General features: G+C 36.2%; 1 non-coding gene and 1 pseudogene across 2 annotated transcripts; both read left to right on the top strand.

The window, feature by feature from the left end:
• Positions 1-35,984: 35,984 nt before the first annotated feature.
• Positions 35,985-36,057, top strand: TRNAK-UUU. The gene has a single exon. It is a non-coding gene; the product is annotated as a tRNA-Lys (tRNA).
• A 148,755-nt stretch (positions 36,058-184,812) lies between these two features.
• Positions 184,813-186,556, top strand: LOC104678211 (annotated as a pseudogene). The gene has a single exon (XR_750142.2). The product of XR_750142.2 is annotated as an elongation factor 1-alpha 1 pseudogene (transcript).
• Positions 186,557-288,358: the final 101,802 nt, after the last annotated feature.

The following is a 288,358-nucleotide window of genomic DNA, read 5'->3' as shown; positions in this document are numbered from 1 at the left end:
CCACAAGGCGGAGCCTGCAGTGAGTGGAGATTGCGCCACTGCACTCCAGTCTGGGCAGCAGAAAGAGACTCTGTCTTAAAAAAAAAAAAGAGTTCTTGAGTTGTTGAAAAGGTAAAGGATAAAAGGAAACAAGTGAGGAGGAAAAATTGGTCTGAGGAATAGAAAAGTGCTTTTTTAAATTATCATTATACTTTAAGTTCTAGGGTACATGTGCACAACATGCAGGTTTGTTACATATATATACATGTGCCATGTTGTTGTGCTGCACCCGTTAACTCGTCATTTACATTAAGTATTTCTCCTAATGCTATCCTTCCCCACTTCCCCCACCCCATGACAGGCCCCAGTGTGTGATGTTCCCCACACTGTGTCCAAGTGTTCTCATTGTTCAATTCCCACCTATGAGTGAGAACATACGGTGTTTGGCCTTCTGTCCCTGCGATAGTTTGCCCATAATGATGGTTTCCAGCTACATCCGTGTCCCTACAAAAGACGCGAACGCATCCTTTTTTATGGCTGCATAGCATTCCATGGTGTATATGTGCCACATTTTCTTAATCCAGTATGTCACTGATGGACATTTGGGTAGGTTCCAAGTCTTTGCTATTGTGAATAGTGCCGCAATAAACATACTGTGCATGTGTCTTTGCAGTAGCATGATTTATAATCCTTTGGGTATATACCCAGTAATGGGGTTGCTGGGTCAAATGGTATTTCTAGTTCTAGATACTTGAGGAATTGCCACACTGTCCTCCACAATGGCTGAACTAGTTTACAGTCCCACCAACAGTGTAAAAGCATTCCTATTTCTCCACATCTTCTCCAGCACCTATTGTTTCCTGCCTTTTTAGTGATCACCATTCTAACCGGTGTAAGATGGTATATCATTGTGGTTTTGATTTGCATTTCTCTGATGGCGAGTGATGATGAGCATTTTTTTCATGTGTCTGTTGGCTGCATAAATGTCTTCTTTTGAGAAGTGTCTTTTCATATCCTCTGCCCACTTTTTGATGAGGTTGTTTGATTTTTTCTTGTAAATTTGTTTAAGTTCTTTGTAGATTCTGGATATTAGCCCTTTGTCAGATGGGTAGATTGCAAAAATCTTCTCCCATTCTGTAGGTTGCCTGTTCACTTCTGATGGTAGTTTCTTGTGCTGTGTGGAAGCTCTTTAGTTTAATTAGATTCCATTTGTCTATTTTGACTTTTGTTGCCATTGCTTTTGGTGTTTTAGTCATGGAGACCTTGCCCATGCCTATGTCCTGAATGGTATTGCCTATGTTTTCTTCTAGGGTTTTTATGGTTTTAGGTCTAACATTTAAGTCTTTAATCCATCTTGAGTTAATTTTTGTATAAGGTGTAAGGAAGGGATCCAGTTTCAGCTTTCTACATATGGCTAGCCAGTTTTCCCAGCACCATTTATTAAACAGGGAATCCCTTCCCCATTTCCTGTTTTTGTCAGGTTTGTCAAAGATCAGATGGTTGTAGATGTGTGGTGTTATTTCTGAGGACTCTGTTCTGTTCCACTGGTCTATATCTCTGTTTTGGTACCAGTACCATGCTGTTTTGGTTACTGTAGACTTGTAGTGTAGTTTGAAGTCAGGTAGCATGATACCTCCAGCTTTGTTCTTTTTGCTTAGGATTGTCTTGGCAATGTGGGCTATTTTTTGGTTCCATATGAGCTTTAAAGTAGTTTTTTCCAATTCTGTGAAGAAAGTCATTGGTAGTTTGATGGGGATGGCATTGAATCAATAAATTACCTTGGACAGTATGGCCATTTTCACGATATCGATTCTTCCTATCCATGAGCATGGTATGTTCTTCCATTTGTTTGTATCTTCTTTTATTTCATTCAGCAGTGGTTTGAAGTTCTCCTTGAAGAGGTCCTTCACATCCCTTGTAAGTTGGATTCCTAGGTATTTTATTCTCTTTGAAGCAATTGTGAATGGGAGTTCACTCATGATTTGGCTCTCTGTTGGTCTGTTATTGATATATAGGAATGCTTGTGATTTTTGTACATTGATTTTGTATCCTGAGACTTCGCTGAAGTTGCTTATCAGCTTAAGGAGATTTTGGGCTGAGATGATGGGGTTTTCTAAATATACAATCATGTCATCTGCAAACAGGGACAATTTGATTTCCTCCTTCCCTAATCAAATACCTACCCTTTATTTCTTTCTCCTGTCTGATTGCCCTGGCCAGAACTTCCAACACTATGTTGAATAGGAGTGGTGAGAGAGGTCATCCCTATCTTGTGCCAGTTTTCAAAGGGAATGCTTCCAGTTTTTGCCCATTCAGTACGACGTTGGCTGTGGGTTTGTCATAAATAGCTCTTATTATTTTGAGATACGATCCATCAATACCGAATTTATTGAGAGTTTTTAGCATGAAGGGCTGCTGAATTTTGTCAAAGGCCTTTTCTCCATCCATTGCAATAATCATGTGGTTTTTGTCTTTGGTTCTGTTTATATGATGGATTACATTTATTGATTTGTGTATGTTGAACCAGCCTTGCATCCTAGGCATGAAGCCAACTTGATCATGGTGGATAAGCTTTTTGATGTGCTGCTGGATTCAGTTTCCCAGTATTTTTTAAAGGATTTTTGCATCGATGTTCATCAGGGATATTGGTTTAAAATTCTCTTTTTTTGTTGTGTCTCTTTCAGCCTTTTGTATCAGGATGATGTTGGCCTCATAAAATGAGTTAGGGAGGATTCCCTCTTTTTCTATTGATTGGAATAGTTTCAGAAGGAATGGTACCAGCTCCTCTTTGTACCTCTGGTAGAATTCAGCTGTGAATCTGTCTGGTCCTGAACTTTTTTGGTTGGTAGGCTATTAGTTATTGCCTCAATATCAGAGCCTGTTATTGGTCTATTCAGCGATTCAACTTCCTTCTGGTTTAGTCTCGGGAGTGTATATGTGCCCAGGAATTTACCTATTTCTTCTAAATTTTCTATTTGCGTAGAGGTCTTTATAGTATTCTCTGATGATAGTTTGTATTTCTGTGGGATTGGTGGTAATATCCCCTTTTTCATATTTAATTGCATCTATTTGATTCTTCTCTCTTTTCTTCTTTATTAGTCGTGCTAGCAGTCTGTCTATTTTGTTGATCTTTTCAGAAAACTAGTTCCTGGATTCATTGATTTTTTTGAAGGGTTTTTTGTGTCTCTGTCTCCTTCAGTTCTGCTCTGATCTTAGTTATTTCTTGCCTTCTGCTAGCTTTTGAATGCATTTGCTCTTGCTTTTCTAGTTCTTTTAATTGTGATGTTGGATCTTTCCTGCTTTCTCTTGTGGGCATTTAGTGGTATAAATTTCCCTCTACACACTGCTTTAAATGTGTCCCAGAGATTCTGGTATGTTGTGTCTTTGTTCTCGCTGGTTTCAAAGAACATCTTTATTTCTGCCTTCATTTCGTTATTTACCCATTAGTCATTCAGGAGCAGGTTGTTCAGTTTCCATGTAGTTGTGCAGTTTTGAGTGAGTTTCTTCATCTTGAGTTCTAATTTGATTACACTGTGGTCTGAGAGATAGTCTGTTATGATTTTTGTTCTTTTACATTTGCTGAGGAGTGCTTTACTTTCCAACTATGTGGTCAATTTTGGAATAAGTACGATGTGGTGCTCAGAAGAATGAATATTCTGTTGATTTGGGGTGGAGACTTCTGTAGATGTCTATTAGGTCCTTTTGGTGCAGAGCTGAGTTCAATTCCTGGATATCCTTATTAACTTCTTATCTATTTGACCTGTCTAATGTTGACAGTGGGGTGTTAAAATCTCCCATTATTATTGTGTGGGAGTCTAAGTCTTTTTGTAGGTCTCTAAGGACTTGCTTTATGAATCTGGGTGCTCCTGTCTTGGGTGCATATATATTTAGGATAGTTAGCTCTTCTTGTTGAATTGGTCCCTTTACCATTATGTAATGGCCTTCTTTGTCTCTTTTGATCTTTGTTGGTTTAAGGTTTGTTTTATCAGAGACTAGGATTGCAACCCCTGCTTTTTTGTGTTTTCCGTTTGCTTGGTAGATCTTCCTCCATCCCTTTATTTTGAGCCTATGTATGTCTCTGCATGTGAGATGGGTCTCCTGAATACAGCACACTGATGGGTCTTGACTCTATATCTAATTTGCCAGTCTGTGTCTTTTAATTGGGGCATTTTAGCCCATTTACATTTAAGGTTAATATTGTTATATGTGAATTTGATCTTGTCATTATGATGTTAGCTGGTTATTTTGTTCATTAGTTGATGCTGTATCTTCCTAGCATTAGTGGTCTTTACAATTTGGCATGTTTTTGCAGTGGCTGGTACCGGTTATTCCTTTCCATGTTTAGTGCTTCCTTCAGGAGCTCTTGTAAGGCAGGTCTGGTGGTGACAAAATCTTTCAGCATTTGCTTATCTGTAAAGGATTTTATTTCTCCTTCATTTATGAAACTTAGTTTGACTGGATATGAAATTCTGGGTTGAAAATTCTTTTCTTTAAGAATGTTGAATGTTGGCCCCCACTCTCTTCTGGCTTGTAGAGTTTCTGCTGCAAGATCTGCTGTTAGTCTGATGGGCTTCCCTTTGTGGGTAACCCAACCTTTCTCTCTGGCTGCCCTTAACATTTTTTCCTTCATTTCAACCTTGGTGAATCTGACAATTATGTGTCTTGGGGTTGCTCTTCTCAAGGAGTATCTTTGTGGCGTTCTCTGTATTTCCTGAATTTGAATGTTGGCCTGCCTTGCTAGGTGGGGAAAGTTCTCCTGGACAATATCTTAAAGAGTGTTTTCCAACTTGGTTCCATTCTCCCTGTCACTCTCAGGTACACCAATCAAACGTAGATTTGGTCTTTTCACATAGTCCCATATTTCTTGGAGGCTTTGTTCATTTCTTTTTACTCTTTTTTCTCTAAACTTCTCTTCTTGCTTCATTTCATTCATTTGATCTTCAATCACTGATACCCTTTCTTCCACTTGATCGAATCAGCTACTGAAGCTTGTGTATGCATCACATAGTTCTCGTGCATGGTTTTCAGTTCCATCAGGTCTTTTAAGGTCTTCTCTATGGTGTTTATTCTAGTAAGCCATTCGTCTTTTTTCAAGGTTTTTAGCTTCCTTGCAATGGGTTCGAACATCCTTCTTTAGCTCGGAGAAGTTTGTTATTACCGATCTTCTGAAGCCTCCTTCTGTCAATTCGTCAAAGTTATTCTCCATCCAGCTTTGTTCTGTTGCTGGTGAGGAGCTGCGATCCTTTGGAGAAGAGGCACTCTAGTTTTTAGAATTTTCAGCTTTTCTGCTCTGGTTTCTCCCCATCTTTGTGACTTTAACTACCTTTAGTCTTTGATGATGGTAACCCACAGATGGGGTTTTGGTGTGGATGTCTTTTTGTTGATGTTGATGCTATTCCTTTTGGAACAGGGAAGTGGTTTTAAAGAAAAAAAACAAGAGAGACAATGAATGTAGGAACAGAAATATAATCAAAGTTGGCAGAGAAATAGAGACTGTTTACAGAGAAAACAATGAGATAGGGAAAGAGAAAAGGAGACATAAGAAATGGAGAGCGAAACATGTTTTAAATAGAACGCTTCATTTTCCTTTGCAAACCTGCCGTACTCACTCTTTCCCATCTCAGTGAAAAGCTCTATTAGTCACTGAATTATAAAGCCATAAAACTATAGTCAACCTTTTCTGACTCTACACATCCAATTCATCAGCATATCCTTTTTGAATTACCCTCAAGATACCTTAAATTTCCACAATTACCACCATTTCTCAGCTATCTCTGTAGTCCCAGCAACCAACATCTTTAACCTGATTACTGCAACAATTCTTCAAAAGCCTTACATGATGTAACTCTTAACCCTTTACAACTCTATTGTCTACACAATAAGTGAAACAGTGTTTTACAAAAGCAATTCAGATTCTATCATTCTAAAGTTCAAAACTTGGAGAGTCTTACAATCATCCTTTGACTAAATCCCAAACTCCTTAGCATGGTGTCAAGGCCTAGCATTATCTGGCATTTTCCTACCTCTTTGAACTAACTTCTTACCTTGCTCCTCTGATCAGTGCCTTCCTGTGATGCTCTAACACAAAATTTCTGCCTCAGGACCTTTGCAATTGCTGTTCCCTCTACCTAAATTGCTCTTCACCTGGTTTTCTGCATTATTATGTCCTTTATATCATCCATGTCTTAATTTAAATGTCATCTCTTATGGAGGCTTATCTGACCCAGCTTTCCACAGTATTCTTCTTTCCCTAGACATGTGCTATCTTAACACCCTCATTTATTGCCTTCATAATCCTCATCACATTTAATCCTTAAGTGTTTAAATCCTCATTTCCTCTATCCTCTATAGCTGTATAAATTCAATGAGGTCTGGGACTCCTCCTTTACAAAGACTTCCCAATTTAATACAAAGTAGATACTCAGACATGTTGGTTGAAAGATGAATGGATGAAAGGAGAAAGGAAGAAAGAAGAAAAAAATGAAATCAGTCTGAATATTTTCAAGGGTGATATATACATATACATTTAAGTGGATTTGAATTTTGAAAGCCAAAACTCATTTGGAATTTCTAATGTAAATAAACCTCAGGTGAAATATGACACTGACATTCTTGAGACTAATAATCATATTTGAAGAAATTTTAAAAATTATTATAAATTGAAATATATTTTAGAAATAACTTTATATACATAAGTGTTTTTAGAAAACAACACATATAGGTGTAAAAGGTAATAAAATTAAAATACTTTGACTCATGTTACTCTTGTTCTTAAATTCCTTCAATGATAGTACAACCAGTAAATGCTTGAAACTCTCTAATATAAAGTTGTTTATTGTGTGTTTTTAGCTTATCTCTCCTGCTTTATCTCTAGTTACACATATCTTGCATTTTGTGATCTAACCATGGATATTTAGCCCCCTTCTGACTGCTAGTCCCTTCTCATCAATCCACGGATGGTTTATCTAGCCCATTTTTATCTCAAAACTCAATTCATACACCACTTCTGCTTGTAACTTTTACCAGTTGGCCTCCCTTCTAGTCTAGATATGAGACTTTCCACTTGACTCCCAAGGTGTGGTCCATAGAATACCCTCAGCCTGTAGCCTTCTCCTCTCCTCTTTCTCAGTTCCTCTTTCTTCAAGATAGAGATGCTGATATGGTTGTTCAGACATCAGGACATGTGGGTGGAGTCTATTCAGACAAGTTTGTACCCCCATCCCAAGAAAAAGCCACCTCTTTTTTTCCCTATATTTATAAGCTTCATACTACATTTTTCCCAAAATTGCCAGTAGTAGCCTTGTAGTTGTGAACATGGGGAAAAGAAGCATTGCTAGGTTTGGGGGCTTATGTCCTGTACTGCGATGTGATTTCTAGAATAATTTTACATGGGGCATTCTTTAACGACTCAGTTAACATGCTAATTTGCTATTGTTTCTATGCATGTGCTTCAAGTATCCAGGGAAGAAAGGGGAAAGCATAACTGTCAGAGATGTTTGATGTTTGGAGTTAGATGTGTAAGTCTTACAGACTAATATGACTTACAGTGACTAACTACATTGTATCAGTATTCCCTTGAGGGTCACCATTCTCCTTACATTATTTGTCATTGTAATTCCAAGGTCTACAAGTGAACTAAGTTCTACTAGGAACTCAATATAGTTTGGCTGAATGAAAGACTGGTTGAATGAATACATGACAATGTTCTATGTATTCTATATGAAGATGTTTTAAAATTGGGCTGTTTTTGTTGTTTGTTTACTTGTCGGTGAATTTGTTTTATGACTTCATGACCTTCTCTTTAGCTGGAAACCTTTCAAGAGAATTTCCTTTTAGTCTTTAAAGCTGAATGTATTGGAAGCATTTGAAACCACTTATAAGTCTAATAATGACCAACAGAGCTTCCCTGTTATTATGTTCTTCAGTAATTTTAAATGTGATGTTTAAACATGTTAAAAGTAGTTAAATTGTTTTCTAGTTACATTTTTTGCTTAGTTAGGAAGGTTTTATGCTTTTGTTAACCTTCAAAAGCAGAGGCACAACTGTGTTGTCTGGTTTAGGTGAGATAAATTCCAGCTTTCTGCTCCTTAATTTTGTCATTTGTACAATGAACAAATGATATAACCTATTTCATATAGTGATTTCAAGGATTAAATTGTATTATTAAATAACATAATATTTAGTTTTATTTGGTAATGTTCTTACCATAGTTCCCTAAATATACTAAAACTTAAAGTTTGTCATTGTCCAATCATAAAATGGCCAATTAGCAGCTTGATGATAAAATAGAAGTAGATATTTTTAATTAAAATTAGACTGTATATATAAACTTTACAATTTTTATTATGAGTTAAAATAAATTCAATAAATAAATTAGGAATGAAATACATATAGGCAAATATTTAATTCTAACTGAAATCTGAGCATTTGCCCTATTGATATGCACAGGAGACAGGCAATACTGTGTAGAAGAGAGTGGTTCCCCGGCAAACGCCCTACCCTCCAGCCTGAAGACCCAAGGTCCTAAATGAGGACAGCCATTTCTGTTTTCATGCCCAAAATGTTGTCTTTTGGCCTGCCATACCCCCTATCCTGCACCCATATAATCCCTGAACCCCAGGCTCCAGAAAAAGACGAGCAAGCCAGCAGATCAGCAGATGGATGGACAGCGGAATGATGCGGAAGAGAAAGAGAGAAGAGGAGGGACATTTGAATGCCAAGAAGAGTTTGACTGGGGAGCTGGAGAGGAATCCAGCTGCTGGGAGGCCCACCTACAGGGGAAGACCACCTTCTCACTCCATCCCCACCTTCCAGCTCCCCATCCATCCCACTATCCCACTGAAAGCCACCTCCATCACTCAATAAAATCTCACATTCAAGCCCGTGTGTGACCTGATTTTTCCTGAGACACTGGGCAAGAGCTCAGGATACAGAAAGCTTTCACATTGGCCCTCCGCCCTTTTGAAACGGCAGAGGGTCCATTGAGCTGATTAATACTCAAGCCATCTATGGGCGGCAAAGCTGAAAGAGCTTTGGGGTTGTAGGCACCAGCTTCTAGACACTACCGTGGGACTGGACCCCAAAGCACCCTCGGCCTCTGCACCTGCCTGTCTGCATGCTCCCCCTCCCACCAAGGGTTTAAGCAGGAGGCAACTAAACATGCCAGCCACACCCCTGTGCTTCAAGGGGAATGCTTCCATTTCACTATCTTCTGAAATGCAAATTTAACACGCAGCTCCTTCAGCTCTGAATCTTTCTCCTATATCTTTTATTCTATGCAACCCTAAGAGAGACATTTTAATGTTTAAGGAATCTTAAACATTAAATCAACAAAGAAATCTATAATATATTTAAAATAAATACATTTTTACACATAAGACTTAAAAACCCCGTGTCTGTGTCGTATATACCACTTTAAAGCGACAGAATGTACTTGAGTTTATTTATAGAGAACTTTTGTATGAAATGAGAGTCATGATCATTATTGCCTATCTTAGACTGCTGCTTCTGAGAGCAATAGCCTCTTATGAGTGAAAGTCAACAGATGGATTTACAAAGCCCACAAAATCATACAAAACTGTTTTTCCTTTACCTAATCTAAATCTGACTGAGGATTTGGTCTAAATGTCATTTTTATAGAGCATAGCCATGTATTACCCTACCCTCAACCTTTTATCTTATTTTTAACTTTATTTTTATTGTTTTCCAACTTTATTGATATGTAATTCATAATTTTTAATATACTCAAGATGTATAATGTGATGATTTGATATATGAAAAATTGTAAAATGATTGCTACAATCAAGTTAATTACCACCTCCATCACTTCACTTAGTTACCATTTGTGTGTTTGTGTATACGTTTGTATGCATGTGTGGTAAGGACACTTAAGATCTATTATCTTAGCAAATTTTTATAAAGTGGCTTTTTGCAGGTGTACCTTGTCATGCACGTCTGTGTGAAGAGACCACCAAACAGGCTTTGTGTGAACAATAAAGCTTTTTAATCACCTGGGTGCAGGCAGGCTGAGTCCAAAAAGAGAGTCAGCAAGGCAGATAAGGGTGGGACTGTTTTATAGGATTTGGGTAGGTAAAGGAAAATTACAGTCAAAGGGGGTTTGTTCTCTGGCGGGCAGGAATGGGGATCACAAGTTGCTCAGTAGGGGAACTTTTTGAGCCAGGATGAGTCAGGAAAAGGAATTTCATAAGGTAATGTCAACGCTTAAGGCAAGGACCGCCCATTTTCACTTCTTTTGTGGTGGAATGTCATCAGTTAAGGCAGGGCAGGGCATTTTCACTTCTTTTGTGATTCCTCAGTTACTTCAGGCCACCTGGGCATATACGCCCAAGTCACAGGGGATGCGATGGCTTGGCTTGGGTTCAGAGGCCTGACATACCTCTCCTCTGATTCTGTTCTTCTATGTAACCCTTCCACAACCCATGTTGTGTCTAGTTGGTGGGAGAAGTTTCCTTAAGTATATCCTAGACTTGTCAAATTTTATGGTCATTTTTCTTAAAATTGTATTTTTGAATTTTGATTGCCAACTGGCCTCCATAAGCATGATTCATATTTAGATGGGTTTTTTGATTTTTAATCAACTAGAATTCTAATGTTGAAAAGCTTTTGTTACAGCCTATAAAGCAACCTTGATCCAAGTTTAGAATCTTAGGTGTAAAATAAATATAAAATATATAATTGTCGGGCTTTGCTTTATCAAATTATATTAGACAACAAAATAGCAGCTTTTAATATTTAATGTAAAACACTTCAGAACTTCCACTCTGCTAATCTCAAGAAATATATTTATTTGTCTCTTATCTTCAAAAAGTCTGAGGACTCTAGGGATGCTTATTTATTTCAAATGATCAGTACTAGTGACTATTGTATTATAGACAAGAGATTGGAATGTCTGAAAAGCCCCTTCAAGAACCTTATTCTTATTTGACTTCTGTGACTTACATAGAGTTCCTGCTGAAACTGCTGAAACCCCCAAATACAGCAGTTCTGTGTTATACCTATTGCCTCCACTGTTTGTTGTGAACCTATATATTCATCCTGGATGCATTCTTTTCTACTTGTTTGTTTAATCTTAGGATAATGATCTAGATACATATCCCAAGACAGCCTAAAAGCAAGTCTTGATTTCAAGCAACAGCGTGGACAAAGGTTGGGGTGGGGGTAGAGAACAAGATCCTTCCTTTAAATAATATGGTATTAAAATTGCACACATCAATTCTTCTGACATCCAAATGCTCATAACTTAGTTGCAAGGTGTATTAGGTTTCTTAAGAGAGACAAGACTAATAGATTAGATGTATAAATGAAGGGGAGTTTATTAAGGAGTATTGACTCACAGGATCACCAGGTGAAGTTCCACAATAGACCATCTGCAAGATGAGGAGCAAGGAAGCCAGTCCAAGTCTCAAAACTTCAAAAGTAGGAAAACCAACAGTGCAGCTTTCGGTCTGTGGCAGAAGGCCTGAGTGTTCCTGGAAAATCTCTGGTGTAGGTCCAAGCATCCAAAGACTTCAGAACTTGGAGTCCAATATTCAAAAGCAGAAAGCATCCAGCATGGGATGGCCAGAAGTCTCACCCAGTCTGCTCTTTCCATTCCTGCTTTTCTGCTGACAGCTGATTAGATGGTGCCCACCCAGATTGAGCATGTGTCTGCCTCTCCCTGTCCACTAACTCAAATGTTAATCTCCTCTGTCAACACCCTCACAGACACACACAGAAACAATACTTTGCATCCTTCAATCCAATCAAGTTGACACTCAATATTTACCATCACAAGTTTGGAACACAAATTTTCTGGAAAGGCAGAAAATTTCAGCCTTTATTTTGTGTGGCCAAGGGCTATCCTAAGAATAATTTATTAGCATTAAGGAAACCGGGAGAAGAGCTATTGGGGTATAACTATTGCTGCCATTGTCCACTTCTCTGGATACCCCATAAATTCATTGTATCAGTCTTCCAGTTATAAAATATGCACTCCAACCTCCACGAGAGACCACTCATAAGTTCTATGCAACTGCTCAATAAGAGTGCCCAGCATTTTACAATGATGTTGAGTGGAATCATAGCCAGTACCCAGAAACCTAAAACACAAGCTATTTCTAAGCCCTTTCTTCTAATACAAAGCCAATACCCAAAGGGGGAGTAATCCCAAGATAGCCGAACTTAACCTCTTGTTTAGAAAAGGGTAGAGTCCAGATACAGAAGGCTCACTGAAGCCATAATAATTATCAAATGCAGCTGGGCAGGAATTGAGACAACTCCACCGGGCAGCAGAGTAAGCCATTGGTCTCACTAAGATTCTGTTCTGAGTGGAATTGTCACCCCCAAGAAAAGACATGTTGAAGTTCTACATCCCAGTACATCAGAATGTGACCTTATTTGGAAGCGTAGTGATTGAAGATTTAATAAGTTAAGACAAGGTCACATAGGAGTAGAGTAGGCCCATAATCCAATATAACTGGTGCTCTCAGAAGAGGAAAGAAACACAGACAAGGGACACAGGGAGAACACCATGTGGGTATGGAGGATCAGAGTGATGTATCCACGGTCCAATGAAAACCAAAGATTGCCAGCCCAGTAAACCATCAGCGGCTAGAAACGGGCAAGAGAGGATTTTCCTACAGGTTTTACAGAGAGCATGGTCCTGCTGACACCTTGATTTTAGACTTCTAGGCTCCAGGACTGTGGCACAATACATTTCTGTTGTTTTGAGCCACCCGGTTTTTGATGCTTTGTTACAGCAGTGGGAGTTTCCTTTGTATTATTCCATCTCCATGTCCACATCTGAAGTGACCTTTGGAAAGTATACACTTCGAACGGAAGCCCCATTTTTATAGCATGCGTCCTCATGGATCAAAGGCAGTGTAATGCCCAGACCCGCGATGACCCGAAAGCAACCACCAGAGTCCAGAGACAAAGCCAAGCGGCAGGGATGGCTTTATTTCGAGTTCGAACTCGGTTCCCTCCGGCTAGGTATCCGATCCTAGGGAGAGACCCCGAGCTCGGTGTTCAGCTGTCTTTTATAGTCAGACACAAACAAGTTACAGCAAGTTACAGAGTCACTGGGAATTTTTACAGTTGTAGGTTTACAATTGGCTGACATTTAAAGTTAAACATTAGTCAGTTGTTCATTGGTTCCCGCCCTTTGACCAAACCACAAACGGTCGCTTGCCCTGCTAGGGACTTTCCAGATAACCTTGTTGTTCTAGCATTAAGGGGAGTTTCCTGACTTTTCTGACCTCTGATATTCAGTATTTTTCCACTCCTTAGCAGGGAGTCAAGAGCTGTCTTGGATATTGTATTACTACAGACTGTGGCCACTACAGCCCAGTGGTTTGAATGACAGGTAGGGAGGATGAAGATTTTGGAGGCTGTTGATCCCTGTTATGACACAGAAAAACTATTTCATAAAATCAATAAACAACAATGGGATAATAAAATTTTAATAAAGTGATTGTTGACAGATGTTCACTGAAACAATAGCATTAAGAGTAATACTAATAAGTATTGAAAATGTCAATGCATTTTGGATGTTTTTGGCCATTTTCCATCTTTATCATTTGAGAAAGATAAATACGGGCTCAATTAGCCTACAGGTAGACATAACAAAAACCGTAATTCTGATAAGGAAGACATTCCCTGCATGCAACCTGAAATACAAACTGACTGGGAGGCCAGTTATTTGCAGGCTGGCAAATTTAAAATCCAACAATTTTTGTATCTCAAACTAAAATAAGTAAAATAGAAACAAGAGGTTTAGCCAAAGACAACTCTAGCCTCACATTTTCTCAGTGTCTATCTGCTTTTGCTACACGGTTTTAGTGGACTCATTCACTTTACTTCTTTGTTGAGACAACTCCTCTAAAAATTGATGTGATTCCTTGCATCTTGCTTACACTTATTATTTTCACTTGCAATTATGTCATATCTTTCCTTAATCAACAGTTTTCCCTTCTTTACTGGATCATTCTATTAGCAAATATGCTTCCATAGCTTCTATCTTCTTTTAAAGCATAGATTCCATTTTAAAAATTCTACAAAAATTTACAAATCTACCATGATCTCATATTTATCGCCACCTACTATCCCATTTATATCTTCTTCTTTATATCATAACTCTCAGTGATAACCACTAAATAGTTTATATGTATCCTCTTTCCCTCACGTCTATACTCTTTGACCTTATTTCAGTCAGGCTTTGGCATCCACAACTGTCTTTAAACTATTCTTTGCATGGTCATGAATGATATCAAAGTTGCCAAATTCAACTCAGTCCTCCTCTTACTTTTCCAAGTCAGTGTATTTTGACAGAGTTAATCATTCTCCAGAAGTAATTGCCAAGTACTATTTCTTTCAAAGCCTTTACATTGATAAATTCCACATGTATTTTCCCAGTTTCTGTTTTTCCCATGACTGTAAAAGTCAATGCCTCTGATATAATTCCACTTTGATACTTAATAATCATAACAATCTTAGCCATTCTAAAATATAATTCTCAATTCTTAGCACACCACAAAATAGAAGAAATGAGAACAAAGACAAATGAGCAAATAAAATTATCTTCTTTTCCCAAGAGTTTTGTGTTAGTCAGGGTTCTCCAGGGAAACAGAAGCAATAGGGATGGGTAGGTAGGTAGACAGGTAGGTAGGTAGATGGATACATAGATAGATACATAGATATCTTGTAGGAAAATCTGGGTTCTTGTCACACAACCAGGAAAGGTTAGGCTTGCAGACACTTTGAAGAGTAAGGGGGATGGAATTTCTTGGGCGAAAAGGAGAAAGGAAAACAACACGGGGAAGCAAGAGCGGGGTTCCTGTTAACAGGCCCTCATCTCACAGATTGAATACCAGTTTCCCATACAGGAAAAAGAGGGGCCGAGCTCCTCCTCACTGCAGATGGCATGAAATTCCAGTGGCTCCACCTTGTTCTCCCAGTGCACAGGCTGTTCAGAGGTTCTCCAGGTACTCCTTTATACTTGGCTGTCATAGATAGATAGATAGATAGATCGATAGATCGATAGATAGATGGACAGATGGATAGTACAGTACTATTATAAGGAATTGGCTCATGTGATTCTGGAGATTGAAAAGTCTGAAAATCTGCAGTGAGCAAGGTAGACATCCAGCAGAGCTAATGGTGTAGTTCCAGTCTGAGTCCAAAGGCTTGAAAACCAGGAGAGTTGATGGTGTGGTTCTAGTCTGAATCTAAAGACCTGAGAACCAAGAGAGACAATGCTGTAAGTGCCAGTCTGAGAGCTGGAAGATTGAAGACATGAGAACATGAGAAGACCCAATTCTTTAGTTTTAGTCTGGAGGCGGAAAAATATAAATGTCCCAAATCAAGTAGTTGGGCAAACAGACATCTCTTACTCAGCATTTTTGTTCTATTCAGGTCGTCAATTGACTGGATGAGGCCCATTGACCATAAGGAGAACAGTCTGCTTTACCCACTCAAATGTTTCTACTGATTCAACTGTTAGTCTTTCTAGAAACACTCTCACAGACACACTCAGAATAATGTTTGACCAACTGTCTGGGCAAGCTATGGTCCAGTCAAATTGACACCTAAAATTATCAAAGTATCATATCACAGAGCATGGCACCATTAAGTTCCCAGTTGTTCAGATCAAAACACCTGAAGTTAATCTTGACTCCCTTTTTGTACTCCTTACATGCAATCCAGTAGAAATCCTGGGATCTCTATCTTCAAAATAAATCCATTATCCAACTATTTCTATCATCTCCACTGCTATTATTTTAGTCTACACTAAGACCATCTCTCATCTTGGCTGCTGAAATAGTTTTCTAACTCAACTTTCTGCTTCAGTTCTTGTCCCTCTAGAATTTATTCACACTGTATGTAATGAAGTTATTCTAAAACACAAGTCAGATCACTTCACTTCCAGGAATATAATCCTTCATTGGCCTTCCTTAATATTAGAAAGAAAATCCAAAATACGTGTGTTGATTTACAAGGCTCTCTATGCTCTAACCCCTGGCTACCTTTGATCACACTTCCATTTACCAGCCCCTCTGCTGATTATACTCTAGCTGGAGTCCTGTCTCCTTCTTAAACAGGCTTTTCCCTGAGGTAGTTTTCACTGAGACATTCAAATGGTAGGATGCTTTCATTCATTCAGATTTCTACTCAAATGTCACCTTCTCGATGCGAACTTTTATGACCATCTATCCAACTTTTATCACCATTACTCTCTCCCCTGTTTTATACTTATTCAGAGCACTTAATAATGGTTGACTGTTTATCACACATTTATCAGTTATTGTCAAGGTCAACTATTAAAATCTAAGCACAAAAACAAAATCTGTCACTGTTATCAGTGCTGTGTGTGTGTGTGTGTGTGTGTGTGTGTGTGTGTTTTAACTCAATGCTTTATTTTTCTTCCCTTTATCTGGTCTATATCAAAACTACTCCAGTCATCTTCATAAGTTTCAATACCTGTAAACCACAAAGTAAAGTTCATCTATATCCCAGATAACTCCTTAAAGCTTAGACAAGACTGAAAATGCATACATGGAAACATTTAAGATACGCATACAAAGAAATATGGAGACAATGCAGCTCCATCTGAATTGAGTCCAGCCATTAATAAATATCTTGCCAACCATTCTCAAGAATTTAGAAAGATATTTGTCTTAAAGTAATGGTCTTATAATGACCATTTGAGTAATTTTTTCAAAGCAGAGAGCTGCTGCAAGATAAATGTCACCAACAGTAGAAACACAATATTAGTAACTTTCAAATGATCAATCTTGTCAGTGAAATAATAAAGTTAAAGCACTGTTCTCCCCCTCACAGTTGGAAAATCCAACTCTTCTCAGCTCACAATACATCTGACAGTCCCAGTTTCTCCTAAATCCCATCCCATAAATCTCAATGATAACATCAGCCTGGGCGCCTTAGCCTGAGTCCAGCTTCAGACTCTGAGTAACTGGAAACATTATGGTAGTAGACACACGTCTTCATCTTCATTCCCCACTGTATACCCAGCCCCTAGAACAATGCCTAAATGCAGTCAGGGCTCAGAAATCACAAAGACTTCTTACCTTACTCATTCTTCTCAGCTGCTCTGGAGATATCTTACCTCTTCTTCCAACCAGAACTTCTTTGATGAGCAATAACTCACTAACCCAGAAGCTTGAGGGTAAAACGGAGCTAATACTGCTGGAAGTCAAATCCAGAACTCTGATAGCAGTGGCTTTATTAGTGTAAGTGCCATAACATGCTACTCTATGTGTGTGAGTAGGCAAGAGACAAGCCACATTCATTGAATTTAACTATAGGAGGCTGCATATCTTGTGCTTTGGGGTTGTGCCTATTAATTTCTGAGATTCACTTGGTTACCCTAATCTTAAAAGGTTATGGCATTTCAAATTTGAGCAAAGACTCAAGGATAAGACCTCACAACCTTTTGCCATTAAGAATAATGACATGAAAAAGGATGAACAATATAAACCAACATGGTTGAAACAGGTCCTCCTGCTTTTTATTATAAGCTATTTTGAATGCTGACAAATTCATTATTTTTATACAATTATAGCATCTTAATGTTTGCTCATTTTACTATTTAGTAAATCTTCCATTCATTCCATCTCCTAGTCTCCAGTCACCCTTCACCCTGGGAGTGAAGGTCAGAGAATAGCAAGGGGTAACAACTAATTTAGAGGAAACCCTTAGCCACTTCCTATGTAACCATTCAATTAGCAAAGAAACGCCAGCTTTAACGTCATCATTTGTGCCTTGACCCAGTGACTGCCCATTAAACAGAGGAAGGGCAAAGCCTATCAGTAGCTTAGCAACCAGCACATTTTCCTTCCCACTTAAGGTGAGCCTCTATTCAGCAGCAATTCCGGCCCAATTGACGTTCATCTGGCTGAGCAGTTTCCTTCCTCTACTGAAATAGGAAGATCCTACAATTATGTGCTTCCCCACGGTCAAGATGTCAGGGATTAGACTCATAAAAGGCAAATCTTAGCCAATTGGATGAATATCAAGAATAGAGTACAATTCCCAAATTAGACCGTCTATAAAATACCATCCATTTACCACCTTTTTTACCCTCGGTTATCTCATAGCCTATTTGCCTCTTTTTCTAGATTTACTAAATTCTCTGGTGGGAATGAGGCAGATAGATGAAAGAAAAGCAATTGATATGCATGAATTTAATCTCACAAAACGGAGTGTTTTGTTTATCAAAGCAGAAAAGATACCCTTAGGGATAACTTTATTCACAATACTGTGAGTAAAGTAAATTTCAAGGCAACATTTGAGGGTAAACTACCCTAAAAGGTCTACCAAGAACCATTATCCTTGAAAATGTTAGCAATAACATAGGTTTCAAGGAAGTTCTACAACAGGGTAAAGCAAATATATTAAACTAGTTTTCTCTTTGGTAAAAAAATAATATTTTGAGAAATATTAATGTAACTTGGGTTTCAAAAATCTGTATCAAATGTGAGATTTTTTAATCTCATGGACAGTAAAATGCTATTCTCTGAAACAGATGAAAATATGCTTTTTCATTAAATAATATATTTCAAATGTAACATTTATTATGAAATTGTGCTATGATCTTAAATATAAATTTAGGTAAAATTAAAAATTATTTATTCTAGTAATAGGACAAACTAAATATTTCTGTTGAATAGTGATTTGTATGCATGCAAATGGAGATAAATTTGACTAAATCTCCATAATGTATAATTGTCAATTTTTTCTAAAACTTGTAACCTTTTCAGGTTCTGACGGTTCTGACTCTAGGAACTAGGCAATTGCCTTGGATATGTAAACAGTGGTTAACTGTCACTTGTGAATTATTATTGTTCAAATGGTAGGATCTATATAATATAATGATATATTTTTCATGAAAAATATGTCTTTAATATTGATGTTTCATTCTTTATTACTACAGAAATGGTACCTTAGTTTATTAAAGTTTTTCTACCACATGAAACATACACGGTATTTAGTACATGGTCAGATGGTTGAATGTCAATTTCTGCTTGTTTTCTGCCAAGAACTGAAAGAATGGGAATAAACCATGAGAAAGAGTGAAACAGGAAAAGAGGTCAAAGTTGGTCATAACTTTCAACAGCTGGGGCTCAATCCTTTGCCACCTTTCAGTTGCATGAGGGAGGGAAAAGAGGGGCTTTCCTTCACTGGCTTTAATCCTCCCTTGGTCAAGGGCATCCCCAAGGGGTGTTAACTTTTCCACATTACGAGGTTTTTTTAAAGACTCACCTGTACCAGGCAGATTCCTTTCAGAAAAAAACCGAGAAAAAGGCTAAGAGATTCTTGGCAGAGCTGAAACAAGATGATGTCAGGTTCAGCTCTGTGAAGCTGATTGCACAGCTGGAGTAGAGGTGAGCTGAGAGGACTTCAGAGTAAACATAAGAGGTGTCCTACAGGGTGCGTCTTTGCTCAGATTTCCCCCTAACAAGCTCCAGTAAGTCAAATTCATGAGAGAAACTTCAAGGACGCAGCCCAGTTGTAATCTGTTCCAAAGCCTTCACACTGAAGAATTAGTGGCGTTAAGTTCCAGTCTCCTGTACAGTCACTGGTATCGATCACTGTTTTCTTTGCCTCCTCTCTCCACTTTTCCTTCTATGTCTCCCTCACCTTTGAACAGCACTGTGGGATGCATGGGTTGTTTGCTTAGTCAGATAATACCAGTCTTCATCCTCAAAGGATCTAAGATCTTAGTTGCTTTATATCCGCGAAGCTGTGGTTGCTGCAATTGCGCTCTTACAAGGAGTACTGAGAATACAAGCACCTTGAAATGAATGCCCTAGTTAATGCCTCATGTTCAGAAAGTAGACCTTCTTACCCTCCTTCGTAGCAGCAAGCTCAGCTCCTATATTCAAGCTGAATTACCCCTCAGCAGTATAATAACTCTTCATTTTGCCTGCTCATTTGCTGCAAAAGCACAAAGTAACTAGGTTATGCTTTCTGGTTGAGTGGTTCCTCTTCTGTATGAAACAGGTGCTCCTAAGCAGGACAGATTGTTCTTTTTATACTTATCAGTGTTGCCAGGCTATGGTCTTCTGTTATTCAATCGAAGACTAATCTAGGTGTTTCTGGGAAGGTATTTTATAGAGATGATTAAAATACATAATGAGCTGACTATAACTAAGGGAGTTTCCCTAGATCACCTGAGTAGGCCTGATTTAATAGCTGAAAGGTCTTCAGAGCAGAGCTGAAATATCTCTGGAGAATAAGAGATTCTGCATGACGATAGTAGCTTCAGACTGTGCCCATAACTTGTAGCCTGCCTTTCCTGATGACCTGCCCTACAGATTTTGGAATTTTGGACTTGCCTAACTGTATCCTATAATCACACAACATGCAAGCCAATTCCTTGAAAAAAAAAAAAAAAAAAAAAAAAAAAAAAAAAAAAAAAAAAAAACCTCCTTAACCCCTGTAGGTACTGCTTCTCCTACTAGATCTGTTTCTTTGATTGAATCATCCTGAACCAGTGGGTTCTGTCTCTTTCTGTCTGAATTACCTATTGCCTGGCACATTGTTTTAAAGTGGCAAGCTTGGCCAAATTAGTGATTTGTCACAATTTGTACTTACAGCTCTTTCATATGCCCTATAATTACTATCAACTTTAATTTCTTTTTATACCACATCTTTTGTTCTGTAACAAATTTCCACAAATTCTTGTTGAGATATTAGCTGGACATATAACAGACAACAGATACGATGTTAACTAAAAGAATGTCAATGTAACCAAGAAACTGAACAAGAGCCAAGTTTCTAAGGAATGCAAACAAAATGAGCAGATGACAAGTGACAGGTCTAATATTTTTATATTAGCCATTTCTTTTGCACAGACTCAATAAGGAATTAATTAAATACCCCTTTGGAACCAGAGCCATTTCAGTGAGTTATAGCACTTGAAACTCAAATTGACCATTTTAAAATGAACATGTCCCATGAGATAAACATTCTCTACTGAAATATGGTCAGCTACTATGAAAACCTAATGATTTGTCTTTGAAGACCCATAATTAAATAATAAGTCTCAAATCAATGGCATTGAGATAAATAAATGTTTATAAATTCTGGGTCATTGAATGATAAAAGACATAGTATCTTAAATTTAGCTGATTGACTTAACATGATCAAGCCATGTGTAAATGGATACCAGTATTAATGAATATCTTTTATTAAACCCTAATGCTATGTGTATTTAATATATATTTATTAAGTATATGTAGCTATATATTTAATATATATACATATATTCTAATATATATAATTTATAAATCATATCTTTATATCTATACCTATATCTCCCATGAAGTTGAATTAATCTCAGAAAACTGAGGCAATATCTGTTTTTGTCAGTATGAATTCCTGTATGCTACAGTAGCAAACAGTTCCCCATATATCAGGCAGAAGTTAATATTTTGCTCATGCCACATACTCCCTGCTCATTAGCAGCTGCCTCTGCTCACAGGGCACACATTAGCACCTCCAGTCTGCCTGATGGAGGCTCTACCACTTCAATCACAAGGTTTCATGGTTGTGCGCCACCTCATAGCTCATCATCTTGTAACTATACCATCTTCAACATGTGGCCTTGATGTGATCTCAGTAAACTAAGAGAGAAAATGGAGAATTGTGTATAAACTTTTTATTTCTTCACCTGCAGTGTGAACATACTACTCTTGCTCACCTTTCATTAGCTAGGAATAATTATGTGACCCCAACCAAGGTGACTGGAAAACACACAGAGCAGTAAGTAACCAGAGTGCTTGTTGAGTACCCTTTCTTCACTACAGTCCACTCTTAGAGTCTCCAATGTACTTCCTTTTCTCTCATCTTCTTACATATGGACTCACTCAACTTCTCCCAAAGAGGTACACCCAAAAGTCTCATGCATTCTTTATTTTCTACTCAAAAGATCTCCAGAGATGTGTGGCATATTAATTAATAAATAAAAATATGTAGTCGAAGAGGCAAAATAACATATTATTTTGATATCTGTCAAAAGATAGAAAATATAATAACAGCTATTAGAATCCAAGATATGTTATGAATACATGAAAATATTTATAGATTTATACAGGTTGCAGTGAATAATTTCCAGGTCTGACAATTGTGTTAATTCCAAGATTTAAAGTATCATTCTTTAAAAAGTTATGGTTAATGAAGAGTGAAATATATCAATAATTCTAAGACATAGGAACAAAATATTAACATAGGAAGAGAGAAAAGAAATAATTTGGTATAAATAAGAAGTCACACTAAGTTTCTTAGGACTCACTATTTGATGATTGGGGCTAAGATGATACATACATTTATTTACTTAATTTGGTTTTCCTTTCTTCCACCACTTGTTGACCTATTATAGAATTCCTAGCACATTAAGGTACTATGTGATATTTTGGGTTTCGTCTTTGTCTGTATTAGTCATAGTTCTCCAGAGAGATCGAATGTAGGATATACATAAATAGATATATGAAAGGAGATTTATTAGGAAGAAATTGAATCACACAATTATAGAGACAAAGAATTTACTCATATAATTATGGAAGCTGAGAAATTCCACAATAGATCATCTGCAAGCTGTAGTACCAGGGAAGCTGGTAGTATGGCTTAGTCCAAGATGGAAGGATTGAGAACTCTCGGTTTGAAACCAATGACCCAAGAACCCCGGGGACTGCTGGTGCCAGGCCTGGGGTCCAGAAGTCAGAGAACTTGAAGTTCTGATTTCTAAAGGCAGAAGAGCATTCAGGCTCTGGAGAGAAAGAATTTCTCCTTCTCCAGCATTTTTTGTTTTTTAACATCCATGCCCCTTGCCAATTGGATGGTGCCACCTACATTGAGATGCCACCTCCCTTTCTCCCTTCTTTCTTCCCTCTCCCCCACCTTTCTTCCTTCTCTTTGTCTTTCTTTCTTCAGAGCCCGATCACTAAGATATAATCACTGCGTATGTATTTTTTCACAGAGTGGACCTTAGGTACCCATCTCTCACCAACCTGAGCCCACAGGTTCTACCAAATCTGAAATAAGACAAATTTGTGCTCTTACTACTGCAGGCACTCTGAATTTTTCTTCTGCTCTGAATGGAGCTTTGTGCTTGAATCTTCCTCATTAAGTCCACAGATTCAAATACCAATCCCCTCTAGAAACACCCTCACAGAAACAACCAGAAATCATTATTTACTAGCCATTTGGGATCTGTCAACACAGTCAAATTGACACCTACAATTAATCATCACAGTATCTCAACTGCTGAAATGGAATAGATGGCTAAATGAACAATTGTTTCCTATACACTTTGCTTGACAAAATACATGAGCTGTTCAACAGTCATCTTTGCCTTTGGGGTTCCTTTACAATAGAAGATGAAGGAAGAAAAGCAGGATACATAGTGAGTAATATTTAAATTAGTGAAATAAATACAGTTAATATTGAATCATCTTGCTATTCTCGTAGACCCCAATTAGAAACAGTGCAATGTAACAAAAAGTGCACATAACTCAGCTGCTTTAATTTCAACTTTAGAATGAAAAAGCATTAATCTGTCAATAAACAGAAATCATCAACTCAAACTATTGAAGATAATGCAAATGCAAGACACATTAATATTTTCAAAGTATTAAAAACCAGTGAATAAAATAAAGTATATATAAAAATTGTATGCATTTCTCAATCAAAAATAAACATATTTGTTGATTATCATCATGAATAAATATGAGGGCTACAAACAAACTTACCATATGAAAGTACCTTTGAAACATCATTTAGGTAGAATTAAAATTTACTAAATACTAAATTTGAATGTATCATTTTGTCTGGAAGTTACATGGAAATTCCTTAGCATATTTATCATTTCTATCTCTTATAAAAGTAAATTTACTTAATATAGTCTGTGCTCCCATTGTAGACATCAATCTCTTATTAGGTATATAGGACTAATGTTTAGACAATGTTCTGAGGGACCCAGTTAACTCTCTCCAATCCCAGTCCATGTTATTATCCTTCTTACACCGATGTGACAAATGAATGCCAATGGCTACAAGGGAATGTGAATAAAACTAACATTCCAAGATAGAATTAAGCCTCAGGTTGAAATTCTCTATGAAGTAAATGCTGTTTACTTGGTTTCTGTCCCCTGTGGCACCAAAATTTTAAATTTAGCAATTTGGTAGAACTAGGGTAGTTTCTGTATGATGTCAAAGTCAGAAAGTTACCTTGAGCAGGGGAAAATGTTTCTTAACTTGGAAATTTATGACCATGGTTAAGCATATCTGAGAAAGACTGATTCCCCCATTTGATCAAAATAGAAAACAAGCAAACAAACAAAAATTTCTAGATAAATACAATATATGTATGCGTGTATAGACATATACCCACATATTACACATATACCTATATACGTAGATATAGGCATACAAATATAAAGACTAAATAAATTTCTTATACCATGTTAATAGCATCTTATCATAAAGCCATAGAGTGTGGGGAAGAAAACAGTCTACATGCCTATGTATTTGGCTCGTGGAGATCGTCTTTTGCAGATTTCATTTACTTCTGTCCAATAAAATCTTGTCTGTAGTGTATGCTGGGATTACATTTTTTCCCTCCCTCCCTTGCTCGCTCTCTCCCTCCTTCCTTCCCTCTCCTCTTTCCTTCCTTCCTTCCTTCTCTCCCTTATTTCTTTTTTCTTCCTTTTTCCCTTCTCCTTCCCTCCTTTCTTCCTTCCCTCCCATTTTCTTCCCCTCCCTTTTTCCTTTACTTTCCTTTTTTCTTTCCTTCCTCTCCTCTCTTCGCTTCCTTTCCTTCCCTCCTTCCTTCCTCCCTTTCTCCCTTTTTTCTTCCCTCTCGCCCACCTTTCTTCCTTCTCTCTGTCTTTCTCTCTTCAGAGCCCGATCACTAAGATATAATCACTGCGTATATATTTTTTCACAGAGTGGACCTTAGGTACCCATCTCTCACCAACCTGAGCCCACAGGTTCTACCAAATCTGAAATAAGACAAATTTGTGCTCTTACTACTGCAGGCACTCTGAATTTTTCTTCTGCTCTGAATGGAGCTTTGTGCTTGAAGAGTTATGTTCTCTGTCTCTCTTTTGAAGGATATGTGTTTTTTTTGTTTGTTTGTTTGCAATTTTCTGAAGTCAAGATGCATTGCATACCATTCTCAGCACTCACAATGGTGGGACCAGCAAAGGGGATCTGGGAAGGGCAGCAACAATTCTACCACCCTCCATTCAGTTAACCAATAATGTGATTCTAAGAGCAATATACTTTAACACATGCTCCTTAATCCAATATCTTCAGGGTACTTTTGAATGTGAGAACTTACGAAAGTTTTAACTAAACCAGATTGATAGGCATAAAATAAAAAGAAATTAGTTTCTGACCTTTAATAATAAAATTGAGCTTAGTTTTATTTCATTTGATAACTTCACAACCCATTTGGAAGAAAGATTCCTGTTCGTTAGTTAATAAACTAACTCTGAAGGCCTGATAGTGTACCCAAGAGTGCGCAGATATTCTTCAGAAGTGACTTTTCTGTTGGAAACTTAGAATAGGATACTTGGAACACTCTAGTTTGGCTAATGGCAAGGGACCCACATCTTTGATGAAGTCATTCAGATCTGGATAGTGTCACCATGAAAAAAAGTGATTCCTCCAATTTCTTACTATGAGGAAACCTATCCTTTGGACATCATGTTCTCTTCTTTTGAAGGAACGTAATTTAAATAGTGGAGAAGAAACGGCCACTTCAGAGTTTTTAAAAAATGCTTTAACACTGTAATTTCTGTATAAAATGTCTATGCTTAAAAACAAATAAGGCCAGGGTAAGTGATACAACTCTGTGACTTTGGAGTTGGTGAGATGAGAGATTTGCCTTCCATCTGTTTGGGAGCAAAAGATGAGCTGCCAAAATTAAACAATTTTTAATTTGTACTAAATATAAGAAAAGTAACCTATATTAACACATGTTAAATATAAGAAAAGTAACTTTTCTTATATTTCTCTTTTGGTAGACAAATTTTTATCAAACACATCTACTGTTTTGATTAAATGTATCTGAAAACTCTCAAGTTATAGGTGCCACAGGAGAAAAAAATGACAAAATAATATTGATGAAAATGCATTATGTAATTTTAGAAGACCAGAATCCTATACCTTCAGAAGTAGGAAGTAAATGTCAAGCAGCATAGTCATTCTGCTAACCTCTTGGTATAGTACTTCCTATTGGGTTAAACTTTCTTCTAGAGTAGCAAATTTTTATGGCTTTTGTTATGAAGACCTCTTTACACTCTTGAAGAATGTAAAACACAAAAAACACACAAGCAACACATTCCAATATCAGCCTTAGTGATGACATCATCACATGCCGTCACCTCTGAAAAGTCCACCACACACTTGAAAGAGGATGAAAATAAAAAGACAAATAATGCCTTAGTATTACTCAGAAAATAAGTTCTGTTCCTATAGACCCATTGAAAGAGCCACAGGTATTCTAGTGCCATATTCGTTTTATAAAGAAAGTCTAAGGGATTGAATAGAAGATGGGAATTGAGAGTTGTTCAATATTACATTCTTTTGCACTCAGTATAACAATATTGTAATTATTACAGAAGAAACTGAGGTGCATTTGTTGGCAAATAATCTAAACATAATTTAATACATTGTTATATTAAATGTATTCATTGGCCTAATCCTAATACTCATATATTATATTTTTTCTTGCTTAATTATTTCTTAATATGTTTATAGTAAAGCAAACAATTTAATCAAAGGTCATTTATTTAAATTAAAAAAATTCTATTATCGTATATTTTTAATGTGAAATATGGATTTTGAGCAATCTGTTTAAATACATACTATTTAAAGCCCTAAATTAAAACATACATACTATGTTGAGTATATATCTACTTGTACTATCAGGATAACTTTCTGGAAGGCGTGACCTTTCAAATGTTTACTGTATTAATCATACAATTAAATGGTTGCAATTTAGTAGTTATTGTAAAGAACTTGCATTCTGATTAATAATCTAATGACTCATATATGTATTTCTACACTTAAAGACTCATTTTTACAAGACAAATTGGAAAAAGACAATAAATTTTCTATCAAGATTTGTATCTCTAGATGGTCTAGATAATTACAGAAAAATTCAGAGACATTTTGAATGTCTTTTTCTTAAGTAGAAGAGACAGATTTAATTTAGGATTAGTTAGGAAAGTCTGAATTCAGACAATACTCATCCTCAGCCAATATGTTACTCAGCAAATCCAGGTGATATGAAAGGAAGGGAATTTCATTTGGCAGAGAGTTCAAATATATTTATTTAAGCCACACACACACACACACACACACACACACAAAATGTAATAGTTTCTAATGAAACTTACCATGAGAAGAAAGTTCCAACAAAAGTGTGAACAAATACATTCCTTTAAGTCCTAGTCACAGACGATAACAGTTTAAATCTGAGTCACAACCAGGTACAGAAGATGATAATTTGGAGGTCCAACAACTACCTACTTTTAAGGTTTTGGGAATTTTTTTTTTTTTTTTTTTTAGATAAAACCAATATGTATTTTAGAAATTATCTAAAAGAATATAAGGCTTTGATACATCTTTCCTGAGTATATCAATTTAAGTTTATAGAATATTTAATGTAGTTGAATCTTTAATGAAATATGACACAATTATTTTGGAAAAAATTGAGACGTATTACTCCCATATTAAATATGTAACGGATGTCAGTTAAGATCTAGCTAGAGGCCAGGCTCGGTGGCTCAAGCCTGTAATCCCAGCACTTTGGGAGGCCGAGACGGGCATATCACTAGGTCAGGAGATCGAGACCATCCTGGCTAACACGGTGAAACCCCATCTCTACTAAAAAATACAAAAAACTAGCCGGGCGCGGTGGCTCACGCCTGTAATCCTAGCACTTTGGGAGGCCGAGGCGGGCGGATCACGAGGTCAGGAGATCGAGACGACGGTGAAACCCCGTCTCTACTAAAATACAAAAAAAAAAAAAAAAAATACAAAAAACTACCCAGGCGAGGTGGCGGGCGCCTGTAGTCCCGGCTACTCGGGAGGCTGAGGCAGGAGAATGGCGTAAACCCGGGAGGCGGAGCTTGCAGTGAGCCGAGATCGCGCCACGGCACTCCAGCCTGGGCGACAGAGTGAGTCTCCGTCTCAAAAAAAAAAGAAAAAAAAAAAAAAAAGATCTAGCTAGAATCATATTGTTTTTAGAATTTACAAATCTCCTTGGCATACATTTTCATTGAGACTCACATTTTCACTGAAATGTAGGTATTAATGCCATCAACCCTATTTTAGGTTTTAGGAGACTCAGGCTAAGGAAAAAAGAGTGACTTGCTGTAGGTCGTGCAGAGATAGGACTCAGGTCTTCTGAGTCTTAGTATAATATTTTTCCATCACACCACAGGTTTGTCTAGGTGGAGTGACCAACATACCATTCTTTCTGGTTTCCTTATCCCCTTAGGAAATAAGAGATTAGACCTTGTTTAACTTCATTAGTAACCTTATCAAAACCTATAACCTAAGAAGTCAAAAAAAGACTATCTCACCATCTCTCCCCTGAATATCTCTTGTTTATTCACTAGTGAGTAAAATACATTGTTTGCAGCAAAATTTTTTTTCCCTAACTAGACATCAAAATTTAAAATTGAAAAAAGAAAATGTGGTAGAAAAGTAAGATGGCGTATCTTCACATTACAAGAAAATAAGTAAATAAAAATAAATCTGCCAGAGTAATTCCTTGATAATAGGATAATAGGAGAAACACAGTTTCAGCCAGGAGACTACGCCCTTCCGTTATGCCATACTTTCCTGGCTGAATTAAGAGTATCTCTCATCCCCCAGTGAGAACCTGCCTGAGCTAGCATAAGATTTTTATCATTCAGGAAAATTCCATTTGGAAGTGAGACTCTCTAGATAACTTGGAGACACCCATAATAAACCATCGTACATGCAGATAACCTTCCAAGATATTATTCAGTGCTCAGACAGACTGCTTTTATCAGTTTAAGCCATATGAAATTGCCATTGTTTTGGGGTGAAACCAGTTTGATAACTTCATATGGTGCATCTCAGACTTCACTTGTATAAGAAAGCAAGATATTTTCATTAAGAGTATGAGCTTTAGAGTCTAAAGATGTTTATTTATATGGAAGCATTTGCTCATACTAATTAGGGAAGGTTAATTAACTCTCAAATGGACATGATTATAATTGAAGTAGAACCTATAGAGTTGCTATGAGGATTAACTGAAACTACAAATACAGGGTCTAGCACAGTACGGTATCAGATTGCTATTCAACAAATAATGGATATTATAGGGCTAATACTGTTGCTGAGGTCCTGTATTCTAACTGTGAACCCTATCTAGCTGTTGCACCCAGAAAGACTTGCTATTTACTTCTGATAAACTTGGACTACACCTCATTTTTGAGCCTACTACTGTCATGGTTAGCCATACAGTCTCTTTCATACATGGTTTTTTGAGGTCATCTATCTAAATGAACCCAGTTAGTGCTAATATTAGAATTTGGCCATGAAGCCTGTACCTGTTAATGCCAAGAAATCTCTGTGATTTGGAGGATAGAGCATCTTTAGCACTTGGATGTATTTACACACAAGTTTTTGAGTCATTCAGAGATTTCATTTTTAATTCATACTTGGAGAACATTTTAGTATTTATGATAAAATCAGGTACAAAATATAACATGTATTACTTCTAATATTTCACTACTATTTACTCTTGGCTCCAGGCAATCAAGAATCTTTAATTTGTTACTCTGCTTTCTCAGATATTCTTTTAAAACTATTCCTTTGAACTCATAAGAAGCTATTACTTCTCTCAGCCATTGGCCTTTCACACTTTTGCTCTTTCTGACCACTGTGCGCCAGAGATTGCAAATTCCTTGAGTTCAGGCTTTGTATTATTTACCTTTGCATGTGACTAGTACATAGACTTGCACATTACAAGACCCCCAACAATATATTATAAATAGAAGCAATTGGAAAATTCAAGTAATAAGCAGATAATTACAAAAATGTGATTGCAAAATTATAGTTGGAAATTGGAACACTTGAAAAGTGATTTTTTTATTTTTAAAATATTAATAGTGAGCCACATATTGGAGATGATTTAAGACTTGCAGACCAATCATGACTGCCTATTGACCCACACTGTAGCTGAAATAATGCTACCAGAAAAAAATTCTACCACTGAGTCCCAATGACACTTCAATCCCCCATTTGATGTTAGACTCTCTTGCCTCTAAGTCATGATCTTTTTGATGTGTGGGGATATGGAGTGTTGCTTGAGTTGCTGAAAATAAAGTTTGCAATGGCCAAGGAGACCTGGTTGTACCAAGGGAAGATTTTTGCAAAAGGAAAATTCTTCAAGTTTTGATGTCCATATTTGCATGTACAAGGGGCTGAAAAAGAAGGTAGCCACTAGCTACCTAAGGGTATGTACTTTAAAATTTCAATTAATTAAAAATTCATTTCCTCAGCCATACTAAACATATTTCCAGTACTTGATAGTCCCATGAAGATGACACCTAGAAAACTGGACAGCAGATATTTTCATCTCAGAGTCTTATTGGACAGCACTAGTCCAAACAATTGATGGAGAAGATCATTTGGGTGTAGAGAGGCAGGTTGTAATTTATAACTCATTATCAGGAAGGGTAAGTACAGGGCTGTCATGATCTCAGAAATGCCTTGGCAATTCTCAGCTGTTTGATGCATTAACACACCTCTTTCACCTGGAAATGGAATTCCAGCTCTTTCTACTGAGATACACACACACACACACACACACACACGCACACACATACACGCACACTTTTTTTTTTAACAAGGAAACACAGATCTTGTTTTCTAAATTGAACGATTATCATTAAAATAATTATTCCTAATGTATTTTGTCTTTACATTCTCTGCAATATCTTGCTGATCAGATTATAGAATTTCTATTACATGCAAAGTATTTTTGTAGTTTTATCAATCAACCAACCAAAAAATGAAACTAAAACAAAATTACAAGATAAAATTCAGACCTTTAGGTGATGTTTTTATTTAAAAGGCTGTCCAATCTGGGAAATAATGCATAACTAGCTTATTATTATCTTGGCTTCTCAAGATGCAAGTATACATTTTGACTTTTAGCAAATTCCCTCTGCTGTTATTACCACGATCACTATGAAAAAAAAATATATCACAATTTAAAATACCAAAATATGAAAAATAGAAAGTTTGCCATCAAAAACAAAGATCCAATATTGATTTTATTTTTTCAGGGAAAATATTTCCGAAGGTTTAAGTCTTTACTACTGACACATTTGAAAATCAAGACAAGGGAATACCCCCACCCATTTATTTAGCTCATATTTTTCATCTATATATGGAACTTTTCAAGTAAGAAGATATTGTGTCCTATGAGTGACCTTAGTGTTTGGGTAAATTACTTTCTATGAAGAGTCTAAAACATGCATATAAATAGGAATGTGCATAAACTTGCAAAGATATTACTGGCATTCTGCATTTTCCATAAAAAGTTCTGTATGCCTGAGGCTAAATGTCTAGCTGTATTTCATCCTAAGATTAATAGAACTTCATGAAATATTTAGACTTTCATAATATGGCTTTTACATAATTTTTCAAGACAGTCAGAACTTTTTGACCAGTTAAATGTTTTTACCTAAAACAGAGCAATCATCTGGCATTTGGTTTACAACAGAATTCTTTGTCCAGATCTCTCTTTGGAGTGGCTGCTTCGGTCTTCTTCCTGGTTGATTAGACATAGATCTCTCTGATCTGACCTCAGATAACATCTATGCTTGGAACTCTCATCTCTCAAATGTTGTGCCTTGATCATCAATCATCTTTGAAAATATTAATATAGCAATGTCCAACTCAACTCAGCTGATAATTCAGTCATCCGGGACACAACAAAAACAAATCAGCACATAACTGGACCAAAAGCTGAGTACCCAGTTTGTTTTTGATGGTGGTAGTGGTGATGCTTAAATACACGTGTGTGTATATGTCTGTGTATATTTTATCACATACATACACACACAAAAACACACACCTAGATTTAACTGGATATCACATATCTTAAAAATTCAGTTAGTTCTAGCATTTCTCCCATCTAAGCCAACTAAATAAGATTTTTCTAAATATTACCACTTACTGCTAGAAAATTCCCTTTAGTTTAAATTATCTAGACATTAAAGAGAGGGAGGAAAGAGTTTATTTTACTACAAAATAATTCTCTAGCCTTCAAGGAGCATTAAAGCAAAAACATATTAAAATATTGAGTTTCTAAGAGATGCTATGAATTTTTTGGTCTTATCTCAACCCATCACAAATCCCTTTTTAAACAATGGTCTGGTAGAAAGACTCCCAGCATTTGAATGAATTGGGCCATTGCAGAAACTTAGCACCTTACAAAGCATTTCCTTCCTTTTCTCCTCTATTCTTCCCTTCCTCCCTTCTTTTCTTTTTCATAGATTAAATAATTAGAATTTAGGACCTGTTACCTTTTTTTTTCATTAAGAATCAACCTCACAGCTACACCTATTTGTTAATTCTAAATCATTGTTTTCTGGAGCTAAACAGATCTAGTGATTTTTCATGTAACTATTCTTAAAATATATATATACACATATATAATTATACTTCTATAGGTATATTTCTATTATATTTACATATGTATGAATATAATTTTATATATACACATAAACACACACACACACACACACAAACATACGTATTTTTTCCTCTCCTCTAAATATCACTCCCCATCCCAGATGATTAATTCAAAAATATCAATACCAATCTGACATTGAACCCTGTGCCACCAAGGGCAATGAGTTACCTGTGTTTGAATATTAAACGCTATTGAACAAACATTAAATTCTGAACAACACTGAACCTTAGGAGGCTCAAGCTTCACATTAGGGTTTTAGGTAGACTGTCATCATATTTCATTTAAATCCTAACTTTCCATAATTGTAAAATAATCAAATAACATAATTTATCCACTTCCCCAATAATTAGAGATACATTTACATAATTACTGTCAGTGTATCAAAGTATTTACTTAATAGGCTGTTTCCAAGGGATACATGAAATAATCTATGCAAAGCACATAGCACATTTCTTGATATATGGTAAGTGCTATAATTTTTATCAGTTACTCTTGTGTTATTATATATAAACTAAACTCTAAGCAGTAGAACTCTATGACACTTTCTAATTTATTTGCGTATCTGAAATACATGTTATCGTGATTTCTGGCTATTGTGTTTTTTCTTAACTCGTTGAAATGGGATATGAATAGAAATGCTGTCATCTCACAGTAGTGAGAAAATCATTCCAATTTTAATGATAGACAACAGATGAATCACTACTTAATGGCATGATCAAACAGACCTGGAAATACCAGTCACTCCCATTGCAGCCCACTGATTTATCTGTTTATGGCTGGAAATAATATACACATTGTTCTTGAAACCACTCCATTACCACAAAATATCATGATTGACTAGACAGACTAATCCTTCTCAATATGTGTGCCTTGGCTTGTATGGCAGGGAAAATAATATAGAATTTAATAAGTAATAATATTAAACTAAAGGAGCAGAAACAGAAATTCCTTTCATGGTTTTATCTGGTTAATGTTAAGCACTGGCATGGTCTTTATAAAATTAGCCTATTTCCTTAATTTATATCCTTTATAATTTTTAAAAGATAAGATGTAAACCATTAATTTACATTTTAGAAACATTCTATTTGACATTGTATATTAACTTGCATTCATGTAACATTAGATTGGATATGAAATATCAGTTTTTAAGGAAATAGTATTTTAAAATGCATAAAACTAGGTAATGAAATGCAATGTAGCAGCCAATATACATAGAGAACTTACTATATGTGAGGCAATGTGCCTAGCATTTTGCACAGATTATTTCAAATTCCTTTGAAAATATCCCTGTAAGGTAAGGGTTGTTTATATAGACAGCAACAAGTAAATTTTTGCCTAGTTATTTTGGGGTATCATACTCTTAACTGATAATCTTACAATGATGGAAAATAGGATGTAAACAAAATATAAATGTCATCTACTTAAAATCCTACGATGAGGCCTGCACTGTCTGTGTACTGCCCCTACTAAGCACTGTTCAAATGTAACATTCAGGCATGGGGACTAATTGCCTCTGGATATGGCCCACTCTATTTCTAAATAGTTCTAGCCATTAGACAACTGGGACCAACCAAAGGCAAATCAATTTTGGAGCAATTTCGGGAAGTGTTTTCTATTTTCTAGAGATAAGACAGAAACAAATTAGAAAAAAAAAATTAGGAAACATGCACTGTGCCCTGCCTCACTATCCAAGACTTCTTTTTAACCAGACAAATCTTCCCAGTCCTTCAGAATTGTTCTGCATCTGATCTATGTCAGGTCCCATCAGCATTCTAGCAGGGCTCTTGTGAGTCCACTCTGGATTATCTACCTCTCTTTCTCTTAAAGACCAATACTGAGAAGAGCCCAGTTGTCAGTTACACAGACTTTCAATTTGACTGTCTAATTTCTTGTTCTCGCTCTTTCTCTTAATCCTTGTGAGTGTAGCAACTTTCTTAAACTTCTCTGTTCCTCATCTATAAAGAAGGGTTATAATAGTGTCCCCTTCTGGACTTGCTGTGAGGTTTCAGTGAAATAATCTGTGTAAAGTTTCTAGCACAGTTTTTAGCACATAAAGAATACTCAGCTAATGCTTTGTATTATTAATGTTATCAATATGACAACTGTAATCAGTTTCAAGACTTGATCTTCCCATAATATGGTGGTAATTTACAATAATTCTTCTAATGTGTTTAAAATGGAGTTTGTTTTTGACAGCAATATGAATGGTGATTAAAATTATGTATGTGTGTGTGTGTATATATATATATATACTGTGTACACACATGTACATATATGTGTATATGCATATATAATACATATGTAAATACATAATTTATCCACAGACACCCAAAACACTAGTAGTTAAAAAACCATTTTCAAACATATCACTAAGTATTTCTACCTTACCTAGATCTAGATTTCAAATAGAGTTAGAAATTAACTTATGCAGTTGATAAACATTTATCGAAGGAATGAATTGTAAAGTAATGTGCTTCTCCAGTCAGAAAGCTTTTCTCGTGCTATACATTCAATCAAATTGACAAGTGACCTTGATTTTACTTCTTCAAAGTCTCTTGAGTTAATTCTTTCCTTTATTTTATCATAACTGTTGTGAGCTCAACTTTCATTATATCTAACATGTAATCTAGGAAAACCTGAAAATCAATGTCTCTGCTCCTTTCTCCTCAATTTACATCCAGGTCATTCCATGCTACCAGAATAATTTTTCTTAAATGTCAGTTGGATGATTTATCACGCACTTGTCAAGAACACGCAAGCATTCACTATCGCTGGCTGGTTACCCTCAGTCTGGCCTTCCTCAGACAGTTCAACTTATCTTTCTAGGGTCAGTCTCTCCTATTTTTTTAAATGTATACCTCAATCACTAGACCACGTGTCCTCCTTGGTACTCTTTAAAGACAATGTTCATTTTGCACTGCATTTGTATTTGTTCACGTAGGCTAGCGTTTTTCTCCCACCTCATCTTCATTTTTTGCAACTCTTCCAAGTCTCATCTCAACACCACTTCATCCATAAAGTATCTCTGATCCTCCCATTCAATACAGCCTCCTGAGACATGAAACTCCAATGAACTTTGTTTGAACTATTGTAGGGCCGTTATCTTACACAATCGTGTATCCTAGTGTTTAACACACTTGTGTTATTAAACATAGAGGGTTTTTCCTAGTAGCCCCTCGCAATATTTGGCCAAATTTCTCAAAAATCATATGAGCTCAAGAAATGTTGTAGGAACCCGGATAGCTCAGTTGGTAGAGCATCAGAGTTTTAATCTGAGGGCCCAGGGTTCAAGTCCCTGTTGAGGCGTCGTGTGTTTTGGCCGGGCACGGTGGCTCAAGCCTGTAATCCCAGCACTTTGGGAGGCCGAGACTGGTGGATCACAAGGTCAGGAGATCGAGACCATCCTGGCTAACACGGTGAAACCCCGTCTCTACTAAAAATACAAAAAAAAAAAAAAAAAAAAAAAAAACTAGCCGGGCGAGGTGGCAGGCACCTGTAGTCCCCAGCTGCTTGGGAGGCTGAGGCAGGAGAATGGCATGAACCCGGGAGGTGGAGATTGCAGTGAGCTGAGATCGGGCCACTGCACTCCAGCCTGGGCGACACAGCGAGACTCCATCTCAAAAAAAAGAAAAAAAAAAAAAAAGTCTGTTAAGCTGGAAGTTTGATGGATCCTAAAATAGGCATTCATATTACATTTTTGAAATTTATATTTTTAGAGAAAATATATCTTACTATTTTTCTCTATTACAAAGATAGACTATGATAAATAAATACTTTAGAAAAGAAACTTTGAAGAAATAACAGAAAAGCCCTCTGAGTGTAAATCCATTTTGTAAATGATTTTGAAATGTCTTACTTTTTATATCTCTTGACATATCGAAATATTCAAAACACCATTTACCTCATTTGCTTTAACACAGTTCCACAAAATACAAGAAAAAGAAAACTCGCAATAGAAAAGAAAAACAAACTTACTGTCCTGGTTGGTACTACTTTGCTTGAAGATCCAGTGAAGTTTCACCCAGGAATTTTTTCGTATTTTGTGAGTTTCACCAGCCACATAATCATAGCTTTAAACACATGATAAACACAAACTAATACAAGGAACTAGCTGGGGATTCTTGGGACCTGCACACAGAAAATTCCCACGTTAGAATTAGACTCACTGACTGGACATCTTACTTCAGTGGATGGCTATGTATTGCTCATTCAGTAATCCTCAGCTGGCCTGTGAAGTAAGGACTCACTTGTCTTTTCAGGGCTGGGAAGAAAAGAGAGAAATTGTGGTTTTGTTAAGTGCTGCAGGAAATAGCCAGTCTTTTCTCTTCCTCCACTGTTTAGAAAAGAGCATGTATTAGACAGGCGCGGTGGCTCACGCCTGTAAGTAATCCCAGCACTTTGGGAGGCCGAGGCAGGCGGATCACAAGGTCAGGAGTTTGAGACCAGCCTGACCAACATGGTGAAACCCCGTCTGTACTAAAAATATAAAAATTAGCTGGGCGTGGTGACATGCACCTGTAATCCCAGCTACTCAGGCAGCTGAGGCAGGAGAATCTCTTGAACCCAGGAGGCAGAAGTTTCAGTGAGCTGAGACGGCGCCATTGCACTCCAGCCTGGGTGACAGAGTAAGACTATCTTAAAAAAAAAAAAATAAAAGCATGTATTGAAACTTACTGAGATGAGGTTAAATATCAAGAAGATGGGTCATCTCAATATTTTTTGTCTGATACAAGAGGGGTAAAGCTTCAAAAACTTTCTCAGTGGTAAAAAATGATTTACTATCCCATTATTATTATTTTTTTCTGTTTTTATGTCAGTGAAATACAATCTTTGTTTGTTACTGAGTCAGTGTAGACTGGTACCTTAACACATAAATACCGTAAGGCATATTAGATAGCACCACTGATACCACTAATGTCATTATGTAGGTGGGCATAGAGTAGTCAGTGGCTTCCGAGTAGTGGGAGGTGAGACTCTGCCTTCTATTCCCTATCTTGGCACAATATAAACCCACAAGGGATATTTGGCAATGTCTGGAGAAAGTTGTCGCTGTTACCACTGGGGCAATGCTGATTACTTCTAGAGGTAGAAGCCAGAGATGCTGTTAAACATCCTACAATGCACAGTTACCCAACACAAGGATTTTTAGGCCCCAGGTTAATAATGTTAATAATGACACACAAAATTGTCATATGCAACTTCCCAAGGCATCATTTTCAAAATCTAGAAAATGAGGAAAATTATATCCCAAAGTCTGTTTTGATAACTAAGTTGAGTAATTAAATTTGTATTTAATGCATTTAGTACAATTCCTGGAACATAGTAAAAGTTCAATAATGCCATTTAAAAATGATATATGCCACAGTCTGAATGATTGTGTTGCTCCAAATTTCATACATTGAAATTCTAACCCCTACAATGATAGCATTAGGAGGTGGGGCTTTTGGGAGCCAGAAAATTAGCTTGAAAGCAGATTAGAGACAAGTGGTGGGGTGGACCAAATGTGACTGGGTAATCTCATGAATAGGATTTGTGGCCTTATAAAAGAGGTCCCAGAGAGATGCTTCTCCCCTTCCACTATGTGAGGAATAGCAAAAAGGTATTGTCTATGAACCAGAAAGCAGATCCTGAGCAGACACTGAATCTGCCAGCACCTTAATCTGAGACTTTTCAGCCTCCAGAACAGTGAGAAATACATTTCTGTTATTTATAAGCTATCCAGTTTGTGTTATTTTTTATAGCAGTCTAAATGAACTAAGACATTATGCTTTTAAATGATTTAGATATTTATGGTAGGATTCCTATAATTGTATATCTTGACATTGCATTTCCTGAATAACTGTGTATAATATAAAATCAAAGTACTACACTCATCTGCCAGCCAAGCTGGGCTTGTCTGACTCATTCTTTGGTCCCTCACCTCCTTCTTGATTTGGGGGGACATTCTTCTATGCAATTTGGGTTTTTCCTATAACCAGGTCTTCGTTTTAATTTGGTCTACTCTGACTGCTATGCTATCTGGTGCTTGATTTCAGTGAATAAATTCTAAGACAGGTAAATGCACATTCATCATTCTTTTAAGTAAATTTGCAAAATATAACTTTTGATTTTCAAGTTGAACTAAAAGATGTAAAATTTAAAAGGACAGAAATGGCACAAATGCATGTAGCAAAATATCTGAGCCTCCTAAAACAAAACCAAATAAAAATATGCATTCTCTAAAATTTTGTGTATTTCTCTGACTTCCTTATCCTCTACTCCAGTGGTATAAAATTTCATTTAGTACCCATTGGGGTGCTCTTGGCACTAAAATATCACTATTGCCAAAGTCCTTTCTTATTTTCTAGGGCAGAACCAATCAGACATTTCTAAAGCTACCTCCCTTCGAACTTCATTATGACCTCAGCTCTCTAGGTGGGGTTTATCTTGCCTCTCTGGAAGTACATTCTCTCACCTTAGCTAACATGGCAACTTAGCAACTACACCCCCGATGTGGGCTTTTCTTGTTTTGGCTGTTAATATAGGAGGTAATTATCTGATATGGTTGTCTTTGAGTCCCCCCCGCCAAATCTCATCTTAAATTGTAGCTCCCACAATTCCCATGTGTTGTGGGAGGGACCTGGTGGGAGATAACTGAATCATGGGGGTGGTCTTCTCCATACTATTCTCTTGGTAGTAAGTAAATCTCACGCGATCTGATGGTTATATAAGGGGTTTATGTTTTTTGCTTCTCTCTCATTCTCTCTTGCAGCTGCCGTATAAGAAGTGCCTTTCACCTTCCACCATGATTGTGAGGCCTCCCCAGCCACATGGAACTGTAAGTCCATTAAATCTTTTTTTTTTTTTTTCCCCCTGTCTCAGGCCTACCTTTATCAGCAGCATGAAAATGGACTAATACATTATCCTTGACCCAAAGTTTTATCACATTCCTCATCCAAAATTTTATCAGTAACACTCCCCTTTTCTGTTATCACTACATACATAATCCTGACACAGAGAGATTCGCCATTATTTGAAATCATATGAGAAATGTTTAATGTTTTTGAACCATGCTTAGAAAGAAAAACTGTCAACATTTAATACATACATCCATAATGTGAACAGAGTACTCAGTCTGTACTGGGGTAGAGGGTAAAAGAGTAAGAGGAAATCCTGGGCCCTGCTCTTGAAATCCAAAGCTTAGAATTAAGGTGATAGGAAATGTATACCAATGCGAACAACGCGGATGTTGTATGGTTGTTTCTCTTTTTTTTTTTTTTTTGAGACGGAGTCTGGCTCTGTCGCTCAGGCTGGAGTGCAGTGGCCGGATCTCAGCTCACTGCAAGCTCCGCCTCCCGGGTTTACGCCATTCTCCTGCCTCAGCCTCCCGAGTAGCTGGGACTACAGGCACCCGCCACGTCGCCCGGCTAGTTTTTTGTATTTTTTTAGTAGAGACGGGGTTTCACCGTGTTAGCCAGGATGGTCTCGATCTCCTGACCTCGTGATCCGCCCGTCTCGGCCTCCCAAAGTGCTGGGATTACAGGCTTGAGCCACCGCGCCCGGCCGTATGGTTATTTCTTGTGGTAGTGAGAGTAGTTTCAAAACTGGGAGTTGCTATCATAAGCATTATGATAATATGTGAAACCAGCTATACAAGAACCCAAAATATGAAGTCATATACTCAGGGGTGTCAAGGACCACAGATGAATGAGAAAATAATTCATAGGGGAAGTTGGCCTTAGCAGACGTATTTATACATGGTTGAGGCAAGAAAGTTTGGTGCCGAAGGGCTCCTGTCCATGGCAGGGTTACTATTCCACCCCTAAGGCAGCCTGGGCTCTCCATCTTCCCTGCCTGGGTTAGTGCAACATGAAAGGTACAAAAATTAGAAACAGAGCTGGGTGAGATCTTGGTGTAGACAGGGAAAAAGTAACTTTTTAATGTTTGAAGTTTAGAATATGGCTGGAAGTAGAAAGGAAATTGAAGTAAGCTAGTAGTGAAAAAGTGAAGTAGACGATTGACAAAGTGATAGCTAGGAGTTTTTATTTCATTTGTTGAAGGTTTTTATATTATACTGTGCCTGATATGATCAAAATGTTTGAAGGAAGACTTCTAGATCTGTGAGTTGACGCTGTTTATGCTGTCATTAAGAATATCTATTCCAACATACAGATTAAGATAAAAGAGTAAAGTAGCTTGGACTATTTTAGAGTTTCTTCAAAATGAGAAAAGTAACGATTTTATATAAGGGGCGCTGAAACACCAGAAATACACATAGGTGAGTTGTGGGAAGTAGAAAAAATACAATCAAAGAAAATTCCTGAAGGGTATTTTTGGGGGGAGTCGTGATAATAATAACATATTTTGATGTATTTTTCTAGCATCTGCAAAGTCAGTTTTACTCTTCTTAAATTCTTTAAATTCTCCTTTTAGTCTCCTTAATTTGACCCTTCTGTATGTGTGAGTCTAATCCTGACAAATCAACTCACATGAAACCAATTCACAGAGTCTTGGGCTGAATGGAGCCTGTAACCAGTAACAATTTTCCTACCTCTCAGGTTGAACACATGCCTCATTCATTCCGTAAAGGACCCTCTGTCTGACAGGCACTGCTTTAGGCACTTGGGATATGTGAATGCATGAGTATACAAAACTGAAAAACAAACAAACACGGAAAAAGACCAAAGCAACCTTGACTTCACAAAGTTTGTCTGCTAGTGAGGGGTGGCCACAATAAACTACAAGAAAGTCGAATTATATAGCAACTTAGAAAATGATAAAGACTGTAGAAAAATAGAAATAGCAAAGGAGATTGGGTACAAGGGCTGGAGAGAGGGTTGGAATTTCAAATGGTGTGGTCCCAATAGGTCTTATAGAAGTGATCTTTAAGTAAAACTTAGCACATTTTATGAACTGCCAAATATATTTTAGCTGCATGGAATACATAGTGAAGAAAATAGTCTAAGACTCCACTGTTTAAATTCTAGTGTGGGGGGTGGGGGAGCAGTCAATAACAGTAAAGAATTATGTAATGTATCAGGTAATGGGAATGTCAAGAGGATAGTGATCGGAATGAGGTGCTCTGTCTGGTAATGTGGACTGTGAGGCTTTTTATAAGGTGGGTTTTGAGCAACAAAACCTAATTCATATAATTCCTCAGCATGGGACCCGTAGAAATAGAAATTAGATACTCCAGCAATTCATATGTTCTAACACTTCATTGGGGAAAGCAATCCCAAGGATGGGGGTTGAAGATGAATGGAGGTAAGGTAGGAAAGGAGAGCAAGAGAATACAAATGGTTGTCTCTGATCTGGCTGCCACTTGTGATAAGAGAACAGCAGGATATAAATCTTTTAGGAACATTTTCTAAGATGCTGGCATTCCTGGGCTCTCCACTGGGAAAGAAGGGGCAAGCACTTATGTGCTGGTCAAGGGTCTCCTTTGTGAAAGTTGCACCCTACAGGGCGTTCACTTCCCAGCACTTCTGGGCTGCTCTTGTGCAGGTTCTGAGCTGGTTCCTGGTGTATCAAGCCTTAGCTACACCAGAGAAGCTCTTGGGTAGAAAATAAGAGGATTCCATGGAGTATAGGCATGATGTAACACACTGTGCATGGTGCCCATGTGAAGTTGAGAGGTAAACTTGCAAGCTCCATGGCCTCAGAGGTGGCTGAGTGGCCTGTGGTGCAAAAGTCCCCAGGTGAATGAAGCTTAGCAGACTTGATGCAGTGCACAAGAGGAAAAGCGCTTTACAGACATTAACTAATTTAATGCCAATAACAATCCTATGCTGTCAATGCTATTTTCATCCCCCATTTAACAGAAGAAGAACCTAAAGCATAAAGATCTTAAATAACTTGCCTAGAGTCACACAACTAGTGGGTGTCAGGATTCAAACAGGCCTTTGGCCTCCAGAAACATGCTCCTTAACCTTGTGAGCACCAATCTTACTCCACAAGCTCAATTGTTTTTAATTAATGGTGAAAACATTCTGTTAAATTTTGTAATAGTTTTCTGTAAATTATGATTTCCAGTATTGCTTCATTTATCACAGAATCAGTTCATTTTAACTAAATTCTGAAGTAATGATATTTAATAGTCATAGAAAGAATCACTGAGAAAGCAGTAAGGAAGGGAAGAGGAAAATGTGCATAAATAGTACCTAAAAGGGAGCCTATTTTTATTTGATTTGATTTATTTTTTGAAAGGAAAGAGGACTTTCACCTAAATACATTTTCTGATATGTTATTTCCACTCCATCAGATGAAGAAAACTGAATTAAAAATTTTGAATTACTACAGTGGGTTATCTTGATGTAACCGTTAAAATTATCTATTTCAGTCTGTGTGTTAAAGAAAAACAGTATACAAGGGGTTTGAATATCTTTTGTATATTATGAACGATTTGAACTCCATTTGCTTTGAGTGTTTCAGTTCCAAGCACCAGTTATCTGAGGAATGATAGAAAGAACAGACTTAAATTCAACACATCAGTATGAAATTCTGCAGCCCTGGTAGAGAGGATGAAAGAACAATTGGTAATAGGTTCTGTTATCTTCTCAGTCTCTGTTCTGTTTGGGGATATTATCCATTTAAGTGAAGTCATTCCAAAGCACTGAGAACAAAATGTCTCTAATTTCACTCATTTTGAGAGATATTTGATTAACATTTTATATCTGCGTGTATATCACACAGACACACACACTCACACACACACAGCCCTTCACAATTGTGTATAGAACTTAGGGTTTCTCTCCCAATATTAGCCTAGTCTGCATAGCCAGCAACTTTCTTCTCTTGAGGAGGGTTGTAAAAGGATAATTTAAAAGTGCTTTTTCTAATGGAGAAGTGAATCAGACAAAGTAATTGTAAACAAGATGTGCCATTTTTCTTGACGAAATATCTATGACAGTCCTGGTTTAACTCGTCTTTTTGATTCAGTCTTGACGTGGTTTGCCCTCTTGTTTGCACTCAGCACTTTGTGCAAAGAGAAATCAGCACCTTTTCAAAAGCAACAAGAAAAGTAGTAGTTACAATATGTTGGCCTTCATTTTTACTGTTGATTAAATGTGATTGTGGTTTCTTTCCTACTGAAGAACACCTAAATTCTGTCTCCCAAATAAAACAGAGAAGGATGTATCTTTCTGTGCAATGTCACTTTTGGATCAATGAACATTAGTTATGCTGTTTATTTCATCCAGAGGAACCAGAGATAAAATGTCACCCAAAGACTTTTGATTTCTTGTCCCATAGACCCATGCTTTATCAGAATAGACATGTAGCTGACAAGGGCAATTTTTAAAATAAGTTGTAAAGGAGAAACTTTCCTGAAGTTCTACATTTACTTCTGCTTTTAAAATTACTAGCTAATGTCAAAGATGCTGAACTTTTATCTAGCCACTTCAATTGAAACGGTTGGTATCCAGAAAAATACTGATTTTAGTCAATGAACAATGTTCACACAATAAAATAATAGAGAAAAAAAATGATACTTGGGGAAAATAAAAATTAGTTTACTTCTTGTCCTTTTGTTCATAAAACAGTGTAATTAAACTCAGTAAGTTAAAAGTAGCATAATTAAGAACTACATGAGAACCATAAAAATATTTGCATATTAATTTGGAAGTTTTAACCACTGAATTCTGTGTTATTTTGTGGGATATAGCAGTTTCTTAAGATTTTCATATTCAAGTTGTAGCGATGATTAGTATCTTCTCATGAACATACTGACATCAGTTACTCTTTCCATATCCCCTAGAAGAGTTGTCACATCAGGTAGATTCTATTGGATAAATAATTCACAATACTGTCTTCTTTCATTGGTGACGCTCCCCTCATTTAACTAATGACCATTTATCCTTACCCTTTATCTCATTATCTCCTAAAAGATTATCTATCCTCCACAACATTACCAAGGTTGATTTATTTGCACACAGATTTGTTGATTTCAGTGGCTCACTATCACCTACAGGAGAAGCCAGAATGCCTATAAGCCTCCCTCCATATCTTAACCTCCCTTATCACTACCTGGTACCTGGCAACACACACATACTACAGATTTCCTGAACACCTCAAGCCCTTGCTCTTCTGTGCCTTAGCTCTTTCTCTCCCTTCTATTGGGAATACACTCCCCCTGCCCTGCTCTTTCTGCCTCCCAACATTCTTACCCTTCATTGTATATACCATTGGCCTCTGAATGTTTTCTGGTCTCCCTAAAGAATCAGTCGTGAACTTCTATGTGCTTCTGTAGAACATGCTCTACTTCTCTGTGGTGTGTGGGTCATGTAAACTACTTGAGGTTGTCAGTGACTCATTCATTCACTCAGCTTCTAATTAACAACAACTCACTTTGTGCCAGGCACTCTGCTTCATGCCGCATATGCAGCCTGTGAATACGTCAAACACAGTCTCTCCATTATCAAGGACAAGTGGATCTCAATCTCAGCATCCATACTGACCACTTAGAACACTTAACAAAAATGCAGATTCCTGAGCTACACCACCCAGATATTTTGACCCAGAAGCTTAGAGTGTAATGCAACAATGTGCTCTAGGGGATGATGATTGATTTGGCTCACTTATATGATGTGAGAGACAATACGGTACACTTTGTACCCTACTAGGCAAAAGAGACAACTTTTAACTTCCATTCTATTTTATTCTTCTAATTTTGTAAACTCCTGTATTCACAGCAGGCAAGCTAGTGCTTGGTCCTTTTTATGTGCTCAGTAAATATTTTCGAATGGATGTATGACTCTCTCATAGAATTTACAATCTAGTGAAGAATATGGAAGATTACAAATACTTCTAATACTACATGCCATGGTTCAGGAATGATGGTGCTGTCCTAGAAGAGGATATCCAATTATGGTTTTTCAATTAGAAAGTCTTCTCAGGAAAAGAGAGAGGGCAACTGCTACCCAAAGAATAAGTATGTTACCGATAAAAGAGTTGATATGGAAGAATGCCAGGCAAAAAGAAGTGCCGGCTCAGTGTGTGGAGAGCATGACCTACTGATAGTGAAAAGGTGAGGTGTCCATAATATATTATAACTGTATTATGATACAGTTATAATAAATGTGTGCCAAATGCACAAATGTGTATTGTTGATCTATGTGTTAGATATCCCACACAATAGCTGGCAAATGGGAGGTGCTAAATAACTACTTATTAAATGAATAAACACTGTTCTCTCATAATCACTACATTTTAAATGAGATTGTAATTGCTATTTTCTAAAACAAATATGCACAAAAAAGCACATATTTCTTCATTTCCTCTCAATGTGTCTTCTCACACATTTGAATGCCTCCAAGACCAGTTTTGCTATAAAGGAATGTTTGCAATTAAAACAATAATACTTTTGTTCTTAACTTATTTTTGTCATTCTATGGCAAAAACAACTTTTCTGGTTATCAGCTCTCCAGAAAATTCCATTTTAATTGTAGTGTATTGTTTATAGTAAAAGAGATTTGGAATTTTTTATGAATTAGTTAATTAAAGATATGTGATCTAGTTGAGATGACAGTATTTTTTTCCTTTTATGTACTATTGGGAACTTCTAATAACTACTTTCAGTCAAATACAGTTATTTAAATCATGTCATTGTATATACTCACTAAGTTACCAAATTATAAATTCAAAGTCTGTGTTCTAGAACTGCCAGGCATTCTACTAAGAAGAATAAATATTAACAGTGATTTTCTTTCGTAAGTCAATTCCTGTGTTGCTACCCAGCAATGCAAAACACTTACTTCCTCTAGTGGCTAGTCATGTTGCCTACAAAAGAAGAATTTCTTTTTCTTCTGGGCTTTTAGATACTATCTAAGAAAAAAAGTACAATTTTTAAAAAGTACTCTTCTTAATTAAAAAAAAAAAAAGCTTTGAAATCAGTAGAAGATTCTATAAAAGTATAAAAGAGAAACTGCTATTATTATTTTTAAGAGTAAAATAAAGTACTACAGCCTATCATGAGTGTAAAATTAATGAGTCAAATATGTTTCAGTCCTACACAGTCCTTGACACATAGTAGGCATATATAATTTATCTCCCTAGTTAGAGGTTTATATAGAGTGGGGTTTCAAATATTTATTAAAATTGTAGGGCTAAGGGGGCATTTTATCAGATTCAATATAATAACACAATGTGATACTAAGATACGAATGACAAATAACTCAGAATAATCCAATTAAGAATTCTGAAAAATACAGCTGTGTGTATCAGAATTAACAAAATACCAAAATGACATTTCAAAAATGAGGAAAGCATGAATTTTTCAATAAGTGGAATGGTGAAAATTAAGTATACACTTGGGAGGACATGACAGGAAAGATATATCCCTATTTCACAACTTTTACACAAAATAAATTCCAATTGGATTAAAGATCTAAACATAAAACTGAAACCATGTGCAAACTTACAGGGCTTACTTAATATGATACCAAAGACTGAACTAAAAAAGGATTGTAGTTCAATAGAATTAAATGTTTAAAAATGTTTGCTTATCAAACCATATCAAATCAAGTAAGAAAGCAAAAGACAAGAACAGGAAAAATTTTGCAATGTGTACAAATAGTCAATATCTTTAATATAAATAACTCCATTTTATGAATTATTTAGGAAAGTGCAAGTCATCCACTAAGTCGGGTAAAGAAACTGAACTAGTAAATAACAGGAAGAAATAAAAAATCAATGTGGCTAATCATCTCAGCACTTTGCATTATGTTTATGAATTATATTACAATGAGGTCACTGAAGATTAAAACAGGGGACATTTTCCATTGTTATTAAGACTGAGGACAAAGGAGTACTCAAGGGTAACAAGTTAATGAAAGAACAAATTGTCTCAATTTTTAAGTTAATGAGAGAATAAATTGTTTCAATTTTCAAGTTAATGAGGTAATAAATTGTTTCAATAGTCTTCAATCACACAATACTGCAGTCAGTAAAATATTATCTATTTTTAGAACACTGACAGAGAACAATGTCTTGGACATATTTTAAGACAAAACCCTTGAACAACGTAGGTTTGAACTGCACAGCTCCACTTATACATGGATTTTTTTCCACCTCTGCCACCCTTGATACAGCAAGATCAACTGCTCCATTTTCTGCCTCCTCCTCAGCCTACTCAATATGAAGTCGATGAGGATGAAGACATTTATGATGATCCACTTCCACTTGATGAATAGTAAATATATTTTCTCCTCCTCGTGATTTTTTCAATGACATTTTTCTCTTAGCTTACTTTAATGTAAGAATATAATATATAATACACACAGCATGCAAAATACATGTTAATCAACTGTTTATGTTACCAATAGGCTTCCAGTCAACAGTAGACTATTAGTAGTTAGGTTTTGGGGGAGTCAAAACTTATACATAAATTTCTGACTATGTGGGGGTTTGGTATTCCTAATTCCTATATAGGCATCTATATAGTTACTATAGCTATTGTCTTAGTTCATTTTGTGCTTCTCAGACAGAATTTCACAAACTGGGAAATTTAAGAGAAATGTGTATCTTCACAGTGTTCTGGAGGCTGGGAAGTCGAAGATACAGGTGCTAGCAGGTTCATTTGTCTGATGAGGATCTGGTCTCTGCTTCCAAGATGGCACCTTGAATGCTGTGTCTTTTGAAAGTGGGGAAATGTTATATCCTCACATGGCAGAAGGCAGGAGGGCAAAAAGCGAAAAGGGGCAAACTCCTTTCCCTAAACCCTTCTATAATGGAATTAACCTACTCATTAGCAAGGAGCCCTCTTGAGCTAAACACTTCACAAAAGGCCCTATCTCCCAACACTGTTGCATTAGGGATTGTTTCCAACACATGAATTTTGGGGGACTCATTTTGACCATAGCATTCCAACCTTGGCCCTTCAAATTGATGTTCTTTTCAAATACAAAGCACGGCTATTCCATCTCAATACCCCAGCAAGGCATTCTAGTGCCAACTTAAAAATCTGAAGTCTGGAGTCTTATCTAAATCAGTTATGGGTGAGGCTCAATGCATGGTTCATTCTGAGGCAAATTTCCCTTCAGCTGTGAGCCTGTGACATCAAACAAGTTACATGATTCTAAAATGCAATGGTGGGGCAGACACAGGACAGACATTTCCATTCTGAAAGGGAGAGATAAGCAAGGAGAAGTAACAAGTCCCAATTAAGTCCAACACCCAACAGGGCAAACAATCTTAAACCTCAAAGCTTTGGAGTAATCTATGTTGACTCCATGTCCTGCTGCTTGGACATGCTAGGGTGAAGGTTGGGTCTTTTAGGCTCCCAGCAGCTCTGCTTCCATGGCTTTGCTAGGCATAGCCCATGCTTCAGCACTTGTGCACTGAAGCCACGTCGCTGTGACTTTTTAGCTGGTATCGCATGCAGGTGGCTCTACAGTTCTGGGGTCTTGGAGGTGGCCCTACCCCATGGCTCCACTAAGCATTGACCTAGTGGGACTCTCTGTGGCAGCTCAGCCTCTGCACAGGTCTCTGCCCAGACCTCGAGGCTGTCTGCAATGACCTCTGAAATTTAGGAGAAGGAGGCCATACTTCCACTGATTTTGTAGTCTACACACCTGCAGAATTAGCAGTATGTGCATGATGCTAAGGCTCATCGCTGTGCCCTCCAGAGTGGCAGCCTAAGTTGCACCTACACTCACTGCAGCCACAGTTGGGGTGGTTGAGGAGAGTTGCACCAGAATGCAGAGAGCAGAGATCTGAGGCAGCCTGGGCAAGTGAGTTCTCCTGCACGGGATCTCTGAAATGCCTTTTGCATCATTCTTTTTTTTTTTTTTTTTTTTTTTTTTTTTTTTTTTTTTTTTTTTTATTATACTTTAAGTTCTAGGGTACATGTGCATAACGTGCAGGTTTGTTACATATGTATACTTATGCCATGTTGGTGTGCTGCACCCATCAACTCGTCAGCACCCATCAATTCATCATTTATATCATGTATAACTCCCCAATGCAATCCCTCCCTCCTCCCCCCTCCCCCCTCCCCATGATAGACCCCAGTGTGTGATGTTCCCCTTCCCGAGTCCAAGTGATCTCATTGTTCAGTTCCCACCTATGAGTGAGAACATGCGGTGTTTGGTTTTCTCTTCTTGTGATAGTTTGCTAAGAATGATGGTTTCCAGCTGCATCCATGTCCCTACAAAGGACGCAAACTCATCCTTTTTTATGGCTGCATAGTATTCCATGGTTTCATTGTCTTGATGAATAGCACCTGGCTTCCTCCTAGCCATACTAATCTCCTTATTACAATGTATCTTGGCCACATCCTTGGTTTTCTGTCCTCAACATACTTTTTAAATACTTTACCCAACCAGGCTGTGAATTTTTTAAATCTTTACTTCCTACTACTCTTTTGATTATAAATTACATCTTTAAGTCTTTTTCTTTTTCCATTTTACTATAGGCAGTTAAGAGAAGCAATGCAGAATTGCTATTATTTTGCTGCTTAGAGATTTCTTCTGCCCAATATCCTAATTCATTTCTCTTAAATTTTGCCTTCCACAAAGTTTTAGGACACAGATATAACTCAGCCAAGTTCTTTGCCATTTTATAACAAGGATGGCCTTTCATTCAGTTTTCAACACTTCATTCCTCATTTCCATCTGAGACCTCATCAGAATGGCTTTTACTATCCGTATTTCTATCAAAATTTATTTCACAATGACTTAAGTAATCCCTAAGAAGAATGAGGGTGGAAGCCTCCTAAGCTAAACAGCTCCTAAAAGCCCACACCTTCCAACACTGTTGCACTGGGGATTAAGTTTCTAATGAGTGAATTTTGGGGGACACAGATTATAGCAATTATTTAGATATATTGATAATTTTTATATAACCATAACCATATAAGTATTAGGAGGTAGTAGAAATATATACTGTAAGATCTTTCATATTCAGTCATACACATATCCCCTCCCTCGTCCTGCCATACACACACACGTCCACATACATGTTCATAAATATTTAGATATACAGATAGCTTGCATCTTTTCCTGTTCTCACCAGCCTGAGTCAAAAATTTCATCATCAATTTCTTTCATGATGAGTGCCAAGTCCCCAATATTTCTGATCATTTTGCCTTGCCATTAGGTCAAGTATACTCCCAAATTCTTTGGCAGTGACTCGTTTGTGTTGAAATCCTGTGGCTGTATTTGGTGCAGATTACCTTTGTTAGGCAATTGCGTTGTGAGACAGGGCTCTCTCTTTTACCACTGCCATTCATAACTCTGCCAAAGGTTTGAGAGAGGACATCCTTTCTCTAATACCTCCCAGCAAAACTGAGGACAGGTTATTGAGCTAAACACTGCTAAAGCTTAGCCATAGAGTATGTGTAATAGCAAGAGTGACTACTGTTTACTACTATTTACTTTAGAAAAGGTTGCTACTGTGGCGGCCATGAACGAAACAGAACATTGACGCCTCGTCTAACCACAAGAAGTCCTTCATGTGGTCGGTAGTTTCACTCTCTGTCCGGGGGAATTAGCAGGTATTACCACACATAGAAATCTAGACCCTAGTGCTTTCTCAGCCCCAGAAAAAGACAAAATCCTTCTGTTCCTCTTTCAGAGCCAGGTTGGCTAACAATGGGTTATCTCTTCCCTGCAGGTGAAATCTTGTTCCTCATGCAAAGACTAATGCTTCCTCATGGTTTCAAAAATAACAACAACAAAAAGATCATAATATTATTATTCAGTCTTAGGCAGTACTAATGTGGGACAAAATGTGTCCATGAAAGATTGAACTGTACCACATCCAATACTATTTCTTTTCTATAGTTGTATTTGTATGGATTGTGGGAGGGTGAATAAATATGTTAAGTATATTTACTATTTTTTAATTTGAAGCAGTTGCCACCTTTTCCTTCAGTCTCATTAGCAAATTTTGGTGGCAGGCTGGCTTAATCATTTTTTGATTATTATACTTTAAGTTCTAGGGTACATGTGCACAATGTGCAGGTTTGTTACATAGGTATATATGTGCCATGTTGGTTTGTTGCACCCATTAACTCATTGTTTACGTTAGGTATTTCTCCTAAAGGTATATTTATTTTATGTACTGACTGCTATCTCCTCTTCACTATTGATTTTCTTGACCAAAGTTTCAACTAAAGTAAGTATAAAAGAAAAAAATAAGATTATACTTATTAAAATAAGTTTAAAAGAAGATTTGGGAAAATAGTAGAATATTTTGTCAGTTCTTCAGAGTAATGGTTCTGTTAACTATAAGTCAATTTATGTTGCAAGCAGAGCACTAAACATCACAGCTTGTACATAGTACTGTGTATTATGTACTATGTACTATGTATGCTTTAACTACATCAAAACACTCAGTTAATTTCCAAGTATAAGAGTGTTATTCTTATTATATCAAATAAAAACACATAAAGAAAGTTAAATTCCAATCTAGAATGAGCCTAATTACTCACATGACAAAATATTTTACAATTTTACAAGTGTATTTTTTGATATTTTATATAACTTTTCAATCCTATACCACTTCAAGAAGCTAAACCATTTGACCCATATGAGATTTGACTCAAGTGATATTCTTGAGTCAAATAGACTCAAATAGACAGTAGGTGCCTAGAAAGGGTTTTTCCTCCAAACATAAGCTTACTTGGCGTGAGTGGCTGTTCTTGTGTGCATGACAAAAATTAGTGGCATGAGTGGCTTACTTGGCATGAGTGGCTGATCTAGCGTACATGATAAAAATTGGTGGGACCTGTGCCTTCATTTCTGAGTTAAGTCCTGGGGTAGGAATGCTGAGAGAATAGAGAGGATTCAGGTAGCAGGTGTAGGCAGAGAAGGCCTGAGGCATGGGTGACTTTTTGCCCATTTAAATTGTACTAGAAGTGGCTGAAATAGAATTAGACCCATAGAAACTAGAATGAAAGAGGAGAACAAAGGATAATAGAGCAAAGACTTGTTTGGAATGAAGAAATGAGGGAGAAATGAGGGTTAGTGGGATGGTAGATGTCCCATCAGATGCCAGTATATAGACAAATGACACCTGAGATGTCCATCTCACTCACACCTGAACACTGTGCCCACAATTTAGTTGGAGACCAGAGGCAAGGGGTCATAGGACCTTAAATTAACTCAAATCATTTTTTTAGTCATCTAACATAAGGGAAGTTAAATGAGATATTGTGTAATTATATAAGCTAAAAATATATAAGCCTTGGACTTGGCATCTACTTTTCCTTAATTGTAGAAGATGACTACTGCTTCAAGATTAAAAATTAAATCCATTTATTTATCCCTATAGTAAAAAGATATTAAAATGACAGAAAAAATCTACAAATGATTAAATATATGTACTCATACATATACACGTAAGTGAATAAACACACACAGATATATATAAATCCATAATAATGTTGAACATAAAAGTTGCATAATTAAAAGCCAACAATAAAATGCTAAAATATCTTTCAGATAAGTATAAAGTACAATTCAAAACACAACTAGATTGCTGTGGTAGAGGTAAGACCACTCCTTAGAGGAACTCCAAGCTCAGAGCGAGCAAATGTGAAATGCAGAAGTGGGTTGTTGGGCAGTCACCATCATCACCATCATCATCATCATCATCATCGTCATCATGGATATGTGCAAAACTGCTAAACCAAAGCCCTACCATAACTTGAGCAGGAGTCACCAGAAGAATTTACTTCTAAGTAGTGTTTATCATTAAGAATTCAATAACAACAATAATAATAACAAAGTCGAAAGATCATCTTTGGAAGAGGAACTAAGTGGATGAAGGGACCAGAAAGAGAGGCAGGATACAACATAGGATAATGGTGAACTCCCCAGATAAGCCTGAGGACATAGCAGGGAAAGGGATATTCATCTAGGCATGAAATTATTTAGGAGTTCAAGCCCAGACTAAATTACTTACTTTCCAATTATGGGTGTCCACACACCTTGCTACTCCTTATTTTCACTTCTAAAAGGATTCTGTAGATTGGTACTTTTGGCCACTTAACAGGGTAAACACATCTGCACAAACATAGCCTTATTTATAGCACCTGAACTACTAATCAGTTCAACTCTTCATTCATAATTAGGAAAAACCCCTAATCAGACATTAAGAGAAAATGAATGGAACAAAAAAGAATTAAGAACAAACAGCAAATAATATTTACATTACATTAAAAAATAATACCATGGAAGGTATTGGAGTTGGAATACCTCCAATGAAGAGTTGGAGAGAGAGAATGTGAAAGAAAAAATTATTTAGAAATTTTTAATGTATAATCCTTGACAGGTAGAAGATTGTAAGGGAAGAAAAGCATTGAAACAAAGAAATGGAATGACATAATATCATTAATTTTCATTTCTCTAAAGAGTTATTTCTCCATTGAAAAGAGCCTACTATGCACAAACACAATTTAAGAAATGTTGCCCACAAAGAAAAATACAAGGTGGTGTAATTTCTGAGCTCCACTCAGGTGTAGAAAGCTGGAAGAGTTAACGGAGGAGATGAAAATAAATGACAGATAGATGCTAAGGAGAATTTTAAAAATTGATTACAAGAAATAAAATGTATTTCTCATCAACTCTTTCTTGAAAATACTTAGAAATAGGAGAAATAGGAGAAACCCAAAGAAGAAGGCAGCATGGGAAGAAAGACAGACCAGAGTCAACCTGAGTATTCTACAAATAAATCCCTACATGATGGCAATGAAGTAGACTAAAGAAAAGAAAACCAACTGGATTATAAAAGTGAAAGAAGTATTTAGAGTACCCATGCACAATAATTCCATTGAAAAGAGATAGACTACACAGTTTATATCAATAAGAATTAATAATAATATTAAAGTATACATTTTCCATTGCTCTTTGGAAAAAAAGCAATGGAAATTAGAAGACATTAGAGGAAAACAATGCTAAATACAAATGCCACGCTCCAAATGAAAAGCAAGACAAAACATAGCATGTTTTTAAGTAGAGGATAAAATACAAAATTACTTCCCAATCATTAAAGAAAACCTTCACTGCTCATCAATTCAGGAGGAAGAAAAGAGACAATTGCCATTCTGATTGAACGCAGTCACTTTAAAATTATAACATAATAACAAAAATAAATATAATAATAATATAGTAATTTCCCACAAATTTTTCTCCCAAAAGTTATACGAGATATCTGTATGTGTTTGTGTGTTTGCTGAGTGGCGTGTGGGGTTGGTGGCTGGGGAGAGTGGATACATATCAAAGTTACATATAAATACTTCCCTGTTAGTTTGTCTTGGAGAAGCATCCTGAAAGTAAATTTTAGATTTACTCCTAGTTTAATTTAATTTTAAAATTACATACTTTTGGTTTTCAAAAGATCATAAAAGAAATAAATACAAAACATAAAAACATATAGTTGCAACACAAACAACAGGTGAAGAAAGATTTCCCTAAAGGGTGCCTAGTCAACATTAAAGACATGATCAAGAGTGGTTCTAGAAATCAATTTCCATTTTAAAAAACTGTGGGTCAAAAGTGAAGAGACTTTTACATTTTTTGATTATATTTCCTGCTTTTTGCAATTTTTATGGAGTGAGTTGCTTTTATAATTTCTTAATTTTATGCATTTTACACTTTGTGAATTGCACCTGAAATGATCATTTCCCAAGAAGATATTAGCTATTTTTGGAAAGGGTACAATTTTTGAGGATAATGGTATATAGAGGGAGAATTCACAGAAATGTATACAGAATTGTTAAAGCTATAAAATGATGGCTCATTTTAAATTTACTAGCTAATATACTTTAAGCTGAGAGTCCCATATGAACAAGACACAGGCACTGGTGTCAGATACTTGCAGTCTAGATTGGCAGGTTTAGAAGGATTTAAATAAATTCTATAATTTGGATTATACAAATGTGATTGGTCCCCAAAAGAGAGTGATAAGTTTTATTTTCATTTTTTCTCAAAGAAGAAAAATTACTGACTTGGTGATGGTGAAAAATTCAATGTGTAATTTAAGATTACATGAGAGTGTGTTTTTTTACGGAATCAGAATTCTAGGGGGATGGAAGGAAAAGTGGAGAAAAGAGAGTGGTGAGGGAAGTGTTAAAAGGTTGAGGCACATCATGCTAAGTGAAATAAGCCAGGCACAGACAGACAAGTCCTGCATGACCTCACTTATATGTGGAATCCAAAAATGTCAAACTCATAGAATCAGAGAGTAGAATGATGGTTACCAGGGGCTGGGGGTAAGGGAAATGGGGAGATGTTGGACAAAGGGTACAAAGTTTTAGTTAGCAGAATGAATAAACACTGGATCTTTCATGTACAGTATGGTGATTACAGTTACTAACACCTCATTATATAATTTGCTAAAGGTACATCTTACATGTTCTCACCACATACACACACAAAATGGTAACTACCTGAAGTGACAGATATATTAATTAGTTGATTAGGGTAATCATTTTACAATTCATATGTTTTTAAAACATTGTATTGTATCTGAAATGAATAAACTTTGTATTTTTCATTTATACCTGAATAAATTTGAAAAAAGATTAGGGAAATGATCATAAGGTGGAAACAGACAAATAGAGGGCACTGACAAAGACAATCAGGATGTTACATTAGCTCCAATAGTCTTTAGAAGTAGACCGGACACTCTTTCCAGAAATAATTTAAATTCAACACAGAAAGAAGGACTGAAGTGGTTATGATACATAGATTGGAATATTTCTGCCACTTGATCTGCAGAAAATGGCACGTGTGGTTTTTCCCTGTTGGTGGCATAGGGAAAAATAGGCTTGATGTTTATGATTCTTTATATGGGGAGGGAAAGCTGAGAGAGGAGCGTCATTAGGCTGACACTATTTCTGTCCACTCAGAAGCTTTTGCCCAGGTACTGACAATAATCATGTTTGGTCATAAAAGATTGTCTACTACTGGTTGAGTAGAATTACCCAAATAGCACTATAATCTCAACAACATTAGCATAATACTCTAATAGGATACCATATTTATTAGAATATAAAATAAGCATAAATATCATTAGAAATATTTTATTTTATGAACCCTGGCTAGTTGCAAAACACATTCTAATAAATGCTCTACAAACTATAGCCAAAATCGCCTGAGTTTAGCATGTGTACAGAATGAATATAGGTGATCTTCTAAATGGTATGCAGGGAAGGTATATGCTATTATTTGATTTTCAAACTAAAAATCAATATGCTCCATATACCATGCCATAAAATCAACAATATGAACAAAACTTAAAGATGCATATTTTGGGAATGCATGTCTTGGGTTGAAAAACAGCAATGATGGAGCACTAATGCATTCAAATCAGGTGTCCTATATTTTATTCCCTCAGAAATGAAAAGATTTTAATGCTGTGATACACATTCTGATCTTAAGGAAACTACTTTGGAAAAAAAGAGAAATAAACTGTTAATTTATCTGTGGTATTATTTAGCTTATTTCTTAAAAATAGTAAGAGATTCCGAAAACATTTAATTATTAAAGCAGTAAATTGAATCATCAGTGAGGTAGAGCTGGTAATGAGAATAGTAAGAATAACCACATACAAGAATCAACATAACAGGAAAGTGTTCCACTTAGAAGTGAAGATAATTTGTTTTAAGTTCTTTATTTGGATTTGTGCCTCTTAAGGTTTGAATATTTGGAATTTCTTTTTACAAATGTAAACAAAGGGAAGAAATGTGCCACCGATATATTTTTACAATGTCTGCTTTGACTTTCATTGCTCTGATATCTATATATGTACATAGATATGTATTTATAATATGGATATATATATCATCTTGCTTCACAAATTATTTTTACTTAAATATGGTCTTAGATTCAAAAAATGTGAAATTTGAAGATTAACATGTTTTAGCTGGGCATGTTTAACATGGCATGTGCCTGTATCTCCAGCTACTTGGGAAGTTGGGACAGAAGGATAGCTCGAGTCTAGAAATCAGAGGCTGCAGTGAGCTATGATCATGCCATTGCACTCCAGTCTGGGCAATAGAGCAAGACTCTGTCTCTAATAAAATAAATAAATAAATAAAAAATAAATAACAATAAAATAAAATAAAAATATATGTTTTACTAGTCAGTAGTATTTGGAAAATATAATAACACACATTTTTTCAATGTCTTATAAGTTTGACGCATCTAAATTGATTTATTCTAAAACATTCAAGGGCCTGAACAACAATAAATACATCCCTTTTCATCATTTTTGAACCAAATCACTTCTATTGTTCTCTATTTTTTTACAGAAAATTTTTCCTCCAAGAGATGAAAATAGTTTATAGATGTTTAGCCCATAATTTGCTACTTGAGGTCTCAAATTGTCAGTGGTCAATTAAGTTTTGTAGACTACAAGACATTTGTTTATTTACTATTTATTTATTATTTACTCTTTATTCTCCTGACTCATGTTGATGAGACTGTAGCAATGTAAACTTCACAGAAGCTTTATTTTACATTTGGCTATGTATACTGCAGTCTCTGGATTTTAGCCAAATATCATAGAATGGAGGAAAGGCATCATATAACAGGTGCTACTGCTATGCTAGGAGATTTTGGTGCTAAATTATTAAATGGAAAGCTTACTAGAAAGTCCAGAGTAGACCAACATAAAAGTGATAATTCTTAAAATCATTTTCTGTAATTTTTCTTAAATAATTATTAGCAATATTTTTCACAATGACTGCTTCTTCAAAACTAAAATGACTTATTTGACATTCTGCACATTAAATATATATCTAATTTTGAATATTATCTTCAATCAATTGTTCAGATTTGTAGATATAGCTTGCAACAGACAAGATAAGGAATGTAACCATTTTTCACTAACAACTATCCTGCCAAATATTAATGCTGAAATCTTATTCATCTTTCCTTACATTTCTGTGTTTAAATTACTAAATCCATGTATTGCAACATCTATAGTTGTCTTTGGCACATTTTCTTCAATCTTGGTTTTTTCCAAGTCTGAGAAACCATCTGGAAAACTAGAAAACCCACAGACTTGTGGGGACTTTCTGGTTTATGTAATTAGGAATGTCCACAGTGAAAGGTTTTAAGTCAACTTTCTGAGTCAAAATTGCAACTCTTTGCCAATTTGCTTAATTTTAATTTTGTATTATTTGCAAGCCAACTCTCCATTATATAGTGTTCATTTCAATAACATAGATGGGTTAGAGTAATTGACATAGTATATGTTATATCATAAATATGTACATGAAGCAAATTATTGACATAATAAGTTGTGTGGATTTTATTTCTTCATAGACAAATTCTAGGCAATCAAAAATTCCATTGGATTTTTCTAACGTGTCAAAATTGAATTTATAATTTTTCTACACACCCAATTGCTTACTCCTATATTGGAAAATATATTTTATCCTAAAAAGAATGTTTCACTTTTACCTTTTATTTTCTTCCTCTCTAAACCTAATCATTAGGTAGATCCTATCAGGTCTACATTCAAACACTCCTTTCCTTCCTCTTATACTTTGCAAGACTTCCTACCTTACCAGTGTCATTTTCTCTAGCACTTTGCCTCCCAACATCCAAACACCTTCGGTGTTGATTGGGAGATGGACTTCTCAGTGACCAACTTTGTCCATAGCCCATGTATATATAATTGAGCAGAATGTTCTGATGCAGCCTAACACACTAAAAGCAACACACAGACTACATTCAGACAAATTGGTTCACTTTTTCTGGCATTAATCTCCGAATAAACACCACCATGTCTTTTTTTTTTTTTTTTTTTTTTTTTGTCAAAATTGATTATTAACCTTGTATTTGTCTTTGATTTACATGAGGAGCTTTTGGAAACATGTGTCCCTATGTCCCAGTCCTGGGTATTACAAATCTGTTATTCCAGGGAGGGCCTGGAATTGAATGTTTCTAATTAAACACCATGAATTTCCTTGTTTCTTTGTATAAAAAATGGTCTTCCTTTTATCACCAAATATGTAACACCATGTGTAAAATGCTAAACATTGTAATTTCTATTAAGTCTCCTATTATAAATCTCCTTTTCCCCTAACTTGGAAAACACCTCTTGGTCCTCTGAAATTCTACCTTACTTGATAGAGAGTGAATATCTCATATGGACCGTATTTATGCACCAAAAGCCTTATCTCCTTTTTTCACTACACTTCCTTTTTTTTTCTAAATATAAGCTCTGCCCTCTTCTATCTTTGGATTGCCTAAAGTCCCTTACAGTTTGAAGATGCTAAATGTTTATTGTATGGAATAAATTTATCTCACAAAGAGCAATGTGTTGCTGGCAAAAATTTCTCCAGCTGAGGTAAACAATAGGTCTTAGACTAAATTTTGATCAATTTCCACATTTTAATAAAGTAATAGTGTGCCCATTAATGCCCTCCAATGCTTATACTTCAGCCAGAGTGTCAGCATTTTACCAACTAGCATATTAGACGGTTATCCCCCTACTTGGAGAGGGCTATGGCATTTCGATGAAGTAGAGTCGCCTCTCTGCATGATCTTCCCCATCTTTCTGCACTCCCCACCCCGCCCGACATACCAAGAAAACACTGTGGAAAATAACTGTCTTTGCTACTGACTGATCCAAAACCAAAAAAGGTTCAAGGACCAATGCTGGGGAATGATTAGATTATGTTCAAGTAAGAAAATATAATTCCATAAGAAAAGATGATTCCATGTGGTACACTGCCAACTGAAAGGAAACCTGGCACACTGGTCAGCAGATTCAGCCTGTGTATCACGTCTTTCTAGAACTTAAATGATTTTTTTTTTAAATTAGAATCACGAGGTAGCTATAAGATCTCAGTCCCTGAGTTTTCAGCTTCGCAAGGTGAACCCCCAAAATCATAGTCCTCATTGACTCTAAGACTATGCTAAGGAAAATTGTTTATTTCTAAACACTACAAATGTATTATTAGTTCTCAATCATGATATCTCCCTACTGGTTCACAGAGGGACCTTTCTGTCTTATTTTGACCATTTCTAACGTCTCTGCCCCCTGCCTTTGGGTCATAGAATATTTGGGGGAAGACTTTTCTCCATTGACTGTGATTCTCCACTGATTGTGGATAAATGCACCTTTTCCCCATGTAACTCTGCATTTGGAAAAGCTATGATTTAAAAGAACTATATTATTTTTACAATGATTATTGTTTTGTCCACCATCATACAGTTTAAGGTCAATTGATGGTGAGAGAGAAAAGTTTAAATAAACATCCTAGGGAATTAAACAAACATCCTTATAGAAATACTTGGAAATAGATGATATGGGAGTAAAATTGGGCACCTGTTACCCATAGCTTGGGCTGTATCATATAGCTTGAAGTACAGGAAAAGCTACTGCCGAGTTATACCTGAACCTAATCTGGTAGTTCTGTAGTTCTTTTTTTTTTTTTTTTTTTTTTTTTTTTTTTTTGAGACGGAGTCTCGCTCTGTCACCCAGGCTGGAGTGCAGTGGCCGGATCTCAGCTCACTGCAAGCTCCGCCTCCCGGGTTCACGCCATTCTCCTGCCTCAGCCTCCCGAGTAGCTGGGACTACAGGCACCCGCCACCTCGCCCGGCTAGTTTTTTGTAGTTTTTAGTAGAGACGGGATTTCACCGTGTTAGCCAGGATGGTCTCGATCTCCTGACCTCGTGATCCGCCCGTCTCGGCCTCCCAAAGTGCTGGGATTATAGGCTTGAGCCACCGCGCCCGGCCAGTTCTGTAGTTCTGAAGAATATTTGCTAATTCAACTTGAGAAATTTATGGAATGTTAATATAACCTCATTCAAACCTTCTAAGTATACCTGTATGTTGTATTTCTGTATTTAGATATAAAATAAATAAAATCTTAAAACAGTCTACCCCAAACAAAAAAACTCTATTTGATTTTTGGTGGTTAACATCTTATTCCCAAAGATAACATTCACATTTTTAAAAATCTGGGTTATATCACACAGCCTCTGTTTTGATGATGCATATTTAAATATAACCATCAATAGTTTACTTATAGATAGAATACACACTTCTTTAAATATTATCTTAAAGAATAGATTATAATTACATACTTTTAATTCATTTGGAACAGACTTTAAAACCTCTCTCTACTCATAAAATAATATGAAGCAAGAGTAAAAAGCAAAAATGATCGTGCCCATTGTCTTCATGATAATCTTTTAAGGTCTACATATATAATCAAATAATCCCCAGAAAACAAATACATGGGACACTCCGGACTTGCACACTCTTTCAGGACATTCATGGCAGATTTTCTGAAACTGCTTAGCATAATTATACCATCAGAAAGTAAGCAATTCACTTGAACTTTTGTGGGGGAGGCAAAGGAATAGTATTGTTATGAACTGAATGTTTGCACCCCTCCCCAAATTCCTACACTGAAATCCTAACCCTTTATGGTTTGAAAAAGAATCCATTTTAAAATTCAAATTCAGTGTTGAATGCATTTAAAGGTATACAGTTTGCTCTTATGCAGGCTTTACCCCATACGTTTTGATTATATACATTTTTATTTGATAAAAAAAGTCCACTAAACAAACCAGTATTTATAAATCACACGGTATGTATAAAAAATGCCTGTTGTTATGTACTGAGCTAAAAGTGTAAGCAAACTAGATATGGTCTTTATACTGATGGAATTTATACCCAAGTCGGGGAACCAGACAATAAACATAAATAATTATAATTATAAATTTTGAAAAGAGCATTAATATAAACAACAAAAGAATACTGCATGTTAGGAAATGTCAAGTACGTAGTAGTATATTTTAGCCAGGATCATTAGGAAAGATTCTTTGAGGAAATGTCATTAAAGCGAATATCTAAAAAGAAAGTGGTCAAATAATAAGCTCACTGTAATAGTTGTGCTTTTCTGAAAAATCTATAATTACTGGCTTAACCACTTACCTGAATGAGAGATTAGAGATGGCATGACTTGGGACTGCCAAGCAAATGGCTATCACAGAATGAAAGGTATGAGGACTTGTAAAATACTCAAAGACAAATTATAAGTTTCCTGGAAACCTGTTCCGAGGTTACTGAGATGTAACATGGATTTGAAGGGAATCAATATCTAGAATAAGTTGAATACACTGGTAAATGCATTACTATATCCAAAAGATGCCCCAAATCACTTTCTGAATGTTTTTAAAAGCATGGATTTCTCAAAAGAGTAGTTGTCACAGTTGAACAAGTACAGAATTACCGAGAGAGCTTATTAAAATGTATATTCCCACTGCCAGTGTTACTGATTCAGTAGGTCCAAACATTCCACAAATGCAGATTTTACCAGAGCCTTTAAGGGCAAACGGTTGAGAAAAAGGACATTTGTGGCACCTTTGTTGATTCAGCAAGTGACTAAGTACAGTTCTGCTGTCCCACAGAGCTGCCATTGGTTGGAGTTCCTACATCTTTAGAATGTGTCGTCCTTCTCCAGGCAGTGATGCCCCGAAATCCATTTATAGATCAAAAAAACAGCCCTTATTGCAAGCACACATACTTTCTCTTCCTTTCTCTCAATTAAATTGGAATTAAGCAACATTTAATAGGCTGGTAATTTTCAGTGAAGGAATACATAGCCTATGGTTTGGTACATGATTGGGGAACAGAATAGGATTGATTTAAAGAGAACGATGAGTTTGGCACTCTGATGGTGGGCTTTGGCATCCTCATCTTCTCTCTCATTGTCATCTGTACTCCATCAATGACAAAACTAGTGTGGTTTTTGTTGCTCCCTTGAGCCAGGAGCTGTGTCTTACTAAAGCGGACCCTAGCTTTCTAGGGTCTTCAGTTCACTTCCTAGATTATTTTTCCCACAGGGACACAACCTCATTTGCCCTTCTTCAGGATCTCTCTTCTACTTTTTCCATCGTGCCTTATACCTCCCTCTGCTCCTCACCACCACCACCCCTCCCTAGCTCCCAAGCTCAACCATCTTCCTAACTAGGAACGAGGACATGAGGGGCTGAATATCAGGATGAAACCGCATTGAACCCAGGGGAGGAAGACAGGGGCATCTCTGGGCTGAGACTGCCTTCTCCTTCCCACTGTCCTTTCTCCAGATGAAACATTAGGGTGGGCCTGCTGCTGGTGGAGATCTCAACTTTCAGTGCTCAGTTGTACTTTTTTATTAAGCTATAATATCTTTTTTCTTTTTTTGTAAATATATAAATATCGAGTTTCATTAAAATAGATTACCCCCTTTTAAAAAAACACATTCCAAACAACCACCGTGTGTGTGTGAACTTAATTGTCATTAGTGGGAAAACTTATTTTTCCATTCACACAATGTACCCGGATCAAAACTTTGATTTAAAAGTTTGCACACAGAAAAAATAAGGGAAGTTTGCTTATCTATGCATTTAAATTGGCAAGCTGAATTGAGCAATGAACCATGATTTAGAAAGAGCAGAGAGTGCACTGATGTTTATTTTCATTGGAAGAAGACTATCAGGTTCCACCTTTTAATATATGTTCTCTAATCAATTACTATTTTCACATATATTTTCCTTAAGCAGCTATATAGTATCACCTGGTTCCCATTTTGCTAACTATGCCTTTAAATATGTCACAGCTCTGTTAGAATTACCAATGAAAAATTACACTTACTGTTTAACTTGCTTTTCCATCTGATACACACCATGGCTGAACTAGATCACAAGTATTTTGGAAGAAGCCTTCATGCTCTACTTCTTGACCAGATATGTGTGCTATTTTATTTTCTGATGTTTATCACAAGCTTTCTATTTTATGTACTCCAATGACATACTTAGTAGTTAACTGATTGCCAGATGAGAGCAATGCTTGGATCACTGAAAAAAAAAATATAGCCAAATGACTTCAACCGGGTTCATATGAATTCCAACAGGATAAACGGACGTTCACTTAACGGATCTTCCAGTTTATCTTGTTGAAATGTTTTAAAGGTACTCTCTCCCACAGGAGGACATTCCTAAATTCCTGCTACAAGTCTATGTCTAGCAAGATATACTGGTAGTCATCTTTATAACAGACTTTAAAAAATACATTCAAATTAAATGCTCATAAATATTACATGGAAATCACTCTGCTTTAATCCTTCCAATGAGTGACACTCAGGTTTTGCTAAAAAGAAGAAGGAATTTGCATGTTTGACCACCCTGATTAGGACAGAACAGACATATAAAAATCTGTGTTGGATGAATATACAATTTATTTTGGCTCTTTCCAACCAGGGAGGGAACAGGAGAGAACAGGTTGAATTTTATGTGGAAAAGTATGTGCAATTATCTAAACCACTATTGTATGTGTTCCATGATATTACACATGCTTAAATGGTCCCTATTTAAAAAGCAAAGAAGAATAAGAAGTAGGTAAGTAAATGAATAATTTTAAAATGGCTTTCAAAGAGTGCTTTAGTTATATTTCATTCACTGTTTGAAAAAAGGCATTTTTCCCTTTCTTTTCTAATGTTATTTTTTGGCAAAAATACCCTATGTTGAATTACTTCCTTTATCTACAGAAAAGAAACAACATGTGCTTGGGCGAGAGACTGAATCTTTATTTCTTGATGCTGTATATTATTTTTACATTGCCATATGTTTTATTTATCTTTCTGTGAATAGGCTATGTTTGACGACAAAAGAAAAGCTGTTATTTCACTCCTTCTCTAAAAGCAAGCTACTCTCTTTCGTTCGTAATAACTAAGCAGGACAAATCCCAAACTTCCATTTCTAAGACTGATTATTTCATCAATACAAATTGCAGGATGAACTATGTAAATATGCATTTTCATGTTGAATTTTTCATGTTGAATTTACTATACACTTACTTAAATCTTCTTGATTCCTTTTTTCTATGCATTGATATAAAATTTATTTACCAACTCAACTTTTGAAATCACTAAGCTATTTATCACGTTTGAACATTGTGTGTTTGTGTGTTTGTGTGCACACACACATCTATGAACAATCAATAGCACTACATTTCTCACTATTTATATGTTTATAATTTTATAAATTTGATTGGGAAGCTTGCTTTTTTCAATCAACATTGATCTATCCTTCTACTTATTAGTAATATAACATACATACGTGAATATGGTTTATGCATTTTAACTAGAGTAGCTTATCTTATATATTGGGTCTTATTTTCAAACTCTGTACTGGTAAACATTTATGGAAATTATCCTATGGTGCACATCAAGAATCAGAATTCTGAGCATTTGCAGGTGGGTGCAGGTAGCCTCAGCTGAGGCAGGAGGATCACTTGAGCCCTGAAGTTCAAGGCTGCAGTGTGCCATGATCACACCCGTGAATGGCCCCTCCAGTCCAGCCTGGTCAATACAGAAAAACGGCCTCTCAATTCAAAAAAGAGAGTCATTTGAACTAAACATTGCTGACTGGCTCTCCCATGTGTTTGGACAGATTCGCATTCCCACTACCTGTTTCCAAGTTCATTTTTCTCCCACCTCCTCTCCACTTGTGATATTAACAGATGGCAGCAATTTTACACAATAAAGAAGCAAAGCAGATCAATATACTATAATGACTTGGGAAGATGCCCAGAACATACTTTATTTTGGAGAAAAAAAAAAGAGCAAATGTCAAATTGGAAGATTCAGTATGACCTAATTTTGGTTGAAATATACAATAAGCATGTGTAATAACAAATTACAGGATCTGAGCTGATGCATATCAGATAGCTTGAGTCATTTATAATCATTACCTCGGGAGCATGAACTTGAAGTACAAGAATAAAAAACTAATCTTTTACTTGTGATACTCTGTATCACTTAAAGTCATTATAACCAGCAAGAAATACTAAGTAATTACAAAGTAATTAATTGTTGTCAGTTAAAACAATAAAGAGAACGGAAAGAGCATTCTAATAACCTTGCACATAAAATATTTCAAGGGGTAGCTCTGTTATTTCAAGAATAATCTTGCTTCTAAGACAGTACTGAGAGTCATGATGTACAACCATACAAGTTGTGTGCTACACAATTCTAGGGACACCATCCATACAGGTTACTCTTTAAATGGCACCTCCTAGAGTTGTACATTGTATAACCAGACTAGTGGTAAGTAACAGTGCTGTTAAGAGATACTTCAACTAATAGCAAAGATTCTAGAATGTCTAAGAAATTATTTTTCTTGCTACAGATCAAAATGGTAAAATAACAGTCTTGGAACCTGAAATTCTTAGATGCCAGCTCTTTCCTCAGATTGGATGAAAACCAGGGATAGTAGTCCTGAAAAAATTAGGTCACCACATGGCATTCAGATGCTCAGTTGGGCACCCCTCAGGTTCTTATCCTGGCTGTCTATTCACTGGTGACTCAATTCTAAGGCCCTGGATCTCTGGGCAGCTACTGTCTGCTAATATGTTATGATTAAGGTTTTACATCAGGTTCTGTAGAGAATTAAATGCAAACTACATGTAGCCATCGCAAAGTCTCTGCTATGTAGATAGGCTATTGACCAGGCTGTTGTGCTAGAGAGGCATCTGCACTTAGATTTCCTATAGAGTTGCCAGGTATTTTCAGATATGCCTCATTTAAAAAAAAACAACTAAATTTTGACTGAAAAATTGTGTCTTATGTTTGGGATTTAATAACTACTCTGTTAATGGAAGCCACCTAATAAAGTAGTAGCATTAGTTTCAAAGCAAAGATTAAGACACATGAATGTAAAGTATTAACAAGCATAGAATATATTTTTTAACATAAAAAATACTGTTTCTGTGTGAAATAACTTTGTCTTTGTGGTCACGCAGAATTTTCGTTGTCTTATTAGTATTGGCTTCTAAGAATTCTTCATCCACTATAAAAGCTTAAGAACATATTAAAATTGATAATTGATCAGGCATGGTGGCCCACACCTGTAATACCAGCACTTTGGGAGTCCGAGGCGGGCGGATCACTTTAGGCTAGGAGCTCGAGACCAGCCTGGCCAACATGGCAAAATCCCTTCTCTACTAAAAAATACAAAAATTAGCTGGTGGTGCACGCCTGTAGTCCCAGCTACTCGGGAGGCTGAGTTAGGAGAATTGCTTGAATCTGGGAGGCGGAGGCTGCGGTGAGCTGAGATAGCACCACTGCACTCCAACCTGGGCAACAGAACGAGACACTGTCTGAAAAAAAAAAAAAAGAAAGAAAGAAAAGGATAATTATGGAATTCGCTTTAACAAATGTATATGCATGTCATATTAATCTTGAGCATCATAACTCTTGGTACTTTTTGGACCCTGAGTGATTTTTTCAATACAATCCTAAAACATATAATGGTATGCCATGTAGTTTGATTTTAATTTAAATATTTATTAACATTGTCCTTAATTTTAGCAAGAACCGTCAGTAAATATTTAACTATAGCTATTAACACATACATAAACTTAGTCATAATACACACGGATTTTATAAAGGGAGAAGAAAGAAAACACATAAAACTATGCCTTTGTTATATGAATTTTATTTGCATAATTAAAACTGAATGCTATTTACTAGCCTCATACCAATCACAGGTGGCTGGAAATTTCTTCATATCAAATTTATGCTATTACTAATATATAGTACATGACAGTGTTCTAGGGAAAGCTATTACCAAAAAGGTAGAACATGAAACTTACTTTAAAGTTAACTTATTAAATAATCAATTCAAGATCTAAAAGATGCAAGAATATCCAGCAATATAGCCATCACCATTGTCATTGTTTCAATGGTAATGGCTGCATAATATCAGAGTGTGTATATAAATTGAATGTAGCGTGTATATGTGTATACATTCAAAACATGATAATCAGTTTCACTATTTACCCAATTTTTTCTAAGTTTAAAAGTTGTTCAAAATAAAGTTTAAATATATCTGCTATATTTATACATTTATTATACATGCTAATAATTAGTAAATACTGAACCACTGCCCTGTGCAGGAACGCACATTCACTTAACATTTGAGAAAATTCTTTTGCAAAGTTTACTAAGGAAAAACAATTTAGCTAGCCTTGATTGATAGAAGTAGAAGTAGACTTTGTATAGCAGAATGCATGATGAAAGGAAGAATGGTATTTGATAGTGAGAAAAAAGAAGGTGGACTGAGAGTGACATAGAACCTAATCTTATCAAAAAATAGGGAGTTGGTTTTAAATTTGACATCAAGGGAATTTGATATGATGTAGAGAGGAAGTCAAAGCCACTGATGTAACAGTAGGTGATAAAACGTGGGAAAAGGAAATGCTCTCCGTCGAGTCATGCAAATAATTTTTGAATGGTTCATTACGTTGGCTTTCACCCCTCCCAAACGAGTCTCTGTTACCGCCCCACCCTATCTGATCTAGCCATTACTATCTGTTGGTAATTTTCCACAGCACTAGATTCCAAAACATACACATATGTCTGCATTTGACACCCTTAGAATTCTCCCAGCAAAGGCGGATTCCCATGCAAAGTAAATCAAAAGAAATTAAAAGAAAGCTTAGCCAATTCCTCATACAACCTGTTGTGGTTTTTGTTAGACCTGCCCAGATAATCCTTAGGTCTTGAGAAGAAGGAGAGTTGCTCATTTTCATGGATAGAATACTTGTAGTTTGTGCATATGGCATGTTTCTCCATGATTAAGAATAGTTACATTCATTTGGAAAAAGGGATCCTGAAGTGAACCACAGTTCACTTCTCTTCCTGATTGCTCTCAGCTTGTGTACTGGGTAGCAGTCCAATTTTCCTTCATCTAGTTTAATTAATCTTCTTACAACACCAATATAAATGGTTCTCTGTTAAAGTCTGAACAGTGGTGTGCTAATGTGTTTCCTGCTTTGCAGTTGTAATTCACTTAAAACAGAGAGAAATATATATATTATAAATGAGATTTCTGATGTATTATCCTCATCTTTTAAGAAAATAGGTTAAATCAATTTTAGTTGATTTGATAGTTTTATTTTCACTGAATCTCTGAAGCTCATGGCTCATTACTAATTAAATTATATTTTGTAGATTAAATTATATCATTTCAATCCAAATTCTACTTCCCTGCCCCACTGTAGTATAAATGTATCCAATGTAGTATAAAGCTGAATTTTGTTGGTCATTTTTTCAATTTAGTTAGAACAATAATTTAATAAATTTTTCTATTTATATTGACTAACACAATGTGTTACAAAATTCTATTTTGCTGACAATAGTGTACTTCTAAACATATTTCTTATTAGTGTTGGAAATATTAAGTTTCATAATGCTTTTCCTGTGGAAATTTTTTTATTTTGGGAGGTTTTAATTGCTTTCAGAAATCTTTCAGAGATTAAAAATGTTGCAAATTAAGACAAATTCAGCTCTGATCTAAAATAATCCTGATCACTTCATAACAAACATGTAGAAAGAAGGTCATTAACTACACTTTACAGAGAATGGAAAACAATTTATATTAACACTTCGTGCAAATCATATTGGTGTGCCTGTTTTTCTGCACCATTATTTAGTGCTGACTTTTATTTTCTCTGCATTGCTTAGGCCAGAAGATCCCAAATAATATCATAATTTAGAGTCACCTTGGGAGATTGTAAAATGCATATTTCCAGGCTTACTCTTAGAAATTCTAAATCAGTAGTGCCAGTTTATAGTTTCGAAATCTATCATTTTAGTGATCACCGTTAATTATTAAAATGCAAATTGTAGATTACACATGAAGTTATACTAAGAAGGAAAAGTATGTTTTCGAGTGTTTCTCAGTTACAACTATTATATAGATACATTTTCTGTTTTCTCTCCACTAGAGTGTAAGCTCCCCGGGATGTGTGGAAAGGAAGATATTTCATTCATGTTTACTATTCTGTTCTCAAAAACTAGGATCTGATCTATTTTAGGTGCTAAATAAATCATTGCTGGAGAAATAATAATGTGAATGATAAATAAAATGTGACTGTGTCTGTTTTCTACTTTGCTTTTGACAGTTGCTCAGGGTGAGGTCTTATTGGTATCCACTTCCATGAAACACAATGACATTTGTAGAAAACTCCACATAACAGTTGCTTGATTTATTATACCTCACAGCACTACCATTAGTGTCCTTGTGATACTCCTCTTCTCAGTGAATGTGAACAGAAAAAAGAAGAAAGAGGAATATCTGATAATTGTGATATTTAAAACAGATGTTTTTGCAGTGAAATTGTTTAAGGATTCATGTGTGGCTCTCACTGAGGAACAGTCCCAAACTTGTTTCTCTTTTGCGTATACTTCACTCATAGAGTTCATGGAAGAGTTCTTAGATTTTGCTTTCAGCACATCCATCACCAGGGTCAGGTATATAATTCCTCAGGCTCAGTGCAAAATAAAATGCTGTGTCGCTACCAGATTAGGGGAAGTCAATCTTCACTTCTTACAGATAAAAAGTTCCAAAGGATCAAAACCTCCGCATAAGATGTGCAAGATGTGCTTGGAACATGGAGTGGGGGTGTACAAGAATCTCCTGCTAAATTGCCCACTAAATGCACCATGGGCATGACATAGCTGGGGTAGCTGGGGTAGTGATGGGCCTCACTCTGACTCTTCCCAGGCCTCCTCCCAAGTTCCTCATAGAGGACAAAGGGCAAAAAATACTCCCCTTTCAACATGACCTGACCGAGTGACTATCCTGGGTGGAGGCTGGCAGTGGTGGCAGGGTGAGGAGGGGGAGGGATCATGGGTTCCAGAGGATGGAGAAGAAAGGCAGCCAAGAATGCATCCTAAGGAGTGGCAAAAAATGGAACCACATAAGAGCTGAGGCTCTAATCCCTCAGTGCATGTTTCATGATCTCACAGGTCTTTACTTACACAACACAAATTCAAAAGCAAAGTTATTTAGAATGTCTCTTCTCAGGTGGTGACCTCAAAAAATTAAACTCCAATCAGAAAGTTCTTCTGAGCACTGACCCTGTGTGCCTGCCAGTGGTCACACGTCTATGAAGCAGGCCTTATCTACCATCTCTGGGGATGGACTTTTCCTACTGTCTTTGTTTTGTGTTTCTATGGCAGAATACTCGAGCCTGGGTAATTGAAAAAGAAAGCTTATTTGGCTTATGATTCTGGTGGCTGGAAGGTTCAAGATTGGGCAGCTGCATCTGGTGAGGGCATCAGGCTGCTTCAACTCATGGTGGAAAATGGAAGAGGAAATTCTTAGATTCTGTTATAATCTACATTCAAATCTGAGAAGTATTTCATCTTTTGTTTCTGTCACAATCCCACCTTAATATTCCTATAAACTAAGATTTGTATGTAGTGTTAATCACTATGAAAATATTTCTTTTTCTTCTTCTTCTTATTTATTTATTTATTTTGGCAAGACTCTTGTCACCCAGGCTGGAGTGGAATGGAACGATCTCAGCTCTCTGCAACCTCTGCCTCCCGGATTCAAGCAATTCTCCTGCCTCAGCCCCCATGAGTAGCTGGGATTGCAGACGTGTGCCACTATGCCCAGCTAATTTTTGTACGTTTAGTAGAGACGGGGTTTCACCATGTTGGCCAGGCTAGTCTTGAACTCCTGACCTCATAATCCGCCCACCTCGGCCTCCCAAAGTGCTGAGATTACAGGCGTGAGCCACTGCACCGGGCCACTACTCAAATATTTCTTCTTGTCAGTCTTGCGTAATAGCAATCCTATTTTTTTTTTTTTTTTTTTTTTGTAATCAAATCAATTATTCCAAACATAAGGTTCAGGTAGTACAGCTTCCTATACTAAAACTTGGGGTAATTTAGATGTCTTTTCTTTTCCTAGATCCCATTGAAAGTTACTAGCCACAGAATTACTAAGTAAAAAGGGCCAAGTTATCATTCCCATATATACTTTATGCTATTCCCTAACTAAAAAAGTTTGCCAAGGATAGTTTTTGGCTTCTGTTTTATCTTGCTACCATAATAAATAACATAAATCAGTGGAATTGGGGGAAAAAAAAGACAAAAAGTCAATGGAAAAAAGCTGGTATTTTAAACAATCAATGAAAATGGTGAGCCTTTAGCAAGACTGATGATGAATAAAAGGCAGAAAACACATACTACCAATATCAGAAGTGAGGTAAAGAATATCACTTCAGACCTTACAGACATTAAAAGAATGATAAGGAAACACTGATAACAACTTTATACACAAAAATTTGGCAACTAAGATAAAATGGAGCAATATTCTACACAGCACACACTGTCAAAAATCACCCAATATAAAGTAGATAATTTGAACAGCCTTAATAAATTTTAAGAAAATAGAATTCATAATACAAAAAACAATAAAGAAGTCTCCAGACCCATGTGGTTTCAGTGGAGAATTCCACTGACAATTCAAGGAAGAATTAACACCAGTGATACACGTTATGTTTCTGAAAATAGAATAGGAAGAAATATTTCCAAATTTATTGTGTGAAACTAGTTTTACTCTGATACTGAAACCAGACAAAGAGAGAAAAACACAGTACAGAACGAAACTTATAGACCAATATCCCTCATAAGTATAATTCAAATATCCTTACCAAAATATGAGCAAATTGATTTTTGGAGGTTTTATACCTTTTTATACCTTTTAAAGCCATTTTATACCTTCATTAAATTATATCCTACTATATTTTTAAAAAGGGTACACTGTGACCAAGTGGCCTTTATTTCATGGATACAAGAGCAGTTCAATATTCAAAACTCAATCAATGTTTAATTTTTTTTTTTTTTTTTTTTTTTTTTTTTGAGGTGGAGTCTCACTCTGTCACCCAGGCTGGAGTGCAGTGGCGCGATCTTGGCTCACTGCAACCACCACCTTCCAGGTTCAAGCGATTCTCTTGCCTCAGCCTCCCAAGTAGCTGGGATTATAGGCGCTTGCCATCATGCTCGGCTAATTTTTGTATTTTCAGTAGAGACGGGGTTTTGCCATGTTGACCAGGCTGGTCTCAAACTCCTGACCTCAGGTGATCCGCCCGCCTCGGCCTCCCAAAGTGCTGGGATTACAGGCGTGAGCCACCGCGCCCGGCTCAATGTTTAATTTTAAAAAATCGTGCTGTCTCATATGAAAAAGTTATATGATGATGAGTAATACAACCATAGCACATATTAAAGTAACAGAAAACATAGATGATACTTACAGAGACTTAAGAATGATCACTAGTGTACTATGTGTACTACCATGTCAGAGGAGTCATCTTCACCGTGTGTATGCTTTCCCATCTTAAAGAATAAGAATGTGATGCTCTCATCACTTTTCAACAGTTAAGCCATTTTATACCTTTATTAAATTATATTCTCTAGATAGCATTCGATTTTAACACGAGGTTGTGTTATACATATGGCCAAACGACATCTATTTTATCAAACTGCTTGACAACATTTTGTAATTCCTGCACTCTAAAATAAACTTTTCTATTTTAAACAGGACTACGCATCAGAAAAAGATGAGAAAACTTCCACTAAATTCAGGGTAAAGTCTGATGTACTTATGATCCCACATACTGTACATGGTAACTTAGTTTAGCAATTTTTTTTTCTCATCACGGTTTTTGTCTAATAAATTAAAGATCATCTTCACCCAAGAGGTGGGTACAGGATTCTCGGCTTCAACAGAATCAGTAAGAGTAACTGGCTAATTACTGTTTTGTTTACCCGAAAACATACACCCCGTCTGGTTTTACACTCCTGTGTCAAGATGTAGTAAGATGCATTAAAACCAGAAGAGTTTAGATCAACCAAGCAAGACAAATATTTAACAAGAAAAGCCTGCATAAAAGATGGTAAAGCTCACTATATTTCTCATTATTTTGATGGAAATCCACTGTATTACATACATTGTTGTTTTTATCGAATTTTATTAAGAACTAGGAATAGACAGGGCACAGTGGCTCATCCCTGTAACCCCAACACTTTGGGAGGCCGAGGTGGGCGGATCATGAGGTCAAGAGATGGAGACCATCCTGGCCTACATGGTGAAACCCCGTCTCTACTAAACAAATACAAAAAATCAGCCAATCGCTGTGGCGGGCGCCTGTGGTCCCAGCTACTCGGGAGGCTGAGGCAGGAGAATGGCAAGAACCTGGGAGGCGGTGCTTACAGTGAGCCGAGATCGCGCGACTGCACTGCAGCCTGGGCAACACAGCAAGACTGCATCTCATACACACACACACACACACACACACACACACACATACACACAGCTAGGAAAAGGAATATGCCAAGATTGTGTTGTTTTTCACATGACGGATTTCAATCAAAGTAATCAAGTTATTAAGAAATGCTATATTGTGTGTGTGTGTGTGACAATATTCAGGAAATTACAACAAATTTTACTAATTAAAATAACTTTGAAGTGTGAAAGTAAAATTTGCAAACAATTTGTGTGCTTCCAAACTGAGGTTTTAGGGCATTCTTAATAAATCTAAATAAAGTTTAACATTAAGAAAATTTTGATCTACTGAAATTGGAGTTTCTGAAATTCTTAGGCTTTATATTGATGTGTCTTCTTTGTTGTTACTTTAGGTTATGATTGTCCATTACTCTTGCAACTGTGTATTTACTCATTTTGAGTAATAAAAGTATGTGTTTTATCTTACTTGAGCAAATTGAACCTATATTACTTCCTTGAGGTACTAAAATGTGTAATTACATTTTCAAAATGATTTTGAAAGCATATTAGCATTTTAATGTAGAAATACTTCTAAATGCAGAAACAGGCATTGAGGCAGCAACCCATAGCTCACCTGAAATACAGACCAATTAAACTGAATAACATATCCACAAAAAAATAAAACAAAACCAAAACAAACAACAACTGATGTTTAAAATAAGGAATGCCTGTGTCATCTCATTAAGTAAGAAGACCTTAGAGAAAACTCAGCAGAGGTGTTATAGCATAAATTACAGGTTTTGGTATCAGAACCCCACTCTTAGAAGTAATATAACCTTGCAGAAATTACTTAACAGGTCTAAGCTCAAGTTTCATCAGTTGTAAATTTGTAGCAAATACCTCACTGAGTTGTTAGAAGATAAATTAAAGCATTCAAAGCATTTACCACTGCTTAGCATTGAGTAGTTTCTCCAAAGGAAAACAGTATAAGGACAAAAGTATAAAAAAAATTAGGGAGCATATGGCTGGCCATGGTATTCAGAGAAATCTGTTTGCCTTCTTGCTAATCTAGTTGGCACAGGGATCAGCTAATTTATTTTTCACTCATTGAAACTATTAATACTTTTGTTTCTAGTTAGCAAACAGTATCCCAGCTGGGCACGATGGCATGCACCTGTATTCCCAGCTACTTGGGAGGCTGAGACAGGAGGGTCCCTTGAGTTCAGGACTTTGAGGCCAGCCGAGGCAACATAGTGAGACATCTATCTTGAAAATAATATATTTAAAAAAAAAACAGAATCCCTATGGGAATCAATTTCACGTTAAAAAAAGGTGTAGGTTAAGGAAAAAGTGTAAAAAATATTTATTGAAGTGAAGCATTAAAATACTAAGAGCATACTTTCCCATGCCTTGCAATGATGCTGCAGAATGGACTACAGTGATATGACACATGGGCTAGAGCTACTCTCATTTATTAAACATAACTTTGTCATTTGCCAACACCTGCTAAAGTCTATACCAAGCAGCTGCTTAAGGGGGATCACTTTGAAAGTATAGAAAATTGTGTTCTTTTTATGTGTTCTTCATGAATAAAACCCCTTTAAATTCTGAAATCCCTTCCTTCCTGTCAGTTAGTGCCAACTGTAGTCAGAACCACCTACACCCAGAATCTTAGCCAGCTATGCATAACACTTTGCCCTTAGCCATCAGAAAAGATCAAGCCCTGAACAAATGAGTGCAGGACTTACCTTAAGTGCCAGTTATTGAAACTTGGATATAAACCAAACCCCAAAAATGCTAGCTATGGATTCTGTGTTTTTTTTTTTTTTTTCAAACCAAGAATGTATCATCTTGATCCAATTATTTTCCAAAGGGATTCTGGGGTGAAACTCAGAGGCAGGAACATATTTTTCTCCCAAAATAAACAAATAGACTTGACACAGAGAGAGAAACGTTGTAAATTTAATCCTTTCCCAAATAAGAAGGCATGAGTTCGGAGGGTATGATTTTCTATCCATCTTGATTGTGCTGTTTTAAAACCAGAAAGTGAGCTCCTGATTTCCCAAACTAATTTTAGACAGTCATTTTAAGCGGATGATTTGAGCTGTCATTGTACTACCTGTGGAGTAATTAACCTATCAGTTCTTGTTCTAACATACAATTCTTATGGACTCTGTATTAGTCTGTTCTCACGCTGCTAATAAAGACATACCCGAGACTGAACAATTTATAAAGGAGAGAGGTTTAAGTAACTAACACTTCCACATGGCTGGGGAGGGCTCGCAATCATGGTAGAAGGTGAAGAGGAAGCAAGACACGTCTTACATGGCCGCAGGCAAAAGAGAGCTTGTGCAGGGGAACTCTCGTTTATAAAACCATCAGATCTCAGGGGACTTATTCACTACCATGAGAACAGTATGGGGAAACCACCCTCATGATTCCGTTATCTTCTGAGCCCGCCTTTGACACATGGTGATTATTACAGTTCAAAGTGAGACTTGGGCGGCGACACAGCCAAACCATGTCAGACTCCACGTATTTTGAGATGTGAAAATATAAGCTATACACATAAGTAACAGGTCTAATAGCAACTACCAAAGGAACAATGACTAGACTTACTTCTAGAGCTTTTTAAAAATGTATTTCCATTTGACACAGTATACCTAAATCTCAGAAATTGTGCCATTGGGAACTAAGTGACTTAATTCCGTGCATTAATGGGAAATAGGTAGTCAACAGTTGGAAACTGGCTGGAAGCAAAAGTAGGTGTGAAGACTTAAATAAATGTATTTTGCTAGAAGGAAAGAAAGTGGGAAAGAAGATGAGGTTAGGAACTGACAACTGGACTTAACCCAGAAATGAAATAGTAGCTGGATGTCACCACTTTGAATTTTAGGATTTTGCAAGAAATATAAGCAATAGCTGCTGAAATTGGGAGCACCACTAAAATATTTTAACTAAAGTAGTCCAAACTCACTAATGTCAAAATAATTCATTTAGTGCTTACATATACAAGACATAAGGAGTAGATATATTTTAGTGTAACTGTTTAGGGTTATATATTTAATATTTTAGTATTGATTTTATGTATCTTGTGAATAAAATCAATAAATAGAAATGGATCTTGAAAAAATGCAATATTTTTTTAATTAAAGAATTTGTTGATGATAAAAAATATATCTGTCTTATTTTTTCAAATTTATTTTTTAATTGACATATAAAATTATGTGTGTTTATCATGTATACGTAATGTTTTGAACTACATACACATGGTAGAATGATTAAATGTAACTGGTTAACAAATGCATTATCTGATGTAGTTGTTATTAATATGGTAAGAACACTCTCTTAGCATTTTGTAAGAATTATCATTATACGTTATCATTAATTACATTATACATTACTATACTATTACATCACTATACATTATCATTAATGATAGTCACCAAGCTGTTCAATCACATGCATGAGTCGTTTTCTCAGACAAAATACGCTGATATAAAAAAACAGTATTAAAAATACATTTTAAAATGCTTCCTAGTGATTTTGTTGTCCAATGGGCCAATGAGTAAATGACCTTCCAAAACCTATGGGAGGAAATTCCTGATTTTCATCTTGAAAGAAGTTTTTCAGTGACAAATAAAAACCACCATTATCTCACCGAGGAAGGATTATATGATGAAATGTCTTCTGGTGTCTATTCAAGGAAAGTTTTGAAAGCTTCTCAACTGGGATCTGAAAATCCTACCTTAGGATCAGGTAGACGGAGTGTTAATCAATAATGTTGTATTATTTTGATTTTTCATTTTTTGGATATGTTCTTGGATATATGTTTTGTTTCCCCAAGGACTTTTGCAATTTGTTTTTTTTTGTTTTTTTTTTGTTTTTTTTTTTTTTTGTTTTTTTTTTTTTTTTTTTTTGTTACAGAGTCTCATTGTCACCCAGGCTGGTATGTGGTGGCATGAAGTCCTTTGCTTTCTGGATTCAAGAGATTCTTGTGTCTTAGCCTACCAACTAGCTGTGACTACCGGCATATACCACCAGGCCTAGCTAATTTTTGTATATTTAGTAGAGACAGGGTATCTTTAGTAGAGACAGGGTTTCACAATGTTGGCCACGCTGATTTCAAACTAGCCTCAAATGATCCACCTGCCTCAGCTTCCCAAAGTGTGAGCCACCGTACCTGGTCTACAATTTCTTGGCAACACTGATTCTTCTCTATCTTCCTAGGCCTACCAAGGGCCATTTAGGTATGTGTTTGATCCTGGCTGTTTTCTGATCACAGAAACAAAGATCACCCAAGAGCTTTGAGCCATAGGAAGAAGCATAACCAAATACATTTCAGGTTATTTAAATGTCCATTAAACACTACACTAATCTTGGGTTATTGTGTGAGGTCTTGAAACATGAGGTCTTAATCATGTCCAAATTAGTAACTGCATGATGGAAAACAATCTGCAATCTCTTTCTAAAAATTGTTTTCTAAAAAAACCACTGAGGGTTTTTTTTTTTTTATTCTTTGGAAAAGGCAGTTATGAATCACTAAACAGAAATTAGAGCATTTTAAGGATTATTATTTTAGGAATTTTTTATTTGAAAAGTACTAAATAAAGACTAGTAGCATTTAAACAAAGAAAATTATATTTAATAATTCTGTTGTTGAAAGCTTTATTTTTAAAAATTGTGGCTATCATTTTAAGTATTTTTAATCAATTACAGTATTGATATAAAGTTGACTCATTCATTTATTTGTGATTTACTGTTTTTGTTGTTGGTGGTGGTGGTGATATCATTTTTAGCAGCCTTACTCTGAAATCTGGAACGAGAAAGTCTTGAACTTTTATGATTGATAACAAATAAAATAGTTAAAATAGTTGATTGATAGAACAACTGTTGGTAATATCTAAGACATGGCTTTTTTTTTTTTTTTTTTTTTTTTTTTTTTTTTTTTTTGCTCCAGATCTTCGCTTTTAGAATTGGTTGTAAAGTGATATGTTAAGTGTCTTAATTTTAACTACAAGCAGTCAAAGGAGAAATGGCTTGGTGTTCAGATCAGCATGTCAGAGATAGGCAAGATTACACTGATGTGTTGGATGTTTACTGATGAATATCTCTGAAGATAATTGAGAAGTAACAAAGATGAGACATTTCCAGCAGACCTGAGTTAATTCTACACAGCTCAGCAGGACTCCATTCATCTGCCTCACACCACCACCAAATCACCACAAAATATTTATTTAAATTAGAATATGACATATTGAATTCCTTTGAAAACTTCATAATAATTTAAATTATATTTTAGAAATTAGATAAATGAGAACATAATTGCAAAAAGAATTTTCAAATTCATCGCATTTATGTGCAAACTTTCTTCTTCCAAGTGTTTGAATGAACAAAGAAAATCACTTTGCCTTTATAACTAATAAATAATTATAAAAACTTTAACTTTTTCCAAGCTAGATACCAACTGTAGAGAAGATGAAACCCTGTTTTATTTAAGTGTTGTTAGTACCTGTTCTCATATATATTTTTTCTCTTAGAAACAGAGAATAAAAAGCTAAAAACAAAGATCTCATTATATTGTAATAAAATGGTACTACATAAATCTGTGCTTATCCTGCCTTCACATACTGGAATCCCAGAGGAAAAGGAAGCAAGCTGAAAGTCACAGGGGGAATTCCACACAAAGATAATGCTACAACTACACAGTCATTTAGTATACACACGTACACACACACACACACACATTCCATATTCCTAGTCAGTAGACATAGAAAAGGAATAAATTGTACATGGCAAACAGCATTGATCTGAAACCTAACATATCCAGATTGCTTCTGTCACTACTTCTTACCACGGGCTTGGTCATTTTTTACTTCTCCGAGACTCAGCTTATGCATATGGAAGTGAGAAATTGGATTTGTGGGATTTTCTGCATTTTTTCTGGCTGTGTAAAATTGAGTCATCTAATAATGACCCTTAATAGATGTCAAACATACTACCGGGAAATAATTGGGCTCCATAGACAAGTGCTACTAGGGTGAACACTAGTTAAGATTTGAGGGAGTTATAATTTTTTACAACTGTATAAAAATTTTAAGAACAGTAATGTGCTGCAAAATACTAAGAAATAACCTACTTTAGTAAACATTTTTTTAGTGCCTAAAGAGAAAATTTCACCTTACAAAACCTCAACAGTTGCAATGGACTGATTGTTTTACTCTGCTAGTTTTGCTTAAATATTAATTAAATATTAAATATTAGTATTTTCTCTCAGAGCCTGGAAATCTTGATGTTAGTGAAGCTGACCAGTGGACACATGAGTCATAGTGGGGAATGAAAATGGAATATCATATTCTACAGGACAATTAGTGAAGAATTATGTGAAAGTTAGTTTTGAAGTGACAGGAATATTTGAAGTGTTGTGTGTGTTTCTGCACAGGATACTGACTTACTTTCCTGTGTCAGTTTGGAAGCCTCCATTTCAAAAATATATCAGCTTATGTTGCTAATGTTTAGGAAATATACCAGTTAGTCGGGCATGGTGGCTCACACCTGTAATCCCAGCTCTTTGGTAGGCAGAAACAGAAGAATCCCTTGAACCCAGAAGTTTGAGAACAGACTGGGCATGGTGACAAGACCCTGTCTCTACAAAAAACTTTTTAAAAATTTAGCTGGGTGGTGTGGCACATAGTTGTAGTCCTAGATACTCAGGAGGCTGAAGCAGGAGGATCCCTTGATCCCAGGAGTTCGAGGCTACACTGAGCTATGATTGTGCCCCTGCGCTCCAGCCTGGGCAACAGAGAAAGACTGAAACAAAAAGATTTAGCAGTGCATCCCACCAACCTGGGGGAGACAACAAGATTATCTTTTTACAATAAGGGATAGAATTTTGATTTAAGAAACAATTATTGAAATCACTTATTACAAGAAGACTGCGTGCCACACATGTTTCTTAGTCTGCCATAATAAAATACCATAGATTGTCTGGCTTAAACAATAGAAATCTGTTTTTATTTAACATTTCTGTAGCCTGGGAAGTCCAAGATCAAAAACTTTCTGGTGAGGGCTCTCTTCCTGACTTGCAGATAGCTGCCTTCTTGCTGTGCCTTCACCAGGTATAAAGAGAAGGAGAGCAACCTATCTGGTGTCTTTTTTCAAAAGGACTCTAATCCAATCAGATCAGTGCCCTGCCCTTGTGACCTCTTTTTACCTTATTACTTCCATACACCAAATACAGTCACATTGAGGACAGGTTCTAACTTATGAATTTTGAAGGGGTTATAATTCAGTCCCTACCATTTCATCCCTGGCCCTCCAAAATGTATGACTTTAGTCACAGGCAAAATTAGTGCGTTCCACTCCAACAGCCCCCAAAATCTTAAGTTTTTCCAGAATCAGCTCTAAACTCCAACATCTCATCTAAATATAATCTATATCAGATATAAGTGAGACTTGAAATACACTTTATTCCTGGGCAAAATTCTGTTCCGTTTGTGAACCTATGAAATCAGAAAAGTTATGTACACAATGATGAGATATGCATGGGAAAGACATCCCCATTCCAAAAGGGAGAAATACAAAAGAAGGAAGAGAGACAGTCCCTATCAAGTCCAAGACCTATCAAGGCAAATTTCATTAGACGTTAAGGCACAAGAATCATCTTATTTGTCTTGATTTTCTGCCTTCCAGGCCCACTGGGCTGGCAACATCAGCCTCACACCTCTGCAGGGCAGCCCTGCCCATTTGGCGCTAGGGAACTGTCCCTGCCTCCAAGGTCCTCTGCTAAATCTCCACCTGCTAAAACTGAGGAGGATACAGCCTTGAGCCATGCGCCTGAGATGGAAGTGGCAGCCCTGAGGCTCTCTGAATTGCCTTAGTCATTGATTCTTCCCTTTTCTTTTTTTTGAAGAATACACACTTTCAAAATCAAATAGACTTACGGCCCTGTTACAGATTCTTCTTGTGGAACCCAACAAGCTCAACATGCTTGCTTGCTTCATTCCATCCTGGTTTCTCCCTTAGTTCAAATTGGCAATGTCTCTGCTAATACAATCCCATCTCTCTTCTTAGATTCTGCTGTTGAAATAATTCATTAAATCTATTCATGATCTCTTTTTCAAATAGTTGTTTAGTCACACCATCACTGTCCTCTTCAAAGAAAACTTTCTCTCTTCTTTTTTTTTTTTTTTTTTAATTTGCGATATGGTTAGACTGAGAATTTTCCAAATCTCAGAGTTCTGGTTTATTTATGCTAACAATTTCTTCTTCAATTCATCTCTCTCTTTTCACATTTGGTATTAGCAGCAGGGAGGACAAAAGGCAATCATTCAATACTTTGCTTAGAAATCTCACCACGGGTTTTCTTTCCACAAAACACTACAACTCAATTCAGCTAAGTTCTTTGCCACTTTATAACAAGAATTGTTCTTCCTCGAGTTTCTAATAACTTGATCCTTTATTTCATCTGTGACCTCACCCATATTTCTAGTATGCACTTCAACACTCTTCCAATCTCTACTCATTATCCATTTCCAAAACTACTTTCACATTTTTAGGTATTTTTTACAGTGGAACCCCACTCCTGGTACCAAAATTATTCTTAGTCTGCTTGGGCTTCCGTAATAAAGTACCATATACTGGGTGGCTTAAACAACAGAAATGTATTTTTTTTTTTTTTAATCCCACAGCTCTGGAGACTGGGAACTCCAAGATCAAGGTGCCAGTCAAATCAGTTTCTGTTGAAGGCTCTCTTTCTGGTTTGCAGATGGCTGTCTTCTCCCTGTGTCTTCTTATGGCAGAGAGAAAATGTCTTTTATCATAAAGACAATAATCCCATCAGATCTGGCCCCACCCTTATGACATCTTTAATATTAATTGCTTCCTTACTCCAAAGATAGTCAAATGGAAGACAAGACTTCAATTTATAAATGTAGAGAGGACACCATTTAGTCCATAGAATCATGATCTCTTATTTAGCTATATCTCCTTAACTTTTAATCTTTAGCTTGATACATAAGCACAATATAATCACTACTCTACCACTTGGAGCAATGAATTACTCAATCCCACATGACACTCTGAGAACCTTATGGTGTCAATTTCAGAACCATCTGCCTGGGGGGAATAAAGGAGAATACATTAATGTATTGACTCTCTTCCCACTCTCCTTCCCATGGGCCTTCCACATGGCAGTTCCAGGAAAGTCCCAGTGAGAAGTTGAAAGTGAGATGCTGCCAGGTTGTGTCCATGTAAATTGGATAGAGCATGACTGGAACTTAGCATAGCAGTAGCTCAAATAGAAGGTGAATCTGAGAGTCTTTGAACTGGTGACCAAAAAAATGAGTGATTCAGGCTGTTACAAATTTAAAATGGCCACAAATCCTTTTACACCCCTCCCATTGAAAGGAAGTGGTCTATGTTCTTTCTTTTTGAATCTGGGAAATTCCATAATGGATTATGGGAGAATGGAGGCTGTGCCAAGTTTCAGGTTTAGTCTTTAAGAGAATGTCAGTTTCTAGTAGGTTCTGTTTGTTGGAATACTAGTTTTTGAAAACCAGTTATCAGGCTGTGGAAAGTTCAAGTGATGTGAAGAAACCACATGTAGACAATTTGGACAATATTTCCAGCTAAACTCCCACATCAACTGCCAGGCAACTGACGGTGCTATGTTGGGACATCCAACCCAATTCCAGCTGTCATCTGATATCAGCTACACACAAGAGTATGTAAGACTGCCCATCTGAGGCTACTCAACCCGTTAGACTGTGAGAGAGAAAAATAAATCGTCTTGTGTCACAAGATAAGGGCATAAAATTGACATAGTATAAATTATTATATTAAATACTCAGCAGTAGGAGTTTATTGATAATCATAAGTGGTTTTTACTTATTAACATTTTTATGCTATTATTGCAGCTTATTTTGAGAGAAATGTCAGTCTATTCTGAACTGTCTTTTTATGTTTTGTTTATTTATATTTGCTTTGATGTACATATATAGTGAAGTTATTAGCACAAAGATGTGTTAAAGATAATTAACATATCTATTATCTCACATAGTTATCCAAGCTATTGAGGACGAAGCTTTTGTCTAATTTTTAAATTCCTTTTTTTCATATCACTATTGCCTGGCATCAATATTGGCACAGATTAGACATTTAAGGTGAATATCTTAAAAAAGGTAAAAGTTTACCACAATATAATAGTATTTGAGTGGAGAAACAGAAGACCTGTTAGCGAGGAGACCATGAAAAAAACAAACCACGACTATCCAATCTTTGTTTATAATAAATCGGTGAATATTTCTCCTAAGATATGAACTAATCTCCTTGTAATTTCCTGATCGTAATCAGTAATTAAAAATCTACTCTGTGAATTACAGATTGTTCAGACAAACAGTTTAATTTGCCCACATTTTCTCTAGGCATGACTAAATTAGGGGCATTCCCACTGCAAACCAGTTTTATCCAAACTACCCATAATATGACCATTGTTTTGCTAGTTACTTTAACAATAAGATGTATTATACAAATATTTTAAAATTTCAGTTATGCAACCCATTATTATTGCTTTCAGCTACATTTAAATAACATGAGTAGGGAACTAGGATATAGCCCACAAAATGACCTAGGGCATTGAGTGAATGTTAAAATCATCAATTAATGTTCTCCAAACTAAGAAAGATAATATTTTTGATGTTTTTAATATTTTCCTGAATAAGTTTTTGATTGCTGTCCCTTTATACATATGAGCATTTCTCTATTTTGTTAAATATTTGTATTTAATTATTGTTATATTTTTATTTATATTTCCAAATGGCACACAAAAATAATTATCATATTAATTACATGTAATATTGCTTTTTAATGATTTATTCTGCTCAATGAAATAAGTATCATCTTCATAATAAAGTGTTTCATAACATTCTTTCTATTTCAGGAACTATAGAAATGGGGAACATAGCTTCCTTTTAAAATAGAAAAAAGGCCACATTTTAGAAAGTGCATTACTAGGCCATTAATTATAGTTTATGAAAGTTTGTAATGCTAATTTCATAATAAAGTCTCTCTTCACTGACACACATTAATGACCATTCTTTTATTTCTATGATAGCATAAGGGCACTGTAGAATCCAGTTTAAGTCACATACACATACACACACACACACACACACACACACACACACACACGCACAAGGGCGTGCTCAGCAGGCATTGATTATACAAAAAGACAGACTCTCTTGTGTCCCTCTGTGTTCCTGATCCTGGAAAGATTGATCAAAGGAGATCCTCTTCTACTTTAAAAGCCAAGGTCCTTTCCAGATTTCCTTCCTCTTTCTTTCCAGTACTTGTCAGGACCTTAGAAAGTGTAACTCCTCTAAGTATTAATGCCCCCCGCAGTAATGCCTCTGTAAGACAGCAGATCCTTTGAGAGAAGGATACCCTATTGTTATGCCAGAGCCTAATATTGATAGATGAACTCTATAATTATAAAATAATTATGTGAGGGTGGAGTGTTGTTGAATTTTGCATGCTGTATTATTTAATAATGTTTTACTGTCATGTTGTCATTCAAGCAAAAGGCTCATCTTTCCAGGAATATTTTGCTGCTACATTTTCGCCACTGAGAAGAAAACAAACAAAAAAAAAAACAAAACAAAAATGAAAGGATGCTCATATTTCTAAAGAAAAGAAACTTTGTAGGTTAGTATCTAGGCATAATTGAGAATTATGATCATAATGAAAAAACTGCTAGCCTTTCAGAAAAGGTTAAAAGCTATACATGTTTGAGAAAAATACCTTTGCTCATTATAATACCTGGTACATCATGTTATAATTAAGATTGTGTCACTCTTTCCATTATAAATCACTATTTTAAAGACTCATAAAGCAGCTGTAAAAATGAGCTCCAGGCTCAACTTGGCATGTAAAATATTAACCCAAGAGAATTTATGTTTTTTATTTTTATTTTACTTTTGTACAAAACTGTCTTTCAGGCCTTCTTAAAATAAAGCAAAATTTCAAGTAGATTTTTTCTTTCAGGTGCCTTTTTGGCACTTCATAAATCAAAACCAGTCTTGCTTGTTAAAAACCAAATCTTGCAAGCACTTGGTGAATTAGGAGAGGTAATCATTTTGAGTGCTTCAAATGACTCTTTTAAAAGCGCCTTAAATATTTTAAACATTACATGTGATCACTAAATATCTGAAGAGTTTTATAAGCCACCTACCAGGAAAACTTTTGCTTCTTTCCTTTCCAGATGGCATTAAAAACATTAATGATGCCAAAGTATAGTGTAAGACACTTTGCTATTATTGGTGTGATTCACTATTTCAGAATTCAGGTTCTATAAGACAGCTCCCTATGGCAAGCCATTCCAGCCTAATAATCCCTTTGTGTAATGTTGTCTACCTGTGCCCACCAAGTGTGCACAGTGCTTCACTTGGCTGATATGCACTTGCTAAATACACCCTGAAAGTTCAACCAATTGTATATCTAGAGTAGGATTTTTATAATATTCTCACCATTACAAAGAATATACTTTGTTACTAATGCACATAGACTAAATATAAATCCAGAGCTCATTTGGCCAAGCAAGAATCAACTGCGGAAGCAATTGAAGAGTTAACATGGAAAAATTATACCCTATATAGAGCCAATAGCTAAGACATTCTGTATGTCTAGATGAGGTCCTTTTTAATATGAGATTTTTTTTTTGTCTCGAGTAGAAGTCTAATCAACTCTGAAGGTGAAAAAACTGATTTTTCAGTGAGTTCTTGTCTGCATTGATATCTGTCTTTCAAACCTAAAGAGAAAATGCACAAAGTTGGCTGATATTAGATATCAAAATCATTTTAATTTAAATAAATTTGATTACGGTTTAGATATTTAAACACTTGAATTTAGGTCATTATCTGTGGTCATTAACAGAATTCCTTTTGTTAAGTGAGTCTTATTGTTCAGGTCCATGAATTATCTATGCTTGTTGCACTCTTCCCAAGCACAAAATGCTATTCTAAATGTTTTCAATTATATTCTCTCATTTGATTCTCACAGCAACTGATATGATTAGGCTTTGTGTCCACACCCAAGGCTCATCTTGAATTGACATTCCCAGGTGTTGAGGGAGAGACCTGGTGGGAGGTGATTGGATCATTGGGGCGGTTTCCCTCATGCTATTCTCATGATAGTAAGTGAATTCTCACATGATCTGATGGTTTTATAGGGGGCACTTTCCTCTTCACTTCTTTTACATAGTCCCTCCTGCTGCCTTGTGAAGAAAATGCCTACTTCCCCCTCACGTTCCACCATGATTGTAAGTTTCCTCAGGCCTGCAAGCCATGCTTCCTGTTAAGCCTGCAGAACTGCGAGTCAATTAAATCTCGTTTGTAAACTACCCAGTCTCAGGTAGTATCTCTATAGCAGTGTGAGAACACACTAATACAGTAAATTGGTACCAGGAGTGGGGTACTGCTATAAAGATTTCTGAAAGCATGGAAGCAACTTTGCAATTGGATAACAGGCAGAGGTTGGAACAGTTTGAAGGGATCAGAAGAAGACAGGAAGATGTGGGAAACTTTGGAACTTCCTAGAGACTTGTTGAATGGTTTTGACCAAAATGCTGACAGTGATATGGACAATGAAGTTCAGGCTGAGGTGGTCTCAGATGGAGATGAGAAACTCGTTGGGAACTGGAGCAAAGGTCACTCTTACTATGCTTTAGCAAATAAACTAGCAGCATTTTGCCTCTGTTTAAGAGATCTATGGAACTCTGAACTTGAGAGAGATGATTTGAAACTTGAACTTATATGTAAAGGGAAGCAGAGCCTAACAGTTTAGAATATTTGCAACCTGACAATGCAATAGAAAAAAAAAAAAAGTCATATTATGAGGAGAAATTCAAAGCAGCTGCAGAGATTTGCATAAGTAATGAGGACCCAAATGTTAATTGACTAGATAATGGGGAAAATGCCTCCAGAGAAAGTCAGAGATCTTGGCAGCAGCCTTTCATCACAGGCCCAGAGGCCTAGGAGGAAAAAATAGTTTCATAAGCTGGGCCCAGGGCCCTCCCTACTCTGTGTAACCTCAAGACTTGGTACCCTACATCCTAGCCATGGCTTAAAGGGGCCAACATATAGCTAAGGACTTTGCTTTGGAGGGTGAAAGCCTCAAGCCTTGGTGGCTTACCTGCAGTGTTGGACCTCCGGTGCACAGAAATCAAGAATTGAGGTTTGGGAATCTCTGCCTAGATTTTAGGTGATGTATAGAAATGTCTGGATGTCCAGGCAAAAGTTTGCTGCAGGGGTACAGCCCCCATAGAGAACCTCTGATAGAGCAGTGTGGAAGGGAAATATGGGGTTGGAGCTCCCAACACAAAGTCCCCACTGGGACACCACCTAGTATAGCTGTGAGAAGAGGGCCATCATCCTCTAGACCCCAGAATGGTAGATCCACTGACAGCTTGCACCATGCACCTGGAAAAGCTGTAGACAGTTAATGTCAGCCCATGAAAGCAATTAGAAAGGGAGCTGTACCATGCAAAACTACAGGAGTGGAGCTCCTCAAACCATGGGAACCTACCTCTTGCATTAGCATGATGTGGATGGGAGACATGGAGCCAGGGGAGATCATTTTGGAGCTTTAAGATTTAATGACTGGCCCACTTGGTTTTGGACTTGCATAGGACCTTTAGCCCCTTTGATTTGGCCAATTTTTTCCCATTTGGAATGGGATCATCTGTCCAATGGCTGTACTCCCATTGTATTTTGGAAGTAACTCACTTGCTTTTGATTTTACAGGCTCCTAGGCAAAAGGGACTTGCCTTGTCTCAGCTGAGATTTTAGACTTGAACTTTTGAGTGAATGCTGAAATGAGTTAAGACTTTGGGGGACTGTTGGGAAGGCATGATTGTTTTTGAAATGTGAGGACATGAGATTTGGTGGGGAGCAGTGGTGGAATGATATCATTAGGCTTTGTGCCCCCACTCAGATCTCATTTTGAATTGGAATCCCCAGGTGCTGAGGGAGAGACCCGGTTGGAAGTGATTGGATCATAGGGGTGGTTTCCCTTATGCTGTTCTAATGATAATGAGTGAGTTCTCAAGAGTTCTGATGTTTTTATAAAGGGCTCTTCCCTCTTTGTTTCTTTCACACACTCCCTCTGCCGCCTTGTGAAGAAGGTGCCTACTTCCCCTTCACCTTCTGCCATAATTGTAAGTTTCTTGAGGCCTCCTACTCATGGTTCGTGTTAAGCCTGTGGAACAGTGAGTCAACTAAACCTCCTTTGTTTTTAAATTATCCAGTCTCAGGAAGTATCTTTACAGCAGTGAGATAACAGACTAATACAGCAACGCTGTGTGTTAGTGTTTATTTGGCCTCCAATATAATGGTGAGAAAACTGAGAAGCAAAGAAACTAACTTTACCAAGTTACGTAGCGCTGATGTTTAGACTCCAAGTATGATTTGAAGCAAATAGTCATTATATTATGGTAATTCCAGAATACATTTGTGACATCCCAGATACCTTTATGACATCCCAGATACTTCTGTGACATCACACTGATGAATACTAGTTTATCTGGTTGTTTACCTTTGCTGGACAAATACCAAAAGAAAGTACAACTTTTGACTTTAATAAAGACAGTTGATACACAGACAGTATGTACACAAATTACTTCACAAAAATGTTATTGCTCTGAAGGGCCAATCGTATCATAAATAGTATTTTCTGGAAGTGTTGAATAGAAAGGGTGTGCTTTTTTATTGTTTACAACATGGCCACAAATTATTGGGTACTTTTTCTATCTGCAGATGGGATCTATATCCTCTATTCTTAGATCTGGCCAGGTTTTGTAACTCTTTCAACCAATGAAGTGTGACACTGTGTGATTTCCAAGGCTTGGTAAAGGCCACTCAGCTTTTTTCATTATGTAAGAAATTGGCACGGTCATTGTGTAAGAAATTCAAATACCATAAAGAAGCCATCAGGAAAGGGAGCCCACATGGGAAAGCCATGTATAGGTGTTGTGGTGAAGAGTTCCACACGAGCCCACTCTTCAGAGTATCCCAGCCCAGGCAGTTGACAGGTGAGAGTGAAAGAGCCCCCAGATTATTTTAGCTTCCAACTATTTGAGTTGTATCCCACCATTTCAACCTTCCATACCAAGCCCCTAACCATTGCAGAGCAAAGAAAGTCATCCTTGGTCTGCCTTACCTGAATTCTTGACCCACACAGTCTGTAAACATATTACAATTGTTTTTGTTCAACACTTACTTCTGGGGTGAGCAACCGTGGCAGCCGGTTATTCAGCCACTTTTGAAAAAAAAAAAAGTAAGTTTAGTTTCTGATCAGACATTAAAATATCGTGTCAATTTGAACATAAACCTGCTTCAGAAATATCTAACCACATTAAGAGTGTGTATTTCCAATTGTAAGGAATTCAGATATAAAGAATTTGTGTTTAAAATCTGGCAATAGCCAGTTTACTAAAGATATTTGTTTCATATAAGTTCTTTGAGGGAGAAAACTAACCACATCTTTTTACTCAAGTTTTAGCTCCCATCCCCTTACAGTGCTGGAAACATCTCAGTAAAAGCTTAATGTAGGGATAAATATGAATAGTACTGATTATAGATACACTATAGCTGAAACTAAAATCAAAGTATCTTGCCCTCAAACTATGTATCTTTGTTTCTTTTATGACATTTCCTAAAATTATCAGTCTAAAGACTGAGAAGAAATGCAGCAAAATAATATAATGATGTCCCCTTTGATATTAAGGTACATATTAAAGTAAGTTTAATATCTTAGGAGTTCAGCATAATGCTTACTTTGAGAGTCATGTGACCAAAACCTTTTTGGTGAGATTAATTATTAGTATACCAGGAGATCTCAGTATAAGTCAAATAGCTTTTATTTAGGTCCCAGTCAGACTGACAGTAGCTAAAACATTTTTTATATGTATTTTAGATACATGGATCCAGGGTTACTGTGTAATTGTCTGAACTAAAACTTTGCCTGTCAAGCAAGTAACATTTTGTGTAGAGAGGCAGTTTGGAGGTTAAAACACATTATTTGTTTTTAATCATTTGAAGATTAAAATAATAGCTTGAACTTCTTATAAGCTGTCTTTTATATCTTTGATTATCTAGATCAAAAATCTACCTCTGTTAGCTCAATAAAATTTTTAAAAACCTAGGTAAGTAGAAACATATACAATGGTTTAAGTTAAAGGCTTTCGATGCTGAAATAATTTATGCACCAATTTTTTTTATTTAAAATTTTTAGACTAAAATTGTCACCTTTTACATAAACTCTGCCTTTGGACAATAAATGTAGGGAGAAGAAATGCTTGTTCAGTTCGAAATATAACAGCTACTTTTAAATACAATTGAAACAAGAAATAAAATATTTTAAAAGTGTGACTAAAATATTAAATACAGATTAAAAGGTTTTGCAAAGTGCTCACTGCTATAAAAAAATCATGACATTTTATAACTAAAGCAATATATTATCTATTATTAAATTGAATCCTTTCCTGCACAGATTTTCCAACAGAATTTTCTGTTTAGTAATAAACACATCTAATTATTTCTCTCTTAATTATTGCCTTTTTGCCAAATAGGCTTATTCATTTATTTATTCACAATGTTTACTTAGTACTTTGTATACGCCACATGTGTTTTATTGTGCTGGTGTTGAAAACATATAGCATGGTCTTTAACTTTGGGGAAATAACTGTCTTATTGGTGATCTCCATCTCCTGGCTGCTATCTTTTCTTATTAAAAAGAGTCTCCTTAGAGTTTCTCATGACTTTCACTTCTCTCACTCTTACGTATACTTTCCACATCTCTAACCTAAAGCTTTTCTTTTAATTCTTTATGCATATGCCTAACTTAAGAGATGTTATTCTGAATGTTCAGCATAAACTTTATCAAAAGGCCCTAAATATCTCCTACCAATTTGTTCTTACCCCATGAAGACCTATGGTGGTTGATGGTCCTACTATGCATTTGGCCCAGGGTTCCCGACCTAGTAGGTTAACATCTAAGTTCATTTGTTTTTGTATATCTGTTAGGTTTTCTTTGGAAAATAATAATAGCTCCCAATGACATATGAGAAACTGCTCAGCATCACTAATCATCAGATAAATACAAATTAAAACCATAATGAGAAATCACCTCACACCTGTCAGGATGGCCATTATCAAAAAGACAAAAGTTAAGTGCTGGTGAGGCTGTGAAGGAAACACACCCTACTGTTGGTGAGAATTTAAATTAGCACAGCTGTAATGAAAAACAGTATGTAAGTTCATCAAAGAATTGAAAATAGAACTATCATATGATCCAGCAATCTCACTTCTGGGTATATATCCAAAGGAAATCAAATGAGTATGTCGAAAAGATACCTGCATTCTCACATTCATTGATGGATTAGTTGCAATAGCCATGATATGAAATCAACCTGTGTTCATCACAGATGAATGGATAAAGAAATTGTATACATACAATGGAATATGATTCAATTTTAAAAAAAACAAAAAGGAAACTTGTTATTTGTGACAACATAGATGGACCTGGAGGATATGATGTTAAGTGAAAAAAAATCAGGCACATGACACCATTTATATGTGGAATCTAAAAAAGGCAAAATCCCAGAAGCAGAGAGTAGAATGATGGTTACTAGGATCTGAAAGAAGGAGAAGGGGGAATAAGGGAGCTGTTGGTCAAAGGATACAAAATTTCAGTTAGATGGGAGGAGTAAGTTCAAAAGATCTATTGTAAAACATGGGGACAATAGTTAATGACAATTTTGTACCTGAAAATTGCTAAAAGGGTAAATTCTACACAATCTCACTGTAAAAATAAGTATGTGAGGCAATGTAAATACTAATTAGCTCCATTTAGCCATTTCACACATACACTATACATATATATATAAAACCATCATATACACTACAAATATACACGATTTTTAAAAATACATTTTAAAAAATGATAGTCCCCAAAGACTCTTCAGTTAGCTACTGCTACATACTTGCCACAAGGTTGAAAGCAAAGTGCACTTAAGATCAAATTCTGCCTCAGACAGAGACAAATAACACGAACTGGTTTGAAATACCTATTCTGTGAGTTTGAACCCACAGAAGAATGAGGTTATAAGTCTTCATTCTTCTGTAGGGTCAGCCACACCCTTATGCTCAAGGTTCACTACAGGCACTATTCTAGTATCATTATTCTCTGCATCGAGCATCTAGAAACCCTCCTGAGTCAATGACTTGAGCACAAGAACTTTCGGGAATATAGCGCCAATGCTGCAGCAACATGTCTCACCAGAGTTTGTTACACTGTTTGTATAAGATTTGAGGGCATCCTTTATATATTTTAACTAAAACACATTGCTTGAAAACTCTTCTAAAATCATCAATAAGAACTATTTAAATTTTTCTACCGATCCGTCAGTGAAGTATTAATGTGGATATGATAGCTGAGGCTTCATGTGTCTGGGGTTTCTGATATAATACTAATTGATGGTCTTTAGATCTAAATTCCTGATTAGACAACTGATTACTCTAGCATTTCCATTTAAATTAATAGGCATAGATAAAATCACTGTGTCCGTGCCAGTGTATTTAGAAATGAAGACATCACTGCCAATTAGTATTTGAGGTGGAATCCCAAATTACCTAGTTGAGGAATTTGATCAGGCAGTCCTTAATATAATACCTGATTCCATCAGCTATAGAACCTTGAGTAAGTCATTTGGCATCCTGAAATCTCATGTTCTTCATGCATCAGAGTTTCCCCTTAAAAAGATCACTCAAGTTGTATGCAGGCAACATGTAGTAAGATTGCAAGAACAGATGATAGGAAACTACTATCATCAGAAAGTAGCCCAGGCAAAAGATGGACGTGGATAAGTCCATTAAAAGAGATTTGTTCTACTCCTCATCCAACTATAGTTTACTTTTTTAAATTATTATACTTTAAATTCTAGGGTACATGTGCATAATGTGCAGGTTTGTTACATATGTATACTTGTGCCATGTTGGTGTGCTGCACCCATCAACTCATCAGCACCCATCAACTTGTGATTTACATCAGGTATAACTCCCAATGCAATCCCTCCCCCGTCCCCCCTCCCCGTGATAGGCCCCGGTGTGTGATGTTCCCCTTCTCGAGTCCAAGTGATCTCATTGCTCAGTTCCCACCTATGAGTGAGAACATGTGGTGTTTGGTTTTCTGTTCTTGCGATAGTTTGCTGAGAATGATGGTTTCCAGCTGCATCCATGTCCCTACAAAGGACTCAAACTCATCCTTTTTTATGGCTGCATAGTATTCCATGGTGTATATGTGCCACATTTTCTTAATCCAGTCTGTCACAGATGGACATTTGGGTTGATTCCAAGTCTTTGCTATTGTGAATAGTGCTGCAATAAACATACGTGTGCATGTGTCTTTATAGCAGCATGATTTATAATCCTTTGGGTATATACCCAGTAATGGGATGGCTGGGTCATATGGTACATCTAGTTCTACATCCTTGAGGAATCTCCATACTGTTTTCCATAATGGTTCAACTAGTTTACAATCCCACCAACAGTGTAAAAGTGTTTCTATTTCTCCACATCCTCTCCAGCACCTGTTGTTTCCTGACTTTTTAATGATTGCCATTCTAACTGGTGTGAGATGGTATCTCATTGTGGTTTTGATTTGCATTTCTCTGATGGCCAGTGATGATGAGCATTTTTTCATGTGTCTGTTGGCTGTATGAATGTCTTCTTTTGAGAAATGTCTGTTCATATCCTTTGCCCACTTTTTGATGGGGTTGTTTGTTTTTTTCTTGTAAATTTGTTTGAGTTCTTTGTAGGTTCTGGATATTAGCTCTTTGTCTGATGAGTAGATTGCAAAAATTTTCTCCCATTCTGTAGGTTGCCTGTTCACTCTGATGGTAGTTTTTTTTTGCTGTGCAGAAGCTCTTTAGTTTAATTAGATCCCACTTGTCAATTTTGGCTTTTGTTGCCCTTGCTTTTGGTGTTTTAGACATGAAGTCTTTGCCCATGCTTATGTCCTGAATGGTATTACCTAGCTTTTCTTCTAGGGTTTTTATGGTATTAGGTCTAACATTTAAGTCTCTAATCCATCTTGAATTAATTTTCGTATAAGGAGTAAGGAAAGGATCCAGTTTCAGCTTTCTACTTATGGCTAGCCAATTTTCCCAGCACCATTTATTAATGGGGAATCCTTTCCGCATTTCTTGATTTTTTCAGGTTTATCAAAGATCAGATGACTGTAGATATGTGGTATTATTTCTGAGGACTCTGTTCTGTTCCATTGGTCTATATCTCTGTTTTGGTACCAGTACCATGCTGTTTTGGTTACTATAGCCTTGTAGTATAGTTTGAAGTCAGGTATCGTGATGCCTCCAGCTTTGCTCTTTTGACTTAGGATTGTCTTGGAAATGCAGGCTCTTTTTTGGTTCCATATGAACTTTAAAGCAGTTTTTTCCAATTCTGTGAAGAATCTCATTGGTAGCTTGATGAGGATGGCATTGAATCTATAAATTACCTTGGGCAGTATGGCCATTTTCACGATATTGATTCTTCCTATCCATGAGCATGGTATGTTCTTCCATTTGTTTGTGTCCTCTTTGATTTCATTGAGCAGTGGTTTGTAGTTCTCCTTGAAGAGGTCCTTTACATCCCTTGTAAGCTGGATTCCTAGGTATTTTATTCTCTTTGAAGCTATTGTGAATGGGAGTTCATTCTTGATTTGGCTCTCTGTTTGTCTGTTACTGGTGTATAAGAATGCTTGTGATTTTTGCACATTAATTTTGTAACTTGAGACTTTGCTTAAGTTTCTTATCAGCTTAAGGAGATTTGGGGCTGAGGGAATGGGGTTTTCTAAATACACAATCATGTCATCTGCAAACAGGGACAGTTTGACTTCTTCTTTTCCTAACTGAATTCCCTTGATTTCTTTCTCTTGCCTGATTGCCCTAGCCAGAACGTCCAACACTATGTTGAATAGGAGTGGAGAGAGAGGGCATCCCTGTCTTGTGCCAGTTTTCAAAGGGAATGCTTCCAGTTTTTGCCCATTCAGTATGATATTAGCTGTGGGTTTGTCATAAATAGCTCTTATTATTTTGAGAGACTTTCCATCAATACCAAATTTATTGAGCGTTTTTAGCATGAAGGGCTGTTGAATTTTGTCAAAGGCCTTTTCTGCATCTATTGAGATAATCATGTGGTTTTTGTCTTTGGTTCTGTTTATATGCTGGATTACGTTTATTGATTTGTGTATGTTGAACCAGCCTTGCATCCCAGGGATGAAGCCCACTTGATCATGGTGGATAAGATTTTTGATGTGCTGCTGGATCCGGTTTGACAGTATTTTATTGAGGATTTTTGCATCGATGTTCATCAGGGATATTGGTCTAAAATTCTCTTTTTTTGTTGTGTCTCTGCCAGGCTTTGGTATCAGGATGATGTTGGCCTCATAAAATGAGTTAGGGAGGATTCCATCTTTTTCTATTGATTGGAATAGTTTCGGAAGGAATGGTACCAGCTCCTCCTTGTATCTCTGGTAGAATTCAGCTGTGAATCCATCTGGTCCTGGACTTTTTTTGGTTGGTAGGCTATTAATTATTGCCTCAATTTCAGAGCCTGCTATTGGTCTATTCAGGGATTCAGCTTCTTCCTGGTTTAATCTTGGGAGAGTGTAAGTGTCCAGGAAATTATCCATTTCTTCTAGATTTTCTAGTTTATTTGTGTAGAGGTGTTTATAGTATTCTCTGATGGTAGTTTGTATTTCTGTGGGGTCAGTGGTGATATCCCCTTTATCATTTTTTATTGCATCTATTTGATTCTTCTCTCTTTTCTTCTTTATTAGTCTTGCTAGCAGTCTATCAATTTTGTTGATCTTTTCAAAAAACGAACTCCTGGATTCATTGATTTTTTGGAGGGATTTTGTGTCTCTATCTCCTTCAGTTCTGCTCTGATCTTAGTTATTTCTTGCCTTCTGCTAGCTTTTGAATGTGTTTGCTCTTGCTTCTCTAGTTCTTTTAATTGTGATGTTAGCGTGTCCATTTTAGATCTTTCCAGCTTTCTCTTGTGGGCATTTAGTGCTATAAATTTCCCTCTACACACTGCTTTAAATGTGTCCCAGAGATTCTGGTATGTTGTATCTTTGTTCTCATTGGTTTCAAAGAACTTCTTTATTTCTGCCTTCATTTCATTATGTACCCAGTAGTCATTCAGGAACAGGTTATTCAGTTTCCATGTAGTTGAGCAGTTTTGATTGAGTTTCTTAGTCCTGAGTTCTAGTTTGATTGCACTGTGGTCTGAGAGACAGTTTGTTATAATTTCTGTTCTTGTACATTTGCTGAGGAGTGCTTTACTTCCAATTATGTGGTCTATTTTGGAATAAGTGTGATGTGGTGCTGAGAAGAATGTATATTCTGTTGATTTGGGGTGGAGAGTTCTATAGATGTCTATTAGGTCTGCTTGCTGCAGAGCTGAGTTCAATTCCTGGATGTCCTTGTTAACTTTCTGTCTCGTTGATCTGTCTAATGTTGACAGGGGGGTGTTGAAGTCTCCCATTATTATTGTATGGGAGTCTAAGTCTCTTTGTAAGTCTCTAAGGACTTGCTTTATGAATCTGGGTGCTCCTGTATTGGGTGCATATATATTTAGGATAGTTAGCTCTTCCTGTTGAGTTGGTCCCTTTACCATTATGTAATGGCCTTCTTTGTCTCTTTTGATTTTTGATGGTTTAAAGTCTGTTTTATCAGAGACTAGGATTGCAACCCCTGCTTTTTTTTGTTCTCCATTTGCTTGGTAGATCTTCCTCCATCCCTTTATTTTGAGCCTATGTATGTCTCTGCATGTGAGATGGGTCTCCTGAATACAGCAGACTGATGGGTCTTGACTCTTTATCCAGTTTGCCAGTCTGTGTCTTTTAATTGGAGCATTTAGTCCATTGACATTTAAGGTTAATATTGTTATGTGTGAACTTGATCCTGCTATTAAGATATTAACTGGTTATTTTGCTCGTTAGTTGATGCAATTTATTCCTAGCCTCAATGGTCTTTACATTTTGGCATGTTTTTGCAATGGCTGGTATCGGTTGTTCCTGGGTTGTTCCTTTCCATGTTTAGGGCTTCCTTCAGGGTCTCTTGTAAGGCAGGCCTGGTGGTGTCAAAATCTCTAAGCATTTGCTTATTTGTAAAGGATTTTATTTCTCCTTCACTTATGAAACTTAGTTTGGCTGGATATGAAATTCTGGGTTTACAATTTTTTTCTTTAAGAATGTTGAATATTGGCCTCCACTCTCTTCTGGCTTGGAGAGTTTCTGCCGAGAGATCTGCTGTTAGTCTGATGGGCTTCCCTTTGTGGGTAACCCGACCTTTCTCTCTGGCTGCCCTTAAGATTTTTTCCTTCATTTCAACTTTGGTGAATCTGGCAATTATGTGTCTAGGAGCTGCTCTTCTCGAGGAGTATCTTTGTGGCGTTCTCTGTATTTCCTGAATTTGAATGTTGGCCTGCCCTGCTAGGTTGGGGAAGTTCTCCTGGATGATATCCTGAAGAGTGTTTTCCAACTTGGTTCCATTTTCTCCCTCACTTTCAGGCACCCCAATCAGACGTAGATTTGGTCTTTTTACATAATGCCATACTTCTTGCAGGCTTTGTTCATTTCTTTTTCTTCTTTTTTCTTTAGGTTTCTCTTCTCGCTTCATTTCATTCATTTGATCCTCAATCGCTGATACTCTTTCTTCCAGTTGATCGAGTCAGTTACTGAAGCTTGTGCATTTGTCACGTATTTCTCGTGTCATGGTTTTCATCTCTGTCATTTCATTTATGGCCTTCTCTGCATTAATTATTCTGGTTATCAATTCTTCCACTCTTTTTTCAAGATGTTTAGTTTCCTTGCACTGGGTACATAATTCCTCCTTTAGCTCTGAGAAGTTTGATTGTCTGAAGCCTTCTTCTCTCATCTTGTCAAAGTCATTCTCTGTCCAGCTTTGATCCGTTGCTGGCGATGAGCTACGTTCCTTTGGATGGGGAGATGCGCCCTTATTTTTTGAATTTCCAGCTTTTCTGCCCTGCTTTTTCCCCATCTTTGTGGTTTTATCTGCCTCTGGTCATTGATGATGGTGATGTACTGATGGGGTTTTGGTGTGGTTGTCCTTCCTGTTTGTTAGTTTTCCTTCTAACAGTCAGGACCCTCAGCTATAGGTCTGTTGGAGATTGCTTGAGGTCCACTTCAGGCCCTGTTTGCCTGGGTGTCAGCAGCAGAGGCTGCCGAAGATAGAATACTGCTGAACAGCGAGTGTACCTGTCTGATTCTTGCTTTGGAAACTTCCTCTCAGGGGTGTACTCCACCATGTGAGGTGTGGGGTGTCGGTCTGCCCCTAGTGGAGGATGTCTCCCGGTTAGGCTACTCAGGGGTCAGGGACCCACTTGAGCAGGCAGTCTGTCCGTTCTCAGATCTCAACCTCCATGTTGGGAGATCCACTGCTCTCTTCAAAGCTGTCAGACAGTCGTTTGCATCTGCAGAGGTTTCTGCTGCTTTTGTTGTTGTTGTTGTTGTTTAGCTGTGCCCTGTCCCCAGAGGTGGAGTCTACAGAGACTGGCAGGCCTCCTTGAGCTGCTGTGAGCTCCACCCAGTTCGGTCTTTCCAGGGCTTTGTTTACCTACTTAAGCCTCAGCTATGGCAGGCGCCCCTCCCCCAGCCTCGCTGCTGCCTTGCAGTTAGATCACAGACTGCTGTGCTAGCAATGAGGAAGGCTCTGTGGGTGTGGGACCCTCCCGCCAGGTGTGGGATATAATCTCCTGGTGTGCCCGTTTGCTTAAAGTGCAATATTGGGGTGGGAGTTACCTAAGTTTCCAGGTGTTGTGTGTCTCAGTTCCCCTGGCTAGGAAAAGGGATTCCCTTCCCCCTTGCGCTTCCCAGGTGAGGAGATGCCTCGCCCTGCTTCAGCTCTCGCTGGTCGGGCTGTAACAGCTGACCAGCACCGATTGTCTGGCACTCCCTAGTGAGATAAACCCAGTACTTCAGTTGAAAATGCAGAAATCACCTGTCTTCTGTGTCGCTCGTGCTGGGAGCTGAAGACTGGAGCTGTTCCTATTCGGCCATCTTGCTCCGCCCACCTATAGTTTACTTTTAACACTTTCTAGTGCCAATCATGTAGATAAAAATAATTAAACAGTATTTGGGTCTTCAGAAGAAATCAGAATTTTTAAAGGCAAATATACTCTACCTATTGTTTAGATATATTTCACTAACGTATGCACAAAAATAAATTATGCAAAAATAATTTAAAGTTACAGTAACCAACTTGTGGCTCTTCAGGAAACTGCAACTCAGTGGTAACAGAGAGAAATAGACAATAAGTAGAAAATCATTAATTAGGTCATACAGCTAAAAGGGACCTTAGGGCCAGTCTATACACTTCATGTTTTATTAAGTTCCAAGTGCTCAACCCACTATTATTTTCAGTAAGAGAAAGTTTGGACTTTATTTGTTACCAGGTAACTCCTAGGACTCATTAAAAAATCTCGGAGACTTTATCATGTTTGAAATAAAAAAGAGTGTATTTTCAATGACTTTATTAAACTTAGGTAACTAATTTCCATCTTCTACCAAAAAATACAGACACATGAAAATGAGTGGGACAACTTCATGCCACGTGTTACCAGCTTATAAGCACTTGAAAGACTTGCTTTACTTATACTGTCTTTATCATGGAACAAAAACAAATGAGTCCGTTATGTCCCTTTCAACACACTATAAATCTTTGATGTCTATACAATGCCACATTAAAGCACAAGAAGCTGTACTGTCAGTGTCTAACCACCAAATAAACTTGACAGTCAGGAAATACAGAAAGCAAACTTAGGAAGTACAACACAGTCAATCTGTATCTGGGATGATACAGTGTTTTCAGTTGGTAAAAGATAACATATGGCTCATGCAGTCTTTGAGGGTGATGTCACTGTGTATATACCCTGCTAACATTTCTAATGTTATAAACTTAGGGGCCAAGTAATAGTACTAGAGAAGTAAGGCAAATAAATATGTTGGGTTAACCAAAGGGAATGAAACATAGTTTTAGATTTTCCTAGTTATGAGTTAACATGCTTCTCCAGAAGATAAGCTAGAAAAAAAAGTCTGGGTTTAGAGTATTGAGTCCAAGACACTGAGAACACACAAGGCTCATAATAGTACCGACGTGAAGGAAGCAATGAATTATCATAGTCAGTAAAGTTTATATGCAGCCAAATATAGAACCTGATGTTTTTTCCTCCTTTCTAGGAGGACAGATTACTGCCCTGGCAATGTAGTCAACTACACAAGAAAGAATAGGTGCAATTAATTCTCTATGTTCACAATAAGCATGAGAACACATACATTTAAACCTATAAATAATTCAAATTGTAATTTGTTTTAGCAAGAGTATGTAACATTTGGGCAACTGAAGCTAATCAGAGACTGATGCTGCCCGTACTTGGTGCAATTCCTCCGTAACTATCATTTCGGTTTTATTTTTTCCACTCCATTTTAAGGATGTCCTTGTAAATGAAATTTTGATATTGCTTTAAAATATTAAAGAAGCAAGACATTGAGTTAGATTAACCATCTTGTATGCTTCAACTTCTTGACCACCTGGAAGTGATTCTGGAATACGTATTTCCCCCAGGGCTCAGTCTAAGATGCAAACTCAAACACTATCTATAGAGAAAACATATATTCGTTAATGAGAAGGATAGAGAACTCTTCTAATTTTCATTTCTGCTACTCAGAGACAGTTCAAGCTTGATTAACCATAAGGCAATATAATATTGTGGTTGAAGCAAAGCTGTGTTTAAATCCCAGCTCTGTTTTAATTGGACAGATCTCAGCTTGGAAAAGTTAATGACCCCATCTTTAAAGTATGAGGAATAGTAGGCCTTACTTTATAGAGATGGTTAAGGATTAAGTGCACTATTTTTTAAAAGGTTTTGAATAGTGTTTGGCTCATAGTAGTACTATGTAAGTATTTATTTTAATTTTAAAACTTGAGAGCATTTCCTCTCAGAGAGCTATTACATATTGTGATGATTAATTTTATGTGTCAACTTAACTAGACTATATTGCCCAGTTTTTTAATCAACTACCATTGTAGATGTTGTTTTGAAGGCATTTTTAAAGATGTGATTAGTTCTAGATCCTTGAGGAATCACCACACTGTCTTCCACAATGGTTGAACTAATTTACACTCCCAACAACAGTGTAAAAGCGTTCCTATTTCTCCACATTCTCTCCACACCTGTTGTTTCCTGACTTTTTAATGATCGCCATTCTAACTGGCATTAGATGGTATCTCACTGTGGTTTTGATTTGTGTTTCTCTGATGACCAGTGATAATGAGCATTTTTTCACGTGTCTGTTGGCTACATAAATGTCTTTCTTTGAGAAGGGTCTGTTTATATTCCTTGCCCACTTTTTGATGGGGTTGTTATTTTCTTGTAAATTTGTTTAAGTTCTTTGTAGATTCTGGATATTAGTCCTTTCTCAGATGGATAGATTGTAAAAATTTTCTCCCATTCTGTAGGTTGACTATTCACTCTGATGATAGTCTTTTTTTTTTCTTTTTTTCTTTTTTTCTTTTTTTTTTGCCATGCAGAAGCTCTTTAGTTTAATTAGATCCCATTTGTCTACTTTGGCTTTTGTTGCCATTGCTTTTGGTATTTTAGTCATTAAATCTTTGTCCATGCCTATGTCCTGAATGGTATTGCCTAAGTTTTCTTCTGGGGCTTTTATTGTTCTAGGTCTTACATTTAAGTCTTTAATCCATCTTGAGTTAATTTTTGTATATGGTGTAAGGAAAGGATCCAGGTCCAGCTTTCTACATATGGCTAGCCAGTTTTCCCAGCACCATTTATTAAATCGGTAATCCTTTCCCCATTGCTTGTTTTTGTCAGGTTTGTCAAAGATCAGATGGTTGTAGATGTGTGGTGTTATTTCTGAGGCCTCTGTTCTGCTCCATTGGTCTACATCTCTGTTTTAGTACCAGTACCATGCTGTTTTGGTTATTGTAGCCTTGTAGTATAGTTTGAAGTCAGGTAGCGCAATGCCTCCAACTTTATTCTTTTGGCTTAGGCTTATCTTGGCTATGCAGGCTCTTTTTTGGTTCCATATGCACTCTAGAGTAGTTTTTTCCAATTCTGTAAAAAAAGTAATTGGTAGCTTGATGGGGATGGCATTGAATCAATAAATTACCTTGGGCAGTATGACCACTTTCATGATATTGATTTTTCCTATCCACGAGCATGGAATGTTCTTCCATTTGTTTGTGTCCTCTTTTATTTTGTTGAGCAGTGGTTTATAGTTCTCCTTGAAGAGGTCCTTCACATTCCTTATAAGTTGGATTCCTAGGTATTTTATCCTCTTTGAAGCAATTGTGAATGGGAGTTCACTATGATTTGGCTCTCTGTTTGTCTGTTATTGGTATATAGGAATGCTTGTGATTTTTGCTAGAAATGCCATTTGACCCAGCAATCCCATTACTGAGTGTATTCCCAAAGGTTTATAAATCATGCTACTATAAAGACACATGCACACTTATGTTTTTTGTGGCACTATTCACAATAGCAAAGACTTGGAACCAACCCAAATGTCCATCAGTGATAGACTGGATTAAGAAAATGTGGCACATATACACCATGGAATACTATGCAGCCATACAAAAGGGTGAGTTCATGTCCTTTGCAGGGACATGGATTAAGCTGGAAACCATCATTCCCAGCAAATTATTGCAGGGACAGAGGACCAAACACCGCATGTTCTCACTCATAGGTGGGAATTCAACAATGATAATACTTGGACACAGAGCGGGGAACATCACACACCGGGGCCTTTCAGGTGGTAGGGGGCTGGGGGAGGGATAGCATTAGGAGAAATACCTAATGTAAATGATGAGTTGATGGGTGCAGCAATCCAATATGGCACATGTATAGCTATTTAACAAACCAGCACGTTGTGCACATGTACCCTAGAACTTAAAGTATAATAATAAAAAAAAAGATGTGATTAATATTTCAATTAGTAAATATTATTTGAGTAAGTAATATTATTCTCCAGGCCAAGTACAGTGGCTCACGCCTATAAAGCCATCACTTTCGGAGGCCTAGGCAGGTGTATCAAGAGGTCAAGAGATCTAGACCATCCTGTCCAACATGGTGAAACCCTGTGTCTACTAAAAATACAAAAATTAGCTGGGTGTCGTGGTGCATGCCTGTAGTCCCAGCTACTTGGGAGGCTGAGACAGGAGAATCACTTGAACCCAGGAGGTGAGGGTTGCAGTGAGCCAAGATTGCACCACTGCACTCCAGCCTGGGTGACAGAGTGAGTCTCCATCTCTAATAATAATAATAATAATAACATCCTCCAAAATGTGGATGGGCTTCATCCAATCAGATAAAAGCCTTAAGAGCAAAGACAGGTCTCTGAAGAAGTAATTCTGCCTAAAGAAAGCACTTCTAGCATGCCTGGTCTTTCTTGTGGAATTTGGACTCAAAACTGCATTATTAACTCTTACCTGAATTTCTAGTCTGCCGACTTATCCTTTTAAAATCTCTATCTCTGTCTCTCTCTCTCTATATATATAGATAGATAGACTTATAGATATATATACAAACAATATATATATACATTCTATATATACAAGATAACATGCTACATATAATGTACAAGATAATATATTATATATAATTATCTCTCCGTATACACATATTAACATTTTCCAATTGATCTAATTTACCTACTCAGTAAGAATTATTTGAGGGCCTACTATATATTAGAGAAAACAATCTCTAGGCTAAGGAGTCAAGATTGAGGAAATTTCCAGTCATAGATCTTTCATTTCTAATAAATAAGGAATAAATTAAAGAAAATACTCGATACTTATAAGAGCTATGAAGAAAATAAAATGATTATATAATAACACCACAGTGTGACTACACATGACTTCACAATACGCTTGTTGGGAATTTGCCACTGCCTGTGGCAGATTCCCTTTCTACTTCACTTGTAATTCTATTACTACGTATCATATATGGGGCATATATCCATATATAAGCCCATGTACACCTGTGAATTCCTTAAGAGCAGAAACTCATTTAAATGCATATTTCTGGTACTAGTATATTGTCCTCTATATGTAATACATGTGTACTAAATATTTATTAAATATATATTTATTTAATAGATAAATTACTGCATCCTCCCATTCTGTCAATTTCTGGGAAACGCCAAAATTAACCCCTAATCTTTAAAAAGCTGCCTTTATAATTTTTGAAGATATGCACATGTGTAAACATGTGTGTATATGAATTCAATACATGCACAGAGTTTCAAAAATCAAATCATACAGAATGGCTCAAAGGCAAATTATTAGTTTTCTTAGTTGCTTTTCTTAAAGTTTACCCTTGTTCTTCAAAACCATTCATATTTAAATGCTTTGGTTTATAGTGGTTAAATAATATGTTGATATTACTTGCATATGATTTATCAGGTTTGGCTTCTCATCTTATTCTATTCACATATAAACATTTACATTATTATTTTGGATATTTAAAACCATCTTTGAAAGTTGATATTATATTTAAATATTTTCCATCAACTATAGACAGAATCTAGAGGAATAGATTTTTAAGAGGAGATTAGCTGCTCCCCTAATTTTGCTTTCACTTCTTCACACACTTTCAGCCCAACTTCTGTCAAGTAGAAATTTTATTGTTAACTTTGATAACATTTATACTGTCTTCGGTAAATGTTCTTAAATCTTCCATTCCTCTCTACAAGAGGATTGCCATAATTAAAAGATAATGATCTTCAGCATTACATCATAGCACAAAATGCAAGTAAAGAAGAAACAAAAACTTTAAAAAGAAAAATGCTAATAAAATAGTCGTGATACAAAAATTAAAGAACTAGTGAAGTTGTCAAGGAAGCCAGTGAGTGCAATAATAAGGGTAAGATGGAATAATAGAAGATGCTAAGAACTGACATTAAGGTGGATATTAAGAAGGAATGATATTAAAAATATTGTCAAAACAGTGTGTGTACTTTCTCTTAATAAAAAAATCAATCAATCAATTAGAAATCCAGGAAGTATCAAAAATGTATAACATATTCCAGAAGCCCAGGTGTGAAGTTAATTATATAGTCAAGTGATTGTCATGAGCAACTTATGAATTGTAAGGAGGGAGACAGAATCAATTTCAACATTGCCCTTTAAAAGGGAAAGGCACTGTTAAATTTGAACCATAGGGAACAAAATGTGCTTATTGTCTCAGTTCTTGTTCTATGGTGCATGTTTATGACATTATAGTAAGAGAGGAGTTCTTGGTCTTTTTTCCTCTAATGCAAAACTAACATCCTGCGAAATGCATTTTTTTAATGTAGTAGTGATACTTTTGAAATATGTAATTAGTTAATGTCTTTTATTTAAACTGGATGAAGCTATATTCCTAATCACTTTGCTCTCTTAAGCATATATATGTTTAAATCATAATTTAAAAGTTTGTGCTGACATAGAAGAGGACAAATTGAAATCATTTTGAACAATTTCTTCAAATAGTTTTTATACCAATGACTCTGCTTAATTTAAGCCAATTAGAGAATGGATGGGATTGAATTAACAGACAGAATATTTTTGAGTTTATCAGCAAATCCAGATATCATTTAAATCAGTTCAGTGACAAAATTAATTTCGTATGTGTGTTCTCTTCTTTTTCAGTATCAAATTTATTGATATTTTTTCTTATTTTCACTCCAAATATTTGTACCCTTCTGAAACTCCCACTCCCTGTCCACACCAATCCTGAACATATTACCACGATATCAGTGTCTTTATGTAAGTAGCTTGATCTCCTTCCCTTAGAATACTATTCCCTAAATTTTCACAAGACTGACATGTTGTAATTCAGATTTCAGTTTAAATGTCACCTCTTCAAGGAAATATTTTTTATTTTTCAAATTAAATTTGAATGTGAGAATACTCTCAAATACCTTCCAAAGAAAATAAATAGGTGATAAATTTCATAATCTGAACTATTCTTATCCTATCCCACAGTTGATTGATGGTTTATGGAATTCTTGACTGAAAATAATTTACTCTTAGAAATCTGAAGAAATCCCTCAGTGGAATTCTAGCATCCGGTTTGATGATAAGAAATTTTATACTAATCTGTTTCTCATTTCTTTGTAACTGACTTGTTTTGCTTTCTCTGCAGGAAATGTTTAGGATTTTTTTTTTTCCAGTTTGACTGTTCATTGATTCTGAGATTAAATATCTAGAATATTTGTACTTGAAGGTTTTCTGGTGGGGTAGGAAATGTTCTTACATTATTTAAAAATATTTTCTTTTTTTCCATTCTTTTTTTTCTATTATCTCTTGTTAGATCTTCTGTTAAATAACAGGAGTAGATTTCTAGAACTCCCAGAAGTTGATATTTATATATATCTTATTAGTTGACATTTGAAAAACTAGGGTTTAACAATCTAGCAAGACGTGTCTTGCTTCCCCTTTGCTTTCTGCCATGATTGTGAGGCCTTCCCAGCCATGTGGAACAGTGAGTCAATTAAATCTTTTCTTTATAAATTACTCAGTTTTGGGTATGTCTTTATTAGCAGCATGAGAACAGACTAAGATAAGCAGTCATTTTTTTTTTTTTTTTGTATGTTTGAGCTCCTTCTTACTCTCTGATAGTTTGCTTTTCATATTACTCTGATTTTATGTTTCATCTTAAACATAGTGGGTTTAACTCATGTTTACCCAGAACCTCAACATACAAATTTATTTGTAAATATGATCTTTACAGATGTAGTCAAGATGAAGTCACACTGGATTAGGATGGGCCGTAAATGCAATGACTAGTGTTTTTATGAGGTGAAGAGACACACAGATATAGACCAAGAGAACATGTGAGGACACAGCAGAAATTGGCATTATGCAGCCAGAGGCCAAGAACACCAAGGATTGCAAGGATCGTCTAAAAACCAACAAGAGGCAAGAACAGGTTTTTCCCTACGGCTTTCATGGGGAGCATAACCTTGCTGCCACCTTGAATTTGAACTTTAGCCTCCTAAACTGTAATTGAATACATTTCTGTTTTAAGCCACTCAGTTTGTGATAATATATGATGGGAGCACTAGTAAACTAATACACTAAGTTTCTATTCAATAATACATGGAGTTTTTTTTTTTTTTTTTTTTTTAGTTATTTTATATTGTCTTAATAATTTTTCTTTCCACATTATTTTGTTAGTTTTTTTTTTGGTCCTTGAAGAGAGGCTATCACAAGCATCTAAAATTCTTTTTATTCACTGTTTGGATTTAAGAAAAAAAAAACAGTAGTACAAAGGCTAAGTAGGGTTCTAGGTAGATAAGAGAAACCTGTCACCTGTTAAATTTTAGATGGGTATGACAGATGCCACATGATAGCTGGCTTTGTTCTGTGACACTGACATCTACAATATTTGTCCTTGTGTTTCTCAGGTATTTGATCTACTTTCTTTGGAAAGAAAATCTCCAGTACTTCCTGTCAATAGCATCATTTTCCCAAACACTGTACTTCAGAATCATGGGCTCTTCTTTGAACCCTCCTGTCCATTTATTCTCCATAACGAAATCTTCATAACTTTTCCTTTAAATCCTCTCCCACCATGGTTGACACATTTAATTTCCTAATGTTTTCAGTGAACTTTAGCCTTTGTTATTTGATGCCTGAACATTATCAGGGAAATTTAATCTTTTTTCCTCCAAACCCCCTTTCATTTTATATGCCACTACCAAATTCATCTTAAAACACTTCCTTTTTAAATCACTTATTCTTTCCAAAACCTCAGGAGCTTTCCTTAACTTTAGATTAAGCCCTGTGTTTTGGGCTCCCCAGGGATTTCTAACACCTCCTTGATCCGATCTTCAATGGTCTCTTAATCTTACCATCCCCAAGTAGAGCTTGGCTACTGGCTCTAGTAATCTTATCATCCCCAAGTAGAGCTACTGGCTCCAATAAACTGATCTACTCACTTAGGTACCCAAATGATTCTATCTCACTTCCTTTTATGCATTAGTTCATTTATGTTAACTAACCAAGAGTACTTTTTCCTCTTTTCGGCAACCCACAATTCTAAAACCCTTCAGTTCTTCATCTATAAAAATATACCTACACACTTCAGTCCACATGAATCCCTGTGAAACATTTTAGTTGATGATGAATGAATGATCATCTATTATATCATTCATCATGAACCAAGGTGTGTCACAGTATTATCTTTTCATGTAGATTGATAATCTGAGAAGATCCTACTCTGCATTTATTTTATACATTTGACGCAAAGACCTGAATACTTGATTCCTTAAATACATCTATAAAATTTTAAGGATAAAAAGTAACAAAATAATAAGCCATTATTCAATGTATTTGATTTTAAGATGAAGGCTTAAAGAAACCTTATTTATGTGTATTTAATTAACTGAACGGTGAAAAGTTCTAATGTGGATGTCCAACAGTACACTTGGTGGAGTTACCATAAAAATGTGACTAAAGAGACACAAGATGTCTCCTTAAAAAAAATAGATTATGAATGTGGGTATAGTAGAAACATAAGAAAAATACTCAGTTTCTACCTCCTTTGCTAGAAGATCATATTTCTTATTACACAAATTTTAAACACCAGATGCTTTCCCAGCCTCTTTTATTGGTAAGTCAGGGGCTGTGACTCAGAGAGTATCTCCATTCTGTTAATACGCTCAGATTCAAATACACAGAATTATTCTTAGTTTATCTTTTTCCCTAACACCTCACATTAAATCCATCAGTACATCCTGTTTCCTCTGCCTTCACAATAGTTCCAGAATCTAATGGTTGGCACCCACTTCCATCCTGCCACCATAGCACCTCAACGGGGTTAGTTCAAAAGAGCCCCTATTTGATTTTTCTGCTTCCATGAATATCACTCCAAGCTCCCATTCCCTTTCCAAAGTCCATACTCCACAGAGGAGCAGGAATGAATCTTTGAAAATGTTGGTCAGATCATATCAATGCCATTTCCTAAACTCAACATCAATTCCACATTTCACTCAGATCAAAAGTTGAATTATTTACTACAGGCTGAGAGCTCTACACAAGCTAGTTTCCTGATGCCTCTCTGATACCATTTTCTAACCTTTTCCTCCTGAAAATGTTCTTTCTTCTCAGTGCATCCTTGCTGGGCCTCAGGACTTTCAAAAAGAACATTCTTTAAATATCTGTACATTTCTTTCCTTTACTTCATTCATATCTAAATTCAAATATGATTGTACCAAAAATGGCTTCCTTTTTTTTTTTTTTTGGCTGGAGTGCAGCGACATGATCCTGTCTCACTGCAACCTCCGCCTCCTGGGTTCAAGCAATTCTCCTACTTCAGCCTCCCCAGTAGCTGGGATTACAAGCCTGTGCCACTGTGCCTGGCTAATTATTGTATTTTAAGTAGAGACAGGGTCTTGCCATGTTGGCCAGGCTGGCCTTGAACTCCTGATCTCAAGTGATCCACCCGCTTCAGCCTCCCAAACTGCTGGGATTACAGACATGAGCCACTGCCCCGACCCAAAGACAGCTTCTTTGACCATCTTACCTGAAACAAAATGTCTCTTGTTTTACTCTGCCATTAACTTGCTTTTAAATCTTATCACTTATCACAGCCTGCCATATGTTTATATTATTGTTTTTGCTGATTAGTGTTTGTCTTTCCTAAGCAGAATATAAGTATAAAAGCAGGGAGATTTTCTGTTTTGTTCACTACTGGATTACTAGTGCTTGTACCACTACCTGGCACATAACAACGACTAAATAAATGTATGTTAAATAAACAATTAAATTAATTAATTCTGACCAACAGGACTGCTTGGGAGATCTGAGAATTGGGATTCCATGATAAAAAGCAATAAATATGCAAGTGTCCATTTCCTTTCTACTTCTGATGATGGTGTTTGAGGATGTGATGTTGGAAACTCTGTAGCCTTCTTTGAACCATAAGCAGAGGTATTGCTAACACTCTGTAGAAGGGAGAGTAGAATGCTCCAAAAAGCCGGGACATTTGGTGTTGTGTAGCTAACCAATTCTAACTTCATTTCTTGTTTAGTCAGCAAAAAGTGTTTATGCCCTGGTTATTTCTCTATGATGTAACTTGTAGCCCAAATCATTCTGGACATAAATAAAGCAAGCTTGATCCTGATGTCTACTCAATTAAGATGGCAAACCATCTTAATGAGAGCCAAAAGGAGTGAGAAATTGTATGTTTGTGAACACAAGGAATGGGAATCATGAGAGAGGTTGCTAAAATTTGGGCAGTGAGAGATAGAATAGCAAGAATAGGAGCACAGAAGCTCAGCCTGGTAAAGTAAGATCTGTGAGTATCTGGGTTCTAAGCTTGTTCTGTCTCTCACTAGTTTTATGGTTAACTAATTTGACCTATTGGGTCCTCAGATTCTTGCAAAATGGGAACAATAATAGTACTTAGAGTGTTGCTGGGAAGATTGTCTGTGATGATGAGCGCATGACACTCATCAATTGTTTTTGATATTGTTATTATGGTTTAGGATCTAAAATGCCAACATGGAGTGGAGTGTGGGGAGTATGCACTTAATTTGAGTGTGCACTTAATTTGAGTGTGGGGGGTATGCACTTAATTTGAGAGGTAAGTAGGAGACATTTTATTATTTTAACTGAGAGCATTTTGCAAAAGTAGCAAAGAACCAGAGATAATAGACTTCTTTCTTCCTTCCCTTCCAAGGGAACTCAAGTAACAATATATTGAATATAACTTTGTTCAACAAATATTCAAAACCATAGGTGGTTTTCTTTGTTTTGAGCAGTTAATTGTCTGTACCAAAGAGGTCTGAGAGGAAAGGATGAGAGGTCTCTTCCTTTTACAGCCAAAGTAAATAATTCCTTATACATGATCTAATGCCAAAAATGCCAGAAGCTTACAAGATAAGGGGAATTATTAAAATGAATACACTTTATTGTGCTTATAAACTTAGTTTGTATTTCTCATTATTGCACCCAATCTATAACCACATTTATTTTTTATTTATTTATTTATTTATTTATTTATTTATTTATTTATTGAGATGGAGTCTTGCTCTGTCACCCAGGCTGGAGTGCAAGTGGCGTGGTCTTGGCTCACTGCAACCTCCACCTCCTGGGTTCACATTATTCTCCTGCCTCAGCCTCGCAAGTAGCTGGGACTACAGGCGCCCGCCACCATACCCAGATAATTTTTTGTATTTTTAGTAGAGACGGGGTTTCACCATGTTAGCCAGGATGATCTCGATCTCCTGACCTCGTGATCCACCTGCCTCGGCCTCCCAAAGTGCTGGGATTACCGGCATGAGCCACCGTGCCTGGCCTATCACCACATTTATAATAAAACTAAATGTTCTGTATAATACTGAATATGTAAATAGGTATATAATCTGTTGAAAATATCTAAGAACATTTTATAGACATTTATCCTCTGCATTCTGGGCTGGTAACTCTTAACCATATTTAGTGTCTTTAATGTTAAATACTGCCAATGTTAAATGGCAGTTAAAATAGCAACCATGCTCATTTCTTCCAAATGTCTTTGCTGTGGACACTTTCAGGCTGTAGCTGAACTGCGCGGAAAGATTTTTCTGGATCAAATCATCAGAAAGTTCAGTAACTTTTTCGAACTTGGAAAAGTTAAGGTTGATATGTGAACACATTTGTTCACAGTTGTTGCATCCCATGTGAAAAGAGCCAGTTCCAAGGGAATCATCTGCCTTTTGGAACCTCTTCCTGCAAGAAAAAATGAGTGCAATTCCTTATTATCTCCAACTTGCTTTAACGAAGTCATTGGAAATTTAGAAAGTAGGGAGTGATATATTTCCTAAGAAATTTACTTATAACTCTTTGAACAATTTATAATACAATATGTTTAATGGTAAAAGGAGACTATAGAATCCAAACTTTCCTTTGCCTTTTGCATTGTAAAAGTTTGAATCTACTGAACATATATTTATTTCTCTTTTCTTTTTTTTCTTTTCTTTCTTTTTTTTTTTTTTTTTTTGAGATTGAGGTTCACTCTTGTCGCCCAGGCTGGAGTGCGGTAGCATGATTTCTCTTTTCTATAGTCTGAAAATGTTTAGAACTTGATGAAAGTCAGATTTTTTCTGTTTTTCTAATTAAATTGATGTGGTTTACCTATAGAAAGGTAATTTTGGAATAATTCAGAAAACATATCAGCATCCTGTATAAATGCAGAGAACAATTACAGAAAATTTTCATTACATCCAATAAGATCTGACCCTCCTTTTTAATTTGTAAATAACTAGAGGATGAACCCCCTTTCACAGGCCACTTTCATGAAGTGGTGTTGTTTTCAGCAGGTCATCATTTAGTCACTAACCGAAGAGAACAATCTGGGACTAAAATATAGTTCAATTCCATATGGTGTCTGCATTCCTTGGGCATGATGCAAACATGTTCATTGAGGAAGTTAACAGTCACTACAAAGCCGGCCAAGCTCTTGTAGTGTAAAAATTTGGAGATTATTTGCAGTATAATTTTTACTAAAGAAAAAGAAATGAGAAAGGAGCAGAGTCATTCATGAAATAATAACACTGGAAATTGTCTTCACTGAAAACATTTAAAAATTCTGAAGAATGGTTACTGAAATCTCTCCTTGATTATCAAAACTTTGTCTTCTGTGCTCACTTTCTCGACCTTATTTAACTTAAACTTCTACTCAGATGCATTTTCTGCAGACAATCTCTGAGAGAAGACACACATCCTTTAAAGAGACTGTAAGATTCCATAAAATAATATTTTTCTCCAAATTCCCCCAGATTCATCCAGCTCCCTATTTCCAAGATTCTCATGCATCTCTTGCAAATTATTGGCTTAGCAGGTCTTTTGAACTGATGGAAAGGCAGTGTGTTTTGTTCCTTAAATGTTTTAAGGTATAAAAATGTTGATAATCAAAGTTCCAAAATTATTACTTACTATTCTATTACTATTACTCTTATGCCAGATTATTTTGAACATAAAATTACAATTCATTTATCTACTTCTTATTTATTGTTGGCTTTCTTCCTCCAGCTTGTAGTCCAGGTCTAATTGCAAATTTCTCATCATATGTAATTAATCAATTAATTTTGAGATAGAATACCTTTCTGCCACCCAGGCTGGAGTACAGTGGTGTGATCTTGGCTCACTGCAAACTCTGCCTGCCAGGCTCAAGTGATCCTCCCACCTCAGCCTCCTGAGTAGCTGGGGCTACAGGCATACACCACCATGCCTCGCTGATTTTTATTTTTCTTTCTTTGTAAAGATGGGATTTCGCCATGTTGCCCCGGCTGGTCTCAAGCTCCTGGGTTCAAGCGATCTGCCTGCCTCAGCCTCTCAGAGTGTTGGGATTACAGGCATGAACCACCGCTTTAGGCCTCATTATCTTTTAAATGAATGCATAGGTTTTCATTTTTCTTCAACACAATTAACTTTAATACTACCTAATATTTTCCCCATTGCCTCTGTTTTATCTGTTTTCTCTCACATTCCTGTAGGGAGTCATTACTTCAACAGAGTAGACTGTGATAGCATTTTAAAAAGTAAAATAAAATGAAATGAAATTGAAAAAGTCAGAATATAAGGCACATGTTAACAGTATTATTATTACTTTGTGAGGTGTGTGTGTGTGTGTGTGTGTGTGTGTGTGTGTTTATGTGGATGGTATGGAGCATGTGGTATTTGTATGCCTACTGGGTAAGGATGTAAAATAAATTTCTTACAGTGGATCCTTTTCACATCTAAAAGATATGAAAGCCACTACTTTAGTACAAATCACACTATTTAACTTCCTGATTTTGCATTTCTATTTTTTGTGTGAAAAACTGAGTTGTTTTTATAATTTTAGCTATTTCTATCACAGAAATTATGCATATAGCTCTGTCTTTTTCATAGTTAACCTATGACCTCATCGGGATCCTTCTAACTTATCTCAAAGCTGACATGAATTGAAATGAACATCTACCTTCTCACTGCAATACTTCCCCTTTATCTACTTGATGTATTTTTGCTACCATTCTGAGTTTCTCCAAATCAAGAATGTTTAATATTTATACTATTTATCCTTTTGTTATCAATTATCTCTTCTTCAGTAAAACACTGTATTACTTCAGGCATGTTCTCTATTATGTCTGAATTTACTAGTTTCTATCTTTTAGGGCTACATAATCTGTGCATTCTTTGAATGTTTTAAAGCACAGAATGGACATGTAGTAGGCTGATTAGGAGCACACAAACTTCACAAGTGTTACTAAGTTTGAATCTTATCCAGACCACTTAACAGCTAATATGAACTATAGAAAGATAATCAACTTTTTTGTACCTCATTTTTCTCTGCAAAATGGGCCAGTATCAATAAACTTTATGAGTATAAAGAACAAATGAGGTAATATATGTAGAGCAATTAGTGCAGGGCCTGGTAAATGGTAATAACTTAGTAGATTTTAACTATTATAGAATGTTTTGTGACAATAATTTTCCTTTGAGGGAGTCATCCAAAGTACATCTGTAGCAATAAAGGAATGCATTATGATGGCCTATTTAGTTTGCCCATTTTAAACATTTGCCAAGAAAACATCTGATGAGTTGGAATCTCAATAAAAGAAGTTGGAGGATAGCAGACAGTAGAAAAAAGAAAATCCATTCTCATATACAAACAGAAAATCATCCAGCAAGAAAAAGGCATCACGGTTATTAAAGGCAAAATAAACCAATAATTTTAGCCTGAGAATTAAAGGAAAGAAATGAGAAAGGAAGGAAGAAAGGAAGGAAAGAAGGAAGGAAGAAAGGGAGGAAAGAAGGAAAGAAAGAAGCCAGGCAAGTGATTGGGAAGTCAAGAATATGGAGAGCACTGCTGTGTTCTTGAATTGGAAGATTTAATATTAAAAAAATTGTCTAAAATAGACTTAATATAATTCAAAATTAAATTCAGACTTTTAAAATATGAAGCTCATATGAGATAATTAAAAGGTAAATAAGTTGATAATTATTTTTAAGTAAGAGTGAAACAATAATTGCTATATTATGGTTTTGCATAATGTTATTTGAGTGGCAAAATTAAATATGAAAGCATGTTTTAAAGTTACAACAATGAAAACTGTGTCACTGAATCATAGACTGATCATTGAAACAGAGTAAATAGCCGTAAAATTGATTCTTGCCTACATAAAAACTTCAAATAAGAAGAATTTTATGTTAACAAATGTTGCAGTAAAATTGATCAGGTAAGTGAAAATTTTAGAGTTTTCCTCTGTAGCAAATAAATTGTAAGAATAACAATTCAAAATAAAATAGCAAAGAATCATTTGGATTAAAAGCAAATGTTGTTTAGTATTTATCTGAGATAAGGAGATCTTTATCTATCTAAAGGTCATTCCGACAGATGAAAAGGTGTACCTGTCTGATCTGAATAGCCAGAACACCAGGAAAGGGGCATGACAGGGAGGTGGATTGCTTTCCTGGTGATCTGAAGGACTGCTGAGGAATCTCCCTCCCTTCCCCCTGAAAAAACTTCAGTGCATTGCACTGAAAGCTTCCCCAGTCACCTCTGTCAAAGCTGGGACTTCTGCCCACCATTGAGGTGTTGCATATACCCACTGGCATTAGCTGCAGCCAGTTTTTATCCATGGACACTTACTACTGGCCTAAAGGCTGAACTATTTAACCCAGTGAAAAAAATCCTGAGAAAGAAATAAAAGTGTGCATGCCACTGGGGAACAAGATATGCTTCATAGGATCTGTGCCATTCCAGCCTGATGGGAGACAGTGAACTTACTCATATATCCAGCACACTGCTACACCAACATCTGAAAAAATGTCACCATATAAACATTCTCTATAAGCAAGTCACTCATACAGAGCCTTTGCCACTGAAAGCATCCAGAGCCAGAGCTAGGTGACCATAAACTGTACACATTAAAGTCACATCCTTAAGGGGAAAAAGTTTAAAACAACCCAGTCAAGTCAAAAATAAATTAAAAAATAATAAGAAGAAATAGTGTACCCAAATGAGAAGGAACCAGGAAAAAGTAATATAGGTAATATAAAAAACCAGACTTCTATAACATACCCAAAATATCACACTAATGTCCCAGCAATGGATTTAAACCAAAATGAGATCTTTGAAATAACAGGGAAAGAAATAAAAATTCTGATTATTAAATTGCTCAGTGAGGTCCATTAGAAATTTGAAAACCAACATAATGAAATAAAAAAAGCAATTCAGGATATGGATGAAAAATTTTTTAAGGAGATAGCTATTTTACAGAAAAACCAAACAGAACTTCTGGAAATGAAAGGCACATTTAGAAAATTACAACATTCAGTGGAAATTTTTAACAATAGATTAGACCAAGCAGAAGAAAGAATTTCAGAGCTTGAAGACTAAGGTTTTAAATTAACCCAGTCAGATAAAAATGAAGAAAAATAATGAAAATAAATTAATAAAATTTCTAAAAATATATAAGATTATGTGAAACATCCAAACATAAGAATCATAGGTTTTCCTTAAGAAGAAGAAGAGCAAAAAGTTTTAGAAAACCTAATTGAAGGAATAAATGAGGAAAACTTCCCTGGTCTTGGTAGAGATTTAGACATTCAAATATAAGAAGTTCAAAAAACTCCTGGGAGATTTATTGCACAACAAAGACATCATCAAGGCATATAGTCATTGAACCATCTCCAGTTGATGTGAAATAAAGAATTTTAAGAGAAGTGAGAAAAAGCATCAGATGACTTATAAAGGAAAACCTATCAGAGTAACAGTAGACTTCTCAGTAGAAACTGTACAAACCAAAATGGATTGAGGTCCTGTCCTTAGGACAAAATACCTGTCAGCCAAGAATTTGTATCTGGCAAAACTAAGTTTCATTTTAAAGGAGAAATAAAATCTTCCCCAGAAAGCAGGTCCTGAGGGAGTGTGTCACCAAGAGACTAGTCTTACAAAAAATGCTACAAGGAGTTGTAAATATTTAAAGAAAAGCTTGAAATGCTCAAATCCAAAAACAACTGAAAGTATAAAACTCACAGGGCTTATAAAGTAGTATCACAATGAAAAAAAAAAAGCAACTAGGTAAAAATCAATATGATGACAGAAACAGTACCTCAAATATCAACATTAAATTGAATGTAAATAGTCTAAATGCACCACTTCGTAGATATAGATTGGCAGAATGGATTAAAAAACACAAGTCAATGTCTGCTATCTTCAAGTGATACTCTTAACTCATAAAGATTCTTATAGACTCAAGAGAAATGGGTGGAAAATAGTATTTCATGCAAATGGAAACTAAAAATTATCAGAAGTAGCTATCCTTATATCAGCTAAAAACAGACTGTGTAGAAATAACAACAAAAATAGATAAAGAAGGTCATTATATAATGCAAAACAGAACAATTCAACCAGAAAATATGACAATCCTAAATACATGTGCATGTAATTCCAGAGCTCCCAAATTCATAAAATAAATACTACTAGACCTAAAAAAAGAATTAGACTGCAACACAATAATAGTAGGGGATTTCGACACTCTACTGAGAGCACTAAGCAGATTATTGAGGAAGAAAATCAAAAAAGAAACACTGGACTTAAACTAAACTCTAGAAGAAATGGATGTAACAGACATTTATAGAACTTTCTACTCCAAAACAAGAATATACATTCTTCTCATCAGCACATGGGATATTTTCCAAGGTAGACCATATGATAGGCCACAAAACAAGTCTCAATAAATTTAAATAAATCAAAATTGCATAAAGTGTCTTCTTAGTCCACAGCAGAATGTAAACAGAAATCAATTCCAAGAAGAAACCTCAAAACTATACAAATACATGGAAATTAGCAATCTGCTCCTGAATCATTTTCTAGCCAACAATGAAATCAAGATGTAAACTAAAAACTGTTTCAAAATGAGTAACAGTGACAAAAGTTATCACAACTTCTGGGATACAGCCCAAGCAGTGCTAAAAGGAAAGTTTATAGTGCTAAATGCCTACATCAAAATGGCAGATCACAAACTGACAACCTAATGTCACACCTCAAGGAGCTAGAGAAACAATAACAACCCAACCTCAAAACAAGCAAATGAAAATAAATAACAAAGATCAGAGCAGAGTTAAATGAAACTGAAACCAAAAAAGCAATATAAAGGATTCATGAAATGAAAAGTTGGTTCTTCAAAAAGTTAAAAAAAAAAAAAAATGATAGATCATTAGCTGAATTTACCATGAAAATAAGACAGAGATCCAAATCTCAAACAGAAATGAAAATGGAGACATCACAACTGATACCATAAAATGCAGAAGACTATATAAGACTATTTTCTTTAGTAGTCTCTCACTCTGTCGCTCAGGCTGGAGTGCAGTGATGCAATCACAGCTCATTGCAGCCTCAACTTCCTGGGGTAAAGCGATCCTCCCACCTCACCCTCACAAGTAGCTGGGGCTATAGGCGTGTGCCACCACAGTTGGCTAACTTTTTTTTTTTTTTAATGTTTGATAAAGATGGAGTCTCCCTACGTTGTCTAGGCCTGTCTTGAACTCCTGGGCTCAAGCAATTCTCTTGCATTGGTCTCACAAAGTGCTGGGAGTACAGATGTGAGCCACCTTGCCCAACTGAGACTATAATGAACACCTCTATGCGTACAAACTAGAAAATCTAGAAAAAATGGATAAATTCCTGCACACATACAACCCTGTAAACTCAGACCAGGAAGAGATAGAAATCTTGAACAGACGAACAACAAGCAGTGAGATTTACTCAATAATCAAAAGTATCCCAACAAAATAAAGTCTAGGACCAGATAGATTCACAGCTGAATTGAACCTGACATTCACAGAAGAATTGGTACGAATTATACTGAAACTATTTCAAGTGATTGAGAAGGAGGCAATTCTCATTAACCCATTCTATGAAGTCACTATCACATTGATACCAAAGCCAGGAAAGGGCAACACAGCAGCAACAACAACATCATCAAGAAACTACAGACTAATATCCCTAATGAACATAGAGGTAAAAATACTCAACAAAATACTAGTCAACCAAACCCAACTATATATCAAACAGATGATTCATTATCAATAAGTGAGTTCCATCTCTGACATGGTTCAATATACACAAGTCAATAAAAGTGATTCACCACGTAAATAGAATTAAAAACAAAAAACGTGACTATCTCAATAGACACGGGAAAAGCTTTTGATAAAATCCAGTATCCCATTCCTTTATTGTAGAAACCCTCAACAGACTAGGCAGAGAAGGAAAAAATACCTCAAAATGTTAAGAGCCATATGTGACAAACCCACAGCCAATATCATATTGAAAGGTAAAGTTGAAAACATTTCTGCTAAAAACTAGAACAAGGCAAAGATGCCCATTTTCTCCACTTCTATTTAACATTGTACTGGAAGTCCTAGCTGGAACAATCTGGCAAAATAAAGAAATAATGCTCATACCAATTGGAGAAGATGCCTCAAACAGTCTCTGTTTGTGGATGCTATAATCTTATACCTAGAAAACCCTAAAGACTCTCCAAAAGAGTCCCAAATTTGATAAATAAATTCAGTAAAGTATCAAGTTAAAAAAATTCAATGTACATAAATCAGTAGCACAGCAATAATAACCAAACATAATTAAATCAAGAACTCAATCCCATTTACAATATTTACAAGCAAAATGAAATACCTAGGAATATACTTAAGAGGTGAATTATTTCTATAAGGAGAATGAAAAAACACTGCTAAAATAAATCATAAATGACACATACAAATTGAAAACCATCCCATGCTTATAGATTGTAGTGATAAATATTGTAAAAATGACCATCTGCCCAAAGCAATCTAAAGATTCAATACAATTCCTACCAAAATACCAATGTCACTTTTCCACAAAATTAAAAAGATAGTCGTGAAATTTATATGGAATAAAAAAGGGCCCAAACAGGAAAAGCAATCCTAAGCAATAAGAGCAAATCTAGAGGCATCACATTAATCAATTTTAAATTATACTACAAGGCTGTAGTAACCAAAACAGCATGATAATGGTGTAAAAATAGACGTATCAACCAAAGGAAAGGAACAGAAAAGACATCCCAGAAACATAGCCAAATACCTACAACCAACTGATCTTCAACAAAGAAGACAAAAACACACTGGGAAAAGGACACCCTATTCAATAAAATGCTGTGAAAACTGGATGATCACATGCAGATGAATAAAACTGGATTTCTATTTCGCACTATATACATAAAATTAACTCAGAATGAATTAAAGATGTGAAACTAAGACTTGAAACTACAAAACTTCTAGACAAAAACCTAAGAAAAACTGTTCTGGATATTGGTTTTGGCAAATAATGTATGACTAAGATCTCAAAAACAAATGCAACAAAAACAAAAATAAATAAATGAATCTAACTAAACTGAAAAGCTTCTGCACAACAAAATAATCAACAGAGTAAACCACTTACAGAATGGGAGAAAATATTTCCAAACCATACATGTGACAAAGGGCTAATCTCTAGAATCTACAAGGAACTTAAACAAATCAGCCAGAAAAATCAAATGATTTCATTAAAAAGTAGGCAAACACATGAAAAGATATTTCTAAAAAAAAGATATACAAATGGCCAAGAAACATGAAAAAATGCTCAACATTACTAATCATCAGAGAAATGCACATTAATATGCAAATGAGATTGTTCTTTACCCCAGCCATTATTAAAAAGTCAAGAAGCAATAGATGTTGTTTCTGATGTAAAAGGGAATGCTTATAAACTGCTGGTGGCAATGTAAATTACTAAAACTTCCATGGAATGCAGTGTGGAGATTTCTCAAAGAACTAAAAGTAGACCTATCATTTTTTCCAACAATCCCTTTACTGGGTATCTACTCAAAGGAAAATAACTAATTATATTAAAAAGACACTGCACACATATGTTTATGATGGCAAAATTTACAGTTGCAAATGTATAGAATCAACTTAAATGCCCATCAACCAATGACTGAATAAAGAAAATGTGGTGTACGTATATATATGTACCAAGGTTACTACCTTAGCCATAAACAGAACAAAATGTTTTTTTTTTAATATGCACCATGGACTACTACCTTAGCCATAAACAGAACAAAATTGTTTTTGGTAGCAACTTGGATGGAACTGGAGACTATAATCCTAAGTTAAGTTACTCAGGAATAGAAAACAAAATACTACATGTTCTCATTTATAGGTGGAAGCTAAGCTATGGGTACACAAAGGCATACAATGTGCTGTAATGGACATTAGAGCCTCAGAAGTGGGAAAGGCAGAAAGAGAATTACACGAGAAAAATTACCTATTGGGTCCAATAATCCTTTTATTTATTTTTATTTCTTGAGATGGAGTCTCTCTCTGTTGCCCAGGTTGGAGTGCAGTGGCAAGATCTTGGCTCACTGCAACCTCCACCTCCGGGTTCAAGTGATTCTCCTGCCTCAGTCTCCTGAGTAGCTGGGATTACATGCACCCACCACTATGCCTGGCTATTTTTTTTTTTTTTTTTTTTTGTATTTTTAGTAGAGACAGGGTTTCACCATGTTGGCCAGGCTGATCTTGATCTCCTGACCTCAAGGGATCCACCAGCCTCAGCCTCCCATAGTGCTGGGATTACAGGTGAGAGCCACTGCACCCAGCCAGGGAGTGGATATTCTCAAAGCCCAGACATCACCACTACACAATTCATACATGTAACCAAAAAACATTTGTATACCTGATGGTATTATAATAAAAAGACTAATAAGAAAATGTTGGTAAGGATTTATTTCACTTTTAGATAGAGGTCTTTATTTAAAACACAAAGTCTGAAAATATATAATTAATCAAGACTGAAAAAAGACAGAAGGACAACTGTATAAAAAATCCAACTTCATAAAAATATGGTTGAATAATCACAAAGAGGTACAGCTACGCACTCACTAGATGCTTAAAGATATAGAGCCACTATTTTCTTATACATTGCTAATGAAGTATAATTGGCTCGACTTTGGAAAATATTTTGACATTATCTACTAAAGATAAAGATATACAGTCCTTAGAACATAGCAGTGTCACCAACTAATAATATTATTCTAGTATTGTCAAGGAGAGAAATGTGACATTGTCTTTCATTAAAAAAATAAAGAAAAGAAAACCAACAGAGACCTCAGAAATAACACCACATATCAACAACCATCTGATCTTTGACAAATCTGACAAAACAAGCAATGGGGAAAGGATTCTCTATTTAATAAGTGGTGCTGAGAAAACTGGCTAGTCATATGCAGAAAACAGAAACTGGACCTCTTCCTTACATTTGATACAAAAATTAACTCTAGACGGATTAAAGACTCAAATGTTAAACCCAAAACCATAAAAACCCTAGAAGAAAACCTAGGCAATACTGTTCAGGACATAGGCATGGGCAGAGACTTCATGACTAAAACACCAAAAGCAATGGAAACAAAAGCCAAAATCAACAAAGGGGATCTAATTAAAGAGCACAGCACAGCAAAAGAAACTATCATCAGAGTAAATAGGCAAGCTACAGAATGGGAGAAAAATTTCACAATCTACCCATCTGACAAAGGTCTAATATCCAGAATTTACAAAGAACTTAAATTTACAAGAAAAGAACAACCCCATCAAAAAGTGGGCAAATAATATGAACAGACACTTCTCAAAAGAAAATATTTATGCGGCCAACAAACATATGAAAAAAAGCTCATCATCACTGATCATTAGAGAAATGCAAATCAAAACCACAGTGAGATATCATCTCACACCAATCAAAATAGTGATTATTAAAAAGTCAAGAAATAGTAGATGCTGGTGAGGCTGTGGAGAAATAAGAACACTTTTACACTGTTGGTGGGAATGTAAATTAGTTCAACCATTGTGGAAGACAGTGTGGCGATTCTTCAGGGATCTTAGAACCAGAAATACCATTTGACCCAGAAATTCCATTACTGGGTATGTACCCAAAGAAATATAAATCATTCTACTGTAAGACACATGCATATGTATGTTTATTGCAGCACGATTTGCAATAGCAAAGACATGAAACCAACCCAGATGCCCATCAATAGCAAACTGAGTAAAGAAAATGTGGTGCATATACACCATGGAATACTATACAGCCATAAAAAAGGATGGATCGGGGGGCGGAGCAAGATGGCCGAATAGGAACAACTCCAGTCTCCAACTCCCAGCGCGAGCGACACAGAAGACCGGTGATTTCTGCATTTTCAACTGAGGTACTGGGGTCATCTCACTAGGGAGTGCCGGACAATCGGTGCTGGTCAGCTGCTGCAGCCTGACCAGCGAGAGCTGAAGCAGGGCGAGGCATCGCCTCACCTGGAAGCGCAAGGGGGAAGGGGATCCGTTTTCCTAGCCAGGGGAACTGAGACACACAACACCTGGAAAATCGGGTAACTCCCACCCCAATACTGCGCTGTAAGCATACAGGCATTCCAGGAGAATATATCCCACACCTGGCCGGGAGGGTCCCACGCCCACGAAGCCTCCCTCACTGCTAACACAGCAGTCTGCCGCGATCTATCCGCAAGGCAGCAGCGAGGCTGGGGGAGGGGCGCCCGCCATTGCTGAGTCTTAAGTAGGTAAACAAAGCCGCTGGGAAGCTCGAACTGGGTGGAGCTCACAGCAGCTCAAGGAAGCCTGCCTGTCTCTGTAGTCTCCACCTCTGGGGACAGCGCACAGCTGAAGACCAACAGGGGAAGTAGCGGGAGCCGGTGCAGACGCGAACGACTCTGTCTGACAGCTTTGGGGAGAGCCGCGGATCTCCCAACGCGGAGGTTGAGATCTGAGAACGGACAGACTGCCTGCTCAGGTGTGTCCCTGACCCTGAGTAGCCTAGCTGGGAGAAATCCCCCACTAGGGGCAGTCTGACACCCCACACCTCACAGGGTGGAGTACACCCCTGAGAGGACACTTCCAAAGGAAGAATCAGACAGGTACACTCGCTGTTCAGCAATATTCTATCTTCGGCAACCTCTGCTGCTGATACCCAGGCAAACAGGGTCTGGAGTGGACCTCAAGCAATCTCCAACAGACCAACAGAGAGTCCTTCTGACTGTCAGAAGGAAAACTATCAAACAGGAAGGACACCTATACCAAAACCCCATCAGTTCGTCACCACCATCAAAGACCAGAGACAGATAAAACCACAAAGATGGGGAAGAAGCAGGGCAGAAAAGCTGGAAATTCAAAAAATAAGAGCGCATCTCCCCCTGCAAAGGAGCGCAGCCCATCACCAGCAACGGATCAAAGCTGGTCAGAGAATGACTTGGACGAGAGGAGAGAAGAAGGCTTCAGTCCATCAAACTTATCAGAGCTAAAGGAGGAATTACGTACCCAGCGCAAAGAAACTAAAAATCTTGAAAAAAGAGTGGAAGAATTGACAGCTAGACTCATTAATGCAGAGAAGATCATAAACGAAATGACAGAGATGAAAACCATGACACGAGAAATACGTGACAAATGCACAAGCTTCAGTAACCGACTCGATCAACTGGAAGAAAGAGTATCAGCGATTGAAGATCAAATGAATGAAATGAAGCGAGAAGAGAAACCAAAAGAAAAAAGAAGAAAAAGAAATGAGCAAAGCCTGCAAGAAGTATGGGATTACGTAAAAAGACCAAATCTACGTCTGATTGGGGTGCCTGAAAGTGAGGGGGAAAATGGAACCAAGTTGGAAAACACTCTTCAGGATATCATCCAGGAGAACTTCCCCAACCTAGTAGGGCAGGCCAACATTCAAATTCAGGAAATACAGAGAACGCCACAAAGATACTCCTCCAGAAGAGCAACTCCAAGACACATAATTGCCAGATTCACCAAAGTTGAAATGAAGGAAAAAATCTTAAGGGCAGCCAGAGAGAAAGGTCGGGTCACCCACAAAGGGAAGCCCATCAGACTAACAGCAGATCTCTCGGCAGAAACTCTACAAGCCAGAAGAGAGTGGGGGCCAATATTCAACGTTCTTAAAGAAAAGAATTTTCAACCCAGAATTTCATATCCAGCCAAACTAAGTTTCATAAGTGAAGGAGAAATAAAATCCTTTACAGATAAGCAAATGCTTAGAGATTTTGTCACCACCAGGCCTGCCTTACAAGAGACCCTGAAGGAAGCCCTAAACATGGAAAGGAACAACCGGTACCAGCCATCGCAAAAACTTGGCAAAATGTAAAGACCATCGAGGCTAGGAAGAAACTGCATCAACTAACGAGCAAAATAACCAGATAATATCATAATGGCAGGATCAAGTTCACACATAACAATATTAACCTTAAATGTTAATGGACTAAATGCGCCAATTAAAAGACACAGACTGGCAAACTGGATAAAGAGTCAAGACCCATCAGTCTGCTGTATTCAGGAGACCCATCTCACATGCAGAGACATACATAGGCTCAAAATAAAGGGATGGAGGAAGATCTACCAAGCAAATGGAGAACAAAAAAAAGCAGGGGTTGCAATCCTAGTCTCTGATAAAACAGACTTTAAACCATCAAAGATCAAAAGAGACAAAGAAGGCCATTACATAATGGTAAAGGGATCAATTCAACAGGAAGAGCTAACTCTCCTAAATATATATGCACCCAATACAGGAGCACCCAGATTCATAAAGCAAGTCCTTAGAGACTTACAAAGAGACTTAGACTCCCATACAATAATAATGGGGGACTTCAACACTCCGCTGTCAACATTAGACAGATCAACGAGACAGAAAGTTAACAAGGATATCCAGGAATTGAACTCATCTCTGCACCAAGCGGACCTAATAGACATCTATAGAACTCTCCACCCCAAATCAACAGAATATACATTCTTCTCAGCACCACATCACACTTATTCCAAAATTGACCACATAATTGGAAGTAAAGCACTCCTCAGCAAATGTAAAAGAACAGAAATTATAACAAACTGTCTCTCAGACCACAGTGCAATCAAACTAGAACTCAGGACTAAGAAACTCAATCAAAACCGCTCAACTACATGGAAACTGAACAACCTGCTCCTGAATGACTACTGGGTACATAACGAAATGAAAGCGGAAATAAAGATGTTCTTTGAAACCAATGAGAACAAAGATACAACATACCAGAATCTCTGGGACACATTTAAAGCAGTGTGTAGAGGGAAATTTATAGCACTAAATGCCCACAAGAGAAAGCAGGAAAGATCTAAAATTGACACTCTAACATCACAATTAAAAGAACTAGAGAGGCAAGAGCAATCACATTCAAAAGCTAGCAGAAGGCAAGAAATAACTAAGATCAGAGCAGAACTGAAGGAGATAGAGACACAAAAAACCCTCCAAAAAATCAATGAATCCAGGAGTTGGTTTTTTGAAAAGATCAACAAAATTGACAGACCGCTAGCAAGGCTAATAAAGAAAAAAAGAGAGAGGAATCAAATAGATGCAATAAAAAATGATAAAGGGGATATCACCACTGACCCCACAGAAATACAAACTACCATCAGAGAATACTATAAATGCCTCTACGCAAATCAACTAGAAAATCTAGAAGAAATGGATAATTTCCTGGACACTTACACTCTCCCAAGGCTAAACCAGGAAGAAGTTGAATCCCTGAATAGACCAATAGCAGGCTCTGAAATTGAGGCAACAATTAATAGCCTACCCACCAAAAAAAGTCCAGGACCAGATGGATTCACAGCTGAATTCTACCAGAGGTACAAGGAGGAGCTGGTACCATTCCTTCTGAAACTATTCCAATCAATAGAAAAAGAGGGAATCCTCCCTAACTCATTTTATGAGGCCAACATCATCCTGATACCAAAGCCTGGCAGAGACACATCAAAAAAAGAGAATTTTAGACCAATATCCCTGATGAACATTGATGCAAAAATCCTCAATAAAATACTGGCAAACCGGATTCAGCAGCACATCAAAAAGCTTATCCACCATGATCAAGTGGGCTTCATCCCTGGGATGCAAGGCTGGTTCAACATTCGCAAATCAATAAACGTAATCCAGCATATAAACAGAACCAAAGACAAGAACCACATGATTGTCTCAATAGATGCAGAAAAGGCTTTTGACAAAATTCAACAGCCCTTCATGCTAAAAACGCTCAATAAATTCGGTATTGATGGAACGTACCTCAAAATAATAAGAGCTATTTATGACAAACCCACAGCTAATATCATACTGAATGGGCAAAAACTGGAAAAATTCCCTTTGAAAACTGGCACAAGACAGGGATGCCCTCTCTCACCACTCCTATTCAACATAGTGTTGGAAGTTCTGGCTAGGGCAATCAGGCAAGAGAAAGAAATCAAGGGTATCCAGTTAGGAAAAGAAGAAGTCAAATTGTCCCTGTTTGCAGATGACATGATTGTATATTTAGAAAACCCCATCGTCTCAGCCCAAAATCTCCTTAAGCTGATAAGCAACTTCAGCAAAGTCTCAGGATACAAAATTAATGTGCAAAAATCACAAGCATTCTTATACACCAGCAACAGACAAGCAGAGAGCCAAATCAGGAATGAACTTCCATTCACAATTGCTTCAAAGAGAATAAAATACCTAGGAATCCAGCTTACAAGGGATGTAAAGGACCTCTTCAAGGAGAACTACAAACCACTGCTCAGTGAAATAAAAGAGGACACAAACAAATGGAAGAACATACCATGCTCATGGATAGGAAGAATCAATATCGTGAAAATGGCCATACTCCCCAAGGTTATTTATAGATTCAATGCCATCCCCATCAAGCTACCAATGACTTTCTTCACAGAATTGGAAAAAACTGCTTTAAAGTTCATATGGAACCAAAAAAGAGCCCGCATTGCCAAGACAATCCTAAGTCAAAAGGACAAAGCTGGAGGCGTCACGCTACCTGACTTCAAACTATACTACAAGGCTACAGTAACCAAAACAGCATGGTACTGGTACCAAAACAGAGATATAGACCAATGGAACAGAACAGAGTCCTCAGAAATAATACCGCACATCTACAGCCATCTGATCTTTGACAAACCTGAGAGAAACAAGAAATGGGGAAAGGACTCCCTATTTAATAAATGGTGCTGGGAAAATTGGCTAGCCATAAGTAGAAAGCTGAAACTGGATCCTTTCCTTACCCCTTATACGAAGATTAATTCAAGATGGATTAGAGACTTAAATGTTAGACCTAATACCATAAAAACCCTAGAAGAAAATCTAGGTAGTACCATTCAGGACATAGGCATTGGCAAGGACTTCATGTCTAAAACACCAAAAGCAACGGCAGCAAAAGCCATAATTGACAAATGGGATCTAATTAAACTAAAGAGCTTTTGCACAGCAAAAGAAACTACCATCAGAGTGAACAGGCAACCTACAGAATGGGAGAAAATTTTTGCAACCTACTCATCTGACAAAGGGCTAATATCCAGAATATACAAAGAACTCAAACAAATATACGAGAAAAAAACAAACAACCCCATCAAAAAGTGGGGAAAGGATATGAACAGACATTTCTCAAAAGAAGATATTCATACAGCCAACAGACACATGAAAAAATGCTCATCATCACTGGCCATCAGAGAAATGCAAATCAAAACCACAATGAGATACCATCTCACACCAGTTAGAATGGCAATCATTAAGAAGTCAGGAAACAACAGGTGTTGGAGAGGATGTGGAGAAATAGGAACACTTTTACACTGTTGGTGGGATTGTAAACTAGTTCAACCATTATGGAAAAGAGTATGGCAATTCCTCAAGGATCTAGAACTAGATGTACCATATGACCCAGCCATCCCACTACTGGGTATATACCCAAAGGATTATAAATTAGTCTACTACAAAGACACATGTACACATATGTTTATTGCGGCACTATTCACAATAGCAAAGACTTGGAATCAACCCAAATGTCCATCTGTGACAGACTGGATTAAGAAAATGTGGCACATATACACCATGGAATACTATGCAGCCATAAAAAAGGATGAGTTTGCGTCCTTTGTAGGGACATGGATGCAGCTGGAAACCATCATTCTTAGCAAACTATCACAAGAAGAGAAAACCAAACACCGCATGTTCTCACTCATAGGTGGGAACTGAACAATGAGATCACTTGGACTCGGGAAGGGGAACATCACACACTGGGGTCTATCATGGGGAGGGGGGAGGGGGGAGGAGGGAGGGATTGCATTGGGGAGTTATACATGATATAAATGATGAATTGATGGGTGCTGACGAGTTGATGGGTGCAGCACACCAACATGGCATAAGTATACATATGTAACAAACCTGCACGTTATGCACATGTACCCTAGAACTTAAAGTATAATAAAAAAAAAAAATAAAATATATATATATATAAAAAAAAAAAAAAAAAAAAAAAAAAAAAAAAAAAAAAGGATGGATCATGTCCTTTGCAGAGACATGAATGAAGCTGGAAGCCATCATCCTCAGCAAACTAACACAGGAACAGAAAACCAAACACTGCATGTTCTTACTCAGAAGTCGAAGTTGAACAATGAGAACACATGGACTCGGGGAGGGGAACAACACACTCTAGGGGTTTTTAGGGGGCAGGGGGTGAGGGGAGGGAGATCATTAGGACAAATAACTAATTCAAGCGTGGCTTAAAACCTAGATGGTGGGTTGATAGGTGCAGCAAACCACCATGACACATGTATACCTTTGTAACAAACCTGCATGTTCTCCACATACATCCCAGAACTTAAAGTAAAATAATAAGAAAGAAAAAATAAAAATGAACAAAAACAAATAAGATGTTTTGTTCTTTAGAAGGTGTTCTCATGTAGCCAATGCTAGGAAGCCAGTTTTCTCAGGGGTTAATGAGCAAATACTTTGAGGCATATAACAGAGAAGTTTCAACAAATTTATTTTTTAAATTTCATTTTAAAATTTATAATTGACATATTTTAATTGTACATATTTATGGGATAGAATGTGATGCTTCAATGGATGTGTGTGTATTATAATGATCAAATCTGTGTAATTACCATCTCTATCGATTTTCACATTTATCTTTTGTGTGTGTGTGGTGATAATTTGGAATACTATTCAGCCATAAAACAGAATCAACTTCTGTCATTTGCAACAACGTGGAAGAACCTGGAGGACATTATGTTAAGTAATATAAGCCACATACAGAAAGGCAAACATCACATGATATCACTCACGTGTCGAATCTAAAAAATGTTGATTTCCTAGATGTAGAGAATAGAATAGTACTTACTAAAGGCTTGAGAGGGTAAAGGGGCCAGGGGCCTGGGAGAAGTTGGCCAATGGGTACAAAGCTATTGTTAGATAGGAAAATACATTTCAGTGCTCTATTACACAGTAGGGTGACCATAGCAAATAACATTATATTCCATTCTTCAAGATGGCTAGAAAAGAAGTTTGGCTTTGTTTTAGGATACCAAGTAAACAGCTTTTTTTTTTTTTAGGAAAAAAAAAGAGGGGAAAGGCCATACAATGTTGACTGCATTATGTCTATGCTTGGGATATTTCAAAGAACAATGATTCTATAATGGTATAAAGTCTTCCAGACTATAAACAATGTAGACACTTACAAAGTTGTTTTATATGTTTGGTATAGTTTTGATACCCAAATCAGAATAGGACTATTTGTAATAAAGGAAGGTTACAGGTTTATCTGACTTTTGAAGAAATATTTTAATATTCTACATAAGAAATGATAAGAATATTGCCATAAAATCCATCATAACCCAGAAGTTTAAGGACGATTTTCTAGGCAAGTTATAGGCATGCCTACCTAATATTACACCCCACTTTCTACTTGCCAATAAGAGCTATTTATTTAGTAAGTAATTCCCTTTTTTAATTTCCCTTTTTCATCTTCTTTTGCAAGCATGCCATTTAAACATATTTGTGGCCAATGAAATATTATCAAAATTGGTTGGGCATTTGCATGGAAAGGTTGTTCTCTCTCAATGAAATGAAACAGAGGTTCTGAGACCACCCTTCCTTGTGTCTTCTTTTTCCGAATAATGACATGTTCTCCAAAGCTCTAATAGCTACCTTCAAATACTTAGGTAAAAGCATGACGGTGAAATCATAATAAATAAAGAATGGTACGGGGAAAAGATGACAAAAGCCTTGATCCCTTATTCCTTGTTTAAGAAACGATCTGCTTCATCTACTGCCATCTTTCAACTTACTCTCACTTGAAGAAAAAAACAAATACTTCAGTCATTGTTAGTTTTATTTAATTGCAGCTGGCAGCACTCTTAACTGATTAAAAATATGTATCATGAACAAATGCTATTCTCCATACTAATGGACCTGATGGATGAAATCCAGATGGTCATGTCAATAGATGTAGAGAAAAAATTCTTCATTAAAAAAATAAGAGCAATTTATAATTTAGACAAATGTAATGTAGGAATCAAGAAAAGAAAAAAAAAAAACTTTCTAAATTTGATAAAGAGCATTAGTTTGAAACCTGAAGCAAACATAATTAATCGAGGGATATTTGCAGCATTAGCCTTGAAACCATTAAGTGGATTTAGGCAACGCACAACACGTGCTGTAAAACGTGACTATACCAAAATAATGCTTACTTATTAAAGTAAATGGATGCTGAGTAGGGTATTTACTATTTTTTCTCAATGTTTTGACTGAAGTTGCAATCAATAAGAATATTGGAGAACCGGCCAGGTGCAGTGGCTCACACCTGTAATCCCAGCACTTTGGGAGGCCGAGGCGGACAGATCACGAGGTCAGGAGATCGAGACCATCCTGGCTAACACGGTGAAATCCCGTCTCTACTAAAATATACAAAAAATTAGCCGGGCGAGGTGACCGACGCCCGTAGTCCCAGCTACTCGGGTGGCTGAGGCGGGAGAATGGACTGAATCCAGAAGGCAGAGCTTGCAGTGAGCCGAGATTGCACCACTGTACTCCAGCCTGTGGGGCAGAGTGAGACTCCTCAAAAAAAAAAAAAAAAAAAAAAAAAAAAAAAAAAAAAAATTGGAGAACCACACCAATATTTGAAAGAGATGTGCAGTTAGACAGTGGCATGCACAACTTAAACTATAGCTAATATTCATTAAATCCATTAAAAAACAGCTGACCACACTCCCTAATTGCATAGAAGAGAAAGTGTAGATTATCTACAAACCATAACTATTTTTTCTTAGTTCTCTATAGGGTCAAAATGGGAGATTTTCTGGAGCTTCGTGAAATGGAAGGGGGTTGCCTGCATTTCCAACGTTTGTTATGGTCAGCAGAGCCACCCAGCTGTACAGCTCCATGATGCATGCTTTCCACTTGTTCAGTGCACAGTCCCGTAAACTATGAAGCAAATATGCTTTGACATGAATGCATGTGTTTCCTCTGGGCCAAGCAAATGCCATGGAACATAACTGAAATGAGCTGCTCGATGTGGTCCCAACCTGGAAAACTAGCTTTCTGAGCTGTATCTGGAGGGATATTTCCAGAAGGCAAGAGATTAAAGTGGGTTATAGGAGGTTACCAGAGAGTTAACCTTGGGGAATTACAGTGTGTAACACCTACGGGAGACATTCTGAAGACTCTATTGACACAGGCCTTGGAAAAAAAGTATTTGGATGCTTGTCCCACTCAGAAATATTGACAAGGAAGGCAGGTCTGCAAAAAACCTTACGTAGATATAAAGAATTTTGCCCTGTCTCTAAGTATTCTTTTTTGCTCAATTAAGGAGGATCTGGAATATCAAAAGAAGAGAAGAAGTAGGAAATAAAACAAAATCACAATGAGACAAGCAAAACCCAGGGTTTTAACCAGTCCTCTGAAATGGTTTCCATAGCTGTGATCTCAACTGAAAGGGAGAGAAGAGGCCTTACATTAAATATAAGCTTGAAGTTTTGGATTAAACTGGTAATTTAAATCCCTGAAGAATAATGGTAATTAACAAAAATGAACTTATATTTGTAACTGCAAACGCCAGGGACCTTTCTGAGTTTTTGTTATGCAGGGACAGATAAAAGAGGTTTGACATAACACATAGGAGTTAATGAAAGGAGGAAAAATAAACTAAGTTTTGATAGCATTTAAATTCAGTTCAGAAATTTCAAAACCCGGAAAAATTTTAACTCCAAATATTTTTTAGAGATTTTAAACATGCTAACATGTTAATCTGTTTATTCTGAATGAATAATATCAGACTTAATTTATATATAAATAATAAAACATGCATTGAATTTTCTATAGTCAAAATCAAAATGAAAGATAAAACAACAAATAATTGTGTGATTCCTAGTTTATTTCTTTGCCTTCTGACTACATTTGACAAATCATCTATTCTGTCTGGTTTCTCATCTCAAATTCAGTATTTCTATTAAGGGATTAAATCTTTATTTGGGTCAAGATGGACAATTAAATCATCTAAGTTCACCGTAAAATTTCCTGGTGTCATGAGTGAATGTGTGAGACATTTGGCTTCGGCAGTCAGCATACGTCAGAGGACTGATATTTTCTTTCATATGCCATCTTTTTAGTCATATAGGATTAGAGGTTTGGAGTCTTGCAGATGCCCATTAGAAACATAGAGTTATATTAAAAGGATTTCCTTTCTTTCAAGTGTGCTCGGTGATAGGGAAAAATGAGAATTTTTTCAATATCTCATTTTATTACAAATGTGGATTTTAGGACCATGATGATTAAATAAGCAAGTGAATGAGTTGAGATTATAAGATTGAAAGCCATCTCTGCTATTCCCAAAGAAAAGAAGAAGGCAAAGCGAGTGGGGCGGAGAAGAAGGCTAGTTGGAGAAGACATGGCTGAAGGAGGAGATCATGAACTAGCATTCCGATTACCAGAACCAAATGATTTTGAATGACATAACTAGGTTTGTGCTATAAAATCGGATGTTCTTCTGGTTTCTGAGTGTGATATGTTCACTGAAAAGCATTTGAAATAATAACAAAATAATTATTTTAATTGGCAGTCCATCCACTTTCATAATAGATTTTGAATTACTAAATCCTGTTTCTGAATTTTACCCCTCTGGTCGAATATAAAATGAACAGGGAAAGTATTTTCACTGCTGAAGTTTATTATAGATATTCTCTGAACTTTGCTGCCCATTCAGAAGATCTTACCTTCTCAGTTACTGGCTATGTCTGAGAGAAGCTTGTGGTGTTGTCATGAAAGCTGCAAAGACCTGTAAGTGAAAGAGATGAATATTCACCAAATGCCAAGAGCAAAGCAAATTATGTTTAGATTAGGACGGTGTAGTAACTTAGTCCCACTCATTTACAGTGGCTGTTCAAATTGATGAGCTGAAATGTTTATATGTTGATATCAACTCTGCCCTGGTTGGTTTTTATTCTAGGGTATTTGCTGAGTTTCCACTTTCAAATGCACATAGAGAAAATAATCCCCATCAGGACATCTGGCATTGTTTTTAAGCTGTCACTTCACTCAGCCTTTGACTGCTAATTTGTTTTTCTTTCTAACGTGTTTAATTTGGAACAACCTTGTTGTAGTCTTTACAGCCTCTCTGTGGTGTTTCTTCATTGTAAAAAACAATGTGAAATGCAATACTAACCCTTCCACCACTCGCTCCATGAAGCATGCACTATACTATAAAACAGGCAGGTTGCCAGTGATGGGCATCCAATAGCCTATTATTTATTAATGTTTAGCATTGATATAAAAGAAGGAATGAATATATTATTTGGTGATTTGGTGATGAATATATTATTTGGAAGTCGTACACTAGAAACATGGATAATCATGTCATTCATCTCCTGATTAATTCATATTTATTAATAATGGTACTTATGAGTATTAAAGGGCATTTGACTTCCATCATCCATTACTGTGGTAGTTATACTACTGCCCTATTTTTAAAAACCTGAATTCTAAAATCATTTTGATCAACCTCTAACCATGGACAAATTACTTCATACTTGACTGTGTGTACCTATTAAAAGACATGCTACACAGTGAAATATGTCATCCAATGCTTTATCTGAAAATGTATATTCCAACTATCGTAGGTTACCAGTGGATGTAAAAGCCATATTATTTCAAAATCAAAGACATGTAGTTTATTTTAGTTAATAATTTTTAGAATTCAAGATTACACTATTAAGTTTATTACATTAAGTCATCGGGAGAGTAACAGAATTTTTTGTTTGTAGGAAAAAAGGGGCAAAAAGATATCTGGTTTTCAATTAGATAAAACCTTCAAACTGCTCAAGATATGGTCTTTATTGATTTAAAAATAAAACCAAAGTATTACATTATATATTCCTATTTAAGTATATATAAACATGATGGTTTTAAAATGTTAACTTTATTTCTTCTTATTTATGATCAGTTTAACTATAAATATACGCTATGCCCTTGCATATCAAGTCCTACATTAACAGATTATCCTTTTTGAAATTTAAAAAGCCCATTTATAGTATTTAATTACAGGAGGACTATTTTTGTAGACTTTGCAATTTGTTTCTCAGTTTAATATAATATATTTTAATTTAAAAATGTAGTTTCTATTCATTGGTGAGTATTGCATTATTCATCACCAGGGTACAGGATCTAACAAATATGTAACATTTTAAAATAGCAATGTTGTCACATACTTTAGGGGCTTGATATTAAGTAGTAGTTGTTGTTTAATAATAGTAAAGAGAAAGAAAAATAGTTGTTTTTCTAGCCTAATTTGTTTTTGATATTCATAGTAAAAATCTCCTTTCACTTCTATGATAAATACATAATATATTTATCAACTGCCTTCCTTACAGTATAAAGTAAAACAAAGAACTCTTGCCATGTCCCTAATCTAAAGTAAACCTGGTCATAAGCCAAATTATTCTGAAGTGCCTGCTAAATTTGGATCTTAGAATATTTGCCAAATGTGTAACTTGCCTTAACTGTGTATATTGTACAGTCAAATGTCAACAGTGTAGTTTCATTACTAAAACCCTTGGCTTTCAGCCTCATCTTGCAATTGAGTGCAGACTTAACAAGTAAAAAATATATTTTATATAATCTAGTGTCAGTGGGCATGGTTACTACTATGATAAAATTAAATATCACCAAATAAAAAATAGGCCTTTGCACTAAAGCCATGCTTTGTCTTTCATAATATTAGATGTCAGTGAGAAAAATATTTTCCTTTAAATGATATAAAGATTAAGTAAAGAAACTTGCAGAACCCATAGTATACCTATTATACTTGTTCTCAAATTTGGAGTTCTAAAACACTCACCGTGCTCATGAATAGGTTATAGAAGTACAACAAAAGTATCAGGGACTTTAATAGAGGTTCAGTGGGGGGAAAATATATGCATCTTCATCCAAAAAAAGCAATTCTGTTATTTTGGGGATGGTAATATGCACGTTTGGAAATGAAAACAATTATGAAGATAAAGTTTTCATCATCTTTCCAGCCCAACCAGCTAACTTAACATTTCAGACTAAAATGTGGTGCAAGCCGGGCGCGGTGGCTCACGCCTGTAATCCCAGCACTTTGGGAGGCCGAGGCGGGCGGATCATGAGGTCAGGAGATCGAGACCATCCTGGCTAATACGGTGAAACCCCGTCTCTACTAAAAAATATATATATAAAATGTGGTGCAAAAAGTTGCCACGTTTTCTAAACTTACTAATAGTTAGATTACCTATTTACAAAGTTCTACTTTAATATTTTAAAGCCATATTACATTTCCTTATATCAGCAATTTTCAACCTTATTCCAAAGATGATACTCAGGGTGTTATGAATCTTTTCTGAATGCCTGCAAAATTTTGATAGAATAGGCTTTGTATTAGTCTGTACTCATGCTGCTAATAAAGACTTTACTGAGAATGGATAATTTATAAAGGAAAGAGGTTTAATGGACTCACAGTTCCACTACCTAGAGAGGCTTCCCAATCATGGCAGAAGATGAAGGAAGAGCAAGGGACATCTTACATGGCAGCTAGCAAGACAGTGTGTGCAGGGGAACTCTCCTTATAAAACCATCAGATCTCCTGAGGCTTTTTCACTACCATGAGAGCAGCACAGGAAAGACCTGCCCCCATGATCCAATTACCTCACCCTCAAAACCTCCCATGACACATGGGAATTATGGGACCTACAATTCAAGATGAGATTTGGGTGGGGACAGAGCCAAACCATATCATTCTTCCCCTGGCCCCTCCCAAATCTATGTCCTCACATTTCAAAACCAATCATGTCTTCTCAACAGTCCCCCAAAGTCTTAACTCATTTCAGCATTAACTCAAAAGTCCACAGTCCAAAGTTTCATCTGACAAAAAGTAAGTTCATTCTGCTTATAAGCCTGTAAAATCAAAAGCAAGTTAATTACCCTCCAGATAAAATGGGAATACAGGCATTGGGTAAGTGTACCTGTTCCAAATAGGAGAAATTGGCCAAAACAAAGGGGTTACAAGGCCCATGCAAGTCTGAAATTTAGTAAGGCTGTAATTAAACCCTAAAGTTCCAAAGTGATCTTCTTTCACTCTGAGTCTAACATCCAGGTTACCCTGATGCACGAGGTGAGTTTCCATGGCTTCGGGCAGCTCCACCCCTATGGCTTTGCAGGGTACAGCTTCCCTCCTGGCTGCTTTCACAGACTGGCATTGAGTGTCTGCAGCTTTTCTAGGTGCATAGTACAAGCTGTTGGTGAATCTACCATTCTTGGGTCTGGAGGATCGTGGCCTTCCTCCAACAGATCCACTAGGCAGTGCTCCATAGGGACTCTGTGTAGTGGCTCCAACTCCACATTTCCCTTCTACACTGCTGTAACAGAGGTTCTCCATGAGAGCTCCCCTCCTGCAGCAAACTTCTGCCTAGACATCCCGGTGTTTCCATATATCTGCTGAAATCTAGGTGGAGATTCCCAAACCTCAATTCTAGACTTTTGTGTACCCACAGACTTAACACCACATGGAAGCTGCAAAGCATGGGGCTTGCACCCTCTGAAGCCATGGCCTGAGTTGTACCTTGGTTCCTTATAGACACAGCTGGAGCAGTTGGGATACAGGACACCAAGTCCCTAGGCTGCACACACCAGCGGGGCTGTGGGCCAGGCCCACAAAACATTTTTTTTCTCCTAGTCCTCCAGTGTTGTGATGGCAGGGGCTGCTTGGAGGGTCTCTGACATGCCCTGGAGACACTTTCCCCATTGTCTAGGCAATTAACATTTGGCTCCTCATTAGGCAAATTTCTGCAGCCAGCTTGAACTTCTCCTCAGAAGATTTTTTTTTTTAATCACATCAGGCTGCACATTTTCTGAATTTTTATGCTCTGCTTCTGTTTTTAACATAAGTTCCAATTCCAAACCATATCTTTGAGAATACATAAAACGGAATGCCTTTAACAGCACCCAAGTCACCTCTTGAATGCTTTGCTGCTTAGAAATTTTTTTCTACCAGATGTCCTAAACCACCTCTCTCAAGTTCAAAGTTCCATGAATCTCTAGGGCAGGGGCAAAATTCCACCAGCCTCTTTGCTAAAACATAGCAAGAGTCACCTTTATTCCAGTTCCCAACAAGTTCCTCATCTCCATCTGAGATGAGCTCCTTTTGGTCAAAGCCATTCAGCAAGTCTCTAGGAAGTTGCAAACTTTCCCATATCATCCTGTCCTCTTCTGAGCCCCCCAAACTGTTCCTACCTTTGCCTGTTACCCAGTTCCAAAGTCACTTCTACCTTTTAGGGTATCTTTTGAACAGCAACCCAATACCTGGTACCAAATTACTGTGTTAGTCTATTCTCATGCTGTTAATAAAGGCATACCTGAGACTGGGTATAAAGGAAAGAGGTTTAATTGACTCATAGTTCCAAATAGGAGGGGATGCCTCCTAATCATGGTAAAAGGAGAAAGAAGAGCAAAGGGACATCTTACATGGTGGAAGGCAAGAGAGCATGTGCAGGGTAACTCTCCTTTATAAAACCATGAGATCTCCAGAGACTGACTTACCATCTCAAGAGCAGCACAGGAAAGACTCACCCCATTATTCATTTACCTCTCACCGGGTCTCTTCCACAACATGTGGGAATTATGGGAGCTACAATTCAGGATGAGATTTGGGTGGGAACACAGCCAAACCATGTCAGTCTTGTATATATTGGTTTAGGGTAAGAGATGGGCGTTAGAAAATCTATATTCTTCATCAGAGTCTTCAGTAGATTTTGACCCATTCAAAAGCAAAGAATCACTATTCTGATACTTGGCTGCTTCTATCATTATGCTCTTCTATCATTATCCTTCCTTAAGAAGTTATTTTGCTGTAGGCAAATATTCTGAGTAGTTAAAATGAAAGTTTCAGTCTTAATTGTTTTCTCCATGATGTAATTTAATAGTGATCTGGGTAAAACCTAAAACACCACTTTTAATAGAGTGATATCCTAATAAAATACACTTTCATAGAGCTTTGTTAAATATGTCTGCAACAGTATGCTACTGTTTCTAAAGATATTTTCTATTTTATATTATACAGATAATGAGAAAACTGCCATTCTGACAATTACAATGGGCTGAAATGCCTTCAGTCGTAGAACAAAACCAGATGTAAATTATACTTACTTAAAAGACAATACATCCTTTAAAATGAACTGTTACTCACTCCCCAAGTTCTCCATTGTGATGTAACTTAAATATTGCTGTTTTTCAAGTAAAAAAATGAAAAAAGACAAACTTTGAGTATCATTTTCATAAATAATATATTAGTTAAAACATTTTTCTAATTGCCATTACTCTTCCACACTTTATTGTTATTTTTGCTGTCTTTAACCTAGACATTGGGAAACAAAATTTTAAAAAGTATTTTTAACAGCTTCTTTAGGAGTCCAGTTCATGCTTAGTACAGTCATCAAAAATTCTGCTAAGCTTCACAAATTATTACATAGATTTTTATAATACCTAGTTTCTTAAAAAGAGAATTAAAATACAGTAATTTGGGCTTAAAATATTTTAACTTTTTATTTTGAGATAACTTTAGATTTACAGAAGAGTTACAAAATCAGTGCAAAGAAATCTAGTGTAACTGTAGCCCAGATTCTCTTTGTGTTAACATTTTACAGAATCAGAAAAGAGTTGCTGAAGAAAATAACTTCAGCACCTTTATTGTAACTAAACTACTGACTCTTTTTGGTGGGGTGGAGAGTTCACTAGTTTTCCCAGTCATGCTCCTTTTCTCTTCCTAGCTCCCCTCTAGTATCCCATGTATTTATTTGACCTGTATGCTATGCTCTTTCTATCTGTGACAGTCCCTCAGTCTTTCCGTGTCTTTTATGGCCTTGACACATTTGATTAGACTTGTAAGTATTTATAAAATGTCAGTTAATGTGCACCTGCCTGGTGTTTCCTCATGATTATACTGAGGTTATGAATTATTGGGAAGGATACTATCAAGGCGATGTGCCATTCTCTCCATCTCATATCAGTAGATACATTATATTGACATGTATTACTGGTAATGTTAACTTTGATTAATTAGTTAAAATGATACCATGTGGATTCTACAACTAAAATAAATATGTTTCCCTTTATATTTATAAAATATTTGGGTATAACAGGGAGATTCTTTGAGTTTACAAGCATCTTGTTTCCACTTAAACTTTTACCCACTAATTTCAGTATCCATGAGTGGATCTTGTCTGCAACTGTGATGTTCTAATAGTGATGCTCTATTTACCCCATTTCTTCTACATTTATTAGTTAAGATTCTTTCGTAAGGAAGAAACATTCCCTCTCTCATTATTTACATATTCTGATTTTTATAACATCAACATGGAATCATGTGTGATTGTGCTATTATTGAAAAATAATATTTAGAAACCAAGAACTGGGTGTTAAGTGTGCTCATTGCTAGTGGAGTTTCATTGCTTTTATTAACTCTTGGTGGATAGAGACAAGAGATATGTGTATATGTATTACTGCATGCATTTGCACCTCTCTGGCACACACACACACAAATTCATTTCAGCACCACAGGTGTCATTCTTTGAACTATATTTAATTGTTGTTGTCATTCACATTGTTCAGTTACAGCAACAGAATTCTATGAAGTTGGTGCTTTTCATTTGGGTTCTTACACCGTTTCCACTTGCTCCATTTTTTTTTCTGTTTTTATTTGTTTGCTTTGGGCACTTTCTTAACTTCAAGCAAGAAAGTACTTTAGCCACAAGATTCTCCAGGTTCATTTTATATTTTCCCTGACCCTGCTCTGAGATCTTCCATATCTCCTAGAAGTTCTGACTCTTTTTATTGGAAAATAATATTTAGAAACCAAGAACTGGATGTTAAGTGTGCTCATTGCTATTGGAGTATCAGTGCTTTTAGTAGTTCTCAGTGGATAGACACAGAAAATGTATGTATGTTCATTAATTCATGCATTCACACCTATCTCTCTGTTAACACATACATGCAGTTCACTTCAGCACCATGGGCATCATTCTCTTTCCTTCCTTTCTCATTCATAACTTCTTTTTTTTTTTTTTCTTTTTTTTTTTTGAGACAGAGTCTCGCTCTGTCACCCAGGCTGGAGTGCAGTGACCGGATTCCAGCTCACTGCAAGCTCCGCCTCCCGGGTTCACGCCATTCTACCTGCCTCAGCCTCCTGAGTAGCTGGGACTACAGGTGCCCGCCACCACACCCAGCTAATTTTTTGTATGTTTTTTACTAGAGATGGGGTTTCACCGTGTTAGCCAGGAAGGACTCATTCATAACTTCTTGGGAAGTCAAGAATATATTTGTTTATCTTTTCAACCTTAGTATGCAAGTAAAATAATTTTAAAATTTACTTGCTTAGTATGCAAGTAAAATAATTTTAAAATTTGTAGTTCATTACCAACTAGACTATAGTGTTTGTGTACAGTTTACTTGCCTTTAGCCATACAATATTCAGTCAAAATAATGTTTTTCAAAGTTTCCAAGAACAGCTCCCTTCTTCCTCATCCCCCGGAGTGTGAGTGTGTGATTCATTTGTAAGACATTTAGATCCATTTATTGCAATCTACATTCCATCCTTCCCCATACACTGACTGGTATGCTTTTAACGTTCACATGCAGTGGTCATTATTTTTTGTGGTGTACAGTTTGATTTGTTTTGACAAATGGATACAGCCATGTACCCACCACAACAATTCCATACAGAAGAGTCCTATCACCCCCAAAACGTTCTTCTGGTAACTTTTTGTCATCAAACCATCCTCATTTTTCCCAAATCCTGCAACAGCAGAGCTGTTGGTTTGTCCATATAGCTTTGCTTTCTCCAGAGTCTTATGCAGATGGAATCATGACATGTATAGTTTTTGGGATCTGATTTTTTTTTTTTTGGCACCTAGCAAAATATATTTTAATATTTACGCATATTGTAGCATCGATAAATATTTGTTTCTGTTTTTTGTGACTATTATTTTTCTTGCAGGGAGTATACTAAAAAGAGAATTTAAATCACCCAGGCTGGAGTACAGTAGCAAGATAATGGCTCACTGCAGCGTAAAACTCCTGGGCTCAAGTGATCCTCCTGCCTCAGCTTCCTGAGTAGCTGTGACTGTAGGCAGGAGTCACCACATTTGTTAATTTTTTTTTTAATTTTTATAAATTGGGTCTTACTATGTTAACCAGCTGGTCTTGAACTCTTGGCCTAAAGTGATCCTCCTGCCTCAGCTTCACATAGCCTTTATGTTACAGATATGAGCCACTGAGCCCAGCCGAGCTCACTTTTTTTTTTTTTTTAATAATTATTTCCTGGTGTGCTTCAAATTTACAAAGAGGTTACATTGATTTTCTTTCCAATGTATGTGAAGAGAAGTTTCTTTGTTTCCATTTCACTTTTCATCTGAGCTATGGTGAACAGAGTTCCAAGGAAAAGGGGATAATTACTAGTTAAACTGACATTTAGTAACTGGTGTTTTACTGAGTAATATTATATTCATGTCCAAAGGCTCTACAGAAATATACATGTAGTCAGAACAAATTTGAAAGCATCATCATTTGTAGAAACAAAGAGAAGTTATTTAGAGAAGGTGTTATGCCTAAGCACAATAGTCTATCATCAATAATCAAACCCTAACTGAGTTCAAACCCTAACTCCAGTGCTTACTACCTGTTTCCTACCTGTGTGGCCAGTGTCTCAGCTTCCTCATTTCTAAGATGGCATAACAATATCTACATCACAAAGGTTATTTTGAGCTTTAAATAAGATACAGATTTTAAAGTGTTTAGCATAGTACTTGGGACATAGTGAGTGCGTAATAAATGTTAAGTATATGCAGATATTTATTTATCTCCTATAGAAAAGTTCCTGGCCTGAAACATGTGTTTCTAATCTAAAACTAGGTAATACATTCCTGGGTGTAAGATTAGAAGTCTGCTGAAAGGGGAAGCAGATTGTGGAGAGCACTCTGTTGAGTGTCATCCTCTGCATTAGTGTGAGCAAAGAAGGCTGTCTAAACTGTGGTTCACATAGAATTTTCCCATTCTATCTGACATTCCGAAAAGAGGGGTCAGAAATGAGGCCCCAAAATAGCCCTGTGTATGTGTTTATGTTTATAAATTGTTGATTTATTAGATAGTAATTGGTAAATATATAGAAGTTTATAAAAGATATACACAAAAGGCAAATCCACTTCATTCTAAGCTGGACTGACTTTTATTGTGGATGTTTATTGCAATCTAGGAAAGAGTTGACCTTTCCTAGATTGCAATAATTCTACCTGTGTGACATCTTTTCTATCTGTACAACTTGAAACAGTGTTGGCAATAAAATAAAAATGAGTATGTGGCTGTGTTATTTAACCATTTAAATGCATCTCTACATTCATTATCTTATTTGATATTTTAACACACATTTACACACACACACATTCACACAGAGATCTTGTAAGGTAAGAATGGCGGATCTTGCTATTCTTATTTGACTTTTCTCTGAGCTATTGTATTACCTCCTTAAAAGCTTTCCCATCTGTAATCTTTTGCTGTTTCCATTCTTCTTACTAATGCTGAATAATCATCATCAGGCATCCATCATCTCTCTACTTCAGAAGAGTTTAATTATTTCTATTTATTATTCTAAGTACCAGAAATTGTAAAAAGAAATAATTAATCAAGAAAATAAATAATTAAAATATGACACATCTTTTCTTCTAGGAGAATATATCCTTCTAGATCAGTGCCAAAATTAATTGTGACAAGTACTCTAACTGAAAGATATAGAGATAATCGTAGAAGACAGAAGAGAGACATCTAAGTCAGACTTGGCAGGCAGGAAAAGTTTCCTCCATGAAGAAATGTATAGTCTGAATTTTGAAGGCTCAGAAGGAAGTCCAAGATGGTACAAGGCCAAGCATTTCATTTTCAAGATGCATTATAGCTGTAAAGGCCCAAAGGTGTGAAACACATGGGACTGTCAATGGTTCAGTTAATGAAGGGGGACAGTAGTGGAGTGGTAAAAAATGATGAGAGGCAGTCAAAATTCAGATTATGACAACATTTATGATAAATATCACAACATTACCTTAAAAAGCATTGCAGAAAATTGATGTACTTCGAGCCTCTATGTAACATGATTGTAATTATAGAAACATCACTCTGAAAATAAGGTGGAAGATGGATTGGACACGGGGTATGAGAGCTGGTGAGGCCAAGCAGCCAGGCAAAGGGGTGATGCAGTATTTTAGGATGCAGCAAGGAGTGTCATACGTTGAATAGTATTTATGAGACTGGAATAAAATGAAGGGAGCTAGAAAGAGGTAACTCAGAATTATAGGGAGAAGATGGGGATTTAATTCACGAATTTAAGAAACACATCTATGGTGTGGGCTTGTGGGTAAATGGATGTCTCTTGCATGCAAATGTGGATGGAAAAGGAAGAACAAGTGCAAGCAGTTAATACAGCACATTTTATTTGGAATATTCTCTGTTTAAGAGTAGACATCTGATAGGTTTTTATTTTATTTTATTTTATTTTATTTTATTTTATTTTATTTTAAGATGGAATCTTGCTCTGTTGCCCAGGCTAGAGTTCAGTCTCAGCTCACTGCAACCTCTGCCTCCCAGGGTCAAGCAATTCTCCTGCCTCCTGAGTGGCTGTGATGACAGGCACGCGCCACCACGCCGGGCTAATTTTTTGTATTTTTAGTAGAGATGGGGTTTCACCATGTTGGCCAGACTGGTCTTGAACTCCCTGACCTCAAATGTTCTGCCCACCTCGGCCTCCCAAAGTGCTGGGATTATAGGCATGAGCCACCGTGCCCAGCCTGATAGGCATTTAATATATGTCAACTGCTGGACACGGAGGCATGAGATAGAAAGTTGGCATTTATTAACATACACATGGAATATGAAGCAAAATGTTTGGATGAATTTACTTAGGAAACTGATATAGAAAGCACAGAGGACTATAGCTTAAGCTACATTTAAAGGACAATGAAAAAGAAGACCATGCAGGAAGCTGAGGATAAAGGCTAGGTGAATCAAAAGAAATCAGAGAGCAGCAGGTTGGCTATCAAGGAAAAAGAGTTTCAAGAAGAAAGGGGGTGCTCAACTTTTGCAAAAAAACAAATAATTAAGTCAGAAAGTACAGAACAATATTCATTGTATAGTCAACATCAAGTCATTGAAAGACTGAAAAAGAGCATTTGTATTGACCTATGGCTGGTGTTGTGGACTAAATTATTTCCCTTAAAATGTGTATGTTCAAGTCCGAACACCTAGTACCTGAGAATGTAAACAATTTGGAGATAGAACTTTGGTTTAGCAGCACAAAAATACAGTTACATAGTAGTAAGTTTTAATATTTGATAGTACATTAGGAAAATTATAGTTAAGAATAATTTATTGTATATTTCAAAATAGCTAGAAGATTTGTAGTGTTTCCAAAACAAAGAAAAATGTTTTAGGTGAAGCTGGGGGCAGTGACTAATGCCTGTAATCCCAGCACTTTGGGAGGCCGAGGAAGGTGGATCACCTTAAGTCAGGAGTTCGAGACCAGCCTGGCCAACATGGTGAAACATGTTTCTACCAAAAAAAAAAAAAAAAAAAATAGAAAAATAAGCTGGGCATGGTGGTGTGCACCTATAGTCCCAGATACTAGGGAGGCTGAGGCAGGGGAATCACTTGAACTCAGGAGACAGAGCTTGCAGTGAACTGAGATGGCACCACTGCACTCCAGCCTGGGCAACAGAGTAAAACTCCATCTCAAAAAAAATAAAAATAAAAAATGTTTGAAGTGATGATGGATATCTTAGTTACTCTGATTTGATCATTATGCATTGTACAGAGGTATGAAAATATCACATCTACCCACAAAATATCTACAAAAGTAAACCAAAAGGTTAAATGAGTTTGTTAGAGTGGAACCTAATCTAATCTGACTGGCGTCTTCATATGAAGAAGGAATTTGGACACACGGAGGGACACCCTGGGTTGGTGTGCACAAAAGGAAGACCATCTGAGGACACAGCAAGAAGGTGGCCATCTGCAACCAAGGAGAGAGGCCCCAGAAGGAAAAATGACACTGCTAACACCTTGGTCTCAGTAAGAAAATTAATTTTGGCCAGGCGTGGTGTCTCATGCCTGTAATCCCAGCACTTTGGGAGGCTGAAGCAGGCGGACCATGAGGTCAGGAGATCGAGACCATCCTGGTCAACATGGTGAAGCCTTGTCTCTACTAAAAATACAAAAATTAGCTGGGCATGGTGGCATGTGCCTGTTACTCGGGAGGCTGAGGCAGGAGAATCGCTTGAACCCAGGAGGCAGAAGTTGCAGTGAGCCGAGACCGTTCCACTGCACTCCGGCCTGGTGACAGAGCAAGACTCCATCTCAGAAAAAAAAAAAAAAAAAAAAAAAAAAAAAAAAAAATTTCCCTTGTTGAAGTCACTCAGTCAGTGGTGTTTTGTTACGGCAGCCCCAGCAAATTAATTAACCTGGGAAGGAGGCAATTTTATAAAAGACGAGGACTAAGTTGGAGCAATGAATGTGGGTCACTCTTATAAGTTTTACAGTTAAAGGCAGCATTTTTTTAGAGTAGAGATAATTTTTTTTTTTTTAGATGAAGTCTCCCTCTGTTGCCCAAGCCGGAGTGCAGTGATGCAATCTTGGCTCTCTGTAACCTTGTGCCTCAGCCTTCTGAGTAGCTGGGATTACAGGCGCTGGTCTCAAATTCCTGACCTCAAGTGATCCGCCTGCCTCAGACTCCCAAAGTGCCGGGATTACAGGCATGAGCCACCACGCCCTGCCAACGGTAGAGAGAAATTTGAAGTGGAGAAACAGCTTCAGGGTTTGTTGGCTGGTTTCGTTTTGTTTCAGATAGGAGACAAGTGAGCATGTTTATACACTAAGCATGTTTATACATGTGTTTATACACTAAGCAAGTTTATACAAATGTTTATACACGAGGGAAGAACGACTGTTTAATGGCCTAAGGTTCTAAGAAAGCTCAAGAAGAGGCCAATCACTCATGCATTTCTTCATTTTGGACCAAGACACTGGTACCAGCCGTGTAGACAGCAGTAGGAATCATTCAGGGAATACAAAGATAAGTAAGGTATAGATATTTTACTCAAACAACTTTCTCTGCAATGGAGAAAACAAACACATAAGCAGTATATTACAGAGCAGTAGAAGGACTGTTAGGCTAAAACATACAGAAACATCTGGAAGAAATGACTACACTGGCCAGATGTGGTCTAGGCATGTTGTTTAGAGTAGGCTATACCGATCCTGAATATTAAAAGACAATAGAAATTATTCAGCAAAAATAAATAAGGATAAGGTTAATAAGAGAATAACAAAGTAAGTTTAGTAGCTTTTGCAAAAGCAGGAAGGCAAAAGAATAGCATAGAACAATACTGTTGAGAAGATGTGCTTATTCTTTAGTTAGAATGAATGGCCTCTTTTATTTTCTCACACACTAAATTAGTTTAGTTTGACTGAATTAGTTTAACTAAAGTGTGTGTAGGGGGGATTTAATAATTACGCATCTGCAATAATTTTGCAAAAACTCTATTTGCTGCAGTGCCAAACGTCACTAATAAGATCTATATTGATTTGGGGTCCAGAGCATTTAGTTACTGGACTATCATAAAGGCTATCAATCTGTTAGTTTCCTACTGTAATTTCCACATTACAGCAAGTTTAGTGGCTTAATACAAATTTATCTTATAAGTATACAAGTTAGAAGTCTGAAATGGACCTCATTGTTTTACAAATTGAGGAATCCATAGGACGGTGTTTCTTTCTGGAGCGTTTAGTACAGAAATGATTTCCTTGACTTTTCCAACTTCTTGATGCTGCCCACATTCCTTGGCTCATAGAGGTCTTCCATCGTCAAAGCCAACAATGGCCTTTCAAGTCTTCCACTTTACATCACTCTGATACTGAATCTTCTGTCTCCCTCCAAATTTAAGAAACTTTCTGATTATATTGGGCCTATGTGGGTAATCCAGGATAATTTCTCCATATTAAGGTTGCTAGTATAATCACAGGTTCCAGAGATTAAGATATGAACATCTTTGGGAGGCCGTTATTCTGCCCATCAAAGTATGTTCTCTGGTCCTGAAGATTCAAATTCAATCTACATGCAAAATACATCCACCTGTCTCATCATCCCCAAGAGTCTCAGTATCTTACAGAATCAACTCAAAGTTCAAAATATCTTTTACTTCTTATCAACTCTACTATATGGAGAAGATTTTTGGAAGTAAAGGATGCATGAAACTATTTGTATATTTTAATTATTTAATTGCATGTATTTGATAACAATTTAAATGACAACAATTTCAACCAATGTAAAAGAAATGTTCAGTTTAAGTCTCAAAACTGATGTTGCGAACATTGTTATGTTCATAAATGAGGGTAATAGACTAAAAATAGCAAGTACACTCTATTAATATCTCCTGTGGACATGCTTATTTTTGTATGGCTTATTCTTGTCATGAGATCAACTGGGAAATCATTATTGTTACAATAAATTTTCAGATTTATTTCTGAAAATTTGAAATACATTGTACTGACACATCATGAATTGTACCACATCATCAGTGTGCATATTTATAGAAAAGTAATAGAATGGCTATAGAATATAGGTTATGCTTATAGAATTCTAATTCTACCACAAGAGCTGGAAAATTTACATCTGCCTAAACTTATCACTGAACTCAAGAAATAACCCCTTTAGTTATTTTCCATGAAACTTTACACAGAGCTTAAAAGACTTAAAAGCCACAGGGCTTAAAAGACTACTGCAATAGTACTTGGAGGCCTTAATATTTCTGAGAGAATGAACGTTTCGTAACCAGAAAATTAAAAAGAATATTATTAAATTTATGATCAATGTATAGACATTTACTTATGGCAGAAGGGTTGCTTGGGAAAATGATTTATCTTCCATCATCGTATATTAACAGGAAACCAGAAAATAGCTTGCTTCTGCCAACCTTGACAGCTAATAATAATTATAATGATTTGTCTGGTCCCAGGTGTGGGAGGAACGCCATGATTTCTTGTAACTCTCTGTGCAATGCCATCAGCTCTCTTAAAAACCCTGCAACTTATGTGATATTTTACTTTTCACATTCTCTTCCTTACCCAAAATTACTATAGCAGAGTTAGGTTTTGATCCCCAGTTTTTCTAATTCAAAATCCTATACATTTTTTTCACTTGTCTCAACTTGAGAAAAACAGCAATGGTAGATGTTTTCCAGGGAAACTGGCATTTGTAGATATTGCAGCCAGTTTGTGTGTGTGTGATGTTACATGTCCATTCACAAGTGGACGCAGTTCACGTTTTCACTCAGATGCCCATCTTTAACTCTTTATCCAGCTTCAATTGCCTTGTCTCTCTCTTTACATTTTAATTGATCAGTAAATACAACCAACTCTGATTTTGAAAATTGCCTCAGCCTTTTCAGGTCCTCATTTCCTCTCTTATAGAGGAATATCATAGAGGTAAAGTGCATAGAGGTAAAGGAATATCACAGAGGTAAAGTGGTAGTTCCCTAACAACATAAAGTGTTAGTTTCCTAACAACATAGTAGAGATACATACAGTCAACGCGACTGATTCATATTGACCTTGGTCACCCAGTTAAGGTGGCATTAGGTTTTTCCGCTGTAAATTTACTATTTTTCAACTCTTTCCATATTGCACCCTTTGGAAGAAAATCACTATTCACAGCTCACACTGAAGAAGTGAGTTGCTTTGATTATTTGGTATTCTTCTACAAGGCAGATTTGTTTCTTCTCTACTATCTATTCAATTGTATATTGTTATCTGTATGGACGCAGACACTGATTTTATAATTTGGAGTATAATCCAATGCTATTTTGTTGAGTTTGTTTCCCAAATTCTTCCAGTTTTTGGACACTTAGAGCTTTTTCAGTTCATTGTTCAGACCCTTTGACATGCCCCCATCATTGTGGGTTTTCTTTTCTTTTCTTCCTTTTTTTTTTTTTTTTTTTTTGAGGACTTTCTGGCATTATAAGATATAACTCTAGATTCATCTTGCATATTTCATCTATTTTTAAGTTATTAAATAGCATTTACTTTGTGATCCCGTTTGGGGAAATAAATGGAATTTAGATGCATATATTATAATATGGAATAATATCAAACATTAGTAGCGGTTATGCTAATTCTGGGTAATCGTACTATTAGTGATTTAGTTTTTCCCTTTTTGCATCTTTATTTTTATTGTGACATATGACTTATGTTAGAAATCAATAATATTGGATGATCAGAAAGGAAATAAAAATAATCTGAAGGCAAAAATAACTTCTTTATAAATCAGTGAAGCCTGTGTCTCTATACAGTCAGGCCATGAGGCAATTTTAAAGAGTGGCAGGTGCCCTCTACTGGTCAGCAGCTCAAACCGTCTATAGACTAACAGCGGCATCCTTAAAAACAAAAGCCCACCATTTTCTTAGCACTGATAGCTCTGGAGGTAAAAAAGTACTTGGGCTTTTGCTACAGATTACATACCTACATATTTGAGGGGTCACTATGTGAACTTAAAAATTAACTCCTATAAATGTGAAGTCTGTACTGTGGATTGTGAATTAGAAATGGATATGTGTGAGAACAGGCCTAGAAAAATATCACACATGCTGACTTGCCAATGTTGGACCTCTTGAGTCTAATCTACAAAAAAAATCTCCTTGGATGAGAATATTTTGTTCATGACCTTTCTGCTGAGAATGTGACCATGTCTGCAGCAAAGCTTAAATAAATAATGCTGAGACTATTCATTACAAAGCTCCCAAGGAAAAAAAAAAAGCAATGTATTTTATGTACTACCTTAATTAAGTTTAAACTGCCTAATGTGAATTTTTGATAAAGAACAAAGATATGATAAGTGATTTGCGTAGGGAAGTTCATGTGCTGAGTCAATACTTATTGAGCACAATTCTCTTTTATATTAGATGCTGCTCTAAGAAGCTGTGTGCAATACAGCATCAGACGTTGCAGAGCTCTGCATATGTGGTGCTTGCACTTGTGAGCAGAAACAAACAATAGGCAATAAACTTGATAAATGAGTAAACGACTTGATTGGTAGCAGGCATAAAGAAAGTATATTAAGGGCCGCTGGGAGGAGTAGGGGTGGAGATGCAGCCAGATTGCTGTACTAAATAGAAGAGACAGAATAGGCCTCTTTAAGAAGATGATGTTTGAGCAAACTAGCAATAAATAAATAATTAAACCTTAAAATTATATTTTTTTAAATTCTGAGAGTCATCTTTTATATAACAAACTGTAGTTATCTCTAATTCCTCCTAGGATAAAATGAAAATACTTTAAAGAGGCCTCCAGGGCTCTGTAGATTCTGGCCTCAGCTTGGTTCCCTAGCCCTTTTTTTTTTTTTTTTTTTTTTTTTTTTTTTTTTTTTTTTTACCAGCCCCTCTCTTTGTTTACTCTGCTTCAAACATATTGATTTTTGTTTGTTTGTTTTACTTATTTTCTTTAATGACCAAAGCCATTCCCAACTCTGAATCTAAACACTTTCTTTTTCCTCTGCCAGGGTTCTGCCCTTCCCACCATTCCTACCCTTTAATTCTCAATTGAAATACCATTACCTCAATAAAGCCTTTTCTGGGTCACACAGCCCATCTCAAACTAACAACTCCCTGAATTTCACCTTCCAATGCTTATCTTGGTTATATTTAAATTCCTACTTAGTGAAATTTGTCTTCTCCCAGCCTCTAGCCACACTCTACTCCTGAACCGGAAGCATTTTGAGATCAGGGGCTTCATCTTGACTGTCTTCCCAGCACTTCATATAGCAGCTTATAGTAGTAGCTTAATGGATATTTGCTGAACAAATGAGTAAAACATTTTGTATAGTCCCCTGCTGCCCCATTTGGGTAACCTTGATTATCTGAACATTTAGGGGAAATCTCATGGAAGCACCTTTTTATAGTACAGAATTTCCCTCATGCCTTCTTTGTTACGAGATAAATTTAAATCATGGGTGCAAGGAGTCAGACATGACAGAGGCAGAGATTCTTGATTCAACAAGTATATCTATTTTCTTTTAGAAGCTCATATTTTTGCATGTTCCACACTCTATATCACGCACAGTGATGGAATTATGGGAAAATGAAATATTGTAGTTTTGATGATAGTAGTGATTAAATTTGGCACCAGTCTCAAAGCCGAAAAGAGAAAGGGGGAGAAGAATGGGGAGAAGAATGGGGAGAAGAATGGGAAGAAGAATGGGGAGAAGAATGGGGAGAGTCCCTGAACAGCTGATTTATGCTGCCAAAAAACGCAGCTTCTCAAACTACTTGGAGGAGCCAGAGATCCCTTAAATGAAAGGAGAAGTGTCTAGGTTTGTGCATTTAAAGAGACATATTTCTTTAAGACATTTTTTTTCAGTGCTGACTACACATTAGAATCACTAGGAAATGTTTTATAAATGCAGGAAATCATACCCTAGGTCAATTATATCAGAATCCCTAGGGCCCAGACCTAGGTATTGACGGTTTTTTAAAATTTCTCAAGCATTTCTAATATACTACCAAGGTTGTGGTTTACTGATTTAGATAAAAGCAATTTACTCTATTAATATGCAAATCTCTCTCTCTCTCTTTCTCTCTCCCTCTCTGTATATATGTAAACAGTTTAAATATAGTACAGGTACTACTTATAAATAAGTAAATAGAAATTAAATAAAATGAAATATCAGATTCTTTCTAGTTTGCCTGGTCAGTAAGAAAAGGTTTTTGATGAGGCTAGACAGGGCGCTAGTGGGGGAGAGAAAGTTCTAGAGCACTCTATCTCAATTGGGTAGTGGATGGCTGGGAAGGATTAGGAGAAGTTCTAGGATATTAGTAATCTTAAAGAAAATGGGGCAGAGTATGGAGGGGATGTGGACAGAAAAACTTGAAGTTAGAGATGACCAAGTATATGTCAACATTCCATAAGTATATCTAGGTATGTACTGAATCCCGAAGAGAATGGCACTCTCAAAGTCCACGGGCTGGAGAAAAAAATTGCTGTCCCCAAAGTGTCTGAGAGAACAGAGAGTAAAATTGTACAAAATCTGTTTGGGAGAAGCAGTCACTGGGGCCATGATCTTAAAGCTAGAAACAAAGACCTCAATTTCTATAACAATTAACAGTAATTAAGTCTAAAGTGTTTAAAAATTATTTCAAACTTGAATCATCCATTACTTACGATTAGGCAAGAAATTTAAGAAGACTGTTGGAATACGAGAAGCAAGGAAGGTAACGTCTCCCTTATATAAAATAAATAAACTTGGATTTGATATTCCCTAACCGTGGACATAGCTAGTCATTTTGATAGAACAAGTTCCAGTTCTGCCGCACTGGCATTCTTGGTAAGTACCAAGTGCTTTTAATTTTGAACAAATACTCTGCTAGATAACAGTTGCTTCTCATGCCAGTTCAATTGAATTAGACCCAACTTGGCTTCACAGGTGCAACTGAGGATTAAGGATGGCAAGATCTCTCTGACATCCTCTGTTATTTAATGTTGCTTAAGAAAGGAACATGGGGCCAGGTGTGGAGGCTCACACCTGTAATCCTAGCACTTTGGGAGGCTGAGTCAGGCAGATTGCCTGAGCTCTGGAGTTCAAGACCAACCTGGCCAACATGGAGAAACCTCGTCTCTATTAAAAATACAAAAAATTAGCTGGGCATGGTAGCAGGCGCCTGTAATCCCAGTTAGTCAGGAGGCTGAGACAGGAGAATAGCTTGAACCCGGGAGGCAGAGGTTGCAGTGAGATGGTGCCACTGACCTCCAACCTGGGCAACAGAGCAAGACTCTGTCGAAAGAAAGAAAGAAAGAAAGAAAGACAGAAAGAAAGAAAGAGAGAGAGAGAGAGAGAGAGAGAGAGAGAGAGAGAGAGAGAGAAAGAAAGAAAGAAAGAAAGAAAGAAAGAAAGAAAGAAAGAAAGAAAGAAAGAAAGAAAGAAAGAAAGAAAGAAAGAAAGAAAGAAATGCCAAGCCTATATACCAGGTGTATTTTCCAATGGTATTTCTAACTTGAGGCAGCTGAGCTCACATTGCATGTAACAAAATTATGAAAATGACAAAATGGAAGCCAAACTCAAAGACACCAGGAAACAGATACTTAAATATTATCAGACCTTACTCTCCATCCCATGTCTGCCTCTCACTTGCTATCAACTTGACGATTTTAGCCTGTGGTTTCAGAGGATAATGATAATATTTACTTAATGTAATGCCTCCTATCACAATTGGTTCAGATGTTTTATGCACTTAAATACTTACTGGCATCCATTTCATGCAACAAATTTAACACCAGAATGCCACTCAGAAGAAAGTATCCGTTAAGCTGGAATTTCTTAGCATTGGCAATACACAGATCAAACAAAAGCACAAAATAATTTGGCTTAAACTCTCTGCCTGTTAAAGTAACCAATGAAACTATTTTCCTGGGGAAGCTTTTCAAAGTATTTAGCCTGTCACAAACTGACCCTTTGAAACTGCATTCCCAAAGACAAGTTGTGGCACCCAGACGGTCATTGAGAATTGTTGAGCCTGGAGGGTGAGAATTTGTGTCCACCACTGTTCGAATCAGAAAGGAGGATAAGATGAGGAGAGAGAAGAAAACAAAAGGTGAAGTCTGTGTAGTATGGAGGTGGTGGTTCCAGAGGATATTGAAGAGCAAAGGAAACACTGGGATGGATGCTGGAGGCCACTACTATGGACTGAATGTGTCTCCCCAAAATTCATATATTCATATGTCAGAATTCTAATGCACAAAGTAATAATAATTTGAGATGGGCCTTTGGGAGGTATTTAGATCATGAGAGTAGATTCCTTATGATGATATTAGTGCCCTTATTTTAAAAAAAGGGACAGAAAACAGCTTTCTTCTTCTCTGCCTCTCTCTCTCTCTCTCTCTCTCTCTCTGTCTCTCTCTCTCTCTTTCTGTTTCTCTCTCTCTCTCTGTCCCATATGAGAAGACAGTGGGAAGATAGCCATCTATGGAGTGGAGGAGTGCCCTCACCAAAACAGATCTCAGATCAAACTGGAAACCTGATCTCAAACTGCCATCATCCAGAGCTATGAGAAATGTTTGCTGTTTGAGTCACCTACTCTAGGGTAATGTGTTATAACAACCCAAACTGATGAAGAAAACCACTATCTGATTACATAGGCCTCTTGCTGGGTTCTAAAGAATTGGTTTCTTGTTAGGTAATGTACTCTGGTATCCTGATTTGGAAAACAGTATAAATATTAATTCGAAGTAATTATTTGAGCTGTGCTGGTAACTAGACCTACTAGACTAATTCTGGCTCAAATAGTTCTTGTGACATGCCCTGCTTATTCTTAAACGGATTGAGCAGTTGACTAAAATTTGTTCGTTATTTATTACAGGGAACTCTGGTATTTCCTGAGAGTATTTTCTCAATCCTACTAGTTCTTTCCAGGCCTCTGCCACTTGCTCAATGTAGTGTCCCAGCTCTCTGTCACTTTCCATGCCTCATCTCATGACACTGCTTTGCTAGCTCAGCCTCCCTCCTGGCATGGGCCAGACAGCAGCATATTCTCCTTACCTGCTGTGGTGGAAGCTGTAATAACTGCAGTGCTCAGTGCAAATCTACCTAAACCCGGGAAGAATCTGGCCTCCCCAGTTATTTTCAAGGGGGGACTAGGTAACACAATCCAGAAATGTTGAGGATTTCAAACATTTGAGTATCTTTGGCCATTGAGAGTCAGGAGAAATTGAAGAGCCAACAAATCATGTCTTCACCTTTACTCGCTCTTTCTCCCACAGAATCACTGTGGAGAAGGTGTTTTCATTGGCCTCTGCACAGACACCCTGCATCACTCATTAGTCAGTTGTGTTTCCTGGGGCCAGCTCAGTAGCATGCCAACTTGTATGTGATTTTCTTCCCCTCAACCTTAATGACCTGGTACTGCACCCATTCCTAAAGTATTAGCACACAAGCTTTCCTCTAGGCTCTGTTTGTTAGGGGCTGTTTGACTCATTACCCCTTCTACCCCAGCACACATACACTGTGGCCCTGCCAAATAGCATGTTTATTTCAGTGATGTCAGCAGGAGCAGACATTCATGTCCGACGATGTTGATTCCTTCTTTTAGTCTATCTTGGAAGTAGCGAAGAATTTCTGCTCTGGGGCCTCTCTTTCAACTGAGGACACACATCAAGACACAGCTGTTGCACCAGAAGCTGTAATTCTGCAGGCCTGCCAACTGGCACATTCCATCATATAACAAGAATTCTTGGGATGTGGAATCCAAAACACTGGCCAGAGGCATAGCTTAATATCACTACAGTGGTGTGGGATGGAGTAAATATTAGCACTCGTTTTATTTTTTCTGGTAAGTAGAAAATTGGAAATGGTTCCTCTTATAGTTTCTTGCCCAAGATGGATTTTGGCTTTCCACAAAAGCGTGGAACTGCACAAGCCTTAGGATTCTGTTAAATTAATTCTAAATATCTGAGAAGAGAATAATTAATAATGTATCATGAATTAGTGATCCCAAAGAATTGAAGTCCACATGAACCTCAGAATATGATTCTATTTGGGAAAATGATCTTTTCAGACACAAGTAATTAAGATCTTGAGATGAAATCATAATTCTGAACTTAGTATGGGTTCTAACTACAAAGGCTGATGCCTTTTTAAGAAGAGGAAAAAACACAGAGACATAGAGGTGAAGGTCACCTGAAGATAAAGACAGAAATTGGAGTTATGCTCTCACGAGCCAAAGAAGGTTAGGAACCCCCAGAGGTAGAAGAAAAAAGGAAATATTCTCTCCTTCATTTGGAAAGAGTGTGGCCCTGGCTATACTTTGATTTTGGACTTCTAACCCCAGAACTGTGAGAAAATACATTTCTGTTTGTTTTTAAATCAGTTTGTTATATTAGGTTGTTGCAAAAGTAATTGTGTCTTTTTTTCCCGTTACTTTTAATGGCAAAAATTGTCAATTACTTTTGCACCAACCTAATACATTGTTATAGCAGACAGAAGTATTAGAGAGGTCCCAAAAGCAGCAGCAGAAAATGTTAGTGGTCTAAGAGAACGAAGTGAAGAGTGAGAATATACACAGGGAATGGGCACGGACAGCAAAAATCTTGATGCTAAGTCATGTTTTTGGATGTTGCATTACAAATACAATGAGCCGTTATCAATTAAATGATGGGCTTGTTGGTATTATTGAATGACATCAGTTTCTTTTACTTGGGTATATTAACTTCCTTAACTCTACATGAAAAAGGCTTTGCATATCTAGAATATTTCATCAGGGAGTCAAATTGTCTCCTGGATATAAACATCAACAAACCAAAACAAACTTACACAAGTGGAAAGCTTGACATTGTTGAAGAATGAGTGACGGAACCTCAAATGTGTGAATAATGTTTCATTCACAGCTGTTGTGGCTTCTGTCTAGTTGGCAAAACATGTTAGTCTAGCCATGAGCTACCTACCCCAGTCTGAGAAAATTATTTTAACATCTAATGACCCTTGTCATGTAACTCCTCAAGGTTGTACATTTTTCCATTGATTTTACCATGCAACCTACATTTATCAAGAAGTTAAGAAGGGAAATAGATATAAATCCACATATCTTTAATTAAAAATTTTCCAAAAAATTTTTGATACAGGATTTTTGTAACAAACTGCCTTCAAGTAGGCTTTTCACAACAAAAGTCTACTCATATTTGTTATAATGTTTATTATGAGCTCTATGATACTGCCTTAATGACAGTTTCTTGAAAATGGAGAATTTTCAAATTAGGTAATTTTCAGAATTAGTTGTATCACTTTTATATGGAAGTACACTTATTTATAAATAGTTACCTTCACTCAATTAAAAGGACTGTTTGACGGTATGGCAATTCCTCAAGGATCTAGAACTAGATGTACCATGTGACCCAGCCATCCCACTACTGGGTATATACCCAAAGGATTATAAATTATTCTACTACAAAGACACATGCACCCGTATGTTTATTGGGGCACTATTCACAATAGCAAAGACTTGGAATCAACCCAAATGTCCATCTGTGACAGACTGGATTAAGAAAATGTGGCACATATACACCATGGAATACTATGCAGCCATAAAAAAGGATGAGTTTGCGTCCTTTGTAGGGACATGGATGCAGCTGGAAACCATCATTCTCAGCAAACTATCACAAGAAGAGAAAACCAAACACCACATATTCTCACTCATAGGTGGGAACTGAACAATGAGATCACTTGGACTCGGGAAGGGGAACATCACACACTGGGGCCTATCATGGGGAGGGGGGAGGGGGGAGGGATTGCATTGGGGAGTTATACATGATATAAATGATGAATTGATGGGTGCTGACGAGTTGATGGGTGCAGCACACCAACATGGCACAAGTATACATATGTAACAAACCTGCACGTTATGCACATGTACCCTAGAACTTAAAGTATAATAAAAATAAATAAATAAAAATAAATAAATAAATAAAAGGACTGTTTGAGTTCATTTCAAACTAACTGAAATGATGATACATTTAGCAGGAGTTTATTGATCAAATGCATGGACATTACAGTTCTTACTTGACTTTAATGACAAACTTCAACTTTTGCAGAATGGGATTACTTTGCTTGGGTAAACTTTTCTGATCAGAGCACATTGGTTTGAATCTCATTGTATTTTTCAGCATTTAGGCTATGCCCATCTCTGAGAATATGTACCAGTTTTTTTTTTTTTTTTTTTTTTTGTATGGCTCATTAAAAAAATAAATTTAAAAAGCATGTGTGTTTGGGTTTCAGGGATTGAGTATAAATGCATAGTTTTCTAACAATTGAAATAAATACACAAGGGAGAATAGACACAGGAGTAATAACCAAGCCGCTCCTCAGTATTATGACAATATTTCTCTTTTCCTCTTTCTTTGTCTCCAAGTAATTCTATCACATTATCTTTTTAATGCTCTCTCCTAGAGTCATGGGACTTCTCCAGTCATGGATCATTATTTCAAAGATGAGATAATTCTTCAGGAATGACTTCCAAAGTGGTTTTGCCTCAATGAATACTACATTGAATCATTAACATAAGGCTAAGCATTTTAAATTTTATGTCTCATGATTTCCACAATGAGAAAGTAAAGGAGAAATTACCTATTGTCAAAAGGAATGAGATTTTGACTATAATCATTATCTTCTAAAGAAAAGAGAATAGAATATAAAATTTATATTTTAATAAAAGAAGACAGATACATAATATAAAGAAATGTTCTATAAATAATATTTTAGTAAGAATTTCTATTTTAATTATATTTTAAGAGAAAAGTAAGAAAAATAACTGGTTATTGTAAATCTGTCTCTTAAATCAGTGTTCCCCAATTATTTTATCTAAAAATGAATATCAAACTTATATTAACAATTTAATTTTACATCCAATAGGTAAACATACAATTTGAACTTTTTTACAGTGGATAAATATATAAACAGGCTTTGGCACTAATTATTTAAATGAAATAACTCATTGCATTTAACATTTTCAAAGCCACAGTATATATTTTAATTTTACTCCATATAAAATCCACTCATTCAAAAAATAAAAACCTCAGTTATCTTATTCAGGCGGCTCATGCTATAGAAGCTCATGCTATAGGAGTGTCACAGAAGTTGAAATAAGTATAATGTATTCACAGAAGATGTAGGCTAGAGAATAAAATGAAAGTCTTACAATACAGATGGGAACTGAAATATGAAAAGGAGTTTCTAGGTGGAAAAGGAAAGAAATGAAGGTCAAAACAAAAGAATAAAATATACATAAAATAAATATACAATATAAAATATACATAAAACAGTATAGATCATTCTGGAAAGGCAAGAAAGAGAGAGGTGGAGACAGATAGAATAGAGACAGAGATGGAGATGGAGATGGAGATGGAGATGGAGATGGAGATGGGAGAAGAGGTGGAGGTAGAGGGAGAGGTAGAGCTAGAGATAGAGACAGAAATATAAATGAAGATAGGGATAGATAGAGAAAGAGGTAGAGGTAGGGATAGAGATGGAGATGGAGACAGAGATAGAAATAGAGGTATAGGTAGAGGCCGAGTTAGATAGACGAAAAGTAGAGTTAGATTGAGGAAGAGGTAGAAGTAGAAAAGAAATGGCATTAGCAATAGAGATGGAGATAGAGACAGATATGGAAATGGAGAGAGAGATAGAGATAGAGGTAGAGGTTGAGGTACAGGTAGAGGTAGATAGAGGAAGAGATAGACATAGATATAGAGACAGAGATTGAGGTAGAGGTAGACATAAGTAGAGGTAGAGGTGGAGTAGAGGCAGATAGAGGAAGACGTAGAGATAGGGATAGAGATAGAGACGGAGATAGATGTAGAGACGGAGGTAGAAGTAGAGTTAGGTAGAGGTAGAGTAGAGGTAGAGGAAGAGGTAGAACTAGGGATAGATATAGAGATAAGAGAGATATATAGAGATAGAGATGGAGATGGAGGTCAAGATTGAGGTAGTGGTAGACAGAGATAGAGACAGAGTTAGTGACAAGGGTAAGGATATAGAATAAGAGAAAGAAAGAGACAACACAGAGACAGAGAGAATTTCCATATGTGTGCTTGTGTATGTGTGTGTTTATGTGTGTTTGATGGTCTTTTTTCCACATATTAGGGAGTTGAACATTAAGATTCAAGACACTGGGAGTTAGAGGCAAAAGACTCTAAAAGGAAACTCATATCACAATGCCATCAATTTTAGGAAGGTAATATTGACAATAGAATCCTCTATGCTTTGGAGATTATACAGTATTGTCCAGAATTGTTGACAAAGTTGAATATAATGGTTAAAAGTAACATTTTCTCTGTAAGACACTAACATTTTTTTTTTTTTTCTTTTTTGAGGCGGAGTTTCACTCTTGTTGCCCAGGCTGGAGTGCAATGGCACAATCTCGCCTCACCGCAACCTCCGCCTCCCAGGTTCAAGCAATTCTCCTGCCTCAGCCTCCCTAGTAGCTGGGATTATAGGCATGTGCCACCAGACCCAGCTAATTTTGTATTTTTAGTAGAGACAGGGTTTCTCCATGTTGGTCAGGCTGGTCTCGAACTCCCGACCTCAGGTGATCCACCCGCCTCGGCCTCCCAAAGTGCTGGGATTACAGGTGTGAGCCACTGCGCCCGGCCTGACACTAACATTTTTTAACTAAGAAAACACTCTGTCTAGAAAAGCTCAGTAGGTTGAGAATTTTCTTAAGTCTAGTGTTTATTTCATATGGAAATGTCTTAATATTTCAGCCTAAATATTTTAATAGGTAGTAGTTTTCCTGCCTTTAAATGTTTTTCAACAAATATTTTGAAAAACAAAACTCATCATTATAAATCATCTTTATTTATGTTCTTTTTCTTAAATGCTGAAAAATGAAAGGTTTGTATTTCACTCATTAGCTTTTACACAAATATTTATTTGTTCAGTTATACAATATTATACAATGTTAGTCGATTTTGGATAAAATGTCAAAATGTTGACCATGCCGAAAATAAATAGGTCAAAGCTGAGTTTTTAATTGTTGTAATATCAGAACTTAATAGATGTGTATACCATATGCAAACCATAACCAAATTCAAGTGAAGTACATTTCTATTCCACGTCTTTATTCAATGCTGAGAAATGTGAGAAATTTTCAATTTCAGTCTAGGACAGTACAGAATTTAAATATATTTGATTAAAACTAAGAGCCCACCAAAACTTCTTCCCATGAACTGAGTTCCTCCAAAGTACACTAACAGAACATTAGGTGACAAATATAACTCCAAGTCCCCTTTCTCAATATGCTTTAAGCTCTCATCATTTATTTTGTCCAATTCTTCCCTCATGATTTTAGAGATAAAATCCAATGTCTTATTGCTTGCCAGCTTTGTAAAACAAAAACACAACAAAACTTCTACATACAAATAGATAAAGTATTTTAGTTCTTTATTTTTTGAATATTTTGATTAAAAATTTTCAGAAAACATCTGCAATTAAAATTAAAATGGCTTGTTTATAAACATTTGTAATTGTTATCAGTTAATAGTCCAAGTAATTTGGCGATGGATAGAAAGTGCATACTGTAGTATTAGAGTATTTCTTTGTTCAACGTCAGTATTTTCAAAAGGTGTATAGTTCAATTACTTTTCATATGTATAAAATATGTCAATTTTGTATACAATCTACAAATTTTGACCACGTAAAAGAAACTTCAACTTTAGTTTTGAAACCAAATTTACAATAACATTCACAACAAAGTCATATGTTTCACCTTCAACAGAATGAATTTTCAACATTTTACTTTGAGTCCATGATTTGTTGATAAAATAAACTATTATTAGTATTTACTTATCTGATTCTCTATTTGAAGCATATGATATCACTAATATAAAATTGGAGCCATGAATATTCTTCACTGTTAAAGGCACCAACAATTAGGGTCTGTGTTTTCACTATTTTTCTTATAGTGAATGCAAAAAGGAAACATGAAGTTGAAAGTGAGCAAAAGTAACTCACAATTACAGTCATTTCATCTAAGTGATAAGTCCATGTCTTAAAGATTATTAAAGAAACAGGCCTGCCGCTACATGTGTTAAATTTCCATCTTGAATGTAAACTTATTAATATTAACATATAAGTAACTTTTGCAGTAGTCGCTGATGCTTCTTCCTCAGAGTTGCATCTTTGGATTTTCACATGGCCAGTGAAACTACTGTGGCTCACAGAGTAGACGTGACTGTTACAGCATTTATGAAAAGTCAATTTGTATCATAAACTTTTTTTTTTGAGGCAGGGTCTCACTTTGTTACCCAGTCTGGAGTACAGTGGTATGATCTTGACTTCCAGGGCACAGTGATTCTCTCACATTAGCATCCCGAGTAGCTGGGACCACAGGCACATGACAGCATGTCCAGCTTATTTTTGCATTTTTTGTAGAGATGAAGTTTCACCATGTTGCCCAGGCTGGTCTTCAACTCCTGAGCTCAAGTGATCCACCCACCTCTGCCTTCCAAAGTGGTAGCATTACAGGTGTGCACCACGACTCTCTGGCTATCATCAACTTTCTTGAGAAATAAAAATTCAGCCTTTAACATTTTATTATATATACCCTTCATTGCTTACAACTTTGCTGCCTTAAGGGTTTACCACAAAACGAAAAACCGAACAATGTCATTAATGAACAATACCATATACTCTCCCTATCACTTCCCATGGGGAGACCTGAAGTGGTAACAATGAACAGTTGCTATGTATGAAACAGCGTCACGCAGGAGGAAACAGATGAACTGGTAAGCCGAAAACTGTGACGGGTCTCAATTTCAGATTTGACCATAATTACAAAGTTAGCGTACCACAATTTCACATGTGTATACTGAGAAAAGGCATCAGATCCCTGGGTCAGAGACACAGGTGGGTTTTTTTTTTTTTTTTTATACTTTAAGTTCTAGGGTACATGTGCACAACGTGCAGGTTTGTTACATACGTATACATGTGCCATGTTGGTGTGCTGCACCCATTAACTTGTCATTTACATTAGGTATATCTCCTAATGCTATCCCTCCCCGCCCCCTCCCCACAATAGGACCCGGTGTGTGATGTTCCCCTTCCTGTGTCCAAGTGATCTCATTTATTCAATTCCCACCTATGAGTGAGAACATGCGGTATTTGGTTTTCTGTTCTTGCGATGACACAGGTGTTTTTTTTTTTTTTTTTTTTAGCTAACAATAGAAGACACAGCTGGTTTCTCTTCATCACTTCCAAAACCCCCACAGAGTGACATAACTTGCAGCTATATGTTCACCTGTGCATGCAGTAGGTCACATCACAGAATTAGAACTCCAAAATTAAGAGAATCTGATTTTTCATCAGAGCTTCTGGTGACCAATCTCTTCCTTCAGAGACAGATTATGCACGTTAAACCAAGTTTAGCCTAAAGCTGCCTCCTTACATATTTTAAGTTTGGTCTAGTTTTTGTGTATATAGTGAACAATAACAATTGGAGGTGTGGTAAACAGACTGTAATCTACACTTGTGCCAATCACCGAGTTTTGGCCAATCAAATGTAGCCAACTGTTCAAAGCCTGCTCAAATAAGGCAAACATCAACCTGTAACCAATCCAGCTCTTTCCGTACCTTATTTCTGATATTGGTAGGTCAGTTTCCTTTTTCTATCTGTAAGTCTTCTTCCACCACATGGCTGCGCTGAAGTCTTTGAGCCTAGGCTGGCTCAGAAGCCTGTTGGATTAGCAAACTGTTCTTTGCTCAATTAAACTCCTTTAAAGTTAATTTGGCAGAATTTTTTCTTTTATCAAATAGTGTCAGGTCAGGCAGAGGGCAAAATTGCACAAGAGAAAAGGGTGAATGGCACTAGGTACATCTCTTTAAGGTAGTAAGTATGGGTGCTACTGAGGTAACTATGGAACAGAAAATGGAACAAGATTGTAGGTTATAACATCTGTTTCACCTTGGCATACAAAGAAAAGTCATCCCTTAAGATGTGACAGCCGTGAAAATATAGCTGAGACCTAAAATAAACTGGTAAAAATTTGACACAGTGGTTAAAGTGTTATCTAAGAATAGTGAACTTCTCTATTGCAATCACTCTATTGTTGTTGTAAGGCAAACATTCCTTTTATCCTCTTTGAGCTATATTTTTTTAAAAGACTAAGTGTTATACAAGCAATTATCATTAACCAAAATGAATCCATTGTTCTTGCAGAATTCTGTCCTATATACTCCATGTATTTATTTTTTCGGTGTATAATTTGGGACTTTAATTACTTCATCAAAATTACCTATTGGAGTACTTAAATTATTGAAGAAACAAAATATCCACTGGATAAATTACCTCTACTTTAATGGAAACATATACATAGTTCTAGAAACATCTTTAGGTCCTACAAAAATTTTATTTTATTTTATTTTATTGTTTTAGAAACAAGGTCTTGCTCTGTAACAGAGGCTGGAGTGCAGTGGCATGATCACAGCATGGTATTAGCCACAGTAGCTGACAAATACTCTTAATGCAATGAAACTATATTTCTGACATGAATCACACAGTGGTTATTTGATATTATTACAAGTTTACCACATCCATTAGATGAAATATGACCCATTCATTATTTGGCTAAATGCACCATTCTTTGTCTATAGAGAAAATGTCATATCTGAAAGTTTCGCTTTCTAGTTTACACCACTTGACTTATAAATGATATTTTACTTAGTTGTGTTTATTATGAGTCATCTATATCAAAGAACTATAAGTTATAAGGTGTTTTACACATTCCTATTGCATGTAAAAAGAAGAAGTAGAGTTAGAATGCATTCCATGAGTATGCCTCGCTTTTAAGTATGTAATTATGAGCTACTAACCATGAAACTGTGTCTATGACACATCATTAATGATACATTTTCATAGCAGTACATCATAGCAACTGTGAGAAGTTAAAGCTTTAAATGAAGTCAATTCTATGGGATTCTTCTTTACTCTAATACTAGGCTTTGATTGTCAATCTGTGTATGCAACTTAAATGCTATATACACATACATATAAACACACACACCAACTATAAAAATTAGAACATGTACATAAACAGTATAAGTGCATTTAGTATTAAAGTTCTTAAAACTTGGATAACAAATTGTTTTTAAACATATATGAGATTATATCTGGTTCCGTGTATATTAATTAATATGTGTACAGATATATTATTTTAAAATACAGATATATATGTGTACATATATTTTTTCTTTAATTTTGGTTGGAAAAACTCTAGAAATATATATGTTAATATCAGAGCATAAGAAATTTCTATAATTTAAAATATTACAAATAAATAGCATCTGTAGCTTTGTTGGACATGAGTAAAGATTTCAATAACTCTGTTTTTGTATGATTCTATAAAACATAATTAGGCTGAGTGCCATAGCTCATACCTATAATCCTAGCACTTTGGGAGGCCAAGATGGGAGGATTGCTTGGGCTCAGGGATTAAAGCTCATCTGGGCAACATAGCAAGACTCTCTTTCTACAAAAATTAAAAAATTAGCCAGGCATGGTGGCTCATACATGTAGTCCCAGCCACTTGGGAGGCTGAGGTAGGGGGATTACTTGAGCCCAGGAGTTTGAGGCTCTAGTGAGCTACGATCATATCACTGCACTCCAGCCTGGGTGACAGAATGAGAATCTGTCTGAAAAAACAAAAATAGAATAATTGTATTTCATCATTTTTAATATGTTTGCTGTCCCATTTTGAATATGTTTCATTTTAATTCATTTCTTGTTAGGGATATTTTAGTGGGCATAAGTTATTTGAACCACTCAGTATCCATTCCCATTTCAAATGGAAATGCTCTGATTGACCTCTCAGGCTCCATGACTTGGCAGAAGTCATTGATACCCAGGTCTTGGGCTGGGCTGATTACTCAGACCTAAGAAATCAAAGGATTGGACCTTCTTTACCTAACGCAGATCAGGGCCAACAAGAAAGGGATTGTGAGGCTACCAAATGCAGATTGTACACTGATGCTCACACTTGTGGTACTTCTAATACATCTGCTAAACTAAAATGTGTATTTATTATTAATATTTCTCTCTTTTGTGAATTCATATTCTTCAACCTAATTTTAACTGAGCTATCCATATCTTACGAATATTATTCATAAGGTATCTCCATTTTCTCATCCTCATGTTTCTATTTGAAGAGAATTTCAGTTTGAACGATATTCCTGGCTTCCTCTCCAATTGTAACTCATGTTTCTCCATGGGGGATAGTATGACTTAACTAATTGGTATGTTTGAGAGAAGAAAGTGGGCATATTTAAACCACACTCTTTAGTTCAGAGCTAGAAGTGTTGGAGTGGGGCACATGAGAATAATTTTTCCAGAATACATTTACTGGTTCTCAATTGGTGGGTTGTTACAAACTGCCACAAAACTGAATGCTTAAAACAACTATTAATATTTAGCTCACAAATGTATGTAATCTGCCATTGTGGCTGGACTCAGTAATGCAGTTTTTTTCTGCTGGTTTTTGCTGGGCTCACTCATACATCTGTAGACAGTTGACATGTAACTAAGTAACCTGCTGCTGTTGATTGGCTAGTTATTGGCTGAGGTCTGGAAAAATGGCAGAAAAAATATTATTTGGGGAAACTGGGAGAGCAGAAAAAAAGCTACCCTGGGAGATTCAGATGATGACACCAAGACAGCTGGCAAAATTACCTGATACATTCTGCCAAGATTATTTGCCAGGTAGAACATGGACAGTGTCATTTGACTTATTTTGTTTCCTTTAATAAGAAATGAAGTAAAAGAGATGAGCTGAAGGAATTATTTATTTTGTGATCAGAATTTTGAGGAAACATACAGGGACTGGTTGGACAGAAAGATAACATTTCTTCTATCCTTAGTTTCAAAAGTGGCTAAAAGTTTCTTAAAATAAATGAGACCTGTGGCCGAAAAATTATTCAAACATGGATATGAGACTCTTTAAAGCTCAGAAAGATTTTAAATCTGATAGACCATCTCCAACTAGGAGAATGGATTCCAAGACTCTCTAGACCTAGTCCCATTTCAACCCAACACTTGCCCAAAGTAGAGAGTGGGCTTTTTGGAAAGCAAGTGTAGATATGGCTTTATTTTTTTATTTTTATTTTTTCTAGTGAATTAAAGTATAATCCACTGTTTAGAAATCCCACGAAATCTTCAAAAGAATTTACCAGCGAATTGAAGCCAGTTCAGACTAAGGAGCTGGAAGTCCTCAAATTGAAAATGGGCTTCCGGGCCACCAAATATCTTTGAAAAGAAAACTGGATGAGAAAACTCTTTAGCTGCTGACATAGATTGGTTCTTAGGGAAAAGGAAACAGCTCAGAGGGAAGAACCCAAAATCCAGAGGGTTGAGCTAAGATTTACAGAATTTCTAAATTATTTTAAAAGGGATGAAATCATCCAGGTGCCGTGGCATGTGCCTGTAGTCTCAGCTACTCAGGAGGCTGAGATGGGAGGACTGTTTGACCCCAAGAGTTCACAGTTGTATTACAGTATGTTCATGTCTATGTTGTCTCTGCACTCCAGCCAGTTGATATAGTGAGACTCTGTCTCTAAAAATAAACCAAACAAATGAGAACAAGCTTACTAGTCTGAGAGCTGTGTTTATTTATTTATAAATTTGCCTATCTCAGTGCTTCAATAATCAACACACAAATCTGGCAATTCTCTAGAAGAGTTTTGGTCATTTAAGCTTTCTTGAGCTTCTGCTGTACATAGTGACATGAAGTCTACAACCATTATAACCAACTCCAATTTCTAAAGATTCCATGTCTTTTTTTTTTTTTTTTTTTGGCCTGCATGTATTCCCAAAATCCTGATAATTTCTTGAATGGATTGTTTTCCATGTACTGATGGGAGCCAAGAGATGATACACTAGTTATTGGCTTTGGACAATTATTTCAGTTGAAGTTGGATTGACCAATTATCTGAATCTGGTGGAAATCTCAGGCACTAGGAACTCTGGGGATGGACCACCATTCTTTCATATTATATTTCGGAAGCTCTTAGTCAAATAGCTAGCAATCTCTGGGTCATAAAACTTTTTGAAATCCTGTTTTGGTTATTTCCAGTGGAGACCAGGCCATTCTAGAGATATTTAGGTACAGTAGTATCTGGTATCTGTCAGTTGATTATGTGAGCAGAGGAGGTACAGCTTTGGTGAACTGGACTGCTGAGTGCCAGAACGAGCCTATGGCCATGAAGCTGGGCAGTTAAGAGCCATCGCAGGGGTGGGTCTCTATAGTTTGCAGAAGCAAACTGCCAAATAATAGTTTGTCTGAGAGAAGAGGTCTACAGGGAGATGATACTCTAGCTATGATGGCAAAATTGGTCCCAGTTAGAATGAGAGTACAGAGATAATGACCAAATCTGCTGAGTCTGCTACCACCAAGACTAAAGGATCCTTCAACTGAAATATGTAAAAAGAATGATTCTACAGGAATGAAAACTTCGGAAGTTATTACTCTTTAACATATTTGCAGGAAGTTAAAGGAAGAATAGTCCCTTTTCTTTTTCTTTTTCTTTCTTTCTTTCTTTCTTTCTTTTTTTTTTTTTTTGAGACGAAATCTTGCTCTGTGGCCCAGGCTAGAGTGCAGTGGTACCATCTCAGCTCACTGCAGCTCCACCTCCCGGGTTCCCGCCATTCTCCTGCTTCAGCCTCCTGAGTAGCTGGGACTACAGGCGCCCGCCACCACGCCCGGCTAATTTTTTTGTATTTTTTAGTAGAGACGGGGTTTCACCGTGTTAGCCAGGATGGTCTCGATTTCCTGACCTCGTGATCCGCCCGCCTCGGCCTCCCAAAGTGCTGGGATTACAGGCTTGAGCCACCGCGCCCTGCCGAATAATCCCTTTTCTTAAGAGCATGACTTCAATTGCAGCCTGAAATCTGGCCAGGGTACGTGAGCATAGCCCCCCTCATGATTGTATCCTGTATCTGATACAGAAGATTCTCAAAGTGTCATCAATCTTCTAAAATACAGAAAGATTTTACATATTAAAAAGATGAATTACTTTTATGTCTTTAAAAGCAACAATGTTGTTTGGATGCATCTGTTTTTAGAAATTCTGAAATCAACCTTTAAGCTATAGGTAGAAGCAACGTCAACAAATTTACTATTAAGGAGCGAGACAGAAGAATTAGGTTTAGATAGGATAATCTAAATTTCTTAATATGGGTTAAAAAAAGACTAGTCACAAGAAATACAGGATTAAACATATTCCCTTAAACTTTTAAAATTATTTTAAATATTAGCAAGCAAAAGGAAAAGCAATTTATGATAAAATCATCAGATTAGGAGTAAAATTTACCTTTCAAGTTTGCATTATTCATGAGGGCATATTAGCATCACATTCCTTTCATTATGCTCAAGATAGCTGGGCTGGTGGCTCATGCCTGTAATTCCAGCACTTTGGGAGACCAAAGCAGTGGGATCACTTGAAGTCAGGATTGATTGGAACCCAGCCTGGACATTAAAGTGGGATCTTGCCTTTACAAACTAAAAATAAGAAAATTTGCTTGGTGTAGCAGCATGTGCCTGTAGTCCCAGCTACTCAGGAGGCTGAGATGGGAAGATCATTTAAGCCCAGGAGTTTGAGGCTTCAACGAGCTGTGGTCACAACACTGCACTCCAGCCTGGGTGACAGTGTGAGACCCCAACTCAAAAAAACAATATTAAGATATAGATATTGCTTAATGTCTTTTCATTTCAACTTTGGTAAAACAGCAAAGCAAATAATTCCAAAATATTTTTCTCATATTAAAAGTGGCCTGCCCCCATTTAAAGAAATGTGTCATGTTTTGTTTTGCTGCATGAATGCATTTGTTCCATCAGTGAGACAGGTGAATTTACTGCAGTGAGGTGTGAACGGGAGCATGAGTTACTCAAAAGAAATTATATGCAAAACCATACATACTGAGGCTTCCATGAGTTAATTTCTTTTTGAAGTTGGCACAGAACTTTGTGGTTTGGTTTCCATTCAGTGAATATTCCCAGTGTTTATATAATGGCAAACAAAAGGATACATGCTGTGGAAGTTTGCTAGAGGGATTCAAACTTTAGGATGAATCTTTTAGTGGAAATTGAAAAACAAACAAGATTTATCTTCAAGAAGTGTATGTTTAATATATATGAAATACAAGTAATCAGATGTCTAGCATATTCATTCAATAGAATCTTTCTTTATGTTGTTTTAAGAGTATTTACAAAAATGAAAGAAAAACTGTGCAGAGAACAAGTTTTCTTCATAATCAGGAACAATGTTTATTTCTGAAATCTAAAATTAATAACAATATATGCATTACCTTTTAGAACAATAAGTATAATGGAAGCTATGTCACCACTTATATTTTCTTTTGGAAAAAGAAATATAAAAGATTGGAAAAAGATAAAAGATTCTTTACAATCATTATGGGTTTTGGGAATTTTCAGAGGCACTAATGCATCGTCAGTATTCGGTAATTCTGAAAAATAAAAGTACCGACATTAAGAAATATTCACTGACATGTGGTAGATTCTCGGATATGAATGCGATGGTCCTCGAAACATGGAAAGTCTGCTGTCACGCTGCATGCCACATCCTGTCAGAACTGGAGTCACACTACAAATCACTTAAATGAGGCTGGAAACCTTTCCAGACAATAGAACATGTAACTCTTGAAAATGAGACAAAGAGTTACTGGATCACTCCTTGGTCATCATCACACTGAAATAACAGTTAGTGTTTAGCAGTGAAGAATAGGTTACTTTTAAGTGACTGGAATATAAGGTTACAAGGAAAATCATTTAGTGGCAATATTTAGTAAAAAGAAAATTCTCTTTCAACAGCAAGTTTTGCAATTTCATAATTTCAAAAGGGCATTTAATAAAAAGGTTTCCTCTTATCCTTGCCACAATTCCCTTCTTTAGTGGTGATATTTTTAACTTCTCATAGACTCTTTCAGAATATACCTATGGTTATATGAGTAAAGTTGAATTTACACTCTTAGTTTCTCCATTTTATTGCACAATTACAGTACACACTCACATATATGATGCATATTTTATATATTATGTTATATGACATATATTTTATATATTGTTATATGACATATATTTTATATATTATGTTATATGACATGTATTTTATATATATTATATGACAGTTTATATATTTGATATATATTATATTACATGACATGGTTTATATATATTATGTGACACATATTTTTATATATATTATATTATGTGACATATATATATAACTTTTAGAACCTGGCTATTTTCTTTTATTCTGCAATCAATATATCTTACTTATCCTTCTACTTTAATATTGAAAGATTTTTTTTCCTGGTTAATCATCATATTTAATATTATTTATTTATTTCAGTAAACACATACATACATCATGCTTATTTACTCAGATGACAATCTAAGTGTAATATTAATTTATTGAAATAGTTGTTTTTGATGGATAATCACTGTCCAAACCTTGACTAGGAAAAGAAAATGGCTACAAAGAATACCCACTATGTTCCTTATTGTACACATGTGTGAATACATGTTTATAAGATACAGTCTTAAAAATGGCACTGTCTTTTCGTAGATGACGTGTGTCTTCAATTTCAGTAGCTATTGCCTAGTTGAGTATGTTATTGATCTTTCAGATTTTTGCCACGCCCCAAAGGTAAAAACCAGTAGTATAAGGTCTTTCTTTCCTTACTTTTAACTCGTCTGATTGATGCTAAGCCTATTTAAGATGAATTAGAACATGAGGTTGACCTTGATGAAGACAAAAGAAAAAGGAATACAGAAAGAGAGAAAGGAAGGGAGAGAGGGAATTAAAAAGAAAGAAGAAAGGAACAAAAGATGGAAGGAAAGAAAAGAAAGTGAGAAAGGGAAGAGAGAAGGATAAGAAACAAGGAAAAAAATGGAAGAAGGTAAGAGGAAATGAGAATAAAAGGAAGAGAGAGAGAAAGAAAAAGAGAGAAAGAAAGAAAAAGAAAAAGGAGGAAGAAGAGGGGGAGGAAGGCAGTGCTGTGGAACATATTCCAGGTGGTTGTGAAAGAATAAAGGGGACCCAGATGAAGCAGGGAACACGTATGTGCAACGGCCAGTGTGTTTCAGTAAATCAGTGCCAGACAGTAAAGTTTAGATCCAACGCATCCTATCATCACTAGTGAAGTGTCCTGAACAGTAACACTCAGGGATGAGGTTAGTATTGTATTTCAGAATTTGGGGAACAAGATACATGCAGTGAAAGAGTAGTAAGAGAGACAGATGAACTGACATCTACAGCCATCTTGACCTAAGGTGATGTGTTTGATGAGAGCTAAAAAGCAAGCAGTAGATACTATAATTTGATTCTATATAGGAGATGAATAAATACATGAAACACGATTTTCAATTATACTATTTTAGCTCTCCTAGAAAGTGGTGTTTCCGTTTTTATGGAAGTAAAGGGGAACAGGCAATATAATTGGTGGAAGAATGTTTTTCCTCTATTTCAATTTAATTGACAGAGGAAACCCTTTAAAAAATAACTTATAGAGTATTTATCTAGTCAGGGGAATTATTGAAATAACTGAATATATTTGGCAATAAACTCACGGCAATTTTTAGGAATCTTTACCCCTCTTCACCTCTTTAATCTCGATCAGTAACTTCCTCCCCCAACCAGCCAAACTAAGTGTACATTTTATATGGAGCATTTGAAGTCACTATGCACCTATATAGCATTAAGATAACCTGTTTAACACTTCCCATCACAAAATCCCTAAGTTAGAGTCTTAGATATAGAAATTCTGGAACTACCATTGACCTCATTGTCTTGAGTGGTATGATCTGCGTCATCTTACCTAACTGTGGTTTTGGCACGATTTATAGGTAAGCTCTACGAAGGTAGGGATGTTTTCTTGTCCATTGCTATTTTCTTAGTACCTAAAACAGTGCTGTGCCCATTGAAGATACACTTTAAATTAAAATATCTCAACATTTCAATATTTGTTAAATAGCTCTCTGTATGTTGGAAGTCTAATTGCACAGTAGAACTAAGGTTAAGGAGGCATTATAAACTAAAGAACCACATGTCTCACTAGAAAACAATGTTTATTCAATTTTTCTCAATGTTGTAGTGACAACTCAGTGATCTCAATGGCAAGTTCTGTTCTCCCTGCAGGATCAAGCCCTTTGAATATGGTTGTTATTTTTTGTGTTTTATGTTTCTTTTTTTGCAATGTAAGTTTCAAGTATCATTATTCTCATGTGTTGAATATTAGCAAGCCAGCTGCTTGAGTCAATTTAAAAGCATTTAATTTTGTTTTTCTCTCATAGCTTCTGAGCCCACCCAAGTGTACTGCAATCCATCAAGACAGAAAACCCTGCATTTTGTGGCCCAGAGTATTTGGAATTGATTTAGCTGTACCTGGATCCAAGCTGATTTGTCTTCAACCTCCCAGACTTAACTGTCGAAGTCTATAGCATATTAAGCATTTAGGTCTACAGAGTCACAGCCATTCACTGACCTGGCTCTAATTTTCACTTCGAGTTAGTACTTTTTGATTTGGGATTGTGAAAAAGCAAATATATTTGTCAGACATCCCCTGCCAGGAATGCTGAATTTAATTTCAGGACTTCTACTGCAGGAAACAAACAAACAAGTTAATTTTCCCACTTGGAGTTTTTATCCATGGATATTAGGCTACAATATTTTCCCCAGAGTTATCTTTCCTGCTTCCTTCTTTTGGCAAAACTTAGATGGAGGTGAGTTTCCTCAATGTGGGTGGAAGGTTAAAGCAATAAGAACTTGCGGTTGCTGGCCTTCCTTGTAGCCTGGTTCCTGAATGCATTTAGGTTGATGTGGCATCGTAACACTCTCTAGAGCTTACAGGAAAACTTCGTTCTGTTCCGGAAGCTGCTGTGAGCCAGCGGCTATGAACTTGTGGCCCAGCCACAGGGAATCGGGAACTTCTGAGTTAAAGCCCAGACACCACTGAGTCTCACTGAGTGACCTCAGGCAAGTTACTTAACATTTGCCTGCTCCTCATTTTCCAGTTGTAAAATGGAAAAAAAAAAAAACATATTTGCTCATTCAAGTTAAGCAGTTTGCAAGTTGTTCCTACTATAATGTGGGTTAATTTTTATGTATGTTTTTGGTTTTCATTTTTTGTTTTGTTTTTTCATAACAAATTTAAAAGGGGAAAGGGGTGTAATTTTATTTTTTAAAAGATGACATAAAAATTGCCACAATTCGAAGTGAACTTAAAATATGTCAAGTATATAAAAATATAAATGTATAACCTTTTTTGAGCTACACTGTAACACTCATTAGATATTCCCTGCCAATTATAGTGTGATGCCAATGAAGATGAATTTTCATGTTTTCTCTCTACTGTAGCCCCAGAATTTAGAACAGAGCCTACCATACAATAAGTGCTCAAAGTACTTGCTAAATGCATTTAATGAACAAATTAATGAATGAAAACATAATTAATAGTCCAAGAAATTTATAGAGTAAGTTCTTAATTTTACTATATATAGACATTTGTTTCTTAATTAAGAATTAGAACCATAGTCAGGAAACAAAAACAATAAAAATTGTAACTATCAATTTATGATACTATAGAATTATTTACTGACTCTTTGGCTATCTAAAAATCAAAGATATCTGGGGAGCCCACAGAGCTTAAGTTAAAACACTGTTGTTCTATACACTTTCATACCCCAAATAATTAGTTATTAATACTTTTTTTTTTTTTTTTTTTGAGATGGAGTCTCATTCTGTTGCCCAGGCTGGAGTGCAGTGGTGTGATCTCAGCTTACTGCAACCTCCGCCTCCTGGGTTCAAGTAATTCTCTTGCCTCCACCTCCCGAGTATGCTTCAGGTGCGCGACATCAAGCCCGGCTACTTTTTTGTATTTTTAGTAGAGATGGGGTTTTGCCATGTTGGCCAGGCTGATCTTAAAACTCCTGAACTCAAGTGATCCGTCCACCTCGGCCTCCCTAAGTGCTCAGATTATAGGCGTGAGCCACTGCGTCCCGCCTTTTATTAATATTTTTTAATGTTACCTATTATTTCAGGAGATTGCAGCAGAAGAGAATCGTATTTGACAAAAACGCATAAAAGAATAATTGCCTAGCTGAAATAGATAGTTTTGAAATGTAAAAAGAATGCGAAATTTTACTCAAAAGAATATGGTAAATTAAACATTGACATAATGCCAAACCAACTTTCTAAAACTCATTTCATTTGGAGACAAGATATATTTTTGTTCTTATTTTAGAATATTACTTTAGCATTTAAAAATAATTAAACATTTTCCCATTGTAGGATTAAAAAACTTAATTTCTGGAATTTTCTTTTTATTTTTATAAATTACTGTGGCATCAGACAGAGTTGTTTAAAGAGTAAATAAGAAGTGCTATAGCAGTCTCACTAAATGGCAGGAAAAAGGAAGCTGAAAAGAAGTTAAATACAATTTTCTAGCTTTTATTTTATCACAATCTTTGAAGGTATTAAAAGGAAAAACCAATGCATTGTAGTAGAATAGTTTTAGGTTGAAATGAAAGATTTGCTTATTGTTTGACTTGGGAAAAAAAGGTGAGTTTTTCAGAGAATTGACATTTTTAAAATTTCAATTTAAGAGTTAATAGGAACACTTTTACACTGTTGGTGGGAATGTAAATTAGTACAACCACTGTGGAAGACAGTGTGGCGATTCCTCAAGGATCTAGAACTAGAAATACCATTTGACCCAGCCATCCCATTACTGGGTATATACCCAAAGGATAAATCATTCTACTATAAAGACACATGCACACATGTTTATTGTGGCACTATTCACAATAGCAAAGACTTGGAACCAACCCAAATGCCCATCAATGATAGACCGGAACACAGCGAAACCCCGTCTCTACTAAAAAATACAAAAAATTAGCCGGGCGAGGTGGTGGGTGCCTGTAGTCCCAGCTACCCCAGAGGCTGAGGCAGGAGAATGGCGTGAACCCGGGAGGCGGAGCTTGCAGTGAGCTGAGATCCGGCCACTGCACTCCAGCCTGGGCGACAGAGTGAGACTCCGTCTCAAAAAAAAAAAAAAAAAAAAAAAAAAAAAGGCACATATACATCATGGAATACTATGCAACCATAAAAAAGGATGAGCTTATGTCCTTTGCAGGGACATAGATGAAGCTGGAAACCATCATTCTCAGCAAACTATCACAAGAACAGAAAACCAAACACCGCATGTTCTCACTCATAAGTGGGAGTTGAATAATGAGAACACATGGACACAGGAAGAGGAACATTACACACCAGGGCCTGTTGAGGGATGGGGGGCTAGAGGAGGGATAGCATTCGGAGAAACACCTAATGTAGGTGACAGGTTGATGGGTGCAGCAAACCACCATGGCACATGTATACCTATGTAATAAAACTGCACGTTCTCTATATGTACCCCAGAATTTAAAGTGTAATTTTTTAAAAGTAAGAAAAAAAGGGTTGGAATGCATTGACAATGACTCACTTATTGAAAATAACTGGACCAAGGTAGGAGCTTAGGTTATACGACGTTGCCATTATTGTTTTTAATGAGAGCAAAGTAATTACCCTCTTTGATGTAGATATCTTTTAGCCACACTCTAGGAGTGAAGATTTCTGTGGACATTTGTTCTGAACATAAACAACTCCAAAAAATTGCTCAGATTCTTGCTAAAGTTCTTTTCCTTTTGGTGTTCTTTAATGTTCTTCTGAAGGCACATAGCAGAAAGCCTCCATTTAGTGCTGAGAGCTTTAATGCCCCTCATCTCCCACTAATCTTTTTTTAATGATGGGAAGGAATGTTTAAAATCACTAAATCCTTGTAATGACTTTTCTATTGCTGCTGTAACAAATTATTGCTAGACGTTTAACAAGTGCAAATTTATTATCGCACAGTTCTGCAGGTCAGAAGTCAGGTGGGACCAACCGGATCTTCTACTCTGGGTCTCCCAAGGCCAGTGTCAAGATGCTGTCATGCCAGGGTTTTTTATCTGAAAGCTTCTGAAGAGAATCCATTTCCAAGCTCATTCTGGTTGTAGAGAGAATCCAGTTGCTTCTTGTTTTGGTGATCAAGGTCCCAACTTCCTTGCTGGCTGTCAGATAGGGTTTGCATTTAGCTTCTTAGGGACCTCCTCTAATCTTTGCATGCGGCTTGATGACTCAGTCAGCAAAGTGTATCAAATTCTTTTCACACTTAGAATCTCTCTGACTTCTCCTTATCTCTGCCTCCAAACAGAGGACATTCTCTGCTTTTAAGGGCTTATATGATTAGATCGGGTTCACTTGGATGATCCAAAATAATCTTCCTATTTTTACATCATTCACTTGAATTGTATCTACAGAAGATTTTTCTGCTATTTAATATGATATATTCACAGGTTCAGGAAGTGAACATCTTTAGGAAGACATTCTGCCCATCACATTCTTGAATTCACTAATTGTTGGAACTGTTAGAATAAATGGATAAGAAAAAAAATATGGCCTAACCTAGAGATGGCAAAATTGAAATATTTAGAAAGAACTGTGGAATGAAATAGGCAAAAATTTGAGCATCCTATGCTGTAACATGGAAGTTCAGATCCAAGGCCTCTTTTAATTAACTTTTCCAAGATGCTGATATCAGATGAGCTCATCTGGAAATAATTAGACTTAAAAAAATCGTCTTTGAATTAAATTAAAAATCTGAAAACTAGAAAGGATAGGATGTTGCTTAAATCAAGATTACAAGCAGCCCCAATAATGATCTTAGTTTCATTGTATGGATTCCAATCCTTTTTCACCAAATAATTTCTTTATTTTTTCTTTTTTGCTTCTGTGCTTTATAGTTTTGAATCCAGCTGATTAGTTTTAATCTTGGACATATCTTGTTTTTGTTACCATTGTTGATGGTGGTTGGTTCGTTGGTTGATTTTTAAGTGCGTTATGGTGAGAAGTCTGCAGATACTTCCATTTTTTCAGGAATGTTTTGAAAAAGCACTTCCACTGTGCTCCCTTCCAGTTATGCTCCTCCTAGACTGTCCTTGTTGCTTCTTGAATAAGCCAAGCTCATTCCAACCCTTAGACATGGTTTCTTTCTTATGGAGGGTGTGTTCCATGATTGTCATTGACTGACTCCCTGATGTTCTTCAGATTCAGTTTGCTCATCATCATCTAGGAATTCCATTTGTCTACCAATATAAAGTATACATTCACCTATTCAATGTCATGTTACTCCAGTTCATTTTTTTTTCCATAGAACCTGTCACCAACTGACATTTTTTATCGTTTATTTATTTTTCATCGAATATTTTTTCCTATCTCTTCCTATAGTAGTACTAATGAATGAATGGATAAATAGATGCAAGTATATCATTGCAGCCTTTTATTTTTGAACATTCTTCAAGACAAAATGATACGGATTACCTATAATTCCAGATTTCTGGCTACTGCTACATTAGAACAAAAGCTCAGAATAAAATATTTTTTGCTTTAATTAATGGATATGATATAGCAATAACTTAAGATGGTAACATTTGTGGCTCTTTCCAAAACCCACTGTGATTTTCCATTGTCTACATTCTCCAATTGTCCCCATAGGGCCATTATTGAGATCCACTCTCCCATGCTACTGCCCTGTGTTTGGGGCTTACTTTTATGCTTTCATCAAGATCACATTGGTAGGAAGCAAACATCTCGATATGGATTTATCAGTTAATCTCTGGCACAGAGTGTTAGACCTGTCTAGAGTTTCAAATAGCATAATATGTTTTTTTCAACCACTATATAGACTGTCATGTGTCCTGTGAAATACTACAGTGGCTATACTTCAAGTCCGAGTTAATGTTAAGAGCAAGTTTTGAGAGGAGGGTCCATTTTTTTGTACTTTTCACAAACACCCATCTGAAAACAGTTACAAAAGTCTTGGGAACAGTTTTTCATAGCTTATCACCTCGTGTTCCCTCTGGCAGACACAGACGGCCACCCTGTAAGTCACAGGGATGGGTTTTCTGTGGTAATTGCTAAAGCATCATCTTCCTGGAGTCTTTTCTTGTTTTTATGACTTCTGCATACACTTTTGATTGATATTTAGGCAATAGTGGATATATGATATTTTTCAGGAAGTTAGAGATTCCTTTAGATTTTTTAAACAAGAGATCCAATATTTTCAAAGCCTTGGAATTTGTTTCCAAAACCTCAGAGAGTAGGGGGAAAGGGTGTAGCACTGGCTATACTGTATGTAGTTCCTGGTAGGGTGTGGAAGATGGTGTGGTGAACTTGACTTTCTGTTTCAGAGATTAAAACAATTTTCTGAGGAAAAACATCTTTTCAAAAATCTTTTGGAGTATCCAGGGAGATTTCCTTCCAAGTGATTATTCCATGAAGGTAAAGAGGTGATTCAGCCAGATGTGCTATTTCTCATTTGGATAAACTTTTGATGGTCTCTACTGAGGGACTCGAGTTTCCAACTTTCTGGACTCTGTCCAGCTGTTGTATTAGGGGAATGCATTTTTCAAATATATTAGAGAATGTAAGTCCTTCAAAGTACATCTCTGACAAGTGTTTCTATAAAACTGAATGACAATTGTGGCATCCAAAAATAGTAGAAATGTGTTATCTTTTGCATATCACAATAGTACAAAGAAGAAAGATGTGTGTTGCTCCCTGAACTGTAATGCTTTTCTAAAATATGTTTGAACTTCAGATGTGTTTGCTTAAGGATGTGATGGAACTAATATTCTTTATTTTGTGGTAATGATTACTTGAGCACTGTCTGTGCCTTTTTTTTTTTCCCAAAGGAAGTACATTCTAACCATTGCTTAATATCTTGCAGTCATTTAAGCAATAGAAAGAAACATTTGATTTTTTTTTGCATCATTTTCCATCCAAATAATAATATCAAAGCAAAAAAGTACCCAGACACTGGTTATAAAAATATAGAAATTGTGGCAACAGCCAATTAGTTCCCAGAAAGTCTTTCGGTTTCATAAAACTTTCCATAATAATCATGCATTGGAAAATCTTCTGATACGAACAGGAGTCATAGTCAGGCTAATACATTAAATGAATCTAATTTATCCTCCTATTTCCAAAAAAGAAAACACATAGTCTGAAATAGGATTCACAGAACAACAACAAAAGCAACAAAGATCAATATATATTTAGTACAGAGTAACTGAGGCAGGAACACTGCTATATTCACACACAATTACATTCATACATTGTTCGCATGAAGGAATTGTTGAGTGCCTGAAATATTTCAACATGCAATGCAACTCTGACCTGAGGTAGGATACAACAGGAAAAAATCAGGGATTTTCCTCAAATCAATTCAATGCTGGTAACAAGTGCTTCAAAGACTGGTCTATGGTTTCTACAGCGTCATTCCCCAGGAAATGTACCCTCGAATAGCAATATACCTTCTCTTCACTCTGTGCCATGGATAAGTTTTAAACAGGGAAACTTTAAGATTGAGAAACTCTATGCTGTTTTACAGCTTCCTTCCTTAGAGCAACTTTGGGATTTTAAATAAGTACCTTATGAAGTTAAGTAATATGTGTTCTGTTTCCAGTACACTCTGAATATATGACTATATTAATTTTGGTGATTAGATCTATATTTTACCATGGTTGTATTTCTTGCTCCCAATAGAGGAAAAGCAACCATAAGCCCCTTTTCACATGTTTAGTGATAATAATCACTTTTAAAATAACTTTTTGTGAAATGACATCCCTCTTGATAATTTCACACATCATTTGGATTTCAGACCTTGGCCATATATTCAGTTAATTTGATTTGAATGCAATACAGAGCTGGGATAAGATCCTGCTGAACTGAATACAAGTTAACTCCTTCTCTCCTCAGCCTCTCCTCATTTAAGATAAATATGTCATCTGTTTTCTATTGGGATCTTGACTAAGACAGTGTTGTTACAAAAGTCTAAATATGATGTGTCTACTGTAATTTGCTTTTGTTTGCTTGTTTTGTTTTGTTTTTGGAGACAGGCTTACTCCATTACCCAGGCTTGAGTGCAGTGGTGCGATCCTGGCTCACAGCAACCTCTGCCTATTGGGTTCAAGCTATTCTTGTGCCTCAACCTCCTGAGTAGCTGGGATTACAGGCATGTGCCACCATGCCCCGCTGAGTTTTGTAATTTTAGGAGAGATGGGTTTTCGCCATGTTGGCCAGGCTAATCTTGAACTCCTGAACTCAAGTGATTCACCCGCCTCAGCCTCCCAAAGTGCTGGAATTACAGGAATGAACCACTGTGCCCGGCTACTGTAATTTGAATCAAGATACTTCTCATGTAAATAATAATATGAACATCTTAATTTCAGAAAATATTCTCTAATTAGACTCATTTTTTTCTATAGGACTCTTCATTTAAACAAAATCTCAAAAGCATATAAAACACAAATGTTCCAAGTCTTGCCAACTTTTGACTACATATGTATTTGTGTACCTAGATTATGTTCACAAGAGACCCACTAATGTAAACAGATAAAACATGAGTTATCAAAGAGTCTTCCCCCTTTATTTCCAAAATTCAAAATTTATTTCTGAAATGCATGCCCACATGCTCTTAAAACCACTCTTAGCTATTGTGAAAAACTGAAAGCAACATATGCTGATTGCCAAATTTTTCCATAATTCTGTCTCCTAGGCATATAGAAGAATCATAATTTTTGTCCCCCATAAAAGTAGGTAGGGCTACTTGACTTGACTTGGTCAATGAAATAAGAGCAGAAGTGAAATGTCACTGCCTCTGAAAACAAGAGCCAGTGTCTAGTTCACCAAGCTGCCTTCTTTCCTCATGCTCCAGAAAGTTTGAAGACACAACTCAAAATGAAGCTTCTAGCAACCTGGAGTCGAATAACTCAGATGAGGAGAGCAACCCTGTCAAAACAGTATGAACGCTTTTTCGCAACGGGTTTGCCGCCAGAACACAGGTGTCATGAAAACTACCCCTAAAAGCCAAAATGGGAAAGGAAAAGACTCATATCAACATTGTCGTCATTGGACACGTAGATTCAGGCAAATCCACCACTACTGGCCATCTGATCTACAAATGCGGTGGCATCGACAAAAGAACCATTGAAAAATTTGAGAAGGAGGCTGCTGAGATGGGAAAGGGCTCCTTCAAGTATGCCTGGGTCTTGGATAAACTGAAAGCTGAGCGGGAACGTGGTATCACTCCTTGTGGAAATTTGAGACCAGCAAGTATTATGTGACTATCATTGACGCCCCAGGACACAGAGACTTCATCAAAAACATGATTACAGGGAGATCTCAGGCTGACTGTGCTATCCTGATTGTTGCTGCTGGTGTTGATGAATTTGAAGCTGGTATCTCCAAGAATGGGCAGACCCGACAGCATGCTCTTCTGGCTTACACACTGGGTGTGAAACAACTAATTGTTGGTGTTAACAAAATGGATTCCACTGAGCCACCCTACAGCCAGAAGAGATATGAGGAAATTGTTAAGGAAGTCAGCACTTACATTAAGAAAATTGACTACAACCCCGACACAGTAGCATTTGTGCCCATTTCTGGTTGGAATGGTGACAGCATGCTGGAGCCAAGTGTTAACATGCCTTGGTTCAAGGGGTGGAAGGTCACCCGTAAGGATGGCAATGCCAGTGGAACCACACTGCTTGAGGCTCTGGACTGCATCCTACCACCAACTCGTCCAACTGACAAGTCCTTGCGCCTGCCTCTCCAGAATGTCTACAAAATTGGTGGTATTTGTACTGTTCCTGTTGGCCGAGTGGAGACTGGTGTTCTCAAACCCGGTATGGTGGTCACCTTTGCTCCAGTCAAGGTTACAACTGAAGTAAAATCTGTTGAAATGCACCATGAAGCTTTGAGTGAAGCTCTTCCTGGGGACAATGGGGGCTTCAATGTCAAGAATGTGTCTGTCAAGGATGTTCGTCGTGGCAATGTTGCTGGTGACAGCAAAAACCACCCACCAATGGAAGCAGCTGGCTTCACTGCTCAGGTGATTATCCTGAACCATCCAGGCCAAATAAGTGCTGGCTATGCCCCTGTGTTGGATTGCCACACGGCTCACATTGCATGCAAGTTTGCTGAGCTCAAGGAAAAGATTGATCGCCGTTCTGGTAAAAAACTGGAAGATAGCCCTAAATTCTTGAAGTCTGGTGATGCTGCCATTGTTGATATGGTTCCTGGCAAGCCTATGTGTGTTGAGAGCTTCTCAGACTATCCACCTTTGGGTCACTTTGCTGTTCGTGATATGAGGCAGACAGTTGTGGTGGGTGTCATCAAAGCAGTGGACAAGAAGGCTGCTGGAGCTGGCAAGGTCACCAAGTCTGCCCAGAAAGCTCAGAAGGCTAAATGAATATTATCCCTAATACCTGTCACCCCACCCTTAATCAGTGGTGGAAGAACAGTCTCAGAACTGTTTGTTTCAATTGGCCATTTAAGTTTAGTAGTAAAAGACTGGTTAATGATAACAATGCATCGTAAAACCTTCAGAAGGAAAGGAAAATGTTTTGTGGACCACTTTGGTTTTCTTTTTTGCGTGTGGCAGTTTTTAGTTATTAGTTTTTAAAATCAGTACTTTTTAATGGAAACAACTTGACCAAAAATTTGTCATAGAATTTTGAGACCCATTAAAAAAGTTTAATGAGAAAAAAAAAAAAAAACAGTATGAACACTTAGGATCTGCAAGGAATATACTTAGCTTTTTTTTTTACTATTATTATACTTTAAGTTCTAGGGTACGTGTGCATAACGTGCATGATTGTTACATATGTATACTTGTGCCATGTTGGTGTGCTGCACCCATCAACTCGTCAGCATCCATCAACTCGTCATTTACATCAGGTATAACTCCCATTGCAATCCCTCCCCCCGCCCCCTCCCCATGATAGGCCCCAGTGTGTGATGTTCCTCTTCCCGAGTCCAAGTGATCTCATTGTTCAGTTCCCACCTATGAGTGAGAACATGCGGTGTTTGGTTTTCTCTTCTTGCGATACTTTGCTGAGAATGATGGTTTCCAGCTGCATCCATGTCCCTACAAAGGACACAAACTCATCCTTTTTTATGGCTGCATAGTATTCCACGGTGTATATGTGCCACATTTTCTTAATCCAGTCTGTCACAGATGGACATTTGGGTTGATTCCAAGTCTTTGCTATTCTGAATAGTGCCACAATAAACATACGTGTGCATGTGTCTTTATAGCAGCATGATTTATAATCCTTTGGGTATATACCCAGTAATGGGATGGCTGGGTCATATGGTACTTCTAGTTCTAGATCCTTGAGGAATCGCCATACTGTTTTGCATAATGGTTGAACTAGTTTACAATCCCACCAACAGTGTAAAAGTGTTCCTATTTCTCCACATCCTCTCCAGCACCTGTTGTTTCCTGACTTTTTAATGATTGCCATTCTAACTGGTGTGAGATGGTATCTCATTGTGGTTTTGATTTGCATTTCTCTGATGGCCAGTGATGATAAGCATTTTTTCATGTGTCTGTTGGCTGTATGAATGTCTTCTTTTGAGAAATGTCTGTTCATATCCTTTGCCCACTTTTTGATGGGGTTGTTTGTTTTTTTCTTGTAAATTTGTTTGAGTTGTTTGTAGGTTATGGATATCAGCCCTTTGTCAGATGAGTAGATTGCAAAAATTTCCTCCCATTCTATAGGTTGCCTGTTCACTCTGATGGTAGTTTCTTTTGCTGTGCAGAAGCTCTTTAGTTTAATTAGATCCCATTTGTCAATTTTGGCTTTTGCTGCCGTTGCTTTTGGTGTTTTAGACATGAAGTCCTTGCCCATGCCTATGTCCTGAATGGTACTACATAGGTTTTCTTCTAGGGCTTTTATGGTATTAGGTCTAACATTTAAGTCTCTAATCCATCTTGAATTAATTTTCGTATAAGGAGTAAGGAAAGGATCCAGTTTCAGCTTTCTACTTATGGCTAGCCAATTTTCCCAGCACCATTTATTCAATAGGGAATCCTTTCCCCATTTCTTGTTTCTCTCAGGTTTTTCAAAGATCAGATGGCTGTAGATGTGTGGCATTATTTCTGAGGACTCTGTTCTGTTCCATTGGTCTATATCTCTGTTTTGGTACCAGTACCATGCTGTTTTGGTTACTGTAGCCTTGTAGTATAGTTTGAAGTCAGGTAGCGTGATGCCTCCAGCTTTGCTTTTTTGACTTAGAATTGTCTTGGCAATGTGGGCTCTTTTTTGGTTCCATATGAACTTTAAAGCAGTTTTTTCCAATTCTGTGAAGAAACTCATTGGTAGCTTGATGGGGATGGCATTGAATCTATAAATAACCTTGGGCAGTATGGCCATTTTCACGATATTGATTCTTCCTATCCATGAGCATGGTATGTTCTTCCATTTGTTTGTGTCCTCTTTGATTTCACTGAGCAGTGGTTTGTAGTTCTCCTTGAAGAGATCCTTTACATCCCTTGTAAGTTGGATTCCTAGGTATTTTATTCTCTTTGAAGCAATTGTGAATGGAAGTTCATTCATGATTTGGCTCTCTGTTTGTCTGTTACTGGTGTATAAGAATGCTTGTGATTTTTGCACATTAATTTTGTATCCTGAGACTTTGCTGAAGTTTCTTATCAGCTTAAGGAGATTTTGGGCTGAGACAATGGGGTTTTCTAAATATACAATCATGTCATCTGCAAACAGGGACAATTTGACTTCTTCCTTTCCTAACTGAATACCCTTGATTTCTTTCTCCTGCCTGATTGCCCTAGCCAGAACTTCCAACACTATTTGAATAGGAGTGGTGAGAGAGGGCATCCCTGTCTTGTGCCAGTTTTCAAAGGGAATTTTTCCAGTTTTTGCCCATTCAGTATGATATTGGCTGTGGGTTTGCCTAAATAGCTCTTATTATTTTGAGGTACGTTCCATCAATACCAAATTTATTGAGTGTTTTTAGCATGAAGGGCTGTTGAATTTTGTCAAAAGCCTTTTCTGCATCTATTGAGATAATCATGTGGTTCTTGTCTTTGGTTCTGTTTATATGCTGGATTACGTTTATTGATTTGCGAATGTTGAACCAGCCTTGCATCCCAGGGATGAAGCCCACTTGATCATGGTGGATAAGCTTTTTGATGTGCTGCTGAATCCAGTTTGCCAGTATTTTATTGAGGATTTTTGCATCGATGTTCATCAGGGATATTGGTCTAAAATTCTTTTTTTGTTGTGTCTCTGCCAGGCTTTGGTATCAGGATGATGTTGGCCTCATAAAATGAGTTAGGGAGGATTCCCTCTTTTTCTATTGATTGGAATAGTTTCAGAAGGAATGGTACCAGCTCCTCCTTGTACCTCTGGTAGAATTCAGCTGTGAATCCATCTGGTCCTGGACTTTTTTTGGTTGGTAGGCTATTAATTATTGCCTCAATTTCAGAGCCTGCTATTGGTCTATTCAGGGATTCAGCTTCTTCCTGGTTTAATCTTGGGAGAGTGTAAGTGTCCAGGAAATTATCCATTTCTTCTAGATTTTCTAGTTTATTTGTGTAGAGGTGTTTATAGTATTCTCTGATGGTAGTTTGTATTTCTGTGGGGTCAGTGGTGATATCCCCTTTATCATTTTTTATTGCATCTATTTGATTCTTCTCTCTTTTCTTCTTTATTAGTCTTGCTAGCAGTCTATCAATTTTGTTGATCTTTTCAAAAAACCAACTCCTGGATTCATTGATTTTTTGGAGGGTTTTTTGTGTCTCTATCTCCTTCAGTTCTGCTCTGATCTTAGTTATTTCTTGCCTTCTGCTAGCTTTTGAATGTGTTTGCTCTTGCCTCTCTAGTTCTGTTAATTGTGATGTTAGAGTGTCCATTGTAGATCTTTCCTGCTTTCTCTTGTGGGCATTTAGTGCTATAAATTTCCCTCTACACACTGCTTTAAATGTGTCCCAGAGATTCTGGTATGTTGTATCTTTGTTCTCATTGGTTTCAAAGAACTTCTTTATTTCTGCCTTCATTTCGTTATGTACCCAGTAGTCATTCAGGAGCAGGTTGTTCAGTTTCCATGTAGTTGAGCGGTTTTGATTGAGTTTCTTAGTCCTGAGTTCTAGTTTGATTGCACTGTGGTCTGAGAGACAGTTTGTTATAATTTCTGTTCTTGTACATTTGCTGAGGAGTGCTTGACTTCCAATTATGTGGTCAATTTTGGAATAAGTGCCATGTGGTGCTGAGAAGAATGTATATTCTGTTGATTTGGGGTGGAGAGTTCTATAGATGTCTATTAGGTCCGCTTGGTGCAGAGATGAGTTCAATTCCTGGATATCCTTGTTAACTTTCTGTCTCGTTGATCTGTCTAATGTTGACAGTGGAGTGTTGAAGTCTCCCATTATTATTGTATGGGAGTCTAAGTCTCTTTGTAAGTCTCTAAGGACTTGCTTTATGAATCTGTGTGCTCCTGTATTGGGTGCATATATATTTAGGAGAGTTAGCTCTTCCTGTTGAATTGCTCCCTTTACCATTATGTAATGGCCTTCTTTGTCTCTTTTGATCTTTGATGGTTTAAAGTCTGTTTTATCAGAGACTAGTACTGCAACCCCTGCTTTTTTTTGTTCTCCATTTGCTTGGTAGATCTTCCTCCATCCCTTTATTTTGAGCCTATGTATGTCTCTGCATGTGAGATGGGTCTCCTGAATACAGGCGACTGATGGGTCTTGACTCTTTATCCAGTTTGCCAGTCTGTGTCTTTTAATTGGAGCATTTAGTCCATTGACATTTAAGGTTAATATTGTTATGTGTGAACTTGATCCTGCCATGATGATATTAACTGGTTATTTTGCTCGTTAGTTGATGCAGTTTCTTCCTAGCCTCGATGGTCTTTACATTTTGGCATGTTTTTGCAATGGCTAGTACCGGTTGTTCCTTTCCATGTTTAGGGCTTCCTTCAGGGTCTCTTGTAAGGCAGGCCTGGTGGTGACAAAATCTCTAAGCATTTGCTTATCTGTAAAGGATTTTATTTCTCCTTCACTTATGAAACTTAGTTTGGCTGGATATGAAATTCTGGGTTGAAAATTCTTTTCTTTAAGAATGTTGAATATTGGCCCCCACTCTCTTCTGGCTTGTAGTTTCTGCCGAGAGATCTGCTGTTAGTCTGATGGGCTCCCCTTTGTGGGTAACCCGACCTTTCTCTCTGGCTGCCCTTAAGATTTTTTCCTTCATTTCAACTTTGGTGAATCTGGCAATTATGTGTCTTGGAGTTGCTCTTCTCGAGGAGTATCTTTGTGGCGTTCTCTGTATTTCCTGAATTTGAATGTTGGCCTGCCCTACTAGGTTGGGGAAGTTCTCCTGGATGATATCCTGAAGAGTGTTTTCCAACTTGGTTCCATTTTCCCCCTCACTTTCAGGCACCCCAATCAGACGTAGATTTGGTCTTTTTACATAATCCCATACTTCTTGCAGGCTTTGTTCATTTCTTTTTCTTCTTTTTTTCTTTTGGTTTCTCTTCTCGCTTCGTTTCATTCACTTGATCCTCAATCGCTGATACTCTTTCTTCCAGTTGATCGAGTCGGTTACTGAAGCTTGTGCATTTGTCACATATTTCTCGTGTCATGGTTTTCATCTCTGTCATTTCGTTTATGGCCTTCTCTGCATCAATTATTCCAGCTGTCAATTCTTTCACTCTTTTTTCAAGATTTTTAGTTTCTTTGCGCTGGGTATGTAATTCCTCCTTTAGCTCTGAGAAGTTTGATGGACTGAAGCCTTCTTCTCTCATCTCGTCAAAGTCATTCTCTGACCAGCTTTGATCCATTGCTGGCGATGAGCTGCGCTCCTTTGCAGGGAGAGATGCGCTCTTATTTTTTGAATTTCCAGCTTTTCTGCCCTGCTTTTTCCCCATCTTTGTGGTTTTATCTGCCTCTGGTCTTTGATGATGGTGACGTACTGATGGGGTTTTGGTATAGGTGTCCTTCCTGTTTGATAGTTTTCCTTCTAACAGTCAGGACCCTCAGCTGCAGGTCTGTTGGAGATTGCTTGAGGTCCACTCCAGACCGTTTGCCTGGGTATCAGCAGCAGAGGTTGCAGAAGATAGAATATTGCTGAACAGCGAGTGTACCTGTCTGATTCTTACTTTGGAAGCTTCCTCTCAGGGGTGTACTCCACCCTGTGAGGTGTAGGGTGTCAGACTGCCCCTAGTGGGGGATGTCTCCCAGTTAGGCTACTCAGGGGTCAGGGACCCACTTGAGCAGGCAGTCTGTCCCTTCTCAGATCTCAACCTCCGTGTTGGGAGATCCACTGCTCTCTTCAAAGCTGTCAGACAGAGTCGTTTGCGTCTTCAGAGGTTTCTGCTGCTTTTTTTGTTGTTGTTGTTTAGCTGTGCCCTGTTCCCAGAGGTGGAGTCTACAGAGACAGGCAGGTTTCCTTGAGCTGCTGTGAGCTCCACCCAGTTCGAGCTTCCCAGTGGCTTTGTTTACCTACTTAAGCCTCAGCAATGGCGGGTGCCCCTCCCCCAGCCTCGCTGCTGCCTTGCGGTTAGATCACAGACTGCTATGCTAGCAATGAGGGAGGTTCTGCGGCCGTGGGACCTTCCCGGCCAGGTGTGGGATATAATCTCCTGGTGAGCCTGTTTGCTTAAAGCGCAGTATTGGGGTGGGAGTTATCCGATTTTCCAGGTGTTGTGTGTCTTAGTTCCCCTGGCTAGGAAAAGGGATTCCCTTCCCCCTTGTGCTTCCCAGGTGAGGCGATGCCTCTCCCTGCTTCAGCTCTCGCTGGTTGGGCTGCCACAGCTGACCAGCACCGATTGTCCGGCACTCCCTAGTGAGATGACCCCAGTACCTCAGTTGAAAATGCAGAAATCACCGGTCTTCTGTGTCGCTCACGCTGGGAGTTGGAGACTGGAGATGTTCCTATTTGGCCATCTTGCTCCGCCCCCCAGGAAACTATCTTCTATACTTAGCTTTTTAACCTACTGAGACTAGGGAATGTTTTTGTTACTTCAGCATAATCTTGCCTACTGATACAACTACTGTTACCAGCCATTGTCCACCTGTGTTTCTTTCTTTCTCTTCAGCTCAGAAATCCCTTTTGCCATGCAACTGTTACAACTAGCTATCATGCAAACACCTATGTTCTACAGATGCCACATAAATATCCAGTGTCCTCTATTATTGCTAGATGCTATGCAAAGGAAGAGGAGATGGCCTTCTTTGAAACACTGTGCCACTTGGACAGCCCAAGAACTCTGCTTATGTTGCAGTTAAACAGTATCTCTCTTTAACAACTGTATTAGTTCTAGTCATTGTCCTTGCCATGAATAGCACTGATAGTTTTACTCCTGTCTTCAAGAAACCCATTTCCGAATTAAGAGACTAAGTAGGGAAATTATGTTCTGTAACATCTCCCATTCTCCTGTTCTTTCTCTTGTCCCACATAAATACAAAAACAAAAATCTCTTTTTTGCTCTCTTATAAAACAAATGTTCTCATGCTAATCATTGAATGTAAACAGTTGGTGGTATTGAGAGTGGGCAGGCAAGTTGTTCAGGCTAGTAGAAGCTGAGTCATACTTCACCCACCAAAAAATGTCAGGTTCCAACAACAAAATAGATCATCTGAAGCTGGTGCCTCACCTCTTTTTCCTCTTTTACCAGTGATTTTATTGGGTTTTTTAAAGCCACTGAATTATAAAATCTTTTAATCGGGATAAGTAATAGTCCATCATAGATTTGAACTATTATATAGTTTTTTTTTCAATTATTTACTGTTAGATTATTTTTCTCCCAATTGTTTATAAATAATGTCTATTCACATTAGATGGTACCTTTATTGGGTGATTCCTCATGTATATTTATAAGTCAGCTTAAAGTTACAATTTCAAAGATAGATATTAACATAAAATACTTAGAATGCAATGAAAATTCTGGTTCTCTGTGAATGACTTGCTCTTAGTTTAAATTTTTATTGAACTGTTTCTGTAGCATAATATATTTTATATTAGATTTATTCTTCAAAAACGGGGAATAAATAAAGGCTGCCTGGACCACATGATTTGACTATTTTTATTTTGCATGTAGTGATATAAGTCACAGATTTTTTTTTTCTGATTCTCATCTCCCAGTTTTCCCAGCTACCCATTTAACCAGCCAGCCACTCTCCAGTTACACACCAATGTGCTACATCTTCTTTTTATCAACTTATCCTTTTATCTAATACTTCAATGTAGTATTTTTCTTTTTTTTTTTTTTTTGAGATGGAGTCTCGCTCTGTGGTCCAGGCTGGAGAGCAGTGGCCGAATCTCAGCTCACTGCAAGCTCTGCCTCCCGGGTTTATGCCATTCTCCTGCCTCAGCCTCCCAAGTAGCTGGGACTACAGTATTTTTCTAGTATTTGCCCTTCATATCTACTGTATCTAAAGTAAATACATGTATTTTAAAACTTTATGAATATTTTAAAATTTTATCAAAATAGTACATGTACAACACTTAAGCAAAATAATGTCAGTAGGTTAATATTTTAAAATAGCAGTCACTGTCCCATCCCCTCTTCTTCAGGTTTTATTTTCATTTTTAAATTTTATTTTAGGTTTGGGGGTGTATGTCAAGGTTTGTTACATAGGTAAACATGTATCATGGGGGTTTGTTGTACATATTATTCCATCACCCAAGTATTAAGTGCAGTATCCAATAGTTATCCCTTTGCTCCTCTTTGTTCTCCTGCCATCCCACCTCAAGTAGACCCCAGTGTCTGTTGTTTCCTTCTTTGTGTTTCCATGTTCTTTTCATTTAGCTCTTATTTATAAGAGAGAACATGCAGTATTTGGTTTCTGTTCCTGCATTAGTTTGCTAAGGAAAATGGTCTCCAGCTCCATCCATGTTTCCACAAAGGAAATGATCTTGTTCTTTTTTTATGGCTGCATAGTATTCCATGGTGTATATGTACCACATTATTCAATCTGTCATTGACGGGAATTTAGGTTGATTCTATGTGTTTGCCATGCCATTGTGAAGAGTGCTGCAATAAACAATCACATGCATGTCTTTATGGCAGAATGATTTATATTCTTTTGGGTATATACCCAGTAATGGGGCTGCTGTGTGGAATGGTAATTCTGTTTTACAGAACATTAAGGAATTACCATAGTGCTTTCCACAATGGTTGAATGAATTTACACTCCCACCAACAGTATATAAGTGCTGCCTTTTCTCTGCATCCTTGCCAGCATCTGTTATTTTCTGACTTTTTTTTTTACCTTAAATTCCAAGATACATGTGCAGACAATGTAGGTTGGTTACACAGGTATACATGTGCCATGGTGGTATGTTGCACCTATCAAACTGTCTTCTAGATTTTAAGCCCACATTCATTAGCTATTTGTCCTAATGTTCTCCCTCCCCTCGCCCCCAATTGCCAACAGACCCTGGTACGTTTTGTTCACCTCCCTGTGTCCATGTGATCTCATTGTTCAGCTCCCACTTAGGAATGAGAACATGTGGTGTTTGGTTTTCTGTTCCTGTGATAGTTTGCTGAAGACAATGGCTTCCAGCTTCATCCATGTCCCGCAAAGGACTTGATGTCATTCCTTTTTATGGCTGCATAGTATTTCATGGTGTATAAGTACCACAGTTTCTTTATCCAGTCTATCACTGACGGGCATTTAAGTTGGCTCCTTGACTTTCCTACTGTAAATACTGCTGCAGTAAACATATATGCACATGAGTCTTTGTATTAGAATGATTTATATTCCTTTAGGTATATACCCGCTAATGGGTTTGCTGAGTCAAATGATATTTCTGGTTCTAGATCCTAGAGGAATCGCTACTCTGTATTCCAAAATGGTTGGACTAATTCACATTTCTACCAACAGTGGAAAAGCATTCCTATTTCTCCACAGGCTCACCAGCATCTGTTGTTTCTTGAGTTTTTAATAAGGTCATCATTTTGACTGGTGTGAGATGGTCTCTCATTGTGGTTTTGATTAGTATTTCTCTAATGATCAGTGATGTGGAACTTTTTTCATAGTTTGTTGACTGCATAAATGTTTTCTTTTGAGAAGTATCTGTTCATATCATTTGCCCACTTTTTGATGGGGTTGTTTGTTTTTTTCTTGTGAATTTGTTTAAGTGTCTTATAGATTCTGGATATAGTCCTGTGTCAAATGGGTAGATTGCAAAAATTTTCTCTCATTCTGTAGGTTGCCTGTTTACTCAGATGATAGTAGAATCTCTGTAGAAGCTCTTTAGTTTAATTAGATCCCATTTGACAATTTTGGCTTTTATTGTAATTGCTTTTGGCATTTTCTTCAGGAAATCAATGCCCACGCCTATGTCCTGAATGGTATTGCCTGGGTTTTCTTCTGGGGTTTTTAGGGCTTGGGGTTTTATATTTAAGTCTTTAATCCATCTGGAGTTAATTTTTGTATAAGGTTTAAGGAAGGGGTCCAGTTTCAGTTTTCTGCATGTGGCTAGCTAGTTTCCCCAGCACCACTTATTAAATAGGGAATCCTTTCCCTATTGCTTTCTTTTCGTCAGGTTTATCAAAGGTCAGATGTTTGCAGATGTGTGGTGTTACCTCTGAGGTCCGTGTTCTGTTCCATTGGTCTATATGTCTTTTTTGGTAGCAGTCCTATGCTGTTTTGGTTACTGTAGCCTTGTGGTATAGTTTGAAGTCAGGTGGCATGATGCCATCAGCTTTGTTCTTTTTGTCTTGGCGATATGAGCCCTTTCTTGATTCATATGAAATTTAAAGTAGTTTTTTTCTAATTATGTGAAGAATGTTGATGGTAGTTTGATGGAAACAGCATTGAATCTATAAATTACTTTGGGCACCATGGCCATTTTTATGATGTTGATTTTTCCTATACATTAGGATGGAATGTTTATCCATTTGTTTCTGTCCTCTCTTATCTCCTTGAGCAGTTGTTTATAGCTCTCCTTGAAGAGTCCTTCACGTCCCTTGTTAATTGTATCCCTAGGTATTTTATTCTCTTTGTGGCAATTGTAAATGGGAGTTCATTTATGGCTTGCCTCTCTGCCTGTCTATTTTTGGTGTATAGGAATGCTTGTAATTTTTGCGCATTGATTTTGTTTCCTGAGACTTTGCTGAACCTGCTTATCTGCTTAAGGAGTTTTTGTTCTGAGACGATGGGGTTTTTGAAATATAAAATCATGTCATCTGCAAACAAAGACAATTTGACTTCCTCTCTTCCTATTTAAATACCCTATATTTCTTTCTCTTGCCAGGTTGCCCTGGCCAGAACTTTCAATATTATGTTGAACATGAGTGGTGAGAGTGGACATCTTTGTCTTGTGCCAGCTTTCAAAAGGAATGCTTCCAGCTTTTGTGCATTCAGTATGATACTGGCTGTGAGCTTGTCATAAATAGCTCTCATTATTTTGAGATATGTTCCATCAATACCTGGTTTGTTGAGAGTTTTTAACATGAAGGAGGTTGAATTTTTTTCAAGGGCATTTTCAGCATCCATTGAGATAATCATGTGGTTTTTGTCATTGGTTCTGTTTATGTGATGGATTATGTTTATTGATTTGCGTATGTTGAACCAGCCTTGCATCCCAGGGATGAAGCCCACTTGATCATGGTGGATAAGCTTTTTGATGTGCTGCTGGATTCGGTTTGCCAGTATTTTCTTTAGGATTTTTGCATTGATGTTCATCAGGGATATAGGCCTAAAGTTTTTTATTGTTGTTGTTGTGTCTCTGCCAGGTTTTGGTATCAAGATTAGGCTGGCCTCATAAAATGAGTTAGGGAGGAGTCTCTCCTTTTCAATTGTTTGGAATAGTTTCAGAAGGAATAGCACCAACTCCTCTCTGTATCTCTGGTAGATTTCACCTGTGAATTTGCCTGTTCCTGGGCTTTATTATAGTTTGGTAGGCTATTTATCATTGCCTCTATTTCAGGGTTACTGGTCTTTTCAGGGATTCAACTTCTTCCTGGCTTAGTCTTGGGAGGGAGGGTGTATGTGTCCATGAATTCATCCATTTCTTCTAGATTTTCTAGTTTATTTGCATAGAGGTGTTTATAGTATTCTCCAATGGTAGTTTGTATTTCTGTGGGGTCAGAGGTGACATCCCCTTTATCATTTTGTATTGTTGTCTATTTGATTCTTCTCTTTTCTTCTTTATTAGTCTATCTAACAGTCTATTTTTTTTTTTTTTCAAAAAACCAAATCCTGTATTTATTGTTTCTCTGAAGGAGCTTTTTATTTCTCTATCTCCTTCAGTTCTGCTCTGATCTTAGTTATTACTTGTTTTCTGCTAGGTTTTGGATTCATTTGCTCTTGCTTCTCTAGTTCTTTTAATTGTTATGTTAGAGTGTCGATTTGAGATTTTTCTAACTTTCTGATGTGAGCATTTAGTGCTACAAGTTTCCCTCTTAACACTGCTTTAGCTGTGCCCCAGAGATCTTGGTATGTTGTCTGTTTATTCTCATTGGTTTCAAATAACTTCTTGATATCTGCCTTAATTTCATTATTTATCCAGGAGTTATTCAGGAGCAGGTTGTTCAATTTCCAGATAGTTGTGTGGTTTTGAGTGAGTTTCTTAATCCTGAGTTTTAATTTGATTGCACTGTGGTCTGAGAGACTGTTTATTATGATTTCAGCTTTTTGAGTTTGCTGAGGAGTGTTTTACTTCCTACTATGTGACCAATTTTAGAAAAAGTGTCATGTGGCACTGAGAATGTATATTATATTGATTTGGGATGGAGAGGTCTGTAGATGTCTACTAGGTGCACTTGATCCAGAGCTGAGTTCAATCCCTGAAATCCTTGATAATTTTCTGTCTTGTTGATCTGTCTAATATTCACAGTGGGGTGTTGATCTGTCTAATATTCACAGTGGGGATCATTGTGTGGGAATCTAAGTCTCTTTGTAGGTCTCTAAGAACATGTTTTTTTGAATCTGGGTACTCCTGTTTTGGGTGCAAGTATATACAGGGTAGTTAGCTCTTCTTGTTGAATTGATCCTTTTACCATTATGTAATATCTTTCTTCGTCTTTTTTGGTATTTGTTGGTTTAAAGTCTGTTTTTTTCAGAGACTAGGATTGCAACCCCTGCTTTTTTTCTGCTGTCCATTTGCTTGGTAAATTTTCTTCCCTCCCTTTATTTTGAGCCCATGTGTGTCTTTGCACGTGAGATGGATCTCCTGAATACAGCACACCGATGGGTCTTGAGTCTTTATCCAATTTGCCAGTCTGTGTCTTTTAACTAGGACATTTATCCCATTTACACTAAGGTTAGTATTGTTCTGTATGAATTTGATCCTGTCATCATGATGCTAATTTGGTTATTTTGCACACTAGTTGATGCAGTTTCTTCATAGTATCATTGGTCTTCATATTTTTGCATGTTTTTGCAGTGGCAGGTACTGGTTCTTCCTTTCCATATTTAGTGCTTCCTTCAGGAGCTCTTGCAGGACAGGCCTGGTGGTGATGAAATCCCTCAACTTTTGCTTCTCTGGAAAGGATTTTATTTCTCCTCTGTTTATGAGGTTTAGATTGGCTGGATATGAAATTCTGGGTTGAAAGTCTCCACTCTCTTCTGGCTTGTAGGGGTCTGCTGAGAGGTCTGCTGTTAGTCTGATGGGCTTTCCTTTGTAGGTGACCTGCTCTTTCTCTCTGGCTGCCCTTACATTTTTTCCTTCATTTTGACCTTGGAGAATCTAATGATTATGTGTCTTAGGGTTGATGTTCTTGTGGAGTATCTTAGTGGTATTCTCTGTATTTCCTGAATTTGAATGTTGGCCTGTCTTGCTAGGTTGAGGAAGTTCTCCTGGATAATATCCTGAAGTGTTTTTTTCCACTTGGTTCCATTCTCCCTGTCTCTTTTGGGTATTCCAAATCAATCGTACATTTATGCTTTTTACATTGTCCCATATTTCTAGAAAGTTTTGTTCATTGCTATTCATTTGTTTTACTCTAATCTTGTCTGCATGGTTTATTTCAGCAAGATTGTCTTCGAACTCTGATATTCTTTCTTCTGATATTCTTTCTTTCTTCATTGATTTGGCTATTAATACTTGTGTATGCTTCTTGAAGTTCTTGTGCTGTGTTTTTCAGTTCCATTAGATCATTTATGTTCCTCTGTAAACTGGTTATTCTAGTTAGCAGCTCTTGTAACCTTTGATCAAGGTTCTTAACTTCTTTGCATTGGGTTACAACACGCTACTTTAGCTCAGCAGAATTTGTCATTACCCACATTCTGAAGCCTACTTCTGTCAGTTCGTCCATCTCATCCCCTGTCTAATTCTGCACCCTTGCTGGAGAGGTGTTGCAATCATTTGGAGGGTAAGAGGCACTCTGGCCTTTTGCGTTTTCAGCATTTTTTCATTTATTCTTTCTCATCTTCATGAGTTTATCTAGTTTCAATCTTTGAGGCTGCTTGGGTGAGGTTTTTATGGGGACTTTTGTTGTTGTTGCTTTCTGTTTGTTTGCTTTTCTTACAATGGTCAGGTGCCTCTTCTATAGGGCTGCTGCAGTTTGCTGGGGGTTCACTTCAGGCCCTGTTCATCTGGTTTGCTCCCATGCCAGGAGATGTCACTCAAGGAGGCTGGAGAACATCAAAGATGGGTGCCTGCTCCTTCCTCTAAGATCTCTAAACTCAAGGTGTATCAACCTGAGGCCAATAGGAACGCTCCCATATAGAGTGTCTGACAAACCCTGTTGGAGGGTCTCAGCCAGTTGGGTGGCATGAGGAGCAGGACCCACTTAGCAAGGCACTTCAGCTGTCCCTTGGTGGAGGGGGTGTGCTGTGTTGGGGAGAAATCCACTTGTCTGGGCTGCCTGGATTCCTCAGAACTACCAGGAAGAAAGACTAAATCTACTGGTCCATGGAGACTATGGCCACCCCTTCCCCTAGAAGCTAAGGTCCAGGGAGATCAGAGTTCTGTCCCTGAGACTCTGGCTGGAGTTGCTGGAGTTCCTGCAGGGAGGCCCCACCAAGTGAGGAGGTATGAGTCAAGATCAGGCCTGAAGAGACACTCTGGCCACAGTCTACCACAGCCAGTGTGTTGGGCTGTGGGGAATACCATTTGGGACCAAGCCGTCCAGCCTCCCTGGCTCCAGCATGGGCAAAGCACGGCCTGGAACTATAAAGATGGCTGCTGCCTTTCCCCAACCCTGGGAGCTTAGTGTGTTAGGCAGCAGGCAGTCCCAATGTTGGCTGCCACTCCTCCCCTAAGGAGCTCAAATGGCTTAGACAGCAGTCTTAGCTGTGGTGCTGGCTGCTTCTCCCCCTAGGTATTTGGCAAGCTTAACCAGATTCTAGCTGAGTGGATGTTGAGAATCTGCACGTCTCCGTGATTGGGACCTTAGGCCCTAGTGGCAGGGGCTTACAAGTGGGATCTTCCGATCCGTGGGTTGCACAGTCTGCAGAGAAAGCATGGTTTCCTAGGCTGGGTAGCACGTTCACTCACCGCCTCCTTTGATTGGGTGATGGAGGCTCCCCTGCCCAGTGTGGCTCTCAGGTGGGTGGCCTCACCACAATGCTCTTCTTTCCTCTCTGTGGGTCACAGCAGCCACCTAGTCAGTTCTGATGACGGAACCTGGATACCCCAGTTGATGATGCAGGATTCGCATGCTGTTATGGTTCTTTTTGATGGGATCCTCTGGTTGCCACTGCTTCTAGTTGGCCATCTTGGCCCTGACCTCCTTGACATTTTAATAATACGCATTCATAGCCATTCTGACTTGTGTAAGATGGCAGCTCATTGTTTTCTTGTTGTTGTTGTTGTTGTTGTTGTTGTTGTTGTGCTGAGTCTTGTTCTGTGGCTCAGGCTTTGGTGCAGTGGTGCAATCTCAGCTCACTGCAACCTCAACCTCCACCTCCTGGATTCAAGTGTTTCTCCTCTCCTGCCTCAGCCTCCTAAGTAGCTGGAATTACAGGTATGAGCCACCAAGACCAGCTAATTTTTGTATTTTTAGTAGAGTTGGCATTTCACCACGGTGCCCAGCCTGGTCTCAAACTCCTGACCTCAGGTGATCCGCCCACCTTGGCCTCCCAAATCACTGTGGTTTTGATATGCATTTCTCTAATGATCAGTGATACTGAATTCTTTTTCATATGCTTGCTGGCTGTGTGTATGTCTTCTTTTGAGAGGTGTCTGTTCCTATCCTTTGCCTACTTTTTAATGTGGTTGTTTTTCTCTTACAAATTTGTTGAAATTCCTTATAGATGCTGGGTTTTAGACTTTTGTCAGATGCATAGTTTGCAAATATTTTATCCTATTCTGTAGGTGCTCTGTTTACTCTGTTGATAGTTTCTTTTGCTGTGCAGCAGCTATTAAGTTTAATTAGATCCCACTTTGCTTTTGTTGCAACTGCTTTTGGTGTCTTTGTCATGAAATCTTTGCCTATTCCTATGTCTAGGATGGTATTGCCCATGTTGTCTTCCAGGGTTTTTATAGTCTTGGGTTTTACATTTAAGCCTTTAATCCATCTTGAGTTGATTTTTGTATATGGTTTAAAGAAAGGGTCCAGGTTTATTCTTGTACATACGGCTAGCCACTTATCCCAGTACCATTTATTGAATAGAAAATCTTTTCCCCATTGCTTGTTTTTGTCAGATTTGTTGAAGATCAGTCAGAGATATGCAGCCTTATTTATGCCCTCTCTATTCGGTTCCATTGGTCTATGTGTCTGTTTTTGTACCAGTACCATACTGTTCTGTAGCCTTGTTGTATTGTTTGAAGTCAGGTAACATGATGCCTCCAGCTTTGTTCTTTTTGCTTAGCATTGCCTTGGTTATTCAGGCTCTTTTTTTGGTTTCATATGCATTTTAAAATAGTTTTTCCTAGTTCTGTGAAGAATGTTCTTGGTAGTTTCATAGGAATAACATAAATCTCTAAATTGCTTTGGAAAGTACAGCCATTTTATTGATGTTGATTCTTCCTGTCCATGTGCATGAGATTTTTGTTTGTTTGTTTGTTTGTTTGTGTCTTCTCTGATTTTGTTGAGCAATGTTTTGTAATTCTCTTTGTAGAGATTTTTTACCTCCCTGGCTAGCCGTGTTCCTGGTATTTTACTATCTTTTTGTATAAGCCACAGATTAATTAATGTAGCTGATTTTGGCTAGTAATGTAAATCTATTGTATCAAAGGGCCTCTGATTTAATTTCTTTAACACTTTGAAATCAATAAAAGTATATAGCTTTTATCTTAGGTGAACTATTGTGGTACATTTTCACAGACTATCAGAGGTACAGAGAAATGTGTGTGTGTGTGTGTGTGTGTGTGTGTGTGTAGGGGTGACACTTTCAGAGAATTTGGAAACTCACCTAGGTAAAAAGAGATTATACTTATTCTTCATGGTAATCAATCAGTTCCTACTGAGGGGGGATGTAGGAATGGTTTAGAGAATTAGGCTGGATTAATAGTGAAACACTGACTTAATTGCATTCCCTGAAAATGGCATCTGGAGCCCCCCTGTTCTAGTATCTTTGAGAGCTTGAGGTACTCTCCATCTGCTCTTGCCTTCCTATTACGTCTTTGAAGAGTTTTCGGCTATAGTTTATTTGTTCTTTTCTCATCTGCTTTCTACGTTCCAGAAACGCCTCAGTATTTCCTTTTATGTTCATGACATAGTTACTTGTTTCTCAGCACCATTATGGAATAATATGTATTTTACAATTTTTTTGAAATTTCAAGATTTTGAGGTGGAGATATGTATGCAATCTGCCATCCAAATCCAATCTGAAGCACATTTAGAGAACATCTGAAAATCTCTTAAAGAAGTTATATCTCAATGTCTTTAGAATTTCCAACTACTAAAATGTAAACTTTATATGATTCATAAAAATATTTGGGCCAATAATACTAATAGAAAATATTCTACATAGCCATTTGATTTTGTAAATGAATTAATACCTATATATGAATTTTTTATAGTTGTGGAATTCATTCAAAGGCTATTTTTGCAAAACGTGCTGTCTTTTGTGATTTATATTATTGATTAAATTAATATTTGCTATTTTTCTTTTATTCCAATATTTGTAGAGTGTATAAAATATTATATATTTTCTCATGCTTAAGAAATATAAGCACGAGTGTAAAATAGACACAAAAAACTTTTGGCTAACAGTTCTAAAACACTTACAATGTAAAATCATTATGATGAAGAGTTTGCAAGCTCTTCCTCATTTATTATCACACACTCTGAGGTAGAAATTATTACTATCTTCATTTTGCATATAAAATTGCCATATTAATGTGTAACAAGTGTTAAAATGTTAATGCACAAAGAATAGTGATAATAAAAGTTAGGGAAGCACATTTCTTATAAAGAAACACGAAAGACTTGGATATTACAAAATGAGGATTTGCCAAACAATGAATGGAAATAAAGGTTATCTCCAAGGAAAAGGGCAGGGGATCCCCCTTACAGAGATTCAAGTGCTTATTAACATTTCAATGTGGCCGGATTAAAGGGGCCAACAGATTTCTGGAAGGGAAGCTGGCCGTGGCCAGATCATGAGTTCTGATCCCCTTCAACAAATGAGCAGGAAGCCACACAAAGCTATTTATTATGGTATTACCATAATACCATATTAAAGTTTGAGTTTAGAATAAAAACTTTAGTGATTTATACACAGCTTAATACAGCTTAGTTTAAAATTTATCTGCTTTTTTTTTTTAAATACAAGGGGATAGCTGAGCTTTAGAATAAAACTTGAGTATTAGAATAAAAACTTTAGTGGTTTATACACAGCTTAATGCAGCTTATTTTAAAATTTCTCTGCCTTTTTTTTTTTTTTTTTTTTTTTTTTTTTTTTTTTTTTACATAATGGGATAGCTGTCTTTAAGGTGCATGCGATGTTCTACACATCTTAATAGTTTCCATAGTTATGTTGTATCACTCCCAACAAGTTAGTAGAGTAAGTTGAAGTAGGCTCATTTCACAGGTAGGGAAAGTGAGTCACAGAAAGGATGTAAAAACGTCCCTAGATTACATAAGGGGTGGGGCCAAAATGTGAAATTATCAGACTCCAAAACTTGGCCAAAATGTGTGAGAAAGTACTGAAAGTCAGAGCCCTGTGCAATATATTTCTGAGATGTAGTAACATATGTTTAGTATCATTAAGTATTTGATAAATGAACAAAAATGTAGTGTAATGTACAAAATGTACTTTATTTGATAGTAATTAAATTCTTGACAAGTAAAAGAATCAGTTGGAATCAATTGGCTATTATTTCCAGTTTACTTTAAATCATAAGATGCCATACATAGGCAGAAAAAATCTTCAAAAGATTTCTAACTTTATCCAAGTTTGAGAGCAATTAATTTTACTACTGAAATAAGAAAGACTCAGTGTTCAATAGTATATCGTTTTTCAAAAGTTTAGATGCTGAATTTTAATCCCAAATTTGTTTTTGTTTACATTTCCTTTTATTATTGTATTTACCATTTAAATCTCATGTCCTGTAGTAACCTCCTCTTACCATCCTTTCCCCTTACATGTAGAAAAGCTTTAATATCACTATATATTTATTTAACCAAGTGTTTGTGAATTTTGTGGTGGTGCACACCTGCAAGTTAATTATCGTCTGGAGAAACACTCTAGACTGAAAGGAATTTCGTTTTTGACAACAGTCTGAGTGGACTAGTTCTCTTTTTCTCCTCCAAGATACACATGCAAAGCTTAAAAACATAACTATAAATGTACCTAAAGGAAATTGTAACATGTTTTATTTTATATCCCCAATATCTTGCAATGGAGTAGTATGTCAAATATCAGAATAATGCCAGGAGAAAATGAGAGCACATGAACCTTGCATTTGTAGTCATGATGGCCATTATTGTTAAGGCCACTGAAAACAATGTACAGCTGTGAAGGAATTTCAAAAGCCTGTTTGCAAATGGCTATGGCCAATAACCATGCTCTTACAACTACTTTAGCAGCCATGAATTTTACCTTAAAAGGTTAATCTCTTAGAGATTTTTAGATTACATGGCTGAAAGAATTGCAAAAGATTTTGCTGGTCTGTTTTACATTTTTAATTATACCACTATCAACTCTGGCACCAACCACTGTTAACACCAATCATCAACCCCACCAACACCACCTTCACCACCGCCATCACTACCAGCACAAACATTATTCAAATAATAGCAGCAACACCAATATCATCATTATTGCTACCATTACCGTTATCAGCACCAGGAATTTCACTGCCAAAAACATTGGATTCACCAGCACCACTACTGACAATGAAAATCTCATTACCAAGAGTCACAAGTACTTAGTGAGAATATAAAGGCTTATTTTTTCCCTTTTCTGCCCTGGCATCTCCAAATGTGAATAATTTAGTCTTTGTTTCATTAAATCATTAAAATATCGAGTAGTATTATAAGACACAAGGAGTACCATTGAAAAACATTTATTGCTATATTAAACAGAGCTGGTTTTCACTACTACTAGTCTAATTTTTATAGAAAAGCTACAAAATCTACTCTGTGTGAGACCTGGAGATTTAATCAGCAGACCCACAACAGCACTCAGTCTAACTTTTAAGCACATAAATAAACATTACATATATTCAAGTAGTTCAGAGAGCAATGTAAGAATGTGATTTATGTTTAATCATAAAAATCCTTAGGCTTAGTTTGAAGAAACTTAACGACGTATAAAATAGGGTTACTTTAGTATACTAAACCTGCTTGTCAATATCATGAACTAGCATCTTTGTGGCAGCCTAAATTTTTGAGACTTCTTTTATTTTAATTAGAATACAGACATATGTTGAAGGTGGAAAATGTTAAACCGAGCATCAATAACAAACACAAATACCAGATGATTCAACTGTTATAAACTGACACTATTTGTGAATGTTCATCACTGTGAAATTCTAAATAGTCTGAAATATTAGTTTGAGAATAAAAAGCATAGATTAATGCTTTTCTTTTTCTAGCAAATTTTAAGAACTGTTTTTAAAAATGTACAAAAAAATTATGAAGATAAAACAGAGAGTTCTCATAACCCCCAAATCCAGATTCCTCTATTACTAACATCTTATACTAGGATGATGTGTTTGTTACAATGAATGGGCCAATGCTAATACCAATTATGAACTAAAATCTGTAATTTATTCACATTTTTTTAGATTTCACTTAATGATCTTTATCTTTTTCAGGATCCCATCTAGTAACCACGTACCATTTAGCTGTCATGTCTCCTTAGAATCATCTTGACTGTGACAGTTTCTCAGACTTCTCTTGGTTTTGTTTCTGAAAATTGATGATGAAAATCTTGAGAAATACTGGTCAGGTATGTGGTAGGATGTCCTTCTACTGGAATTTGATATTTTTCTGACAATTAGACTAGGATTAGATGTTCCCCAGATAAAAAACTACGGAGGTAATGTGTCATTTTTCATAACAACATATCAGTGGTTGACATTATCAACATGACTTAGCATTGTTGATATCATCCCATTACCTCACTGAAATGGCACTTGTCAAATTTATCCATTGTAAAAGTACTCTCCTTCCCATATTTTTCTCTATGGCAGGAAGCTACTATAAGCAGCGTACACTGAAGACATGGGGAATTATGTAACACTTCCATGAGGGGAGCATAACAACATAAATTACTTGAAATTCTCTAGCATGAGAGATTTGCCTTTTCTTCCCCATTTTTTTGGTCATTTATTTCTAAAACTATGGACCTGTGGATATTAATTTTACACTTTGGGGTATAAACCAGTTCTAATCTATTCACTCTGTTGTTCTTCGTTCCAGCCTTGACCATTGAATGTTCTTTCTGTTGGTTTTTATATCTCTTTGATATACTTGCACCATTAGTCTGTGTATCAAGTATTTTCTTAATTTCTGTAACTACAAAATGCTCCAGGATGATCTTGTATGTTTCCTGGTCTAGTCCTGAAATCAGTCATTTATAAAGTCCTGGTTTTGTTGTTGTTGTTTCTCTTTTATTAAATGGAGATTAATATTAAAAATGAGTATCTACATATAAGGTGTGCTCATTTCCATTGGGGTATCTTTGCTTCTGGACCTCTAAGGTGAGAGAGCAAAAGAAATATACATGTGTTGATAGTAACCCGCGTGTAAATACATATCTACAAGTATTTATTCATGTAACCATCTGTACCCATATTAAGTTAAACATGAGTTCATACTGATGTATTCAAGTCCAGTTCATTATGACATGGATCATTCTAGCCTCCTCCCCTTGGTTACCTGTCACCTCTCATTCCAGCAGTAAGAAGCATTTTTTTTTTTCTTTTCAACTTTTATTTTAGATTTAGAGGGTACAGATACAAGTTTAATAACTAGGTATATTTCATGATGCTAAGGTTTGGGGTAGGAATGATCCCATCATCCAGGTACTGAGCTTAGCACCCAACTGTTAGTTTTTAAATCCTTGCCCTCCTCCCTCCTTCCACCCTCTAGTAGTCTCCAGTGTCTGTTACTCCCATCTTTATATCCATGTGTACTCAATGTTTAGCTACCACTTATAAATGAGAACATGTGGTGTTTAGTTTTCTGTTTCTGAGTTAATTTGTTTATGATAATGGCCTCCAGCTGCATCTATTTTTGCTACAAAGGACATGATTTCATTCTTTTTTATGGCGATGTAATAGTCCATGGTGTATGTGTCCCACATTTCCTTTATCTGATCCACCACTGATGGGCCCCTAGGTTGAATCCATGTCTTTTCCATTGTGAATAGTGCTGTGATGAATGTGGGTGCTTGTGTCTTTTAGGTAGAACAGTTTGTTTTCTTTTGGACATATATCCAGTAATGAGATTGCTGGGTCAAATGGTAGTTCTACTTTCAGTTCTTTGAGAAATCTCTAAACTGCTTTTCACAGGAGCTGAACTAAATTACATTCCCACCAACAGCATATGCCTCTTCTGTTCTCTGCAGCCTTGCCAGCATCTACTGGTTTTTTATGTTAATAACAGTCATTCTGACTGTAGTGAAATGGTATCACATGTGGTTTTGATTTGATTTTCCGTGATGATTACTGATGTGGAGCATTTTTTAAAGTTTATTGGCCATTTGTATATCTTCTTTTGAGAAGTGTCTCTTCATGTCCTTTGCCCATTTTTAATGGGTAGTTTAATTTTTGCTTCTTCAATTGTTTAAGTTCTTTATAAATTTTGGATATTAGACTGTTGTTGGATGCATAGCTTTTGAATATTTTCTTCCATTCTGTAGGTTGCCTGTTTATTCTGTTGATAGTTTCTTTTGCTGTGCAGAAGCTTTTTTGTTTGATTACGTCTCATTTGTTGATTTTTGTTTTTATTGCAATTGCTTTTGGGGACTTAGAAATAAATCCTTTCCCAAGGCAAATGTCCAGAATGGAGTTTCCTAGGTTTCCTTCTGGGAATCTTACAGTTTGAGGTCTTACATGTTAAGATAAAAGCATCTTATGATGTAAAACCTCAAAAAACAATATCCATCTTGAGTTGATGCTTGTATATGGTGAAAGGTAGGGATCCAGTTTCATTTCTCTGCATATGGCTAGCCAGCTACCCCAGCATTATTTATCGAATAGGGAGCCCTTTCTGCATTGCTTATTTTTGTCAACTTTGTTGAAGATTAGATGGCTGTAGGTGTCTGGCTTTATTTCTCGGTTCTCTTTTCTATTACATTGGTCTATGTGTCTGGTTGTATAGTATATACATGCTGTTTTGGTTACTGTAGCCTTAGAGTATAGTTTGAAGTTGGGTAATGTGACACCCCTGGCTTTGTTCTTTTTGCTTAGAATTCTTTGCTTATTCAGCTTCTTTTTAGTTCTATGTGAATTTCAGCATAGTTTTTTCGAATTCTGTAAAAAAAAAGATAATGGTAACTTAATAGGAAAAGCATTGAATCTGTAGATTGCTTTGGGCAGTATAGTCATCAAATGCTTTTTATGCATCAGTTGATATGATCACATACTTTTTTACTTTTGCTTGTTGATGTAGTAGATTACATTGATTTACAAATGTAGAATCAACAGTATAAATCAAATAAATATCATGGGTTGTAGTACATAATTTTTAATATGTTGTTGAGTTTTATTTGTTTATATCTTGCTGAGAATGTTTAAATGTGTTTATGAGAGATTTTGTTCTGTAGTTTTCCTTTCTTGTAATGTCTTCATCTGATTTTAGCACTCCAATAATTCTGGTCTCCTAGAATGAGCTAAGAAGTAATCTCTGTGCTTCTATTTGCTGGAAAATAATGTGAAAAAATCTTATTAATTTTTCCTTAAATGTTGGTGAAATTACCTTGATCATGTGCTTTTTTGATGATTATTAATTATTTACTCAATTTAAAAAATAGATATAAAACTGTTTAGGTCATTTTTCTTTATATGCACAAGTTTTAGTAATTTGGGTCCAGTTTATATAATGTGTCACATTAGTGGGCATAGAGTTGTTTGTAGTATTTCTTCATTATCTTTTTAATAACTACAGAATCTAGCTATGACATCATTGTCATTTGTGCTGTTGACAATTTCTGTCCTCGCTCTTTCTTCTTGGTTGGCTTAGAGTTTTTTTTCAATGTTATTGATAATTCCAAAGAACTAAATTTTGCTTTCATAGATGTTCCCTATTGATTTATTGTTTTCAACTTTCTTAATTTCTGTTCTAATTTTTTTTTTTTTTTTTTTTTTTTTTGAGACGAACGAGTCTCACTCTGTCGCCCAGGCTGGAGTGCAGTGGCGCGATCTCGGCTCACTGCAAGCTCCGCCTCCCGGGTTCCCGCCATTCTCCTGCCTCAGCCTCCCGAGTAGCTGGGACTACAGGCGCCACCACCACGCCAGGCTAATTTTTTGTATTTTTGGTAGAGACAGGGTTTCACTGTGTTAGCCGGGATGGTCTCTATCCTTTGGTTTCTAATTGATTTCATTGTGGTGTGAGAAAATACTTTGCATTATTTCTGTTATTTTAAATTTCTTAAGTTGTGTTTTGTGGCCCACAGTGTGGTCTATCTTGGTGAACGTTCTCTGTGAGCTATGGGAGCACACATATTATCTTGTTTGTTGATGGAGTACTTTCTAAATGTCAATTAGACTAACTTAGCTAACACTACTGTTAAAGTCAACTATACTCTTACTGGCTTTTTGCCTGTCTCATCTATCAATTAATAATACAAAGGTCTTGAGGTCTCTTCTATGGACTGAATATTTGTGGCCTCCCACCCCACAATTCATATGTTAAAAATTAATCCCCAGTGTGAATTTGGAGGTGGTTAGGCCATGAGGGTTTCTCCCGAATAAAGGGGACTAATGCCCTTATAAAAGAATCCAGAGACCTGCCTTACCCTTTTACCATGTAAATACACTGAATAGAGGGCTATTTATGAGCCAGGAAGAAGTGTGGGCGGGGAGCTTTCACGTGACAATATATCTGCTGAAACCTGGATTTTGGACTTCTCAGCCTCTGGAAATGTGAGAAATAAATTTATATTATTCATAAGGCACCCAGTTTATGGTATTACTATTTTAGCAGCCTGAACAGACTAAGTTTCTAACTATAACAATAGTTATATTGTTAGTTGGCCAAGTAGTTGGATTTGTCTATTGTTTCTTGTAGTTCTTTCAGTTCTTACATTCTGTTGTTAAATGCAGACATGCTAAATATCATTTATCTTTTAAGATAAATAACTTTAAGATGCAGAGTTTATTTCTTTATCACTGTTCAACACTCCTTTTTATCTTTAATACTGCCTTGTTCTGATGTCAGCTTTGTCTTAAATCAATGTAGTTGTTTCAGTTTTCTTTCAGTTATTGTTAGCATGGTGTATCTTTCTCCATTCTTTTAATTTTAATTTCTATGGATCATTATATTTATAGTGGATTTCCTGTAGGCAACATATAGTTGGCTTATTTTGTTTTTTGTTCACTCTGACAATCTTTTTCTTTTAATTTACGTGTTTAGACCATTAACATTTAAAGTGATTATTAATATAGTTGCATTAACATCTACCATGTTTGTAACTGTTTGATATTCATTGCATTTGTTCTGTTTCTTTACTGCCATACTAGTTTTCTGCCTCATATGACTTTAATTGAGCATTATATATGATTTCATTTTATTTCTTCTCTTAGCATGTCAATTATACTTTAACATGCTCTACTAATTAAAGTATTAAAATGCTTTAATTACTCTACTGTTGCCATAGAGTTCTTTATATATAATACGTTTGTACCCACTGAAAATTCACCTTCAAATGAGAGAGTAATATTTCACATGTAGTGCAGATAACTTCCAACAAAATATTTCTAATTACCCCTCCCACCTTTTATAAAATTACTATGATTCTTTTCACTTATGTATATGCTAGAATTTTGGAATGCATGATTCCTATTCTTGTTTTAAAGTTATTATTAAAAATGATGAAAAATGAAAAGGAGTATTTTAACTTTATTTGTTCATTTACTGCCATTCCTCTTTTCTTTATGTAGATATTAACTATCTGACCTGTGTGCATTTTAATCTCCCTAAATAATTTTATTTTGACATTTCTGCAAATTGGGCAGATCTGATAATTATGAACTCTCTTAGTACTGTTTTCTGAGGAAGGCTTTATTCTCTGTTTGTGAAGCATAATGTTACTGGATAAAGAATTCTGACTTGGTAACATCTTTCTTTAAATACACTAAGTAATTCACTGCATCTTCTTTTTGGGTCGCTTCTAATATCTAATATACTTTTTATTCCTATTATTCTATAGTATTATTGTTTTCCTCTGCCTTCTTTCAAGATTTTATCTTTGTTTGGTTTTCTGAAGTTTGAATACATTATGCCTATATATACATTTTTATGTATATTCCTGCTTGAAATTTTCTGACCTTTCTGGATCTGTGGTTTAGTGTTTGTCATGGATATGGTTTGGCTGTGTCCCCACCCAAATCTCATCTTGGATTGTAGTTCCCATAATCCCTATGTGTTGTGGGAAGGACCTGGTGGGAGGTAATTGAATTATGGTGGTGGTTTCCCCCATGCTATTCTCATGATAGTAAGTTCTCATAATATTTGATGGTTTTATAAGGGGCTTCCTCATTTGCTCAGTTCTCATTCTTCTTTCTCCTGCCACCATGTGAAAAAGGAAGTGTCACTTCCCCTTCTGCCATGATTGTAAGTTTCCTGAGGCCTCCACAGCCATACTGAACTGTGAGCCAATTAAATCTCTTTCCTCTATAAATTACTCAGTCTTGAGTATGGCTTCATTGGCAGAGTGAGAACAAACTAATACAGTCACCCATTTTTTAAAGTCTGGGCCAATTTCATTTTAAATTTATCTTATTTAATTCTTTCTTCTCTTTTTGTTTTCCAATTGTGTATATTATATCTTTTGAACTTGTCCTACAGTTCTTAGATATTCTGTCTTTTTATTATATTCTTAGTTTCTTTTTCTTGTTTGCATTTCATTTAGGAGATTTCTATAGCCAAAAGATACAACTCACTGATTCTTTTTTCAGCTGTGTCCAGTCTGCTGATGAGCTAATCAAAGTCATTCTTCATTTAGATTGGTGATTTTTACTTCTATCATTTTCTTTTACTTTATTAATTTTATATCTTTTTTACATTAGCTACCTGTTCTTTTACATTGTCAGTTTTTTTCCATTAGATCTTATAATGGGTTAATTACAGTTATTTTAAATTCCTTCTCTGATAATTTCAATATCAGTGTCATATCTGTGTCTGTTTCTGATGTTTGCCTTATGTTTTCAGCCTGTGGAGTTTTTTCTTGCCTTTTATCATGCTTTTATTTTTTGTTTAAATCTAGACCTCAAGTATTGGGTGACAGGAACTGAGATAAATAGTCCTTTAGTGAAATGGTTTATGGTGATCTGGCTAAAAATTGAGCTTTGTTTACTGTGTGCCATAGGCATAGGTACCAGAAGCTTCAAATTTCTTTAGTCTGTTTGATTTTGTCTTCCCTGTTGTCTCTGAAATTTGCGAAGAACTCATCATCAGATAAATCTTTGCCATGCAGCAATTTTTTCTGTAATCCACTGTTGGTAACCTGGATCCTTGCTGGTATTGGGGTAAGGTGTGAGGTAGGATAAGTTTTCCATAATATGATAATTAAATCTCAGTATTTTAGTTGGTATTTCACCTTCACAATTACTTCTTGGCATTTACTTCTCCACTAGGTGAAACAGGAAGGCTAGAATGGGCTGGAGTAGGGCAAATACACTTTCCCATGGAGAGGCCTTCACTGTCAAAGACATTCTAGATGTATTTAACAATGGTTCCTTTTCTTTATCCCTTCCAGAGCCACATATGAAGATTTTTTGACTCTTCACCATAAGAAGTAGGTGCAGTTCCTGGAGACTGAACCCATGAAAGTGTAGGGAACCCTTAGACTGTGATGTGCAGTAGTATCTCACTCTCAAACTAGTCTATAGTCAGCCTCCAGGAATGTCTCATTATTACCATTCACGTGTTCATACCAGTTTATGGCTACAGAAACATCTTCCCCAGATAAAGTGATCTTAGTTGAGACTCTTGGATTTCATATTTCTTTGAATTTCAGGGTAGTGGTTTTCTCTGTAATCTTGTTTCTCTGATGAGTCCAAGAAAAGTTATTCGTTTTCAGTTTGTTTAGTTTTTTGTATTGTAAACGGGTATTTCTTTTTTGTACCCGATCTCTTTACATATTGGAGTTAACAGTGAAACCACTTTCTTTTTAATATTATTAATTTCGATAGCAAAATATGATAGAGAAGATAAAACAGCATTGCATTCATTAAATATATTTTCATTATGGTAGTTTTTATACAAGTTTATATTAATAATATTACATTGACACTAATGTTTAAAATTCATGACTATCAAGTGAATAGACACAAGACTTTTTAAATGAACCCTAAGATATAGTCACATTGATTGCATTAACATGAACTATCCTGGAATTGCTCAAAGATTCAAAAGAAATGCTATGTAAGCCTTATTGCAAATAGAATTCTTCCATGTGAATAATAGAATAATGTGAAATATTATTATGAATATGGATTTCATGAACCTACTTTTTTCTTTTTTTTTTTATATGTTTAGCTATAAAAACGTGGCATGCCTACCTTTATTTTATAGTGATGGGGTCATTCGAGTTGCCCTTTGCAGTATTACCTTTTTTAGAAAGACATTAGAAAATTATAAATCTATATGTATATATATGTATGTAGATTTTTAGAATGTGTAATAAATAATTATGTTGCATTGAAGGCAGGCTGAGTATGTTTTTCCAGTTAGAAAATTAGTAAACTATGGATTTTATATGTCCAGATCAGCAGTAAGCAAAACCCTGGCCTGTAGTCCAATCCAGCTCACAGCTTTTTTTAGATACTGTTTTACTGAAACATAGCCATCCCATTTATTTAAATGTTGTTTATGGCTTCTTTCAAAACTGAAAAAGCAGAATTTATTTGCAATTGAGACCATATAGACTCCCAAGCTGGAAGATGTATTATTGTTCCCTTTGCAGAAAAAGTTTCTCTATCCATATTTTACATATATCGTCATTTAACCCAATGCACCAGAATTAAAAATGTAAACATAGAATATGTTGCTTAACTGTTGGAATTTAATGAAAAACACTTAAAACTTCTAAAAGCATATTTATTTTTCTAAAGAATATGTAGTTATACTTTAGTATTTATTTAAGTTATTCATATTTTCACAACATAGGAAATATTGCCACATTGGATCTAATTTTATGGTACACTAAAATGTTATTGAACATAACTAATCACAATGATGTAACAAAAGCAAAGGAAAAATACTAATATGAGATGTTTAGTGATACCTGGTATTTCATATAAAAATTCATAAAATAAAACATTTGAGAGCCTTCTTTAGCATTAAATATGTATTAAATAATTGTACATATATTTTTAATGTATATATTTATGTATGTACATTTTTAAAATATATGTGTCAGGAGAGTTGGATTTAAGAACTTTGGTTTTATCTATTACCTATCTATTTCTTCTCTATATGTAATAGATGAAAAGATTTTCATTGGTAAGTTCATTTTTTTTCTTTCTTTCCAAGCACTAGCATGATAAATAAACAATTTGAAAGGGAACTTCTAAATACTGCTTTCCACATAAAGTTAAAAAATTAAGTGTGACTCAAATCCTGTGCTCATAGGCCATTTAGTCTTTTTCCTGACTTGTAACAAGTTCACATGTGACCTTTGAAATCTGTACTTCTCGTGAAGTTTGAGCTTTCCGTTAGGTTGGTGGATGCAGTGAAAATTTATTAGTTAAAGTAGGGAAGCAGTTAATAGGCATGGCACGGTCAAGTCATAAACAACACTCTTTGACTGAGACCAAAAGTTTGGTAGTCTGGCCTTTCTCTAAATTATACTTAAATAAACCAAGGCATTAAAAGAGCAAAATTCCAGCCCTGACTCAGTGTTCACTGGAATTCATAATCATAATTGAGAATGAGAGCTTTGAAAAGAGGTAGGCAAGGATATTTGGGGGATTTCATTACAAATGTTTCAATTTACTTTTTAAATGATGCTCAAACCAAATATATATTCTGTTTCACTAGGTGCAAAGGTACCAGTTTACCTTCACACTCCTTGATCTAAAAAGGTATACACATTTGAAAAAAAAAAAAGCTTTAGTACAAATATCTCAACTTGTTGATTTCTGTTTCAGTTTCCCAATTATCTTCAACTTTAAGCATTATATATCTGTGTATGGGCCACTTTTTGAGATAAACACAACTTGTGTTAGTTTGGACCCACACATCCTTCTTATCCATGTTCCCAGGTGGCACCAGCAGTCTTCTCAGCAACAACCAAGTTCCCCATTGCCCAAGAGTATATAGAATTTGGTGAAATAAAGTGGTTTTATTTAAATTTGGAGTTCCACCCACCAAAACATACCAGTCCTTTGTGCTCATTCTCCCAAGATTGTTCTCTGTTTCTATTACAGGACCCATCTGAATATTTAGTGCCTTTATGGAATTTCTGTACTTTGACCAACCAGAAGAAGAGCTATTTTTGCTAAAGAATGTTCATCCGAGCCATTCCAAACACGCCATAGAAGCAACTGCTTATTGAAAGAGACAGCTTGCTTTGACATTTTATAACAATGATCTGTGTAATACTTAAGACTACTTAAGACTCTTCAAATTTGAGCTAATAGAAAATGTAACTCAAACTAGTTTAAACAATACAGCGAATTTACTGGCTCATCTGCTAGAGGAGTACAAAGGCTTGTGCTTGTTTATTTGATGTTGCTACTCATCAAAGATTCTTCATTTAGTCTACTCTGCCTTCCTCAAAGAGCCTCACACTAAGGCTGGCTTCCTTCTTTTCAGGAATGAGATAACCACAGCAGGAGTTACATTTATACCTTGCAACACTTCAAAAGGTATAAATAAAGAGCGTGCAATTCTAGAAATGTTTTTCCCAGTTTCATTCGCTGAGCTTTGATGAAGTTCAGTGGCTTTTCATTGGTATTATGCCAGTTGGCTCAGTTCTGACACAAGCTCCACCATAAAACACAGGTATGAGAAGGAAGTGCAAACACTTGAATGAAAAAACAGGGCAATTATCAAGAGAAGATGCTATGATTGGTAAGGAGACGTGATGATTCTTTTTATGTCTCAACTTGATTGACTCATGTGGTGTTCACATATTGGCCTAAAATTATTTTGGTACCTATCTGTAAAGGTGTTTCTTAATGAGATTAGCATTTGAATCTGTAGGCTGAATATAGCTGATGACCTTCCCTAATGAGTGTGGGCATAGACCAATCAGTTGAGGGCCTGAATAAAGCAAAAGGTGGAGGAAGGGTAGTATCTTTTTATTCTCTGCCTTACTGCTTGAGCTGGGACATCAGATTTCTCCTGGCCTTAGACTGGACTTATGCCATTGGTGCTCCTGACTCTCAGGCCTTCAAATGGGGACTGAAACCACACCATTAGCTTTTCCAGGTCTCTAGCTTGCAGATGGCAGATCATGGGTGACTCAGCCTTCATAATTACATGAGCCAAACCCTTACAATAAATCTTATAGCTATGTGTGTACATGTATGTTTTATATACTGACATATATTTATATTGGTATGTAGCTATGTATATTTTCTTTTATCCTATTGGTTCAGATTTTTTAAAGAATCTTGATGAATACAGGAAGTAATGAGAATGTCCATGACATTCTAAATCATGACATGATGCTTACAACCTAATGATAAATTCTAATTCTGTTTCTTAATCTTATGAGTGTCTCTATTTTTCCAAATAATCCAGTCAACCAATAAAAGCCATCATGAACTGGTAGATTTAAAAGTTTTCACTTTCAAATTATCAAGAACACTTTTCAATACTTCATGGAAAACTCACTTCAGCTCACGCATATATTGGTATGTCTTTCTCCCTAAAGTAGAAGAAACTAGGATGAAATACGTCAATTTGATTACACAAAGAAAATGGTTTCTGTATGCAGAAACAAACCTCAGAACTTACTTTAAAAAAAGATCAATAGTGCAATTCACTATACTTATTTTGAGCTACTTTACCTGAACACCAAATACTAAATTAATGGAAAGCATAATGATCACAATGAAAAATCAATCTTTAAATATAGAGACAAATCTCTCTTTCATATTTGTGTGCTGGTCTGGGAAGCAATTAAAAAGGGAGGTCGAGGCGGGTAGATCACGAGGTCAGGAGATCGAGACCATCCTGGCTAACACGGTGAAACTCCGTCTCTACTAAAAATACAAAAAATTAGCCAGGCACAGTGTTGGACTCCTGTAGTCCCAGTTACTTGGGAGGCTGAGGCAGGAGAATGGCCTCACTGCAAGAACCCGGGAGGCAGAGCTTGCAGTGAGCTGAGATAGCACCACTGCACTCCAGCCTGGGTGAAAGAGCGAGACTCCATCTCAAAAACAAAACAAAACAAAACAAAACAAAAAAAAACAAGTTAGGTCAATGAAGGAATGATACTTATCTTCTTTTTTTTAATAGTGGAATTTTTAGTTTAATCTGAAAACAAAATTTACTAGGAGTCCCTAACCAGTTTACAATTTTTTTCTCTTCTTCACATATTCCTTTCTGAAAAAATAATACCTCTATTTGATTGAAGCCCATAGTCATGTCTAAAATTACCTTGTTCTTTGTGTACATTTATCTATACATATTTACTGAGAGCCTTCTACTTGACTGGCATTGGATTTTGAATCAGGAAATAAAATAGAAGCAAAATGAAATATTTCTTGAAGGAACAGAATGTCTAATGAATTATGCCAATGGAAAACTAGGAGAGGAAAGAATAACTGTTGTCCTGGAGCATCACACACCACCATGAAGGAGGTCAGGAGGGTGACTAAGACAGCTATAGCTAATTTGGGACAACCATATAGAGAAGTACTTGTGAAAAGATGCATTAATTAGACTAAGCTACACAGAGAAACAGAAAGAGAGAGGTCACAAGAAACTGGATATGTATATGTGTGATTCACAGAACTACAGAAAGTTAGAAAGGAAAAATGTTTAACTTAAATGAAGTATACTTAAATGAAGTAAGATATAGGCCAGATCACAAAAAGCACTGGATCCTATGAAAGGTGTTTGGGTTTTAATTACTAAGAATTTCAAACTGAGCGTGGAAATAATATTTTTTTTTTTCATGTTAGAATAGTCTGTCTTTATCACCGTGAATGGGAGATTGGCTTAGGAGGAACAGAGAATGAGGTGCTAAGGGTCTGAAGGAAGGAGATCAAGCCAAAGAGGCAACAAGAAGGATCTAGGCTAAGAAGCTAAATACATGGTGAAGGGTGGGAATGCTTATAGGAGAACAAAATATTTCTAGGAGGAAATTGTTTTAATGTGGGGGAAGAGGAAGAAGTTCAGAAACACATCAAGGTATGTAGAGCTATTAGAAAACCACTTGAAGGAAATGCAAGAAGGGCAGGGTTTTCTTAATTCTCTTTTTTATTTTTCCTTTTGGTTTTATGCATTGGCACAAGTGGGAAAAGTCCCAGGGCTTTGGGTATTTTCATTTCCTACCCACACTCCTAGTTTCACTTTAACAAACTCTCTAAAAATCCAAAGAATTAATCCCATCATGCTCTACTTTTCTATTTACATCCGTGCCACAGGCTCAAGTTTCCCAGATTCCTCTTTTCCTGGAATCTTAACCTTTATACATGGATATGGATCTCTGAAATTCTAAACCACACTGGGCCGTTCAGATGTCCAGCCTAAGTGAAGTCTTCCACTTCCTTAAGCTTTCATCAAACATGCCCTTTACCATCTTGTTCTAATTGAAATCTTTCTCATTTTCATGGAACTGCTTTTTAACATTTGCTATTTTTTTCTCTCATAGTCTTTATAAGACTGGACATAGAGGTGGAGTAAGTCTTCCATTTCCTCTTGATATCAATTTACACCCATTTGTCACTCCCTTCTTTTTCCGAAACTCCCAACTTTGAAACTCATACCCTTAGTCTATGCTACCTATTACAACTCCTTGCTGTAATTGTTTACAGGTTTGGACTCACATCAAACCCTCATTCCATAATGACTTCTCTACCTGCTTTGTCTTCCAGCTTTTCAACATGACGCTCTCTCTCTCTCTCTCTCTCTCTTTTATTTATTTATGTTTTTGCTATGAATGCCACTTAAAAAATTATTCTATTCTCTGAGACTGTCAGTTCATTGACTTTCTCTTCTGTAACCACTTTGTTTTCCATTACAACTCTCATGTCTTCTAATAGGCTTACAGGGAATTATTTTTTTCACTAGGGAATTAAAAAGAAACAATATAAAATATTTCCTGAAGGAACATAATATCTAATAATGCATTATACCAATGGATAATTATAAGGATCAAGATGGATCAAAGACTTAACTCTAAGATATAATACCATAAAAATTATAAAAGATAATATTAGAGAAACGCTTCTAGACATTGGCTTAGGCAAAGACTTTATGACCAAGAACCCAAAAGCAAATATAACAAAAGCAAAGATAAATAGATGGGACTTAATTAAACTAAAAAACAAAACGAATAATCAGCCGAGTTATCAGGCAATCCACAAAGCGGGAGAAAATCTTCACAATCTGTACATGTGACAAAAGACTAATGTCCAGAAGCTACAAAGAACTCGCACAAATCAGCAAGAAGAAAAACAATTCCATCAAAAAGTAGGCTAAGGACATGAATAGACAATAACAGAAGATATACAAATGGCCAATGAGCCTATGGAAAAAAGCTCAACATCACTAATTATCAGGGAAATGCAAATCAAAACCACAGTACAATACCACCTCACTCCTGTAAGAATGGCCATAATAAAAAAAAAAAAAAAAATAGATGTTGTCATGGGTATGATGAAAAGGGAACAATTTTACACTGTTGGTCGGAATGTAAACTAGTACAATCAGTGTGGAAAACAGTGTGGAGATTCCTCAAAGAGCTAAAAGTGTATCCACCATTTGATCCAGAAATCACACTACTAGGTATCTACCCAGAGGAAAGAAAGTCATTATGCAAAAAAGATAATTGCACAGGAATGTTTAGAGCAGAACAATTTGCAATTGCAAAAATATAGAATCAGCCCAAATGCCCATCAATGAACAAGTGATAAAGAAAAGTGGATAAAGAAAAGTGGATAAAGAACACACACACACACACACACACACATATATATATACACATATATGTATATATACATATATGTATGTATATATATATATTATAAATATATATATAAATATATATATTTATTATGCCCATCAATGAACAAGTGATAAAGAAAAGTGGATAAAGAAAAGTGGATAAAGAACACACACACACACACACACACACATATATATATATATACATATATATATACATATATGTATATATACATATATGTATGTATATATATATACACACACACACACACACACACACACACCATGGAATACTACTCAGTCATAAAAAGGAACAAAATAATGGCATTCACAAAAACCTGGATGGAATTGGAGACTATTATTCTAAGTGATGTAACTCAGGATGATGGAAAATCAAACATCATATGTTTGATTTAGTAGGAGCTAAGCTATGAGGATGCAAAAGCATAAGAATGATACACTGGACTCTGTGGACTCAGGGAAAAGGGTGGGAGAGGTGTGAGTGATAAAAGACTACACATTGGGTACAGTGTACACTGCTCGGGTGATGGGTGTGCCAAAAGCTCAGAAGTCACCACTAAATAACTTACTCATGTAATCAAACACCACTTGCTCCATAAAAACTTATGAAATAAAACATAAATTAAAATAAGACCAGCCACTGCAAAAACATACCAAATTGTAAAAACCATTGACACTATGAAGCAACTGCATCAATTAATGGGCAAAATAACCAGGTAGCATCATAATGACAGGATCAAATTCACACATAGCAATATTAACCTTAAATGTAAATGGGCCAAATGTCCCAATTAAAATACACAGACTGGAATTGGATAAAGACTCAAGACTCATTGGTGTGCTGTATTCAGGAGACCCATCTCAAGTGCAAAGACACACACAGGCTCAAAATAAAGGGATGGAGGAACATTTACCAAGCAAATGGAAAGAAAAAAAAAAATAGGTGTTCCATTCCTAGTCTCTGATAAAACTGACTTTAAACCAACAAAGATAAAAAAAGGCAAAGAAGTGCATTACATAATGATGGATCAACGCAACAAGAAGAGCTAACTATCTTAAATATAGATGCACCTGGTACAGAAGCAGCCAGATTCATAAAGCAAGTTCTTACACACCTAAAAAGAGAACTTAGACTCCCACACAATAATAGTGGGGAAATTTAATGCCTCACTGTCAATATTAGATAGATCAATGAGACAGAAAATTAACAAGGATATTCAGAACTTGAACTCAGTTGTGAACCAAGCAGACCTAATAGGCATCTACAGAACTCTCCACCCCAAATCAACAGAATATACATTATTCTCAGCACCACGTCGCATTTATTCTAAAATTGACCACATAATTGAAAGTAAAACACTCCTCAGCAAATGCAAAAGAATGGAAATCATAACAGTTTCCCAGACCACAGTGCAATCAAATTAGAACTCAGGATTAAGAAACTCACTCAAAACCGCACAACTACATGGAAACTGAACAATCTGCTCCTGAATGATTACTGAGTAAATAACAAAATTAAGGCAAAATAAATAAGTTATTTGAAACCAATGAGAACAAGACACAACATACCAGAATCGCTGGGACACAGCTAAAGCAATGTTTAGAGGGAAATTTATAGCACTAAATGCCCACAGGAGAAAGCAGGAAAGATCTAAAATCGACACCCTAACATCACTACAGAAGCAAGAGCAAACAAATTCAAAAGCTAGCAGAAGATAAGAAATAACTAAGATCAGAGAGAACTGAAGGAGATAGAGACATGGAAAACCCTTCAAAAAACCCAGTGAATCCAGGAACTGGTATTTTGAAAAGATTAACAAAATAGACTGCTAGTTACACTAATAAAGAAGAAAAGGGAGAAATAACAAATACAATAAAAAATGATGAAAGGGATATCACCACCGATTCCACAGAAATACGAACTACCATCAGAGAATTCTACAAACACCTTTACACAAATAAACTAGAAAATCTAGGAGAAATGGATGCATTCCTGGACACATACACCCTTCTAAGACTAAACCAGGAAGACATTGAATCCCTGAATAGATCAATAACAAGTTCTGAAATTGAGACAGTAATTAATAGCCTACCAAGCAAAAAAAGCCCAGGACCAGAGAAATTCACGGCCAAATTCTACCAGAGGTACAAAAAGGAGCTGGTACCATTTCTTCTGAAACTATGCTAAGCAATAGAAAAGAGGGAATCCTCCCTAACTCATTTTATGAGGCCAGCGTTATCCTGATACCAAAACCTGGCAGAGACACAACAAAAAAAAAGGAAATTTCTGGCCAATATTCCTGATGAACATCTATGTGGAAATCCTCAATAAAATACTGGCAAACTGAATCCAGCAGCACATCAAAATGCTTATCCACCACCATCAAATTTGCTTCTTCCCTGGGATGCAAGTCTGGTTCAACATATGCAAATCAATCAGCATAATCCATCCCACAAACAGAGCCAATGACAAAAACCACATGATTATCTCAATAGATGCAGAAAAGGCCTTCGATAAAATTCAACACTCCTTCAAGCTAAAAACTCCTAACAAACTAGGTATTCATGGAATGTATCTCAAAATAATAAGAGCTATTTATGACAAACCCACAGCCAATATCATACTGAATGGGCAAACACTGGAAGCATTCCTTTGAAAAACAGCACAAGACAAGGATGCCCTCTCTCACCATTCCTATTCAACATAGTATTGGGAGTTCTGGCCAGGGCAATGAGGCAAGAGGAGGAAATAAAGGGTATTCAAATAGGAAAAGAGGAAGTCAGATTGTGTCTATTTGCAGATGACATGATTGTATATTTAGAAAACACCATCGTCTCAGCCCAAAATCTCCTTAAGCTGATAAGCATCTTCAGCAAAGTCTCAGGATGCAAAATCAGCATGCAAAAATCACAAGCATTTTTATACACCAATAATTGGCAAACAGAGAACCAAACCATGAGTGAACTCCCATTCACAATTGACACGAAGAAAATAAAATACCTAGGAATACAATTTACAAGGGATGTGAAGGACTTCTTCACGGAGAACTACAAACCACTGCCTCCCCCCCCCCCACAAAAATAGGAGAGAACACAAACAAATGGAAAAACATTCCATGCTCATGGATAGGAAAAATCAATATCATGTAAATGGTCATACTGCCCAAAGTAATTTATAGATTCAATGCTATGCCCATCAAGCTACCAGTGGCTTTCTTCACAGAATTGGAAAAAACTACTTTAAATTTCATATGGAACCAAAAAAGAGCCCATATATACAAGACAGTCCTAAGCAAAAAGAACAAACCTGGAGGCATCATGCTACCTGACTTCAAACTATACTACAAGGCTACAATAACCAAAACAGCATGCTTTTGGTACCAAAACAGATATATAGACCAACAGAACAGAACATAGGCCTCAGAAATAATACCACACATTTACAACTATCTGATCTTTGACAAACCTGACAAAAACAAGAAATGGGGAAAGGATTTCCTATTTAGTAAATGGTATTGGGAAAACTGGCTAGCCATATGCAGAACACTGAAACTGAACCCCTTCCTTGCACTTTATACAAAAATTAACTCAAGATGGATTAAAGACTTAAATGTAAGACCTAAAACCATAAAAACTCTAGAAGAAAACCTAGGCAATACCATTCAGGACATAAGCATGGGCAAAGACTTCATGACTAAAACACCAAAAGCAATGGCAACAAAAGCCAAAGTTGACACATGAGATCTAATTAAACTAAAGAGCTTCTGCACAGCAAAAGAAACTACCATCAGAGTGAACAGGCAACCTACAGGATGGGAGAAAATTTTTTCAATCTATCCATCTGACAAAGGGCTAATATCCAGAATCTACAAAGCACTTAAATTTACAAGAAAAAAACAAACAACCCGTCAAAAAGTGAGTGAAGGATATGAAAAGACACTTCTCAAAAGAAGACATAAATTATGTGGCCAAACAAACATATGAAAAAAGGCTCATCATCACTGGTCATTAGAGAAATGTAAATCAAAACCACAATGAGATACCATTGCATGCCAGATATAATGGCGATCACTAAAAAATCAGGAAACAACAGATGCTGAAGAGGATGTGGGGAAACAGGAACACTTTTACACTGTTGGTGGGAGTGTAAATTAATTCTACCATTGTGGAAGACAGTGTGGCGATTCTTCAATGATATAGAACCAGAAATACCATTTGACCCAGCAATCCTATTACTGGGTATATACCCAAAGGATTATAAATTATTCTACTGTAAAGACACATGTACGCATATGTTTATTGCAACACTATTCACAATAGCAAAGACTTGGAACCAACCCAAATGCCCATCAATGATAGACTGAATAAAGAAAATATGTCACATATTCACCATGGAATACTATGCAGCCATAAAAAAGGATGAGTTCATGTCCTTTGCAGGGCCATGGATGAAACTAGAAACCATCATTCCCAGCAAACTAATGCAGGAACAGAAAACCAAATGAAGCATGTTCTCACTCATAAGTGGGAGTTGAACAATGAGAACACATGGACACAGGGAGGGGAACATCATACACTGGGGACTGTTGAGGGGTAGAGGGCTAAGGGAGAGACAGCATTAGGAGAAATTCCTAACGTAGATTATGGGTTGATTGGTGCAACAAATCACCATGGCACATGTATACTTATGTAACAAACCTGCATGTTGTGCACATGTATCCAAGAACTTAAAGTATAGTAAAAAATAAATTAATTAATTTAAAAAATGAATAAAAATTAAAATGAAATAATGAATAAATAAGTAATCCAGGGACAAAATTCTGTGTAATAACAACATTTAAACATTGGGGATGTAGAACAGTACCTGAAAGAAAGAAGGGGCACAAATGATTAGAGTTAAAAAATAAAAATGTTTGGCCAGGCATGGTGGCTCACGACTGTAATCCTAGCACTTTGGGATCCCAAGGCGGGCGGATCATGAGATCGGGAGATCGAGACCGTCCTGGCTAACACGGTGAAACCCAATCTCTACTAAAAATACAAAAAAATTAGCCAGGCATGGTGGTGGGCGCCTGTAGTCCCAGCTACTCTGGAGGCTGAGGCAGGAGAATGGTGTGAACCCGGGACGCAAAGCTTGCAGTGAGCTGAGATCACACCACTACACTCCAGCCTGGGCAACAAAGTGAGACTCCATCTCAAAAATAAATAAATAAATAAATAAATAAAAATAAAAATGTTTGATTAAAGCCAAAAGAATTAAGAAAAAGATTGCAAAAAAGTCAGTGTTGTTAAATACCCAAGAGACCAAGTTAGATAAAAATTTGGATTTACAAAAAGGGGATTCTTAGAGAGCTAATTAAGGCAGATTTACAGAAATAATAGGGGCAGAAGCCAAGTTACAATACATGAGGGACTCAATGGGAAGAGAGGAGATGAAACCACGGGCACAGATTGCAAGCATATTATTCTTGCCCATTAAAGGAAGTAGAAGTAGGAGATATACAGAGAGTTAGCTAAAGGTGGGCACAGAGTAAGACATTGAAATTGAAATTTCATCCAGGAGAGGATATCTGAAGATGCTAAGGAAATTTAATCAATAATATGGCAGCATTTGAAGATATAGGAGGAGATACTTGTTAGGATGGGGTTCAGGAACAGATAAGGTGTCTGCAAAATCGACATCAACAAAAATCGTCATTTATCAGTTTTATAAAGTTCTTAGTTCTGAGTACTATTAATAAGTCAGTCACTTTCTACAAAGCAAAAACAAAGAAAACCTTCTGCAAGCTCCAACCTGATGGCTTTAAACTAAGTAATGTGGAAAAAAAGGTATGGACTATATTAAAAAAATAGGCTTCTTTACAACTAGTGATAACTAGCAAAAGCAGAGGAAGACTCTTTTTTTCCCTGCATATTCTCTCCCTGTAGGAAACTTATAAGAGAAGCCAAAAATCATATCAAAAGCCTTGCTCAGTGTAATGATTTATTCTTGGTAGGAACAATAGTGGTCTTTGGCCTTCCTCCCCATTAGATGCTGTGACTACTGTGACGATATTCTCATGGAAAGCTAATCTTAGAACCTGCTGAGAATAAAACTGCACCCAGGTGGATTATAGTTACCAGAATGTATCCGTAAATGTACATAGAATTTAATTAAATCCATAAAAAGACTACTGATATAAAACTGGGGAAAAGTTGGAATGTTCTACTAGCAGGTAATGAATAGTCTCTTGGTAAAGAAAAAAAAAAACTTACCTTGCTAATAACCATGAGAATGTTCCTGGGTGTTGAAATGATGTCTCAATAATTAAATACTAAAGCCATTTGCTTGCACAAAGCAGAAGTAGAGGTACAAAGGAGACGAAAGGCAAGCATCTTCTAAAATGTGCAGGTCCTGGACAGTAATACAAGTAATGTACCACATAACATATATACACATATTTAAAATATTTGTTACTAGTCGTTCCCTAGGTCGATTAATCTTAACCTTGGCTATACATTTGAATCATGTAAAGAGTGTTTTAAAATGCCTATCCTGAACCTTTCAACTTGCTGAGACTTAGATTTATATATTTGGTGCAGTAGTTAGGATTTTATTATCAGCTCCCAAGTTGATGCTAATGTGCACCAGGGTAACAAAATTCTTGGAAGAATAATTATAAATTCCCTGGCATGTGGTCTACGACAAGGATGACACTTATCTAACTTAACTCTGTGGAATATGAGAACACCATGAATCAATCTTTCATTACTATTTTATACACATATACATTTCTGGTTTTGGCCAGGGGGCACATTTGGCTGCTTTTAAAATTCAATAAAAAAACTGTACGGGAGGAAGAGTGAAAGGAAGAGTGAAAATCCATAGAGGGAATAAATACATCTCCAAAGATGGAATTTTTTGAAACATCAAGAGGCACGTGAAAGCACCTTGAAACCTACATGCAAATTATCTATCTTCTTAACCAATCTTAATGTGATTGGTTTCCTCTAAACTAGAGATCCCAAAGATAAATATTTCCTGGTTTTAAATTTTCCAGGACAACTAAATAATCCTCCAAAATACATGGATATTTTGAATAGATAATTTCCTGTTTAGTTTAAGTCTACTTGTACAAACATGAGGAATCATTTATAGTTATTATGTAGGATAAGCCTGCAACTATGTAGCAAAGAAAATGTTCTGTAGATAATACTTACCACAAACATTTTTTAAAATGTAGTAATACATGTGTTTTTCACTTTGAGGGGAGCTTGTTGTAGAGTTAGCAAATACATATTCATTGAAGAGAAACTTCAACAATCCTTCTAACAATGTTTTCAATTCCTTCTTTCTCATATAGCTCAGATAACACATTTCTAGAAAGACTAAGAAACAGTTTTCATTTAGTGTTATACTTTTCTTAATGTCAGCATTATAAATTTATAGTAAAATGGGATGATTTATTCAAATTAGCAAATAGTTAATTCACAGATATTAAGTTCTAAATTTTTTATTAAAAATTTTAAGAAAAATTATGAAAATGCATTAGTAACCTGTGCAGAAGCATTTGAGTATCTGTTTTTCTTTCATGTGGGACAGAATACTATTTTGAGCTATTTATTAATACATAACTCATTCTCATTTTTCATAATCATATTTTCTCATACCTGAAAGTTTCTCTAATTCAGAAAGCTAGGACATCCTGCAGTCACTAACCTCAGAGAAGGTTTGTTACTTGTTAGAGAAGTACACATTTCAGTAACGCCTTCATTAGGAAAAACTTGGCTTCAAACTAAACATTATTTTCTGTCTTAGAACACATTTTTTGGCTATTGATAGTCACAGGTTCTTAAAGCACAGTAATTTTATACATATATACATTTTATACTGAGCTTTATTTTTATATTTGTGTACTACTTACTCACTTTAAAAAATATTTTTACACTTAAGTTTACATAACAGAGAGGACACCACTAATTATCAGGCAAATGCAAATCAAAACCACAGTGAGATATACTCTCATACCAAACAGGATGGCTATTCTCAAAAAGACAGAGAATAACAAATGCTCGTGAGGATGTTGAGAAATGGGAACTCTTGTACATTGTTGGTGGGAATGTAAACTAGTACAGCCACTATGGAGAACAGTTCAAGATTCCTTTAAAACTTCCTGTAGGACTACCATATGATCCAGCAATCCCACTACTGGGCATTTATTCAAAAGAAAGGAAGTCAGTATATTGAAAAGACATTTTTACCTTCATGTTTATTGCAGCACTATTCACAAGAGCCAAAGTATGGAATCTACCTAGGTGGCTAGCATCAGATACATGGATTTTAAAATGTGGTACATATACACAATGGAATACTATTCAACCATAAAAAATGAACTCTTGTTCAACCATAAAAAATGAACTCTTGTCATTTGCAACTACATGGATGAAAATAGAAGAATTCTGGAAGGCATTATGTTAAGTAAAATCAACCATGTTCTCACTGATGTGTGAAAGCTAAAAAAAATTTAAAAGATGACCTCATAGAAGTAAAACTAGAACAGAAGATATTAGAGGTTAGAAAATGTAGGGGGAAAAGAGATAAGGACAGATTTATTAAAGAATACAAAATTACAGCTAGATAAGAGGAATAATTTTTAGTGTTCTATAGCACCATAAAATGACTATAGTTAGTAATAATATATTCCATAGTTTCAGATAGCTAGAAGGATGATATGTAATGTTCCCAACACTAAGAAATAATAAATGTTTGAGATGACAGATATTACTCTGATCTGTATATGTGTATATAGTGATCTGTAGTGATCACTATACATGACATGTATCACAACATGGCTCTGTACCTCATAAATATGTAAAATTATTATGTGCTAAATTAAAAATATATGTAAAAGCTGTTTGGATGTTCAAAATGAAAGAAACACCACCACAAAGAAAGAAAGATCTTCAGAGATAGATCTTTCACAGTCCTATTCTCAATACAAATAAAACCTGGTACTTTATCAGATAAGAGCATGCAAGGCAACCAAAGACAAAACAGCATCATGCAAATACATTGAGATACCTGCCACTATTTAATACACACCAAAATATGTAGAAAAGCTCATTGTTGGCTCCTATGTTCTTTCTTGAAGTAAATTGAAATACTATTTGAATTAGCTCAGCAGAAAGAAGAACACATTTTAATGATAATGAGCTATTTTCCAAAAGTGAGACTGGGAAAGCAGTAAATAATAATTTACTGTGTATCCCACAAATGTGTACAATTATTGCATATCAATTAAAAATGTTTGAAAAAGATAAATAGCAGATTGTTCAAAATTAAAGGAACAACATAATGCCTTCAGGGAACATAATAAGGGGACCTTGTTTTTACAAGGACTCCCTTTAGATTCAGTTTCTCAAACTTGGCACTATTGACATTCTGAGCTGGATAATTCTTTGTGGCAGGAGGTTGTCCATGTAAGGTTTTAAGCGACATCTCTGGCATTTATCCACTGGATGCCAAGAGCACTTTCACTTAGTTGTGATAGCCAAAAAATTCCTGAAGGCAAAATTGTCCCTGGTTAAAAACTGCTGATATAGATATACATGCAGATTGTCAGGTATTAGATGAATATAGACATTAGATGCAGGTAACTATAGATGGAGACATATATATATATATGTCTCTCTATATATGTCTATATATATATATAGGTATTGGTATAGGTACTACTCCCTTCTCATCATGACTTTATTTTCAAAGTTATAAATGTGAACATTGTGTCTCACAATTTAAAATTTAGTACCTGGACATAAAATAGTTTTAGACATTTTTCTCATGCCATGTTCAAAAATCTCAGGAACTAATTGATTTTTTTTTGGTTCACATTTCTCCTCCAGATCAATGAACTTTACCCAGGGTATATGGAGTAACATAAATACAGTAAATCTTAACAAAATATATAAGGATGGTGTCGTGAGAGGAATAATTAAAAGAGTCAATGCTGTCCCCCTAAAACAGAAGATTACAAAGAACCTAAATGATATGAAAGAAGGAATCCTATTACAGAATTTAATACAGGAGATTTTTCTGAGCAGAAAGGAGACAGAGGTCTTCAATGTGAAAGGGCTCCACCAACCTCCTAAAAAAATAACAAAAATAAATACATAGATTGATGTCTAGCACATCACTTCAATGTATCAATTAAAAAATTTCAAGAGAAAAGACAGTTTACCTACAACAGAATGAGTATTAATTTATATTATTAATCTCATCTATATTAGCTCAAAATAGAAGAAAATGGAGCTTTAATTTTCTGAGAGGAGTTGTTTTCAACCCATAATTTTATACCTATCAGTCAATGAAAATAACTGGGAAATAAAGATATTTTAAGAACTCAAAACTTTCAGCTCACTTCATCCAGTTTAAGGATTTAATGGTGAATTTATTTGTAAAAGTAAGCAGTAAAAAAGAAAACATAAGGAGGAGAGAGCGGATTCAAAGAAGTAGAAAAGCAAAGGGAAGAATCAGAAGGACATTAGTGTTGAGAACCTAAAGTGCAACAAATCCAGACTAGAACAGGAAATAGCCTTTGAGAAAAGCGTCTTTCATGGGAGAGTAGAAGTAATATTTTAGATATTATTGGAAGTATGACAATATAATTGCTTAAGAAAAATAAAGGTCATCACTAACTCTAAAGAAAACAAGCTACAAGAGGATGTGAAGCCTGTACAATGTAAATTAAAAGAAGTCAGAATGTTGAGTTATTGCTGGAAAATTCATAGAAATACATTTCCAAATATTCTCCTTTAACTGACAAAGAACTTGTAAATTTGAAACTACAGAAAACAAACCCTCGAATTCTGTAATGAATGATATTTCTCTAACCATAATATCCTTTTGTTTTGTTTTTTTGAGACGGAGTCTCGCTCTGTCGCCCAGGCTGGAGTGCAGTGGTGCGATCTCGGCTCACTGCAAGCTCCGCCTCCCGGGTTCCCACCATTCTCCTGCCTCAGCCTCCCGAGTAGCTGGGACTACAGGCGCCGCCACCACGCCCGGCTAATTTTTTTCTGTATTTCACCGTGTTAGCCGGGATGGTCTGGATCTCCTGACTTCGTGATCTGCCCGCCTTGGCCTCCCAAAGTGCTGGGATTACAGGCGTGAGCCACCTCGCCTGGCCAACCATAATATTCTTTTTTTAAAAGGTCAATTTTTCTCTTTTTGGTTCAGATTGATTGAATAATAATTTACATATCTTAATATTCACCTTTTTAATAGATGTACAGTGCTATGCGGTTGATAAATGTATCCAGTTCTGGAACCAATACCACAAATAAAATATGGAATATTCACTTCATCTCAAAAAGTTCGTTCATGTGGATTTGTTCATTGTTACTTGTTAGAGAAGTACGCATTCCCCTCACAATCACTGATCTCATTTCTGTCCCATTATTTTTTCAGAATGTCATATCAATGCAGCGATACAGTAGACAGTCTTTTCTTGTACAGCTTCTTTCACGAGAATACTGTCTTGGGATTTATCCACACAATTAAATCTATCAGAAGTGTGTTTCTTTTTGTCACTGATAAATATTTCATCTTATGGAAGTACAAGTATTTTCTGGGTATTCAGCACTTGATATGTACTTAATTTATTTTCACGTTTTTGGCAATGTATCTATGAGGAACCCATCAGAAGACAGAAACCTCACAGTAATTTCAACAGAGAAATGTTAATATCAAAACTGTTAACATGGGAATTAAAGTAGTGGGGGATTGACTAAGTAGGAGCAAATAGAACTCTAAAGAATAAGTAATAGCAGCTATTGGGAGCAATCCACCACTAAAATAAAACACTTAAAGAAGAGGTCACCGAAGACTGAAAGTCAGATCTTATTGGAGAGAGTGTAAGGAAGTTTGGTAAAGACATGGTAGTTCTTAATAAAAATCAATCTTCTGAAATGCTGAGGGATGTTGGAATTTACTGTAAGTTTCTCTGACTGTCTTATTCTTATTGAAAATTGTTTTGACTATTCTAAGTCCTTTATTTTCCATATAAATTTTAGAACTGACTTAATAAAAATGAAGAATGTTGGTGTTTTTATTGGAACACCATGTTATCTATAGATGAATTTAGAGGGCATTACTATTTTAGACATATTGAATCTTCTGATCCATGAATATTGCTTACTGTCTTTTAACTTTTGGAAGAAATCTGTATTTTAATCATAGAAAACCACATTATGGAGAACACAATATAGATTTATTAACCATGACAATATAAAATTAGTAAAATTGGTGAAAATATTTCTCAGAAAGACATATATAAGGAGAGCTGAAGAGAAATATAAAAAATGTGAAAGTCATTATTTTAGTGGGAAATCAGAATATAGTGTTTTTCAATGACAGATTTTAAATGGAAGTGGAAGCCTGTTCTATGAAACTGTGCAAGTGACAAAGTCAGGCACTCATTACAGGCTCACAAGAGAGTTTCTGGAAAACAGAATTGGTGATGAGAAAATTGCGGTACGATGAATGTTAGGTTTCACTGTAAAACATTCTGTACTCTTTGTTTTGAAAAAAATCATATGTGTATTTATTTGACAAATCTAACAACAACAAATCCTCAAAATTAACGACCATAGAATTATCATCTAAAATGTTGTATACAGTATTTTAAAAGTATCCATTTTAAGTGGAAAATAGTGAAAACTATTTCATTTCTTTAATGGAAAGATAAACCTCATAAAATATAGCATATTGCATCATTAACATCACTGATTCTTCCAAATATTAGATACTAAAGATATCAGATCCCTTTTAAATATAAAGAAAATGATATAGGACTGAAATTTAGTTAGTTTAAAGTAAATATGTCAGAAACCGGAGTCCCCAATCCCTTTCCAACATCTTACAGTCATGTAACTATTCTTTACTTAACAAGGGAAAAAGAAAAACAGCAATAACAACAACAACAATGTATACTTTCTAAAGAGGCTGGGCCACTGAAGCTCTCCTCCCAGGAACATGAGGTATGTTGGAGGTTGTAACTGAGGGACTGTGATGGCACAGGGAAACGCAAGGATTACAATAAAAATCTACCATTCCCTCCCTCATCTGCCACACGCACATTAGAGAACTCTTCTTTGGAGATAACCAGTGGCCTCTAAGAACAAGACAACTGATATTAATGTTTTGGAAGTATCATGAGGCAATGTCTGCACCTCATTGCTCTGGTAAAGATCAACAGTTGACAAGTCCCACTAATGCACACTGTGTCCAAAGAGTACTTTTAAAGTGACATTTTAAATTACAAATGAACATTTGAAGATCACCAAGTATTTTTAAGGACTTTTAAATAAAAATATCAAAACAAACAAGTATGTTAAAGGAATCATATAAAATGCAGGCATCATAAAATATTAAAATTCCTCAAATTATGTAAATAATGGCCCATGGGGGAAAAAACCATAATGCATCCAGAATAGGCTGTAAGTTTTAAGTTAAAAATCAGAGATTAGTAACAGTGTTTCAAATCCTACAAAAACGACATAAATAAATAAGATAGAACACAGAATGTACAAAATAAAAGATTTTAAGATGGGATTAACCCTGGAGTTTCAATAACTGAATAACACATTTCAGAAAAATTATGAAAAAAAAACATAGACATGTTAATATAAAAAGTATAATTTAAGTGCATCCGTTTCTAGTTCAAGGGGTCACAAAATCTCAACCAGATTTTAATAAACTGTGATAACAGCCTTCAGATGGAAAGCAGGTCACATGAAAAAAAAAAAAAAAACTGAGAAGTAGAATGACATGGTAATTCTCACAGGAAGCACTAACTACAAAGTCTGAGTAAAAATATTTTTCAGCCATCCTATACTCATACGTCTTAGAAAATACAGCATCATAAATGGAATATTGGTAGAAATATGAGCATTAAAGGCGTGCTCAATGAGGGTTCATAAAGAAATGAGGAAAATGCTATTAGAAAGTGGAGGAAAAGGAATCCTTATTATGTAGTAGCAGAAAGCTTGGTGGAATTGTGTCCTACAGTTATGTGGAAAGCAGAACTTATAAGAAATTAACTTTGATATCTAGCTGAGGGGATTTCCAAGCAATATGCTGAAGGTAGAGCCTTGTTTCTTCCCATTGCTTACAGTGAAATGTGAGAAGAGAGAGAGAGATTGAGGGAAGCAGTGTTAGGAAAAAGGGAAACAGGACTGGATGACTTGGGAAATTCTCAGCCAATCCAGATTGCAAAGGCACTAAAATTAGGAGATTCATAATCAAGAAAGCCTGTTCTGGACAGAAAGCCAAGGTGTGGCTGGACAACCTTTTGCTAGTACTTTGGAAGGATCAAAGGATCAGAGTATTCAGTTACACACATGGCCTTTTGAAGGGATTAGAGCAGTGAATCATGGTTCCCCTCAGCTTTCCAAGCAGAAGCCAGGAATAGAGACGGTATTACAAAAGAAAGATTTGTGGATGAGCCTCTTGTCTAGTGGAGAGAATCCCTGAAACATACAAGGAACATTTGCAAGATTCTTAAGAATGTTGTGCCAACAGACGTACTCAATGTCAGCTTGGACTAAAAGGGAGACAACAAAAGGAGGGAAGGCTATTGAATTCTCCAAATTCTACATGTAGAAAACAAAATGATAAAACTACTGAGCTGCAAACATGTGGAGTCTCTACAATAGCAGGGGAGCCAAGAAACACAGAGAATGATTCTCAAGCTTTGAAACCTAATGTTGAATGCAAAAATAGATTTTGAAATTGCTCAGCTCTGGTGATTCCTTTTGTGAATTGGTTATCTATTCATGTTATCTGATCCCTATCTCACTATAGTATTTCAGGAGCCAATATTATGTTTTATAGTTTCACAGATCTCCCGATGGAGAATAATTTTGTCCCGGAGTGGATAATAGTAAAAGCCCCACCCATGACTAATTTAGATAAATTAGATGATAAGATTTGGGCCTTCCATGATAATGAGACCTATATTCTCATTCCTGGAACATGTGAACATGTTATGTGTGAGTTAGGAGACTTGGGGGATATTAAGTTAAGGATCTTGAGATGGAGAGATTATTCTGGATTATTTGGGTAGACCCAATGTAATCATGAAGGTCCTATGAAAGGGAGGCAGGAGTGTGAGAATCAGAAAAGACCATATGATTGAAGATTGGAACTGAGAGAGAGAGAGAGAGAGAGAGAGAGAGAGAGAGAGAGAGAGATTAGCAGATATTTGCTGTTGGCTTTGAAGATATAAGATAGACCACTTCTACAAGGCAAGCATGCGGAAAGTCTCTAGATGCTAGAAAAGGCGAGGAAACACACTTTTCTGTAAAACCTTTAAGAGGAAAGCAGTCCTACTGATCAATTTTAGACTTCTGACCTCTAGAACTGCATGAGAATGCATTTGTATTGTTTTAAAACACTAAGTCATGGCTTCCCCTTCCTAATTTCACCCTTACTACCACAGCCACCTTTTTCCTCTCCCATTCTCCTACCTTGGGGTAGAAAGAATAGGGGAAAAGTAAACAGAAACCAGAGATTTTAATGCAGTATGGAAAATGTATTATATGGAGTTTTCAGAAACTTGAAACAATTACAGCATTTCGATAGAGGGGTTTATCAGAGTTCTTAGATTGGCACCCCATTGGTGTCTTTCCTTCATAGGATAGATGTAAACACAGTGTACATTGGACCACACAGGCAGTGTATTAAACCGGTGAGTGTCATTCAGGGGCTCTATGTCCCATTGTGCAATGTAAGGAACCACCATGTCAGTAGAAGGTTAAGTTATGCTCTCGGGTTTACCAGTCTGGCTAAAAGTCATAGTAGGAGACAAAGGCACAAGTATCCTTTTGGAAAATACTTGAAGACGACGCTTTCTCAAAGCAAAAGTCTCCAGGTCAATACAAAGAAATTTGTGTTGTTTTAAACCGTCAACTTTGTGGTAACTTTTTACAATAGCAGTAGGGTGCTAATATACCATCCATCCTATTAATCGAGGGTGAAAGCAACATAAAAATAACCTCAGATATAGCCAGATCCAAAAATTCATCTTATGTACTCTTTTTCCAGGAGGATCTTGAAGGATATGTCTTCCAAACGGAGTATAGTCCCAAAGAAGAAGGCACGGTATCTCAGCAACCAAATATATAACACAGGAGACAGATGAATTTCTCATTCTTGTAGGCTGCCATTTCTTTTGGCTTATTACAAAACAACAGGATGCTGCAGCTTTATCAAAGTCTACTTATTTGTCCACTAAAAGTTTATGGCTATAGGTTTCCAGCTAGAACATCTGAACACCAATATATGGAATTCTGACAAAGTTAAAACCAGGAAGAGATCCTATGAAGGGTGACATTGATTTGTACATCCTCCTTATAGAACAAGAAAAATAATAAGAACAAGAATAAGAACAGCAACAACATTTGCAGTGAGTCTGCTCTCTGCCTATCAATGAGTTAAATTCTTTAACACACACATAAAATGGGTTTGATATCATTTGGTTATTAATCACATGTATAGATAAGGAAATTAGATTTAGAAAAGTGACATAGCATACCAATGTCATTATATTATTGAAAAAAGAGATTCAGTGAGAATTGATGTATTTCTATTTATAATTTAGGGCTATTGTGCCAGCTTCATACCAGAAACCATCAACTCTTATCATACAGGAAAAAAAAATCCCTTTTTACTTAAAGAATAAGGAAAAGATAGAATTAGCTACAAAATCAAACAATATCCCCGTTTGCCTAGCTGAAATCTCATTAGTGTCACAATCATTTTAAAAATTTAAAATAAGACTGCTCACCTGGAGGTAAAGAGCCATAGCATGTATTTACTTGCCATGAAAAATGTTTTTCTTACACATAGTGCCTAAGAAGTACGGGATTTTATTTCCTTTTTCACAGCTGGAAAGGCTTAGTAACCAATTCACTTTTTGTAGTGTAATATTATCTGGTTTTAGGCAGTGCCAGAAAAGAAATGAAAAAACAATTGAGCAAAATATATAGTTTTAAATGATGTAAACCATGTGCATGGGGTTCATATAAAATTCTGAAATGGTTTTTCAGTTGAATGTCAAACTATCTAATAAGGACCACATTCCAGCTAGAGATCAATTAACTTATTTATCATATTGCCTTTTATTTAAAAGAGTAAGCAAGTATGGATTGGGTGTCTCTTATGTACTTGTTTCTATGATACCTTTCATTTATTTTATAGTACTAGGACTAGTAACAATGCTCTAGCATCATTTGAAGCAAGTATCCTGACTTCTATGGTAGTTGTCTTGAAGGCTTTTTTCCTAACATTTTAAGAGAACACTGAGGAAGATGTATTCCATCCAATAGTCTTAAGCGAACTGACCTCTATAAGATGATGGCTGCCAATAAGCTAATGGATAAATTCATTCTCTTTTCAAAGCGATAAAATCTTTTTAAAAACTTTTATTACTATATTGGTGCAATTAGAGAGGCAAAAGTCCAGTTACGAGTAAAACTAAGAACATCAGAGTGTTACATGAAATAGGTTGATTATAATAAAGGTGTTCTGGAAAGTTATAAAAGAGCTGCTGCTTTTGCTTCCAAAGCTCTAAAATATTTAATAAATTAGAACGAAAACACATTAGTTAAGTGTTAATTTCACTCAATTGTTTATCCTTAATTTCAATTTCCAGGGGGAAATTATTACTTGGTTTACACAGCAGGATTTTCAAAAATCATACAGAACTTTCAGGAAATTATTTCATAGAAGTAACGTTTGGAATACTAGTGGGAGGTGGCAGGTTGAGGATAGGAATTTACCTCCTTCCCTCCCAATATCCTGTGGAAATGAAGAAAAACTCATTTTAAGATGTGTAAATCCAAAACATAGTTCTGGAAAGCCAGAAAGTGTGCTATTAATTCATTGCACTAATTTCGAGGACTTTCCAGAGCATAGCACTGATATTGCATTAAAGGAGCGACTAAGTAGAACCAGTGTAACCCAAAACAAACACAAGATCATTGTATCGGAGAGAGAAGTCCTTCCCAACTCTACTTTAGAGAAACTAAACTCTAAGTGAACATTCACGAAGAACAGGGAATGATCCTAGGGACATTTAAAGGCAGAACCTGTAGAAGGTTCTATAAAGACTTCTATAAAGTCTATAGAAGACTTTAATCTAATGTAACTCCCCTCCTGATCACCAGCTGTACAAATGAGTGAGATATTCTTTTGTCAACTGCTTTACTGACCTCTTATCATATACCCAAGCTTTATATTAGAGTTCGATAGGGCTGGGTAATGTGCTATTTATTATTCTCTGTCATCTCTCCAACTTGATTTAAACTTTCTGTATTGCTTAAATATCATCTATCTCTTGATGACTTCCATTTTTCAAGTTTCCAGCTCATAGCTAGGTTGGAAGTCTCATTGCCTATTGACATGCCTACTTTGATGTTTCAGGACTTCTGCAGTGACCACTCATTGGTCAGGGTTCATTCACCCATTTTGTAGTAACAATTTATCAAACTACTGATTTAGAGAATCAGTAGTTTTCCAATCTTCCCATGTTGTTCAAATTAGGTTGATTTCTTTTCTGCTCCAAGCATCAACCTATTTTCCAGATTTAGTCAATCACATGAATCAGTTCTGATCAATGAGAGGCAAATAAGTGGTTTTTGCAAAAGGTATTAGAATAAAAGAAAACATTACTGGGGTGGACAAGGTGAAAATACTATAAACCCGGATTTTAAAGGCACGTGAATGCACACACACATATGTGGACACATATACGTAGGGCTCAGTGTAGAGGAACAGAGACAAAATTGTTACAAAGCAATTTGAACCTCAGCTTCTAATATCTTCCTCACATTATCATGTTTTTGTCACCTTTGAGATGTTGCCATGTAGTTGGATTTCTCTTTACCAGGAATGCTCTGTGACCTTGGTCTTTGCCTAGCTGTTTCCTTCTCAAACTTCAGGTCTCAGTTTAAATACTAACTCAAGAGAGATTTTGCTCAACTATCACTCAAAATGGTACCATCAATATTCTCTATAAAGGCTAGAAGATGTGGCTGCTGCTGTGTAGTGGTTCCATTCGTTTATTTTTATTATCTGTCTTTTCCCTTGAAATTCAGGCTCCGAGTCAGTAGGCACCAAGTCTGTACTGTTCCCTGTTATAGTCCTAGAAGCTAGATTAGTGACTGACACATAGTGTGCTCACTAAATTTTTATTTTATTTATTTATTTATTATTATTGTTATTTTTTGAGATGAAGTTTTGCTCTTGTTGCCCATGCTGGAGTGCAGTGGCACCAACTCGGCTCATTGCAACCTCCACCTCCTGGGTTCAAGCGATTCTCCTGCATCAGCCTCCCAAGTAGCTGGGATTACAAGCATGCGCCACCACGCCCCGGCTAATTTTGTATTTTTAGCAGAGACAGGGTTTCTCCATGTTGGTCAGGCTGGTCTCAAACTCCTGACCTCAGGTGATCCATCCACCTTGGCCTCCCAAAGTGCTGGGATAGGATTACAGGCGTGAGCCACTGTGTCCGGCCTCACTAAATATTTTTTAATGAATGAATGAAGAAATGAATTAAAACAATAATTGTGTAACTACTAAAACTTGGGAAGTTGAAGAAAGGGTAATGAAATTATAAGTATACTAAATTCCTCATCTTATATAAAAAGGACTTAATAAATATTGCATAAAATTGGTAAATTTAAAAAGGAAGGTATAATTATTATCAATGTTAGGATAACAAATAGCAGAATAATTTATACAGAAACTTAAAAGGCTCCCTTTCAAATGTAGAACTTGATTAATCATAGTGTTAGTCTGCATAGTCTGGTATTTTTTTAATATGCATGACTAAGGGTGAAGGTAAAGGAAGGAGGCTTTTAAAATTAATTAGATAAGCCTCTGCTTTATTTATTGACTTTTTCATATGTATTTACTTTTTTCACAAGTTTTACTATAAATTACAACAATCTTCATATCAATTTAGTTTAATTCATAGAATAAATTCAACTCAGCACTAAAATCTGAAGTATTCCCTATATTATAAATTGATAAGCTTGTTTGTTTTACAACATAAATGAGATTACTTGAAATATCTTACTAAAATTCTAAAAAAAAAAATTTCATAGAAGTTGGATAATAAATCAGTATAAAGCACAGCCATGTATTTTATGTCACTGTTTTCAAGACATTAGCATATCTAAGGATGATCAATACCTTGATCCTGCTCTAAGGGAGAAGAAAAACAGAAAAAAGCTGACATTCATTTAGAAGCTACCTGTATGTGGCCCTCTGCTATGTCCTTGTCCTTCATAAATTCACACAACAACCCTGAGAGAAGATTTTGTAGTGAAAGGGACATTCAGATATTGGGAAACTATTCTAGGTTTCTGCAGTTAAACATGCAACAAAACTAGGTTACATTTTTTTTTTTTTTCTTTCTGGCCTATTCTATTTCCCTATAACATATCGTTTTTATTACAAAAACATGAACATTTTGAAAATTTGTATTTAAAAGCATAAGATGCTTACTTTAAGGTTTATTTTCATTTTATGCTATTTCTATTTGTCATTTAAATATGTGATGTTTCTTCATATTTATGTTGCCCTAATATAATGTATATTTTGGAGAAAACACCTTATATATTTATGGAAGTAGGCAGGTATGTATGTGTTTATCCAATTTATTTGGAGTGAAGTTGAGCACATTCTTTAGTATTTTTTTCAGTGAAAAATGTAGCACTGTCTTCAACGGTAAAAAGGTGAAGAAAAACAATCGTGGTTTTTGAAACACAATGTTTCAACAAACATTTAAATGAATTTACTTTGGGCAATGAGATTTCCTGATTGTGTGATATAGACAAATATTTGTGAAGATGGATTTGGCTTTGGTAAAGGGAAATTAATTTATAATATTTAAAATAGTTATTACAACTGATTATTCCAAAATAATTTGACTTTTTAGTTATGCCAACACCCAGATTCTGAAGAAAGCTTAGCAACATTGTGCAATATCAGTTCTTTCCTACTCTGTGCATAAATAACATTTTTTCCATTTGCAGGAAATTTGCAAATTTCCAACTGGAGGATTTGAATATACTCATACTCCACTAACTAAAAACAGTTATGTGTTTTTCATGAGCCCTATAGCAATTCTTATACTGGAAGATGCAAATTGACCACTGATGGTTTGGCTGTGTGTCCCCACTCAAATCTCATCTTGAATTGCAATCACCATGTGTTGAGGGAGGGACCTGTAATCCCTGCATGTGGAGGGAGAGCGTTGATTAAATCACTGAGGCAGCTTCCCCCATGATGCTGTCATGATAGTGAGTGAGTTCTCAGGAGATCTGATGGTTTTATCAGTGTCTCGCATTTCCCCTGCTTACAATTCTATCTCCTGCTTCCATGTGAAGGAGGTCCTTGCTTCCCCTTAGCCTTCTGCCATAATTGTGAGTGTCCTGCAGCCTCCCCAGCTATGTGGAGCTGTGAGTCAATTAAACTTCCCTCCTTTATAAATTACCTAGTCTCTGGTGTGGGAATGAACTAATACAACCACATAATCAGAAAGTCAAATCTGAACGTCATGTTGAAAGAGATGCCATGAATTGTTTACCAAAAGCAAAAGAAAGGTAAAAATTAATCTGTCTTCCTTCACGTATTTGTCCCCTAAGAGTGACATGGCTTTGAGATTTCCTCAATGAAAACATCCATGTCGTACTAATAAGGAAAAGTTATGTCTGAGTAAATTTAAATTATTATGTTTATTTAAATACTCAAATGACATTACTTTATATCACTAGTTAATATCATTCAAAGTTTATTGATATTTAATTTCATATGGGATTGTCTTCAATAATTTGGAAAAAACTTCTTCCAAATTTGACAATCTTCAAGTCGAAAGTTAGAGGTAAAGCAAATATGTGTGTAACTATGTAAAAATCATTTAAAAGCTAGTGTGTGTGTGTGTGTGTGCGTGCGTGTGTGTATACTTGAATCTTGAGGTTCTTTGACATATATCTTTTACAAAATAATTTGTACTATTTAGTTTTTGTTTTAGAGTCGGAATTTAAGACTTCAAAATACTTACATTGAGCATGCTAGGTAATTACCCTTTATGTTAGAGATATGGGTTGGAAGTCAGAAAAAATATGAGGAGAGTAAAGGACAACATGTTTATTCAGCTTGTGTAAATAAGTAATTGAATAAGTAATTGAATAATTACTTATTTGTAAATAAGTAATTATTTTGTAAATAAGTAATTGAATACTAAGTACCTTACAAAACACTTCTATTGTTTCCATCCTGTATTAGTCTGTTCTCACCCTGGTATTAAGAACATACCTAAGACTGGGTAATTTATAAAGGAAAGAGGTTTAATTGACTTATAGTTCCATATGGCTGGGGAGACCTCACAATCATTGTGGAAGGCAAATGAGAAGCAAAGTCATGTCTTACACGGCTGCAGGCAAGAGAGCTCGCGTAGGTGAACTCCCATTTATAAAATCATCACATCTTGTGAGACTTATTCACTATCGGGAGAACAGTATGGGGGAGACCCCCCCATGATTCAGTTATCTCCACCTGGCCCCACCCTTGACATGTGGAGATTATTACCATTCAAGGTGAGATTTGGATGGGGACACAGAGCCAAACCGTATTAGGTGTTCAAAGTAAATGAGCCTGTGAAACTCAAATAAAGCCATTGATTAACATTAAGTACTTGTTACTGAAACAAAACACACAGCTATCCTTTCATAATTAAGTAAATATTTAATGTCCCTGTTTATGTAGAAATATACAGTATGTTGTAAATTTATATGCAGGAATTTTTAAAACTTTTCAATTATTTTATACCTGAAATTTTAAATCATAATTTTAAAGCTGAAATAGGTAAATAGATGTTGAAATTCATTATGTTGTTTTATGCTAAGTACATGTCCCAGTTACCAACTATTGCATGACAAATAAAAGTAAACTTAGTGGTGTAAAGAATGACTACTTTACTGTGTACCCAGATTATGTAGGTCAAGAATTCAGTGTGCCAGCAGGAATGGCTTGCTGTTTGTGATTTATGGTATCTGGAGACTTAACAGGGAAGATTTCAATGGCTAGGAGTAACTGCAACCTAGAATCATCTGGAGACTTTTTCATATACATGTCTGACAAAGCCGGATTGAGAGGATTCAAAGACCAGGCTAAACTGGGGCTGTCAACTGAGGATCTACCCTGGCTCCTGTCACAAATTCCATGTGATGTGAACCTCCTTGAAGCATGTCACATTACAATAGTTGGTCTTTCTATACGGAAGCTTAAGGCTCTACTGTGATCAGAATGTTTGTGTCCCCTCATAATTCGTATGTTGAAATTCTCACCTTCAAGGTGATGGTTTAGAATGTGGGTCTTTGGGAGGTTGATTAGCTCATGAAAGAGGAGCCCTCGTAAATGGGATTTGTGTCTGTATGAAAGAGGCTCAAGGGAGTTCTCATCCCCTTCCCTCATGTAAGGATAGAGCAACAGGACACCATCTATGAATAAAGAAAAAAGCCCTCAACAGACAAAATCTGTTGCCATCTTGATTTTGGACTTTCCAGCCTCTATAATCATGAGGAATATATTTCTATTGTTTATAAGCTGCTAGTTTATGTTATTTTGTTATAGAAGCTTGAATGGACTAAAACAGGCTTCTGAATGAAATGTTTGAATGAATACAGCAGAAGTTTCACAGCATTTTATGACATAGCTTAGGAAGTCAAATAGTATCTTCTGCTATATTTTATTGGTTATGACAGTCAATTCAAGGGCGAAGGATACTTGCCTACCTCTTGCTGGAAGATTATCAAAGACTTTGTGGCCATGTTTTAAAATCACCAGAGTTGGCCTTCTGTTCACAAATGATTTGCATTTCCTCCACATGCAAATTCACTTATTTCCAAGACTACTCCCACCTAAAGTTTTTGTTTCATTCCAGTATCATCAGGTTCAGACTCAAGGTTCAAAATCTCAATCTCAATCAAGTCCAGGTGTCAATAACACTTCCCAGGTATAATTGCTCTTGATGCACAAAAGAAACAAGGTGTCTTCCTCTCCTCGCACCCAGCATACAATGGTGAGAGAATCAAGGACAATGTAAAAGAAAAGACCTATCAGAATAATTGCATTTAATGTAAAGTTATTCAGTTATTTCTGCTATATGCAATTTCCAATGATTATATTTTAATGTGACCAATTTTGAAATATAATTTTAAGTATTTCATACTTACAAATATCTACTGATGAGTAGCATTGTAATCATCAGCATTGGCACATTATCAATAAGATGTCATTATTTCAAAGTGGCAAAGGAAGATATTTTAAAACTGTATTCAATTTCCCAGAAACAAGAAGCTGAAGACAAAAGTTAGATGATCAAACAGTTTTAAAAATATTGCCAATAGCTTAACAATATAAGACATGGGTGGAAGAGAAAACTTGCTGAAGCTTGAAATGTGTCTTCTGGGAAATAAAAGCAGCAATGACTAATTGCCACAGGATATTGGGAATTGCAGATGCCAGGTTGTTTCACAAAAATAGGAAAAAATAAAACTACTAATCTCAGACACTTTACCTCATGAAATAAGAGCCAATTCCTTTGATCTTAAATATTATAATAATCACAATGTATCCCCAGGTAAAGAAAATAATACTATGCAGTGATCATGGAAGGATAAAAATATTAGTAGGTATATGCTGCAACACAAAGCCTTTGGTAGAAAACATTCTGATCTGGAAATCAATGACACAATGGCAAAATAATGCAATTCTGAGCAGGAAATAAAGAAATGCTTTTTATTGTTCTTTAGTTCCAGAAATAATAACAATAGAAATAGAGTGATTATGTGGATTAAGTCAATCAAGATTTTTTTCTAGTCAGATTGTATAAGTACTTGGAATATACCGAAATTAAAATATAAGGAAGATAAAACTTCATGGCCTGGAGCCTATGAGAATTCTCTATTGTCTCAAGTCCGGTGTTTGAATTAAACCAATCCCATCTGTTCCAGTTCTACTATCTTGAAGTCAATAAATTTGTATTCTAAATTTTAAAGTTACAATATCAGACTCCATTTGATAATACCAGTATGTTTAAACTCTGGCCCATTTCCAACATTTTACATTACTCCATTGCTGTACTTACAACATCTGACTTGAGTACAGCTATCTGATTTGGCTTGGTGTATATTTCACTGGCATACTCACCTGCTCCCATGATGATTCTAATAACACAGTCTCCAAAGAACAGACAGGAATTCCTGGAGAAAAGAATGTGCTCCTAAAAATTAAGTAGAATTTTCTTCTGGGGATTGCCCTGGCAAAAGGAGGTAAAAAATATAAGAGAGGGGATTCCCTGACAGCGTACAGGAATTTCCACTGCCTTTGCTCAGAAGTGCAGGGAAATCAGAAACTTCTAACAGTCATTCAAGAGTAGAGAATGATTAAGGGGAATATAATAGTTTACCAATTTTAAAAACAGACCTATTATATAGTTCATAGGACCTAGCAGTAATCAAGTCAAAAAATAAGTACATAAATAACTTGAATATATCTACTTATATATTATCTAGCTAGCTAGCTAGCTAGCTAGCTGGCTGGCTACCTACCTACCTATATAAACTTTATAATACCACAGAACAGAAACTGATTTGTTTTTTGTTAGTTTATTTTCCCCCCGGAAACATTAATGGCATTGGAATGTACTATGGTTTAGGCAACAAAGTATGTACTATGGTTTAGGAAACAAAGATGTTTCCGAAAAGGAATTACTTAAATGAAATTACAGCAAATTATTTGTTAAAGAGAAATTTAAAATAAGTTATATTCTATGAAGTAAATAATTCAGGTCTCATATGATGATTTTAAATCCATATTTGGTTTTGTGTCTTAGGTTTTCTGGTAGTAAAACAACTTGATTAGATAGATGATAGACAGGTAGTTGTCATTAAACAACACAGTATTTCAAATAAAATTCCCCAGAATGAATATTAGCAGATTTTACCATATTATAAATTTTTCATACATAATTATATGAACATTAAACCTAAAGATTATAAAGTGACAATTATTTTAGTTCATGAAATTATTTCCAAAATATGCCTGACTAGACAATAAACACACACACTAAATATTCACTGTTGTAACTTAAGATGATAGCTTGTACAAAAAAACATTGAAGAGTTTGGAGACAATTTTGAAAATACCTAAATAAGCAATATTTACATATTATGGCTCAGGGAATAGATATTAACAAAAATTATCCTCTCTCAGGCCACTGTCTAGACCACAGGAAATCTGGTCAACAACATATGGGATGTCACCAGATTCAGACTCAGAAGTTTCCATAATGCTCTGGCCAACAGCTAGACACAGTGAGTCACGGCTGTCCCAGTAACCAAACTCTCATCACACACAGGCTGTTTAGATAGTGATGGAACTAACATGAAATAAAATCAGGCCAAATAGCATCTTAAGGTTCTAAAGAAAGATTTTAGATTCAGCAGAGCTTCTAAATTCAGCAGCATCCAGAAAGTTTTGCCAGAGCAAGATAAGTACAATAAATTAGAAACAAGTTACTTTCCACGACTCAGGTTGCTTTGAAAAAGAAATTATTAGATAAAAAGGATTTAATCTAGACAGTTACAGATAGTCACATCCATGTCAATATTTATATCTCTGTCTATACAGTAAGTTTGATACCTGTGTACATCAGTGAATAATAGTACCTACCTCAAATGAAATTAAATAAAAAATAAATGAGATACCACAATTGAAATTGATTAGCATGTTAGTTGTGTGAATAGGCACACACAAGCACAGGTGTGCACACACTACTTTTATTGGGTCTTTATATTTCTTGGAAAAAATACATTTATATTTACCAGCAAGCAGAGTTACGAAACATAGCAATATGCTTATTCCACATACAAAAATAAGCACGTCTTGGAAGGCATGCTAGATGAAAAGTTGGTGTATAAGATGGAGTTTAGAAATCAGCTGTAATTATATCTCTGGAAAATTCATGCACTGTAGGGAAATCTAGCTCCTGCCAGCTTTATTTGTATGCTTTGATTTATCTTAAGGTAATGTCATGCCTCATGCCAGTGACTAATTCAACACATAACATTCTCCAAGTCACAGGAGTCGATTCAGGAAGGATAGATATGTGGCTCTGTCCAGCCAGAGACGTGTGAGGAATGAGTGTTTAGGGATTTTGTAGTCTCAGGGGCTTATCTCTCATTTTCTTTTTTCTTTTTCTTTTTTTCTTTTTTTTTTTTTTTTTTTTTTTTTGAGACAGGGTCTCGCTCTGTCACCAGGCTGGAGTGCAGTGGTGTGATCTCAGTTCACTGCAACCTCCGCCTCCCGAGTTCAATAAATTCTCTTGCCTCAGCCTCCCAAGTAGGTGTGACTACAGGCGCTCACCACCACGCCTGGCTAATTTTTGTATTTTTAGTAGAGACGGGGTTTCACCATGTTGACTAGGATGGTCTTGATCTCTTAACTTCATGATTTGCCCGCCTTGGCCTCACAAGGTGCTGGGATTACAGGTATGAGCCACCACACCCAGCCTGCTATTTCTTTTTTAAGAGAGTGACAAGGAAGTAAGTTTTCTCTTCTGCACACTGCAATTGCACAGTATTATTATATATAGGCCTGCAACTGTTACCAGCCTGAGAATGAAGCTGCTTTATTGAAAAATGTAGTGAAAAGAATTTTAGAGATGGGGCCAGTGGCCTAGCAGTACCTGGACTCTTATTTGTGTGAACTAGGCATATCTATATTGTTTAAGCTGTTTTTTTATTGGTAAATTTTTATTTAAACCAAAAATTATTCTGTTAGAGTATCCCAGCTTTTTTCACCCTAAATGTATCTGATTAAATACTACAAGCCCATGACACCATTTGACTTTATTCTCTTCAATTATATCCTTTTGTATCTCAAATCCATCTTACTCTTATTCATGTTTTTTTAATTTCCCGAATACCTCACCTGCATGCTATAATTGATCCAATTCTTTAAATAAAATGCAAATTTACTTTGAAGCATATTGATACTGAATATGTTCTATTTAATTGATAAAGGAATAGGTACATAAGTACTACTTTATCAGATTTAAAAGTTTATTTACATATTTATAAATATTTTACATTTGTATATACTTTAACAGAAAGGTAAAATAGGGTCGTTCTGAATATGGTTTGTTATTAAACCTAATTCATAAGGTTGGAATTATGGACTATTTTTAAACCAATTATGGCTTAGCAGTAGGGTTCTTATCGATAACTGATCAAGAGGAAAATATCAAAATATAATACATTCATCAGCTATTGAGGAAATCTATTAATTGTTAGATTTCTATAATAGTTTCCCACACACAGGTTTGTGAACGTGAAAGAAAAATAAAAATGAACACACAAACCAACTTAGAAGAGTTTCTGTGGTCAGGGTGGAAAACTTCAGGGGATAGAGGTAAAGAGAAGGAATCTGTATTGTTTTCTGCTTCAAATCATACTTACTGGGAAGAAAAAGTCCTGCATTATATTGTGAACAACATAGTTGAATTCTGTTATTCCAAAAACTCATCTTGTTCTTTCTATTGCTAAAGGATAGAAATCATGAGTGGTTAAACTAATGGTTAACAAAATGCCTTTATGACTTTGTTGGTTTTTTTGTTATGATACACAAAAGCAAAGTAGGAACTTTATTTTAAAGAAAATCAAACAACAGAATTTAAGGGTTAGAAGCTGATAGATAAGAGAGGGAATGGAGGCCTATATGAATGTGGATATCCTGCAGCTCATGGAAGGAGGGTTGGGGGAACAGGGGCTGAATAGAGACTATAGAAAATATTCAGTGGTAAGGAATGGAAGATACTTAGGACTGGTACACTGTCTATTCAATTTTAAGTAGCAATCTGTTTTATTTTGTTTTATTGGTCTTTGTATTAGTTCGTTTTCACACTGCTCTGAAGAACTACCTGAAGCTGGGTGATTTATGAAGAAAATAGGTTTAATTGACTCAAAGTTCTGCAATCTTAACAGGAAGCATGTCTGGGACGCCTTAGGAAACTTACAATCGTGAAGGAAGGCGAAGGGAAGCAAGGACCTTCTTCACATGGTGGCAGGAGAAAGTGAGGGAGGATGTGCCACACACTTTTAAACCACCAGATCTTGTAAGAACTCACTCGCTATCATGAGAACAGCAAGGGGGAAATCCACCCATAATCACCACCTCCCACCAGACCCCTCCTCCAGTTCCACATGGGGGAAGAATTTGGGCAGGGACATAAATCCAAACCATATCAACCTTTCTTTTACATAACCTACCTTTGTCACCCAGATTTTCAGTAAAACTTGGCCTCATTCATCACCAATGTGTTTAAGGCACTTTGGGGAGAAAAATATTTCAAGATAGTATTTAGAAAGGGAGAATAAGTTCAAAATACATGAACCTGATATGAATACTGGTCAGGAGAAAACGAACACACTGAACAAACTTAGAAAGACAGGGGAGGCTTTTTACACATGAGTGGGGACAATGTTTCATGAGTTGGATGAGTTGATGAGTTGGATGGTGTTTCATGAGTTGAATGAGTAGAGAATAAACATAGGCGATCTGAGGAAACGGGAACACAATGCCTGGTAATTATGCACATACAGCATCGTTGAAATATAGTCTATCCAGTGGGAAATAAGATTCTTTAAATGTAAATATTTTCTAAAAGGCACATTACTTACCTGAAGTTTTCCTGATTTGAACATATATGTTCTTGGTTGCAAGTATTGATTGAGTCACATAGTTCACGTATATGTGTATATAAGGGGTTTGAAATGAAGCTATAATAAAGATAAAAAATGTATGTAAATACTCTTCTCTATATGATAAAACTAAACATATTTCAATATACAATTCTTACATACATCTAATATGAAAACAAGGTACATCTAATATGAAAACAACAATGATAATGTAATATAGTCCACTCACTACTCACCGAAGAGATAGTGAGAATCCTACTCTAGAAGAACCAATAGAAAAATAAATTAGTAGTGCATTATGCTCATCTCCTCTTTTTGGTACTATGTCCTCTGCTAATTCTTATACTTTACAGCATCATCATTACATGTAATCTGCAAAATTTATAGTTTTTTACTGTAACTATAACTTACAGTTTGATTTTAGAGTTGAAAGGCACATAAATCATTTTAAGTAGAGTATTTACACAGATTTTATTTCTCTCTACTATGAAGTGCATAGCATACTTTCCTGACTAACCTGGGGTAGCTTTTTTTTTAATCTTTGTCCCTGGAAATCACTCAGACACTGGTGTTCCATGAAGTACCCAGTTAGGGAGTGTACCTAGTTAGGGACTGTTCTCACGCTGCTAATAAAGACATAATTGAGAATGGGAAATTTATAAAGAAAAAGAGATTTACTGGACTCACAGTTCCACGTGGCTGAGGTGGCCTCAATCATGGCAGAAAAGGAAGGAGGACTAAGGGCCCATCTTACACAGCGGAAGGCAAGAGAGCATGTGCAAGGGAACTTCCCTTTATAAAATCATCAGATCTCATGACACTTACTCACTATCACGAGAATAACATGGGAAAAATCCTCCCCATGATTCAACTACCTCCTACTGGGTCCCTACTACAACATGTGGGGATTATGGGAGCTACAATTCAAGATGAGATTTGGGTGGGGACACAGCCAAACCAAACCATATCTGGAAGTATATTTAATTTTGCCTCATCTGACTGAAGTTTTTCTTCTTCTTTTTTTTTTTTTTTAATCTAAGCTGGATGTGTATTTCTTTTTCTCATTGTTCTATTACACTGATGAACAACATTGTGAAATAACAGTAATTGACTAGTAGTAGTTTAAGAATACTGTTGTTTTCTTATCATAACATTCAGTATCTTGTAAGCCACACAAATGCTATATTTAAATTTTATTTTTTCCTCCTTCCTTCAAAAAAACTGAGATAAAAATAGAGGTGTCTCTACGTTCCAAGGTAAATTTCTTGCAAAAAAAAATGACAATCCATTTCTAACCTTTCTATGGCATTTTATTTTTTAAAAGTGGTTGATGAACTAATATCAGAAGATACTCAATAAACATATAAATGAATGGAAGAAAATTAATATTATAGTGAACCATAGGGTGATGTTGCATGTTCCCCACTACTATGACTAACTTAATGCTGATTTCTTTTTTATTGGATAATTTTCAGTGCAACTGATAGATCTGTAAATTATACACTCCACTCAATTAATTTCTGTGGTTTCTTCACAAGACATTTAGCTCTGGAATTTTATTGAACTCTACATTATTAAAATATATTTGCAAAGGTAAGCTATGAAAAATATATGGGTGATTTCATTTCATTGAAGTTTGGTAGAAAATGAAATCAACCTTCTAGTGTATCTTAAAATGATGTACTAAGATGAGCAATATATGTTGCATTAAACAGAAGTACTGGAACAAACAAGTTAACACACAAATATGTTTACAAAGCCCAGATTTAGAGTCTTATTTTATTAACTTCATATCCTTCTAGAGGATCTTTGAAAACATCTGTAATTATTTCAAATAACATTATCTCTTAGCCTTGCAAAAAATACAGTAGCCTTTTTTTTTTTCTGAGACAGGGTCTTCTCTGTTGCGTAGGCTGAAGTGCAGTGGTGTGATGTAGACTCACTGTAACCTCTGTGCCTCACCCTCTCAAGTAACTGGGATTACAGGCACCTGCCACCATGGTTGGCTAATTTTTGTATTTTCAATAGAGATGGAATTTTGCCATGTTGGCTATGCTGGTCTCGAACTCCTGACCTCAGGTGATATGCCTGTCTCGACCTCCCAAAGTGCTGGGATTACAGGTGTAAGCCACCATGCCCAGCTACAGTAACCCACTTATCTGCAATTTAGCTTTCTGTCCTTTCAGTTATCCATGATCACCTATACTTCAAAAAACATTAAATAGAAAATTCCAGAAATAAACAATTAATAAGCTTTAAATTATTTATCGTTCTAAGTACCATGATGAAATTGCATGCTATCCCTTTCTATCTTGCCCTGGATGGGAATCATCCCTGTGTTTACCAGATCCATGCTGCAGACACTCTCAGCCTGTCACTGAGTAGCCTCTTTCAGTTATTAGGTTGACTGTTGCAGTATCACAACCTTGTGTTCAAGTCGCCCTTATTTTGTGTAACACTGACTCCAAAGGTCAAGAGTAGTGACACTAGCATATGGTTATATTTTATTATTGTTGTTATTACTCTCTTACTGTGCTTAATTTACAAATAAGCTTTATCTTAGGTATATATGTATAGAAAAAAAAATACTGTATATAGGATTTGGTGATTTTGGTGGTTTCAGGCATCCACCAGGGGTCTTGGAATACATCCGCCTAAGACAATTGAGGACTCCTGTAACAAAATTTATTTTCTATTTACATCCATCCAGTTCTAGGAGACAGGTGGAAATAGAGAGTGGCACAAAAAAAACATACTCTACATTTGAAGGAATATTGTTCACAATTCTATTCAGGCTACCAGCACACTTCCCAGGAACTCTTGTTTCTAAACAAGTAAAAAAACAAATGGAGGCAGTCTTCAAGGTGAGTGATGGGAGAAACACACCATGGATACATAGCTGGTGGTCTTCTCTACTGATTTTTGCTGAGATTGTCTATGTTGATGGAGTTAGAAGTACCATCTTCAGTTAAAGTACCTACATTAACCAGCCACATTCCCTCTGAACTAGGGCTTAAACTTAGAAAAATATGATGACAAGTAGGACTGCACCACAAGCAAGAAAAATAAAATATGATTTCTAACTTTTCCATTCCTTCGTGTTGGAAATAAAAAATAATAAATCATTATTATTGATGCCAGATTTTGCGTAAGGAGGTCATGTTTATGTGAATCAAAATAGATTTATAAAGCTTTCAACACTGCAGCTTGGCCTTAGAACCTTTCCTGAGATACCGCCTTTGTGTCATGAAAGCAGATGGCACACATATATGCAAATGAAAAATAGACTTTGGTTATAAAACAAAAAAATAAGATTCAACAAGCTCAACTTAAATTATTAGCTCAGCACAGGCAAGTCCAACAGTAGCTATCATTAAATTCAGACCGGCCCACCATTGTAAGAAAGAGTAATAGCTATGCAGTATCTGCAAGGCATTTTGAATCCATTACATAAAAATGTGTGCTTGGAATACTATGCTATAGCAAGCATTATGAGAGTATTCCCACTTTTACCCTGAGGAGTGTAATTAAGTGCAATGCTCAAATGAATGGTTTGCAGTGACATGTATTATTCTCCTAAGCTGGCTCAAAAGAAGCTCTGAGTCTTTGCTATAGCATTCACTTCTACCTATCTTTAACATATATCATGTTCCCTTAAGCCTCTGGGAATGATTCAATGAAAATGTGTTGCTTGCCTCAGTTCACATTCTCTTATGGCAGCCACAAACCTTAGACTGTTTTTACACAGATTCTCAGTTTTCCTAGTTGAAATATAAGACCATTAAAATGAGAGGAAACAACGAATTGAATACTGCAGATCGTTTTATGTAAGTGTTCGAAGCTGCCTCAATTTGACTTCTGCACAGTTACTACTTGAAGGAGTAAGCTGAGAACATGAAATTGCATGTCTTCAAACAGTATAATAACATCTATAATTCCGTAATAGTTTGGCTAAAATCACTGCCGGTTGTATAGCACAAAATTAATCTCAAACAATGAGGGTATGTTGACATTTTCAGGTCAACCTGGGCTAATGAACTTCTTGCACTATTCGATGTGGAGTTTCCAATTGAATACGATAAATTTGGGGATGAAAACTGTTACTGAAACATCAAAGATATTCCTTCATAAAAGTGAACTCATATCAGACCTACTCAGAAACCCAGTTAATTTATAAGAATGTATAAATCCTACATAGGTGTTAAATCAAGACTAGGAAGGGTGGAATGAGAGGAGGGTGAATGATGAGAAATTACCTAAGGGGTATAACGTATGTTATTCAGGTGATGGATGCATTAAAAGTCCTGATTTTACCACTATGCAATAATCCATAAATTAAAATTATACAGATACCTCATAAATTTATACAAAAAACAATGTTACAGGCAGCAAGCAACTCAGTGAAATAAATAACAATTTCAAATCCCAAGTTTTTCAGCATTTCAATTAATGTTTATGGAGTTCACAAGTATTGTAATATATTTGTTTAAAAGTTCAGATTAATTTATATAAAAATATATCTTCTATGATAACATTTACTCTCTGAAGATTATCAGCTTAGGAAAGTAAAATATGGATAAGAACAATCATGTGATAAAAATCTGGACAATTAAAAAAATAAGAAAAAATTACAGTACCAAATCTATTTTTCTGGTACAAATAACTTGATTGTAATTTACTTCCAACACAGTCAAATAATAATATAAGGGAAAGATGCTTTACTTTTGAAATTTAGGCATCTTTATTCAAAGTTCATTAAAATTTCTCGTATGCTTCCAAAATTTATTATGTTTACAAGTAATCGTGTGCCCAAACATTGGGTTAAATGTTGTTTCTGTTTCACTAATTTTTTTCCTTGGGTTTTATTAAAATGACTATCTTTATCGTTTTTCGTAAATATGTGTAATCCTTTCCTGCTAGAGCATTATAGCGTTTATGTAGTTGAACTCAATTGTAGCCATATAGCAAGCTAACTTTACACAATAAAGTGTGAATGGAAATGACATGCTCGCCTTATTCCTGTGAATTGACACCTGCCATTGTTCCAGAGAGAGAGTACTCTATCTGTGTTCTTGAGTGGAGATGATGAAGATCAGAACTATATCTGAGCTGTGATGAACATGGAGAGTGAGTTGGCGAGTTGCACTTCTCTTGATATGAGCCAGTTACTTGGACATCATGGGCAAATGATTTCTCTGTTCATTTTCTGTCATTTCCAACCCCAGATGCTGTTTCCAGATATTTCTCAAATTTTCTTGTCCCGCTGATGTTATATTTTTTTTCCCAGAAACCTGAGCCTGAGAACTTGCTTATGGATTGTTTGTAATGCCAGGAAATGGAATAGAGGACTGGGAAGAGTAAGAGAAGGAAATGAAGCCAGGAGGAGAGTATGTTATGAGCTGTGAATAATTGGGACCTGATTCCACTGAGCTCCTTTGAAGTCTCTGAGAATTTGACTGCAGATTGTGAACTTGAAAATCGTAGAAAAGAGAATATTTATCTATTGAATCTTCTCTTCATCTTGCACTTGTCAAGAGTGGTCCTATGGAATATTAAGACTCTTGCACTTTCAAGTTTGCAGAAGTATGGGAACCAAAGCATCCAAAAAGCCCTGAGGCAGGAAGCAAGCTGAGGCAAGGTGTTGATGATGATGGTACACCTGGATGAAGCTGACTTTAGCAGTAATAGTTGCTGAATGAATTTTTCGTTTAATCTAAGTTGCCACATTTATCAGCACAAAATTGTTAATAATATTCTTTTAGAACTTGGAGGGTGGTAGGAGAGAGAGGAGCAGAAAAAAATAACTATTGGGTATGAGTCTTAATACCTGGGTTTTGACATAATCTGTACAACAAACCTCCATGAAACAAGTTTACCTATATAACAAACCTTCACATGTACCCCCAAATCTAAAACAAAAGTTGAAACAAAACAAAGAATCTCTATTTCTTCTCTTGCATGCCTGATATCGGCAATGTATCTTCTCATCATATTTTTCTTGATCAAGTTTGTAAGAAATAGTTTTGTCAGTCTTTTCATGTAGTTCACTTTTTTTATTTTGTTAGTTTCTTAATTATATTTCCACTTTCTTTTTTATTTATGGATTCTTATATTATTATTTCCTATGCCTTTTGGTTTGATTACCGCTGTTTTCCTAATCTGTTAATGGGGAAGATTCAAATATTTGCTTTTAGCAATTGTACTTCTATAGTATTATAAGAGTGATTATATATAAAATAAGTTAATGTATAAAATAATATATAATATTTAAATTATGTATTTATAGATAAAGAATTATAGAGCTATTAATTCCTTCTAAATGCTTTATTAGCTGTATCTCACAAATTTTATGTCATGTTTCTATAATATTCATTTTATATTAAATTAAATAGATTTAATTTCCCTCATGATTTATTTTTTGATAAATGTGTTAATTAGAAGAGTGTTGCTTAATTTTCAAATATGTGAGAATTTTCTGGTTATACTGTTTTATTTATTTTTTATTCAATCCCATTATCTTTAAATATGATTAGTATCAGTAAAATACCCTGTATAATTTCAATGTCTTAAAATTTATTGAACATTTATGTGTCTACATAGAGTCTACCCTGGTAAATCTGTGACTTGCACCTTGGAGTAATATATACTCTCCCCTTGTTGACTGAGGTACTCTATAAACATCGATGAAATCAAAAGAGTTGATAATATTTAATGTATCATTTAGACCTTTAAAATGTTGGTGATTTTTCTTTAGTTGTGTTATCAATTATTGAGAAAGAGGTACTAATGTCTTCAATTTTAATTATCAAACTATCTCTACTTTTAATTCTGTCCATTTTTCCTTCATGCCACTGAAAGCTCTGATACATTGAATTCATAGATGTTCATGATACTATGCCTCCCTGATGAATGAATTGATATCTTATCTTTGTGAAATTATCCTTTTTATTTTTGGTAATAACTAATTTCTTGAAATGTTTATGTAAAATGTGACTACTCTGATCTTCTTATGCTTAAAGCTTGCATTAAAAATATTTTCCTATTCATTTACTTTCAACCTACGTTTTTCTTTAAAATAAAATGCACTATTTTTAGATAGCATAAAACTTGGTTTTGTTTTTCAATTCATTCTAAAAATACGAATTTTACTTGGATTAATTAATTAACAATTAATGTAACTACTGATATGGATATGTTGTGGGTGGTTTCCTATGTTTTCTGCTTTTTTGTCTGCCTTAACTTGGTTCTTTTCTCTTTTTTTTTTTTTTTTTTTTTTTGGATAGAGTTTTGCTCTGTCTCCCAGGCTGGAGTGCAATGGCACGATCTTGGCTCACAAAAACCTTCACATCCTGAATTCAAGTGATTCTCCTGCCTCAGCCTCCTGAGTAGCTGGGATTACAGGTGCATGCCACCACTCCCAGCTAATTTTTTGTATCTTTAGTAGAAATGGGCTTTCACTATGTTGGCCAGGTTGGTCTCAAACTCCTGACCTTGTGATCCACCCGCCTAGGCCTCCCAAAGTGCTGGGATTACAGGTGTGAGCCACTGCGCCCGGCCAGAAAAACATCTTTTTCATCTACCCAGATGTTTACTGATTCAGATGTTTTTTTCTTCTATTTTGAGAATACATCTTTTCTTTGCTATCATTTTCTTTCAGCCTACAGAAATTCCCTTAGCATTTCTTATAGTGCAGGTATGCTGGTGATAATGCACCCTTAATCCTTTTATCTGATAACATTTATATTTCACCTTCATTATTGAAAGATGTTTTGCTGAGTGTAGAATTCTGGGTTGATAATTTGTGTGTGTATGTATATATATGTGTGTATATATATATGTAGCTTATATAAATACATATTTTACATATATTAGAAAATAGAAACAATGTCTTACAGTGTTGAAAAGTTATATGTATATATAGTTCAAAATGTATTATATATAAAAAAATTCATAATTCTTCATAAACTCAAGTAAGAAATTAGCCATTCACAATAAACTATTGTGTTATTGTACGTATGGTTATACTGTGATTTTTTTTGCTGTCTTAACTGAAGTAGTGAACAAGTTCACTTTAGAATCTCATTCCTTCTAAATACTGTATTTCAAATACATTTTGAACTTCTCAGAATTCTGCATAATCAGATACTGCATACATATGTGAGATATCCTTCTGTAATCAATGTGCAGCAACTTTAGCCTATGAAAATTCTATGAATACTTTATTGTAAACTCAAGTAAGAAATTATATTCAGAATATAGTTATTGAATAATTATATTCAGAATATAGTTATTGAATAACTATATTCAATAGTTAATAACATAACTATTGTTAGTTCTTGGAAGGTGGCCATGTTATGAGCTTATGCTCAATTATTGGAATCTTGTCTCCTGTATGTAACATGTTGATCTTATCTTGTCACTTTCAAGATATATACTTTATCTTTGGCTTTCAAATATTTTACAGAAATGCACCTAACTTTGAGCTTCTTTTCTTTTTTTTCCTTTTTTTTTCTTTTCTTTTTTTTCTACTTGATATCCATCAAGCATCTTATATCTGCAAATGTATATCTATCATCGAAACTGGAAAATATAAAAAAGTTTCTTAAATAATTTTTTCTCAAGTTTATTTTCTTCTACTATTATAATTACACATTTTTTGAACTCCTTGACATCAAGATCATCAAACAATCCCCTATGTCTCTGTTCATCTTTTTAAATTTTTTCTTACTGTTTTACATCTTATATAATTTTAATTGATTTATCTTACTTTCCTCTGTCATGCTTATCCAGTTATCAATTCCAATCTAGGAAAATTCCTTTACTTCAGAAATTTTTAGTTCTAGAATTACTAATCAATTCCTTTTTATTGTTTATTTTCCCCTATTTGGCATACCTATTGTGCCACAGAACCAGTTTCCAGGATGAAGCAGAAAACCAGAAACAAATACAAAAGGAACTTTGAGAGCAAAACAAAATGCATTTTTACAAAGGTGGTCATGTAATATTCATGGATATCTTTGCCATATATTTGGCTATCATAACTTAGGGCAACTTGAATTTATTAGTAAAATATTATGGAAATGCTACGGTACTTTTGTTACTAGGTAACATAGTTCACTAACATAACTATTGTTAGTTCTTGGAAGGTGGCCATGTTATGAGCTTATGCTCAATTATCTAATTCATAAAGAATCTTAATTAAAAAGGAACTTTGGGGAGTGTTCCATAGATATTTTTAATGCCATCATGGGACTACTCAACTAATTCTACTGCTATCATAGTATTACGGAAAGGTACAAAATTATAACTAGAAAAGGTAGAGAAGTGTTTATGTAAGTGCTTAAGTGATTTTCACGTAATGAAACTTCACATACATATTAGACATAGCAACAGATAAAGTATAGCAGTATTTTATGTGCTCCTTAGAAAACAGTGACAGGTAAGATTAGGTTGACATATACTTATTGTTAATTGAAGAATTTTAACTATCGAAATACCTTAATAATATAAATAATATTGTGATTTGATTGTGTAAAACCATTTTTGGTCTTACGTTAGATAAGCTAGTAATGTCCTGGAAGAATGCATGAAAACATGCATACACATCCTTGCGTCTATACATAACAGTGCACACAAACAGCATTTTACCTCATAAATGATCTCATTTTCCTCAATCTAGAAGAAAGCCACAACACTTCTCTGTAGCCTTCATAGAATTTTCATAGGCTAAAGTTGCTGCACATTGATTACAGAAGGATATCTCAGATATGTATGCAGTATCTGATTATGCAGAATTCTGAGAAGTTCAAAATGTATTTGAAATACAGTATTTAGAAGGAATGAGATTCTAAAGTGAACTTGTTCACTACTTCAGTTAAGACAGCAAAAAAAATCACAGTATAACCATACGTACAATAACACAATCATAGCTCAGAAACAAAAATGAGAGCAATAAAAATGAAAAGGCAAAATCATTACAGACAGGAAAGGTTAGTCTGTCAATCCAGTTTCCAATTCTTCTTTTCTTTTTAAAAAAATATTGACTAATAAAACATATATATTTATTATGTACACCATGTTATAGTTTTGAAATATATACATAGTGAAATGGCTAAATTTAGCTAATTAATATATGAATTACCTCACATACCTTTTTTGTGGTGAAAATACTTAAAATCTACTCTTTCAGCAATTTTCAAGAATATAACACATTATTATGAACTACAGTCACCATGTAGTACAATAGAAGTTTCTAATTTTCCACCAAATTTTATTTTTCTTCATGTCATTGAGTTTTACTTTTATTTTCTTTATTTCACTCAATGTTTTAAGGATTCCCTACTTTCCCTCTTTGATTTGTGGTCTACAATGCAATAAAAAACACTTTCCCATTAGTACAAAATAAAAATAAATTATGATAATCATTATTATATTAGTATATAAGTCAGGCTTCTTCTACAGCAAATAATTAAGATTCATCCTGACTAAATTAACACCCATCACCAAAACGTTTTGTTTGTGCTTGTTGGGGAAGCAGTTGATTGATTTCCTTAACTTTGAGGGTCAGAGAGTCAATTTCAGTTATAGCTCTTTCTAATAATCCAACTGATATCAGAAAATCTCTACTCAGCTCTCCATTTTTAAAAATTTTTTTAGTTAAATTTTATTTTTGCACTAAAACTACAATGAGTTCAATATATTTGTTTTTCCTTTTTTCTTCAAGTTTCATTCAGCATAGGGAAGGTATCAGTACCCATCTCCAGACTTATAAAATAACTGGTCTACGATCTTAGCAAATCTTTCTTCTGTAATTGGAAAATTCATAAAAAACTCTACTTCAACGTGCTTCTGTTACCTGCCTAATCTTCTAACGTTTATTGTGACCGTGGTCTCATCACACACTGCCAAGGTTTCAGTCATGAGCTTAACCTTATAGAAGGAGTGAGATATTGGACAGGGTCAACCCCACCAAAGGCACATAGAAAGGATGTTCACAGGAGAGGTTTTCTCTGATACCAAGGGAGAGGATGCATGGGATAAAACAAGAGATTTCTATCCTAAATTATGATAATGAAAATATATTCCTTTTTAAAAAATATAATAAATCCTAAAACTAATGAAGTAAATCATATTTAAAGTAAAATGAATAGATTGGATTTGCACATTATTTAATGCTAAGATAATTACTTTTTTATAAATATGGTCTGTGTTCTTGGGTTCAGCATCATTGAGGGTCCTTTGCTGAACAATACTTATTGGTGCCTTAGAGTCCACGAAAAGTTTTTAAATTTAGTTTCAAATTTTAGAATAAACCTTTCTTTTCATTCTCTTTTTTTCTTTTTTTAGCATTTTAGTCCAAAATCAGATGGCCTTTTATATGACCATACCTTCAACTAGCAAAAAATATCATATTTTCATAAGTAGACAATTCAAATTATTCAATGCAGTATTAATTTTATCTGATATCTAATATTAGAAAATGTATTAAGAAAAATTATAATGTGATAGAAAGGAAAAAGTTGTCATCATATGCAACAGTATTTTTAATTGGACACTTAAAAATGCTTTTAAAAATTATATTAAAATTGAATGTTAGAACAAGCTACATTAAGTTTCAGTAACAAATGATTTCCAAATCTCAGTATTGTAGTTCTATTACTTTTTTCACTTATATAAAGTGTTCGTTCAAGGCATTCTACAGAGAAACGTTTCTTCAGTGGTTGACTTAGCCTTTGACATTGCTTCAATCTTATAGAAACTGCATATTAATATGTGGTTTACCTATTGCCATTTTAGAGAAAGAGAGCACTAGAGACTTCTAGCCATAAAATTATTATACTCACCTGTCATTTATTTACGTATAATTAGCCAAAATATTGCATGCCCATACCTCCCTTGAAAGAGGTAAGGGTTCTATTATAATATGATGTAAAAGGTGAAGAAAACCAGACTGTTTAAAGCTGATTTGTATGAGAAATATAAAGCTTTTTATGTATATGTGTGTATATGTTTATATATATCTTCTATCTCTATATTTTCTTAACTACTTGTGTGCATCCATGTGTGTATTTATATACAAACACCATTGTAAAATGTATTCTTAATTATACACTACTAGTAGCACGTATGCTAAAGGCAGTACTACATGTGTTTTCACCTATTAACAATTAATATTGCCCTGAATCTGCTAGTTAGTGTAATTTTCACAAAACAAAATAAATTTTTAAATGTGAATACTTGAAATAAAGAGACCTACTAGCATTTTTGGAAACACTTGACTTGCATGCCTGGAAATAAGGCAATTAAATAAAATGTTTTAAGAAAGAGTTCATATTCACTAACTGGGACAGTTAAAAATTAATATATTTTGTAGAAGCCCTGAGTACTTGTTGCCCCCACAAAGACAGCCAAAACAATAAACGCAAAAGTACATTTTGATGAAAATAACTAAAGAAAGCTTAGAGTACATAAAAGAAGTAACAAAAACCCTGGTTGGCCTAGGAACTCAGTATGGCCACATGGAGAATGGAAGAAAACACTTGGCCTCCACCACACCATTCCCCAGCCTGGATCAGCTAGGAATCAGGAGAAACCTCTCTTGGGGAAATGTGGGGAAAAGGTAAGCAAAGAGAATCCCAGCCGCCCCCATCAACACCTGGGGAGCCTCCAATCCTCATCACTAGGGACATCTGTGTCCTCACAGACACTAAGCTTAGCTGAAAGAACTGCTTGGAGTCCACATAACTGCGCTTCCCCCAGAGAAGGAGCTGATCCTGTGACCTGTGTGTCTATTGCACTGTGCCATCTTGGACCTGGAACTACTGCTGGAACTATTTTGCTCTGGGGGCTAGTGGCCATGGCACCCTTTCATCCCTGAGGCTAAGCTGCCACCAAACCACCCTTCCTGGTGACTACATTCCCAAGCCAAGCTGTGAGCCATTGTTACACATTGTGCCATGAAGCCAAGCAGAGTAGAAGTGCTCCACCAACTCCTACCAGTCATAGCTGTATTCCATGCCCTTGGACCTGAGCTAAAGCTGTGCATTTCCTCCTGTGCTTTGACAGAGCTGTTTCATCCATCTCACCCATTTTCTGCTGTACCCTTTCACATTGTGCTGGAACTGAGCAATGACTGGCATTCCAAGAAACAATGCCTATGCTGCCCAGAGAATCATAAACCCCAGAACATAACAAACAGTGGAACTATAGGCCAATATTACTGAAGAATACAGATGAATAAATTCTCAAAAAATACTAGCAAGTTGAATACAGCAGCACATTAAAAAGATCATCCACCATGATCAAGTTGGAGCTATCCCAGATATCCAAGGATGTTTCAACATACATGACACAATAAACTTGATACGTCACATCAACAGAATAAAAAACAAATAAAATATGATTATCTCATTAGATGCAGAAAAATAATTTAATAAAATTTAACATCTAGTCATAATAAAAAATTCTCAACAAATTAGTTATAGAAGGAATAAGGCCATATGTGACACACCCATAGATATCATACCAAACAGAAAAAAAAAAAAGCTAAAAGCTTTTTTTCTATGGACTGGAACAAGACAATAATTCTCACTCTCACTACTCCTATTCAAGATGGTATTCAAAAGAACAATTAGTCAGGAGAACAAAAAAGAGCTCCCAAATAAAAAAGGAAGATTTCAAATTGTGTCTGTTTGTAGAAAACATAATGTTGTATGTGTAAAAAACCCTAAAAGCTTCCCATAAAATCTATCAGAAATAAAAAAAAAAAATCAGTAAAGCTGCAGGATACACAATTTGCATTCAAAAATCAGTAATGTTTCTATATGCTAACAATGAAACTAGCTGAAAAAGATATCAGGAAAGTAATCCCATTTAAAATAGCCACAAAAATGAAATAATTAGGAATAAATTTAACCAATGAGTTTGATGACCTCTAAAGAAAAAAACTATGAAATGCTGATGGAAAACATTGAAGAGGACACAAAATAATGAAAAGACATTCCATATTCATGGATTGAAAAAATAATATTATGAAAACAATCATACCACCAAAAGTGACCTACAGATTCAATGCAGTTCCTATGAAAATATCAATGACATTCTTCACTGAAATAGAAAAAGAATCAAAAAATATATATGGAAACACAAAAGATTCTGAATGGTGAAATAAATTCTGAGCAAAAGAACAAAGCTGGAAGCATCACACTACCTGACTTCAAAATATATTACAAAGCTATACGAACCAAACCAGCATTGCAGTCTTGTAAAAACAGACACATAGAACATTGGAAGAGAATATAGAACTAAGAAGTAAATCTATTTACAGCCAACTGACTTTCAAGAAAATCGCCAAGAATATTTGTTAGGAAAAGTATAGTTTCTTCAATATATGTTGCTAAGATAAACTAGATATCCACAAGCGGAAAAATGAAATAGATGCCTATTTCTCACTGTATGCAAAAATCAACTCAAAGTAGTTCAAAGATTTCAGTGTAAGACCTAAAACTATGAAACTACTAGAAGAAAACATAGGGGGCCATGTTTCAGGACACTGAGCTGAGCAAAGATTTTATGGATAAGACTTCAAAAACATAGACAATAAAAGTAAAACTGGACAAATGGGATTATATCAGACTAAAATGCTTTTGCACAGAAAACAAGAAAATCAAAAGAATAAAGAGATAACTATTGAATGAAAGAAAATATTTGCAAACTGTTTCTCAGACAAGGGATCAATACTCAGAATATGCAAGTAACTTAATACAAAAACAGTCTGATTTTTAAATGGACATGAATAGATATTTTAATATGAGCTGAGTAGATATCTCTCAAAAGAAGGCATGCAAATGGCCAACAGGTATTTTTTAAGTGCTCAAAATTGCTAATCATCAGAGAAATGCATATCAAAATCACAGTGTTTTCTTACCCTAGTTAGAATGACTATTATTAAAAGACAAGAAATTACAAATGCTGGAGAGAATGTTGAGAAGGGGAAACTCTTATATGCCATTACTGGGAATGTAAGTTAGAATGGGCATTTTGAAAAACAGTATGGAAGTTCCTCAAAAAATTAAAAATAGAGCTGTCGTAAGATCCAGCAACCTCACTATGGCAACAAAATCAGTATGTCAAAGAGCTACCTGCACTGACATGTTTATTGCACCACCATTCACAATGGCCAATATATTCAACCAACCTAAGTGTCCATTAACTGGTGTATGAATAAAGAAAATGTGCTATCTATACACAATGGAATACTATTCAGTCATTAAAAAGAAATGATGTCATTTGGAGCAATACGAAGGAGCTTGGAGAACAGTATGTTAAATAAAATAAGCCAAGCACAGAAAGATAAATGCATCTGTGTTTTACCCATATGCGGAAGCTACAGTGTTGATATAGAAATGAAGAGCAAAATAGTGATTACTAGAGGCTGGAAAGAGTGTGCAAAGGAGAGATAGTGAGAGATTGGTTAACATATACAAAATTGCAGCTTTAAAGGAGGGATAAGTTCTAGTTTTCTATAGCACTGTAGGATAAGTATAATTAACAATAATTTGTTGAATATTTTCAAATATCCAGAAGAGCAGATATTGAATGTTCCCAACACAAAGAAATTATAAATGTTTGAGATGATGGTTAGCTTATTACCCTAATTTGATCATGTATATGTGCATCAAAATAACACACTGTTTCCGCAAAAAGTACAATGATTATGAGTCAATTAAAATAATAATAAAAACAGGCCAGATGTGGTGGCTCATGCCTGTAATGCCAGCACTTTGGAAGGCCAAGGAGGGTGGATCACTTGAGCCCAGGAGTTCGAGATCAGCCAGGCTAATACGGTGAAACCCCATCTCCACTAAAAATACAAAAAGTAGCCGGGCGTGATGGCACACATCTGTAGTCCCAGCTACTCAGGAGGCTGAGGCAGAAAATCACTTGAACCCAGGAGGCGGAGGTTGCAGTAAGCCAGGGATCACACCACTGCACTCCAGCCTGGGCAACAGAGTGAGACTCTATCTCAAATAATAATAATAATAATAAACAAAAAAGAAAATGAAGGAAAAATTAGCATATTAAAAAGTAATAAGCTATTAAAGTAATCCTATATATATTATTTTCATGCATGAAAACAATAGCCAGTCTGAAAATATTCTAAACCGAGAGACAATATTTTTGTAGTAATTTAATTAAAAATGGATTAATATCAAGGAGTAAATTTTACAAGCTATAAGAATAAGCAAATATATGGTAAGATGTAGGTGGTAAGATTGGGCACAGTGGCTTATGCCTGTAATCCCAGCACTTTGGGAGGCTGAGACAGGAGGATCTCTTGAGTCCAGGACTCAAGAGTCAAGAATACCCTGGCAACATAATGAGACCCCAGCTCCACAAAAATAAAAAAAGAGCTGGGTATGGAGGTGAGTGCCAGTGGTCCCAGCTACTAGACAGGCTGAGGTGGGAGGATTGCTTGACCCTGGGTGGTTGAGGCTCTAGTAAGACATAATCACACCACCGCACTGGAGCCTGGATAACAGTCAAATCCTGTCTCAAAAAAAAAAAAAAAAAAAAAAAAAAGATATAGGTGGTCAATAAAAGTACAAAAGTTATAAATTACGAGCATAAAATAAATATATTTAAAAATTATTTGAGAGATTAAGAACAATAACCGGGAAATCTTTTGAAAATTGTGAACATTAGGGATGACTTTACGTATTTGCAGGAAGAAACCCTGTTAGGTGTGTTTATACCTTAATAAGAAAATGCTGTTTTTTTAATTATATTGGTAGCAACGATCATAACAAGAGGCATTGTTGTTGAAAACTGTCTTTATTAAATTCAGAGTTTTACTTGCAGTTAGACCAAGATTTTTTTTTGTAGGGCGCTCAGATACTTTTAAAAAGAATAGGTTAAAAGATGAATATATGTAAGAAATCTAGACAAAACAAACAAAAAGCGTTCAGGTCACATACAAGTGACTTAAAGAACTATTTCAGAGCCAAACAAAAAGTTGGGATCTCCAAATAGTTTCTGGACAGGGCCAGAGGGAAATTCCTCTTTGCTACTTGAATCAATTTACGCTTAGGACTCAAGAGGCCCCAAGAAAGTATGAGTGGAGGCCCATCCCTAACCCCTGCAGAAGTGGTGACTGAGAATCCAGGCTGGGTTGTTCTTTCTCTGATCTTAGTCCAATCTGCCCATTCTCCTAATATCTAGCCTGGATCATGTTTACCCACAGATATCAGTGTGGACTTTAAAAACATACATAAATGCCATATTTGGTTAAGAATTAGTCTCAGAAGCCTGTTATAGAAGTACAAAGAACATACTTTTGTGATCAGAAAATTGGTCTGATAGTCATAAACTCTTGTGTTTTTTTATTTTGCTTTTTATATATTTTTTGAGACAGGGTCTTGCTGTAATCCCAGGCTGGAGTACAACAGTGCAATCATAGTTCACTGCAGCTTCAAACTTCTGGCATCAAATGATCCTCCCACCTTGGCCTCCCAAAGTGCAGGAATTACGAGTTTGAGCCACTGTGACTGGCCTCATAAATTCTTATTATTTAAATCTATTTAAATTATTTGTCACCACACAGATTTGTGAGAAGAGAAAGCTGGGTGGCTAATGGGTAGGGAAATAATTGGAAGAGACACAGAGAGATATTGCTGACAGTGATGGGCACTGGGTAATGAAAAAGCTTCTACAGTAACCTTGATCCAAGTCCTAGACCAAACGTAACAATAAGATTCTAGTCTCCTTTTACTACTCTTTACCTCTATGATTTCAGGAAAAGCAATCATCAATCTCCGGCATTAATTTTCTCATCTTGGAAAAAAAAGAGGTAATAATTTGAAATAACGCACGTGGGCGTCCTTTGTCATTTCATATGCTCCAAGGTTGGGGTTAGGGTTATTATCAAATGTTTATTGAAATCAAAGTTGGCTCCTGCTCCTAGTTTTATAAGGCAATATGACAATCAATAAACCGTACCCAGACTTGGGTTATTTACAAGCTGTGTGGAAGATTAAAGGATCAAACTATAATGAGAGCATTGTTGTGATTATTACCATTATGTCAGCTAAGTAGACAAAAACTTTTTAATTTTACTTAAATTTCTACAATGAGATTAGAAAGGACACATTTTTGAAAAGGATAATATTAGAAATATATAAAAACTGCTTTCCTGGAGTTGACTAAAATAAATGTTTCACTGGCTCTCCATGATATGAATTATCAGTTCATAGACTCCTGTTAAGTCAGTTATGGTCTCTATTACTGAAACCAGTCTCCTCTTTAACTTTTCCTTCTCACTAGCTGAGTGATCCTGGATAAAGTCTTTAGCAATATAGACTTCAGCTTCTTTGTCTACACTTTGAATCTGTTGGCTTACATGTCTCATGTTTTGTTATTCTATTATTCTCTCACTGTTTATTTTGCATGGCTAAACTTGGACCAATCACATAGGGAGAGGAATAACATGGGCCTTTCCAGTAGATCTGATACCCTAAAGGAAGCCACTGATCACCCTTTATGATTATAGCGCTGCATCTATGATGAAACCATGTTGTAATGAGCTTGGAATTCTTGATCAATTTTTCAAAATAACATGTGTATTGGTTCATTTTCACACTGCTATAAAGAAATACCCTCCCAGCACTTTGGGAGGCTGAGGTGGGCGGATCACGAGGTCTGGAAATCAAGACCATCCTGGCCAACTCGGTGAAACCCCGTCTCTACTAAAAATACAAAAAATTAGCCTGGCGTGGTGGCGGCGCCTGTAGTCCCAGCTACTCGGGAGGCTGAGGCAGGAGAATGGCGGGAAGCCGGGAGGCGGAGCTTGCAGTCAGCCGAGGTCGCACCACGGCACTCCAGCCTGGGCGACAGAGCGAGACTGTCTCAAAAAAATAAAAAATAAAAAAATAAAAGAAATACCCAAGATTGGGTAATTTATAAAGCAAAGAAGGTCGACTCACAGTTCTGCATGGTTGGAGAAGTCTCAGGAAACTTACAATCATGATGGATGGCAGCTCTTCACAAGGCAGGAGAGAGAAGTGTGTGAGAGCTCAAGAAAAGGTACCATTTATAAAACCATCAGATCTCGTGAGAATTCACTCACTGTTGTGAGAACAACACGGGTGAAACTGCTCGCATAAATCAATCCCTTCTCTCCCTCCACACGTGCAGATTGCATTTCAAGATGAGATTTGGGTGGGGATGTGAAGCCTAACTATATCAACATACTTCAATTTTATAAAGTCTTATCTTTTGTTACTTATTGTACACATGCAAGAAGTAATTATCAATTCTATGAAAGGCAGGTTTAATCTTCAGGGACAGAAAGCAGATTAGTGTTTATCTAGAGCAAAGTGTTCTGAGAAGTGATTGACTTCAGGGGCCAAACAAACCTTTTGGAGGTGATTAAAATGTTCTATGTCTTGATTATATTTGTAAGAACACAGGTGTATGCATTTCTTTAATCTCATCACACTGTCCATTTAAATAGGTATATTTCCTTTTATGTTATTCATACCTCAATCAAGTTGATTTAAAGAAGAAATAATACACCTAGGGTTTTTATTATCGTTGTTGTATTATCTTTCTCTTGCTCTCTTCTTGGTCACAAGACTAATTATAAAAATAAGAAATATAATTCAATATCTTCATCCATGCTCATAGCTGCCTATTAGAGTATAAACATATCCTTAATATATTTATCTACTCCCTCAACTTTCGATTAAAATATTTTGATATTTAGTTTTTAGGTCAAATTACTTAATGAACCAATTATGAAAAGGAATAAGTCATTTTATCATCTTTGTCTTCTCCACATGCCTATAAAAAATTTAAATACATGCAAACCGGTAATGTGCCAGTAGCATACTTGGTATGTTTTAGGTGTTTAATAAATGTTGGTTGAATGAATGAACAAGCATCACTGTCCCACCTATAGCCACATCCCTACTTTCTTTGACAATACAAATTCGCAAAATTTAAAATTTTGCACCCAATGATGATGGAGCAAGTATATCTATTAGTAAAAGAAGTTATAATCTGAAACAAAAACTTCTTATAAAAATAAATTGATATATAATAAATGTAATGGCTAATAATCCTAATAATTGTGTAACTCCAGAGTGCATTTCTGTCAGATGGGCTAACTTTGTTTGCTTTAGTGTCTTGTTCATAAATCCATCCCTTGGGATTGTCTTATCTGGTTGTTGCTTTGCATAACATAAATTTCTTTGATGCTTTTCCATTCATGCACCCTGTTAATGGTTATCTCCTGAAATTACATCGGGATCTAGAAATCCCCTTTTTAATCTTTCAAAAAATACCCTCAACTTTATTTCTAACTCATAAAAATTAATCTTCTCCTTTCTATGAGAGGATTTATGAATAAGCAGAGATATTTATTTATGCGTAACTACCAGACATTAAACTTTGCTCTGGATTTCAACAGTTTTTCTTGTGTCTTTTGTTTTCACAATAATCATTGAGCCCTTTGCTGGCCAAAGGCTCTGATATCCTTAAGGAGAAATGTTTTCCTGTGGTTTTTAATAAAGGGCAGAGCAAATCTTGGTTTATGAAGATTGAGAAGTAGATTCACCCTATTTAAAGTTAATCCCAACTTCCTGCCTAACTCCCTTTCAAAGGGATTTAGTTGTAAATCTTAATTTTTTTAGAAAACATAAATGGAGAACTCAGATAAACAGTAACTATAAAAATTTTTAAATCACAAATTGAGAGAACTTCTATAATAATAAATTTATTGATATAATGTTAGCATTCCATCTAATCTGATATAAATTGTAGCAATTAGTGATTAGAAATCATGGCCAGTGGAAAATCATTTTTGTGATAATGCATATGCTTAATATATAGAAATATCTTTCTTAATGGTAATAGGTAACATTTGTTGACTGTTTACCATTATCAAGTACTATTCTTAATGTTTTACATTTGGTCTTCACAATAATCCCACATATTAGATATTATTACAAATTCTATTTCAGAGGAAGCTGAAACCCAAATAAGTCCAAGTAAGTTACGCATTGTATAACTAGAAGTGATAGAGCTGAGATTTTTAATTCCAGACAATCTGAGACCAGAGCCCTTGCTTTTAACCAATATGTTAAACAGCCTCAAAATAACACTAAAATCCTTAAGTCATACATTTGGAAACATTAAATGCATCATCAAAGGCAAGTGGATTGTTTGAGGAAAAATTTTCAAAAACTGAAGAAAAGCTAAAAGAGATTTTATTTTTCCCAGGAGAAAGAAAGACTTTAAAAGATAGGAAAGATAATGCTGTTATTTCTTCTTAAAAGGTATATGATCAATTATCACCAATACCACCAATAGATAATGAGGACTGGAACTCTTTATCTCTAAAGGATGACCTGAGAGACACTATGGAAAAGGAAGATGCATTACAACACACTATCAAAACATCGTTTTCAGATACACTGAGTCCATCTTCTCATGGACACAAAGACATTGTTACCATCATACTGCCCATATAGCGCTACCTCCTCAACTAATTTCTTTGCTCTTTCAGGGACCCTGGCGGTGGCTCCTCCTAGATTGTTCCTAAGCCCTACATCCCCTGGCACAGCTTCCTTGGAAGAGTTGTCCAGCATCTTTGACACCCAATGACTTCATTGATCATGCTTCTAAGGCATTCTTGTAGTCAGTCAGCTCATTGCTGGGATGCCACAATTAGTGTGAGGAAACAATTACCAGAATCAGACCATCAATTCTATATTTAGGTTTTGATTCCAAGGAGATCTGATGACGATAGCGCTGTTTGCTAAGAAAATCCTACAGAATTTGGAACTGAAATAGTGAATTCTTTGGGATTCAGGTGGAATAGAATTTCTCTCCTGACTCCATGTGCGTTTGTCACAACGAAAGTGCTGGAGAAGGGAACTACTGTAGAAAAGCCATGCAACACCATCAAAGGTCACCAGTGGTTGCAAAAAGCCATCTATGCAACTGTGACCTTTGGAAATACCAGCTCACGGCTTTTTGTTTGCCTTGATCTGATGTGGTCTCACCTACCTCCTTTATTTTCAGTTGTGATCCGGATTAGATGACAATTCCAGTAATTGGTTTAGACCTATATAGCTATGTAGCTAGCTGGCATTTTTTCAATGTATCAAGAAGTCTGTATGTCTCTCTTCCTACACACCTGCTAGGTCTCAACTTAGCTATCTGCTATAGCTTGTGTATTAAAAGAATGCCTGATTGGTCTAGGACTGCCTTACTCCTTATCTGCTACCTGTAAGGCCCACACAGAAACTGCCCCTGTGTTATGTAGTCCCTTTTCCCTCTCAGGTCTTCAAACAGCTACAATGCATCTCAGCCTTCAGCAGTTCAGTTTTATTCTTCCAGCAAATCTTCTAGAGCACAGCTCAGAGCAGTAGCCCTGCTAGAGCTATTTACTCTTCAGTGACAAGGACCTTCTCTTCCTCTTCACTGTCATGATGCATCCTTATGGTTACTCTGTGGGTCTGCATATCACCTAAAATCTGAAACTGTTTCACTTCTAAAATCTTAACCCTCAACATGCCAATATTGGAATACATCTTCTTCTCCTTCCACATTCTTACTTTCATTTCATCTCCTTCTTGCACTTAACTAGATGCTTGTTTCTGTTTCCCCCACATTCACAGTATAAATTGCCAATCCTCTTTCAGCCTTGCTTCCCACCATGTGCCTCTTGGCTACCTCTTATGTCTTTATACTACAATGATGCTCTCACCACTAATCCTGACCGTTTTCTCTCTGTGTGTCTGACTAACCTGTTTTTAAATCCTCTATGTTTGGGTAAAGCCAACTATTCCACCTCTTTGTTCCAAGACCCAGGCTACTTAGGACTGGTTTAGAACATCAGAAAGTGGTGACAATTGACGACCCACAAATTCCCAAACTCCAGCTCTGGACTGGCACTCCAATACTGCCTAGAACCCCTTCTGTAAGTGCAATCAGCTCTCTCTGCTTTGCCATCTAATAATTTTCTGCTTAGTACAAGAACAGTTTAAAAACTCTTGGATTTCTAAAACAAGGAATATCACAACCAATTCCTACTCAGACTGTCTAAATCTATAATCAACTACTCCGTGGTAAAACTGATTTTTTCTCCTACATTATCCGTTATAATAAAAGGCAATAAAAGGTATTTAGTAACCTTTGTGAAACTTCCGGCATTAGCCTTCTCCTTTCCTCCATTCAAACAGTCACTAAGTGTATGACTGCACTTCTTTATTATTGCTCCTCTCAGTCTCCTACCCTGCCAGATTTCTGGCCACCATTGCCTCTTACATGGTCCTAAGGGCACTGGCTATCCTCACACTGCTGTCTGATAAATATTCCTGCAATGCAAACCAGGCTTAATTATAGGACTGTGCATAATTATACATAGTACAATCCTACTGCCCTTTTCCTTTACATAAGATTAAATCTAGACTATCATACAAACCTCCCCCAATTCTCCAGTCATTTCTCATCTTGAACACTTCAAGTAGCCTGATATCCTCACCACTGCCAAAGGCAAAGTGCTATTCTGTGCACTTCTTTCTTTATTGAAAACACAACCTTGAGTTGTTGTTATTATGCAGCTTTTTTCTCTATATCCAAAGTGGATGTGTTAAAGTCTTCTAAAATTCTCTATAAGTCACACATTATATGTTTACACTTGCCAGAGAATGTATATGTATATGGATATTTCTTGGGATAATTGAATTTAGCTATTGCTGTGAAGAAACCTGCTTGATATCATCTGCAAAAGAATATATTGCAATTGTAAGTAATGAATAAAATATGTGGCTGAAATCAGTGCAACAACCTAGTGTTTTGAATCGTATTAAAATATTTAACACTTATCCTGTGCCAAAAAGAGCTCAAAATGCTTTAAATATATTAACTACTGTTAATCAGCTTAACAATTGTGCGATTTCTACCATTTTATTTTCACAGATGAAGAAACAGCTATATAGAGAGATAAAGAAGCTTGCTCAAGCATACACAACTAGAAAGCAAAAGAGTTGGAGTTTGAACTTCGATAGTCTAACTCTAGGTTCTTTCGCTGTGTTTAATCAGTCAGCCACACTGCCTCTTCAGAAGCACGTATAATGTATGCTCTAAAAAGTAATGTCAATGTATTAGGTGTCAAACAGTAAATAAAATTTCTCAGAATACTCCTCTCTGCCATATCAATAGTAGATTTAATACAACTACCGACAAATCAAGCCAAGAAACTCAGCCCTGGAGGTTAGACCAAGCTGGTGGCCAGCCAAGAAATAGACAAAGGAATGTTCAGGGGCTGAGTTTAGGGAGGTTGGAGTGTGTGTTCACAGGGGCAGAGGGAGTAAGGGGTGATGTGCGGTCAAGGTTTACAGGTTAGGGCATGGATCATAGAGGTCGTACCAGGGAAGGGAGTACAGGAAAGAATCCCATCCAAGTAAGAAATCATCAGATGCACGCTTCCGTTTTTAAGCTGCCAAAATTAAGAAGGTGGGCGTGAATTTGCACAGGACTGTGGAAAACAGAAATTTCTGGGTCTGGCTTGGGATTTTACACAGCTGCATTATGGGGGTATCACTATTTGATTTCTAAGCAAAGAATCTCTTGGTTTGAGAAGCTTTCTTCAACAGAGAGACTGCTCATATGCCCAGAGTAGGGCAAGGATAAATGGGAGAGAGACGGCAGAGAAGTTATCTCTAACAAAGCGTCCCAGGTATTCTATTGTAAGTCTAGAGGTGAAAATAGAAAGCTCTACTCCTTAAAAGCTGTGAGAACTTAAGAAATTTCATAACCATTTGTAAGCTAGGGTTATGAAGAGGGTCTGTTTTATATGGATCAATTAAGTGATAAACATCTTTTGAAGTATAAGTTGAACACAGCTTTTTTAGGAATTTGTAAACTTAATTTTGATAAGCAAAAACCCATATAAATATTCATATTCCTCTCCTCACATTTTTATAAGAATTCAAGCTAGAAAAACTTAACTATGTTGATAGGCTTAGAGAAAAATTAGGTGTCAGAATTCTCTCCATCTATTTGTTAAAATGAATCTTAACAGTTTATTTCTTAATAAGTGGAATACGTTAATCAATTAATTGAGCGAAAGCTATTACTTAATGAGGTAGAAGGGTAAATTAACGGAAATGTGACTGGCATTCTTCGGTATAAGAAAGATACTGTTAGCCTGAGAATCACATGGATATTCTGTGGATTCACAGACCATTAGATAGTATGCCCTCAGTATGGCTTTATGTGCAGCTTGTTCTAAAATCTCGAGTTAGCAAGTTTCTGTATTCCTAAAAGGTAATAATGAGAACCAGAGTACCTGGGGAAGTCGCCACACAGCAATAAATGTTGGGTCTCCAGAGCCAAGTCTTAACATTGTTTTCTTAATAGCTTCAATTATTTATAAACATGTGTTTGAACAATTCTTAAATCCAGTAGCTAAACTGAGTTGCATATAGGCCTAGAGGGGTCTAGGCTAGAGCCATTCTGTGGAAAATCTGTTAAGTCAGGGAGCAGAAATAATTCTGCTTAATCTTTGATTGCCAACCATTGTGGGAGATGGTAAGAATAATGGGAGACTTTACATAAAGGCAACTGCTTATAATTGAGGCATTGTCAGCTGATCGAAAACATTTGTTTCCACCGAGATACTCCTAATGAGTGCTACTGTTGAAGGCAATGCATTAATATTTATGTGATTATCATTTTATAATACCTAAGAAGGGATCAAGAGGGTAATGAAATAATCATGTTACCAGGCAAGCAATAGGCTCACTGCCTGATGAGCATAGAAATCAATACCATGGCACCAGCTTTTGAGAAAAGAAAAGCTTTATTGCAAGTTGATTGGCAAGGAGACAAGAGGCAACACAAATGTGTCTCCCTGAGCTGGGGGCTGGGGAAAATTTATAGGCAGAGGGTAATGATCTGATTGGATCTTGCAATGAGAAATGCTGTGAGGCATGATCGGACTGGATCGTTCCATGAAGTGATGCCAGGGCTTGATCTGATTGGATCATATATCATGACATGAGGTGTCCACTTATTAATTCAGTCCCCCGTTTCTTGGTCTGAGCACTTAGGTTCCACCCATCCTTGCAGGCTTAGTTAATCTGGACATGTTCAGATTGCATAACTTGCAACCTAGGGAATCCGTGGCAACTGAAAACTCACCATTTTATTACACAAAGTTGAGTCAGATTAGGCTGGTTCTGTGGTTATAATAATCTACCACAGAGTTTTTTGAAGATTTAACTTTGAATATCCAGTATCAGAACCAGCTGGAAAACTTGAGAATCCTTGCAGAATGTACAAAATCTTTGCTAGGGTAGCCCGGTAATATTCATGTTCGATTCTTTCTGGGCCTCTGCCAATGCTTTCTGAGAATATTCTTCAGAATCATCCACTTTAAATAGCTACCCATAAATGTGATCTTTGGTGACAGATCGCCTTCACTCCCCCAGTACTTCCTACAGTTGTGAGTGCCTTTGCTTCACTGTATTATATCTCTTCCTACTCAAAATACAGAGAATGCCTTCTGCTTTCCAGACTGAATCCAAGCTGATATGCTCAGGTGATAGAGAAAGACATTGAAATTAAAAAAATATGACTTCTGTTTTATTATTGCTAGTAATGAAGCCACCATTTACTCTTTTATGATAGGAGATCTCCCACCAAAGTGTACCAATATGTGAATCAGTCAAGATAAATCATTACAGTGTGTAGAAAAACTATTAGAACATCTATCTAAAGATAGTCTCAATTTTTATTAAGTTCTAAAAACATAAATGAATGTCAATATTTATATGTGTAAGCTGTTAAAAATTACAACAAACACTCTAATGCTCATCAACAACCCTGGTAACTAAAACATCAGCAATATTTCTGAATTTCTCCTCAAATTCATATTCTCTTTTCTGCTGTTTGTCTCTTTCCCAAATTACATGTTGGTAATACAACTGAAATTTTTGGTTTTCATTTCTTTACTCCTTTTGCCACTTGCTTTTATATTAACTAACACAAGGATTTTCAGATTTAATTTATGTAACTTCTTTAGTAGCTACAGTTCACCCTTTTTTACCCCAGAAAAGTTTTATATTGTGAGAATGTAACACAATATGTTAATTTATTTTTCTCCCTATAATTATTATGATTCTTTTTTGATACTTTACTTCATTCATTTGTCTCATTTGTTTTGCCAGTATACACAGTGCCACTGTTGTAAGCATTCAATATTCGTTATGTAACTACTGGCAAACATAGGTTAATGTTTCTATAGAATATTCTCTCAGATTTCTGGCTTGTTGGGTCTTCACATTCTCAGCTTCATTAGATAATGCCAAATTGCTTTTAAAAATATTCCCAGTAGTGCAGAGTCTATCTGGTTTGTATGAGTTCCCGTTATTCTACATCGTTGCCAAAACTTCATGTTTTGGGACTTGTTAATTTTTGCCAATCTGGTGGGTGTAAAATGGTATCTCACTGTGGCTTTAATTGGAATTTCCCTGATTACAAAAGAGGTTAAACTCCTTTTATAGAATTAAGAGCTATTCATCAAAATGTCCATTTGTGCATATTGCCAATTAGTATGTTGAGTTATTTATCTTTTTCTTACTAATTTGTGGGAGGTTTTCATATGTTCTGGAGAGTAATCTTTTGTTAATTACATATTTGTTGAACCAGTATGCATTGTATCTCTTTGCATTTTTTATATTTATTGCTACACAGAAATTATTAATTTTTCCTCATCTATTTTTTGATCATTTTAAAATTAACCCTTTGATAGCACAAAGACATAACATTTTCTCCTGATTTCATTTAAAAATGTTTCATAACTTTGCATTTTTTTTTGTATAGACCTTGAATTCCCATTATAAATGTCAAAATTGGCAGGGAATGTAAAATGAGCAGGAAAGCTCTTAAAGTACCTAAAATAGTAAACAAATTATGATAATAAATATGAATCCTGCATTTAAACTTTTCATGTTATTGTTTGTTTTGAGTTTATTAGGAGAATACATTCACAATGAAATTACAAATAATTTTACTTTGAGGTAAATAATTTACTAATATGGTAATTTTATTGGAATATAGAACACTTGCAGGTCACTGGCATATTTGAAAATACACATTGTGAATTGTACAGTAATGGAACCTAGTCCTTTGAAACTGAGTGAATGCACTATAGCTTTGGTGTAAAACTAATGAGACCTGGTAAAAAGGCACAGCTTTTTATATCAGTTGTATAGTAACTCTTAGGAAATACTCTTAAAGCATTCAGACAGAGGCAACAGAAAAATCTAGGTTTATTTATCCTGTTTGTTTTTCATGTATTATAATATTTGATCTTCTTACCTGCTGAATTTCACCTGGTTTGTTCAATTACTAGTATATAAACTTTTATTGAACTTTCAGAAATGTAGTTTATAAAACATTCTTGTGAAAATGTTTACTCTTTATCTTAAAAAATTAAAAATCTAAAGTTTGACCACACTTGTGTCCAAATTTCTTGAGATTCAAAACGTTTTGATGAGTGTTCGAATATGCATATACAAGTAAGTCCTAAATTACGGCAGTTTAGGATCTTTTCCCGCATATAAACATTCTATAAAAAAAAATGATGGGCCGGGCGCGGTGGCTCAAGCCTGTAATCCCAGCACTTTGGGAGGCCGAGGCGGGCGGATCACGAGGTCAGGAGATCGAGACCATCCTGGCTAACACGGTGAAACCCCGTCTCTACTAAAAAATACACAAAACTAGCCGGGCGACGTGGCGGGCGCCTGTAGTCCCAGCTACTTGGGAGGCTGAGGCAGGAGAATGGCATGAACCCGGGAGGCGGAGCTTGCAGTGAGCTGAGATCCGGCCACTGCACTCCAGCCTGGGCGGCAGAGCGAGACTCCGTCTCAAAAATAAAATAAATTAAAATAAAATAAAATAAAATGATGGTAAACTACTATTATTTCACTTTTTATGAACAAAATGAAAGAGAAAATTTCAGATCTCTCTACACTCCATTCTGGACTTTGATGTGCACAGAAAAGCATCAGGAGTTAGCTTAAGAGGAAGAATAAAGTAAATATCTAACTCCCTTTAAAGTGTGATATTTTTGTGGCAGGTATCTGGGTTTGTTTTTATAGTCTTTTAAAATTACTTTTGTGCCAGCTATCATAAAATATAACATTTATATTTTGGAAAATATTGGGATGTAATTCTAAACTTTATTACTTTAATATTTATCTGAATGAATTTAGAAAGCATTCTAACTTCTTTCAGCCACAATTAGTTTCTCAACTCCTATAGATCACACAGTTATGTGAAAAGCAAGTGAAACAGTATTTTGTAAACCTTAAGATTTTTACAGTCATGTAATATATGATGTGGAAATGAGACAAAACAATGTTATTATTTAGAAGTCCCAGAGGAAACTTTTAGTGAGTTCATTAAATTTATGTTAAATCTATTTTGAAGCTAAATATTATTTATTTTTTGAACTACATATCATAAAATTAGAACAGTTTCCCAACAGAAGTTATAGATGAAATTATGAATTTAGCACTAGTTAGCTAAGAATGTAATCGTGTTTAATATTGCAGGCTTTCAGCCAGGATTATACCGCATACATTGCTTGAATATTTTCCTTAAAGAATTGAATACTTTGGAATGGAATTTTACATTCACGCTGTATGCCAGCCCTCAAGCCTCAACTAAGCTCAACTTGAAAAATAATGCTGTACACATCAACAAGCAGAAACTTTCTCACATTAATTAGGAGTTTCTGATTGGATCCCAGCAATCAACTCATATGGCGCCATATCATCTGCATTATTTGTAGAGTGGGCCATGATATTTATTACTGTTGGCCTGGCAGCTGTGTCTTCTAAATTTTGAGGTGGTTACAAATGGAAATGGGCCACATACCCCAAACTTACTTTCTTTCATTACTTCATTTTTTCTGGCACTTGTAGTTGCATTTATGGAATTCATATATTTCATAATACTGTCTCCTTAATCAAGGATTAGCAGCAGCATCAACAATAAATATAACTGAAAAGAAACCCAGGATTCTCTCCAGAACGATAGAATGTTCATCGGTAGTGGTTATGTCCAATTCAAATGATAGATTTGTTCGCCTCTTCTTTTGCTTAGATTTGTTTAGCTCAAAAATAGTTTCAAAGATAACCAAATTAGCTGGATCAGTATATTCAGAAATAGTGATTACCTAAATAACAACTGAAAGTTGTATACTCATTTTGATGATTTCATATCAATATTAGTTACTTTAAGATTATAAAAAAGCAAAGGAAATGTAAATATACATGTTAATTATCAGTCTTTTTGTCATTTGGTAAAGGAATTAATTTTCTTTTGATGTGGTTAAGGATAATGTCAGCCAAAACTAAATCTATAGATTTTATCACATTGAAAAATATTTAGATGTAAATATGAAAAGAAAATAGTATGAAGAGAGAAATATTGCCCTTCAGAGCTTGAAGGAAAGACTTCCTACCACGAAGTCTGTTTATATTAAAATAACTTTTGTCTTTTTATCTGTTTCTCTATGTATTTATTAGAATCTCTCCCACATAAAACATGTCTACTGAAAGAGATTGTTTGCAAATTAGTGCCTAAAATGTACTTCCTTGTCCATATGCTTTTGGATAATTGCCCAATTCTGCACTGACTTTTTCATTGTCATGTGACATTCTCTTTTTAATGAGACAATAATAAATGAAAAGGGCTTGTGTACAGGGCCTACCCTCTTTTGCTACTGCGAACGTGTCCCAGACCATGTGAAGAAGCCCAGGCAAGACTCTGGGAGGGTGGGAGGACACTCAGAGAGAGGGCCCACCTGTCCCCACATTTCCTCTTAGCCATTCCACCAGTTGGATATAAACATAAGTTACATGAGCCCAGACCAGGACAATTACCCAGCTGAACTACAGAATCAAAGACAAATACGTGATGATTGTTTTTGCCACTAAGCATTGGAGTTTTTTTCTAATAAGACAAAATGCATTTATCATTATTATATTTTCAATAAAACAGAAATTATAAAAGAAAGCAATTTGTGGCCAGTTTATTAATCTGATCTTTATTCTTACTTTAATATGTATATCCAAGAACTGAGATTTGACAAATTCTATATTTGCACATTTATACACTATTAGAACATGCAGTCGTATACAAAACTTTTTTGTAGAATGACTTGAACACAACTAGCTAAGTTAAATTTTTTAAATGGCTCATGTATAATTCTGAATTTAAAGTTTTAAAATTAATTTTTAAAAGTCATCTTAATACATTTTATGTACTGAAATTCTGTTTATGTTACTATGAAATGGAATCTTTGTTTAGAGCTTTTATCTTTGGATAATCTGTTGTATGTAGCACTGTACCCAAGACAGAATTTGCATGTGATTTTGAATGCCCTATAGTGATGCAAGATTTTTCCAGACTTCTTTGTCAGACTTGCAATGGGGGTGCCTCATTTACTTGGCCCACCGTGCTCAACCATTTGTGGGAGGGAGCACATGAGTGAGCCAGTATGGGATCCAGGGGACTGCTTTGGGCACTGGCAGAAGCAAGCTCCATATGAGCCCTGCAGCAGCACCCAGGTGGGGGTGCCTGTGACCCCTGAAGCCCAGACATGTTACAATTGCTCTCCTAGCTCCACTTTCCATGGACAGTGGTGTGTTATCAGCTTGGTGGGCCCCTTGCCTCATCGCATGGGGGGCTGCCCTCCATCAGCAAGGGTAAAGGGCTAGTGTGACAGCCTTTGCGGGGGTACCTGCCTTGGGTGGGCCCAAGCTCTTATCCAGAGTCCAAGAAAAATGAGGTCACACAGACACTTGAAGGATAGTGGAGGTGGAGAATATTATTTAGCGATGGAAATGTCTCCCATCAGAGCTGGACAGGGGATGGGATGGGCAGGTAATCTTCCCCTGAAGTCAAGCCGTCTCTCCTCCAAAATCTAGCCATCCCTCTGAAGTCAAGTTGCCTCTCTACAGTAAAGCCACTTTTCTCTCTTCTACTGACTGAGCCTGGGGTCTTTATAGGCACAGGATGTGGGCCAGGGTGAGTCATAGGTAGTTTTGGAAAAGGCAACATTCTCTTGGTAAAAATACATTATTCAGAAAGAACCAATCAGGAGAGCGTGGGAAAGCAGGGATAGAAGTTCTTACTTTGGGCCGCAGGTTTCAGGCTTTTCAGTTCAAAGGTGGGGTTTCACTGGGGATCCTGCCCTGTCTGCCAAGAATTTCTGTGCCTTCTGCCTCTATCAATAGGAAAACATATTCATGAAGTGCAAGAGCTGTGGCCAAGTCTCATGGATATTCTCAAATGTATTCTCCTGAAGGAAAAAAATGATGCAAGGGGAAACAACATGAAACAGCTTTTATAGAAATTAATATATACTCCAAGCCAACAGAAGGATTACAGATCACGCCTTCAACTACAAAAAGTGTAAGAAGCAGCATCTGGGAGAACAGTGGGCAGAGTAAATGCTGTGGAATTACAAAAGAAATGTCTGTAAGACAACCCTGTAGGTAATAAGATAGGTTCTATATAGTGGTATTTGTTTGTCCTTAAGCTCCACTCGCCTATGTCTTTAAAATTTGTGTATTTGTTTTATATCAATTTATTTGGTTCAAGTCCATATCAACATGGATTCTAAAAACTGGCTTCACAGCTATTTCTGCTAACTTCCTGTAAAGCCTGATTTTTACCTAGAAAACAAATAGAATAAACTTAAGTTTCTCTCCCCTGGTCTTCTCGTATCAATGGCATAGCACTATGTTCAATGTTGTCATAGGGACCACCTCTCCCACTCTCACAGTGACCTCTGTTGCAAAAGGAAACGATTATTGTTCCGAATCCCTAAAAATACAACAGAGACAGGGCTGTGCTTTCTAAGAAGTTTTGATAAAACCAAGAAAAAATTGAAATTAAAAGAAAAAGTAGCTTATCACTATTATTATGCACTCTTAAAATTCAGAGTTCTAGGGTGCACCTATTCATCCCTGATCAGAACCTGGTAGTTTTCATTGCAGTAGTGGCCAGCTCAGCCTGACCAACAGGAATGCATTCCGGAAACTCCCTGCTCTTCTTTAATGATAAAAGATTTTATTATCTGTCCCAGTTCAAGTCCCATCCCATTTTCTTCTCAAGATATACATAATTCATGGTTAACAATAAAACAATTCCCTTGGAGAATCTCTCCCAACAGAAAATTGGCTGTATCCAAGGTACAGTAAACAAACATAGTAGTTGAAAGTACATTATGCCAAGTTTGTGTTTATTATCTTAGTGACTCTATAGGTATCTCACCCTCAGTTGGCCTAGATTTTTGATAACCAGAGTGGGGCATCTCCTTTACATGATATTTCTCCTAAAGTTAAATAAAAGTAAAATTAGATATAAAAGTCCTTGTTGCTATGATCTGGTTTTATTCTACTTTCTACTTTGAGTAAATGCAGAGACTAAGACAAAGAAACAAATAGGACTAAAAATATATTGCTAAAAATCCATTTTTGGTGCTTATAGTACTTTAAATCTCCATTTGGGAACTCTTTTTCAAAAATTTTTTAAAAACAAGTTCTATTATTTTTAAACAATGATTTAAAGTTGATCAAATTATGGTTTATGTTCAATAATAGTTTATAATCAAGTTATTTCACTCAACTTTTATTGGTGAACAGAATACTTAACATCGTCTTATAAAACCTCTATGTGGGTTCCTCTTTTAGTATGTTCTACCTTATATGTGCATGATATTAAGCAACTCTTCTCTCAGAATAAAGGTGTACACTCCTCCAAAGACAAACGTTGATACCCTGAAGGCAGAAACAAATTTACCACCCTCCTAATGGTGGTTTTCTAGCCACAAATCCTGCTACAAGTTACCCATAGTAACTTCAAGCAACTCATAGCAATATCCAAGTTGCCAGTAGTTTATCAGAAGGCACAGTACTGTGAGTCGTTCTTCTGGAATGCTAAGACAGAAATGAGAAAAATTTAGTAAAAATGAACTGAGATATTGGAACCCTTCAGGAGAAACAAACAATGGACTTGAGACATCAGGAGCTCTTTTGAAAGATGGTCTGCCAAAGTTATCAAAAATCAACTTAACTTCAGGAAAGCCATGCAAAAAGGAGAGTTGGCTCTTAAAATGCCCATGTTAAGTAGCTGCTGGACGAGATAAGTGAATAAGAAATAACTCATTGGCTTACTACCTAGAGGATCCCGTCCTGCCCTATAGGGATATGATCTTTGAAGGAACGCATTGTGTTAAATTGTCATGCTTACTGATGAGCTCAAAACTGTCTAATAATCTTCTGAGTAGACTGATACCAAGTGTATCTCATGATAGTATTTTGACTCTGAATACCTAGGTGAACTTAAGAAGGCCTTTGGTAATCACTGCAGGCGTCCTCAGATTACAGATGGTATGTAAAGGAATAGGGCTAGGTAATAATTTTAAGGAGGGCCAACAGGTAAGAGAAGGGGACATAGGACTGTACTTTGAGGCACTTTAGAAGTTAGAGGTGAAGGAGAAAAGGGGGAATCAGGAGGAAACTGAATAAGAAACACCTACTGATGTGGAAATATAATCGAAAGAATGTGGTATACTGAAAACCAAAGGAAAGGGGTATTTTAAAAAGATAGGAGAAATCGCCTGTGTCAAATGTCATCTAATACTGTAAAATAGAATATTGCCAGAAAGAGTGTGGTGTAAGGGGGTAGTTACTTTTGGCTGATCTCTGTTCTGATTGGCTAATACCCATGCCACACCCCAAAAGGTAACATTAGTTCAACTTTTCTGGAATTTGGGCGAGAAGTGCACAGGGGAGTTAGAGTTGGTTGTAAGCGTACTGTACCTTGTCCCAAAGATGTCGTGTTGGCAACATCTTCAGTGGCAAGAGTATGTGGAGACAGTGGAAGAATGACTAGGAAGGGAAAGAAAAAAGAAATAGGGCAAGGGACAGTTTAGCTTGTACATACATCAATATTTCATTCCTTTATAAGAAATTACCAAAGGAAATGAAATAGAAGTTTTCCTCCATTTTTGCTATTCCTAAATACTAAGAATTAAATTCCTGTTAAAACTAAACTATATCAAAAGAGAAATACATAGAGAATAATAAATATTTGAGGAGCTCATTGATATTGACACCTATTAATCATCCTAAATATCTAAGGACAATACACAATTGTGTTTTTATGACTGATTAAATTTCAAGGTGATTACTTCAGAATAGATTGTGTGCTGTTGTATTTTTAAAAAATTATATGCTGCATTTGGTGCACAGTCATTTCCCATTCTTCATATGGCACATCACACTTTCTTTAATGACACATGTGGGCTGGGAAATGTCTCAATGAATGGAAGGTGTAATTCCAGTCATTTAATACACCCTGCTGCCAGTCAGTGCATGTTGCTTTTTGCCATTCACTTAAAAATTCCCTTTTGTTTTATCAACAACTTCACCTCCGCTAAAAACAGGTTGTCAAGAATGACTACACCTGGCATTTTATTCATAAGGAAATTTCACATTACATCCATAGTACTTGGAAAGAGAATGTGGAAAGTTGACATTCTCTCAAATCCTTGTGCTTTACTTCACTTTTTTACATGAAAAATACTATTAACAAGTATTTATGTGATTGGCACCAGCAGTCGGATGTAAGATGTTATGCATTCAGCACATCTCAGCTGTGTAGCTATTGATCAAAATACTCTCCTTCCCCCCTGAAAAAAGCAGGGGTCACAATTTGGTTATGTGGTAGCTATCTTCATGACCAAGCCAATTCATGGTGACAGACTATTCTATTCCATTAATTTCTAACCCAACATGAGGCTGTGGGTGATAGAAATCAGATTACATTTTTAGATATATAATAAAACCCATTTTTTAGAGGCAATTCACTCATAATTAGTATTATCTAGATAAGAGCTAGGATGAGAATTTATTTCTACAAATTTTTTTTTTTTTTTAGTTAGCTGGGCATGGTGGTGCTCATCTGTAATCTGAGCTACTCTGAAAGTTGAGGCAAGAGAATCCTTTCAACCCAGAGGGTTGAGAATCCAGTAAGCCATGACTGATTATATCACACCTGGGCAACAGAGTGAGACTGAGACCCTGTCTAAAAAAAAAAAAAAAAAAAAAAAAAAAAAAAAAAAAAAAAAAAAAAAAGACTACCCAATTAATGGTCCAAGTAAAATTTCATGGGTGAGATATCTGTATTTATTCTATCCACACATGGTAGAAAATCCATTTGTTCAAGTAAAAATTTTAGTTGTGACCAAATGCAAGATGCTTAAGTCTTCCAGCAATTATCGACTGTAATGTGATCTTAAGGATGAGATGTATTTATTTATTTATTTATTTATTTATTTAATTTTTCAGACAGAGTCTCACTCTGTTGCCCAGGCTGGAGTGCAATGGCACAATCTCAGCTCACTACAACTTCTGCCTCCCAGGCTCAAGCAATTCTCAGGTCTCAGCCTCCCGAGTAGCTGGGATTACAGGCATGCTCCACCAGTACCTGACTCTAATTTTTGCATTTTTAGTAAAGATGGGATTTCATCATGCTGGTCAGGCTGGTCTCGAACTCCTGACCTCAAATGATCCACCCGCCTCGGCATCCCAAAGTGCTAGGATTACAGACATGAGCCACTGCACCTGGCCAAGAATAAAATTTAAAGAGCAAATCCAAACCAAACAGTGGGATTATATGGGTTATCATGAGTAATATTTCTTTCTAGGAAGAAATCAGTAGCAAAACAGATTCTTTGTAATTTAATATAGTTATTCAGATAACTTTATCACACACTTGTGAATCACTGAGAAGCAATAGGAATTGGCTGAAGATTCTAGACTTGGAAGTAGGAAGTTTGGCTTCAGTCCTGAAGATTTTCTGGATTACTTTTTAACCTTGATAAAGTACTCTTAACATTTCAAGCCTTTTTGTAAAGAGAGGAGTAGTTTTCATGATCATTAACCTTTTTGGATTGTGAAAACATCTGAGTCTAGGATGAAAGC

Source organism: Rhinopithecus roxellana, chromosome 13, assembly GCF_007565055.1.
Source record: "Rhinopithecus roxellana isolate Shanxi Qingling chromosome 13, ASM756505v1, whole genome shotgun sequence".
NCBI lineage: Eukaryota > Metazoa > Chordata > Mammalia > Primates > Cercopithecidae > Rhinopithecus > Rhinopithecus roxellana.
Note: the sequence above shows the minus strand (reverse complement) of the source record. Positions and strands in the feature narration are given on the sequence as shown.